At 52.0% G+C, this 274,879-nt stretch overlaps 15 protein-coding genes and 1 long non-coding RNA gene across 32 annotated transcripts in view; 12 read left to right on the top strand and 4 right to left on the bottom strand.

Annotated features, from left to right (window-relative positions):
* The window catches only part of LOC308652894 (uncharacterized protein C3orf18), a 9,132-nt gene extending 3,087 nt beyond the window's left edge, over positions 1 to 6,045 (top strand). For all 3 annotated transcript variants that reach the window (XM_081301010.1, XM_081301009.1, XM_081301008.1), the window contains exons 3-5: positions 2,406 to 2,431; positions 2,836 to 2,983; positions 4,195 to 6,045. In XM_081301010.1, the coding sequence (XP_081157136.1) occupies positions 2,406 to 2,431; positions 2,836 to 2,983; positions 4,195 to 4,275 (255 nt within the window). In that variant the 3' untranslated portion in view covers positions 4,276 to 6,045. The remainder of the gene's footprint in view (positions 1 to 2,405; positions 2,432 to 2,835; positions 2,984 to 4,194) is intronic.
* A 51,962-nt stretch (positions 6,046 to 58,007) lies between these two features.
* Positions 58,008 to 191,549, top strand: CACNA2D2 (calcium voltage-gated channel auxiliary subunit alpha2delta 2). Of its 2 annotated transcripts, none has more exons than XM_081302085.1 (38): positions 58,008 to 58,559; positions 85,775 to 85,856; positions 128,198 to 128,314; positions 161,517 to 161,576; positions 168,718 to 168,762; positions 172,245 to 172,386; positions 175,488 to 175,619; positions 175,794 to 175,851; positions 176,548 to 176,598; positions 176,719 to 176,818; positions 176,931 to 177,089; positions 177,324 to 177,431; positions 177,529 to 177,607; positions 178,198 to 178,247; positions 178,421 to 178,510; positions 178,713 to 178,784; positions 178,993 to 179,067; positions 180,100 to 180,174; positions 180,254 to 180,325; positions 180,403 to 180,474; positions 180,582 to 180,643; positions 181,440 to 181,516; positions 185,877 to 185,937; positions 187,985 to 188,082; positions 188,308 to 188,398; positions 188,501 to 188,563; positions 188,712 to 188,815; positions 189,082 to 189,180; positions 189,272 to 189,360; positions 189,545 to 189,592; positions 189,825 to 189,896; positions 189,999 to 190,151; positions 190,284 to 190,336; positions 190,457 to 190,512; positions 190,677 to 190,803; positions 190,920 to 191,029; positions 191,133 to 191,215; positions 191,302 to 191,549. In XM_081302085.1, the coding sequence occupies exons 1-38, from the start codon at positions 58,345 to 58,347 to the stop codon at positions 191,443 to 191,445; spliced, it is 3,444 nt and encodes a 1,147-aa protein (XP_081158211.1). In that variant the 5' UTR covers positions 58,008 to 58,344; the 3' UTR covers positions 191,446 to 191,549. The 2 variants fall into 2 exon arrangements, with proteins under 2 accessions (XP_081158211.1, XP_081158210.1); XM_081302084.1 differs by having other exon boundaries at positions 189,542 to 189,592.
* A 3,041-nt stretch (positions 191,550 to 194,590) lies between these two features.
* Positions 194,591 to 200,641, top strand: TMEM115 (transmembrane protein 115). The gene is made up of 2 exons (XM_081302087.1): positions 194,591 to 197,017; positions 199,855 to 200,641. Exons 1-2 carry the CDS (start codon positions 196,167 to 196,169, stop codon positions 200,057 to 200,059), a joined length of 1,056 nt encoding a protein of 351 aa, XP_081158213.1. The 5' UTR covers positions 194,591 to 196,166; the 3' UTR covers positions 200,060 to 200,641.
* A 607-nt stretch (positions 200,642 to 201,248) lies between these two features.
* CYB561D2 (cytochrome b561 family member D2) lies at positions 201,249 to 204,152 on the bottom strand. Of its 3 annotated transcripts, none has more exons than XM_081302088.1 (4): positions 203,984 to 204,152; positions 203,396 to 203,532; positions 202,901 to 202,938; positions 201,249 to 202,066 (listed from the first exon to the last, which is right to left on the bottom strand). In XM_081302088.1, the coding sequence occupies exons 2-4, from the start codon at positions 203,520 to 203,522 to the stop codon at positions 201,563 to 201,565; spliced, it is 669 nt and encodes a 222-aa protein (XP_081158214.1). In that variant the 5' UTR covers positions 203,523 to 203,532; positions 203,984 to 204,152; the 3' UTR covers positions 201,249 to 201,562. The 3 variants fall into 3 exon arrangements, with proteins under 3 accessions (XP_081158214.1, XP_081158215.1, XP_081158216.1); XM_081302089.1 differs by lacking the exon at positions 203,984 to 204,152 and adding an exon at positions 203,674 to 203,878; XM_081302090.1 differs by lacking the exon at positions 203,984 to 204,152 and having other exon boundaries at positions 202,901 to 202,999; positions 203,396 to 203,531.
* A 66-nt stretch (positions 204,153 to 204,218) lies between these two features.
* Positions 204,219 to 207,538, top strand: NPRL2 (NPR2 like, GATOR1 complex subunit). Its single transcript, XM_081302086.1, has 11 exons — positions 204,219 to 204,428; positions 204,985 to 205,076; positions 205,162 to 205,330; positions 205,498 to 205,606; positions 205,981 to 206,117; positions 206,208 to 206,305; positions 206,425 to 206,461; positions 206,550 to 206,643; positions 206,716 to 206,833; positions 207,108 to 207,250; positions 207,340 to 207,538. The coding sequence occupies exons 1-11, from the start codon at positions 204,351 to 204,353 to the stop codon at positions 207,405 to 207,407; spliced, it is 1,143 nt and encodes a 380-aa protein (XP_081158212.1). The 5' UTR covers positions 204,219 to 204,350; the 3' UTR covers positions 207,408 to 207,538.
* Positions 207,539 to 209,771: 2,233 nt separating this feature from the next.
* On the top strand, positions 209,772 to 213,590 carry ZMYND10 (zinc finger MYND-type containing 10). The gene is made up of 11 exons (XM_081302216.1): positions 209,772 to 209,858; positions 211,130 to 211,246; positions 211,378 to 211,431; positions 211,543 to 211,680; positions 211,779 to 211,867; positions 211,965 to 212,065; positions 212,405 to 212,577; positions 212,813 to 212,938; positions 213,021 to 213,142; positions 213,262 to 213,387; positions 213,482 to 213,590. Exons 1-11 carry the CDS (start codon positions 209,787 to 209,789, stop codon positions 213,555 to 213,557), a joined length of 1,194 nt encoding a protein of 397 aa, XP_081158342.1. The 5' UTR covers positions 209,772 to 209,786; the 3' UTR covers positions 213,558 to 213,590.
* Positions 213,591 to 214,140: 550 nt separating this feature from the next.
* Positions 214,141 to 223,085, top strand: RASSF1 (Ras association domain family member 1). 3 transcript variants are annotated; one of them, XM_081300590.1, is made up of 6 exons: positions 214,141 to 214,435; positions 216,104 to 216,210; positions 220,517 to 220,621; positions 220,838 to 221,135; positions 221,260 to 221,375; positions 221,548 to 221,800. In XM_081300590.1, exons 1-6 carry the CDS (start codon positions 214,192 to 214,194, stop codon positions 221,563 to 221,565), a joined length of 888 nt encoding a protein of 295 aa, XP_081156716.1. In that variant the 5' UTR covers positions 214,141 to 214,191; the 3' UTR covers positions 221,566 to 221,800. The 3 variants fall into 3 exon arrangements, with proteins under 3 accessions (XP_081156716.1, XP_081156715.1, XP_081156717.1); XM_081300589.1 differs by lacking the exon at positions 221,548 to 221,800 and adding an exon at positions 222,135 to 223,085 and having other exon boundaries at positions 214,143 to 214,435; XM_081300591.1 differs by lacking the exons at positions 214,141 to 214,435; positions 216,104 to 216,210; positions 221,548 to 221,800 and adding exons at positions 216,259 to 216,898; positions 222,135 to 223,085.
* Positions 223,086 to 224,178: 1,093 nt separating this feature from the next.
* Positions 224,179 to 226,047, top strand: TUSC2 (tumor suppressor 2, mitochondrial calcium regulator). The gene is made up of 3 exons (XM_081302774.1): positions 224,179 to 224,464; positions 225,588 to 225,708; positions 225,858 to 226,047. Exons 1-3 carry the CDS (start codon positions 224,319 to 224,321, stop codon positions 225,921 to 225,923), a joined length of 333 nt encoding a protein of 110 aa, XP_081158900.1. The 5' UTR covers positions 224,179 to 224,318; the 3' UTR covers positions 225,924 to 226,047.
* Positions 226,048 to 226,951: 904 nt separating this feature from the next.
* Positions 226,952 to 228,232, bottom strand: LOC308653987. The gene is made up of 2 exons (XR_014023146.1): positions 228,028 to 228,232; positions 226,952 to 227,419 (listed from the first exon to the last, which is right to left on the bottom strand). It is a non-coding gene; the product is annotated as an uncharacterized lncRNA (long non-coding RNA).
* A 1,016-nt stretch (positions 228,233 to 229,248) lies between these two features.
* HYAL2 (hyaluronidase 2) lies at positions 229,249 to 234,901 on the top strand. 2 transcript variants are annotated; one of them, XM_081302762.1, is made up of 4 exons: positions 229,249 to 229,403; positions 231,546 to 232,512; positions 233,468 to 233,557; positions 234,176 to 234,901. In XM_081302762.1, exons 2-4 carry the CDS (start codon positions 231,592 to 231,594, stop codon positions 234,575 to 234,577), a joined length of 1,413 nt encoding a protein of 470 aa, XP_081158888.1. In that variant the 5' UTR covers positions 229,249 to 229,403; positions 231,546 to 231,591; the 3' UTR covers positions 234,578 to 234,901. The 2 variants fall into 2 exon arrangements, with proteins under 2 accessions (XP_081158888.1, XP_081158887.1); XM_081302761.1 differs by lacking the exon at positions 229,249 to 229,403 and adding an exon at positions 230,570 to 230,706.
* Positions 234,902 to 239,054: 4,153 nt separating this feature from the next.
* On the top strand, positions 239,055 to 242,128 carry HYAL1 (hyaluronidase 1). Its single transcript, XM_081302763.1, has 4 exons — positions 239,055 to 239,190; positions 239,677 to 240,600; positions 240,926 to 241,015; positions 241,185 to 242,128. The coding sequence occupies exons 1-4, from the start codon at positions 239,170 to 239,172 to the stop codon at positions 241,497 to 241,499; spliced, it is 1,350 nt and encodes a 449-aa protein (XP_081158889.1). The 5' UTR covers positions 239,055 to 239,169; the 3' UTR covers positions 241,500 to 242,128.
* Positions 239,126 to 248,826, top strand: HYAL3 (hyaluronidase 3). Of its 5 annotated transcripts, none has more exons than XM_081302768.1 (4): positions 239,126 to 239,190; positions 246,585 to 247,495; positions 247,880 to 247,969; positions 248,078 to 248,826. In XM_081302768.1, the coding sequence occupies exons 2-4, from the start codon at positions 246,608 to 246,610 to the stop codon at positions 248,345 to 248,347; spliced, it is 1,248 nt and encodes a 415-aa protein (XP_081158894.1). In that variant the 5' UTR covers positions 239,126 to 239,190; positions 246,585 to 246,607; the 3' UTR covers positions 248,348 to 248,826. The 5 variants fall into 5 exon arrangements, with proteins under 5 accessions (XP_081158894.1, XP_081158892.1, XP_081158891.1 ...); XM_081302766.1 differs by lacking the exon at positions 239,126 to 239,190 and adding an exon at positions 240,926 to 241,015; XM_081302765.1 differs by lacking the exon at positions 239,126 to 239,190 and adding an exon at positions 242,837 to 242,973.
* Positions 242,834 to 245,926, top strand: NAA80 (N-alpha-acetyltransferase 80, NatH catalytic subunit). Of its 3 annotated transcripts, XM_081302771.1 has the most exons (3): positions 242,970 to 243,385; positions 244,279 to 244,380; positions 244,487 to 245,925. In XM_081302771.1, exon 3 carries the CDS (start codon positions 244,718 to 244,720, stop codon positions 245,654 to 245,656), a length of 939 nt encoding a protein of 312 aa, XP_081158897.1. In that variant the 5' UTR covers positions 242,970 to 243,385; positions 244,279 to 244,380; positions 244,487 to 244,717; the 3' UTR covers positions 245,657 to 245,925. The 3 variants fall into 3 exon arrangements, with proteins under 3 accessions (XP_081158898.1, XP_081158896.1, XP_081158897.1); XM_081302772.1 differs by lacking the exon at positions 244,279 to 244,380 and having other exon boundaries at positions 242,834 to 242,973; positions 244,704 to 245,926; XM_081302770.1 differs by lacking the exon at positions 244,279 to 244,380 and having other exon boundaries at positions 242,837 to 242,973.
* A 326-nt stretch (positions 248,827 to 249,152) lies between the features above and the next one.
* IFRD2 (interferon related developmental regulator 2) lies at positions 249,153 to 254,669 on the top strand. Its single transcript, XM_081302764.1, has 12 exons — positions 249,153 to 249,354; positions 251,965 to 252,084; positions 252,172 to 252,256; positions 252,361 to 252,485; positions 252,570 to 252,727; positions 252,891 to 252,941; positions 253,026 to 253,204; positions 253,294 to 253,399; positions 253,485 to 253,622; positions 253,711 to 253,839; positions 253,918 to 254,013; positions 254,147 to 254,669. Exons 1-12 carry the CDS (start codon positions 249,300 to 249,302, stop codon positions 254,225 to 254,227), a joined length of 1,323 nt encoding a protein of 440 aa, XP_081158890.1. The 5' UTR covers positions 249,153 to 249,299; the 3' UTR covers positions 254,228 to 254,669.
* LSMEM2 (leucine rich single-pass membrane protein 2) lies at positions 254,294 to 259,829 on the bottom strand. Its single transcript, XM_081302773.1, has 4 exons — positions 259,686 to 259,829; positions 255,799 to 255,909; positions 255,532 to 255,717; positions 254,294 to 255,332 (listed from the first exon to the last, which is right to left on the bottom strand). The coding sequence occupies exons 1-4, from the start codon at positions 259,705 to 259,707 to the stop codon at positions 255,199 to 255,201; spliced, it is 453 nt and encodes a 150-aa protein (XP_081158899.1). The 5' UTR covers positions 259,708 to 259,829; the 3' UTR covers positions 254,294 to 255,198.
* A 1,097-nt stretch (positions 259,830 to 260,926) lies between these two features.
* SEMA3B (semaphorin 3B) lies at positions 260,927 to 270,300 on the bottom strand. 3 transcript variants are annotated; one of them, XM_081302760.1, is made up of 20 exons: positions 270,136 to 270,300; positions 269,718 to 269,737; positions 268,942 to 269,018; positions 268,486 to 268,672; positions 267,532 to 267,689; positions 267,312 to 267,374; positions 266,800 to 266,919; positions 266,627 to 266,720; positions 266,030 to 266,149; positions 265,073 to 265,218; positions 264,878 to 264,989; positions 264,688 to 264,757; positions 264,452 to 264,596; positions 263,885 to 264,104; positions 263,536 to 263,627; positions 263,416 to 263,457; positions 263,012 to 263,169; positions 262,822 to 262,877; positions 262,595 to 262,734; positions 260,927 to 262,137 (listed from the first exon to the last, which is right to left on the bottom strand). In XM_081302760.1, the coding sequence occupies exons 4-20, from the start codon at positions 268,592 to 268,594 to the stop codon at positions 261,733 to 261,735; spliced, it is 2,250 nt and encodes a 749-aa protein (XP_081158886.1). In that variant the 5' UTR covers positions 268,595 to 268,672; positions 268,942 to 269,018; positions 269,718 to 269,737; positions 270,136 to 270,300; the 3' UTR covers positions 260,927 to 261,732. The 3 variants fall into 3 exon arrangements, with proteins under 3 accessions (XP_081158886.1, XP_081158885.1, XP_081158884.1); XM_081302759.1 differs by lacking the exon at positions 269,718 to 269,737 and having other exon boundaries at positions 270,108 to 270,300; XM_081302758.1 differs by lacking the exon at positions 269,718 to 269,737.
* Positions 270,301 to 274,879: the final 4,579 nt, after the last annotated feature.

Genomic DNA, 274,879 nt, shown 5'->3' with positions numbered 1-274,879 from the left:
TGGGTGGTCAGAGACATCTTGGGAAGCAACATTAGAGCTGAAACTCAAGGTAGGAACCTGGCTTATGTCATGAGAAGGGGCAGAGTTGAGTAGCTATCAGGATGGGGGTAATCTGCAAGAGGGCTATAAATGACCCCCCAAAATGATACACAGACCCTCAGAATGTCACTAAGGGAACACTGGCAATTATTCAAGGCAAATCCATGGAAATGGAGATCCAGAGGTCCCCCAAAGGGCCTGGCAATGGTGGTACTCTGCCCATTGCTCCTTCCAGGCTATAATGGCTGGCCTTAGGTTCAGGAGCTTGTTGCTCTAACAAACAAGGGTAGGATGGTCCGTCCATGGCCTGGCAGGAGCTGCTGTTAAACCAGGGTCACCATATGGGCCCTGCAGGCTCCGGACTGCTGCCAGGGAACAACGCTGGCCAATAAGCATGGCCAGGATGCAGCTCATGAATAGCAAGGCCAGGGCTGAGAGGTCTCCTGGGGTGAGAGTGAGGCAGAATGCCAGTGTTTCCCCTTGGCACCCACAGGATGGTTTTGAAGATCTAAGCACCCTAACCTCAGGGGCAAAATGGCCTAGAATCTGCCCTTATTACTCTTGGCAAATATTTTGTTCTAGGAACTTGCTGGTCTGAGGCCTAGGGTGGATGGTCTTCCTGCCAAAGGTGGGGAGGTAGGAAGCTTGTGGGACAAAAGCTGTGGAAGGCAGAAAACAGCTCCTGGACACAGGGCACAAGAGGGCTAGAGGTTTCCCTGAGTGCTGCTTGCTTTCCCCTCATGCCAGCACTGAACTGGGCCATGGGTACAACAAGGAGCAAGTCAGTGTCAGGCTTGTGCTTCACACAGGAGTGTGAAAAGTGCTTGGTGTGGGCAACACTTCGGAAACGCTTCCCAAAGGAAGCAGCTGGACAGTGAGAGGTGGGAACATTTGGAAGTGGAGGTGGGAAGGCAGTGGATGTCACCAGTTGTGGGCAAAGAGACCAACAGGGTAAAGGTATGGAGATTGAATGGAAGCTGGCCAATCCTGTGGATCCTTCTAAATCAAAGGTCACAGGTGAGGGAGAAGTATTGGAGCAAGGACCTTGAGGCAAGGGGGCAGCGAGTTCTGCAGCTGGAGCCACTTCCTCAGGGTGGGCCTCAGAGCTCCTATTGCATCTTCCCATAGGAGAACAAGGGGAACCCCACCCGGTATGAACCTATGGAAGGGATTGGGGAGCAAGGGACACTCTAGTTTCTTTCTAAGTCTTTGGAGTCCTATAGGAGGAGCTTTGGGTCAGTCTGGGAAACAAACCAGATTCAATCTGTGAATGGGCTACAAAGAATATGGGAGCCACAGAAGATTTGGGACAGACTCTAGGGATGTGGCTTTCCTAAAGGTAGAAGCAGTCGTGAAACTGCCAGTTTGGGGAAGAGCAGGTGGCAGGGGTCCCCAGAGTCCCTGCCCAGGGTGGTTTCCCAAGTCTCACCCCTTTGTCTCTCTCTTCAGTGCTTGGTACAGGGTTTCCTGCTCCAGCATGGGATGTTCTATATGTTTTCTGACTACCTAACACTTTGCCTTCATGTCTGCACATAGGGGACAGAACCTGGAACTTTCTTATGTTCCTTCAGTGACAGAGTTCTGAAGGGTTAGCCTGGGCTGACATCTAGAGCTCAGCCCTCTTCTCTGACCCCTGTCCACTGAGAGACGTGAGTCTCCCATGGAACCCAGTCCAGAACCTTACCTAGGACCACACTTTTCTACACTCTGGCCATTGCCTATCCACTGTTCTTTTTGCCTATATGTGGTTCTGGATCCAGTATGGGGGATGTGTTGGAGTCTTCCCCTCCCTCCTTGTCCCTGAGGTGTCATAAGCAGACACTGAATGGCTGGGGCTGCAGTCAATAATGATAGACCTGGACCCCACCACCAGTGTGACTGTAGTTTTCCCAGGCTGGGTTTCTAAGGGCAGGCCTAGTCTCCACTTGTCAGCATCAAAAAAACATTAAAGGGAGGCATGATCCAGACACCATGGCACACTCCTGTAATCCCAGCATCTCAGGAGGCTGAGGCAGGAGGATTGCAAGTTCAAAGCCAGCCTCAGCAATGGCGAGGCGCTAAGCAACTCAATGAGACCCTGTCTCTAAATAAAATACCCTGTCTCTTAAAAAAAAAAAAAAAAAAAACAGGGCTGGGGATGTGGCTCAGTGGTTGAGTGTCCCTGAGTTCAATCCCTGGTACCAAAAAAAATTTAAAAAAAAAAAAGAGGCATGAATGTAGGGTGTCCATGTCACTGGGATGGGGACATTGAGGACATGGGGATCCACACCACCCTTTAGCTTCCACATGTCCCCCCATCCCGAGGGCCTTCTGGGTCAGTCAGGGCTTACTTTCCTCACCATCTGACACTGCCCCTTCCCTTACAGGTTTTGTACATCAGGAAGAAGAAGAGGTAATTCCCCAACTGCCACCTAAAGTTCCAGCCTATGGGCAATGCTGGGCTGAGCTCCAGGGGGCGTGGGTGGGAAAAGAGAAAGAATACCCCACCACGAGGGCCTCTTCTCAGGGAGGGTTGAGGGCCTCCATCAAGATCTCACGTACAGGGCAGGAAAATAAAGATTCTATATTCATATATAACCCTGGAATGGAGGGTGGGAGACAAGAGGGAGAAAGAAGGGATTATCTCTACCCAACTGCCTGGCTACTCTTGCCCTGCTTCCCTGGCCTACAAGGGAAATCTTTGGCCCCTAAACATGGTTGTGTGCTGTGGCTCAGCTGGCCAAGAGGCAGAGCCTAAAGGGCTGGCAGGAGGGCAAGGGCCTGCCCAGCCCCCAGCACCCCTGCCCCCACCCCTAGGCTGGAGAAGCTGCGCCACCAACTCATGCCCATGTACAACTTTGACCCCACGGAGGAGCAAGATGAACTGGAGCAGGAGCTGTTGGAACATGGACGGGACGCGGCCTCCGTGCAGGCCGCCACCTCCCTGCAGGCCATGCAGGGCAAGGTGGGCACTGATACCCAGCCTGCAGCTGTCCATGCCTCCTCTACCCCACCCTCCATCCTTTACATGCTGCTTGCCAGCACCTGCTAGGTATCAGGCAGCAGCTATTTGATATACAGGTCTTGCTAGGTTTATTCAGAAACTGATAGAATTTTTTCATGCCATTCACAAACTTACTGCACAAGGCCAAGACAGGGACAGCCCTTGGATCTTGGAAACCCCAGTGGCATCTCTGAGCCTACTTTCCTCATCTGCAAATGAAAAATTCTAATTCTTGTCCTATGCATCTCCACATACTAGCTGGAAAAGTGGGAAAGGACTAATGTCAGGGATTATTGAGGACTGGGAACTTTACTTCCTCTGCTTCCTGAGGATTCATGGTCCTGAGCAGATTATAGATGGAGCCAGACTCTTAGGCAGTGCCAGTTTCAAACAGGCTGTTGGATTTCTAGTCACTGACAGACCACAGGTCAATCAGATTCCAGCCAAACTCATCTTCAATATCCAAAGGGATGGATAACTGTGGTCATCCTATTAGAGCCACTGGGCTGCCTTACCACTTGCTACCATTCCTCAAAATCTCCAAGGGCCAGAGCACCATAAAGGGGCTGGGCCCATCCCTAATCCATCTGTCCTCTTTGCATCTTCCTGGATTTAAGGAAGAGTCCAGGCTGAGTCTGGAGACCACTTGGTTTTACTTCCAGTTCTGTCACCTGAGTCAGGTGAGACCCTGGCTCAAAATTTTTAAAAAGGTTAGGGATGTAGCTCAGTGATAGAGCATTCCTGGGTTCAATCACTGGTACTACAAAAAAAAAAAAAATCACATAGAATCATGGTCTACCCAGCCCTGGAGACCACTGACCATTTGACAGTTGTTTCTTGTGCACCTTCCTTGTACCTGACCCTGTTCTGGGAGTGAGAAGGGGTGGGGCAGAGGTGAGATCTCCCCTGCTGGGAGAAGGTGATGCATGCATAATTCATCCTGCACAGGAGTCCACTGTAAGTGCTGCCAAGCTGAAAGGAAAGCTGGGATGGCTATGGGGGGGTGGGGAGGAGGCAGTCATCTGAGCCAGGTCGAATTTCTAGGCTGAATTTGCAGGGGAGGACATTCTAGGCAGGAGGCAGAACACTAGGAAGTGAGGGTGGCAGTGACTGGGCCAGATAGTACATGGCCTTGGTCAAGGTCTCTGATACCCCTGCCTGTCTTTCTGCAGAGTGCTCTCCCCTCCCAGGGCCCACTGCAGAGGCCTAGCCGACTGGTGTTTACCGACGTAGCCAATGCCATCCATGCGTGAGTGGCCACGACAGGCCTGGACCTCTGAAAGAGACACCTGCCACAGTGCCCACAGAGCTGCCCACTCCCTGATTGTCAAGACCTATTCTCAGGACCTGCCCTGACAAGACGGGAAGGGGCTGGGCCATGCCCCAGCTATTCGGTAGACCCACCTGCTGACTCTCCAGCCTTGAAGAGAGGCCCTGGCCAGCCTAGCCATCTGGCCACTGATCTCTCCTGACTTGACGGACCTGGCACAGAGGGTATCCTTTAGGCCAGGAAGGTCAAGAGCCATTGCTGGCTTAATTGTCTGCTGGTCACACCCCTCTCATCAAGGTCTGCTTCTCTAATATGGAGGAAATTGGGGGAGATACTCTGGGAGAGGAAGAGGGAAAGGAGAGGTGGTTCCTCTCTGTTGGGAAGAAATCTGTATTTTAAAATTTGGAGCCTCTTCTGGAGTGAAAAGAAGCAACCACCAACTTCACTGGGACAAGGTGCGGCAGTACCTGTTTTAGTCCCTGAAAGGCCCACAGATGAAGTTGAATCTGCCCAGTGGACAAGATGCCAGGAGAAGGGCTGTTCATGCCCAGGCTCCATCCATATTACAGAGGGTCTGTGAGGTCTATCCCTGGTAGCCACCTGCTTTGGGGCCCAAGTAATGGTGGAGCTGAGAGAGAAGTAACTGGGGGTATGGATGTGGAGGGATGCTGACCCCAGACCTGCTGAAAGTCTTCATGCATGTGCATAAGTGGACCTACATGCAGATGTGTGCGGGGCACAGTAGAGACCCTCTTAGTTGGCTCTACCCTGTAAGTCAACCTCCCCCTATAGTACATAGTGGAGCACTGGGGTAGGCCACCTACTCTGGCCTTCAGTAATTGGGGACTCAGGGGAAGATGGAAGCAAAGCTGATTTCCACTCTCTACTGCACTTCTCCAATGGGCTCTAAAAGCCGTGCTTACCTGCTTCTGGAAATGGCTCCCTGTCTTTATCAGGGATGGTATTCAAGGAGAGGCTCTTGGTTTGAGGGCAGTGGGGATAGGCTATAGGCTAGTGGAAGCAGTTCTAACTGCCTGAAAAGGAATGCCCTGTGGGAAACTGGAGCTTCCTCTAGGGTGGAGGAAGGCAACTACTCACATGGGACAGGATAGAGCAGCACCTGTTATAGGCCCTGAGAGACCCAGATATAGAGCTGAAACTGCCTAGTAAGCAAGATGCCAGGAGAAGGGCTGCTCATACCTAGGGTCCATGCACATTACAGAGGGCCCATGGGATCTCCCAGACTCCTCCTAAGAAACCTAGTCCATCCTTTAATTTTCTCTCCTACTCCCATCCATGGGAAGGGCCCCTTGGTGTTCATGGAGTAGAAAAGAGGGTCTTTGCACTTGTCCTCCCCCTTAACTTTGAAAGTCCAGGATGATGCCAGAGACATCTGGGCAAGAGAAAAACCCCAGGGGCTGGGCAGTTTTTCTACACTGGGCACCCATACACACATGAGCACACACAGAGGCACGTCCCTACGTCCAGCCTCACCATCATCACTGTCCTCTGCTGGTTGGAGGAGACACAGGGGTGGCACATATGGATCTTCCATTGGACAAATGCCACATGTCAGGAAGTGAGGGCCTAGGAGGCCCCCATGGGGAAGGTTCTGGATTTATTCCCTCTTTTAGATGCTATAAATACATTAGCACTTGAACGACTGGAAGGCTGCGGGTAATTTAGGATGCACAAAGCTGTAATTTAACTCACAGCATCTCTATGTGTGAGAGCATTAAAGATGTAATTAAGATGTTTACATGAAGAGCGTGAAGCCTGTGACATTTGGGCTGTGAAACCCCAGAAGGGGACAGGATGGGTGAGGGGCTGTGGGAGGTCTGGGGATAGTCACTTGGATCCCAGCTATGAGGTGGCAGTCCAGTTGGTTTTCCCTGATTTATCCACAGAAATGCTCTGGCCCTAAGTCAAGGCTGTTCTGGGGCCTTGTGTCTCAACTATGGAATGGGGTCACAATGCCACTCCCTGGGGTGGAGAGGCTATATGGACAGGATCTTATGGGACCAGGGGAGGAAGGGGACCTGCTGGTGGTGGGGGGGGGTGGCACCTTAGAACCTACAGGAATCCTGGCTTGGTGATGGACACAGGACCTCTATCTCTGTAGTGACAAAGGGCACTTCCTTATCTCTTGTGCCCTCACAGTCACCTTTTTCCCTTCCATCCACCATTTTTTCCCTAGCTCTTTCTCCCAGTCCTGAAGGAAAAACCAAATTCCCAGATCTTCCAAAGAATGTGGGACTGAAAGTATTGGAGTGAAAAGTTCTGATGAGTGTGTTCCCCTTGTGGCCACAAGCCTAGGGAGGTGACCAGGACTCTCCTCAGTGTCCTCAGCTGGGCAGACAGGTGAGATGGAGTTGCCTGCCATCATTGCTCCCCAAATTGACTATTTATTAAGATCCTCAGAGAAATTTTTCCCCACCCAACATAAACACTTCCCTGAGTCAAACCTCTCCTTATGAAGTGCAGGGTTTTGCAGCGGGTGGTATAAGGGTGGATTTGGGAGGCCCTCTCCTTGTTTAATATATGAAGTGCCACCTTTCAGTCAAACTGAATAAAGTAATCCCATTGCCTGGTACCCACAGAGAGAGGACGTCTTCAGAATGTAAAGGAAAGTTCATGTGGGGGGAGAGCCCAGAAATTCCAATAGCGTTCTGACCTTGCTATGTATGGATTTCTTCCAGAGGCGTGACTGAGCCCCTGTTGTGAGCCTGGCACCATGGCCCATCAGAGAGCCAAGCCACACCGAGTTTCATTCTAGATGGAGGATAAAGGGGGTGTGTGTGGGTAATGTGCGTATGCTACCATATGTCTATATCTTTATATTTATAGATATATTAAAAAGGAAGGGTCAGGATGTACTTGGGGGTGTCCAGAGACTGGGGAGAGATACTCTGCCCTATCCTGTGCAGACAGCAGGTCTCAGTGTTTCAGGGAACTTGGTTAAGGATATCTGGTAAAGCCCCAGGAGATGCAGGTCTATCTAGTATGCTCATCCACTCTGGCCTCCGAGGGCTCAGGACAGGGGGACAACTACAGATAGGGGCGTCTTTGGCCACCGAGAGCATATTCTTTTTTTTTTTAAGAGAGAGAGAAAGAGAGATTTTTAAAATATTTATTTTTCTGTTTTCGGTGGACACAACATCTTTATTTTATTTTTACGTGGTGCTGAGGATCGAACCCAGCGCCTCGTGCATGCCAGGCGAGGGTGTTACCACTTGAGCCACATCCCCAGCCCCGAGAGCATATTCTTGAAAGGCCAGAAGTGACAAGATATGAACAAGAAGTGTGTGAGCATCAGGTGCAGGGAGGGGAGAAAGGTAGGGAAGAGCATGGAGACTCTTAGGTAAGACTGAGAAGACTAAAACCAGGATGCCATTCCCACCGGGGCCTGATCTGCTCTTGTCACACACACCCCAGAGATTCTTGGAAGCCCCCCATCCCCTTTGTGTGCTCTGACCCCACAAGAGCAGATCAGGTTGGGTATCAAGTTCCCCCAGAGATACTGGACACACACACACACACTACTGAGGGAGCTAGAGGAAGTGCAGCAAGCATACAGGGAAGGGACAAGAAGTGGAGATGGTCTCTGCAATCGCTGAGAAAAGCCCATGACTTGCTCTAGCTTCATATAGGAATGTGTCTGAGGGAGAAGCAGAGGAGTAGGTGGTGCCGAGAGCTGTCTGGTAAGTGTCATTTTCCCAGCCCATGGCCTGGGCAGAGCAGAAAGTCTTGCTTCTCAAATCCCACTCCCAGATTTGCAGGGCCCCCTTCTCCCTCAGGTTCAGCTGGAAAGGTGACCTCTGGGAGCCTGATCAGATCCATGCATGTGGTAGTACTGGGACATCAGTGGAAGAAAGGAGGCCTGGAGTGTTCTGAGGCTCCTAGTGAACCTGAATCTACAAGCAGGGGATCGGGGAGAGGCAGTGTTTTCTCTGAGGCTGGTGGGCCCATCCTTGGTCTCACCCAGGGGATACCACAGCCTTCCTTGACAAGCTGAGTGAGCTCCGATCAGTGGACCACAGACTCAGCCATATTCTCATATTTAAGACAAATTCCCAGGTGGCCCAACACTTCATTTAACTTGAAAGCACAATGAGAATCACACAGGGGACTCTCTGGTGTCCCCCACAGTATGAGTTTCTGGGAATGCAGAAGCATCGAGGGGCAAGAGAGGGGCTAGCATGTGATTGCTGAAGTCACTACTGATTCTGAGCATTCATTAGGTTTCTCAGAGCACCCCGCATTCTGAATTTCACCCTGCATTCTGATCTTCACAGTGTCTTGAAAGGTGACAGCATCTAACATTCTCCAAGAGGTGGTAAGAAACAAACAGGCCAGTTCCATACTTAGAGAATAGAGACTAAGAATCAGCCTGTGGTTGGCAGAGAGCTTAGACCATCTCTTGCCTTTTGGAGAGCCCAACCAAGGGGAGAGGGAACCCAGGCTCTGTGACTCTGGGCCATAGTTTGCTGAGACCCCTGTATATCTCACTGCATGGTCTCTAGCCCAGACTTCCCAACCAGAGGTTTGGCCAGGCACCCAGCAGGAATGGACAGTCTGCAGGTCACACCAGCTGCCTCCACCAGCCCTGCTCCTCCCCAGGGCACTAGACCCTTCTGAACCTTGTTCCCCAATACTGGACAGTTCTGATGAAGCTGAAGATGCTGTCAAGGTTCAAGTCCGACCTTGCCTTATCCCCAGCAAGCCCTCTCATACCCTTGCCCACCCTAGATGGAATCCTGGCTAGTCCCCAGGGTTTGAGGTCCTGGCAGAAAGCACACCTACAGCTGTGCACTCCCCTCTCCTGTCCCCATCAGCCCAACTGAATTTTCTTGCAGTTACTTCTGCAGCCTGGATAAACATAACAAGGTAAGGTAGAGTGGTGGCTGTCAGCTATTAAGACAGCCATCTCTGGCATCTGACATCCTTCCTTCCCTGGGTTTTTCAGAACTGCTTTGGAGTCCACAGGAGTAATTCAGCACTTTCCCTGTGCCAACCAGTGTGCTTGGAGGATAATGGGCTTCTTACCCTCCAGGGTCAAGTCTGTTGGGCCAGAGAAATTCTGCAGACCAGAGTTGCTCTGAGAGTTCCAGTCGGGGAGGGCTGCCTGGAGGAGGCAAAGGGAGTAGAGACTGAGAATCAGCCTGTGTGAGCTACCAGCTACCTTCACATTCCACCTTTTACCAAGGCATGGGTTATGGCAAGGATGTGGCAGCCCCCAAATGTGGCTCTTTCTGTGGATGTGACAGTGGCTATGACAGATATAGAACAGGTGATCTGGCAGTGAAACTAACAGAATACAGTTAAGAAACACTCTACCCATGGCTTTCTCCATAAACGTTTGCTCTCTTTTCTGGTGGTATCCATAATATGTCACACTCTTGGTCACTCCCATTGACACCACACTAACTTTTCTATTCTGGGTTCAGTTTGTGGTCCAACTGAACAGGCTCCTCACCCCCAGCTGGGGGACTGGCTACTCTAGTCACATCAAATATAACTGTTGCCCAGACTCTGTAGCCCTCCATGTCCAAAGCTAGGGGTAAACGTTGTCTCTTTAAAGGTATCCTGGGAGGGGGACTTGGATGAAGTCTTCTTAGGGCCCTTGCACCTTTGAGCCTGGGGTGGGTAAGGTGGTGGGTGTAGGTCTGCCTGATGGGCACCCAGGCCCACCTCTGCCCATCTGGCTGGTCACAGAAGAAGATGCAAGAGCTTGGATGAAGGCCTGGAGAAGCTGGAGGGACTAGCACAGCTGAGGCCTGACACTCCTTCCTGCTGGGGACATGCTCTGCCAGAGGCCAGGGCCAATGAAGTGCTGCCTCATTAGCCAAAGCCACTAGCAGGGAAGGCATGGAGAATACACAGTGGCCCTGGCCTCTGGCTACTTTCATGGGGACCTTCCCCTGGATGTCCCCCAATTGGCTACTCTTCCTGACCCCTCAGGGCCTCTCAGCCCTGGCTCCTCCATGCTCACCTTCTCTTTAAGTTTTGTGCTAGACAAGGTTCTATCTTTAGTCTAAAAGAGACCAAAGTACCCTCGTGTAAGTTGGTCCTTAGCCCCTGCTCTGGACTTGGCACCCTAAGGGCCACTGCCCCATGGTGGTCTCTAGGCCTCTGATCGCCAGCTCCATTGCACAGTGCCTGTAGTACTCCTTCCTATTTCCTCATTTCCTTCCAGAGATAACCATTAGCCCCCTCATACAGACAAAGCTCAGAGAGTGAGTAGTTCTGGCCCAGTGTCACACAGTTGGGAAGCAGGATGCCAAAGACTTAAGAACAGAGCGGGGGGGGGGAAGTCCTGGGTGCAGGGCTGGCTCCCAGCACACAGCTGGAACCCAGGATTTATACCTATTTCCCAGCCCAGGTCATTTTCCCACCTGATAGTCTTATAGAGATCTCTGTCAAAGATAGGACCCCCACCCTTGGTTGAGGTAAGGATAGAGAGGCACTTAGCAAATAGGACTCCCTAAACCTGGCCTTCTCAAAGTGCAGCAGAACCCCTCACCTGGGTAGGGAGGGACCTGCCAGGCCTCACCCTGTTTGCTGCTCACCTGATCACTGGGACCTTCGGGTCCCCCACGGGTTTTGAAAGTCTCAAGATTTCTCTCCCTATGGTTTCCCATAGCTATTTCCTGGATACGTGGGGGCAGTAGGGTGGGACTTGCTTGAGCTTCAGACTAATTCTGTATACCTCCTCCAGGTACCTCTCAGACCACTCCCTTTCTTTGGACCGAGAACTCTGTGAGGTGGCCTTGCGTGTGGTTGCGTCCCCAGCCAGGAGCGCTACCAGGCATGTGGAAGGCATTGACAGTGTCTTCAGTCAGTAACTCTGGCCCCAAAGCTTGAGTTGGGGGAGAATAACAAAGGTTTGTGAGTTTTCCCACTTCAGGGACTTGGGTGAGTGTGCCCCCGGGGGCCAAAAGACCACATACCTTCCAAAGGATAAGCTAGCTCTGTGGGGAAGGTCTTGTCCAGACACCACCCTACTCCCTGTGGCGCCCTCCCACACTGCTTGAGCCAATCTGAGAATTACATGGACCTCGTTCTGCAGCACCCCATTGAGCCTTTCCTGCCTTGCTGAGGGAAGATAAGCCCTGGAGTCCCTATAGCTCCTACTGCTGTCCCATGGCCTGATTGGAGGTCTGAGACATGGCTAGCCCCTAATCTACTGCTCTGGGCAGATAAGGCCTACAAGCAGGAGGCCAACTGCCTCATTCCACACCAACGTGCCACTGTCACCCACTGGCCCAGTCTGGCAGGGACACCTGGTCAGCAGGCGGGACCTAAGAATGGGCCCAGTGGTGCAGGGCTGGCTGTTCAGCTCTGTCTCATTCCTTGGGGTCTCCAGCCCTTCCTGATCCCCTGGAGCAAGAGTCCCACACTATGGGTCTGTGTGTGTTGTGAGCCCCAGAATCAGGCTCCATGACAGGTACCAACACATATCTTTGATGGCCACAGTGGCTAGGGATAGTGGGTTGTCTCCCATTTCATAATAAAGGACAGCAGATATCCCAGCCCACTGTCTTCCAGCCACTGGTCAAAAGAGAGATGAGAGATGTGTCCAATCTGGCCATTTCCAACCATCTAGTCCTAATGCCTTTAAGGATGGGTGGGGTCAGCTCCTCCTCCTGGGAGATATAGAGTCTTGGAGTAACAACAATGACAACAATAATAGTAGAAATAATGATAAGTTGTGATTTGTTGAGCTGTGCCAGACAACAGGGACCAGCTTGTGAAAGGAGAGCCAGGCCACAGTCTTACCCACTGCCAGTAGGAGCACCATTCATCTCACGGGCAACCACAGCTGGAAAATTACAAGAGGGGCCTTGGAAATGAGCTTTGGGCTACCTCAAGGCTACATCTGGTCCTGGAGACAATCACCCTTGATTGATAAAATCCTGCACAATCTTACTTCACTCTCTAAAGCCTCTCTGGAGGATATACTGTCACCCATGCTGCAGAGGATATCCAGTACCCAGAGACTGGGTTTTCAGGCTCAGAGATGGGATAGGGCCTTATTCTGCACCATTCCAAAAGGATTCTCAGTCAAGCTCCAGAGACAGGGGATGCTGGGGTCTGACCTGGTACTCAGCAACTTGCACTGCCTATTTAGCTCACCAATCAACCTGTCTTCCAGTCCCTGGTGCCACCCTATGCTGCCACCTGCTGGCAGCTGTAGGCACTGTTACGCTCAGCCAAGACACCTGTTGGGTATCCCAGGAGTCCTTTGGCATCCTCAGAGATACCTTTAGCATCTCCACTATGTGGCATGAAATGAAGCCCCCAGACTCAGGCTCTGACACAAGGGATGACATGGCAGGACCAAGATAATGAGGTGAGTGAGGAGTCTTGGGCTTAAAAGTAAGGAGCCACTCACTTCCAGAGACTGACACTGCACTTGCACCAACCCAAGCACAAGCGCCTCCTTACACTTTGAGCCCTGGATGCTTCATTCACCTCACCCTAGTACAACCCTGATACCCAGAGTCCTCTTGGTTAGGACCCAACAGACCCACTTCAACCTCCTTCCCGACTCCATTCCCCTGCCAGAGGGCTGGAGGCCCCAGAGGGTCAAACACTGCCCTAGCTGGAGCTCACAGAAAGGGTGTTTACTCAAAGGAGGCTGAGAACACCAGATTATGAAAGATTTAAGGGATTTATCAGCAACTCAATAATAGGTAAATAAAATGATGCTCTGAAGCCTGGGCAAAAGAGGAGGGCAGAGAATGGGTCATGCCCAGAGTCAAAGTGTATGAACTTCGTGGAGAACTCATGGACAGAATCAGAGCCCGTTTAATTCCCTAGCAAACCCCTTTTACCTCCATATTACAGATCATGAAACTGAAGCACAGTAGGGCAGGATTGCTTAGCACACATTAGGACCTGAACTTGAGCTCAGGTAACTAACCCCAGAGCTCACTGCTAAGATTTCCAAAGAAGGAATGAAAGTTCTCTGAAGACAAAGCTTCCTGCTCCTCTCACTAGACATTAGTTCTCTTCTGTTACTCCCAAGTGGTTCATTCCAGGTCCTCTCTGGGCTATGACCATGGTGGTGGTGAGGGACAGAGATGGGGTTGGCCTCAGAAGAATTCTATCCAACAAAAGAGTCAGGACAGTGACACTGACAGCAACAATAACATCCTTCACCAGGAAATGATGAGAGACACAGGTAAGTTGACAGGAGAATTCAGAGGAGGACCCATCACCTGACTAGGGACAGGTTAAGGCTTTCATTGCACTGGGCCTTGTGCTAGGTTTGATATAAGGTGATGGGGGACATTGCCAAGTGGGCAGAGGGTGAGGTATAAGGGATGATGTACTTCCCCACAAGCAAAATCACTAATGATGAGCATCCCTCCAGGTGATCCCTGCAAACAAGGAGTGCCTGCCTACATCATTCTTAGGCTGACAATAATGTGCCATACTCATTTGATTCCTTTGCCAAGTCCCTTTGCCTTAGATGCTGGTACAGTTGGAGGAGGGAATCTGTTGGACAACCAGAGAAAATCACCAAGAGAACAGTTGCTATTAAATGACTAAGGACACACCTATGTCCACTCCTTCCAAAGGCACCCAGGAGGTATGTTCCTACCTCCTAAGTGGTGACTTCCCCAAGCCTGAGAAAGTGGAGTAGACTCAAACTCCGTTGGTGGCACTGTTTGGAGCCATTCCAACTATGACCACCAGGTGGCACCGCAGGCCCAGGTTTTTTGGGTTGGGGGGGGTGGGGAGGGGGTTGCTGTCACTGAAATTTGGCCTTGAGGCTTTTCTCAGGATTCCAGAGGTCTGGGTAGCTGGTACACTGAAACTTTTTGCATCCTTTCTGCCAGAAGCAGATCTGGACTGGGGCTGGGTCAGGGAGACTGTTTACTGCTATGGCCTGAGCACCTAGATTGGAGCCTGGCACATAATAGGTACTCAGGGGTATTAATTGTATATGGAATTGGGTATGTGGTTTAATTCCTCATGGAAACTAAGTGAGTTACTATATTGAAAGCATGATTAAAACTTTCAGTAAATGTATGTACTTATTTGTACTTTTATTATGAGGGAAGTTCTTTACCAATGCGTAGACCCAGAGGGTCCTGAACTCAAGCAGTCTAGTATCTTTTAGTGTCCCACCAAGAGCATTTCCCAGCAAGCTGATAAACATCTCTGTGTCATCTCTATCTTTCCCCACCCAACTGTAGAGGCCGCCTTTTCCCTACTGAGTTCTCACAAAGTCATTTAGCTTTTTTCTTTCCTGAGACCAACTTTCAGTAAAGTTGAGTGACTTGGGCTAGGTTGTGCAAGATCTGAACTCAGCTCTATTGGACTCCTGGACCAGGCTCTGAATAGATTTGGTATATCCCTGCATACCTCACAATAGGACCTGCTAGGGCCTGGGCTCCAGTGGGTTCCTCTCTGTCACCCAGGACCTCCCTTCGATTTGGCTTCTGTATCCCCACACATGAACCAGTAAGATTGGGGTATTTACTACCTCTGGTGGCCAAACTGTACCACCTCGTCCCCAAACATCATCTCCAACCAGGCATATAGCAGCAAACAAGCAGCTCTGCAAAGCAACTGCAGTGACTGGTGCAGCAGGCAACCTGTCCCCAAGGATGAGCTATGACAGACACTTCTTTAAGCCTCAAGAGGAGACATGGTTAATGGCAAATCAGCTGTGCCTTCTACTATGGGTCCATTGGCAAGCATCCCAGAGATCCCTGCCCAAGGACCCTGAGGCAACTGAACTCTCCTGAGTGTTCTTGCTGCATAAGTGAGTTGATTGGAATCCCAGATCAGCACAAGTGCAACCCAGGCAAGTCTCCAAACCTCTCCTCAGTCTCTTCATCTGTAAAGTGGGGGCAGGTCCTCCCTACTTGACAGATTAAAAGAGTTTGTATTCAAGGTGCGTGCAGTGGTGCATACCTACAATCCCAACTAATTGGTAGGCTGAGGCAGAAGCAGTAGGAGTTTGAGACCAGCAGGGGCAACTCAGTGAGACTCTGTCTCCAAAATGAAGGTCATATTTGGGGCTGGGGTTGTAGCTCAGTGGTAGAGCACTTGCCTGGCATGTATTTGGCACTGGATTCAATTCTCAGCACTGTGTATAAATAAATTAAATAAAGGCCTTTCAAACAACTAAAAATACAAAATTTTAAAAGGTCATATTTGTAGAGGACATAGACAATGCCTGATGTGTAGAAATACTAGGTAAATGGGTACTAAATAAACAACACACTAATATGCAGATACTGACTCACAGTAGGCGGGAGGGAGGGAGAAGTGGAGGTTCACCAGGTTGGATAGGGGGGTTGGGGGAAGGGAGAGGGGATAGGAATGGGAATGACGGTAGAATGAATCGGAATCAACTTTCCTATGTTCATATATACATACATAACCAGTGTAATTCTACTTTATGTACAATCACAAAAATGGAGAGTTATAGTCCATGTATGTATGATATGCCAAAATACATTCTACTGTCATGTATAAATAAAAATAAAGAATAAAAATTTTAAAAAATTAAAAAACACTAAATGCCCAATGGGTGGCCAAGGGGTTGCTGGGCCTTGGAAGGGATGGATCCTCTGAGCCACATTCAAGCTCAGCTTTCCAGTAGCCCCAGGGTTCATGGGGTTGCAGATGTAGTTCCAGATCACATCTCCTAGTTCAGCCTCTGGGTTAACTCCCTCAAGGGTTATAAATTGTCCTCTGCCCAGCAGAGCACATGGCCCACCAAATTTCCCACTGTCAGGTGGGGGCAGGGCCGAGCCGAAGTCCTCTGCTCCAAACCTGATCTGATTTGCTAACTCCTGGAGACATATCCCAGGTACTAGATCCAGCCTGGGAAGGATTCAGGCTGGGGCAGGTGTGAAGGAGGGGGACCTGGCCTCGAGCAGCAGTCTTGGGTCACAGGCCATAGAGTAGTTTTTCACTTGGAAGGATGGGATCCGTTAGGTTCTAGATAGTTTCCAAAATCTGCTGGATGGCAGAGGCTACTCAGCTCCTTCCCCCATCATTCCTAATCCAAGAGTCACAGAAGAGCTCAGGGATGAGGAGGTCTGGGGGTCCCCATGATGCAGGGGTGAGACTGACCCCTTGTCCCAACTCACTCTGTCTAGTTCAGGGACACTCACTACCTTTTCCAGTTTCCAGGCCAGTTACTCTTCTCCCCTCAAGTCTAACAAGCACATCCATAGCACAACCTGGCCATTGTTTCCTGCCCCCTGGCCACCCCTCTTATGCTTCCATGATGACCCACTCACTGCCGCCATTCTGTCTTCTGCTCCTAGGCCTTCAAGGCTTCCACTGAACTCAGGTACACCCCAATTTGGCCTCCCATGGTGCCCAAGCCATCTGCTCAGACAGCAGCCCGTCTCTTGCCTCTGCCCCCTCACCCACTACCTGTGCTGCAGTGACTTCCCACCCTGACGCTGTCTGGGCTTTGCCCCTGGTGGGCAGCAACCTCCCTCGCTGCCCTCCGCCCAGCTCTCTGGCAATTACCCGGATGATTAATTTGGCAATTAATTTGGTAATTAATCATGCTCTGGCTGCTCAAGCCCTCGTCTTTTGATAGCCTGGCCTGGAATATAGATCTGCTTGGCTCTACTTTATCCTGGGAAGGGGGCTGAACTCTGGAGGCAGGAAGCACTAAATCCCTTTGCCTGGCCCTGCCCCAACCAGTACCAGGCACACAAGGCTCCTTGTAAAGGGGCCAGGATAGGATTTAGCCAAGAGACACCCACTGTGGGAGGCCTTAAGGGTGCCCCAAGATGAATGTCAGCCCTGCTTCTCGGCCTGTCTCCAGCCAAGGGAAAGAACTTGTTCCCCTCAGCAGCTCCCTCCCTTCCCCATCCTTTATAAACCCTCTAAAAACTCTTCCTCCAGGCTCCTGGGGGAGTTGGGCACTGATAAGAACCTAAGTCCTGGTCTCCTGGTCCTCAATGAGCTTCCAGTTCCCCAGGCCTCCCACCTGCCTAGAAAAATGGATAGCCTTCCGTCCAACAAGGGCTCCATTTGGTGGTAGTGGGGCTTTGATCAATAGCAAGATTTAGTGGCAAAGGAGAAACTGAGTCATGGTTCCAGGGGTTTGTGTTTGGGGCCAAGTCCAGCTCAGGTGATCCTGATCTTGCTGTGGGCTCCAATGGGGCTAACCACCAGATGTGTAGCCTGCCATTGCAGCCATCAGATGCACTGCCGGGATGGGGTCCCTGTGGAGCCAGCCCTGTGGCATTGATTGAAATGCCCCCCCCCTGCCAATTAGGATTTTTAAAGAAATGTATAATGATCCCTAATTGGCACCCTCATTAGGTGCCAATTAAACACTTAAGTATTTCTTACAAGTTTAACACATTAATAAGGCAGCTCATTACATAGTAACGAGATTTATTTCTCATATTTATTATATTGTTTCACCACTTCTGACAGTGGAATCATGTTGAAGAACATAGTGTCTAACTGCACACAGATGCCTTCCTCCCCACCCTCCTCCAAAGGCTGTTGCATCCAGCTGCCTGAGTCTTGGTCTCTGGTGGGCCAAGTGCCTGTTCCCAGGGGTCCTCCCTGATCTCTTTTGGTTCAATCTCCCAGAGGTGAGTCAAGCAATCCTCTTTTCACCCAAAGTCCCAAGGGCCAAGAGCTGGGCTCTGAAACAGAGCACAATCCTGGAGGGGGTCAGAGGTTAAGAACCCTCAGAAACTTCTGTCCATTTAGCCATACTTTGTATTACAGGGGCACTGAGGTGGGGGATGGAATGAACTTCCTGCTTTTAGCCCCCTGGCAACGCCCAGCCTGGAAACATGCACTACACTGGGGACTGACACTATGAGAGCGGGGGTACAGAAGCCAGGAAAGGACAAGGAGATCTTTTGAGACTCTACCTTGGGGCAGGAACAGAGTTGCAGGGCATGGGTACTATGCTGAGGCCAGAGGTTAGGGAGTCTAGAAGATGGGCTGATGGCAGGGACAGACCCTCAAGTGCCATAGAGAGATCTCACCTTTGTCAGGAGAACAATAGGAAGCCACCTAGTGTTTTGAAAAGGGAGAGATATGACCAGGTCTCTAACTTAGAAAAGAGAGGGTGTGGTGATGCATGCCTGTAATCCCAGTGGCTTGGAAGGCTGAGGCAGGAGGATCGAAAGTTCGAGGTCAGCCTCAGCAACTTAATGAGGCCCTGTCTCAATATAAAAAATAAAAAGGACTTGGGATGTGAATCAGTGGTTAAGCGCCCGTGGGTTCAATCCCTAGTACCAAAAAAAAAAAAAAAAAAATCAAGTGGAGGATGCATTGGGAGGGACCAAGAGAATAAACATGACCTCCCCCTCCTGACTGTTCAACTCCTGGGTACTGAATACTAGACTGAAGAGCATTTGTACCCTCAACTTCCTGGAACAGTGCAGCAGAGATGGGGACTGAGGGGTCTGGAGGGTACTGGCAATGTTTGTGCCACCTTATTTTTTTAGAAAAATACGAGGTGTACCTGCACTACACCTTGCTCTTCTTTTGCTGCATGTGGCACTGTCTCTCCCTGGTTCATGCTAATAGCTGCAGAGTATAGATGATGAGAGTGCTCCCTGTTTACCCAGCCAGTCTACCCTGAGGAGACTGTTTCCAATCAATTACTCTTAGAAACATCACGCAGTGAACACCCCTGGGCATAATTTCACACGTGTATGAGTTTGTCTCTGGGATAAATTCTTAGAAGTGGGCAGTGGCAGGTCAAAAGGTTTGTGCATTTTAAATTTTGATAGATAATGCCAAATTGCTTTCATGGAAATTGCCCAATTTACTTTCCAACAAGCAATATAAGTTTTTGCTTTTCCCCAACGGTCACTGACAAGTGCATTAACCTTTCCTGGCTTTGACTATTGAACTGGAGTTTCTTTTAGAGGACTGTGGTTGGATAGAGCTTCAGTGGGCGAATCTTTTGGATTTCCTTTTGTATGAACCATATATTCATCTCCTTTGCCCATTTTCATTGATGCTGTTAGTCTTTTCCTTATCTTATAGGAATCCTTTATGAATTATGAAATTTGCAATTTCTCCTCAGCTTGTTAATGATATTTTTCCATATAGAAATATTTGATTTCTATGTAGTCAGGCCTGCCTATTTTTTTTCTCTGTGACTTTTGTGGCCTTTGTTATATTTAGAAAAGACTACACCAAATCAGATCTTGGCAAACATCACCTTGTTTCCTTCTAGGAATTTCTTCTTCATTCTTTAGCCCCTCTAGCTTTAGTCCAGCTGGGTGCTGGTTGTTTTATGGTGTGAGGTAGAGACTCAACTTAACACCTTCCTCTAGCACCAGATGATCATCTAGTGATTTTGACACTGTCTTTTTCTGGAGGCTATCCTTGACTGAATTGTTGAGACTTTGGGTAGTGTATGACTAGGAAAATAGCATTTCCTGTCACCTGGTGGGTGGAGGAAAGCAAGCCATGACATGAGACCAGCTCCAGGAGGAAAGGGTGGGCAGGGTGGAATACACCTCTTGGAGGTGAAGAAAAGGGAGAGAAAACCCATGTGTGGATCTGCATTTGGTTTCTCCCTTAGACTCTAGGAATAGTCATTCTCGGTGCACCATTTTGACTTTGCCTACCACACAATATTTCCTTCAGCAGATTATGTGTCCTTGACATAACCTTGATGTTGGCACTGTGCTGGAGAATTGCAGGGGGTTAGGTAGGAGGGAAAATATTTCTTCCTGAGGACCCTCTTCTTTGGCCAGTTGGCCATGATCTGAGAATTCTGAGCAAGCTTTTCCTCTTCCCCGTCCCGACCTCACTCTGGAGCTGGGGAGACCGTGTATTATAACACAGCTATGTGAAATTGGGCTTCGATGGGTTTCCCTCCAGTTCCTGCAAAAAAAGAAGAGTGCCTGCATTTGTGAATAAGGTGAGACGGGACAGGCAGGGCAGGGCCCCTCTTGACTGCACTATGTCCCAGTGTCACCTTCTCCCTGCTTCCTTCTCTGCTTCCATTCCTCCTTCTCTTCCCTATCACCAGGGCCTACTGGGTGTGGCCCTTATTGTAATTGGGGCCTCGGGGTCCCCCTCAATAAAGTGGAGGCTGGACAGGCCATCCTTGACACTAGACCTGCTTAGATAGCTTTTTTGAAAGGTTCTGGTGGGCACATGTCTGATGTCACCTGGGGCATCTCTAAGCCAAGAAAAGTTAAGTCCCAGGTTCCAGGCTAGCATCCTGGGAATGCATATGTCCTGCTCCACTGTGCCTCTACCCTGCCTGCGCCCTAAACTAAGGAGTGCTCTTAGCCCCACCGGAACTGGAACAGCAGATGCTTCAGGTGCATTGCCTCTTTAAATCACCAGGTGGCAGCAGTGGAAGTTATATGTTGTCATACTTTATCCCTTCTCTTGGGCACTGTGGATTTGACCTCCAAAGAGACCCTGAGTTTCTCTGGTGGCTCTGGAGCAGCAAGAGTTGAGGAAAGATGAATCTACACACTTTGAGGTACAGGTACACCTTGGGAGTGAGGGTCCCGTGGCCCTGGCTCCTTTCTGTAGACAACCCTGGGACTATTGCCAGAGGAACTAGATGAGAGGTACTAGAGTGGGTCTTGGGTGCCTGGCTGCCCCAAACACCACACTGACCAGGTCCACGATGAACCAGAGAGGATCCTTCCTGGAGCCCAAGGAGTCTGGGAGAGTAGAGGGAGAAAGAAGCGGGTGGTAGGCAGGGAGGAGAGTAGAGGTGGATGAGGCTTTTCTACAAGCTCCTATTGATCCCCACCCAGGGCTCAGCATGAGGATGGTATGAAAGACTCTGGCACTTCTCCCCCAATGAGCTGCAGCTGAACTGGGTCCTGAAGCCACACCCCACACATACACTCACCACCTCTCATCCCCAGGGACACCAATGTCCTGAGGGTGTTTAAGGATTCTCCCAGCATCTAGTCACCACTTCTTTACTTCATCCCTCTCCCCAAGCCCTGCATCAATCAGACTGCTCCAGCCTCCTTGTCATCCATAACAGCTCCAGACACCTCTCGTTTGTCTCCATCATGTTGGAGGCGGAGGTGCCCTGACTTGATGCCAACATCCATGTGCATCCTCTCTGGGCTCCAACCATGGGGCCTAGCCCATGCAGAGTTTAGAGAACCTGCTTTCTGAGTATACTGGGCCATTAGGGTCCTGACCATCTAGATACCCTTTGACAGCTTGGATCCAAAGCCATGAGCCATTGTAGAGTCCCTCAGAGATGGGTAGTCCATTGCCCTTTCAACAGTCATCCAGTTACAGTTCCATGAGCAGGGTCTGCTTGTGCTGACCTGAATGGCTCTATAGACCTAGGGACTCATGAACAGGTAAGTAAAGTAGCTGGGGCCATACCTCCCAGGGAAGGGCTTGATGAGGTGCCTTCTCCTTTGAGCTCCCCAATATCTAGGGGAGAGAGATGATAAACAGATGAACCAATAAACAAGGTATCTTCAGGCTCTGATGGAAACAAACCAGGCTGTATGCATATAAAAATAAAGGAGGACAGTCTCCAAGATGGGAGACCAAGGAGGAGAGGGCACTTTCAGCACCAGGCAGAGACCTGAGTGTCAAGTGTTGCTAGCTATGCAAGGACCTTGCACAGGAAGGTTCCAGATTAGAGGTGGGGGTCAGCAAAAGTGAAGTCTAAGTGCTTCTAGGAGAAACAGCCAAGAGGTGATGTGGCAGGAGGAGGTATGGGTGAGGAAGGACCAGGGCAAGAGGAAGGCCCTGGCCTCACCAATGGAGAAGAGTTTATGAGGATGGTATTAAAAATTCTGGTACTCCTCCCCCATGAGCTGTAGCTGAGCTGGGTCCTGAAGCCACACCCCACACATAAACCCACCACCTCTCATCCCCAGGGACACCAATGTCCTGAGGATGTTTATGGATTCTCCCAGCAGGGTCCAAGAAGGACAGTAAAGGCAGGCCAGGGAATGGATGAGTGAGTGAATGAACAAACAGGGCTTGGGACCAGGCCCTTACGACTGCCCAGCTGTTGCCCTGAGGTCTTCATGAGGAGGATCTTGGCCCACTTGATGAATACACCTGGAGAAACCCACAGCTTCCTGCTCCAGCAGGAATTTAGCCTACTGGACAGTTGAGGGCCATCAGGGACTCAGCTTCCACATCTGCAATGGCGGCAGGGCCAGCCTGTCCCCTCCCCATGCCGTCGGCCCCTGAGGAGAATGGGAGAATGGCCTGGGAATGCTGTGGACAGTAGGTCCCTGTGCCCAGACAGATCTCCTGCAGGAGGCCTCCTTGGCTTCCTGGGCCATCCCTGAGTCATCCATCAGGCTTAAGGCTGTCTTACCCAGCACTGACCCCCACCTGGGACAGGGACCATTTATCTCCATCAGCTGCTCCCAGCAGCCAGGCTCTCAGCCAACAGGTCCTATCTCCATTCCACGGAGCTTAGCTAGGCAGCCCTTCCCTGATTCTGTCTTGTCAGCTGAATTCCTCTTAGAGAGGAGGCCACATCAGGTAGGTCCCTGCAGAAATCTGAAGGTGGCTAGAGGAAGGGTTTCTTATCACCAAGCCCCCAGGAGACCCAGCTTTTAACACCTCTAGCATTCATTCACCTAGACACCTGGGAGTGCCCACCATTTACCGACCATATGTATTGGTATTGATCAGAGCATGGTGCACAAGCCAGGTTCCCACCCCCAACCTCACAGAATTGTGTTCCCCTGGACAAGAGAAGTGTGGTTCCCCAGGCTCAGCCCTCCTCAGGGAGTCTCAGGTTTGAACTTCTCAAGTCCAAGGCCCAGGGTCCATGAGCCTCCAAGAGGGACCACTATCCTACCTTGGGAAGGTAAGAATGGAGGTGTCCTCAAAATCTGGCCCTGAGAATGACTGCATGCCTCGTAGGGCTCTCCCCTCATCTGTCACCAGGCCCCACCCCAGTTGGTATGGACCTGTCTTTACCTGTCCCAGGTGTGAGTCACAAGTATCAAGCAAAGTGGGGGAATCCGAGCAACTGTGTGGCCATGAGCAATGTGAGGACACAGCTGCATAGGACATACATGTGCAAGGGTAGCCAAGGTCCACCAGGGTGGGACAGAAATGTTGCCTCAATTGGCTGACAGCCCTGGCCATTCCTTACAGGATGTGAGCTTGAAGGCTCATGGGAGTATGACTTGTCCTCTTTGATTGGAGGACAACCCTGCGCTTGGGATCTTCCAGGCAGCTTACACAGTCTCTCAGGAGGCAGAGATAAGGTGGGGGCTAGAGGGCCTTTTTTTATTACTCCCCAAGGACAGAGGGGTCCCCTGAAGTAGGAGCTTTCTCTTTTTCCCTTCTTCCTGGGTTTTCACTCACAGGACCAGGACAGGCCCTGGGAGCCCTCGGAGCCCCTAATCCCTGCGCTCCCATCAGCCATAGCGTCTTTCTCCCCAACCTTATCAGTCTCCTGCAGCTATTGTTGACTCCCTTGAGGCCCAGGCTCCCCCTCCCTCCAGCCTCCCTGTGGGTCAGGTTGGTGTGTCTTCCCCCTCCTCCCTCTCCCCCTCCTCTTTTCACCTTCCTCCTCCTCCCCTCCCTTCTCCCTCCTTTCTTCCTCCCCTTCCCTCCCCTTTTCCCTTTTTTCCCTCCTCCCTTTTCTCCTTTTTACTTCTTTCCTCCTCCCTACCCCAACCTCTCCTCTAGGGAGAAAGCAGTTGGGAAGCTATGAACAGCAGCCACTTCTCTCACTAGTCCAAGGTCAGCCTTAGAGCTTGCTGGACAAAGACCCTTAGGCCACTTCCTTACAAACCCCAATTTAATCATAGTCAAGCCAGGGAGGAACAGCTAATGACACTGGACAAAGAGAGGACCCTGGGGCTGTTTTATTGTGGAGATAAGAGGCTGAGAGAGGGGCACATTTACAGATACCAATGTGAGCTGGCCTGGAAGGGCCTGCAACCCACCCCAGCAACTTGGTTGTGCCCCAACAATCTGGAGTGTAATCTTCAAGAAAATCTCCCACAGGAAGCTTTGTCCTGCAGTTCCAGAAAGAACACTGAGGGGAGGAAAAAGCACCATCTTTTCCTCACCAATTGCAAGGGTCATGGCTGGCAACCCTATAACAAAAGGCGGATTAAAAAGTGGAAAGCACACTCAATTTATTTAGCCAAACTTTTTACATTTTGGAGCTTTTTGGAAATGAAGACCCAAATACAACAGAGACTTAGCAGAGGCTTTTACTAAAAGCACTGGCTTCACATGGGCTGCAAATGCCTGATGTACAGATACCTAAAAACAGAATAAAAGCTTGGTATCTTTTGCCTTATTTTGTATCTGTCTCCATTATTCCCTTAAACTTTAGGTCAGATTTCTGCTCGAGCCTGCACACAGATGTGTTAATCACTGGGTCTGTCTAAAAACTGGCAATGGAGGGTTGATTAGCCCTAAATTTGCCTAACCTCCCTTGTCCCCCATCAAGATTTAAGGCACCAAAATAAGAGTAGTTAAGGTATTTTCAAGATTTGCAGAAACACCATAATCAACAGATTGTCAATTGCCATCTTTTACAACATCCTATTCCAGACCCTAGAGCCATACCTAGAGGTCTCCAGACATTGACCTCTCTGTTCCAGGAACAGAAAGCTTCACAGGCAAATCACTCCATAATGAGACTGACCCTCTAAGTGGAAACAATTACTCCATGATAGAAACTGAGGCTGCCCCCAAGAAAGAGCGATCATCTCCTGATGGAAACTGGATTGCCCCTTCAAGAGACAGCCACTTCCCAGGACCTCCAGAACCAGATCTGTGATAATGATCAACCTGAGGACAGTTAGACCAAGACTGTTTAATTATGCATACATCTTGACCCCTGCCCCAATTCCTCCCCTATTAAACCCAAAGCTCATGTCCGTACCTGTGAGACAGGGATCAGGACACTAATTCCCTTGTCTTACCATTTGACCATATTGAATATTAAATTCCTTTCCTACTTTGTCATTACTTATTGTTTGGGACCAGTGGCCAGACCTGGTTTGTTGGGACTCTCTAAAGTCAGGACCTGTTGGGGGCCTGAGGATTTTTATGCTAAATCTGATGAAAGAAGCCCACAGTTGTGGAGAAGCATGATCAGAGCAGGAATCTTTACAGGAGAAAGAAAGAAGTTAGAGAGTGACCTCTCTAGGTCTTCTGGCTTGCTTTGGGGGAGTGGAATTCTAGTTTATATGACCCACTTAGAGAAAGGGTACCATAAGAAAGGAGGGCCCAGAAGGTCAGAGTAGCTTCCCAGTTACTCCATCTTGAGGTAGCTTTCTCTGAGCCCCCAAAACAGCATGCATTGAATACCACGCATCGCATACCATGTAGCATACCATGCATGCAGTGTTTGGGGCACTATGCATCTTTCTTCCTTGGATTCAGGTTTCAATCTCCCCATCTATATGGAGGTGAGGGCTATCAGTCCTGCCCAGTTGGTGACCTGACCCAGGGTCAATTCCTGCCTCCGCTATTTCCTACCTGTGAGCTCCCCACCCTCAGCAAGTCATTTAAACTTCCAAAGTCTTACTACTTTTCTCATCTGTTAAATAGAATCATGGGCCATGCCTCTACTACAGGGCATGTGATGGCTTCAGCATAGGGACATTGCCTATAGGAGGCAGGACCAGAAAGTAGCACAGCCAAATGCAGCAAGATGAACTTAGGTTAGTAGTAAACAAGACAATGATCCCTAACCACCCCCAAAGAGATGAACTCAGATTCTCCCTTGACCTTCCAAACACAACCAAGTAACACTGGAGAGGGCCCGTAGGGCCCGTGTGATGATCAGGCCTTTCCTGAAAGCTTATCTCTCGTGTTCCAGGGGAGGGGAAATGCAGGAATGGGGGAAGGATAGGATTATTGGATGGACTGTGATGAGGGCCAAGTGTAAGAGTGGTGCTTCCGTACAGTTGGTGCTTGGGGTGGGCTCATCTTCTTCTGAGATGTGTCCTCCTTTGCCCCTCCTCCCCGAGTGCCTGCCGATGGCTCAGGGTGGGTCAGAGTCCAAGTGCCACCAGCATAGGAGTGACCAAGAAGAGGAGATGGTGTTTGCAAGGTAGGCCTGGACTGTCCAGCACAACCCTGTCAGGTTACAGAGGGGAGCTCAGAGTGTCTTCCCCAGGGGCTCCCCCAGAGCAGCCATAGACACACAGGCAGACCAACAGACAGAGAAGGAGAGCCTCTGCTCCTATGGCCAGGCCTGCAGCTGCACAGCTCCTGCCCCTCTAGCCCCTGAAGCTGCCTCAGTCACTGTGTGTTGAGGGATACCTCAAGGAGTGAGGCCAGGGTGCTCTGGTGAGACTTGACCATGGAGGCCTTGAATGCCAAGCTCAGGACTGAGATGGTAATAACAACTGTGACTGCAGCTGGAAGGACATCCACCAGTGTGGGAAGAATGTATGGGAGATAGGCTATGTGTGGGCATGTGTGCATGCATGCATGTGAATGCACAGCTGGCTATGTGGGATGTAGGGTGTGATTATGCAAGTATATTATACATGTGGAAGCACAAGGTGTGTGTGTGTGTGTGTGTGTGTGTGTGTGTGTGTGTTAGGGAATGCATGTGTGGGTGCGTGCATACTCCTCACCTGCCTCCCTGGCCTCTAAGAAGCCCTGTTGCACACAGAGGTGAGCAGACAGGGACCCACCTAACCATGGAGACACCCTAGCGATCTTCCTGTCTACCACCTCACCCACCTCAGTCAACAGGCCGTGTAACTAATGCACACATCGTGTAATTAACTTCTTGGAGGAAAGGACCATATTGTGGGGCCAGGCCTGCAGGAAGCTGAGGTCAAGCAGGACATAGGGAGCTGGCAGGGAAGGAGGGAGAGACTGGCTGCTAGAGAGTGCTATAGAATATGCTCAGGGAAGAGAAGAAAGGGCCTACGATCAAGTCCACTGATGATGGCCAGGATGGGACTGGTCGAGAGCAGAGAGAATGGGGAGGATGTAGCTAAAAGGAAGATGAGCTTGTGTGCTCTCTGCTTGCTGGGGCTTCTCCTGGTGGGGCAGGATGCCAACATTACCCAGCTTTCAGAACATCTCACAAACCACTCCATTGCCTCTGTTAGCCATGAGCACATGCTGCTCTGACCCTGTTCTGCAAGAGGTGCCCTGGCTGAACCCCATCAGGCACAGGACTGGCCCCATGTGTGAAGGTCCCCATCACTGAAAAGTCATCTGCTCATTCAACCATCGTGCACTGAACACCCTCTAAGCACCATGCTCAGATTCAGCCCTGGCAGACACACTGTGCCAAAGAATCCACACACTGCAACCTTTGAGAGACCCAGTCTTCTACAGCAGAGGGAGTCTGAACGGGGGAGGGGACCACAGAATGCTTCCTACAGTTGGTGACCCCTGAGCTAAAGCTTATAGAATAAGAGCCATTGACTAGAGTTCATAGCAGGAGGGAACACTGTCAGGCCATGAAATTGGCAGGGTCATGGGCAGGGGGACTAACGAGAATACCCTGCAGAGATGGCACCTTACCTGTTGGGACAAGAAAGGCCAAGTTGAAGGCATGTGGTTGGGTTTGGAGTGGTCAGCATGGTAGGGGTGGCCTTTGACACTGTAAGAGCTTGGACTGTTCCTGAGGGAAAAAGGGAGCCATGGATGGTTTTGTTCGGGAGAGAACTGGGGAGAGTGCTGGGAGGATGGACTGTTTTGTCCACAGCGTTGGATCCTGTTCTCTGTAGGAGATGCAGGGCCATTAAGGGGAACGATTGGGTGGGGGAGGATAGCATGTCTGGAGACAAACTCTGGGTTGCTGGGACCTAGGCCTGCTGGATTCCAAGCATTCAGGGACATCTAAGCATGGCTGAAAGTAAAGGCCAGGGGTCCAGGAGAAAAATATGCACACCAGGGCCCAGAGATGGGAGTAAAGCCACAAGCAAAGATGGCCTGGGAAAGAAGGTATGAGACCAGCAATAAGGGGGCTGGGATTGTGGCTCAGTGGTAGAGCGCTTGCGCAGCATGCACAAGGCACTGAGTTTGATCCTCCGCACCACATAAATGTAAAATAAAGATAAGATGTCCACTTAAAACTTAAGAATAAACATTAAAAAAAAAAGAAACCAGTAATAAGGGACAAAGCCCCAGGGACAGCTATGATCCAGGGTGATTGAAAAAATGCCTCAGGGACTGAAACAGTGTGGCCCAGGGGCTGGAAGGAAGTCAGGCAGACGGTGTGAAGAGTGGTCACCAACTAGTCACATACTGATGAAGAGCATCAGCATCAGCAGGGGCTACCAGGACCTCAGGGAAGGTGGGGCTGGGTGGCATACAAAAGCGTCAGGACTGAGATATCTAGTGTGGGCACCACGGGAGAAGTTTGGGCAAGTTGAATAGACAAAGAGGTGGAAATGACACCAGGAAGGCCAGGAGAGGGCGTGGGGAGGGGAAGGTGACTTGGGGGCAGTGGGAGATGGGTGGGAGGCAGGATCAGGAGCAATGGAGCTGACATGGGAGCATAGCATAGGCACCCAGGCATGAACAAAAGACATGTGATCTTGGCCAAGCCCCTGCCTCAGTTTCCCTATCTGTAACAAGAGAGGCTCCTCCTCACTCATGGACATTGGGGATCTCATGGTAAACTCTGGCTCACAGTCTAGAGGGAGACCAGATAGGAAGACAAATAACCCCTTCAAGGAGAAACTCAAGGAAGGTGGAGTTTGAGCACTGCACTCACTCCCATTTGTCCTGGGAGAATCCTTGACCCCACTCCCCCCCATCATTCTGTATCACTGGTTGAGGATGAGCATATGGCCCTCCCCATGTTGCAGGTTGTCCAATTAGCTTCCTTCATCTCCAAGACCATAGTGATTTTTCTGGGACAAGCATGTGACTAACTCGATGCTGGGGCTTCTGCTGGGAGGACAGGAATAAGGTACACTGACAAGGCAAGATGTGGAAGGGCCTGAATGAGCATGGTTCACACTCAGGCAGCTATAACCAGAGAGAGATTGAGTTCTGGTAATAATGTTTGAGAACCTGTATCCAGTCATCCCTGAAGTTCATGTTAATTCTGCCAATAAATTCTACTTTGTGACTCAGGTAACATGAGTCATAGTTTCTGTCTTGTGACTCATGACATGAGCACCACCTGGGTTTGGTCAGGTCAAGTAGAGAGGAGAACATGGGGCCAAGGCTTCTAGGCTGAGAGAAGCCCTGGGCTGCTGAGGAACTGAAAGAAGCTGAGGAGCAGGGAGTAGCAGTGGAAGTTGGAGACCAGGGTGCTTCTGGGAGCTGTGCAGGAGAACATGGGTCTGTGGACTGAATGGGCTGAGGCTTAACAGAGTAAGGGGGTTGGTGGGAAGGAGAGTGCCTGGGTCACTGAAGAGTGCAAAGGACCAGCTAGCAGAGGTCCCAGAGGCAGGGAAGAGGAGAGTAGGTCCAGGATGGAGCCAAGCACTAGCCCGAAATGAAGCAGGGAGGGCCTTAGGGTCTGGAGAGGCAGTCCTCCTCATTTACTGTGGGATCTATGCAATGAGGTCTTCGTTGGCCTTGGCATGAGCCATTCCTGGGGTGTGAAGAGGGCATAACCAGGACCAGGCAGAAGAATGGGGATGGAAGTGTGGATCAGGCTGTAAAGAGCCTGGCTCCACAAAGAGTATCGGGGGGCTTATCCAGTACTTCCTGTACATCCAGTCCAGGGACCACAGACTGTCTGAGGAGCCCTCCTCCCCAAGCCTCCAATGGAAGAGGAGCATCAGTCAACAGGGGTTTACTGAGCTCCTCTCCCACTTCTATGCATGGCTGGGAACCAAGACACAGGACCAGTCAGGAGGGACAGGAAATTGTAAGCAGACGCTCAGGGGAGCAGAGGCAGCTAAGGGAGGAACAGTCTCACTCCAAACAGGCAGGAAGGCTCCTCTGCAATGTGGGAAGAGCTGGTGAGGTGGGGGGCAAAGGTGCAGAGGTGAGTCAAGAGTAGGGGACCAATGAGAGAGGAGCAAAGTGCTCAGCCTGACTCAGGACCCAAGAGATTCCAGGAGGCAGGGTAGCATCTACTGTGACTCTGATGCCTGTTTCAGACAATCCACTGAGACTTTAGTCTCCTTCTCCCTTCTGTGAAATGGAGGTGCCGTGTGGCCCTGGGAAAGGGCTAGGGGACTTGAGCCATGCCCCAAATCAACACTCTCCCAGCCCTTCCCCACCCCACCGGGTGGCTAAAAATAAAAGCAACGATAATTTCCCTAAATGAAACCTCCACTTAAACACTTAAAAAGCAATAAAAACTCAATTTTCTTTCTCTCAATTATTTTACTTATTCCATTTTCCAAAAGGTTCACCCTGTTATGAAGATGTATTTTTCCCCATCAGCGGCAGCGTTCTCCGCCATTACTCAAACTGACTCAGCCTCCCTCTGCCAGGAGGGTCGCCTGGTCTCCGCGGCAACCGGGTGCCATATGACTGTATGACTGTGACTTCACCACCACTGCTAGTGATGGTGGGGACACTCTGGGTGGGGGCATGTCTTCTCGCTCTGGCCTTCGCCTGGATTTCCCATCCTACCAGCTCTGCTTCCCAGGGCCATCCCTGGGCCTCCCTGCCTCCAAAGCTCTCCCAATAGCCTCTGCCCTCTGTCTCTTGGTCCCTCCATTTGGGCCACTCTGAGATGCATGGAGGGAGATAAAGTCCCATCACCCTCAGATGAGCAGGAGGGCTGGTTCAGGAGAGTAGGCCCAGTGTTTCAATCATGCAGGCCTGACACTGTAAAAATTAGGTTTCCCAATATCATTAGTGCTTTGTGATTGGATCCATTTGTATTACGCCAGCCCTGTTGCCTCATCTCTGCTAATTATTTTTATTCACTCCTTCCATTTTTAAACTGCTGTCTTACTGGCTTTTAATTTTTAATTATTGCTACTTCCCCTTCCTTCCTAATTGGTCCAGACCCCTCCTGAGTGAGACTCCCTGTGCCTGTGACTGTGACTGTTTCCTCCTGAGTGGCTGAGGCTTGCCCATCACCTGCCTTCAGTCTGTCCTGGTTGGTCACAGCCTTGTTACAGAGGAAGACCATACACCTGACCCCCAGAGTAGTGAAGGCAATGCTCCAAACACACACTGAACATCCTGGGCACCTGTGGATCACTGGGTATGGGGTGTAGTGGACCTTGGGAAGTATGAATGACCAGATCCACCCAAGAACTGTCTTTGTTCTGTTGCGAAAGAATTCCTGGGATCCACAGGAACATGGTGCTGGTGACACAGCTACCTCCCAAACCACCTGCCACCCTGGTCCTGCTTTTCTCATGACTATGGGCCTCTGAGATTTACTATAAAAGGACACCACTGTCTTCCCCCATGGCTCCAGAGAAGGAGTCACTTTTGGCCTCACCTCTGAGCCTCTGCTCACACTGGTACCCCTGCCTGGTGTACCCTTTTACTTCTTGTCTCTACTGAATCTTGCTCAGTGCTCTCTGTTCAAATCAGTCTGTCCATTTATATATCCATCTGTTCATCCCTCTGTCTGTCCGTGTCTGTCTGTTCAACTGCCTATTTATCAGTCTGTGTATCTCCTGTTCTGATTTTTTCCCCTCCCTCTGCCTAAGCCCCTCTGTGTATTTGTCCTAACCTCAGTCTTTCCCCCGGTGTCTGCCTTGGGGGCCTCTCGTTTTCCTTCCTCCATGAGGAACAACTGTGAGGAGGATCCTTCTGTATTTTACTTGGCACAAGCAATATGCCAGAACCAAGGTCCCAGGAAGTCTCAAAATTGAATCAGACCCCCATTTCTCCCAGCCCATACCACATGCATTCCTGACTGAGGGCCTTCACACTCAGCAACCATCCCTGTCTGTGCATCAGGAGGAGGGGAGAGCAGGGTTAGGATGGAAAGGAACTTCTTTTAATGAACAGCTACATTGTGCCAGGCACAATGCTGGACAAGGCTACATTTAATCCCTGATGCCACCCTGTTCTGGAGGAGCTGCTATAATTCTGTTTGCAGACAGCAGCCTGAGGCTCAAGATCTCATCCCTGGGAATCCTAGGCTTCTCCCAGAAGCCTACCAGAACTCCTCTTCTGCAAATGAGGATGGGTTGCCTACCCAGTCTGAGAATTTTCTCCACCTCAACCCCTTCTGAGAAAAAAGCTGTAAGAGGCTTGTGAGTAGAGTCTGTGAGGCAGGGACATCACCATTCTTGTTCTCCCTCCTCTTTGCTGGCCCTAGCACAGGACTGCCTGGTTTGGAACAGGTGATCTGACGGGCATGATGACTGAATGAACGACGGAGAAAAGGAAGAGCTGTCCCAACCCCACTTGTCCTCTATTGAATGCAACCCCAGGTGCTAATGGGCTCTTCATCCACAAGCACCTGGACTTCAAAGGCGGATCTGGCAGAGGTGAGCCATCACTAATGGCATCTCAGGCAGAGAAGAGGTGGGAGACCACTCGAATAGTTTGCCTTCTTGGTGTTCCTGCGACTGGCTCTCGCTGTAACCCCTACGCGACTCAGTCCCCTAGTCTCACCACCCTCTCTACCCGAGGACGTGTGCCCCACTCTTCCGGGATCCCAGACATTGGCACCCGCGCTGGGCCGCGGGAGCTGCAGCGGCAGAGGGCAGGGCCACCTGGACGGCTGCACATGCGCGGAGCAGCCACCCGGCCCTGCCGCTGCAGCCCGCGCGCCCCCCGCCACCGCCCGCGCCCCGAACGCGAGAAAAGCAAACAAAGACGTATTGGTTTCTGCTCTATTAGAGGCGCAGGAGGGGGGAAATCAATGTTTAGTAAATGGGAAAAGAGAAAATCGTTCAGGAAAGACAGTCTATTTCCAAGCCGGAGAGGGGTTCGTAAACAGCACAGGCCATTGCGGAGGAAGCACGGCGGGCTATAAAACTCCCCGAGCGGAGGAATGTTCACTTAGTGAGCCCGCCGGGCCAGGTGGCACCGACTTCGGGACTCCTCCCCCAGGCTAGGCTGGGGGGAAGGTCCTGGTGTATCCCTTTAAAACCACACCCCAGCACCTCGCATTGACTACACTGCACCCCCTTGATCCCTTCAATGACTCATCATTGCTCAAGTTGCATCTGAGTCCCCTGCTGAGGAGCCTGCATAGTAGGGCAGGGACAGTTCCTCTGGCTTCCCTCACCAAGTCTCCCACCTCATGGTTCTAGCCACTCGAATTTGTTCCCAGGAGGGTCGGGACTGGCTTCCTGGAGGAAGCTGTGTTTGAGCTGGGCCTGAATCCTGTGGAGTTCTCCAGGCTAACAAGGGAAGGAATGGTGATCTAGGGTGAGGACACAGCCTAGGCCAAGGTCCTCAGAGGGACTTGGGAAGTGGACACAGGCTCTAACGAGTGGAAGAAATTTTATCAGAGATGGGTAGCTTAACTGTAGCAGGGAGTGGAAGAGGCTGGGGATGGTAAAATAGAATTGAAGTTGGGATTGTCATCAAGATTGTTGGAGGTACCTCAGCCCAACCCCTGGCCAGGCTGCAATAGCCTCAAAGGGCCTGGAAAAAATATGCAACAGCAGATAAGGACTTTGTGAACTTCTAGGAGGCTACAGATTGGAGGACAGAACCCAGAGTGGTTTTTGTTGGAGCCTCAAGATAGATTGTTGACCTCTTAATGCTAACCTGGAATGCTAACCTCCATTTCTACTGGCTGGCAGTTATTTTGTTCCAGAGAGCAAGACCCTGCAGCAAGCATATGGGACCCACGGAGCCTTAGTCCTCTCCATTCATCAAGACCCAACAGTCTGTGCCGAGAAGTATTGAATTTTAGCTTAAGATGGATCCTACAACTGGAGTCTCCTTTACAAATGAATTATATTCTGTTTACCATTTGTGTGTGCGTATGTGTGAGCATGTGTGTGTGTGCCAGATGAGTGTTTGGGTTTGTGGCCTGTTCCTGTGAGGGGCATTCTCTCATGGTTAGAAACGCATATATAGGAGTTTGTAATCAGGAAGCAGCAGCTAGGGTGCAGGCAGTTCCTGCAAGAAGTTTGATAGAGAAGAAAAAAGATCCTGTGGGTAGAGAATTGGGGAAAAGCGTGGATAAAAGAGCAGTAGTTTTATTATTGTTGTTGCTGTTATTGTTACTATTGTATTGGTTCAGGATCCTTCTCCCTGAAGTAAATTCCTTTCAGATTCACGGTAGAATGTGAGGCCAGCTCTGTTATTATCTCATTTGCTGAGGAAACGAGACTCAGAGAGGTAAGGTGACCTGTTTGGGATCACACAACAGGAGCTTGGAGCTGGGTTTTCAGAGCATGTGGTTGGGGCCTGAAGTGATTCTCCTATGAAGAAATGAAAAGACAACTGGGGGTAGGGAGGTGCCAGTAGAAGGGAGGGAATTGAAGGACATGGGGGTGCTAGGCTTCCCAAGGCAGAATGCTGAGATCTTGGTTGCCCCGGATGAGAAAAGAGGCTGGAGAAAGAATGTGCCCAGGTAAATGGTCCAGTTGAGAGGTTTGCCTTCAAAGCAGACTCTGTCTCTAGGACTTTGCAGCCCACTTCCCACCTAAGATAGCTGCTTGAATTCTACCCCTTGGGCCTCTGCTTTCCCATTTGTACAAGAGGGCATCTGGAATGGGTTATGGGAGTGGAGAACTTCTGGGTTTCTCTTTGCTTTTAACTTTTGATACTCTGTGCTAAGCATATGTATAGGTTTGTAGGTACATGGTGTGTATGTGTGTGTGTGTGTGTGTGTGGCTAGAGGGGAGAAAAATGTAGGGAGCTAAACCAATGAGGTGGGGGAGTACATGTTCATACTGGATTGGGGTGGGAGTCCCAAGGGCCTGCTAGGTAAGTCAGCTCAGGGTGAGGGATGAGTTTGAGCATGAGCTGCCAATTTGGGTGGCCCAGACCTATGCCTGAAATCAAGGGATGAAAGTGTATAATAGGGTGCAAGTGCAAGAAGAGTGGGCAGAGGAGGCCCATAGACTCCAAGACTTGAATTTCTATCCTCCATATCCAATTCCTATCCTTGTACCACTCTGGCCCCAGTGCTCAGGGCCAGCACAAAAGAAAACCATTTGCTTCAGCTAAAGCAAACAGCAGATGGAGGTAGTGATAAGGGAGCTTCAAGGTGAAATCTGACAGCATGGCCCCTGGCCTGGGCAGAGGAGGGATTCAGAGAGGAAATGGTTATAAGAAGGGAGCTTGGGCTGGGGTTATGGCTCAATAGTAGAGCGCTCACCTAGCACGGGCAAGGCCCTGGGTTCGATCCTCAGCACCACATTAAAAAAAAAAAAAAACAAAGGTATTGTGTCCAACTACAATTTTAAAAAAAGAAAAAGAAAGAATAAGGGAGGGGAGGGGCTGGGGATGTGGCTCAAGCGGTAGCGCGCTCGCCTGGCATGCGTGCGGCCCGGGTTCGATCCTCAGCACCACATACAAACAAAGATGTTGTGTCCGCCAAGAACTAAAAAATGAATATTAAAAATTCTCTCTCTTTCTCTCCTCTCTCTCTCTCTCTCTCTTAAAAAAAAAAAGAATAAGGGAGCTCAACAAGGCTCTGGGAAAAAGGAGCCCGAGGAAAGAGGGTGGGGAGTCACTCTGGGGGGGGTCAAGCCTCAAGGAGGTGAGTATAGTTCATGGACAGCAGAGATGTATGGACATGTCAGAAAGTATGGAGGCACTAGGGAGAGTGCTTTCAGGCCTGGTCCCTGTAGAGTTCTTGAGGAATTACCTACCCCAAGCACCGTCTTAGTCCTGGAGTTATCTTCTAGCATGGGCATCCAGGGCAGCTAAGCATGGACTACAAGGTCAGGAAAACCCAGTGTTAAGAGGAGACAAGGGCTAGGATTTGGCCTAGAATGCCTGTGGAGAATCACACATGGCCAACCACAGGGCTACTGAGCAGGCAGATGGATAGAGGTTTCCTGATACCAGAGGCTGGTCTCTTCTCATTCATGGAGGCAGATGCTTTTTTAGCCCAGAAGCCTTGTTCCATGTGGGAAGCTTCACCAGAGAAGGTGTTTCCAGGAGGGGCTCAGGCCACAGCATACCTGGGCTCACTTTCTTAGGGGAGCGGGTGCAGAGTGAAGGCCATGCCAGGGTCCATTCTTCTCACTGTTCCATCCTGCCATAGTGTGAGATCAAGCAAGACTGGAAATTGAACATGGGAGGTGGGTGCAGCTAGATGAGTGGGACCAGGTCGCCTATGGACTAGGGACCAGGTTTCCAGGGTTGGGGGGAGATGTTAAGGCAATTACTCATAGGCCTGGTGATGAGATGTCTTTTATTTCCAAGGACCCTCTCCTCCTCTGGCAGAAATCAGCTTCAACTCTGTCTGACTTCCCAGCCCTTGCTGTGCCCACTTCATCTGACCCTCACAGTAAGCACCCTGCAGATTCTCCTGTTGTAACCCTCTTCAAAACAGAAAAGGAGCCTGGCAGGATTGGCCCAGAGCCTCCTTCCTCTCCATGGCTGTGGTGGGTAAATAAATGATTTCCTGGAAGCAAGATGTTCTTTTAGTACATTTCGCTCATTGAAGAAACAAATGAGTTCCTTAACCAGAGGTCCTGTAGCCTCTAGAAAAACAGCTGCAGCCTCAGTTGCCCTGGTCCCTCCAAGGGGCCCCCTGGGAGTCCAGGCTGCGTATAGTGGTAAGGGAGTGTTTTCTGCCACTCTGGCCTTTATCAGCCAACTCATCCAGAGATTTTTATCTGTCCCTCTGTATCCAACACCCCCATGCTCCTCCCTGCTCCCATTCAGCCCCACAGGTACAGGGGCACGTGGTTGCTGAATATCTGGCCTTGACCTCAAGGTGCTGTAGGTCTGGGGTCATTTTCAAATGTTGACGGGAATGCCTTCCAGGAAAATGTCATTACAGATCTGGTCTATCTGCCTAGCAGGAGGACCTTTTTCTATCAGTCTGGTTTTTGTGCCCATCCTTTGTGCCCTGGCTGATATAGCCTGGGAAAATCTCCCTCCCCATTTTTTAGTGGGAGAGGAGATGAGGAGGGTGAAGAAAAGCCAGAAAAAGAGCAGTTGTGGAGGGTGGTTAGTAATATGGGCTTTAATGTGGGCCTCACTCTGGGCCCCAGGCCTAGAAAGAGTAGAACAGGTCCTGACTCTCTGGAAATGGGGTTGTGAGTCAGGATGGGCCTCTCACCTGAGAGATGGCTCTCAGCACCCTGGAGAGCTCCCACAACTCTGTCAGGCCCCACCTGTGGTATCTGTGTCAATACCTGGGTTCTGGTCTCATGTATATGCTGTCCCTCCAATAGGTGGAACCCCATCTAGCTTGTGTTCTCCCACAGTGTCAGGGACAGGCCAAGATCTCTTGACCAGCATGTTTGCTGACCAACTGAATGATAGTTTCTCCAGGATGCCTCTACCATGCCCCAGGCTGCTCTTGGGTCCTAAGAGACCATCTTCCCATACTCTACTTCCTCTCAAAGTTTTAATTTAACCAAGTCATCCTTTTTTCCTCCCTGAAGAATCAATATTTTCTCTGTCTTTTGACACTTATTTTATTTTATTTTTACATGCGGCCTCCCAAAGGCTGTAATTTACAGCTAATACCATGCAATCAGAGACAATGGCTGGGCGCCTGTGAGCGGGAGCAGGCAGGCTCCCTGCCAGGTGCCCCCACTCCCCCTCTCAGGGGTGCCCATGGCTGTGAGGCCTCTGGGTGCAAGATTCACAAGCAGGCAGGGGGAGACATAAGCCAAGACCTCAGCTCTTATTGAAGACACAAAGAATGAAGCAGCCCAGGGGTGTGGCAGTTTCTTTGGGGGACTGACCTGAGTGGAGGGACAGATGAGGTGCTCATGGGTTTCTGCTGGGCTGGCCTCAGCTGCAAAGAGCTCCCCCCATAGCAAAGTACCAGGGTGATGCCTCTGGCAGGCACCTCCTTACTCTCTCGCTGTGCCCGCGTGGCTCCCGCGCTGTAATCTACAGTGCTGTTACTCTGTGTCAGTGATTTAAATCCTCTGATGGAGCTTGTGACAGCTTAAATGGCTGCCATCCCCTCCCCGTATCCACCAGGCCCTGACGAGGCCCCACGGGGGAAGGAGGGTTTGCTGAGGGTGGAGTTCAGACAGTCTTTTCCAAGCTTGAGGGTGGCCAGCCTGCTATTCCGTGCCCCTCTGGAGGGGAGGGAGCTGAGCGTGCCCTCTCCTTTCCCTCACCAGTGATCAAGGAGGGAAGATAAAACCCTCCATAAATTCCTGGGAAATAGAGTGTCTGGAACATGCTCAATTCTACCTGCCCGCAGGTGAGAGGCACAGGGAGGGGGCAGGGAGCCAGCACCCAGTGGTCCATCTCTGCAGCTATGATCTGTGACAGAGGGCAGCAGACAGGCTTGGAACTCAGCTGTGCTCAGACCCAGACCCAGCCTCACCAGTCACCCCTAATTATGCTGGTGCTCAACCATAGCTTTCCCATGTTCGTTTTCTGGAATCTTCCCTTCCATTCAGATATTTGATCCCCAGCTCCGTTCAGCTAATGGAGCAGGGAGACCTTGTACATATGGGGATTCTAAGGTACATAAAGGCAGGGCTGGCTAAGGTCACCGAGGGATGGACATCTTGAGAGGGGGGCTGGCTTCCTTTCCAGGCTCCCTTCCTGGCAACAGTCCAGGGGGCAGTCTTGGGGACAGAATCTCTCAGCCCTGGATTAAAAGAGCACAGTATTATTTCATCTTCTAGCTCTGAGGTCCCAGACCTTCTCAATACATCCTCAGAAAGAATGGCCTGCGGAATCCATCAAAGTCCAAGGCTGGGTCAGGGTGGGTCTCACACGGATATGAGATCTCAGCTCTGCTGGATGATGTCTGGGAAAAGACTCAGACTTTCTGGGGCCCAGGCCTAACAGGGGCAGATGAGCCCTGGTCGGGCACCACGTGATGGGAGGAAGCAGCTCAGTGGCTGTGCAGACACCCTGAGGCTCCCCACCCTGGATTCAGGGGACATCATTAAAGCCAAGGCCTGAAGGTAGGGTGAGTGGAATTCTCCAGAATGAAGACCCTTGGGAGGGGGTAGGTATTCTTGTGAGAAGGAACTACATAAGTGAAGCATTCCCTGAGGGAGGAGGCAGACTTTGCCCTTATTGGGGGATGGAGGAACTTGGCAGAGTTCCAGTCTTAGAAGAACAGACACAGATCTTGTGACCTACCTGTCCTGAGTGAGGAGACAGGCAGAAGCATCCCCTTCCTCCATAAGTGGAAACTGAGGCTCAGTGAAGTTAACTGACTCACTCAAGGTCAACAGCTTGCAAGAGGCTGAGCTGTGACTTACGCTCAGGTCCCATTGCCACCCCTCAGCTCTGACCTCAGGGTAAGCTGGGCTTGTAGCTTGCCAGCTTCCTAAACCCCTGCAAATCCCTCCGGGGAGTAGGAAGTGTCAGAGGAGTAATTAAATGATTGAGTGAGCATGGCCAGCAACTGGAACGAGGCACCCGGCCACACCAGGTGTCCTTCCAAATAACCACATGTCCCTAGTTGGGGGCTCCAAGGGCCTGGGCTGGTAGGAGGGGCCTGTCTGCCTGCCAGGGTGGGAGTCAGGCCGACTAAGCTCTCTGTGCAGAACTGTGGAACGTGAGCTCGGGGCTCAATAGGACAAATTGTTTCCTATGAGTGACTAGTTCTACCACTGCGCTGTCCTATGGAGCTCACATCCTAGAGGGCAGACTCGGGACAGATGGATTGGCATAGGTGGGGTAGCTGGGAGGGGGGCATGGGCTGACTTCTCAGGGTCCCATTTCAATTTAAACAGGCCCATTGGATAGAGCCAGGCTTAGGAGCAAGACATATCTGGGGTTTCCTTCTGCTTTTAGAAACCTCCCCCTATGCACAACCCTGACTCAGCTGCTCAGTCCAGCCCCCCACTTCCCACCCCAACCGCCTTAATGACTTTTTAATAAATTGAAAAATTGTTTCAATACCAAATGCGATCCTGGGACATTGTTCATGACTGTATTGAGCTTAAGTCAAATGCTTTGCGTCCCCAAATCCGACTGATTAATAATTACAAGGAGCAAGTCTGTCTTTACTGTAATGTGTTTAGGAAAACTGATGGATTTAATTTTTTTATCGGCCAAAGTAAGAAAATGTAATCTTTCTGAAAGTATCTAATACAACAATGCACCATAATTAGTTTCTCTGGAAACAGGCATAATGAAATAGAATAATAAATCACTTCTCCTTTCGTCCCTTCCCTCTGATGGAGAGAGATTTCCCCTCTGTGGGGCAGGGAATAGGACAGGGAACAGAACTCAGGGGGAGTAACACAGCCATGGCTGTGTAGCTTTGGCTTCTGTTAGCTTAGTCAGTAGGACATGGGCCTGCCCTACTCACCAAGGGGCACATCGCAAATTTCTCCATTCCCAGACCAGATCCCAAACATCCTACCGGACCCAGGTCCCAAGTTGGTGGTCACTCTTTCCCCTTTTACCAGCCAGACCTATACACATTCCCTTTGATACCTCTCCTGCCTGGGCTAAGTTGACATGCCTGGGTCTTCAAAGGACAGTAGTGACAGATTATTCCTTTGGCTGAGTGTGTAGGGATCCTGAGATAAGGGGAGTGCAATAGGTAGGCATGAGAGAAGGTTATTTTGCTGCTGGGATTGCTCAGTTACTAACTTTCCTCATGTGTCCCCTTCCCCCAATTTAGGCTGTTGGGTGAGAAGAGAAGGAGACAACAGAAGAAATGAAGGAGGGATGGTCCAGTCCAGCCCACTACGAGACAACTCTTCTCCCAGCCAGGTGGGAACTGGTCTGCCTCCCACTTTCTTCAGGCACCCCTTAGGGAATGGATTACCATAGAGAACTCAGTCCTCCTGGGCCCTGCCCCAATTCCTGGGACAGCTCTGCCTGGCAGCCTCCTTAGACCTCCTCCCCACACTCTCCCCATTCTGAGCCAACACCTTAGGTGTGGACAGTTTTCATCAGAGATTCCCTTGCATCCTGGGTGCTCCCCCCTCAATTGCTGACCAGCCGCAGGCCTGCAATCAGTAATGACAGGATAATTGTTTGTCTTATTGATCACGATCAGCCTTCTGTGGCTCAGTGATGGATGATGTGGAAAGAGTCACACCCTCCTTGGCATAAGCACCCCTATACTAAGAGAATTAAAGATGGGCTGGCCTGGCCCTGCCTCCATTCTGCTACCTCACTTCTCCTGTCTTGGCTCTGGCCTACAGTGATGGAACAAAATGAGCACTTAATTAGGAATCTCAAAGCCTGGGGTCACCCCAGAGTCCCCAACCTCCCTCCCTTCCTCTCCTCTGTCTTTAACCTCAGATCCGCTCCCATAGCCCAATCCTAGAAGACCAGGCATCATCAAAATCCCCCACCCCATCCCATTCAGTTTAGATGTTTGAAGAATCAGTGTGTGACTGGGCTACCCCAGAAGATACCTTATAAACACCTGCATAGAACATGAAGCCCACTGTCTAGAACTAACCAGCCAATTGGTCACTCAGTGCCACCATAACCCTCCCCTCGAAAGCTCCCTCCCTCACCTAGCCCATCCTCTTCCTTCCTAAATTCCAGAGACACTCTCCCAACTCTCTGTCCCAGCTTCTCCCATTATAACCATCATCATACCCATGTCCAGAGCCACTGCCTGAGCCTAGCTCAGACCCTTCCCATAAGGAAGCAGAACTGGCATCCAGGTGCTATTGGCTCACCAGGCTCTTCCTGGAATCCCCTGAGCCTACCTCTCAATCTCCCTGAAAAAATGCCATCTTTTTGGGGAGCCAGGCCTGGAGCAGGAGGCCTAGTTTGTGATCCCAGGAAGACTAAGGAAGACCCATCTTAATCTTGCCAGACAAAGAGGCTAGAAATATGGGTGCATGGGGCTAGGAGGTGGAGGTGGTTGAGAAGGAAAGGAATCTGGTGGCCTCTGTCAGCAATTACCAAATTTGCCTCATATCCTTGATTCCAGGCTAAAGGTATAGTTTCACCTTCCCACTCGCTGATGGTCAGATGGGACTGCAATGATTCTGATTCTGGCCAATGAGTGGTGAGGACATTTAACAGCAGATATGAGACCTTTAGGGGCCCTCTCTTTCTTGTCCATGAAGCTAGCCAATTTTCTAGGTGTTAGCTAGTCTCATTGTGAGGATGACATGGAGCAGAGCCTCCACTGACCCATGAAGGACGTGTAGCAGGGGAAAAGAAATAAACCTTCATTATTTTAAGTCACTAAGATTTAGGTAGTTGTTATTGCAGCCTAGCTGAGCCCATCCTGACTGATTTTGAGTAGGAAGGGAGGCCCTGTGAGTGGGTGGTATTGGGACAAGGGATGAGAGGGATGGCAATGAGAGTAGATTATATGCTGAGCCCAGGTACACCGTGGTTTAGCCACCATGGCCCTTCCTCTCCCTATACTTCAATCTCCCTATCAGTGTGCTGTGTGTCTCTTGGGACTGTGGGGAGAATCAAATAAGGGGAAAGTATGAAAGTCTTTTAATCAATCAGGCAGAGTGGCACACACCTGTAATCCTAGCAACTCAGGAGGCTGAGGCAGGAGGATAGCAATTTCAAGGCAACTTAGTGAGACCCTATCTCAAAAATAAAATAAAGGGCTTGGGCTGTGGCTCAGAGACAGCACCTCTGGGTTCGCTCCCCAGTACCAAAAAATAAAATAAAACAAAACCCATGAAAAATTCCTTGAGTTAGGGAGCAGTGAGCACAGGTGAGTGTGGATAGAGATAGTGACAGTGAATTTGTGAGCCCTGGTGTGGGGACTTTTGGTGCTTCTGTGAGGGTGACAGCAATAGTGGTGATAGTAATGGTCACATTGACCATGATGGAGACTACTACGGTGACAGCAGCACTCAGCTGTTGGCAATCACATTGGTGATGGTGTTTGTGCTGGCAGTGAGGATGCTGACAGCAATTGAGTCCATTCCCATCAGCCTGGCCAAAGCCCCACCAGGGCACAGGCACAGCGGTGATCACAGCAGTCCGGATGGAAGGCCTCGAACATTGATTAATTACCTCCGCTGGGGTTGGCTCATTGTCCGCTGATCTCTGCTTCTCAAATGCTCTGCCTGTCTGACCCTGGCAAGCCTTCCAGAGCAGTACTGTGTGGTGTCGGGGCAGAGGTTTCCAGATATGCCAGCCCCAAGGCCTCTTTATTTGCCTTAGATGAGCACCCGCCACTGGGCCCAGTACAAGCTCCTCTTGGGGAGCTGAGTGCTGGATGTTGTTCTGGGCAACTGTAAAAGCATCAGATTGTGTTTTCCTGAAACCTGATGGGTAAAATTTGGAATTTCCATGTGCCAATGGTGTGTATCAGGTGCAGGCTGGATTAGGGAGCTGGGGAGAGAGGTGGCTCAGGCTCAATAGAGCCTAATGGTGGACACTGCTTACAGAGGTCAGGGAGGTAGCCTTGGCAAACATCTCTGCCCCTTCCATGCACTATCTTGTACTGGCCTCTGGGGTCACCATGGATTCAGTGATGACTCTGCCCCAGTTGCCCTCTGGGCATCCCAGTCTAACAGAGAGGCTGTTATTGAATGAAGACACACCTAACATGTGTGCTTGACATGGATATTTCAGTGACCAGGGCCAAGCAACTCTCTGACTCTAAGAACCTCTACCTGCAGCCCACCTCCTTACTGATGGGCAAACTAAGGTCAGGAATAGGTGAGGCTGGTCCCAAGTCACACAGGGATGATCTGGGTCAGAGTTACATTCTTGCCTCCTGGCCAGGGCTCCCCACACCATACCCCATCTCCCCATTCTCAGCTGTACTTTTGCTGGAAGGCACAGATGAAGATTAAAAAAAAAAATCTTCTATTTTGTTTTTTGCTGAATTGGCACTTCTGTCATCCTAATCTGAGGGGTTTGGCTTGTCTGCTCTGAGGGAGGAAAATGCCTCCATTTAAAAGCAGAACTAAAAGAAAAACATCCACAGGCCCCATTTCACTGCGCCAGACACGATGAGCAAACCATGGTCGTTAACATGATAAAAGTCACTTTGTCTGGGTGTAAAATTCATTTTTCCCCATTTAGCACATGGTGCATTTGCATCATGCTGCAGTTCCTGGGCTGCGGTCTCCTCCCAAGGATGTCCTGAAATTGTTCCCATTCCCCAGGCAAGGCACCTAAGACCTGGACCTCATGAGATGGGGCCACAATGGCAGGAGGAGCTGTTCATATGTCTATTCCCATGGTCATGAGGCTGTTCCTCCCAACAAACATTAAACCCCACACTCTCTGGCCAGGCCTAAAGGGGACTTGACAGAGTGGATGAATAGAGTATCTGGGATCTCCCAAAGAGTCCCTATTGACCTGGTCCTTATCCTGACTCTATCATAGAATACCCACAGAAATCTACCCTGCCTACCACTTGTCCCCCATTTCTATCTACTCTCCCCATCAACCCAGAAATCTTGCCCTCAGAAGCAGGGCTTTACCCAGCTCCTGACTCTCAGAGAGGGGAGGGAGTTACCTGTGCTCACCCTGATCAACTGAGGCAAGAGTTCAAATCTCATCAACTTGTACTAGAATCCACAGGGTCAAATGCCCAGGTTGAGGCTGACAGCCTGGGTTCTGCCTCCTATTCTGTCTTAGAATATAGCCTCGGAGCTTCCCATACTTGGACTTAGTTTCCCCGATTGTACAAGGGAATAGAGCAGAGTCTGAAGTCCCTTCCAATTCATCTATCCCCAAAAGTTATTCAAACACTTTCAGCTCTGTAACTTGAACCTTCAGAGAAACCCAGTACCATGGAGTATCATGGCAGTGGGCCAGGGAACAAGTGGACAGAGGGAGCAGAAAGGAAGAGCCCACTGTCCCTCTGCCTATCAGGCCAAAGAGAATCTAAGGCTTCCTTGAAGACCCTTTCCTTGACTTCTCCCCACAGAGGCTGTGCTGGCTCCAGGGAGGAGGTGGCATTGGGCTTCCAAAATATGGTCCAGGTGAGGCTGGCAGATGACTGTATGTAAGATAGAGCCTCAGGGCTTAGGGAGGTGGGAGTTGAGAACCCTTTTCTACAGATCTCTGCCAACAAGAAAGGAAGCAGGAATGGATAGGACATTTAGTATATTGCCCCTCAGATGTGGGGACTTGGACACAGTTACTAATACATTGTCCACTGACAGAGACAAGGCTTCAGAGACCTTTCCCCTTCTGGTAAGAAAGAGAGGATGGTAGTGGCCCCAAGAAGGAGAAGGGAGAGAGCCCCTATGCAACATACTCCCCCAGCTTTGGGGCAGGCCTGGTCAAAAGGGACGAAGAACTTACACAGTACCTGGACCTGGGCTTGCCAGGCTGCCCTGCCCTGCCTCTTTGATTAGAGAGCTGGAGATGCTGGGAAGGCCTTCCATCAGCAGTGGGGAATGGAGTGCAGCCTATAGGGGCAACAGAGTAGGCTGGAGCCCCCTTAGAAATAACGTTGGGGTCCTTACAAGGGATTTTCTGGGTAACACGAGACTCTAGCAAGACTTTAGGGCTAGGTATATGCTGTCTTCCCTCCAATCTGGGACAAAGGGACTCTGTGTCCCACACCCCACAACTTAATATCCTGCTACTTGAAGAAGCATCTCTGACTGCTGGCCAGAGCACAGTTCTCAGGGCTGCTAGAGTGCTGGGGAGGGGTGAGGGGCCTCCACCCTAGTTTAAGGGTGCGGGAGGCGCAGTGCGCATGGCGGGCGGGGGCCCAGCAACAGCTGTTCACTTACTGAAGCTATTTTATAATATTGCCGGAGCTTTTAAAATAATCCCATTTCTGCAGAATATTCCCAGCTAATTGGAGCTGTCTCTTTCTTATTAAACAGAAAGGTTATAAAAATGTGTGTTGAGGGTTTAAGAGCAATACCTCTCGGCTGCTCTGATTGTTATGACAAGGATAACATAGGAACCGGAAGCCCTTGCTTGGCGGGCTAGGCGGAGCAAGCTCTGGTGGTTGGGCTGAGGTGGAGCAGGGGCAGGGGCAAGGGCAGGGCCTGGCTATCTTTCCCTGTGGCACCTTGCATAGCACAAGCTTGAGGAATGGCAGCTTTCCCCAGAACAATTGCTCTCTAAACACTTAGGCTGCTGTGACAGGGCTGTCCATCAGCCAGGCCTCTGACTGGGGGAGTTCGCATAATTTACCAAGAGGCAGTGGAAAGGGGGGGAAGTGATTCCAATTAGCTGAGCCAGGAAGCAGATGAGCTCTCTAGGACCTCCGTGCTTTGGGAGGATGAATAAATAGCCCCCTCTCTGTGATGAGGGCAGCCTAGAAACAGGGGTCTCTGCTTCTCTCTGGTGCAGGGTGTGTACCCTGACTGTTATGAAAGCCTGGGGATCCCCTCCCCACCCTCCATCAGAACAGCTTTACTTTGAACTGTTATATATTGGTAATCTGCATTAATTTAGTTTAATAAAAGAGTTACCTGTTGCTTAAAAACCAGTATGAAATCCAGGGTCCCGAAAGAGGAAGATCTGCCTTCCTTGGATCTCCTTTCTGCTTGGTAGCTGCCCTATCTAACCAATTGTCCAGGAGAAAATCATTCAGCACCTGGCACAAGCCCAGGGGACCCAGGGAACCCAGGGGCCTCTCTAACAGAAGACTCCAGATTGATTCAGGCCCCATCTTCTGTCCCTGTCACATTTCTCTCTGGGACATTTTTTTCCCCAAAGGCCACCCCACTTTCCCTGTGCACCTGGGCAACATATAGGGAGGCCTCTACCCATTGACTCACCCAACAGTCACTCTGACATGTGCCTTAGTCCTGGCCTGGTCCTGGCTTGGGGCTCGGTTCTACATTGTCTAGCATGTGTTAAGCCTGGCCCATCACCTCAGGTGGGCAATGTGTGCAGGGGTGAAGGCAATACTCTTGCCCCACCTCCCTCCATAAGCCTGAAGGACACCAGAGGTATGACCTTTCCACAAATGCTGTATGATTCAACAATGAATCAAATTCCCAATAGCTTCCCAGCAGCTCTGAGAGGAAGATGAGGGGCTATTAAACCCATTTTAACTCCAAGGAGACTGAGGTGCTGTGACCTTAAACAACAAGCTCAAGGTCAGCTGGGCCCAGTGGATGTCTGCAGCCCCCCCCACTCCCCGCTCCCCTGCAGCCATGAATCAGGCTAAGGCACTAGGATGACTGTCCTTTCCACCCTGTGCTCATGGGACATTTCTCCCATGATTTGCAGCTATAGCTTAGATGCAGCCCTGCCACCTGCCTCCCAGCCTCCTGGCCTGCCTGCTCTGATGCAATGGACTCTTTCATCATGGAGAAGCCTTGTTCCTCCCAACAGAGCAGACCTTAAACGCTTCACTGGCTTTCCCTGAAGCAGATCCTACCTTGACATCTTTTACTAGTTCTCCAAGGTTCCCTTCATCTAAAATATCCTTCTCTCTTCCACCTCCAGAAAGTCTTCCCATATTCCAACAGCAGAAAGCAATCCTTTTCCTGTGCATCCCAGAATGCAGATGCTCAACTCTGCTCTGCTGGGGTCCAGGGAAGGGGAGGGGAGGGGAGGAGGGGGTCCTTGCCTCATCCATGGGATCCAAGGCCTGCTCATCGACCACATGGGAACAAATCCCCAGCTTTCTCCTGGAAAGCCTGCCTGGAAATACCCTGGTAGGGCAGGCAGAGTGGAGAGAGGCTTAGTAGAAGCAAGAGAGAGGGAGCTGGATCATTGGTAAAATCCAAAGGCTGCACTGCCACCCTGGGAGTGGGCAGGAAGGGCTAATTTGCATGCCATGTGCATAGTTTTGCATATTGAGATAAGATGGGCTTATTGGGGAAAAAAAGAAGATTACAATATGCTCTTCTTGCATCAACTCAGGAGGAGCTGGATAGGGAGTTGGAGATTATCTCTGCTACTTCCCAGCCAGCCTTAAATAAGTCACTCAGAAATACTGGGGCCTCAGTTTACTCATCTACCCACTGGGGCTAAATCTATCTACTTGGAAGCTGTTTTTGAGTGTCTAGTAGGTAGTGAGAATGGAAGGATTGGAGGAGAGTGGGGAATGGTAATGAGGGTTATTATTCTCATTTGCTTAATATTTCAGGAAGAAATATCAAGAATTCTTGCTTGGAAATCACAAGTCATAGTGGCCCAAGTCAAGACCTTTTCCTTTGTATAGCAAACATCAGTTCCCAGTAGAGGTCAGGAATAGGAGCACTCCAGTGTGAGTCTAAACCCTCAATACTGTGCCTGTTTGGGTTGGGGATGTGGCTCAAGCAGTAGCTCGCTCACCTGGCATGCATGCGGCCAGGGTTCGATCCTTAGCACCACATGCAAACAAAGATGTTGTGTCTGCCGAAAACTAAAAAAAATAAAATAAAAATAAATGTTAAAAATTCTCTCTCTCTCTCTCTCTCTCTCTCTCTCTCTCTCTCTCTCTCAAAAAAAAAAAATACTATGCCTGTTTATGGGGAACCTGAGGCAGGATTCAGTAAGGTCAAGGTGTGGTTGTGAGTCTCTACCAAGAGCAGGTCTAGAGGGTTGGGGATCAGCAGAACCTGGATTGGGAGGATCTCAGACATGTTCAGCTTTTGGTAAGAGCAAAAAGTCAGCCATGGGCTGGGATTTGGCTCAGTGGTAGAATGCTTGCCTAGCATGTATGAGGCACTGGGTTTAATTCTCAGCACTATATATAAATAAATGAATAAAATAAAGGTCTGCCAACATCTAAAAAAATTAAAACAAAAGAAGCCAGTTAGAATGGGCAACAGCTATCCGAGAGTGTCTAGAAGAAGAGCTGCATGGTGTGTGTGTGTGTGTGTGTGTGTGTGTGTGTGTGTGTGTGTGTTGGGGAACATTGCTGAGTGACTGGAGTGTACAAGGAGTCCTGAGTTCAGTCAGAGAGACCCAGTTGTCAGGGAACAGCACAGTATCTGGGAAAACAGTTAGGTAAAGATTTCTGAGGGCAGAGTCTACCTCACTGCCAGGGATATGATCTGTAGGACTGGTTGGTGTCCCATGGCAGGCCGACCAGGCCCCAGCATGAGGGAAGTTATGTATTATTTCACCTCCACACTTGATCATTCGTTTATCCATGCTTGATCATGCCCTATCCTCTGAGGGGCCTGAACATGTCTGGCATACTTACTGTCCCGGGACTTGAGGACCATCCCCCACTCTTGACCCAAGTCTGTCTCACTGCCAGTCTTTCTGGTCCAGGGCCTGCTCCCAGGACTCCACGGCAGCTGACTTGGATTTTCAGGCAAGAAAATCTCAGTTGCAAATTGCTGAGTCCACACCCTGATCCTCCCTGAGGTCTCTCTCTGTCTCTCTCAGCGAGTCTCTCCTTCTGCCTCTGCCTCCCCAAAGCTCATCATTTAGAAATTAAGATCTCAGCAAGACAGTGGTTTGGAGCTGCCAGACAGTACCCAGATGGCCATAGCAGTGGTGTTGGCGGCGGGTGAGTGTGTGTGTGTATGGGTGGACGGACCCTTCCAGCTTGTGGCAACATAAGCAGGTAGGAGCTTCCTCATCCCCTGAACTCTCATCTTCCTACCTGGATACAGCCTTCTAACCACCTGCTTCCACCTGCCTGGAAACCAGCAAAACTCTCAGATGAGCTACTCTGCAGGGAAAGGATGTGACTGCCCTGGGAGCTCCCAGATCTCCAGGGTCTGTCTCTAGGCCAGCGAGGAGCTCTCTGCTCTCTGCATTGTCCTGGCACCTACCTTGCTCTGCTGATCACAGTACTAGCCCCTTATCCACAAGTGGAAAACTAGATGGGGATATGGGTCATCTCTGACCACTAAAAAAAAGTCATTGGATTGTCCTAAGCAAGGACCGAGGTACCCTGGGTTCTGCCTCAGAGGTGCCACTATTTACTAGGTGATTTGTAGCCTAGTCCAGAGCATCTCTAAGGCCCAGTTTTCCCAACTCTGAGATGGAGTAAGGGGTCCACAGAGATCCTACTGTTCTTTGAAAGAAATTCTGGGGCTCAGTCATCTCCAGAGTGGCCAGGATGTTTCCTACCTGCCAACAACCTGAGCTGAGCTGAGATGAGGCCCAGAGTCCTTGCAAGCCATGCTCATTCCTGAACTTTTATCTCCTTCCAGCCCCAAACCTGAGCAGTGATGTCTTTCCCTCAGCTAGCCCACCCAAGGGACAGTGTTCCCAAGATAGGATCTGGCCTCTCCTTTCCCTCAATTCCCACCCCTGTCCCTATTTCCTGCCACAATTCACAGGCTGATCTTCCATTCAGACTGGATGGTCTCTCATTCACCTACCTGGGTACTGCTTCATGCTAGCAAAGGAGGGAGAACAGCCTGTTTTCACACAGGTTGGAGAGAGGGACAGCCCCACTGACTTTGCCCCTTTGTGTGGCCTGAAGAGCCAGAACTCCTGGCCCAACTACTTGTATTTCCTGGGCCTAGGGTGAGGTGAGGTAGGGCAGGAAGAAGGGAGGAAAAAGGCATGAGGCTCCTCCCCAGGTGGTTGGGTGTCCTCCAGCTTCTGCTGTACCCGGTAGGCAACAGAGTATCCTCCAATCCAGCATGATTTTCCTCTGCAGTTTCTAATGGCTCAGCCATTTCCCCTTGTGCTTGTACTCTGGAAGACTTCATGGTAGATGGGGCTGGAAAATACCCTCCTCTTCAGAAGGCCTAGGAGGAGCTGGATCACAAGTGCATTTGGAGTCTTGAGGCCAATTCCTGCCTTGTCGGAGGATAGATCCAGACTGAGAGGGGCTCCTGTGAGATCTACATTCCCAGGCCACTCTAACCACCAGAGAAGAGCCTCATGCTTCCTTTCTTCTTGCTCATTGCCCTGCCTTACCTCAGCCTGGGCACAGGGTTACCAGTGAGGGCTGTAAATGGGGCCATGATTCCAGGAGTGGAGCACTTCATGCTCCAATCTACTAACAGGAAAGCTGAATTAGTTATTGACTGAGAGTGTCCCTTCTCTTCCCTGCCTAGTATTCAAAGAACTCAGGAGGTGGGTCCTGAGGACCAGCACCTCCCTTGGGAGGCAGGAGCTACACAAAATGGGATAGGGTTGCCTCTCTGGAGTCCTTCAGCCTCTTAAAACATGATGCTCCTTCCCACTCTGCTGCCACCTCACATAGCCTCAACCTCCCCTCAGTAATCAAAATCAAACCCCCTGGCCTCATCCATCTCACAGGTTCAACAAATGGAGTGCAAACTGCCCCTCACAGGAACAGCAGCCATCAGTTAAATTAAGTGATGGTGGAGATGGGTCCTGCCCTCCCCTCAATGGCCTAGAAGAGGCTAATCCACTAAAGGATTGATGAGCAAAAGCGGAAGAATGCTTTTAGCAGAAGAAACAGAGGTTATGAGGACGTTCTCTGATCATTTCCCCTACCTGATGCTGCTTCTTTCATTGCATGTGCATCAGTCCTTACCACAGTCACTCAAGTGCCTTCTGCTACTGCAGAGGGCAAGGTGGCTGATGAGAGGTACAGTCTTGCCCTCAGAGGGCCCCCACTCTGGAAATGAAGCCCTCGTTCCAGACAAGCTGGGCAGAGATGTCTCTTCCTCCCCCAAATGGTTTCTTTCTTTTCTAAAAAAAAAATATTTATTTTTTAGTTGTAATTGGACACAGTATATTTATTTATTTGTTTTATGTGGTGCTGAGGATTGAACCCAGGACCTCGCATGTGCTAGGCGAGTGCACTACCCCTGAGCCACAATCCCAGCATCCCCCTCCCTAATGGTTTCATTGACCAAGTTGCCAGAGTCCTTTGCCTCAGTTTATTTACTTGCAAAACAAGCAAGTCAGGGACAGGTCATTTCCAGAATTACTGATGACTGGATCCCAGCAGCAGGCAAGGGAGGGAACTGCCCAGGAAGTTCTTTCCTACTCCTGGTGGTAGAGGCCAGCACCTGCCCCTCACCCTCCTCTTACTGGCCTGAAGGGGCTGCTATCAGAGGAGGCAATTTGCCGTGGCCATTCCACAGAGGTGCTAAGGGGATGTTAGGCAGTGATGGAAAGCTGTCTCTGCCGAAGCCTGACTTAGCCCACCGCTGACACCCTTCACTTCCACCTGGAGGCAGAAAAACATGTCTTGTGGAGAGTTAGAGCTGCTGTCAGCGCTGGCCGGGGGCTCTCAGGAGACTTTTATTTATTCGAAAGCTGTTCAGACACCTAATGCTCTTCCAAGGGGAGAATTTCTCTCTTTTATTTGTCCTCATTTTCTCTTGCCAGAGTGCGATGAAGGGCTGAGGCGAGGGAGCAAGGCCAGCATCTGGGCCCTTATGCCACTCACCATGGCAAGTGAGAACAGGGAAGATACCCAGGAACCTCCCCACCACACACACACACACACACACACAAACACCAGGCAGGTGTTTGGGCAGAGTACTCCCAAAGGGGAGTTGGAGGACTCTGAAGGACCTAGTGGCTAGAAGGTGGCAGAGGGCAAAACCTAGACCTTAGTTTGGAACTTGAATCTCTTTGCTCACGGTAGCCCTGGGACAAACCCTGCCTTTCCCTAGGCCTCAGTTTCTTCATCTATAAAATGAGGTTAGTTCAGATCTCTCTGGAAAACCTGGGGGCTGTGACTGACCTCACTCTTTTTTTAACAATAATGTCAAATTTAATCTGCCAAATATACAAGTTGAATTTGTGTAACCACTGGGTGCTGCACAGTAAACAGAGGTTTTCTTGAAATGATCAATGGATAGTGTTAAAAATGGGCACTAGCCCTGGCCAGATGGGTGGGAATAAGGCAGGGAAGGGCAGAGAGGAGAGGCTTCAGTCAGAGGGGACTGGCCAGGGACCAGCTATGACCCTCAGGGACCAAGGAGCATGGGCTCCTGGATAACAGCCTCTCTCTGAGTGAGCACCCAGGCAACACAGACTGGGACTGATTGTCACAAACTTATCAGCAGCTGTCCCTGGCACAACCACCCACTAACGTGCAATCTACTGGACAAAGGGAAGCTCTTCTTACCCCACCTCCCAAGTGCCCCCCACCATCCCCCCAACTAGGGTTCTGAATTCTAAAAACCACAAAAACATTCAAATGGTTACATATGAAATGCTGTCCTGCATCTTTCTGTTTCAAAGATAGCAGCTGCCCCCTCCCCCCAGCCTCCCCCACACCCCTGAAACGATTTCTGTGCCATGATGAAGAGGAGTCCCCAGGCCGTGAGGGGCTGCTGCAGCGGCACAAGGGTGCAGGGCAGGTGGCACGGCAGGGCTGACCTCACTCTTTATCATAGGGAGACAGATCTGGGATGACAACCCAGTCTCCAGACTCAAATTTCCACATCATGATCTGCACTAACCACTGGGTGGCTCAGAGCAAGTCTCTTCCTCTCTCTGGGCCTATTTCCCCTTCTGTCCTAGAAGCTCTGACAGTCTGTAGCCTGGAACTTAGCCCTAACTTTGATGTGCAGAAAGTTTTTACTACCTGAAAGGTTTAAGCTCCAGCCCCCTCCATTTATTACAGTAAAACCAAACTGACTGTGAGTCACATTGCTCCAAGGATCTTTGATGGTTTTTTATTTTTATTTTTTTACTATGTTCATATGTTTTCAGTATGGTGTCCAGGCTGGTCTTGAAGTTATGGGCTCAAGTGATGCTCCCAACTCAGCTAACTGGGACCATAGATATGTGCCACCATGTCTGCCTGAAGTATTCTTGGTACATTCAGAGGTGAGATCCTCTTCTGGTTGTATCTGGAGGTAATAGTGTGTGTGTGCACCATGCTCAAGCAGGGCATTTGGGGGAGCATATAATTTCTATGTATTTCCAAAGAAGTGGTGGAGAAGCCACAGCAGCTACTGGCATGTGCTAGTGGTATGCCCATATATAATGTGTCCCAGATGAGGGCCCTTGGGGACTACTGAGTCCAGCCCCAAAGGAATAGGTGTGTTGAAATGGGCTGGATGAAGCCAGGCAGGTGGCTCATTCTTAAAAATCCCAACTATTTGGGGAGACTGAGGCTGGAGGATCACAAGTTCAAGGCTAACCTAGGAAATTTAATGAGACCCTGTCTCAGAATAAATAAAAAAGGGCTGGGAGGGCGGAAAGAAAAAAGAAATGAGTTGGTTGAGATAGGGATGCTCTCCTACTTTTTAAGGCTGAAATCTGCTCAAATGACCTGGGTACAGATGGATCAATGAGACTTACAAGGTTAGGGTCATATTTAGCCTCCAGTGTCTCCTTTCTCTCCTCCTTAACATGTCCACCTACCTTGCTCATCTTGCAAAATTGAGCTGGATTCCTCTTTCTTTTCCAGGAAGTCTTCCTGCTTGCCTGCCCTTCCTGGAAATGTTTGAGTCTCTCTTTCACTAAGCCCTTGCTGAGTGTCAAATCTTACCCTCAGGGCTAAGACCCTCAAGAGTGGCTCTTCAGACTCCTGCCCTGCTAAATGGGGACCATGTATGCCACTATATGGTTGAAGAAATAGGATCAGAGGGGTAAAGTGACTTGCCTACTACATAACATGTGATGTCTGTTGCCAAAGTTATCCTACCTTGTGCCCAAACTATATCCTTCCTAGGTATACCCCTGTTCTCCTTAACATAACACTCAAATTAGTCCTTCTGTTCATACTTCTTGTTCTCTCCCAATGGCCAAAACCTGTATAGGACCTAGAGGGAGGATAGGGAGCCTCTGGTCTTGGTTTGACAAGAGTCCAGAGTAGAGGTATATTTCTGATCCCAAGGCAGAGGCCACTGTATATGTGTGTGGCTGGGGAAGGGGCAGGAGAGAGGGGACTGAGGTAGGGAAGCCCAACCAGCTGAGGAGAATCTGGTCTGGGAAGGCTTCCTGGTATAAGTGGTTTGATGGATTTATGAATATCCTGGGTCCAAGTGGTAGAGATGGGGAAGGGTGTTCTAGGCAGTAGGAACTGGAGGAATAAAGCTTCAGGGCAGGGGCTGGGGTTGTGACTAAGTAATAGTGCGCTTGCCTGGCATGTGTGAGGCCCTGGGTTCAATTCTCAGCACCACGTACAAATAAATAAATAAAGGTTCATCAATGACTAATAATAATAATAATAATAATAGTAAAAAGCTGCAGGGAAGATTTCACTGAATAAGGAGCTGTCCAGCCTGCTGACTTGAGGGGCAAAAGGATAACAGGAGGGGAGGCTTGGAAGTAGAGCATGCTGGGGTGATAATCTTGCCATCCCAGGAGTCCTAGGCATTCCTGATGGGCTTCCTGTTCCCTCCACAGTCATGGCCAAGCCCAGGGCCTACTTGGCTCACAGTAAGTTCCCCCATAAAATTCTTTCCATCTCTTATGGATGCTGAGCTGACCTCCCTTCGGCCTGCATGCAGAAATAGCACCTATAGCCTCCTGCCAAGCCAGATCCCTCTCTGCTAACAGTAGCTTTACCTGCCCCTGTTGCATCATATCTTCCTGTACAGGCACCTGGGGCCAAGCAGGTAGCCTCAGGCCTTTCCTGTCTAGCCCATCAGTATGTCTGCCTTGGAAGTACTATTCCTGGGAAGGCTGGATCTCTCCTCCAAGATCTTTTTTTTTTTTTTTTAAGAGAGAGAGAGAGAGGGAGAGAGAGAGGGAGAGAGAGAGAGAGAGAGAGAAAGTTTAGTTTTAGTTTTAGTTTTAGTTTTCGGCAGACACAACATCTTTGTTTGTGGTGCTGAGGATCGAACCCGGGCCAGGCGAGCGCGCTACCGCTTGAGCCACATCCCCAGCCCTCTCCTCCCAAGATCTTAACCTGTTGTTGGAATCAGCCACCAGGAGGCCAAAGATAATGTGAGCCTCAAAAGTTGGAATGTGTAAACTCTTACTACCCATTTACTCTTAATTACCTCCCCTCCTTATTTGTCATCCTTTAACGGCCTGTCAACCAAAATCTCCCGCCTTCCCCTCAGAGCCAGCGGCCTCAATTAGGTGTACATCTGCAGAGGCTGGAACTGAAATGCCCAACTGCCTGTGTTCACGGCTATACCCAGACTGGCTCCAGGTGCCTCATGACCTGGGCACTCTCTGGGGATAGCACCACAATCCTGGTGTCAAAGGGTAGGCAGGCTGCCCCTCATTTCTCAGGCTGTTGGAGACTTTGTCTTGGGAAGGTGCCCATTCCCCACAGGGCACTCAGGAGAAGTTACACCCTGTGTGCTCTTCACCTGGGACCATGAACACAAGTTATCTGTTCAGCAAACAAATCCGGGAGACACCTCAGGCCAGTCCTACCTAGTTGTAAGGGGACAGAGATGCTGGAGACAGGTATCACCAGGAGGGACTGGCAAGGGGGCTGGTTAGCCCAGGCTTATTGACTCTTCATAATAGGACCCTCCCACCATGTCCAGCCTAGTGGAGGGACTACTCTGTATGGACGTGGGTAGGGGCACATATTTGGTACACTCAAACCTCTGGCTCAGTGAGGGTTCTGCTTGTCTCCCTGCAAAGCTGTCCTGACTTGATCTCCCATAGTCCACTAGACCCCAGGACTGTAGGTGTTTGAGGTCCAGGGATGTGTAAACTCTTACTCCCTATTTACCCTTAATTGCTTCCCCTCTTTATTTGCCTCTGGCCCCTGCAATGTCTTACTGGGATAATGTTTTGGGAGCTTTGTGGTTTGGGGTCTATTGATAAATCTCAGTCTGACCCTTAAAGTGCCACTCAAGGTCAGGAGGAAGGAAAGCTCCAAGAAATGAAGGAAGCTGTCCCCTTGTGGAGCCCTAACGTGTAGGGGTGGGGGAAGCACAGCAGGACTAGGGAATAAATAAAGGTTGTCCTGAGTCCTATTTCCAGCCTCTAACACCACCTCTGTGTTCCTTATGCCAGGGACCACTGTTCTTCCCTCCTCAACTGCAACCCTCCTTGAGATAACCTTTGAGAGGATGATGTGAGACCCAGCCAGATATCATTAGTTGAAGGCTTCTGAGCATCTATCTATGAACTAAGCTGCCCAGCAGTTACTGTCCCTCACTCTTTATGTTAGGCAGTTTCTGGGTAGCTAATGCTAAAGGAGTCGGGCTCTGTGCCCGACCAGCAGGGAACATTCTCCTATCCTATCCAGAGGCAGAGTGATATTCTAGGGGGAAATTTGATAGGATCCCAGGGATACTATCCCCCAACTACAAGTGCTTCTGCTTACCAACTAATTCATCCCATTATCACTTCATCCTGGTAATAGGTCTGAGAACCCACACAAGCATTCTCAGGGAGGAAACTGAGGCTCTGAGAGGCCACTCCACAAGCTGAGGGTTGGAAGTGAAACAAGTCCCAGCCTTTTCCCTGAAGCAAGAAAGAGTCAGGGGGCTCTAGGATTGTTTGGGTTGTGCTCACACTCATTGGCCCTAGAAGAGTCTGACTAGCAGCTGTGCAAGCCCTGGGAACTGGGATTTGGGGCTCCTCTCTGCATAGTACCTGCTTAGCCCAGGGAAGTGAATTCAGGAGGCTGCATCCTGCCATCTTCAGCCCCCCACACTTGTGCAACTGTACCCAGGTTCTGGCTCAGGGAAAAAGGAGGTCCTGCCTTTTCTTTCTGCCAGGGTCTGAACATGCAATCCCTGGCAGAGAGAAATCCCGAGGTAGCTGGAGTCACTGAGGGTACGACAGCACTGCCACCTTCTTCTATGGTCTGCTGAATCCTGCCATTCCATCGTTAAACCTGTGACACCAGGCCTCAAGCCTGTTGAAGGTCGAGCCCCAGAAGGGTCACATATGCCCCTACCCTGCCTCTCAGGAGGGAGACTCTTCTTGCGGGTAGGGCAGAGAGGAGCACCTGGGATTGTGGTGTGGGGACCCGGCCGCACACGGCACGCTCTGACCGTGGCTGGGGCACTGGACGCGCGCGCCCGGACTCCACTCGGTTGCGCGGGCCAGTAGGGCAGGCTCGGGGCTGCGCGGGGACGAGGGGTGCGCGGGCACAGGAGGGCGCGTGGCCGCGGCGGGGGCGAGCCGGTCTGGGAGGACGGGAGGGGGAGGCGAAAGGAGGAGGGGGGCGGGCCGGCCAGGGAGCGGGGGAGGGAGCGAAGAAGAGAGAGGGGAGGGCGGCGCCGGCAGGTTGGCGGCGGCCGCTATTTGAGCGCAGGTCCCGGGCCAGGCGCTCAGAGCGCTTGGAGCCAGCGCGGCGGGGAGATCGTAGCTTGCAACCCGCAGAGGCGCTGCGGCCGGTGCAGCCCTAGAGGCCCCGCGCGGAGAAGGTGGCGGAGGAGGAGAGGCCGGTTGCCGCCCGCAGCCCGCCGCCTGCACCCCCCCATCCCGCCGCCGCCGCCACCGCCGCCCCCCCTCCCCGCGGCGCCGCATCTTGAATGGAAACATGGCGGTGCCGGCTCGGACCTGCGGCGCCTCTCGGCCCGGCCCGGCGCGGACTGCGTGCCCCTGGCCCGGCCGCGGCCCCCGGCCCTGCCCTGGCCCCTGGCTCCCGGCATCCGGGCCCGCGCGCCCGCTGTTGCTGCTGCTGCTGCCGCTGCTGCTTCTACTGCTGCTCGCCGCCCCCGGCGCTTCTGCCTACAGCTTCCCCCAGCAGCACACGTAAGTGGCCTCCGCCGGCCGCGGGACCCCACCGAGCCCTGCTCTCCCCTTAGTCCTTCAGTCGGCGCTGGTTCCTCCAGGCGATCCTCTTTGGAGCGGGGGCGCTGAGTCCCGCGGAACGCTGCGCCCGGGGGCGGTGGCCCCAAGCCCCGAGGGCTGGCTGCCACGGTCCCGGCGCTTCTAGCTGCGTCGCGAAACTTCCCCGCGGTGCCCCTGCTTCACCCAAACCCCCAAAGGGAGCAGGGCAAGATCTCCAAGCCCCGGGATGGGGAGGGGGTCCGAGTCTGTCAGCTGATTCTCCTGCCACTGTCCCGGTGAGGAGGAAACCTGGGGGTTGGGTAAGGGGGCTGGCCAGCGACCCCTGCCCGGCAGAGTTGGAGCTTCGCATCTGCCCCACGTTCTCTCCCCGGTGGGAACCTGGCGCTTTAGAGTCAGAGGTGGGGTCACCTCCACACCTGCCTTTTTCTTTCGAAGGGGTCTGGATGCAGAGGGTGTGAGCACCTTCTTGCCGGTGATTCCTGTCGCCTGTTCTTGGGGGTCCTTGAGGTGAGTGTTCCTCAGGATCGAATTGGGAGGTAAAGGTGCTGGGGTTCGGACAGAAGGTGAATGGGGGGGAGGACCCCTGCTTGCCCCTGCTGCTGTTGCTGCCACTGCGCTGCCAACAGTGTGATAGCATCTCAGGCTCTGCCAGCCTCTGCTGGTGCTCTTGGTCTTTCTGAGCCTCCTTGCCCTCCCAAAGAACCCGCAAACTAAGCCAGATGTGTCTGGGCTGGGAGTGGGTATTCAGTGTGAATGGCCTTTAGGACAGCATCTGTTTCCTGACACCATGCCCCAGCCATATGTCAGTACCCAGACAACTCTTTGGGGAATGGTGACCAGCCTGCTTCTGTTTTCTGTCCCTGAGTCTGAGGAGCCACCTGTCCCTGCACTCTTTCATTAGTGTCCTGGCCTAAGGTTGGGGGCATGAGGAGTTGGGCTGCTGGTTGCCAAGGGGAAGGGTCTGGCCTCAGGGAAAGGGGAGGCTGGCTCTGCGTCATTAGAACATTTCCGCCCAAGGGTAGGAGCCCCTAGTTCTGCTACAGAACCTGTCAACTCCAGCTAGTAGGTTCTCCCAAATGAGAAAAAAAAAAAAAAAAAACAAACTCAGGAGAAGCACTGCTGTGAGTCTCTCTCCGTCTTGTCATCTCTCTGAGCACAGCCTGGCTGTGCTCAGGCGGGTGATCAGTTGGCAAATTACAGGTGCTGCACGGACGTGTCCTCTGTCAAATGTCTGAATTTTTTGTGTGTTATGGGGTGGGGGAGTGCACAGAGAAAAGAGAATTGTGTGGAAGTTCAGAGCTGATGGGTGCATTATCGTCTTTCCTTTGCAGTATTTAAAAAGAGCAAAAACATTATTTTTGTTGTTCTTTCTTGTTCAAAGCCAAGCACAAGCCAAGCCACAGTTATTTTTTCCTACCCGTTTCATAGCTCCTTGAGTGACGGTTTAAGTAAACGTCTTTTTCAGCCTCTCCTGACCTCGCTTCCCTTCCCTGTATCCTGCAGTTGTTTATATGTTTGCTGGGCCTGCATGGGTCTCCCCTAGAAGGCCAGAGTAAGACCCTGACCAGAGTGGACACCTGTCTGTCTGTTTCCAGCCAAAAGATGGTGAGGCGGGTGTGATGGCAGCGGCACATTTCCAGCTGGACGCTCTTCTCTTGTCGATATAGTTGGAGCTAATTTGAGGGTTTGGGACATGTCTTGCAAACCATAATTAGGGAATGAGAGTGGGGATGAAGCAGGGGTTGTGGTGCTCTGAGGGTCCAGGGGGAGGTGACTAATGGTGTGACATCGTGGAGGGTTTGCCACGACAGCCAGCGCCCTTCAGCTGCCCTGGTCTGGCAGATGCAAATGCTTTTTGATCCTTGGAGGGAGAAAAGGAAGGGAATCTTGAGGTCCCCTCCCTATATGACCATAGCTGATTGGAGTTGCGGCTTTTGTTGAACTGACATAAAAGGCTGGGGCTGCCATTGGGACCAGAGGGCTCGGTGTGCCTCCTCTGGGGTGAGTGGCTGGTCAGCATGGCCAGGCCAGGATGACATTGATACAGGTGGATTTCCAAGGTGGGAAGTGGAGCCCTAAGTCTGAAGGTATTGGGGTGACAACTTCTCAGTGGAGAGGGCCCTGGATGGTCAAGTAATTTCCTTCCTCATTAGTGTCTGCCAGTGTGAATGGGCTCATCTTTGTAAGCTGCTGGGTTTAAATCAAGTGCGGTTTCGGGGTCCGTTGGCTGTTATTTCTATAATAGCTTTGGCAGCATGGCTCTCTGCCCACCAGGCGAAATGGACCAAGGCTGTCGCCAGACTGAGAAGGGCAAAGGAGTTGCTGCTGGAGGGAGGACAGGACTTCAGCTTTAAGGAGGGGGCCTCTCTCTTATTCCACCTGGACCTGGATCGGGGTTTCAAAGAAGGAAGCGAGCATGTGTGCATTGTGTGTGGGTGCGTGTGCATTGTGCGTGTGCGCATATGTGTACTCGTGTGTCTGGAGGGATGGAGTTAGAGCACACTGCCTTTCATCTCCTGTTTCCAATTATGCCCATCCCAGTATTCAGGCAGGGGATGCTTTCCTCACTGCTATTTGCCCCTGTGTCTTTACCTCTTCTCTCCCCTGTCCCCTTTCTTTGAGTCTGTCATCTTTTTTTGGTCCTGCTTCCATGTCTATGCCTCCCATCCATCTGTGCCCACCCTAATCTGTCTGTCTCTTCTGTCTTCCCTGTTGGGTCATGGTTCCCTGTTCTCTGGTATCCCTGGGCTTCTCTGGCTAAGTGCTGGGTGGAGTGCCTGCTTGATCTGCCCACCTGGCTGCATTCTTTAGCCTAGCACTGCTCCAGTGGTAGTGTGGGCCAGGGCTTCCCTTCCTCTGGGGGTGGGTGGTGGGAAGCAGTGAAGGGGCCTGAGGGGTTTGGACCCCGAGCAAATTAACAATGCCCGAGTACCTATGTGCTCATCTCCTGAGTGGACACACAGGGAGCAAAGCCCACGATGGGGCATGCGTCAGTCTAGCTATGGTTAATGGTGGGTGACGTGTGTCTGTCTGGGTCTCCCAGCCGCTGTCTCCACCTCCCTGTGGCTCTCCCTGTCGGAGGGAGGCAACATTACACATCTGGGTCCCTCATCTTCCCAACAACCTGCCGCAGCTTTTGCAGGAGGGAGGGGTGAGGCTTTGTGGCCTGCTGCTACCGTCACTGGAATGCAGCGCTGCCAGATGCTCCGCATCCCTCCTGTTGTTGAAGATTTGGGGGAGATGCTTGGCTGCTGTTACCTGTTCTGGATCCCGACTTCACTGGGTGCCTCCTCCAGGCTAGCTATATCAATTCCCTGAGAAGGCAAGAGACCCATTTTAAGATGCGTCCCCTCATAGTTTGAGGGCGAGTCTCATTCCAGATTCCTGGTCACACTCACGTCCTCAAGGAGAGACTGACCCCAGAATGAAACTGGCCTCAAAAATGGAGTAAGCCTACTGCAGTGTCTTTTTCTCTCCTCTGCCTGGGTACAAGTAGGCACCAAAAGCTGACAGTGTTCGGGTGGACACTGTCAGCTCTTGGGAGGAGCAGGTTGTCAGGTATAATCCCTGTGTGCTCATACTTTGGCCTCCAGAGCTGACCCTCTCCACTGGGATAATCTTATCTCAGTTTCTCCAACTGAGGTAATACGATTCCCTTAGGAGGCTGGTGGGAAGAATGAATAGGGATGGGTAGCCTCTGGTGGGCAGGGGTGCCATGACAGCTACTGTTCATACGAGCATCAAATCCAGGTGCCACAGGTCCTCCCTTGCCAGTTTTCTCACAATGTTCACACAGGCTACATGCCCTCTTGTCTCTGCTTTGTTCCTGCTGTTCCATCACCACCGCAAGCTTTTCTCACACCCATACCTTCTAGAGGCCTCCCCTGTCCCAGCTCTGGACTGTGGCACGTCAGCTCCTCCAGGACAGTCACCAACCATCTCCCTCCTTTCTTCCCTCCCTTCAGCAGCAACTTCAGCCCAGCTCATCTGTGGTGGTGGATATTGCCAAGCGAATGGTGGCCTTCCCTCACTGAACCCAAGCCAGGCTGCTTACTCACATTGCCACCTTGATCTCAGGACCCCTGGTCACGCCCATCCCACAGATGCCGAGATTGAGACTCAGAAAGACGAAAAGACCTGCACAAAGTCCACAACGACTAGAGGAAGGACTGGTAGAATACTACTCTGACAGACATGTAGCTGCCCTGCCAGGGGGCTGGGAACTTCTGGGTAGTGGGTCCAGGAAAGGGAGATGCTGGAAATACAAGTCTGGGGAGAAAACAAAGACGCATAGGATGTAGAACATGGGCCAACGTCTTCCAGGTGCAACTTTTCCTCCTCTGGGTCTCAATCAATCCTGAGGGACCTTCCTTGGCCAAGGTGGCCCTTGCCAGGTCTCACCTTGCCTGCCTACCATGTTCATGCGAACCATCTGGGAGCACCCCAGGCCAGAATTGTCCTTTTCTCCCCAAGGCTTTTTTTCTGTTTTTTTTTTTTCTTTTTTTTTTTCAGTGCAGGAGCTTGAACCCAGGGCCTTGCCTGTTCTGGGCAAGCACTCTGCCACTGAGCCCCAATCCTCCCCAAGGCTTTTAATCATGGGCCAACCCTACTTGGCAAGGAGCCTTGGTAGAGGGGAAGAGGGGCTCTATATCCAGATTCCAGAATGATTCTGAAAAGGTGATGGAGTGGGGGTGGAGCTGAGGGTTTGTTAATGAGAACTTGAAGCTGGATCCTCTCCGCAGTTCTGCCAGGCCCAGGGACTTCAGAGGACTCGGGTCTTCTAGGTGCTTGGTGGGTTCATGCTGTATGGGGTTGGGGGATCCTGGGAATCAGGATTCTCAAGGGCTTATTGCTATCCAGGGGTCATCTGGAGGTTTGGGAGCAGGCCTGGGCCCTGTCTGGCACAGTAGTGTTGCCTGTGGGATGGGAGTGGTCGATTTCTCTTCCCCTTTGGCCCTGATTCCTACTCTACACTGAGATTTGCCAGGGTCCAGCAACCTTGGGCCTGGGAGCACTAGAGCTTAGGCCCTTGAGTCAGGGCAGGGGCTTTTCCTCTGTTCCTTCCTGCCTCCTGGGGAGATTCTCTTCATGTCAGGTTTATTTTTTCCTGGTGCTGACTGTCTAAACAAGAAGCTACAGAATCAATATTCGTATTCCCAGAGGGAAGTGTATGTGTGGTTTTTGCTTTTATTCCTTTCCCTTCCTCTCTTGTCCTGTGTAACCTGAAGAACCTCCTGCACTGCTGTGGCCAAGAACAGGTAGGGGGAGGCAAAGGGGTGACCACAGAGATTGAGATGCCCCTAGAGGCTTGCCAGGTCTCCACAGCCATCTCTTGAGATTTCCCCAAAGGATTTAAGGGTTCTTTCCTTCTTGACCCACACAGTCTGAGCCTGATTTGATGTGGGCAGGTCCTGCCTTGCCACAGTGGGACTCAGGCCATTGGCTTGATGTCCCCACTCTTGTCCCTTCTCAACTCACCTTGGTCCCCCACCAGACTTTCTTTCTTCATCTGGTCTAGTCTGGTTCCCCTGTCCTTAGTCACTGCTGGTGGTGTTGACTGAGCCTGGTGAGGGTGGGGTCTCACAGGCTAGGAGACCCTGTCTTCCTGGGATTAGGTAGAGGGGGCTCTTCACTCAATCTCTCAGGGACCCCACCTTGGATGGGGGACGTCTGTTAAGGGTGACCGGATGGTGACCTTGGGCAGAGCTCCTCTTCTCTCAGTTTTCTCTTTTCTAGGGTCCTTCTGACTAACATTCAGCACTTGAAGAAGGCAGGTCTGGGGCCCTTACTACTCCTCTCTATACTGCTCTAGCAAGGGGTGAGATCTGACCCCAAGTCCTGCTGGCCTTATCTGTCTTGGTGGGAGGTCTCTGGATCTCCCATAAGGGTTTGGCTATACCTTGGGTGCCCTCGAAGTTGCTTTTCAAACTGACCCACTTTGAGCTCTGATTAGCCTAATTGTTTAACAGAGAGGGAGGGGTGCAGGAAATCTTTTCATCTCTCCCCACCTTGGAAATGACACTCATTAAACAAAGGGAAAAGGAGAATATGAGAGAGAAGTCACACACCTCTGCCTTTCTCTTCCCCACCCCTCTTGGATTTTGGGCCCTTGTCTCTACCTTGAAACCTTCCTTCTCTGCTGGTCAGTTCTTTCTGAGTGGTCCCCTCCTGGCATGCACCAAGACTGCCATCCCTTCCACCAACTGCATGACCTTGAGAACTTGCTCAGCCTCTCCCAGGGCTTGGGCCCTCTTCTGTACAATGAGGTTCTCCCAATTGTGCTGCCTCATAGGATTCGGATGTGACAGGCCATGAGGGATGGGCCTGACCCCAGGGAGTAGTACCAGGCATCTATCTACAGCACCCAGCACCTAGCCATGCCCTGCAAGTACCTGAGCCCAGTGCTTGGGGCTTCCCTCCTGTGCTTGGCCTGTGTGTATGTGTAAGCGTGTATGTTTAAGTGTCACACGTGTTTTTGCACATGCATTGAATGTGTTCACATATGTGCACATTTATGTGTATGCCCACTCGTGTGCCTTTATGAGTAGACGTGTGCATGTGTGTTTGTAGTAGCACATTGTTTATATGCACGTGTGCAGTCGTGTGTATACATACAAGCTAATGTTTATAGACAGGTGCAGGTGCCTGCACATGTGAACTTATGAATTAAAGCGTGGGCATGTGCTTGTGTGCCTGTGTGTGCATATGCAGGGCAGGCACATGACAGTTATCTCTTTGCAGCCAGAAAGTGTTCACAGTGCCCACCTTCCGCAACCTGCCTTTGATGTTAATGCCAGGTCTCTCTGGGCAAATGCCGGCAGTGGGAAATAAAGCCTCCTGGTTGTTAGGACCTGTGTTTTGCAAACTTTTATGTCAGGAACAGCCTGAGTTAAGGCTGAGCTGGAAAGTTTGATCAGCTACCAACTGGCGCGATGACAGTCTGCGAAGGAAACACACAGAGACTGCGTCCTTGTAATTCAAATTTTTGCAAATTGAATGGTATTTAGATTCGCTGGAGGACTTGGGACTCAGAGGAGCTCCGTGAGTCCTTTGTGAAGTGAAGCATCTTTGCAAACCACCCTTCCGTGAGGAAAGTCTAGAGGGTGGGCGGGGAGGTCAGGGCTCAGGCAGAGCTGGGAGACCCTTGCTGTGTGACCTTGGGCTGGCATATCTCTATCTCTCTCTCTCTCTCTCTCTCTCTCTCTCTCTCTCTCTCTCTCTGAGTGGGTGCTCCTCATTCGCACATGGAAGGACAGGAAACTGGCAGCCCTTGGAGCATCTGCAGCAGGTTCGGGGTCCTTCCCTGCTGCAAGACATCCTTGCAGTCAGCAGGCATGATTCAGAGAGTCCACGCTTCAGCTTGATGATCCCTGCGTGGTTCTCTATTCACAGCATCTCTAGTGAAGCTACTTTCTTTCAAGAAAGAATTTTTGTCTACTAAGTCTTCATGAACATTGCTGTCCCACTGCCCCATGCTGGGCTGTGTCCCTTGGGGCTGTGTCCGTCCTGGCTAATGCATTTTGATGTCTGAGAGAACTGTAATTGTGTTTTCCAGGCATTCCCGGGGCCTGTGCCTTACCAGTACTGGGATGGCCCAAGGTCCTGGGCAGTTTGGGAAGAGATTTCTATAAAGTGGCTGTCAGGGGCTTAGGAGCCTTTAGACAGGAGGGGTCCTGTGGGGGCAGGGAGCCTGAGCAGCACCACCTCTTTGACCACTGTGGGCCCTGCATGCTTCCCCACGTGGGAAGGACATGTCCCAGCCACAGAAGCCCCCATCTCATAGATAGGGAAACCGAGGCCCAAGGTGGGGGAAGGGAACCTTCAGGCGCCACCTTTCTGCTGGCTGCCCTCACGGCAGAGCCCAGTACCCGGCCCCAGTTACTCTGTACACACTGCTTGAAGGGCGATTCTCCCATTCTACCTTTCTCGCATTGTGACATACAACTATTCTCTTTAAAAAAAAAAAATACCCATGGCACAGGATGAGGGAGCAATTTGATGTCTCCTTGGGCAAAACTGCAAAGAGAGTACGGTGTGAGAGCTCCAATCCTAGTATTCTCCAGGCCAGACCTTGAAGCTGATATCCCTTGTCCCTATGCTGTTTCAGAGTCACCAGAGCTTTCTGGGTCCCCTTGGGAAGGACAGCTTTGTGACCAGGCAGGGTGGACACAGATGAGCTGGGGCATTCCTGAGACAAGGAGAGGTCCCTGCTCTGCCTCAAGTTCCAGCCTGACGTGGCATTTGAGTCTTGATAACTTCCTTCCGCAGCCTGCGTTCTCCTCCCGTTGGCGCCGCCAGAAATGCTGCATTTGAAGCCTTAAAGGTCAGGCCTGTGCCGTCACTGATTCCAACAAACAAAGAATAAACAGCCCACCCCAGCCCTGCCCCCAACTTCATTTATTAGAAAAGGGAAGGAGCTGGCAGAGCATTTGCCCCCCACATCGATGGCCTTCACAGCCCCTCTTTGTGAGCTCAGGCCAGGAGTCTACTTGGACACCCCCAACCCTCCTCTGGAAAGCTGCAATGTCTCCCATTGGGGTCAGCTATGATCCTGCACCCCAAAAATCTGCTGTGGGCAAAGCCCTACTTCTCAGCCTGGTATTTCAGACTCTGCCTGGAATGGTTCCAGTCTCTGGCCTCTAACCCTGGAAATATCAGCCTCCAGCCAGGCTGAGCTACTTGCAGATCCTAGTAAGTTCTTTGGCCTCCCCAGCTTCTGGTCTTCACTCACCAGGCTGGCCTGCCTGACCTAAGTCCTGGGGAAGGAGTCTTCCTGAACAGCCCCTCTTCTGGCTCACTACCCCTTATGAGCCTCATCTACAACCCTGGGCCCCTCTCCTCTAGCTTTGTGCCACTTCACAGGAGGCCTTGGAGTGTAGGCATTGATCTGACTGCCACTTTCTCAAAAACTGAGTTCATGGAATATATTTGGCTGCCAAGTAAAGAGGCTTCTTCTGTGCACACCCTGCTACCCCAGTGTTAAGGTTTTTCCCGTAGCTAAGCCTGTCATTTCCTGATAGGGAGTCAGAGGTGGCTGAAAGTAGGCTGTCAGTGAGCACCAAGTCCACACCTGTGCTCTGTCTGGCCTCACTTTTGGTGTGGCTCTCTGTCCTTGGCTGACTTCCTTATAGCAACAAGATGGCTGCCACAGCTCCAGGCATCATGTCAGACCCAGATATTAGATGTAGAAGAGATGTTTCCTCTGAATGGGTCCACCCCCATCCCCATCTTTCTCTCTCTGCTGCTGAGCTACACCCCCAGCTCCTCTGGGTTCTCTGAAACCTTGCCCAGAAGCCCCCAGGCTAGTTCCCCTCACACCTCATTGGCTAGCACATGGTCACGTGTCTGCTCTAAACCAATCACTGGAGGTGGAGAAGGTATCTTGTGATTGGCTCATGCTAATCAGGATTTACCCTTGAGCTGAGGATGGGGTCACCTTGGGGCTGGAGATGGAGATTCTGCAGACTTAGGTTTTGTTAGCAAGAAGGCGATAGTGATGGAGGACGGGGAGGCATTGTCTGCTGCTGCAGGGTCAGACAAGAGACCTGACAGTGGATGGGAGGTGCTGAGAAGAAGTGGGAGGAGAGGGGAGAGGATGAGGTGGGCATGGTTGAATAAACAGGAAGTAGTTGTTTTATCCACATGAATCGCTATGAGGTGGGCCCTGAGGGGTGTATTTCACATATGCTGTCCAGTGAAGTCAGTCCATTCATATCCCCATTTCGTAGACAGGTAAAAGTGAGGCTCTGCAAGGCTAAGTGATGGCAGGTGGTGAAGACAGGATTCCCACCCTGCTCTTGGGTCCGGGCATTCAGCCACAGCCCCACATAGCCCTTCTGCAGCTCACCTCCTGTAGGCAGTCCCTGGTCATAGGGCAAGGTGTCCCCGCACTTCTATGCTATTCCATCATGCATGTCCCTCTGCAAGGGTTGTCCCTGTCCAGTGAAGTTCTTGTCGTGGGGGCTCTGGCCTTCTCTCTGGGCCTGTGGCACACCTAGCTTCCTTGGAGGTGTCTGGGGGACCAGAAGGAGGCTTTGGGCCTTTACCACTCCTCTCAGTAAACAACCCCATTTTACCTGGGGTGTGGTTGTGGGTCATGAGAACTCTTAGGACACATTTATTTCTATGTGGTAACAGATGGGGAAACTGATGCCCAAAGAGGAACACTGCCTTGGACCTCTCTGCACCTGAGGCATAGCCTAGACCCAAACCCAGAGGAGGGAGCAACCAACTTCCTCAAGGTGCTGTGCTGTGCCAATTGAGTTTGGTTAGTCAGAGGCCTAAAGGAAGGATAGGCCAAGGAGAGACTGTCCTGGGCAGCAGGAAGCCAGTGGTTCAGATGATATGTAAAGGCAGGACAGCATGAATGGGCTAAGAGGACAGTGACAGAGGGGCATGTCTTATTACTGTGGAGCAGTGCAGCTGACCTGGCCAACTGTGGTTGAGGAAGTGGGACCCATGGACATGGCCAAGGGAAAGGCCCCAAACTTTGCCAAGTGCTGCCCATGACACTTCCTTCTCATCTGGTGGGAAGGGCAGCTGCAGGATGGAGTGTGCTTATGCCTATAGGGGAGCTGTCATTTGTACCTGCACTCTACAGAGGAGACTGGAGTGTCATTGGTCAGCCCCTCTGATAGGGATAGGATGACATCACCCTAAAGTGGCCATGTTCTCCTGACCTGAGGTCTGATCCTTCCTGTTATCTTCTGGACTCCGTTCCCTGCACCAGTTCTGGTCTGAGCTTGTCCAGGAGTGGTCAGCCAAGGGCACAGATATTGGGTAAGCCCTGAGCTCTGTTGTACTACCGGTTTGGGGTTCCCCTTGGTCACTGAAGGCTCCACCTGTCACATGAAGACAGAGGGCTCTCTGGAGCCACCAGGGTCCAGGGAATGGATGGAGCTGGAGTCTACTGGGCATAGCCATGAGCCCTCCAAACCAGGACAGGCCTCCTCTGATTTAGGCCTACTTTTGACCTGCTGGGAGCTAGTGGTGCCAACTCCCATGTGCACACAGAATAGAGGGGAAGGGCAGTCTAGACACACTGTCCATTCCTCCACCTCTCTGTCCTCATTCTCCCCTTGCCCTCTTCATCCCCCAGGCACTGGACTGTACCTAGCATTATTCAGGCAAAGAGACCTGGTGGAAGGGAAGCAGCGTGTTCAATTATTTATGCCAGGCTTTGGCTTGTGCCGGCCCCAGAAACCCCAGGGGCTTGTGGAGCAGGGTCATGGGCCTCCCTCTGCTTTTCCTCTTTCGTCTCTTCCTACCCTGCCTTAGCCTTGGCATTATCCAGCTCACTGTGGGAGTCTGGGCCAGCTCCCTGCCCCCCTCCTCCCAGCCTGAGTATCCTTAGCATTCCCAGCACCCTCCAGAGTGATGATCCTGCAGCTGCCGATGATGCTTCCTTGCCACCCCATCTGCATAGCTGTCATCCTCGTTCTGCCCTGTAAACTGGTGCTTATGGCACCCACAGCCCAAGAAGCTGCTTCTGATAGGCATGGGGGATTGGATGGGGGTGGGCCTGAGTGTCCACAGGGGCAGCAATCTCATTTCATAGGTGCTTAAAAAGCACCTACTATGCACTGAGCACAGAGGAAGCTGGAGAGAGGTTGGGTGGGCTGCAGAGGACCCTACCAGCCTAAAGCAGGGTCCGCCCGTGGTCTAGTTGATCTCTGCTTATCCTTTTGTGCTTATCTATGAATTCCTGTCCCTTGAAACCTCCCTTACCTCCCTTGTGGTTCAGGAGCTATGTAGTCTGCTTCAAGCCTTCCTCCCTTTTTGTCCTGCAGTAGACCCTGCTCCCTGGCTGACTGGTCTCTGTGATGCATGCCCTTCAAGGCTGTGTGCCTAGAGGGGTGGGGGGTGGAGGACAGTGGCCACCTGTCCTTGGCTGGCCAGCGCCTATTAAGTGCTCAACAAATGTTTGCTGAGCAGGAGCCCGTGATCTGTACAGGTGTCCACAAGGGCAAGATGGTCCTGTCTGTGAAAGCTGAAGCAGGCTTTTACATGGTCTCAGATGAGGCCCTTTATGGACCTCTCTTGGCTGCTGTCAGAGTATAAAGGCCACTTCCACATATCCTCCTGTGGCTCTTTTGCAAGAAGTTGCCTCCAAGAACTGCCCTGTGGCAGGAGGTGTAGGTGGCTCTGGGACCCATGGGGCTATATTATTTCATCAGATCGGGGCAGGGCCCAGACATCAGCATTTTTCTGGAGCCCTCTGGGTGAGCCAAGGTAAGAAACTAAGGCCCTAGGGGATACATACAGGGTACCCACACTCTGCCCAACAAGGGGGCACTGACGCTCCCAGGGAAGGGGGTTTGAGAGCCTCGTGTACTGGTACATGGTACCTGGCCATGCTATTTCCAAATGCCTGTTCATAAGGCCAGAGCCAAAGTGTACAGCCTGGCCCAGGGAGATCTCCTGGCCTGTGGAGAAGGCTGCCCACCTCCTTCCAGACTGTTTCTCTACATTGATGCTTGCCCATTCTCCATTTGCCCTGCTGACCACCTCAAGGCTTTTAAAACCTGCCTTCTGACTGCCTCTTCTCACTTGAGGCCCCTCCCTACACCTCAGCAGTGTGCTGGGTCTGAGCTTTGGGTCTCTGTGGGCTCACCGACTGGGGGGGAGATACAGAATGAGGAAGAAGGGAAGCCAGGCCAAGTAAGTAGCAGTGCCACCCATGGCCAGTGCTCCAAGCCTCATCCCAGGAGTGCTGAGACATCCTGCCCCAGGCCTCCATTGTCCCCAAGCCATTCCCTTGGCCCTAGCCTTCCCCAGTCAGGGTTGTGACCTACCTTCCTTTTTTTTTTTTTTTTTGGTACTAGGGATTGAACCCAGGGGGGCTTAACCACTGAGCCACATCCCCAACTGTTTTTATTTTTTATTTTGAGACAGAATCTCACTAAGTTGCTTATGACCTTGCTAAGTAACTGAAGCAGGCTTTGAACTTGATATCCTCTTGCCTCAGCCTCCCAAGTTGCTGGGGTTACAGGTGCGCACCACAGCGCCAGGCTAAAATACCGCCCCTCCCCCCAAGCCAGTATTGGGGATTGAACCCAGAGCCTCACACAAACTAGGCAAACTGCCAGTGAGCCACATCCTTACCCTGACCTACCTTCCTTTGAGGATAAGCCATTGTTGGGGGGACCAGGCGAAGGGTAGGGTAGGATTCAGGAGAGGCTCACCTTGCACATCCATCCAGCCCAGATCCTGCTTTTCCTGGCAGGTTCACCTCTTTCCTAATGATGTGGTCCCCAAGATTGCTGCACCTCTGGGTAGTGCCTCCCAGTACCCAGGATGCCTTCATGCCCAAAGCACTGGAGACCCGCCTGTCATGCACCCTACTCCCCAAGTTCTCTGGCAGAGCAGCTGGGGAGGAGGTGGTGGGGAACAATCCCAGAGGCCATTAAGCCAAGTGATTTACATGGTTCCTGAGCCAGTGCCGAGGGAAATATATTTCACAGGTGATTTCCAGACTGGTGGCGTATGGAGGAGGCCATTATTCTAAAATGAAGAAGGGCTGCCTGGAGGGACCTGGAGCCACGAGCTTTGTTGTCCTGGATGTGTGTGCCTCCTGCGTGTTGGAAAGCCTAGCCCAGGGATGAGGGCTGGGTGGGGAGGAAGCTAGGGATCACAAAAACAGCCCCCTCTTACCTTGTTGGGGTCATTTTGTGCCTCCGTTACCTTTTCTTTAAAATGGGATCATATTCCCCATGTTCTGTAGTTGTTTTGTGAGCACCAGCTATGTTCCAGGCCCTGATCTCAGAAGATGTTCTGGTGATAATAACCAGGCAGTGTGGCGCCTCTCTGCCTGGCCACGCCCCTGGGAATGCCAGAGGAGGTGGGGCCTCTGAGGTGGCACTTCTCCCTCCAGTTGTGGATCCCTTACTGAAGAGATTTGCATTGCTAAAGGATTCATTCACCAGAGAGCACCAGAGAGGAAATGCCAGGAAAGCTGCAGTGTGTGAGTGCTGTGCACTTGTGGGCCCTTAGACAAGCCAGCAGCAGGAGGGCCTGACAGGTGGAGCTCCTGTCTAACTGGGAGCAGTGGTAGGGAATAATGATAATACCCCCAGCCTCCACCACGTGTTGGGCCAAGCCTTAGTACTCTCTGCTACTCACACTCTGGGGACAAGGTCACAAATTACCAAGGACAAGGTTAGGTGTTGGGAGGCTGGGGCCAGGAGGCTTGACAGAGGGGCCCAATTGAGATGTGCTTGGGTTAGAGTCTGTGGAGTGAATGAGGGAATGAATGGATGGAATCAGTTCCTGGGATACCAAACCTCTCTCTGCCAGTTTGTTCCCTGATGGTTTATTCAAGGGGCCCGGCTTCCCTGGTGAGCCCCTTATTGTTCCCAAATAGAGCCTCAAGTGTGGGAGCTACATGTTGAGCCCCTCTCCTGGTAAGGAACCTAGTGTTAGATTATATGTGTAGAGTTGATGGGCAGCTCCTCTGATCCTTGCTTTGCCCATCTGAGAAATGGAGAGGCAGCCTGCCCTAGACCTTTCTTATAGACTAGACCTGAGGACATATGAGCTGGACTGATCAACACATGTCACATGCCACGGTGGGAGTGGCCCACAGGTCAGTGCACAGGTGCCCTGGGGAACAAGGGCCTGGGATGGGCTGTCCTTGGGCATCAGGCAGGGCATCAGTGGGCTCGCCCATGCTGGTTGTACCCAGAGAAATCCTAGTATAGCCCAAGGCTCCCACTAGCTTATCCTCTTTCTGTCGGTATAGGCAGACAATAGTCCAGGGAGATGATACAGGGGACATGCTGTGTTGGAAGGTGATCATACCATGAAGAAGGGGCAGGAGAAACTGGGGGAAGGTTGCAGTTCAATGGGGTATGGGTGGGTCAGAATAGGCTTCATCAAAAAGGAGACATTTGGGTAAAGCCTGGAAAGAGAGGAACATGGGAGCTACGTGAGTATCTGGGAGAAGGGTGCTCTAAGCAAAGGAGAGGTCAGTGCAAAGGCCCTGGGGTGGAATGTGGTTAGAGCAGAGAGAGGAGGAGGGGAGAAAAGGAGAAGAAGAGGAGGTCAGGAGATAACTGGGGTCAACTCAGGGAGGGCCACTCAATTAGCATGATTTTGACCGTTGCTCAAATGAGTTGGGAACCAAGGGAGCAGAGAAGGAATGTGACCAAGGCAGTGGCCATGGTGGTGATAAGATATGCCAGTGGTTTTGTTTGTGTGAACATCTAGAAGGAAGAGCTGTTAGCCAGCTGAGCTGAAGGAGGCTGGGAAAGAGCATTCCAGGGATGAGCAGGTTTTAGATACAATAAGTTTGTGATGCCAACTAGGGGTCAGCATGGCAATGTGTCTGAGCTGGCTGTATGTCTCTGAAGAGGTCCTGGCTGAGCTGTGCCTGCCCAGGCTGGGTGCCAGGGACCAAACACAGAATTCTGCTTTGTGACCCCTGAGCTTACCACCTGCTGCCTGCGCCACATGTCCTTATCTTGCACTACTGGGAGCTCGCTGCTCGTGGCGCACTTGAAGATTGACTTCTACAGGCCTCTGAGTGGGTGCAGCCTGCTTTAGTGCCCACGGTCAGTATGTGGTCACACCCATGGGGCACCACGTGTGTAGAGCTCACTCACGGGCCTTGTCTAGGCTATGCCCTTTATCTGGATTGCCCTCTAGCTTACATGATGTCACCTTCAACTGGCCAACCTAGGCCAGGTTGGGCTCCTTGCCATGCATCTTGTCCCCCAAGTCTCATGGGGCTCCTCTTCCCTCCACTCATCATCCAATCTGGATCAGATGTTCACCTGCTCTGCTTGAATTCCAGGCTCCCAAGGGCAGGCCTGCATCGGCCTTGCTCACCACTGAATCCTTCTCTAGTGCTCACAGTAGGTACTCAGGAACTCTCTGAATGGATGGATGGATGGATGAATGAATGAGTCAATGAATGAATGAATCAGTGAATGAATGGGTAAGCGAGAGGTAGTTAGGAATTTGCAGAAAGTTGGAAACACCTGCAAAGTATTTTGCCAGTAATAAGCCCTGCTCATTCAGCCACAGTGCTTCTCCTGGATTCAACCCTGAGGACAACACGGACTCATCGTGTTGGTTCCTCTGCCTGGCCACCCCCTAACAATGTCAGGAGATGGGGCCCCTGAGATGGCACTTGAGGCTCCTTCCATATTGAAGCTGCGCATCCCTCACAGTCTGCAGAGGGATTTGCATTACTAACGGATTCACCACAGAGCACCCAACTAACAGCCTGGTCAAGAGGGGTTGAGCACTTGCCTTCACATGCAGCTTGGATGGCTCTCAGAAGCCAGGCACCCTGGAGAAGCAAATCCCAGAGGAGGTGGGCCTTCTCCCCTTACCTGGCTCAAGTGCTCTGGGAGGAAAGGAGCCTTTCAGGGAGCTGGCGGGGGTAGTTCTACCCTGCTGAGACAACACTCCCCAGCAGGTTGGTGCTGGGAGTCTAAGGAAGGACTTCCCCATTGTGCCTAGCTTTGGCTTCCTTGAGAGGCAATGGGAGTCTCTGTTGTAGGGGAATGTCAGCTCCCTTCACCAAATTGGAAAAAGCCATAAACGAGGTACAGCCCTCACCGGCACCCTGGTCCTAAGTATTAGCCAATAGAATCCTCCTTGAAAGTAAGAAGGACTGTGGTCTTGGAGACATGGCCAGACTTTACTGGGTTCAAATCTGGTTCAGCCTAGACTGGCTGTGTAACACTAGGCAAGGTGTTTTATCTCCTTAGGCTTCAGAGTCCTCATTTGGGGATTGGGCATGAATTAGTTTGCTCCTGGCCAAGGGTGCTGGGTGACTTCAGTGGAAATCACACAAACAGCACCCGGCACACAGTAGGTGCTCTGTATTGTCATTTCCTTTTCCTGATGTTCAACTGCCTAAACTCAGAGCCCTCTGCCTAGCCTCTCTCCTGTTACAGAGGGAGATAGACAGAGCAGGCACCATTCTGGTGATGGTAGGAGATGTTTGGGTAAAACTATCCCCAGGTGTTTCCAGAAAGCTCTTTCCTGCCAGACTCCAAGCTAAGCTCTTCAGAAAACTTGGTAATGGGACCAGGCTGCAGCCCCAACCTAAGGTAAGATTTGGTAAAGTGTGGTGAGGAGCAGGAGTTTGAGAAGGGGAAGGGGATATCGAGGAAGGCTTCCTGTCAGAGGTGACTTGGCCAAGTTAGGGAGGGACCGAGCAGAGGACAAAGCTGGCCCTGAATAGGTTGAGTTCTGAAATTTGGGGTTGGCTTTTCCTCTGTACCTGGATGCCCTCAGAGGCCTGTAAGCTCCCATAGAGGCCTCTGCCCTGAGGGGGAACAAAGGACCCTGAGGGGGTCTCTGTCCTCCTCAAGGCAGGAAGCCATGTTCAGGACACTTATAGAGGACAGCTATTTGTGGCTCAGCGAGGATTTGACTCATGCTGGGGGTGGGGAGGATGTGTAGGAAGGGAAATGGAGACGTCGAAGCATAGAGCCTGACCAGAATGATTGGTGAAATGTGGACAGGGTCTGTCCTGACACCTCTAGGCAGGCTTCGGCTACTGTGTGGGGCAGGAAGGAGTGCTGTAACTCCAGGGTTCCCTCTTGGCTTACCTGGTGTGACTGCCACAGGTGCCTCAACCCTCCTCTGCACCCCGTGAGACTGGGCTTGGGCATGCTCCCCCATCCCAGCACCTGACTGGGCACATAGGGGCTGCAGCTTCATGCCCCCCTCCTGAGGGCCAGTCTCACCACACTTCAGCTTACCCCCCTTGTGAAGTGGGTCTGGGGGGAGTTGTGTTCCCATCATGCCTGACTATGGGGTGTATTCCGGGGAATTGAGTTATTACAGACTTCAAAATGTCTACGTCTATCATTGTCTGGGGCAGGTGGCTCCAGGCCTGGGGAGCAAAATGGCAGATACCTATCCCCGTGGCCCTGGTGGGGACCCTTTGCTTTGCCCCAGGTGGCCTTGGCTGATTTGTGAACTCTTCTTGCTCATTGCTGTTGGGAAATTCATGAACAATGACACCGGATGCTGGCACCTTGGGGACCCATGAACCTTGGCCACCAGAGCTTTATCTCTGACCTCAGGAAAGGATTCCCCACTACCTCTGTGTGGTGAGCTATAAATCACTTACCATTTGTGGCTGCTTGTCTCCGTGTTCCAGCACTTTCTCGGTGTGGTTGCAGGGAAATCAAAACACAGGACTAAATGTGATGCTGGCCTGCACACAGGACTTTGTTGTAAAAATAAAAGGTGGATGATCCTGCTGCCAGAGCCCTTTGAAAACCACCAGCATGGTCCAACCTCATCGGTCCACAAATGGGAAACTGAGGCATAGACAGGGGAGTGGGAGAGAGACAAGCCCATGGGCTCTGGCCCCAAGAACCAGAATCCACCTACGCAGGAGGAAGGACCATGAGGCAGGAGGTTGGGTGGAGGTGCTGGGAGGCCTGCATGGGGCACAGGGTGACAGAGAGAGAATGGAGGAAAGCCCAGGGTGGGCCATTCCTCTGCACTTTCTCCTTGCTTCCTGGAAGAAGTGGCTGTGCCAGCACCCAGTCCTTCTGGGGGAGCCATAAATTATGCATGGAAGTCACAGGCCTGGGCAGGCCCATCATAAATGAGCCTTAATAATTCATACAGAGAGGAGTCAGGGGAAGGGAGGGCCTCCTGGGCCAGCCCCAGGGCAGCCTCCACCTCCAGCTCCTCCATAGACTTCCACTGCCCACCCTGCCTGTCCCTGTTCCAGGCCAACAAGAGGCAGGTGGGTCAGCCTGTCCCTCTAGGTTGAGGGGCAGGAGCCTCTTCTCCCAGGGCCTATAGCCCAAGGCAGAGGTAACAGTAAGGGAGAGGGAAGAATGCCAGCTAAAAGAGTAACCCCAGGAGAGACATGGAGACCCGTTGCTGTTGTAGGGGAGGTGCCATTTAAAATGGGGGTCCAGGTGAAGCTGCTGTGTGAGCAGAGACGTGAGGGAGGTGATGGGCCCCCCATGTATTGTTGAGGAAAGGCTGTTCCAGGCAGAGGGGACAGAGTGTGCAAAGGTGGGTGCAGGGCTGAAGAGGCCAGTGTGCCCCGAGGGTCCATGCTGGGGATGGCCACTGGGTAGACTTTGGCTTTTCCTCCAGTGTCACAGAGCTACAGCTTGGTGTTGATAGGAGGCACACCATTCCTAAAGGACACCCTAGCTGTGTGTGGAGGTGAACGGATGGAGGGAGGTGGCATTCCCAGTGATCAGTAAGCCAGCAGTTGCTGGTCCAGGGGAGATGATGGCTGCGAAGGCCAGGTAGGGACCAGGAAAGTGGCACATCACCAAGGCAGATAGGTTGGATGTGTGAGAGAAAGTGGGGTTTCTGGTCACCCCAAAGCTTTTGACCTGCACAGAAGGATCAGCCTCTGATCTTCCAGCAAAAGTGGGAAGGTGAAGGGTGGGGAGAGAGTGGAGAGTGGGCCCAGGAGGAGGTCAGGATCGCAGCTTTGGACCCGTTCAGAAGCCCGATAGACACACAAGTGGCCATGCCACATCAGCAGGTGGGCATTCAAGATTGGTGTCCTGAACAGAGGAATGTGCCATCTCTGTTGGCCTTCATGAGCAGGGTGACTTTAGTCTGTGCCTCAGTTTCCCCCTCTGATAATTGGGGACAACAATTTGTCTGCTATGGAGATTAATTTAAGATAGTATAGTGTGCCATCGCTGGTGTGAGAGCAAAAATTGAGACCTGGAGAGGTCACAGAGTGAGGACTAGAGGAGAGCTGGCCGCTTTAGGCCATCACCCTGGCCCTGCTCTCCACTAGGGTCTAAGGACACCATACCCTATGCCATCGTCCCGACCTTTCCCCCAGCATTCTCCTCCCCACTCCACACAGCTTCCTTCTCACCCCTTCACGGGGTCTTCTTCAGGCCCCTCCCCCAGGGCTGCAGGTGCTGCTGGGCAGAATTCCCTCCCTTGGAGGCTGGAGCAGTCTACCTTAGGGGCCTCTCCCTGCAGCTAGAAAATCACAGACCAGGCTTGGGGGAGGGGAGTCCTGCGCAGAGGCTGCTCAGGAGCCCTGTGGCTGTGGCTGTGACAATAACCACCCATAACAACCTTGTGCTGCTTCAGTTTATGTTGAAGATGATTTACCTGAGACCCAGAGAGGCAAAAGGATTTTACCAAGGTCACACAGTAAAACCTGTCAGAAACAGAGGTCAGGGTCCCGTTGACCTTCATTGCCCTCCTCCTACTGCTGTAGGGAAATCTCTTTTCCCTTTCTCAGACGTCATGTCCCTGACTGAGGTCTTGCCTCATCCTTGCAGTCCTCCCTGACTACAGGTTCCCTTGTGGATCCTTGCTCCTGCCCCTGGTGTGGTGAGTAAGGCAGGCTGGTGTGGCCATTTGCTATGTGACCCTGGATACTTTCCATGCCTCTCTGGGCCAAGTGGGCCTCCTGGACTCTCCCAACCTTGAGTGATGTGCTCCCTGGCTCCAGGCCTCGCTCCTTGGCTCCCTCCTCCCCTCCTCCCCTCCTCCCCTCCTCCCCTCCTCCCCTTCTCCCCTCCTCCTCTCCTCCCCTCCTCCCCTCCTCCCACAGGCTGTTATGAGTAAATATTGGGCTGGACCTGGTGCCCTAATTAAAGCCAGATGACAGTTCACTGTTAGTCTGAAGGGGGAGGCTCAAGCTTGCTGCCTCCCAGCCCAGTGCCAATTAGAAAGTTTTTTTTTCTCAGCAAAGAAAGGGAAGGGACAGCCCCGTAATTAATAACCTCATTAAGGAACAGTATTTGGGCAGGGTCCCAAGACACACATAGACGAGGCCGGTGGATTTGGACTATTTCAAGCTTCAGCAATACTAGCCTCTCCCAGCTCCTCAGGGTCTTTGAGCTCCCTGGTGACTAATGGGCTGCGTTTGTGTGCATGGGATGGTGGGTGAGGGGGGCGGGTATCTGTGATCCAGGAGGGGTTTTGTTTTTTTTTTTCTTTCTGGATTGTACTCAGGGCCTCTGGCATGCTAGGCAAATAACTCTACCACTGAGCCACGTCCCCAACCCATTTTTTAAACTTTCATTTTGAGACAGGGTCTTGCTAAAGTTGTCCGGACAGCCTTGGAATTTGTAATTCTCCTGCCTTAGCCTCCAGGAAGCTTCACACTGCTCCCTCTAAAGGTCCCTTTCACTGAGTCACAAACAGGTTGAAGATGGCCAGTCCCCTTTGAGTCTTGCTCATGCCTTGGTAGGTAGCTAGCAAGGGAGCCAGCTGTTTGCCCTCCATGGTTTATGCAGTGCCAGGCCAGCGCTGCCTCTCCAATCTTACCAGACTCCCCAGCTTGGCCCTCTTGGCCTCTGGGGAGTGAGTGACTTTGGCCTAGACTGTTGCCCTCTGCCAGTGCAGTTCTTGAGAGGTTGTGATCAAATCAGGATGGGGGCCCTGCCCTGGGCATTCAGCTCTAAAAGATGCTGAGGCCCAAGTCTTCTCTGCTGAGTTGACGAGCAAGAAGGGTGCTCTGGGCACAGAGACCCTGCCCTTGCCCAGGGCTCCCAGGACAAGGTGTCACATCAGGTCTCCCCTGAGTCAGGGTCTCAGTCCACGTGAAGTCTCAGTCGGAAAGGAGACCGGACAGTGAGGAGAGCATCTGTGTGAAGGTGAGTGCATGGGACAGCTGTCATTGCTAGCATTCCTTACATGGGTCAAGGCGTCTACCTGCCTTCTCTTTGGTCTTGAGAGGTAGACAAGGTGGTGAACATCTCTGATCCAAGCCTAAGAGAACATCTCTGGTCCAACGTCTTGGAAGATCCAAGGCTGGACATGAGCATTCAGGTACAGAGGACATCTGCCCAAATGTTCAGGGAGGGCTCCTCAGTGGAGGTGGCCTCCAGGGATGCCATGATTCTTGAGGGAAGCCTTGAACTTGCTGCCATTTGCAGGAGGGCTAAGGTCCAGAGCAGAGCCAGCTGGGTCCCAAGCCCTGCTTAGTCAGGGCTGGCTGCAGCCTACTCTCTGAGCTTTCAATAGCTCTCAGGGAGGCACACCCTTTCCAGGCAGGAATGAATTAGTGGCCGCCTTACCCACCACCAACCTCTTCCTTGGGCCAGAAGCCTAACCAGGGCTCTGGAGACCCTCTTGGGTCTGCACCTCTCCATCTGTCACTCCTGTACCACTCCCCCTCCTGCCCTGTCTTTCTTTTCCTTTCAGAGGACTGCGAAGGCGACCAGGTAGGAGGTGGCAGGCCAGCTGAAATATAATCAGAATAATTAAATAGCACTTTATTTTAAATCGTTGCCTCCCCCAGAGCTGGGAGAATAATTGGCCAGCCTGTCACGAGACAAGCAAGAGACCTGGGGCCCCCTGCCATTGCCAAGCTTGGTTCACTGTGCCCTTGGCAGCAAGTGGTTTCCGCTGTGCCTGCTCCCTCACACCCTTCACCTGCCCTTTCAGAGTCCTGTTCTAGTGTCCACACCTCCTGCTTCATTGCTGTCCCACCGTTGGTGTCCACCTCTTTGCCTCACACATCATGGCTGCCCTGCTAAGCCGAGGGGAGAGCTAGAAATGGGTTGTAGGCCCCTGATGAGACAGGACTTATCCAGACAGGCTGCCTGGTAGAGGAAGCAGGGCTTTGATGCATAAAAAGTCTTCCTGTGTGGGGTGATAGAGGCCTGCAGAGGCAGAGCTTGGAGGTTCCAAATCCCTCACTGCCTCCCGGGCCCTGACCTCTTCTGAGCCTGCTCCAGTCTGCTCCAAACAAAGACCCTCTCCCTTCCCTTCTTGCCCCTCTGCTGGGTCCAGCCGCCCACACCTATCCATGCCCTCTGAGGGTGAACCTGCCGTGTCACCTGTCTCTGGTTTTTTTGATTTGTTTAATTATAGATGAGTTTTCTGCATAATTTATTCCAAAAGCCTGGATTATACTGTACAATTAAATCACATTCTGATCAACAACTTCACATATAAAATTAACAACTGGCAACAGTTTAATCTATGCTGCTGCATCTGCACATGGACTTTTTCATTCCCCCCCCCCTCCATCCCTCTCCTCTCCTCCTCTCCTCCCTGACCTCCTCCTGCCACCCAACCCCTCGGAGTGAGCATTTGCAGCTGGCCTCAGAGCTGGAGGCCCCCACCTGAGTGTTCTGACCTCCCAGCCTTCTAGCTGGGGTCCTCATTGTTCTGTCTGCTGAAGAGATCCTTGGCCTCAGCTCCCTGCCGCACAGATGATTTTGCTCCCTTGCCTAGTGGTGATATCCCCCCTCCCTCCCTAGTCCTCTTGATTCTGTAGACCAAGGCCTGGCATCCCACAGCACATGGTGTCCTCTTCTTTACTGCTGGGCTGCCTCAGCCCGCCTTGCCTGTTCTGCAGCACTCCCCCTAGAGCCACCCTCCCCTAGGGGCAAGAATTCATTGAGGATTTTCTGAGTGCTCAGTGGTTCCTTAGATCTTGGAGGGAACGGCTTTACTGGATGAGCTTCTCGTCCTTAGAGGACTTCCCAGTAATAATACTATCCATCAAGGTGTCTATGTGCATTTGTCCATTACAGTTATCTAGCCAGTCATTATTAACCCTGTTGACAGATGGGAAAGCTGAGGTTCCGAGGGGGCAGAGCTCTCCAAGGCTAGCAGAGGTAGCTTCTCTGAGTCTTCTCAGGCTGCCTTGTCCTGGAAGTAAGGGCTCCTGGGTTTAACTGAGCCAAGGAGATGGGTCTGGCTTCTCTCTAAGTTTATAATCCTGTATCCGTCCTCACCAGGGACCTCAGTTTTCTTGTCTATGAAATGGGGCTGCAGTGCCTTCACAGCCCTAGTTCAGGCACACTGGATGGAGGACAAGGCTCAGCTGTCAGCCTCTCACACCCACACCAGTGATGAGGCGCCTGCAGCCTTGGCTGCACTTTCTCCTCCCAGACGCTCTCTCCCCTCACTGTCTTGTTAATTTGGCACTTACAAGTACTTAGAGATAAGCAGTGTCATCTCGGTGAAAAGCATGGAAAATCACAAGGATGTGGGGAGCTAGCAGGTAGAACTTTCTTTTGGGAGTATGACCCATGGGCCATACCATCTAGCCAGGAGATAGTGGCAAAGCCAGGAACCCAAGTTGATGGGAGCCTGGGCAGAATTTGGTCAGTTTGCCTTTGACCTCCATGGATCTGTGAATCATGATGCATCTCTTGTTCTTCCCAAACCTCCACACCCTTCTGAGTGAGGCTGACTCTAACTGCTAAGGTTGGACTTGGCTTGGTGGGTGGCTTCTCCAGCCACTGAGGGGGCATAGTCACCTCCTGGCCTTCTCGGTATCCATGGGTCACACGACCCCCCACCCAAACCTGGTACTGGAACACTGGTCAAAACCTAGAACCCACAAAGTCATATCTCTGTGACAAAGAAATGAATTATCCGTCATATTCTTTTTAATTCTGGGACACGCATAGTGCCTTTCTAATTGGGTTTAAGTGAAGAATCAAAGTAACCAGTTTCCCTTGGCATTGGTCAGTGAGCTGGGGCCTAGGGTCTGCCTGTCAAGCCCAGGATGCCAAACTAAGGGCTAGAGCCACACCTTGAACACGGGAGGGTATGTGTGTGACCGGACATATCAGGGCAGGCCACTCCTTGCAGTCCATAGCACGAGTCTAGAGCCGATCAGCCTAGGGGTGAGAGTGCAGAGGGAGGAGTAATTGAGAGAAAAGAGAGAGAGACTAGGAGGGACAGGGAGTGCATATGTGTATCTTGGGGAAGAACTGGACTTCATCTTGAGGTTTGGTTCTTCTAAAAATGATTTTAGTGTTGAAATCGACTTTTTACATGAAACGATGGTGATTACATTAATATCGTGTTGTCTGAGAGAGAGAAAAAAAATACTTTGCATCCATGTCTGTTCTCCTAATTAATTTTCTTTTACTTATTTGTGAAATCCCAGAAACAGAAACCTGTAGGCATACTAGAAGAGTCCAGGGCCTGGGGTGGAATTAGTGGTGTGCTAGTAAATGTTATCAGGTTGCTCTTTGGGGTGGAGGGGATGGTAATTTCTAGCATTTGCTCATTTCTGTGGTGTACATGTTCCCAATGTGATGAATCTCAAGCCCCTAAGGTGCTGGCACTGGGAAGAGCTGGGAAGAAATGCGCAGTCTGCTATTATGGGTCATCTCTTGAGACTCTAGCACATTCCTGGGACAAGTCCTGTGTCCACCCCTTCCTGGATGAATGACCTTGGACAGGTCACTTAAATCCTCTGAGCCTCAGTTTCCTCATCTGTAAGTTGGGGATAATAATATTTACCTCTTTGTGAGGGTTGAAGTGAGAGAGTGTATGACAGGCTGGCTGTTCTTTGTATATAGTGGGTGTCCTCTCACATGAAGATTATGATTGGCATTTTGTCCCCTAGACCAGTGAATGGCTGAGATCAGAATTAGGGCCAGGGCAGAGCCAATGGTTCCCTTTGGAGATCAGATCCTTGACCCTGCCCATTTGTCTGCCACCTGCCTGGCTGGGCATAAGGCTATGTGGCAGTTCATCCCAGTATTAGCCCCCAGGGCTCGGCTGTTTTAGGATTACAAAAGAGCCACCTGCCACATTGTTCATCCACAGCCAGGGCGAAGACATCAGTGCCTGGTGGAGAGTGGCCAGGCTAAGAAGGCTTTCTATTCTCTGCTGCCCCTTGCCATCCTCAGACTGGCAGCTAAGCCTGGTTGCCCTTCTTAGCCCTGCCTGCAGCCTGGCCTCCACCCTTTCTCAGGGTTAGATTCCCCTGTGGCGGGGTGCGGAGGTGGGAATCAGGCTGTGGCCCAGCCAGCAATAAGCTAAAGCTAATACCTCTTTCTTTTGATGTTGATTTTTTTCCTTCCCCATCATGGTCCTGACATTCAGCTTGGCAAATTGCAATTAGCGATCTGCCCGCCTCCTGCTCCGAGTTCCCATGCCAACCGACCTGGGCACACACAATGGCATGGGCCCCGCCCCCCCACCAAGACACAAGCCTAAAGAGGGATATGGGGCAAGGGGCCGGGGTAGAAATTGGGGCTCTTCCCACCCAGGGACCAGAAGAGAGTCCTGGCACTAGGGGAGGTGGCAGGCTCAGAGGTGTTGGGGCCAGATGCAACCCTCCTGGCATCACTGCCCCTTCTGTGCCATGTGGACTGTGCTTGACTCATGTTTATTTAGATCTCTGTGGTGACTCTCCTACTGTTTTCCATGGAAGGGCCCTGTGGAATGGGAGTGTGTCAAGTAGAAGGGGAAGTTAAGGTACCTTTTCAGACTCATTAGGGCAGGAAGCATTGGTCACAGCAGAGAGCATCTTTAAGTGGTGTGGAGAACATCTCTGGCTGGTCTTCAGTGAGAGCTCGCCTGATGGCACTGTCTGAAGGGACGGTCACAGGTTTGAACCTGGGTGAGGCCTCTCCCCAGATACCTTCCTTTTCCTGGGTGTAGGGTGGAAAGTACAGAGCCATGTGGCCACCTGTCCATCCTTTACCCTCACAGATATCCCTGTACTGTGCCCCTGGCTCTTCTGTTCTCATGGGCTCTGTGACACTGTAAGAAGTAGCCCCAGATTATTCTCATATTCTAGAAGAGGAAGCCGAGACAAGGATGGGTTAAAATGATCCTAGAGGGAGGGAGACCAGCTCAGGCTTGTGGCTCAATTGAAGGATTCATTGGACTTTCCAGGCTTCCAGAAAGTGGCAAGACCATCTTCACTGCACCCATGGATGGGTGCATGCTGGGCGTCCAGTGATAAGCTTTAAATAAGCATCTGTCTACCAGGGTATGGGACAGATGAGGGCTATCTGAGCTGGAAGAGCTCCATGTACTGCTCAGATGAGCCCCGGAAAGTCAGGGACCTGCCCCCAGGTTACACAAGAGCTTGGTGGTGATAATAGTGTTTCCCCCCTTTCCCCGACCCCACCTGGCTCCCTCATGCCTCCCTCTTCCTTGGTGTCCAGAAGTCCCCATGTTCAGAGCAGCTACATCAAGGACTGGCTCTTCATCGTGAAAAATAGTCTCCCTGCAGGCTTCCCTCAGCGGATTTAACAGTGCACTCCTCTCTCCCCCTTGACTGCCCCACAGCACCTGAGGAGAGCCTAGGCCACTCGACTGGACTTCAAAGAGAAGTCACAGGTGCACTCCGGTTCCTTGCCTCTCTTTCTCCACTAGTGAAAACTGGGTTGAGTGGCTGCTCTGGTCCCCCATGAGTGGCAGGGGCTGGGCTGTCCCACCTCCAGTGGACCCTCCTAACGTCTCTGTCTTCTTTCTGTACACAGGATGCAGCACTGGGCCCGCCGCCTAGAGCAGGAGATTGACGGTGTGATGCGGATTTTTGGAGGTGTCCAGCAGCTCCGGGAGGTAAGCCTGGCACTCTTGCTTTCCCTTCATGGACCCTCTTCCAAGTAGGAATGAGGAAAGCGTTCATAAACAAGAAGTGTGGAAGATTTGGCATTGTTGATGTCCTGGCATGGTAGGGTACCAGTGGACCCAAGGCAGCAACTGCCCTAGGTCTCAGTGCACCCTTCTCCAGGCAACTGTTGGAGCAGTGGACCTGTTGACTCTGATGTCCCTTGTTTTGGGGAGGGTGTTGGGGTTTTCCAGATTTCCAGGTGGATGATCTCTGGGTTTGAGACAGCACATGGGGTGAGAGCACAGGCCCTTAAGGGGCCAGTGAGTGTGTGTGGAAGCCCAAGGGACAAAACATGAAATGAATGAAATGGCCAGGCAAAAATCTGGGGAAACCAGCCTGGGGCCAACCCTCTAGCACTGAGTAGCCCTCAAGGAAGCAAGACGGCCTTTCAAGGGATGTGACATCAAGGTGCAGGAGGGGTGATTGATTAGGTGCCAGAGACCACATTCATCCTGGGAGATTATGTTAATGTTTGAAATAGTGATGTGAAGAGCAGGCCATCAGTCACCCCCAGAAGGCTGCAAAGTGTGTTGCTGTCAGGCTACGGGCTCCTGAGGTGTCGCTCTTTATGTGGAAATGCAGAGGCTCAGAGAGCTGAGCTCCTGGAGCGGTGGGGGTGGGATTCCCCAGGAATTTCTTTGCTGGCCTTGGGACTGGGGACGGGGGTCCTGTCCACAGCTGAGGGATCTCCTGCCAATAGTTGGCCTGGGAATGGCAGAGAAGACCTAGTTATCTTTAGGGGTTCAGTAGAGAGGACTCTCCAGGCCCAGAGTTCCATGATTAGATGATCTTGGTCAGTAGGGGTCAGTAAATGTAACTTCTGGAGGCAGGGACTGTGGGGGTTGTCCTCGGTCCTTCCCCCAGGCTTAGCTTCTAGACAGTGCCCAGGAAATGAGAGTGGTGGTGAGTGTGCTGACATTGCTTGTGGATGTAGAACCTCTGGCACAAATGGGACTAATCAGAGGTGGTTAATGAGGGGGTAATATGGCAGGGGGTCATCCAGGTCCAGAGGTCTGAGCCAGTAGCTTGCTTGATGTCCTCCCCTAGTGGCTCAGGTCTCTGAGTCTCCCGCTCCTGGCTCCTGGACTTGAATTGAAGTAGCCGCATCCTATTCTTCCTGTGAACTCTCCATGACTCAGCTGTGCTTGGAAGCCGGCAGAGCTTCCAGAGAAAGCTCTGTAGGAAGCTGTTCCAGAACAGGAGTCAATTTAGACTCAAGAATAGCATTCAGCACTAACCAGGTTCTAAGTGGGCACTGCCAAGTGCCACCGTATAGGTTAATGAAGGGATGATGGTTCCCTGGAATGTACCTCATGCACCTTTCCAAGTTGCATATCGGGACATTAGATGTACCAGTTAAGAATCTTCCATGCTTTGAATCCGCATCTTCAGGACGTTGTTTGTTTTGTACTCATGGGCAACTCAAATCCTGAATGTTTGTCTATGAGAAATCAGTGCACATTTCATGCCTGTGACTTGGATCTGTCTGGACCAGTGAGCTTCCTGGATGGAGAGGACCAGAGATGGAGTCCTGGCTTGGAATAACTGACCCTTGGCGCCGACTGGAGGATGAGGTAGAGAGGACAATAGTGGACAGGCTGATGCATAGTTGTTCCCTTTTCTTGAAATCATATTTGACTTTCCTTCATTGACCACTTTCACTCCCCGGATGTGGTCCCTTCCTTTCATATGGAACTAGAGTCATTCCAGATCCAAAGCCTTTCATAACTGATGTCTTCCCTCACCCCCCCCCCCCGCCAGCAGTGACCAAGCTGTCATACAGGACAGCTATGGGACTTTGAACTCCTGCTCTAGGGTGCTGCCCTTCCTCTAACTGTGCTTCCCTTCTCTGTATGGTGGACAGGATGAGCCTGAGACAGCTAGATTGAAGCAGGGCTCTGCTTGGTATGGCAAGCAGGAAGGCAGGCAGAGAAGTGCTGACCCGGCGTCCACTCCTCCCTGCAACCCCTCCACTGCCCACGGCTGCCAGCTCTCTGGCAGCTCTGTCCTGCTCCAGTTTTTTTCTCACCTGCTTCCTCAGCTTCTTACTTCCTGCTGACAGCTCTGGGGCTGCTTCTTGGCACAGGGCACTATGACAAGGTGCGCGGGTGGGGGTAGAGACATGGGCCCAGATGTAGAGTTCTAGAAAAAGAGGGCAATCCTGTGGGAGCAGGAGGGAGCTGGCAGTAGGCTCCCCCTTTTCCCTGGCTCACACCCTACCCTGACCCTCACACCACTTTTCTTCCAATGCACCTGAGAGGGCCCCTATGCCCAGCCCATGCCTGATTCTGACAGGTCAGGATGATTCTTGGAGCAGAGCCCTGACCAGCTGCCCATGGTGCTGTGGACCCTGCCCCTCTACAGTCCCCTCTGAGCTAATTCTGAGCTGTCCCCCAAACACCTGCAGCTGGGGTGATTCTGGCATCTGAGCCCCCATCTGAGCCTGCCTATCCTAGCCCTAGAGGCTGCCCCACCCCCAGTAGCTTGGAGCCTTGAGGGCTGGCAGCTGCAAGAGAGCAGAAACTGCAGACAGTGGCATTTGGGAGCATTTTCCTTGCCTTGGCATTTTCCTCTTCCCGACCTTACTACAACCCCATGAGGGTATGGTTGGGAGCAGTCTGTGGCCCATTTACAAGTTGGAAGCTATGTAAAATCTTAGCAGAGTGTGAAGGCTATCTTTGAAGACCCCAGAGAATTTTCTCATTTAACCCTTGGGCTAGCACCTAGCCTGAGCTCCTGCTGTGGCCTAGTCCTAATGTGCTGTCCTCACTCCCATGCTTAGCTAGACACCTCTCTGCCGCTTCTAGGTACCCCAGACCCACCCCAGCACTGGTCCACTCTTGCTCTGAACAGGTCACAAAAGTGTGGACCCTGAAGCCGTCTGCCCTCTCCTTCAGAGGCCCTGGGGCTGAGCAACTCTCCTGAGCCCCTTTTCCACCCTCCCCCATCAACACCATATTGTCCCCATCCTGCGGGGAGAGCAGAGAGCATATGCTTGAGTTCTGAACTCATTTACATAATGAGGTTGATCAGGATGAATAATTCATCAGGTACCTGGGGGTGCACTGGTAGGATGTGGAGATGGGTAGGTCTCCCATCTCTAAAGCCCGGGTCACTCTGATGGGTGCAGCTAGGGACCTACCACTTCTGGCTGGGTGTCTAAGATAGGAACAACTCTAAACACTTTGTGGGAAAGCAAACCAGGAAGATTATCATCTGATATGAGGAAGAACCAGTTGACTCATCAATGCTGGGGTGGGTTTCTGACCTGGTGAGACACCTTCCTCTTTTTTCCCCTTGGAGAGGAAAAGACCTCTGCTTGGGTTGAGGTAGGGGTGAGGGGGAGCTGCCTGTCCACAGCTGACCTGGGAGCAGAGATCTGGGATGGCCATGTCTGAGGATCAAGTCTACCCTCTGGGAAGTCTCAATCCAGGTTTGGAACAACGGGAGCCTTTCCCAGTCCATGTCATCCCCCTGTACCTCACCTACCAGTCCAAACAGAAATGACATATTGCTGTACCCACATTCTGGGCTACTTCTGCCCCCATGATGACTTTAGCTCAGCTACTGCTGGTATATGGCTCTGTCATACAGGTGGGTAAACCAAGACCCTGGCCACCATCTCCACAAGCCAATCCCATCCTGGAGTCCTGGCAAGCCAACCCTAAGTGGTGGTGGTCATGGTGGCAAGGTGCCAAGGCAGAGGAGCCATGCTGGGGTAGCGTCTCCCCTGGATTGTTGAGCCTGCCTCCATGAAGAGCAGGACCCTAGGAATTGAAGATACCCAGCCAGGTCTCTTGATTTCCTTTCCTTCTGTCATGCCTCTCTGGATTATCATGGTGATTCAAGCCCATGGTATCCATGGGCCACCACCTCTAATTGGGACACACCAAGAATGGCATTTCTGAACCAGTGACAGTACCATAGTCCTGCCTCCTTCTGTCTGCCCCTGGTCATCCCTGGAGCCCATCTGGTCAGTGCTCCTAGGAATGCATAATTAATATTTCTGGATGTGATTCCCAGCATGGACCAAAGTCTGGCCAAGCCCAGAGATACTATCCTGTGGGGCCTTGGGAGGCAAGACAAAGCCTTCCTGCAGGTTCCTTTGAGTTGGGGCTCTCCCTGCTCCTCTCCACCCTTTTCTTCAGCTCATACCTCTGCCACTCACTGACTGTGGTAGTACTGGCTGAGGTTTCGGTCTGTACATCTCTGGATATCTGGGTATTCCAAGAAGTGCCCAGAGGGGCTGGAACAGAAGATAAAGAAGGAAGCTGAGATGCAGGGAGGTACCAGGGAACAGAAACAGTCCAGGGGGTCCAGGCAAGGGGAACACAGGTCATGACCCCAGGCCCCTAGGTTGACCCTTTCATCAGAGCCCTGTAATTCACATGAGTCCCTGATTGGCAGGCAGGGTCCTTGGCAAGGCAGATCCCCACCCACAAAGGACTGGCATGGGCTGCCTAGCTGATGTGATGAGAGTCAGGCAGGGGATGAGTTCCACCCAAGCCCTCTTCAGTCCCCCACTAAGGCCCCTGCAGTCCAAAAAGTCTAGTCTAGGGGCTCTGCACATGCTCATCATACAGCCCCCACCCCTACATCCAGCCACCTCCTGGTGAGGCCCAGCAGCACCCTCCTCTCCCCTGGCACAGACGATCAGGATGTGGGACGCGTCATGATGTGGGGAGGTGGGGGGCTCGGGTGTGAAATATGCCGCTGGGTAGGGATTGCTGTCGCTTGCCTCCCTAAAAACCCACATATATTATTCTTTAATGGAAAGTTAATTGTCTTATTATTCCCTCCATATGGTCCTCTTGCTCGGCACCCAGCGGGGATGCATGAGGCTAGGGGGGGCTCCTGGGAGGGCGTCTGAAACGTGATGAGGCCGCTGCTTGAGCATAATTGGGTACAGAGAGGCAGATGCATAGGAGCCTGGCCAAGCCCTGCCTGGACCCACTCTTTGTCCCCCCAGCCAAGCCTGCTCCCTGCTTCTTTCCTACCCTGGAGGTGGCCTCTCTGATCCACTATAACACCCCAAGGTCCAGAATGCTGTCTCCTCTCTCTCCTGAGTACTGGATGAGGAAACATGGCTTTGGATGGGAAGTTGGTTGTTGCCCTCCTGCTCTCCCCACCACACTGCCCCTGAACATAAATTCTGCATTGTGGCTTATCTGCATTGTGGCTTACAGGAAAAATGTCTTCTTTTTTTTTTTTTTTTTTTTTTTTTGGTATTGAGGGATTGAATCCAGGGGCACTTAAATACTGAAACACATCCCCAGCCTTTTTTATCTTTTATTTTGAGACAGAGTCTTATTAAGTTGCTGAGACTGGCTATAAACTTGCAATCCTCCTGCCTCAGCCTCCCAAGTCACTGGGATTATAGGTGTGCACCACCACGCCCAGCTAAAATATGTCCATTTTTGAAGAGTTTTTCTAAAACCATTTCATCCATAGCAGGAACTCCTGCCTGAGGATAGTTTAGGTTCCCCTCCTCTTCCACATACTCTACCCTAGAGGGCATGCAGGGAGATAAGTGGTGGAAGAGGGCTACCCTGGGACACTTCTCCAAGGGCCCAGGGCTTATGATGGCCACCCCTTCCTTGGCAGCAGCCACATAGGCTTCCATATCCCAATGGCTCCTTTAAGGCTGGCTGGGTACTGGTGCTCTCCTCAGGCCCATGTCCCCTCAGCCAAAGCTTCTCCTCTTGCTGCCGCCTAGGAGTGTGAGGATATCATGTTAGAACAGCCTCCTAGCAATTGGAGGATACAGTGATTAGAAGGCCCAGAGGGCATGAGTGGGTAGTCACCTGTGCTGCTGGAGTCTTGGCAGGGGAAGACTGAGATAAGGAGACATGATGGGTGGCTTTTGGGATTCTGGGTAACCTCAGCAGGGAGTTGCTGCCCAGGTCTCTGTGAAATCCATGGATGTGAAAGGAATGAATCCGTGGGGGAGCCTCCTGGGTGGGATCAACCAGTGTCACAGATAGGCGCAGAGGGGCCTCTGGCTTCCAGCTCGTACCAAGAGGTCACTGTGAAGGCACATTCAAGGTCAGTTCCAAGGGGATGGAGAAGAGAGTGAGAAAGAAACATAAATGTTGTGCCTTCTGAAGGCAGGAACTCTCTGTGGATCTTGAGTTGAATCTGGAGTTGAATCTACGTACGGCCCATGCCGTGAGCAGCAAGTGAATGACAGGGCTGGGCTTTTGCACACTGTGGGACCTGGGGCTGTGGTCCTGCCTCTCTGAGTCTCAGTTCCCTCACCTCTAAAATGGGGATACAGGTAGTCCTGTCCTCATGGGAAATGTGAGGATCTCAGGGAAGCAGAAACAAGGAAATGTTACAGAGCCCTACAAATATGAGAGTGCCTTTGTACCCCCTATACCAATTGCCTGCCCTACCAGGGATTAGTCAGTTTGGGAAAATTCAGATACCCAAGATATCCTCTCTGCTTAGCTCAGCCCAGGAGTTTGAAAATTTGTCCCTCTTCCCACATGGCCATGACATCTTTTGGGAACAAAGACCACCAACCTGGGACAGGGCTTGAAGAAATAACGGCCTGTGAACCAGGGAAGGCTAGCAGATTCTTTGGCCAGAAATCCAGGGATCCAGCTTCAGAGGCACCCCTGAGAAGGAGGTGGCAGAGCGAAGGGAAGGCCCAACACCCAGAAGGTCCCGCATTGATTTCTTCATTCAATAAGTTGGCAGCTTGTCTCTCAGCCTCTGTGAGCAGGGAGTGGGGACAAAGACATCTACCTGTGAGTTGTCCTCAGGTGTTAGCCCTAGGAATGGAAAGGTTGGTGGAGTCAGGGTCTGGGGTTGTAGCTCAGTGGTAGAGCGCTTGCCTAGTATGTGTGAGGCACTGGGTTTGATTCTCAGCACCACATACAAATAAATAAAAGGTTCATTGAGGGGGTGGGATTGTGGCTCAGTGGTAGAGCGCTTGCCTAGCATGCACAAGGTACTGGGTTCCGTCCTCAGCACTACATAAATGTAAAATAAAGATTTAAAAGAAAAAAAGGTTCATTGACAACTAAAATAAATAAATAAATATATTTATTTATTTATTTATTTATATACATATACACACACACACACACACACACACACACACACAAAAGAAAGGTTGATGGGTCAGAAAGTGGTAAGGCTGGGGCCAAGGCTGAGGATCTGTCAGAGCAGACAGCACTGTTCTCCTTGGAAAAATTCTTCATGGGAACCCTTGATTTCATAGCAGGGCCCTTCCCTGAAGTGAAGACCCCTCAGTCCTTTTGTCTTAGTGATCTGGGAACAAAGACCACCAAAATATATCCAGTTTTCCTAAAGCAAGACCCCTACTCCCCCCACACACATGAGAAGAGTATTCTAGTGAGCACAGTCTCTCCTGTGGGGTTTCCAAAGAGTCCAGTCTTGCAGCAGGACAGCAGGATTCAGTTCCCAAGAGGACCCAGGCTTTGCAGCTTGTGGAAGTGGCCAGAGTCTGCCCCCCTCCCTGAGCCTCTGCATCCATCTCTGAAGAATGATGCTGCTGCTGTTTCCAGAGCTAGGAGCTGCTCTGGATGATCCGGGTAGGAGATGGGGGTGGAGGGCCCAGTGCGTTTCCATGCTGCTGGGGATGGTTGACCTGATCTTCATTCCTCTCCCCTCTTCTACTCCCATCTATCGCTGGATCTGTGGCAGCCATGGGGACACTTGCCTCAGATTCATGGAGCCCCAAGCACTTGGCAGAGGCAGAGAAGTAATTGGTTTTGACATACCACAGCCGGCCCCAGGGGCAGCATGAACAGCATTTACCACAACCAGGCAGGAAATGGAGGCTTAGTGTGGCCTTCCTCTACATTCTCTGAGTATGGCTGCCCTCTGCCTTTATGAGCAGAGATTCCAAATTTAGAGAAAGTTACAGAGCCACAAACTTTCTATCTTATATCTCTCTCCCAGCCCTGGGACCTGGTGGTTCTGAAGGGGGGCTGGCCTGTTCCATGTAGAGGAGGGAGACTGAGGCAGTGGGTGGATCCTGGGCAGACCCTTGAGGCCCTGTCCTTTGTCTGTCCTTGCTTTCTCATGAAACAAAGAAGCAAATGAGTGACCCTCAGGGAATGAGCACCTGGATTTACTCTGCACATCAGGATGAGAGAATGTGAAGTCTGGGGAAGAAGCAGATTGTACACATACATATGCCCTCAGTGTACATGTGTGCATATAGATGCTCCCAAGGCTGGCACTTAGTAGGTGCACAGCTAATAATTGCTCCATGACTGGGTAAGCAAAGGGGCAGTCATCTGAGAACTGTGAAGGGACTGATTAGAGCTCTGACTGTCCCACAGGGCCTTGGGTACTATCTGACCTCACAGAGGGAAGCTGAGATCAGTGCTTGGGGCCAGATACCCTGGAGCTTGGTGCCCTGGAAAAGTAGGCTTATGTGGAATTGCCAGAACTTGGCCCCATATAGATGGTCCCTTGATTGCTTTATATGAGAAAGTAGAGGGATCCCTGTGGAAGAGCTGGGTTTACTGGTTACCCATGAGGCAGGCTGAAGCCAAGGAAGCTGAGCTGTTCCCAGCGTCTCTTGAAGGCTTGACTAAGGTTTGTAGCTCTGGGCAGGGAAACAAGGAGCCTTTCTTAGGTGTTTGAGCCTCCCACCTGCCCTTGTGTCCCCTTATCCTATGCTTTCACTGTACTTTTTCCTCCAAATGCACTAGCTACTGTTCTCACTTACCATCCCCTTCAGGCCTCACCCCAGATTTAAGCCTAGACTACAGCTTTCCTCCTCCAGGAAGCCACCCACATCACTGCTGGAACCAGAAGTCTCCCCACTCCTGTCAGCTTTTGCATCATTCTGGAACACAGTGGCAGTCAGGAACATCTGTCAGGCCCAATGTAGTGATCCCAGCCTCTGGGGTATGGAGACCATGACCAGAGGGCAGGGTCATTCCCAGGCCTTCCAGGAATCCACTTGATCAAGGGAAATCAGCTAGCCCATGGCTCACTAGAGACATAGTCCCTGACCACACAAGAGGAACTTGTATGACCATTGTGTATGGAAGAGTATGAGAAATGCTGATGGAGAATGTGAGTGCATCTGCATGTACATGTAGAAGAAAGTGTGGGAACCTGTGCATGGGTGCTGCAAATGGGAACGTGAACAGGTGAGCATTTGTGTGGCCATAGACGGGAGTCACACCTGCAAGTATGCCACTTATGAGGGTGTGACCAGACAAGCGTATGCATGTGTGTGCCTGTGGATGCATGTGTGGTTCTGAGTGCTTCCTGCGGTGGTAGATGCACTGTGCATAGGTTAGGGTGGTACTGGGAGAGGCAGGTGCTGAGAGCTCTCTGTCACCCAAGCAGGTGAGAACTACTTAACTGATTCATTAGCCAAGCTGAGAAGTCTCAATTGTGGATGAAGAGCACAAATTCACACATACGCTATTTCTCCGTGCCTGGTGAGCATCCCCCCAAGTCACCACTGCCTGACTCTGTGCTCAGCCACCCTGTAGTGGGGGAGGATGCTAGTCAGTTGTGTGTCTGTGCCCTGAGATGGTGGATGGACAAAGCCACCCCACTGTGGAGATCACAAGCCTTATACAGGATAGTTTTTATTTTCCCCAATTTAGTGCTCATGGAGGCTTTTCAAAAACTTGTCTTTATTTCATAGAGGAGCTGTAAATGCTAAGGGAGTACTGGGCAGGAGCCCTGTTTCCAGGTTCTGGTCCTCCTGGTGTGTGTGTGGGGGGGTACTCTCCTCTGTGGGCATGGTCAGACTCTTCTCAGTTAGGCTTTGGCAGCCTATCCTTTCCTTGACCGGGATTCACCAAAGAGTTAACCTTCTGAAGGTGGGGGGACATTCAGGTGCCTGCCAGCTTAGAGCAGATCTAGAGTCTCCAGGAGGTGTCTTCTACAGTGCAGGACCAGCCACTCTCACTTATAACCCCCAAGTACTTGCCACCAGCCATTTCCTCATCCCCTATACGAGGGGCCTGATCCCCCATAGTGTATAATATATAATGCCTCCCCTCTCCTGTCCCTAGAAAGTGATGGCCCCTGGTCTCCCCAGTTTCTGAAGCCCTATGGATTGCTGTAATTGGAGCTTCTCTTCCTCTGCACCCTTCATTCAAGCTCAGCTCCCAAAGCATTGATGGTCTCTCAAGCCTGTCCCTGAGTCCTAGAGTCTGGGGTCTATGCTGACTCCTGAGAGACAGGCCTGCCACCCCGTCACGTTGCCCCTCAAAGACCCCCTGGCCCTGCCACTGTACTGCATCTTCATGCAGGGAGATCCAAAAGCTCGGTCAAGTGGCAGCCACTTGCCTCTTGATCAGGTGTTGACAGAGGAGCTGTCATTATGCTCCATCTATAGGCATGGAATAAATTGGTGTGCAGTGAATTTATTCTTTTTAAAGAGGGACTTTCACACTGGGGAAAACTTTTTAAAAGAACATTTATATAAAAAGCAATTACCGTGCCAGTAATTTTTATGTATTCTACCCCTTCCATTGCTGCCTTTGTGTTTGAATGTGACCGCCTCCCGGGGGGCCGCTGCAGCAGGGCTTAGTGGCTCAGGGCCTCCCAGCTTCAGCTTCCTGCCTGCTTAAGCAACCTCCTCCTCCAGGAAGGATCAGGGTGCAGGGCTCAGGCCCAGCAGGGATGTAGACTTCCAGGGGCATGGTTGAGTGGATTTGTGTTTCAAACTTGGGTGCTTTGGAAAATTCCTTCCATGTGCAGCTCTGTGCCGAGGTTGCTCCAGTCCCAGTCCCAGTCCTGGCACATCCTTTCTAGGTCCTTCTTGGCAGCAGCTGAGCACTTAAAGGCCCTCCTTCCCAGCAGCCTTCCAACCCAGTTCAATAAAGGAGGAGGCAGTGGTGTGGGAGCAGGTATTTTCCCTCCCAAGGAGCCACTAGAGGAGCCACTAACGGGCACCCTGCTTCCCCAGCCATTATTGCTCTCACACTCGATGCATTATGTAAATTGTCTCCACTGCTAAGTGGTGGAGGAACTGCTCAGGGGGAACAAGGCAGCAAGGTCTGGAGCCTTCTGGCGGGGAGGCAGGAGATGGGCCCTAAAAACTCATTGCTCTGTATCAAGGAAGATCTTGCAGCCTCCATCCTCAGACTAGGACCTCTGGGGCTTGTACACTGTTTACCCCTCATATCACAGCTTTTTGAAGGTAATGGCTATACCCCCACAACAGGCAAGGGGTCCCCAAAAGCTGTCTTATCAGATGGGGTCGTCAGATTGGGGCTTTGCCTCCCACCCCAGACTTCCCCACACTTGCCTACCGAGCCTCCTTAGAAACCCTTGGCAGAGTTAGAAAAGGTCATGTCGAGCCACAAGGCTGGGTGACCTGCTGCTAACCCGGACCTCTTCCAAAGTGAATGCCCAGTGAACATGGTATCCGGGAGGGTGGATATTTGGGGTAATCCTACATTCCTGGGGCACCAGCCAGCTTTTGAGTCCCTGGAGGACTGCAGTCTTACAGAGGCATGGGAGAGCATGAAAGTCCCTAGGCCAGTCAAGACCTGGTTAGTGATGGGACCCACCTGGCTTGCCATCTTTTTTTTTTTTTTTAATTAGCTACACATGACATTACAATAATCTTGGCAATTCATACATTTGAATCAATTGAGGTATAATTTCTCATTTTTTTGATTGTACAGATTGCAGAATCACATTGGTCATACAGTCACCTATATACATATAGCAATCATAATTTCTATTTGACCTTCCTATCCCCCCATCTTTTTTTTTTAATTTTTTTTAAAGAGAGAGTGAAAGAGGAGACAGAGTGAGAGAGAGAAAGAGAGTTTTTAATATTTATTTATTTTCGTTATCGGCGGACACAACATCGTTGTTTTTGTATGTGGTGCTGAGGATCGAACCCTGGCCGCACGCATGCCAGGCGAGCGCGCTACCGCTTGAGCCACCTCCCCAGCCCACCCCCATCTTTTTTATATTTATTTTTTAGCTATAGGTGGACACAATATTTTCATTTTATTTTTATGTGGTGCTGAGGATCAAACCCAGTGCCTCATGCATGATAGGCAAGCACTCTACCTCTGAGCCACAGCCCCAGCCTCCCATCTTTTGTTTTGAGACATATGATTTCCTGGGGGAAACAGAGTCTGCCTAGCAGGTTTGGGTCCAGCATCTCACTCTTCAAGGAGCCAGGCACTCTGGGCTTCTTCCAAACTTTACTGGGCTCCTCTCACGCAAACTTAAAGTTGGAATAAAGCCCACCAGTGCAGGCTGTCCACTTTGGGATTGTGGGACCCCCTAGTTCCCATCTCCATTCTGCCCCTTGGATACATGGCCACCGAGTGAGAGAGATCATGGGTTTGTGGGTTTCCTGGAAATCACATAGAGTTCAGCATTCCGGGAAGGGTGTGAGAATTGGCAAAAACAATTGCAGCCTATTCAACCCTCTTCCCAGACAGGTTGAACCTATTCAACCCTCTTCACCCACTTTCCCGCTCCCTTACTAGGCAGGGCGCCTGTGTGTCCAGGTGAGATGGGCCATCAGACCCAGGACCAACTTTTTTCTTTAAAAAAAAAAAATTATTTTTTAGTTGTGTCTAAACAATATCTTTATTTCATTTTTTTTTGTGTGTGTGGTGCTGAGGATCAAACCCAGTGCCTTATGCATGCTAGGTGAGCGCTCTACCACTGAGCCACAACCCCAGCCCCCAACAGGCACAGCTTTAACCAAGGTTGGTGCCATGCAGTGCATCTATACATTGTGGAAGACTGGGAGCATCTTCCTCCCCACTTGGCACTGTCCCCCTTCCCCTTGGGACTGGTGGCATTATCTCTTGGACCCCTGTGACTACTATCTTGCAACTTGCTTTCTGATTACTTCCAACTTTTGGGAAATGTTGGGAAGGGACCCCAGACCGGTGGTCACAAACACCATATTGATGTTTTGTTCTAAGGACCAGGGAATCAAAACCTTAAGCTATCTTCACTTGTAGTTGGAGTAAACCTGAGATGGTGAGGTCAGCTGTTGTCCTTCAGTGGCACCTGTCCTGATGCCAGAGGCTGGGGTCAAAGTAGTCTGTTCTCTGTTCCTGACTCATCTGCCTATAGTATTCTCTCTTCTTCCTTCCCTCCCCTCCCTGTCTCCCTCTCTCCCCGACCCCTTTCTTTTCCTTTTATTTCTAAATGGATTTTTAAGTTTAAGGGTTTTAATCCATGTTACACAGGCATCTGGTGTAAAGTAATGGCTTTACCAGGCACGCTGTGTTAGGGGCACAGCAGCCCCTCCTCTGCATTACCAATTCCCCGGAGACTGGCACTTCTAATCTCAGAGAGCCCTATCTTGAAATGACATACTTATGTTGCTACTGCATGGCTGTTCAATTTTAGGCATTATTTGCCAGCATCCCACCATGGCAGAGGAGGGCTTTGCTCCTCCCTTCCTCCCGTGCACAGCCCCATCCCTGGCCCTCTAGTGTCACCACATTGTGATATGCTTAGGTCAGACTCAACTGTTGACATTGTCCTGACCCAGCAAAGGCTATTCAGAACTGTGCCTCATAATGCACATTATTTTTTAGTTTTTTTTTTTCCTCTAGGTTAGAACTGTCTGGGTTTTGTTTGAGAGTTTGTTTAGTTTTCTCTGAACTTCTACTTATTCTGCCCCTAAATCCCCTCCACCTTATCTGATCCTCTTCTCAAGCATTCAGATGCATCCAAGTCCCTGTCAACCATCTGAGGAAGTTTTGCCTGGAGCCTCCTAAGTTGATCCAGTGAAGACTGGCTGCTCTCTCAGCCTGGAACTCAGATGTGTCCCTAGGATCTCCTTCACCTCTCTCTCTTCGATGAGTCCCCTTTCCTGATTCTGTGGCCTTCTCTTCTTTGGTTTCTGATTTCTCCTTTTGGCACAGAACATTTTCAGTTGGCTTCCTGAAAAAAGTACATGGGAGTTAGACTTTTTTTTTTTTTTTTTTTTTTTTTTTTTTACTGGAAATTGAACCCAGGGTGCTTAACCACTGAGCAACATCCCCAGACCATTTTTGTTTTTGTTTTTGTTTTGAGATAGAGCCTCTCTAAGTTGCTGAGTCTGTCTTTGAACTTTTGATTCTCCTGTCTCAGTCTCCAAATCTGCTGGGATTATAGACATGTGCCACATGGGAAGCCAGACTTTTGAGACTCGTGTCTCAAAAAGCCTTCCTACTTCTCCATACTTGACCGAAATTTCAAATGGATTAGAAGTCCAGGCTAGAAACCATTTGCCTCAGATTTTCTGTCTTTTTTTTTTTTTTTTTTATTTCTCCCCACTCCCTTTACTGGGAATTGAATCCAAGGGTGCTCTACCAGTGGTGAAGGACTACATTCCCAGTCTTTTTTTTTTTTTTTTTTTGGACAGGGTCTTTCTGAGTTTCTGACAGTTTTGCTGATTTCTGAGGTTGGTCTTGCACTTGTGATCCTCCTGCCTCAGCCTCCCAAGTTGCTGAAATTATATATGTACCACCATATCTGCCTGCCTCAGATTTTCTTTTCTTTTTTTTACAGGGGGGCTTCTAGAGTTTGAACTCAGAGGCACTCAACACTGAGCCACATCCCCAGTCCTATTTTGTATTTTACTTAGAGACAAGGTCTCACTGAGATGCTTAGCTCCTCGCTTTTACTGATGATGGCTTTGAACTCACGATCCTCCTGCCTCAGCCTCCTGAGCTGCTGGGAGTATAGGTGTGTGCCACGGCATCCAGCCTGCCTCAGATTTTCTAAGGCAACAACACTCCATTCCATCTATCTACCTGAACTAAGGAGAGGTCTGGCCAGAACAATTATAAAGGAGGAAAAGTTTACTTGGGGACTCAAGGTTTCAGAGGTCTCAGTCCATAGTCAGCTGAGCATTCCTGAGGGCTCAAGGTGAGACAGGACATCATGGCAGAAGAATGTGGTGGAGGGAAGCAGCTCACATGATGATCAGAAAGCAGAGAGAGACTCTATTTGCCAGATACAAAATATACACCCCAAAGTCACACCCGCAGTGACCCACCTCACCCAGCCATACCCAGTCTGCCTTTAGTTATCACTCAGTTAATCCCCATCCGAGGATTAATTCACTGATTGTGATAAGGCTTTCATAACCCAATCATCCTCCTCTAAACCTTCTTGCATTGTCTCACACATGAGCTTTTGAGGGGACACCTCACATCCAAACATAACAGGTCCCAAGGCATTCTGATTCCCAATCCCCTGTACATGACCTGGGTGTTTTGTTTTGTTTTGTCTTAAGAAACTTGTAAATTTTTTCCCTCTGCTTGTGTTTGAAAATTCCATACTGATTTGCATTGGGGTGTATATTTTTATTCTTTACCAGTCAATAGGCACTTTGAAGCTAGATAATCTTGTGTCTGTCAGTTCTGGGAAGCTTTCTTGAATGATTTCTTTGTTTTCTCCCTTCTCTTTTCTCTGTCCTCTTTCTAGAATCCTTAACTCAGACCTCTCTTCTTCTCTCTTCCCTCCTCCTTTCTCTCTAATTTTCATTGCTTTATTGTCAGATTTCTCAGTTTTATCTTCCAATCTTTCTATCAGACTTTGCATTTTACCATGGTATTTTAAATTTCCAGTATCTCTTTTTGCACCATTTTGAAAATCACATCTTTTTGTTTCATTAGCTCTTTGAAGATAATAATACTTATTTTTAGAAAACCTTTTTATTTTTAATTTTAGATAAAGAGAAGTTGCAAAAATAGCATAGAAATTCCCTAACCCTTTACCCAGTTTCCTCCTTGTCACCTTGCAGATCCAAAGTACAAATATCAAACTAAGAAACTGACATTGGTACAATACTGTTAACCAGAGTGAAAACCATTATTGGATTTTACCAGTTTTTGCACTCGTGTCCTTTATTGCGACTCCAGGATCAAACCCAGTGAACTCCATTGCATGTATTTGTCATATCTCTTTAGAGTTCTCTAATCTGTAAAAGTTTCTACGTTTTTCCTTGTGTTTCATGACCTTGACACTTTTAAAAAGTGCTGGCCAAGCCGAGTGTGGCGGTGCATGCCTGTAATCCCAGTGGTTTAGGAGGCTGAGGCAGGAGGATTGTGAGTTCAAAGCCAGCCTCAGCAACTTAGCAAGGCGCTAAGCAACTTAGGGGGACCCTGTCTCTAAACAAAATATTAAAAGGACTGGGGATGTGGGCTCAGTGGTTGAGTGCTCTGGGTTCAATCCTCAGTACCAACCCCTCCTCACTCCACCCCCCCCTAAAAAAGTGCTGGCCAGTTATTTTGTTTAACAATCCCAAGTTTGGATTTTTCTGATATTTTCCTGTGATTAGATTGAGGTTATACATTTTTAGGAAGAACACCATAGACCTGATGTGTCCTCCTTAGAGTCAGGGTGTTAGTATGTCTTGTTATTGGTGATGTTCACCTTGATCACTTGGTTAAGGTAGTGTCTGCTTGGTTCCTCCATTATAAAGTTGCTATTTTTCCATTTGTAACAAATTTCTAGGGAGAGATACTTTGAGGCTATGCAAATATCCTATTTCTCTTCAAACTTTTGCCCATCAATTTTAGCATCCCTTGGTGGAGCTTGCCTGCAACAGTTACCACTGGGGTATTCAAATATTATTCCATATGCATTTTTTAACTGTAATTCTTCTATCTCTTCCCCTTTTCTAATTTATTTTTCCAATTATTTACATAAATATAGACCCATGGATGCTTATTGTGTTCTAGGGGTATAATTCAATTGTATCATTATTAGTTTTGTTGCTACATCTCTAGCTGTTGGGAACTCTTTCAGGCTGGCTCCTGTACCCTTTTAGCATGCCCTCATCCTTTTCTGGCCTTTCTTTTACTTGCTGTTACCACAGAATACTCCCAGCTCATCTTATATTTTCCCTGTCCCATTCCTAGAATCAGCTACTTCTCCAAAAAGTTCTGATTTCATTGGAGAATATTTACAAATCAAGATCTTGGGGCTAGGATAGAGTCGTGGCTCAGTGGTAGAGCACTTTCCTGGCATGTGTGAGGCCCTGGGTTTGATCCTCAGCATTTATATAAATTTATATAAATAAATAAAAGATCCATTGACAGCTAAAAAAAAAATCTGGGGGCTGTGTGTGCTCATTATTACTGGGTGTTACTGCCTCTGGGCCCGTCAGGATCAGGAGTAGGAAATTTATGTACACACACTAAATCATGTATGCACAATATCCATAATACATCCTCATCTACCCTGAATATATTTTCCAACCAAATATCTATACTGATGCCTCCATCTCCCATCCAGTACCCCAGGGCTCATTCAAGTCTTCCTCCTTTCTCTTGGTGATTTCCTTCTCAACAATGAGAACCCAGTTCTCATTAGCTACAAAGATGTCCTTGTGAGTTTGACCATAGCGTGCACGCTTTATGGCATGTTTTGTATGTTCTCCCGTGTAGCCCAGTCTCTGTCAAGTTCTTTTTGTTTGTTTGTTGTTGTGGCCTCTGGCTCCAAGGTGTCTGTCTCCCCCAGTATTTGGGGTTCCAAGTGCTCTGCACATCTTTAAGTAGACAGAGAAGATCAGGTGAGAGGAGCTGAGGCAGGAGATTAACATGACCCTCTGAGCCGCCAGTCAGAACACCACTAAAGAATAGGGCCCTGAGTGTGGGAGGACTCATGGAGCATGAGGTTTATTGTGTGATCTGGCCAAGTTGCATTTCTGGGCTGCAGGCTTCCCAGAGGAAGTTCTCCCACTTTTCCATGTAAAGTTCCAGGACCTTAGGGGTTCCCCACCATTAACCCACTGCTAAGAGAACTGACCCTGCCAGGGCCTGCTGAGTCAGTCACTGTGTTCCATCTCCTTCCAGTTTCCAAAAGGTTGCTGCTTCTGGTGCCTCATCCCCATTCTTGTCTCCCTGAGTTTTAGCCATTTTGAGTACCCTTTCCTTCCATTTCATGGAGTTTGGGGAAGAGCAGAAGTTCCCAGACACCAGTAATTTCACTGTTCTTGTAGCAGCTGAGTCCTTGCAGTGTGGTTAAGTGAAACCCCACCTGTGAATGGATAGACAAGAGGTTCTGTAGCCAAGGAGGGTGGCTTGCTGGGCTGGCCTCCTGACTTACTTCTTACTACCCACTACCCTGAATCTCTATTTAAACCCAGGAGCCACAGTACTACCCAGGGCTCTGGGAAACACAACTGGAGAACCATTGCCCTGTGCCAGGGAACATGCTGGGCAGAGGCCTTGGAGTTAGGAGCAGGGAACCTCTGTGAACAAAGGAAGGGATTGGAAAATGGGTCGAGAGACCAACCTCACAGACACACTTGAGCCTGATTCAGGCATCCCTCATTCTGAGTCTCAGGTTCCTCACCTGAACTTGGAAATCCCTTGCAGATCTGGTGTACACAGTCAGCAGTGGGGAGGAGCTTGCTCATAAAGCAAGTTCTGACTTGGGTGACAGCACACCAGCTATTCCCCAAGTTGCTCCCCTGCCCAACACTTCAACCATAATCCAACAGATAGAGCTACCCAGGACTCCCATGGTCAGAGCAGAGCACCACCCTGAGCCTGGCAGGTGACTGAGGGCTCATCTCTTTGGGGCAGGACATCTCCCAAAGCCTAAAATCATTCTCAGTGAGTTAGGACACATTTGTCTTCAGTGCAGCCCTGGGTTTCTGAGCCTCCCCAAGGCCATGCCCTTGTCCTATTCATTCTGTCCTCCACTCCAGGAGGATCCAGCCTTTTCTGGTCCCCATTTTCATCTATTGAAATAAAGCTCAGTTTCCTAAGCTGAAGGAGCCAGGGCTTGAAGACAATGAGACCAAAAGAAGCCCCTCAAATATCAGGTTACCTGGGGATCAGTTTCTTCATCTGGAATTGGGAAGAGTGTTTTGCTCTCAGGTTTGTGTTGAGATGATGAAGGATGAAAAATCGCTGCAGGTGTCAGAACCAAGCCCTCTATGTGTTGAGGTAGTGACAGAGGCTGCAGGGGCAGAAACTGGACCTAGAGCTAAATGCAGGAACCAGAGGCAAGGACTGGGTATGGGAACATAGCTGGACTGGAGTTCCAGGGGCCCAGGGACGACTGAGAGCCATGGCTAGGGGTTCCAGGAACTGAGGGGAGGGAGACATTCATCAACCCTAAGGATAAGGCTGGCGGGATAGATGTTTTGGAATGACTTTTTACAGGCAGCTGCTATTACAAAAAAAGATATTTGGTAGGAAAGGAGATCTTGGTTCTAACTCCCTTGATGGTATTTTGAGAGGCTGGGTGAGCTGGACTACCAGCCGGAGCCCATTTTATTATTTTATGTCCTGGTTTCATTTGGTAAAGAATGGGGGAGGGTCCAAGGTCACTTCAGAATTCTAAAGAGATAGTGATGTTCTTGGGGGAGGTCACAGGAGTATCAAGGAAGGTGTAGGCATGGGACGGGAAGCCTAGTCTCAGTTCACTATGCCTCCTCTGACCTCTGCAGAATGGACGTGGGTACCTGATCTTCCCTTCCCATTTTTGAGTTTTCTCCTATAATATACACCATGTTCCACGCTCCTGGTTTGGGGCAGTCATAGAGGAAGGTGGACAAAGGCTGAGAGAAGGGACTAAGTAAGGAGAGGCAGAGAGCTAGGAGGGCAGCAAGGGATTCTGGTGAGTCCTGAGCAGGAATGCGAGGGGGAAACTATTCCTCAAATCATCTTAGCCAATCTCTGGGAAAATTGAGGCCTGCCCAGAGAGGCCTGAGACAGGCTCTCAGCCACACAGCAAGCCGAGGCCAGAACATAAGGTCTAGACCCTATCCCAGGCCAGTAGGTGAAAACTGTGAAGTCACAATGTCATTTTGGTTGCAGTGGACAAGACACCTATGTGACAGACACACTCAGTGTAGAAGGGAGTCGACCCATCCTTTGAGTGTGAGTCCCTTCTTCCTTCCTCCCCCACCCCAGCCCTTACCTCTCATCCTGGCAGCTTTGTTTTTTGGAAGCCAACCATGAAGACTCAGGTTCAGTGCTACTTGAAAGCCAGCAATCTCCTGTTTGCAGAGGCTGAGCCCCTCACATTTACACACAACCCTTCTCTATCATTCCTAGCTTTGGGCAAATGACTTTGCCTTCCTGCGCCTCAGTTTCTTCATCTATAAAGCAAGACTAATAATCCTTCCCTCCTGGGATGTCACGAGGTTCAAAGGACACATACTTTCTATGTCCTGGGCTGCAAACCAGAGGAGTCCTAGACAGTGGCTAATAGACACCCTTCCTATGGGATCCGAAATGGACACTGTTTGGCACTGGGGACAGGCCTGGATGGATGGGGCAGAGTGAGGAGAGGAGTGGGGGCATGCAGGCCCGAGTGTCTGTTTTGCTGATTGCTCCTTTTGCTTTCAAGGAGATTAAACTATTTTTAGTCTGCGCTACTGCTGGTGAGACGCCGGAGGAAGCCTTTCCATCGCTGAGATTTTCTGGAAGCTGCCAAGTGTGGTCTTCAGCTCAATTCTGGGAGCCTCCCAGAGTGGGCGGGAGGGGACGTCACCATCTGGGGGCTGTGGGGATGGGCTGGTGTGTGGTTGCTCCCCCGAGGTCCTTGCTGCGCTGGCCTCCCTGAACCGTGTGGCCCTGGCCTGCGGAAAGCAGTAATCTGATGTGCCCGATGTTTGTAACGCTGTGTTTAAAAAAAGTAATTTATTTTCTAATTATTCCTTGTCTTGCATAACCGTGCATCGCCAAAGTGTCGCTATTTAAAATATTTATCTCTCCACGCCGCAGGAGCAGCTCTGGAGCATGGAGGGGGAAGAAATAAAAGTCCGCGTGCCGGTCGCAGGCATATTACTTTGACTCATCCTGGCGGCTTTGACGTCTCCCTGTAAATACATTTATTTTTCATTAGGACGTTTCTGAGCTTGTGGCCCCCAGAGAGTAGAGTGATTACGCTGTTCATCGGCAAGAGATGCAATAGAGGGGTGCTCGAGGAATGAGCTCCACGAAGTGCGTCCCATGCTCTTCTGTGTGGGCAAGGGTCTGACTGTGTGACTTTGTGTGTGCATAAGAGGGTGTGCAGTGCAGGGCAGTACATATGCCAGGTGGATGTAGCCAGGGACTTAGAACTTCTGTTCAATGGAGAAACAGACCCAAAGAGGGTCTGCCTTGAAGTGGAATCAGCCTCATTGGCAAAGTGAGCACCAAAGTGGCCTCTCCTATCCCAGGGGCAAGAACTTCCTCTTCAGTCAGGAAGGCTTTGGGGTTGGGGTCAGGGAAATTCTAGGTAACTTCAGGGGGGTCACACATGCGGAGGTCCAGCAGAGGACCTATGGATGCTGTATGTGGGGTTCCCACATGTAGGTCAGAGAACTGACTCCCTTTCTCAACCCCTCTGTAGTCTGTGGGTTTGAGCCATAGTGCAGAGGCTGGTCCAAGGGCTGGGACTGTACCCCATCTCCAGCCACTGGTGGAACAGGGGGACCGGACCTGGCTCTGACTCCTCCTCCCTCACAGGCCCTTTTCCAATCCAGAATTTTTTTTTTTTTTTTTAGCTCAGTGAGTCTAAGAGAGAGTTTTATGCTGAATTTTAAAATACCTTATTTTTTCCAGTCTCTAAACTGCTAATCTCCCAGGCTGAGGGATTCTGGGACAAAGGCAAGGCCTCGAAGTGGAAATCTGTAAAATTAGCTTCAGCGGTATTAGTGTTTGCAGTTGGAGATTGAAAAATTGCTTTCCCAGGGCCTGATTGGAGGCTCCACTCTCCTCAGAGAAGAGGCAAGGACTCCGTGCAAATACACCGAGGGACAAGTGCTGGGAGGCTGTTACGGGGCCTATGAGCTGGGCTGCCCTGTGCCAGGCTAGGGAGGGTGGTGTATCTTCTGCCCAAGTTGCCCCCAAGAGCCCACAGTTTTTCTAGGGCTCTGGGTACTCAGCAGGTGCCAAGTGAGTGCAGTGGAATCCAGCCAGTCCCTTCCCCTTCTTTTCCCTCCTGGACTCTATTCCCTGACCCCCACCCCAGTGCTCAGACACAAGAGGGTGGGGGGAGGCTTCCGGAGCCTGGCAGTGGGGCCAGCTCTGGTGCCTGTGGGTGTGCCCATGTGGCCCATCAGGCCTCTTGTGTGCTTGATTGCCTCTGATTGGCTGCAGCTGAATTCAGCAAAAGCTATTATTTGCCCTTGATGAGCCAATCAGATGGCCTCATTGGCCATTCAGAGCAGGCACCGGAACCTGGGGGGAGATGGGGCTCAGCAAGGGGGGAGCGGGTGAAACAGATGCAGGACCTGAGCCTGGTCTGTGTCCATCACAACCTTCACACAGATCACACCTCACTTCCCTGACTCTTCACCCCAAACCAGGGCTCCTTGTTCTCCCATTACCTACCTCCCAGCCTTTGCCTACGCTCTTCCCTCTCTGGCAGCACCTTTCCATACATCTCTACCTGTCTAAACCCCTCAAGACTTCCTCCACGGAGTCCACTTCCACCTTTCCAACCTAATGTGAGCTCTTCCCTCCAAGCTCCTAGAGCATGTCACCTGCCCCTTTCTCTTGCTTTGCCAGGAATTACAGAAATCACAGAGAATCAAAAAGATTCAGACAGAGTGGGTTCAAATCTTGGTCAGCCTCTTTCCAGCTCTGGCACCTTGGACAGGTGAAATCCTCTCTAGAATTTTGATTTTTTTTTTCACCTGTAAAAGAGCCTAAAAACGGGGCTGGGGCTGTAGCTTAGTGGTAGGGCACTTGCCTAGCCTGTGTGAGCTGGGTTCAATTCTCAGTACAGCATATGAATAAATAAAACAAAGGTCTATCAATAACTAAAAAGAAAAAAAAGAGCTTAATAATTGTACTTCCTTAAAAGGGATGGGGTGTGAATTTGGGGGAGCTGGGTCGGGCAGGTCCAGCAGCCCTCATGACAGGCCTTCTTGAGCTTCTGAAGACTGGCCCAAGATTTGGCACTGGTGTGGGCAAATGGGCCTGGGCAGTCCAATGGCTCTGAACATTTAGGGCACATTCAAATGTACAAAGACCAAATCAGGTGGCATGCAATAGACTGGGTGTGATGTGTTTGTGCCACAGAAGTCATGAGGACTAATGGGACAGATCAGATCACCAGGAGGCTTAGGAAATGCCCTGGAGGAAGCCTGGGACAGAGGGGTGAGCACTTCTGGTGAAGCATGGACAAGGGCCCAGCATGGGGAGAAAAGGGAGAGGCTGGCATTGAGGCCTCAGTGATGTGATGGGCCCTTTCTAGACCCGTGAGAGAAATGAGCCTCTGGCATGAGTCATTCCTGGAAAACAGACTGCAACTCTTTAAGATTTACACCCAAGAAGCCTCTTTATCAAATTCCATCATGGGGGAGTCCTAGCTTCAGTGAGGACTAGAGGCCACTTCTGCAGGCTCAGAAAATTTAGGGGTCTAATGTTTCAAGGTTCTCAAGTGTGGTGACTCGTATGGCCCCATCTAGGAGGTCCTAGCCTTAGTGTAGCCAGCCTGCTGGGAATGAAACTGTAACACCCTCAGGATCTTTGACTCTCGGTAATTAAGTCCTGTGCCTGACCCTCAGCTTTTCTGCCTCTGGCTGCAGAAGATTAGAGTTTTTTTGTATCCTGCCAAAGGGGCTTCTGACTTTCACATTTCACCTTAAATTCATGATTAATCACACTGAGTCTTTCATTGTCTCTCCAAAACCTAGCCCCTAGCCACAGCCGCCACATTCCATAGTCTTTATAATTACACTTTCCGGAACCCCTCAACTACCTGAAATATTGCACCTGTTTATAGGTATTCCATTTCATTTCATGAAGGGTGAACGTTTGATGAGTTGTATGTTTCACATGCCAGGATTGTCAGTGTCCCACCTACCTCCACAGTGATTACCTCATTGGTGAACAGTGCCCACTTTGGAGTTGGCCTTTTGGGACCCCTCCCATCACCAGGTGTGGTAGGCCCATTCCCTGCATTCAGACTCAGAGATTGTGTGCAGGTGTTCATTGGGGACCACACTTGGGAGGGAAGCAAGATTGGGCAGAAGGAGAAGTTTGGCTGGGATGCATTCTCAACAGAGCTAGGGGCTTCCCCCCTCCTCCCCTTTCGGTACTAGGGATTGAACCCAAGGGCACTTTGCCACTGAGCTCCATCCCCAGCCCTTTTTTTTTTTTTTAATTTTTTTTATTTTGAGACAGGGTTTCACTCAGATGTTAAAGAGTTTCACTAAGTTGCTGAGGCTGGCCCAGAACTTGTGATTCCCCTGCCTCAGCCTCCTAAATTGCTGGGATTAGAGGTGTGTGCCACCATGCACAGCGGGACCAAGCCCTTGTACACCCACTGTCACCTATATGTCACCCAGACCACAGTGGGGTGCCTTCCTTCTGCTCAGGGAACAGCTCTGGAGAGGGACTCAGATGAGAGTGGTCATTAACAACGCACTTGGCAGCTGGGAGGATGAGAGCCTTGTCCTGAAGTAGGAATCTGCCACACAACTTGGATCCAGGTTCTGTTTGTGCCTCTTACCAGCTCAGATGAGTCCCAAGGACTCTCTTAGCTCATTGTCCCACCTCTAAAACATGGCATTACCAAGCCTCCAGTTCCTGGGACAGAGTAGGATCTAAGGATGGCTCGGAGGCATGATAGGAATTCAAGGCTGCACACGTTTGTGGTGAGAACCAGTTCCAGTCACTATCCAGGTAGGAGCTCAGGGGCACTGAGCTGTCACTGCATGAGTAAACCAAAGCCCAGTAAAGCCCGGATCTGAGGAAACAGGAGATGTGGGCCAAGTCTGCACTGTCAACTAAACCCCATCAAAGTTGTCCCAGTACCTTGTCAAGAGGTCAGGGATGGACATACTGTTATCTAGAGGGGCAAGCAGATGGAGGCAGGCTGGGTTCAGGGCACTGGACTCCAGAACAACTATTTGTTCAACACAGCGAACAAAGAGTAGAGACGGTGAGGTAGTCAGGGACAGGCAGGACTTAGAAACAGACCTTGGTGGGAAGATTAAAGTGATGATGGGGCAAACATTGGCGGGTAGCTGCCCATGTGGGGGCACTAGGAGCCATCAGGGGGTAGACAAGGAGCCCTTGTAGAGACCTCTGCAGACAAGGTGATTCTGGGCACATCATAAATGACTCCTCATTTGCAAGTGATGTGTGCAGATGGGGAGATGGCACAGAGGCAGGTCCCTTATCCAAGACTGCCACAAGGCCACTGTATTAGTCAACTTTCCATCAGTCTGATAAAATACCTGAAAAGGTCAACTTAAAGGAGGAAAGAGTTATTTTGGCTCACAGTTTTAGAGGTTTCCCTGGCTCTGTTGTTTCTGGGCAGAACATGGTGGCAGAGAGCACTGGTGGTGGAGAGATGCTTGCAGAGAGTTAGAAAGCTATGAAGGAGCTAAGGACAAGATATGCCCTTCTAGGGCTGGGGATGTGGCTCAGCGGTAGCGCACTCGCCTGGAGTGCGTGCGGCCCGGGTTCGATCCTCAGCACCACATACAAACAAAGATGTTGTGTCCGCCGAGAACTAAGAAAAAATAAATAAATATTTAAAAATTCTCTCTCTCTCTCTGTCCCCCTCTCTCTCACTCTCTCTTTAAAAAAAAAAAAAAAAAAAAAAAAAAAAAAAAAAAAAAGATATGCCCTTCTAGAGCATGTCCCTGGTGACCTACTTCCTCCAACTTGGCCCCCACCTCCCATAATTTCCACCACCTCCTAATAGTCTGTTCAATATGAACCCATCAATAGATTAATCTGTTGATGATATCAGAGCCCTCTTGATCCAATTACTTCCTCCAAAGCCCCGACCTCTGAATATTGCTGCATTGGGAACCAAATCTTTGACATATGAGCCTTTGGAGGATATTCCAGATTCAAACTATAACAGTCACATGGGCTAAGAACAACCATGGTATCAACCCGGGTGGCTGGTGTGGAGGGACATGAGTGTGGGGGTCAGCACCTTGTGGGTGTGGCTGCGGCAGAGAGGTGATGATATGCTAGAGGAAGGGAAGGCTCTGAGCCGGGCATGCGCGTGACGAGCATGCCTGTTAAAAACCATCATCAGCCTTAGTGTTCCAACAGCCTCTTTCACTTTGTAAAAGCCTTTTCTTTCGAAAAATAAAAGAAGATTGGAGGCAAGTACAATATTTGGCTGTGGCGGCTGTTAATTTGGCACCGAATGTCACCTCCGCCTTTCTCTTCCCCGATGCCAAGTGTGCCTTTCCTGGCTCTGGGTGGGCGGGTGGGGTGATGGGGGTGCAGGGCGGGCTCCCCGAGCCTCTTAAGATTCGAGATTCATTTCCTTAAACACACATTGTCTCACTCCAATTTCACGTCCGAGCAGTTCTGGCGAGGAATTAGCAGCTCCTGGGAGAGAGCGGGCGGGTTCTGTTTACATGGGGCGGGGTGGGAGGCAAGGAGTGTGGGCAGGGGCTTGGGGCTGTTTGCACAGGAAGCCCACAGAGGTCCTGGGTCTGGGGCTGCTTCTGGTGGCCAGAGGCTCTCAAAGGGAGCCAGACAAGCCTCTGTCACAAGATTGTATAAACCGGCCGAATATCAGGTGTCCTGAGTACATGGAGGAAGACTCTATATAATGATTTAGGGGACAAATGGAGGATATTGGGCTCTCAGCTCAGAAGTGACCAATTGATTCAACTCCCCCAAGAAAGGACTGGCTGAAACCAGGGTCAACTTCTGCTTGGTCTCTTCTGTAACAGGAGCTCACTAACTCTGGAGTCTGCCATTCCCTTGAACCAGGACCCCTCCCTGACATGGTGTGCACCTCCAACTGCATGTCCCCTCTGCTACCCGGTGCTTGAGAAGCTGCAGTCCTGACCTTGCTAAGAGAATGAGCTCCAGTTTGTGGGTGTTCCGCCTCGGTCCAGCCTCAGGTCTCTCCCTGTCCTCACTAGTCCCAGTGGTCATGTGAGGAGTGTAGTCCTCAGGGTACAGGTCCCCAAGCCTGCTGCCTTTCTCTTCCAAGCCTTAAATGGGCGTGACGGAGAGGATGCAGGAGGGTCCTGGAGAGGGCCATGCTTTCACTCCCTCCTTATAGGTGCCCTTTCAGACAGCTGGATGGCAACCCAAGGATTGGGCCCTTCCTGGCTAGGCTTGCTTTTGGATGCCTGATGTCCTCCAAGGCCAGGCCTGCCCTTTTATGCCCTCTCTACCCTCCCCTGCCCATAGCCCACAGTCAACCCCCAAACCCCCCTCCCTGAGGCAGGGCTGGGCACCCCAGAGAGACAAGGCAGGGCTGAGCCTATCTATAGAGTACTGTAGGGGAGGTGACCCATCCCCAGCTCTCCTGGACCGCCACTCATTCATCACCTCTTAGAGGGGAGACCTGCTAATTTGTCAGCCCATTAGCTGGGCATGAGAAGCATATGGACTCCATCCTGGCTGCCCTCTTTCTGCCTGCCTTAGAAAGCATCATCTGGGCTCACTGCGTGGACTCAGGTCCAGGCTTGGATCACAGGCTGGGGGATGGAACACCATCTTGCCCTGAGCCTGAGCCCCCCAATGAAGCAGGTGAGGCTTTAAAAGTTCACTCTTGGCTTCAGTAAGTCTACACTTAGAGGTAAGTGATAGAGCCTCTCTAAACCATGGGCTAGAAAGACCCTGCTTTGGGGAAACTGGGCCTTATTTGTAGTGTTCAGAGACAGGTAATTTTCTCCCACCCACCATCAGCAGGGAATCAGTCATATTCGTGCTGTTTCTAGATGCTCATGTCTTGGAGGTGGGGGTAGGCAAGAGGGGTGCTTTGTACAGTACATTGTTACTTCCCCCCCACACAAGAAGGAATTTATGCATGGGGGCTCTCTATTACAACCTGGCATCTTCAGTGTCAAGTTCTCAGTGTTTGTGGCCTGGGTCTGGATGTGTGACTTATGCAGGACTCTAGTCCCTCTGACATGGTGGACAGAGGGGAAGGGGACTGGGTCTGCTTGGGGGCACCCTGGACCTGTGCACACTTACATAGATGTTCTCTGAGACCTACTGGACTTGAGCAGAGGGACATAGGGGACTTAGGGCTGTGCTCAGGGAAGATTGCAATCCTCCCCCATTCATTGCAAGTCTTCCCCCCATGTGCACATATAAACCTGGAAATGTGCATGCCAGACACTTGTATACCTGGACACATATACACTGAGACATGTGTGTATACATAGTCACTGGGACATGTGTTTGGCATGCATTGTTCATAGAGACACCATTACCCTTCCCACGTGCATGACAGTGAACGTTTGTGTGCACACATGTTACTGTGCACCACTCACATGGTATGTCCTCCAACATACATATACAGACACTCTGTCACCCACACTGGCTCTTGCATCATCTGGATTTATGGCAGGAGATAAATTTGCAGTTTAACAACTCTAAACCTGCCAGAGCTGTAAACTCAAAGAGCCAGAGAGAGCTTTGCTGAGCCTTGGCGTCTCTGCAAAGCATGTACCATATCAGAGGGAGTTTTCCAGCCTGGTTTGCAGGACAGCCCTCCAGGGCATAATATATTCAGACCTAATTGGCAAGGGGGCTTATGCAGGGAGGAGCCAAGAGTCAGGGCCATGGTGACCACTATGAGGGCCTCAACCTGGGACATCTCCAGTGCTCCCCAGGGGCCCTAACAGGTGACCATAGCTGGGAGGAGCAGGGGCATTCTGGAGGCCATGCTGAGGCCGTGACTGGTATGACTCTTAGCAATTCTGGGACCTGAATCGGAAGGGAGCTTCCTGCTTGGACACCCATGGGTACTGAGAAGAGTGGACTTGAGTTATGTTCCAGTGATGATGTGGTAGTTAGGGCAGGGACCACAGTTGAATTCTGGAGGAGCCCAGAGTTCCTTGAGATTCTAGAGTGACTAGGGCAGGGGAGAGACCTGGGCATGGAATTCTAGGCAAATGGGCAGGGAGGCTACACCGCCCAGGGTGCCAGCAGGAAACCAGAGGGACTACTATGTGCTCAGAGACACTCTATGAGCAATGACTGGTTAGGACTGACCCAGGCCTCTTGTTTTGGTCCTGCTCTGAAGGCCCCAAGAGAGTGGCCAACTGGGGTCCAGCCCCAAGAGAGACCTGGGCCCATAGATCCTTCTTGGGAAAGCTTTGACTGAGCTCCTTTGAGGGGTCTCCCTGATGGCCCAGTGGGGAGGGTAAGGAGGAACATAGCTGCCCAGTTTTCTCTGTGCCAAGGAGGAAATAAGGGCACCTTACATAATCGGGGCAATTTGTTCTGCTCTTGTCCTCCTGGCATCGTTGCCCTCACCGCCTCCTTGCTCTGGGAGTCCTTGAGGGAACTAGAAGCTCAGGCCTCCCTCCCATCCTCCTTCCTTCTGGAGGTTGTCGCACAAAGGATGTAGGAGAATGGGGCAACATCACCTCGAAGTCCTGACTATGGTCTAGCCCATGGGAATGTGGTGGGGTGGGAGAAGAAAAAGTACAACATGTATGGGGACCCAGGCCTCTCGCCCACCAGCCTGCCAGACAATGCACAGTTTCTCAAAGAGTTCACACCCCAGAATCAAGCAAGGAGTGTGGGACAGAGCTGCCTCTTCCCATTCTGAACCTCTTCCCCTCAGCAACTCAATTCTGTCCTTGTCTCTCCTCTGCCCACAAAGCCATTGATCAGAGTGAGAATTCATTTGGCACCCTGATGAAACTGCATAGATAGCCCCAGGCAAATGAATGAGGGGCTGTTATCCTGGAGGGGCTGGCCTCAATGGTCTCAATGGTCTCTAGGAGATGGCTCTCTATAGACACAACAAGTTAGAATTTGCAAACATGGGACTCAGCTAAGTCCCCTGATATTCATAGCCCTGGGGCAAGTAACCCTAGGGACCTAGCTGAGGGGGCAGTCTGGGTGCCTTTCCAAAGGAGGGGAGGGGCAGGGTTGAGCCTAAGGAGGGTCTCAGGATCTCAGGTGCTAGAGACCAATTGCTGGAGATGGGGGCAGGCTCTGGAACAGGGTCTATGTGCATGCATGCAATTAATCCACATAATCATTGAGTCCCAGTTCCGCCAGTTATTCTCTGTGCTCTGTTTGCCTCCTCTGTAAAATGGAGACAGCAGGTGGGGCTTGTGAGGGTTTCATGCAATGGATGGCTGGGGTGCAGGTTAGTTTCAGCCCCGCCAGTATTGGCAGCTATCTTTGTAATTATCATTGCTCCATCCGGCAGCCCTCAAAGTTGGGTAGTGAGGAGGTGGTCCACAGATATAGCATCGGCTTCCTCTGAGCACAACGTACTTACTTAGAAGTTCATGGCTGTTCAGGCTCAGTCCTATCAGTGTTTGCTGGCATGTCGGGCTGTTAGTCCTGTTTGCACAGTTCGTTTGCATGGCAAACACAGTGCGTGGGTGCAGGGGAAGTAAATGCGGGCCCTGGTGGCTGCTGGGGCTCTTGCATTCATAGAGAGAGAACCTGGAGCCACAGGTACCAAGATTGTCTCCCTCCCACTCTGCAGTGAAATAAGGGGAGACTGAGGTGCAGAGAGAAGTCGGGGCCTGCTCAGGAGCACCCATCAGGGATTGAGTCTTGAACTCACTGTCCCCAACACTGGGAAATCTTTGAGCAGTGACCACCCTGTGTTTGGACCACCCAGGTCCAAAGTCAGAGGGCCCAGGAGAGTCTATGAATCATGAGAATCTCCCCTTTGTATGTGTGTCCTCATTGTGTGCATGTCCCTAAAGCATACCTGTCCTCAGTGAATCTTTGGTGTTGTGCAAAAGCCCTAGTGTCTTGGTCCTGTTTGTGTATTTATGTATGCTTCCCACTTGTTCTACGGAAGATTTAAGGGCACTTACAAGTATACATAAAATTTGAGACTAGCCTATAAACTGGAAGTAGGAGAAAAGAAAAAAGGAAAACCAGAGGAGGGAATAAATGGAGCTGGCAGGTGTTGACAGAGGAGGTGAACAAGAAAGAGGGCTCAGGTCTGGGTGTGCTCCTCATATACTTGCCTGCACCCTCAGCGTGGGCAGCTCTAGTCTGCTCTGGTGCACACTGCCTGATTACTGCCTGACACTCAGGCCCCTGAGCAGACTGTGTCAAGAACTTAGACGCAGGACTCTGGTTCAGAGGCCACTATTGGGCACACCATGTCCTTGCCCCAACCAGGCCCCCCACATTATTAGGATCCTCTCCAGTGGTGTTTAGCAAGAGGACTTAATGATTACGACCTTCAGGTGGCACCAGCCATCTCAGGCCAGCAGAAATGTTTTTATTCCTTAAAACATTTCACAATGGGGCTGGGGTTGTGGCTCAGCGGTAGAGCGCTCGCCTAGCATGTGCAGGGCGCTGGGTACCATCCTCAGCACCACATAAAAATAAAATAATGTGTCCAACTACAACTAGAACAAAGTATTTAAAAAAAAAAAAAAAACATTTCACATAAGCCAGGTGCGATGACCCATGCCTATAATCCCAGCAACTTGGGAGGCTGAGGCAAAAGGCAAATTCAAGACCAGCCTCAACAAATTAGTGAGACCCTAAGCAACTTAGTGAGATGCTGTCTCAAAATTTAAAAGTGGTGGGAGTGGGGGAGCACTGAGCACATCCTCATCATCCTTCCATTTCTGCTCCAGAAAAGCATAGAGGATCCTTACGCCAACCTGTTTCACCCCAAGATGAGGCTCAGAGGGAGAGGGAGTTGAAGAGGACAGACAATAAGATAGTCACTAGGACCAGGTTTCTCCACTTGTTGAACTGTCATGTGGAAGAGAGGGAGCCATTTGCCCTTGCTCTGAGGGAAGGGTCCTTCAAAATTATAAGGGGGTCCCTCACTGGGTATGTAGCTCAATGGTAAGTGCCCCTGAGTTCAATCTCCAATACCAAAAAACATTTCACATGGCTTCAGACCACTTTTTGATGTATGGACAGAGCCCCACCAGGCCTGGGGATGCCAGGTATCCAGTGAGAGTAGACAGACTGTGGTGCTTTTTCTGTGAGCAGTATCTGCAAATGGCTGCCTGGGTTCTGAATGAGAACATGGTGAGGTCTGTATGTGTGACTGACTTAGTGGACATAGTCAGGTTCATGCACCTGGGGCTGCATGTGTAGAGGGGAATGGAGCAGGAAGGACCCTGGGATGACCTCTCCCCAAAAGGGGCCCTCCATATCATGGGGGCTCACAGCTGCCTCCCAGGCTCACTACCATCTTTGCCTTTGTACCCCACAACAGTCATGCCAAGATCTTATGTTTTCACAAGAGGGGCCAGCCTGAGGACCTTGGCAGCCAGCCCCTCTCATAAATGGGGCTGTCATAATTTGATGACATCGTCAGCAGCAAATCTCAGCAGAAAAGGGTAGACTTCCAGACCCAGAAAATTGGTCCCTACAATGCAGGGTTGAACAAGGAAGATGCTCAGGGCCGCGTAAACAACCCTATAAAGAGTCTCCACACAAACCAGCATGCCCTGAATTTGACCTTCCATCTTTGAGGAACGTTCAGGACACCAGGCTGAGATAGCTCAGGGTTATGTGGACTCTTAAGGCTTGTGCCCAGCCACCCAGCTGATAAAGGGCAGGGTGCAAATTAAACCCATGGCTTTTCAGAAAGTCTTAGATATGTGTGCAGGAGACTGGGGAGTTTCCTCTTTGGAAAGATTCTGGCCCTTGCTTGTGGTGCCTATTTCCTCATCTGTAAGTCAACCAGTGGATAAATACTTCATTACCCTTGTCACAGTTCATGCTCCGAGGACAGGGTCCTTCAAAATTAAAAGGGGGGACTCTTGGTGCAAGATAAGCTTCTGGCCACTCTGGAGTCCCTGGAGGACCTGCTCCAGTCCTTGGGAAGATTGCCCCCAGCTTTCCATGCTGTACTGTATGGGGTGGGATGGAGGTCACGCAGACAGAAGGTGCAGATTGTGTCCTTGTTTCCTAGTCTGTAGAACCATGCCTCAGGCTGGGCCTCCAATTCATTTCATGAGGGAATTTAGGGGGGTGAATTTCTGCCAACTCTAGGATACGAAAACCAGTCATCTTGGAAGATCTCCATAATCTGTTGGAGCTGTGACATAAGTAGGAGTCCTCCCTGGCATACCAAGGGCCCACCAGAGCCTCTGCTTACCCTGTCCCCCTGAGCACATCCCCATCATCCTTCCATCCCTGCTCCTGAGAAGCATAGAGAGTCCTTACTCCAACCTGTTTTACCCCAAGCTGAGGCTCAGAGAGAGAAGGAGTTAAAGAGGACAGACAGCAAGATAGTCAATAGGACCAGGTTTCTGTACTTACTTGGACTATCATGTGGAAGAGAGGGAGCCATTTGTCCTGCTCCAAGGTCAGGGTCCTCATCCAAAGCCAGGATGGGCCAAAGCGGCTCAAGGTGGTGAGCCAGGGGCACACCAGACTTGTGGGTGGGGGTGGGCAGGTGAAGGAAGATGTACCCAGGGCCTGATGACAGGTCTGAGAATCCCAGCACCACAGTCTCCATTCACAGCCTGTACAGCCTCCAGACAATTTCTTTATCTCCCAGATCCTTGATTTCTTCAGCTATAAAATGGAAATACTAACCATACCTGCTTCATTGGATTGTTGTCAGTTCATAAGACTCAGTGGGTTGTGTGTTGAGGCCTATCTGGCCACACAGAGGACCCTGTCGTCACTGTCAATGTCCCTATGTGGCTGAGAGGCTCAGAGTCCTAGGGGAGGGAATGCAAGCCAACTGGGTAGGAAGGCAGCAGAAGAGAGCGGAGCCAGGGTGGGTGGCAAGGGGGCCCAGACACCGACACAAACAATCTGTTTCCCATAAACATGGGCGCCCACACCAGCCGGCCGCCACCCGGCGACTTCTGCGAGTTGGGAAAGTGAGGGTATGTTTACTCTCACTCCCCCGTGCCAGCTGGTTTGCTGGGCACAGCTTCCCTCCCAGCTGCCTCGACAGCCGGCAGCTCCCAGCTCAGGAAGGGGGTGGGGGCAAGCAGGGGCCCCTGGATCTTGCCTGCAGCTTGTTCACCTCAGCTTAAATTGCCTACCCCAAAGCTAACCCAGGTCAAATCCTGAGGACAGAGGGCACTGAGAGTCTTCATGGATATTGCCCATGTGACCAGCACTGTCTTCCCTACTCTGTAAGCTCCAACTGTACAGAGGCCTTTGTCTTGAGTTCAGATGACAGATGTCCCTCCAGTTGGGTCCATGCCCCCTCCCTCCATACTCCAGCTGCCTTCTGGGCATCTCAGCACACCCAAAACTGATGGATGCATGTTGCAGGCAGGTGCAGTTACAGTGGCCCTGCTGCCTGCCCCATGGTCCTGGGATGCTGAGAGCTCCATGTCACTGGTTCTGTGTTCTGTGAACACCTTATCTAAAGTGGGCAGTGGCAGCCGCAGAGGTCACACATCATCCCCATGAGGTCAGGGCAGATTCTTGGCTATGAAGATGTCTCCATGGCATTGCATCACCCATCTCCAGGCATAAGTGTAGCATTTCAGATCATAATGGTGGGAGCTGGGAGGCAAGGTCTCAGGAAGCTTCCCTGAAGGTTCTGTCAAGGGTTCTTCAACAGGAGTGAAATGGCCTATGCTAGAACTTTAATGTGTGACCTTGAAGATGGGTCCTAGGTGGCTTTATCCCTATAGCATTTGGTTTTGAGGTACATAGAAGTGTACCCAATGCTGACCCAGGTCAGGAGGGACTCTGCAGTCTTCCCTCTCACTGCCCCCCATGGGCTGGACCATTTGGAGTCATCATCTTAATAGTAGGGAGACACCCCCCACATTAGATTCATTTCTCACTGTCTGTCCTGAGAATATCATCTTGACCACCAAGGGAGCCAGAACTTAGGGAAAATAAAGTCACAGACTGTGAGCATCACATAAGCACATGGCCATGGGAATGCTGTTATCTAATTGTGGCAGCCTGGAGTTCAGCCACTGTGCTGGTCCTTGACAGCTGACCTGTAGCATGAATATGAAGCACCTCCGTGAGAAGGTAAAGAGGTCCGAGTAGCATGGGCCTGGGGAAGATGGAGCTATCCTCAGGTGACAAGAAGCTCATTACTTACCCAGGTGAGGTTTCCAGGGTTTGGAATCCTGGAGTATGAGAAGGTTCCTCCTGTTTTCCTCAAGTGGAATATGCCCCTCTGTTCACAGTAACCATCGGGAACCCTGGATAAAGGTCCTCTTGTGTTTAGAGTGGTGGCCAGAGCCCTCCAGAACTGCTCTCACATGAGACACAGGCCTCAGTGCAAGCCCAAGGATAATCAGAGTGCTACAGCTTTTAGTCAGTTGGAAAATTCACATCTGTTTCAGGGGAGCAAAGACAGGGCTGTACCCAAGAATGGGCCTTGTACTCACTGTTCCTCTGGTTTGCAGACTTCATGTGGAGAGGGGTCTTCCTGGGGCCACTGTGGGCAGGTTGGCACAGACTGGCCCCAGCTCGGCTGGGAGGATTTGGTTTATTGTTTTGTGTTGGGTTTTGTGTCTTTTGAAAAACAAGAGATTGAGCCTTTTTATGACATGGATTTTACAGCGTAACGAGGCAGCGTAATTTCCCATTCTCAGCGGCAAGTGCACTTTTTACACTAATTGCATAATTAGACATAATGTACTAATTGCAGTAATGGATGACAGTCAACTAAACTTTAACTTTAAAAACAGGGGGGCGTTGCTGGGGGGTGGGGGGTGGGTTCATGCCCCTGTGAGTTTTGTGAAGGGGAAACCTGTTAGCAAAAACTGCTAGAAGCTGCCTCTTGGGGCCAGGGGATCATGGAACCATTGGGTCCTTCTCCCCTGCCCTAGACTCTATCCCCAATAAGAGCCTGTGGCATGAGGGTAGAGTGCCCCCATGGGAATGTAAAGACATGTAAGGGGGTGAGTCTGGGGAAAACAGTGTCCTTAATGGGCCACCAACCCAAGAGAGCCATGTCTGCATCTGACCAAGGAAGCCAGGCCAGCAGCCTGCTCTCTGTTCCCACTCTGCCTGTGTGTCCCACCCCCCATATCTCACACTGGCCAGATTGTAATTGTCCAGTTATAACCCATCTGTGACTCCCCCTAGAGAGTGTGTTCATCCCAGGCAGGCCCTGCTCAACACGGAAGTAAGTTATTAACAACATGATAACCAATGTCACCGCGTACAAACTCTGATGGTGACAGGACATATATATAGATGACTCACCATGGAACCAAGCCACCATGGGATGGTGGCAGCATGGCCACATGGGAATCTCTTGTGGCAGCCAGCAAGAGTCAGCAGCTAATGTCACTTGTAAATGAGTGGCAGGGACCCCTTGCCCTGGCTCTACTTTAAGTCCTGCTTACTGGGGGAAGGGGGCTCCCTGGGGAACTTTCTATAACATACAGTCCAGTGGCTGGTGTTTCCCCAGAGTAGCCAAGTTAGGGTTTCCACATGCCCAGTGTGAGGCAGCCCTTCCATTCCGCCAGGATACAGCTTATTCCAGATCTGCCCTGCGTATTCTCAATGGGAAAGGAACCCCAGGCACATGGCTATACCGTCAATCCTCCCATTTTCAAAGGTGATTCATGATTATATCAATAGTTTCAATAAAGATAGGAGGCTACGGTGGCACATGCCTGTAATCCCAGAAGCTTGGGAGGCTGAGGCAAGAGGATCACAAGTTCAAAACCAGCCTCAGCAAATTAGCAAGGCCCTAAGCAACTCAGTGAGACCCTGTCTCTAAATTAAATACAAAATAGGGCTGGGGATGTGGCTCAGTGGTTAAGTGCCCCTGAGTTCAATCCCTGGTACCAAATAACAAAAACAGGAGGCTGTGTAAACAGCATAGTGGGGGAAAGGCTAGGGATTTTGGCCCTGGATCTGCCCTGCCTGGCTAGGGTCCTCAAACTGGTTACTACCTGCCCCCTACTCCTGCTGCCTCCTTTCTGGCCCAACACAAGGTCCCTGAGTCAATATAAGCCATCCTCCTAAGGCTTTCCAGATCTCTGATACAGACCAATCAGAGGGCAGGTGACCTCTGCCCTCCAACCTCAAACCCACAGGTTTTTCCTTCCCTAGTATATGAGCCCATGTCATGGGACCTAAGGAGGTCTAGTCCACTATCTCCAGTTACTTGCTGGCCTCCCGTTTAGGGACCTATTGGCTTGAGGGACTGGGCAGTTAAGATGCCCACTTGTCTGCCCCTTATGAAATCAAAGAGCAGACACAAAGAGGCATGGTGAGAGGAGGTGTGGAAAACAGTTAACCACCCAGGGATCATATCTTGGGACTTAGAATGGGTGCTTGGATGCTGGAGCACGTGGCCAAGCCCCACGATGAGGCTGGTCCTTGAGAAGACAGCAGCAAGGCTGAGCCTGCATCGAATGTTTCTTGTTCCATCTTCTTTCTGATTTAATTTTCCAGAGATGAGGGCCCGTTCACCTTCACTGCAGAGAGATGGCTCGGGAGTGTGCCTGTTTGCACTCCCAGGTTGGGTGGTTGGTTAGTGATCAGGCTGGTTCTGTGAGTCCATTGTCTCCTCCCCTCTAGAATGGCCGTTTTACCTGTCACTAGTCCTTTAGCATCAGTGTCCTCCTCAGTCCCCTTTCAGGCTGGATTGATCCCCATTTCACTTTATGTCCCCTTTCCACAGGCCTCACCTTCACGTTCAGGGATATATAAATACAGGGGTGGAACTACACAGGTGTGCCCTAAAGCCAAGGCTTTCAATCATCAATCTAGCTCTGTATGGGACTTCACCTCTCTGGGCCCCAGTGTCCTACCTCCTAAATGGAGATCCTCCTCAATGGTTGTTGGGGATCATTGAGGCCAAGTATGTAAAGCACCCATCCCAGCCAATGCTCAACAGCAGACAGGGCTGTTCCCGTGGCGAGCATGGTCCGTCCTCTCTTTTCCCTTCTTCTTGCTCCTTTCCCTCTCCTGTGCCACCTTCATCTTCACCCTGGGCTGGTTGGGTGCTGGCTCAGGTCTGGGCCTCACTGCTGCTGGCTTGCTAGGACTTTGCAAAATGCCCTCTGATTGGGGCCTTTCCGTGTCACTTGTCCTGAGGCCTTTGGGCTACTGTAGGGGCTATCTTTGTGTTCCTGGCATCTTAGGGCTGTAGCAGCTCCACCACCTCTCCCTGTCAGGAACTAGAAGGATAAGGCTGGCTCCCTCTGCCCTACAAGGGTTCAGGCTTCCTGTCCAAGGCCTCCATTCCTGCAAATGCTCTCCAGGCTCACTTCTTGTTTATGTGGAACTTCCCAGGGAAGCAGGAGGCTGAGCAGCGGGTTTGGGGCCCCTGAGGAGATTTCATTCTCTTAAAATCTCTGGGCCAGAAGGCTGGCTGCACATGCTGCTTAACAAAAGAATTGCTGGAGCTGAGAGACAATTGGGGTCAGAGCAGCACTGGAGGGAGGTGGGACATGCAGAGATGAAGGGATACATCTTCATAACTAGTAGGGTGCTCCAAACGGTCCTCTAAATTGCCTCTCATGACCCCAGCCACCCCTGGTCTCCCTGTTCCTCAGCCCCTTTGCTACTGTCTCCTGCCCTCCCCCACATGCCCACCTGTTTGCATCTGGTGCCCTGCCCCAACACCATCCTACCTTCCCCTGGGGATGAAGCCCCGCCTCTTCCTCCCTATCATGACTGACTTCCAGCTGCAACAGCCTGCGAACTTGCAGTCTCCATCTCTCTCCTCCATCCAGATGCCTGGGCAGAAACAAGGACCTCTCAGGCTGCACCACTGTGGGAGCTGTTGGGTTTTTCCAATCAACTGTCTGGGCCAAGGACACCAATGAGCATGTGGTCCTGCTCTGATTATTGAGGATCTGTACCATGTGTGCCTTGTCCTTTCTGCCACTTCCCAGTTGATCCCTGGGAGCAGTGCTGAGGGCTGGGCCTTGAAAGGAGCTAGCCCTGGGCAGAGTCCAGGCTTTGGAGTTGCCCTAAGCTCTCCTGGGTTCCCTGCTGGGGACCACAGTGAAAAGGACCTCCCTGGACCACATCACTATAGAGATGACCTATCTCCCAAGGTGGGGCCATCTGCTAGGCTATATCACTTGGATCTCTCCCTGGGGCTTGGGGCTCAGCTCAGGGCCTGCCCAGGAGACAGAGCAGCTGGAGCAGATCCAGGAGAATGTTAGAAGGGTGAGCATTAGGGGCTTGCCATTCAAGGACTGTTACATCTCAGAGGCTTGTTCAAGATCAGGAACAGGCTTGGCTGAGCAGCTTGACCAGCCCATTGCCATTCTTGGATTCTGCCCTCATCTCATTCAAAACTGCTTCCAACCCACTTCTCTGCCTTCACTCTAAAGAGGATTTAGGTAGGCAGTGGAAGCAGAGATAGCATGAGCAAAAGTAATGCAGTGGGAATCAGCATGAGCCAGGGACCCAAGGCCTGCAGGCACATGACAGGTCAGTAAGCCAGAGAGGCCCCAAATACTGGCACGGGAGGTCAACAGAAAGGTGCCATGGTTCTTAGGTAGAAGTGGAACAAGAGAAAGTATAGCAGAGACATCTCTGGGCTCCAGGGGCTCTCACAACTTCAGACAAAAGTGAAGGAATAAAACACAGATCCCAGAGCTCTGCTATTGAACATGGAATCCGACATATATATTTGTTGAGTATCAGTTGCACACAGACATGATGCTTGGGGAGAGATGGAAAGGAACTGACTGGCTGTGCTCCATCAGTGGCGACCTGGTGTCTAGGCTCCCTAGTTATCACTGGCTCCACAGTTATCACCTCCAGGGCTAAGGCCTAAGTGTTGGGGACAAGAACAGGGTGGCTGGGGGAGGGACCTTAAAAGAGGGAATGGGGCTGGAAGTGGGCAGACCTCAGGAGATTGAGGTTGCCTACTCAGGAATGGAAGCTGATAGCTTTATACAGCCCTGAGTGTGCAGATCTAACTGTGAGAGAATGGAGGGGATGGGGCGACCAAGTTGGCTTCTGCAGAATTCTGGAAACCCTAAACAATATCAGTAACAACAATAGTACAGGGTTCTTTTTTTTTTTTAGTATATCATGCTTACATTTTTTAATACCTTTTATTTATTTATTTATTTTTATGTGGTGCTGAGGATCAAACCCAGGGCCTCGCATGAGCTAGGCGAATGCTCTACCGCTGAGCCATAGCCCTAGCCCCACTACAGGGTTCTTGAGGCATGAATTGGGCTGTCCTCTGTCAGCCTGTGAGATGAGAATTGCCATTTTCATTTAATATATTGGACCCTGAGGTTCAGAGATGGGTGACTTTTGGCAGCATCTCAGCTTCTAAGCCATTGTGTCACCTGGTGTCCTTGGATATGGCCCTGACTCCTAGTGATCTTCCTCTGCAGGCCCCAAGCCTCAGCTCAATTGCCATGCAAGGCTTCAAAGGGCACCCTGGGCTCCGGGGAGAGAGTTCTAGGTCTCCCCAGGAAAGGTGTCAGTAGACTCATATTCCTCAGATCCTGGGAATGACCTTGACCGGGAGGAGAGTCTAAGGTATGGGAACTTAATCCTCTGGCCCTGAAGAAGCCAGGCAGCTGCGCCCCCTGCTGGTGCAAGTGGCCTGGGGTACCACTTTGCTGAGGCTTAAGCCAGTGCGAAGGAAACCATGACCACAACACACCCAGGGGCTGTGGTCCCAGGCAAGGGAAAGGAGATGTTTTGAATGTACCAAAACCTGGGAAGAATGGGTCAAGGTAGATAGGGCCCTGGATGTGCCACTCACTCATATGGCCTTGACTTGTCCTCTCCTTTTTCTGATCCTGTTTCCTCAACAGTAAAGCACTGCATTTTCCTGTGACCCCCTCAGGCTCCGCCCCCCACCATGTCCCCTGCCTCCATCACTGTCTTCCATCAGAGGGCTTCTGTCCTGAGGCAGGGCCTGAGGCCTGGAGAACAACCTGTCCTGGTGCCCACTTGGGGCCGCTGTCCTCTCTGGCTGTGTAGCCAGGCCCCACAACTCGCCCCCTAATTGCCACTGCTCTGCAGGAAGGAGCGACTTCACCACAAATTATTTTGTTCTAAGGGAAGGACAAAAAGCAAAGAGAAGCTGGGAGAGATGGGGGTGGCGGGAGGAGGAGAAGATTGCCTGAGTCTGCTTTGTGCTGTGCTTTTAACCCTCAGACTGCTGGGTGCTAGGTGGGCAGTAGGGCAGGGGCTCTGGCTGTAGCAACCCCCAGCCCATCCCCCTATCAGTTGGCAGAGGCCTTATCTCCCCACTGTCTTGTGTCACTCTTCTGACCTTATCTCTCCCTGACTGTCTGTCTCTCATCAGCTGCCTCTGTCATCTCCTTATCTCCCCCTCATCACCTCCTCTCTTTCCAGGTCCTTTCACTTCTGCACAGCCTGGAGGTATGGCCCAGTCATGGCAGTCTGGCCTGTGACCTCTGGTGGTGAAAAAAACCAACTTAGGGCACAGGACTCCTGAGGCCACCTGAATGGATACATGGATCTGACCAGGCTTAGGAACACAGGAATGTAAGATGAGCACACACACACACACACCTCCAAGACCCCATTCACAAACAAAGATGCCTGCAGAGACCAGGCACAGTGACACACGCCTGTAATCCCAGTTACTTGGAAGGCTGAGGCAAGTTCAAGGCCAACCTGGGCAATTTAGTGAGATACTATCTCAAAATAAAAATTTTTAAAAGGCTGGGGATATATTCAGTGATAGAATACCTTGGGTTCAATCCCTGGTACTGAAAAAAAAAAAAAAAGAGGGAGGGACACTTGCAGAAAACTGTTCCTAAGACTCACATACATATAAGCCCCTTGGCTGTGTCTAGAGGACCTAGGCCCCCTTTCTCAGTGTGCTGGCACATGCACATGCCCACAGTTCCACCCTCTGAGAAGGAAAGGGCAAATTCATCCCCCTCACATGCTCCTTATTCCCTATTCCCTGCCCCCATATCTGTGCCCTGAATGACAAAGGAACCCTGAGGGGCACCCAGAGCTCCCACCACAGTGATTGCAAATACCCCGGGGCCACATCAGCAGAAAGGGGTACAGATGCCCCAGGCCATATGGAGCAGCAACTACGTGCATAAGATTCACATGTGGGTGTATGTGTGTGTACACACAGGTGTGAGATCATCTTTGTGTTGATATGTGGCCATGTAGTGTGTGCTGATTGGCTCCGTCTCCTCCCATGCCCTGCCTCCCACCTCTGCCAACCCACCCTTCCCTGTCTGCTGTTCAAAGCCATTCTGAGCTAGTTAATGAGTGCTGCTCAAGGTCCCTGAAGAGGGGACCCTGAGGCACAGACAAGATGGTGACAACTGTGTCAAGGCAGTCCAGCCCAAACTGGGCTCTCATCCCAGATGCAAGCTATAGAGCATCAGCCCTGCCTCTTCCCTGAGACTGTGAGGGTGCTAGACTCTCTGTGGTCAAAGTCAGGGTGGGGTGGGGATGAAGGCTCAGCTGAGTGGAGCTGTGCAAAGAGTATATGGGGGCCCATGGTATGGGAGTGTGCGACCACTCTGGCTTTACCTCTGGCTTCTGCTTCCTTCCAGATCTACAAAGATAACCGGAACCTGTTTGAGGTGCAGGAGAATGAGCCTCAGAAATTGGTGGAGAAGGTGGCAGGGGATATCGAGAGCCTACTGGACAGGAAGGTTCAGGCCCTAAAGGTAAGTTTGTGCGTTGGGAGTTGAGGGGCATTAAGGGAGGACCAAGTGGAGTGGTCCTGACTGGGAGGGCAGTTTTGTCCCAATCCTCCTTTGTAGCACAGCCGTTGGTCCACTGAATTTAGGTAGGGTTGTCATCAACAGAGTTGTGCCCTCATGGATTATGGGCAGCTGTGGCAGGAGCGGGACAGTTTTATCTGGAGTCAGCCACATGAAGGGGGGACCTGGAGTCTCAGATCCAGACATCCCTATCCCTCCCTTCTGCTGGGCCTAGGGTCCTCCCATTCCTCTAGGCCCCCAGGTCTGTTTATGGTGGTATCTTGAAGGAGTACCTGGCCAGGGCAGCAACCTATTGATGGTGGAATCTCCACCCCTGGGGTGGGATGCAGGCTCTATGGAGAGTGTTGAGGGCCCTTGGATGCCCTACAAAGAATGCCATGACCATGTAAGGCTGAAGGTTGAAGTTCTTGCTCTGCCCCAGATTTTGAATGTTTCTGTATCCCCTCTGGGCCTTGGTCTCCCCATCTATACTCAGAGAGGTTGTATCTATAAGCTCCAAAGCCCTCAGATTCACCTGGGTAGCAGGACCTGCTGGACTACCCTGACACAGCAGGCAGACCCCTGCTACTCAGCCTATCCCAGGAACAGCGGGTGGGGAGAGGTGTCTGGAACTGCAGAGGGCTCTGGGCAGGTCATGCATAAATGGGCCGGAGGTATCCAAACTGCCCTAGCCTGTATCAAGATCAGAGGCACACCTGCAGCTGCCCTAGCCTGTATCAAAGGAAGCTGAGTCCATGAGCCAGGCACGCACTTGTAGTACCAGCTGCTCAGGAGGCTGAGGCAGAAGGATCACTTAAGCCTACAAGTTCAAGTCTGGGCAACAAAGTGAGACCTGAGCTAAAAAGAAAAAAAAAAAAACAAAAAAAAGATAAGTCCAGTAAAAAAGAATGAAATCTTGATACACACTTACAACATGGATGAATTCCAAAATATCATGCCAATGAAAGAAGCCAGTGACAAAAGGCCACATGTTGGGTGATTCCATTCCTATGAAATGTCCTAGAAAGGCAATCCACAGAAATTGAAAGTGATTGCTGGGGCTGGAGGGGAGGAAATAGGGGTCATACTGATAAATACAGGATTCCTTTGGGGGTGATGAAAATATTCTAAAATTAGATTATGGTGATGGTTGCGCAACTCTGAATATACCGAAAACCACTGAAGTGTATGCTTTATATGGGTGAATTTAATTTTTAAAAAAATATTTATTTTTTTTAGTTATAGGGGGACACAGTATCTTTATTTTATTTTTATGTGGTGCTGAGGATCGAACCCGCTGCTTCACGCATGGTTGGCGAGCACTCTACCTCTGAGCCACAACCCTAGCCCTAATAAGGGTGAATTTACTAATAAAAATTATGTCTCGGGCTGGAGTTGTGGATCAGCGATAGAGTGCTGGCTCCAAATTTAAAAAAAAAGGTCCATCAACAAATAAAAAAAATTAAAAATTATATCTCAATATTTTCCAAAAATGAGCCAAGTTTTCAAGTTTTTTCAAAAAATGAGCAAGTCTACACTTGCTCAGACCAGGGTCCTGACAGGATCAAGTCAGGGTTGCCATTCCAGCTCAGACCCCCTACATAACATCTAGGCCCCAAGAGAGAACTGAGTCCCCTTCCCCAGGAGCTGTCCCTGCTGTTCATCATGGGGTCCCCTGCCCGTCCCTATGTGTCCTGACGTCATGGAAGAAGGAGAGTGTGGTCTCCTAGGGCCAGGAGTCCAGAAAAGATGGACTCTGAGGGCCTCCTACCCAGTGTGGATCCAGGGGACTCAGTGCTGGGCTCAGAGGTCCCAGCCCCAACTGACCTTCAAGACCTCCTGGTGGCAGGTGTGGGAAGACAGTTGGGGAAACAAGCTGTACTTGGAGGAGGTAAAGTCTTCAGCTTCAGTAGAAGCCTCAGTGATATCTGAAGGTCTCTCCCCGCTCATGGAGGGTAGATGAGTGGTGGCAATGACCAGCTCTCCACACAGGAACCTCAGAGCCAGTCACCATCTGGAGACTTTTCCAAGTCCCTTAACCAACCATAGAGAAACAGTTGATCCTCATAGTTGGTGAGGGTTGGGGGATTCCCTGGGGAGCTGCAGCCAAAGGCCTGGAGTCCTAGTCTCGACCCTCTTCCTGCACCCATGTTCTGGATCCTGCCCTGCGAATTGAGACATCTCCTTTCTACCGCATCTACAGCCCAGCCTGTGGCCTATACAGTAACTACAAATTATTTCAATGGAAGAATAATGGGAAAAGGCATATCCACTGACTGCACCCACCATGTGCTCAGTCCACAAGTCATTCTCACAGCAACCCCTAGAGGGAGGCCCTGCCACCCCATTCCACAGAGGGGTGCACAAACTCAAGAGATGTTATGTGTCAGGACAGGATATGGCAGAGCCAGGATTTGAACCCAAGTCTCTCTGATCCTGAGCTGGGCCCTTGCTCCCCATATTATCCCTGAGGTATGCACTGAGGCCACAGCTCCTGCCCTCCCAGCTCTCTCCTGGCCAGTGATCTCCTGCTTCTGGTTCCAGGCCCACAAGGTGCCTCTTCTCATACGGCCAGAGGAAAGAGGGGGACCATCCTTCCTCCTCCTTGGTCCTAATTGTTCAAAGTGAGCTCTGAGTTTCATTATGTTTTGAATTTGCTTTTAATCAAGTTCTGGTCTCTCTCTTCTTTTTCACATTTGTTTGCAGCCTGTGTACACATGGAAGGAGGGGTGTTGGGAGTGCTGGACCCTCGCTTCCCACTCCATTGTTCCTGTCTCCCTGGACCCTATCCAGTAATCCAATTTAAATCCCTTGCTCTGGTCTGGAATTTTAATTTGGGGCTTGCAAAGAGGGAGCAGAGCAACACAGGACAGAAGTTCATTGTCTCATCTAATCAGGGACAACTGGATGGTTCTCCAAGTTGTACAGGGTAGTTTCTGGGGCCAAGAGTCAGACAAAAGCAGGCCAGATTAGGGGCCTTGCACCTCAGACAAGCAGCATCCCCAGGTCCAGGAAATATGTTGGACCTGAGCTTTGGACACATGGAGGCAAACCTGTCTTGGAACTTCAACTATCCAAGGAGATGGGACCTCTGAACCAGGGATGGCTCTTTTAGGGTCTTGAATCCCAGGAAGGATAAGAAGGTGCTTTATTTAGTTCTTATGTGCACTGTGGGCAGAGCTGGGCCCAAATCAGGGCACTGGTCCTACCAGCTGGGGTATTGGCTCATGGCTCCTTTCTCACAAAAGTATCTCTTCATTGTTTTATTCCTCCCTCCATTTAGTCACCAATGTTCACCAAGGGCCAACTATGTGGCAGGCCCTGTGCTGGTGCTGGGGTTGCAGCAGGGAAGACAGACCCTATTCCTGTCCCGACTGGAGCTCTCAGACCATTCCCATCCCAGGCCCTAGTTTCCCCCTCTGTACAAATAGGGACACAAAATCTAGCCCCAGTAGCATGTACCTGTAGTCCCACCTACTTGGGAAAGTGAGGCAAGAGGATCTCTTGAGCCCCAGGATTCAAGCTGGTTAATGCAGAAAGATCCCATCTCAAAAAGAAAACAAGGTAGGGGGGTGGAGGATGCAGGCACCCTTCCTACGTAGTACTTCTGGTTTCACAACTCCAGGGCCATCATTCAAAAAGGCCACAATGTGGACAGTGTCCTTGAAGGTTGTGCCACCTGGAGCATCATCTATGGCACCTTTACTGTGTGACTCAGAGGAGAGGCCATGGGAGGAGGCACTGCCTTGGATAAGGTTAGGGTGACCCCAGGGAAGGAGAGTCCAGCCTCCCCAAGAATGAGGCCAAAGGCATTGTGACTTGGTGTATCTGGTTCCAAGTATGGGAACCCCAGGACCAGGCCAGCCAGGTCAGAGTAGGTTCCTGAGGAAGTAGTGTGGGGGCTAGCTGCCCGCTCCCTGGGGGTCCCTTTTACCTCCAACTTCAGGTAAACATGGGGCAGTGGAGAGGCCTAGTTGGGAATCCAGAATCTATAGAAACCCCAGCCCTAGGCTTAAGCCCTGCCCTTCCTATATGCCCAAGTTAGGTTGTTGCTCCACCTAAGGTACCAACACCCACTGTCCCAGGGACCAAGAACTTTCCAGATACTTTGCCTCCATGCAGTGCTTGTTGAGCCCTGGTTGCATGTTGGACAGCTGGAAAGCTTTTAAAATCATGATGCCCAGGACCCTCCTCAGACCAAGTACTTCAGATTCTCTGGGATACAGGGGAGCATCAATATTGGTTTTTTTACATTTTCAATGTGAGAATGTCAATGATTCTGCGTATTCAGAGTTCAAGACTTTCCCCATAAAAAGGTAGAAATAATTCCATCCCACAATCACCGGTCTCTTTTGCTAAGTGCCAAGCCTAAGATAAGCCTGAACATTCCAAATGGCTCCAAATCCTCACCTCACAATACTTTTCTTACTTCCATCCTACATGTGAGGAAACTGAGCCTCAGAGAGGTTAAGCCACCTGCCTCAGGTCTCAGAAAACCACACTTTAGATCCAGGCAGCTGGTCTCCATGTCCTACAAACTGCCCCCAGATACTGCCTTCCTCTGTGCTACCATCAATTAGTCCTTGTGGCATTTCCTGTCCACAAGCGGACAGGACTAAGAAAAGAGGAGTCTCAGACAGAGGCTGGCCCTGGAATGATCTAAGGACCTGGGAGTCCTACCTGGCAAAGGGGGCAGATTCTAGGAGGCAAGTTCCCATCCCCTCAATTTTTTTCCTGGGCAGTGGGCACCCCTGCCACACGCCCCAGCAGGCTTGCATGGATGGGGCAGGGGGAGATGCAGCCCTGGACTTGGTTCTGGGGGATCCAATGGGCAGAGTTCCACCATCAGTGGCCTCTCTGGGGAGTGAGCATCATTTAAGGAGTAAAATTAAAAACCCTTCTGCACACAGCCGCCCTGCTTTTGCCGCTAATGGCCACTTAACCCAATTAAACTGACGCATTGTTGGCAGCATGGCTGGGTCTGTTCAGGAACGGGGTCTCTGGACTGGGTGTTCAGAGGAGCAGGAGGTAGAAGCCAGGGGCTATGGGGCAGGCTGATCCCTTTGTGAGGAGGGAGAATGTTCTACCCAGTTCTGAAGTACTCACCTCTTCCTTTCTAAAGCTTGGTCTCAGGTAGGTTTCTCAGCCTCAGCACCATAGACATCTTGACCTGGAAAAATCTGTGTGGTGGGGCCTGCTCTGTGAGCTATCGGGTGTCTGGCAGCATCCTTGCCCTCTACCCACTAGATGCCAGCAGCACACCACTCTTAACAGTTGTGACAGCCAAAAAATGTCTCTGGGTATTGCCAAATCTTGAGATTCTTTGGTCTAGTGCACAGAGAGATGCAACCATGGCAAATAGGAGTTCCCAAAGCAGGGGACATTTGGGCCTCAGAGAGGTACCTATGCTTGGGACAGCCTCAGCAGGAGAAAGAACACTTTAATCCAAAGGGACAATAGGGAAGGCTTCCTGGAGGAGGCAGTGAGGGAAGAAAGTTGGACATTGAGGCAGCTGGAGGCCAGTTCAGCTGGTGCATGGGAGCAGTCATTGATTGTATTACACCACCAGGTTGGCCTTGAAGGACCAGGCCACAGGTGTCCCTTACTGCCAAGGCCTGTCCAGGAGTAGGGGCCTTGTGGACATTTGTCAAACAAATGTGAGTGCCATGGCTCTGGGTTCTGCTGGAGCACAGCCTCTGGGGTCTGACTCTAGCCTCAGAAAGCTCTAGAAGGCACGGTGATGGTGGGCTGACAGGGAGGGGATCCTGTAGCACGGCTGCCTCTACTCACCCTTCTCTGAGCAATTAAAAGGTGTTTATGTGGGGCTGGCGATGGCTTCTGCCTCCCTTCCATTACGAACATTAAGAGATCTTGACCCTTCCACTTTCCCACTCTTGAAAGAAGCTACAGACACGTGGAGCCAATTAGGCGCACGCGTGGGCGCCAAGGGCCTGAGCAGCCTTTTTTCCCTGATTGCTGCGTTTACAGCTGATTATTCTCCCCTCACCCAAACAGAGCTGCTGCTTTCTGGCAAGGTGCCACCCAGAGGCGCCGGCTGTGGGGGGCGGGGAACGGCCCAGGGATGGGGAAGCTTTGGATTAGTGAATGGGTATCTGTTTGGCACCTACTGTGTATGGGTGCCGCACAGAGGGAGGCAGCCAGAGAACTGGCCAGAGGGAAGTAAGGACAGCAATGAGCTCTCAGGAAAAAGACCAGGTAGCTAGTATGAGGTAGTAGAGAGTCACCATTTGGGAATGGAAGTTAGAGAGGGCTCCCCAGAGGAGGTGACCTGAATGTGTGTAAAAAGGAATGCAAACGTCTGTCCATTCTGCACATGTCTGCAGGTCCTTAGAGTCAGGCAGTATGAGCTCTGGGCAGAGACACGCTGCTCCCAACATTAGGGGGAAACAAATATGGAGACAGCCTCCCCTGCCTGAATGCCTATCAGGTGGCCAAGAATCCAGGGATCCTTGAAAGCCTCCAGGCTGAGGGCCAGCCTCCCTGGGACCATGGGGGAAGTAGTTCAGGTGGGGTGTGGCTGAGGGCTCCTCAAGTGAAACATCATTCCTTCATCTTTGGGACACCCATCTGAGCTACTTGTGGTCAGATTAGGGCTTGGTTCAAACCTACCAGGCCTCAGGAAAGATCAGGTTGTAAATTTGGGGCTGGGCTTCTCTGGCCACAAGAGTCAGAATGAGTTATTCCTCAGCATCTGCTACCCAAAGGAAAGGTCTCGAGTCCTGGAATATGACATCCTTGAGGCCCATAGAGCTGAACTCCACTCCCAGCACTCTGTGCTGTTGGGGGGACCTCCTGCTTCATGTGCCCTCTCTCTAAGGGGTCCTACCTGGCAAAGGGGGCAGATGCGAGGAGGTAAAGGAAAAGGGGCTACAGGTACCACAGGGACAAACCAGACTAATTTAGGATTGGAGAAGTGGAAATTTAATTGAATCTTAATAATGCCTGGCCCTTTGTTCTGAAGTCCTGTGCAGTGGCTGCGAGAGGGTGGGGTGCTTGACAACCAGGAAGATCCTGCCCTCCAGGGCTCCAGACTTAGAGGACACAGACAACAGACTATGGGGTACCAGTGTACAGGGCAGCTGACATGAGACAGGCAAGTCTAAGAAGACAGCCTGGAGGAGGTGGCATTTGAGCCAAGCCTGAGAAGGCAAGTAGAAATTTCAAAGGTGAAAAAAGGAAAAGGAATTGGTGTCTCCACAGTTCCTGGAGGACACTGGCCTAGCAGTGAGAATGAGCAGTGCTGATTCCTGCCAAGTCCTTGAGGTAAGCAGCAGGGGCTGGGACAGGGAGCCCAGAATGTTCACCCTGTGCATCAGTTTCCACTGCAGGGGTTAGTGTAGGTGGAGGTGACTAAAGCAGGGGGCAGGTCAGAGTTCTGGAGTGGTAACTGCACATCGTTGAGCATGGATCCCTGTGCTGTCTTCCCTAAGCCCATAAGTCTGGACCAGCCCCAGATGCTAGTCAGAGGTTTCCTTGGAGGAAGCTGGTTGATTCTGGCTCATTGTGAATTGGGCCACCAGGTGCCTTTGCTTCTGTCTCTGTCTAGTCAGCACTGAGTGCTTGCTGTGGGCAGGCACCATACTAGATTACAACAGACACAGACTAGGAACAGACCTGTGGATCCTCTCCCTTGAGGAGTACACTCTGCTCAAGGTGACAGTAATGTGCTATGTGCCAAAAAAGTGTGGAGCCAGAGGGTAAGCCTAAGGGACCTGAAGGGAAGAGGATTTATCCAGGCAAGAGAGAGGAAGGGAAGAAGAAGGCCAGAGACGGAGGTAGAGCGCAGCCTGTATGTGCATGTGGGCGAACGCCGCATATGCATGCATGCATGGGTGGAGGGTTTGCCCGCTGGCCTGGATCTGCAGAGCACATGCACAAATGCATAGGAGGCAGTTCTCAAGGCAGAGGCATGCATGGGATACCTTGGGGGCGGGTCTAGCTGAGACCTCGCCCAATGACCACATCCTACACAGACCCCAGAAGAACCTGTGACCAAAAGTTGTGAGCATTGTGGCACACGTTGCACATAACTGGGCTCAGAGCACAGAAGGTGGTTGAGAATCAGGGACCTACCTGTGCTGGAGCTCCCTCTAGCACTTGAGCAGCACAGAACCCCTGGAAATCTCACACTCTCTGAGACTCATCTTCCCTACCTGTACGGTAGGGACAAGTGTGGCCTCACAGGTCTATCATCAGAGATTGTGTCTGGTCCTCGGTGCTGCTGATTCAGGAAAGGATACTCCTGGGGTGACAACAGGGAATGGACCGACCTGTGCTCTTTTAACCCCACCGAGCACATAGGCCAACCCTGGACCGCCTTCCCCTTCTGGGGGCCTCATCAAAGGCCTTTACCCAGCTCCCCATGTCTGTGGACCACACTGTCCAAGCTACTTGATGCTTCTTACCTCCTGGCACAGGCCCTGAGGGCCTTGTTTGAGAAGCTGGTCACGGTTGCTGGCCCTTTGTTACAGCCTCCCTGTGTTTGCCCACTCTGTTCCTCTGCGAATGGGAGTAGCAGCATGTTTGCTGTGTCAACACCAGCTGGAGCCCAGTTGTGGAGATAGCTGAAGGCATAAGGCCCCATCCTCCAGCCATCTGGGTGCCTGGGGTCCAGCCCCTCCCTGGACAGGATCAGGGTTAATGAGCAAATGGGCCGCCCCTCATCATGACCCACCCATTTGCCCAGAGGACTGCCAAGTGTGGTCTGGGCAGGTGTCTGCAACCAGTAACGGCAGCCCCAGGCAGGGAGCAGTACTTAGAAAGATCCAGCAGGGAGGGCAGTCTCCCTAGGCAAAGCTTAGGGGACTTCTTGACAGAGACAGCCTTTGAGTCTTTGAAGGTTAAGGGTAGGACTGCCCCAGCCCTCTCCTCCCACATAGAAAGGGAGGGGGAGCCTGGGACAACTAGGACTAGACAACTGGACTAGGCAATCGGATCAGAAGGGCCAGGTAAGGTTGCAGCTACAGCACTGATATCAGTGGCATAGCCTTTGCTGGTGATTTCCTTTCTCTCCTTAGTTTTCTCATCTGTAAGATGGGTGATAAGTGTCCACCTGGTGGAATACCAAGTGGTTGAGACTTGGCCTGTCTGCAGACATGCAATGTGCCATGAGGAAAAGACTCAGGTTTTCTTGAGCTTGCACCTTGAACTGTTTGCTTGGGCGGGGCTTGGTAGGGAAGATCTCCCCACTTGACTGCACTTTGGGATTCCATGGAAATTGTCCCAGTTACCTGGAAGTACCAAGAAGTGGCACTGAGGCCAAGACTGTAGGAAAGGAGGCAAATTTAACCCTCACGGGTGGGAGTGGGGGATGGGGTGAGAGAATGAGGGGAGGGAAAGATCTGGCAGAATCTGGAGGAGGGGCTGTGGCTTCACCTGGGAGAGGAAGCAGGGCTAGCCCCTCAGAGCTCAGCAGGGGGTTGGGCAATTAGGCTCCAGCGCACAGGAAGTGAGGTACTCAAGGTGAAGATTATCCTGGTTGTTGGAGGATGGAATGGAGCCCTGCAGCCAAGCACAGTGAAGAGGGAAATGGCAAGGCAACAAGAGTGGGTTTGTAGCAGTGGAGAAAGGGAGGGGGAGCCAAAGGCAGCACTTATGGGGCCGGGGATCATGGGCAAGAGCAGACTGCAAGGGAGAAGTCCCAACCTCCAGGAACCTGACAGTCTAGCAGGAAGCAGTGCCTACCATCTTTCTCCCTCCTGTTCACCTCTCCTCCCCAGGAGGCAAGCCAGTAAATTTGTGGGGTGTAGTAGTGGGAAGCCCCCAGTCACAGGGAATTGGAGGGCCCAGCCTTTCACCTGGACTCATTCACGTCCTGTGTCCTATTCAAGTTAAGCATCAGGTACACATTCCTGCCTGGAGTCCTAAGGAGCTTGATGCTTAAGCTTGCATCTTAGATCTCTGATTCCTGGCACTGGGAGGCCTCGGGGCCCTGCTTGGAGCTGGTATTTAGATGGGCTTTGGGGTCTCAGATCATCGTCCTATGTACCTGTAGAACCACATTGCCAAAGGGTTAGGGAGGAGGGCACCATGGGGTAGGAGGAGTACCCTGGGTGATGTGTTTTCACAACCAGCAAGGTGGGAGAGTTGGGAGGGCTTGGTCTCCACAGCCAGCAGGTAAGTAATGGGCACTTAAAGAGAGAAAAAGGACCCTTCTTGCCCAGCCTAGGCACGTGGTGACAGCCCAGTTTGGGGACTGGCCTTATAGAGGAGGCTCCAGACTCCACAATCTCCCTGTGATGGCACTGATCTTTCCTCATTACCCATGTGCATACCTGGTCCTCCTCTTATCCAATATTCTTCTGCTAATCTCATCTCCCTGTGTGACTTCCGTGTAATTAGCTCATTTTGCAGAATATTTTATCTGTCATATTTTCCTCTCAACTTTTTTCCTTTTCCCAGGAAAAGTTAGGAGGGGATGGGGTGGAAAGGTTTTCTGGGTATGGGGCTATCTCACAGGTCAGCTGTGGCCCCATATCTTACACACAGGGCCCACAGACGCTGACACACACCCCTTTGACACATGTCCCAGCCCCAGCCTGAGGAGCAGATGGAAGTCAGTAGGTTGGCCTGAGGGTGTCAGAGCCCTCTCAATGCCAGGAGGAAAGGATGACACAGTCCTGCCCCAGCCCTACCCCATGAACATATCCTACTCACATACGGGAACTGCTCAAACTGAGCCATATTAAGACTTAAGAAACTTAATGGCATTGCTTACCCATAGTCTGGCACTTGGTGGGCATGTGTGTGGCAGGTAGACTAGGTACAAATAGAAAAATGCCAGGGGGCAGGACACTAGGAAGCCTTTGTGGTCCAGCAGTTGGGTCAGAGCTGCACACGGCAGTGGACTATGGATAAGGTACTGTACAGTCCCCCTGAATGGGTGGCATGTACCTCCTCTCACCAGTACAACAGCCCCAGCCAGGGAACACTGGGCTTCCTCCTCTTTCCTAGGAGTTGGAACATCTGCTTCCTAGCAGAATGGGCAGCAGAAGTGGGGGTAGTTAGAACTTGGTGCTGCTGCCCCTGCCCACTCCCCAGATTCTAAAGCTGCCACCAGACCTCATCTGCACAGGGACCCTGCATGGTGCAGAGCCTGCTGCAGCAGTGCACCGGCCAGACAGCTGGCAAGACTGGGCTCGGAGCCCTCAGCTGACGTGGCCTACTTTCTTGCTCCCCCCAACACCATCTCCCCGCCTTTTCTTACTGTGACTCCCTCAGGACGTGAATTCTCTTAAACTTTTAATTAAAAACATTCTCCTTTCTCCCCCCAAGGTTTGCTTCCCTGTGATTTTCCTCTTAGAAGGAGAGATGGGGGAAGGGGAATGACAGACATGGAGTGGAGGTCAGGCCTCCCTGGGTGTCATGGAGGACCCGAGGAACCAGGGCCAGGCCCCTGTGAGGGGACCTCTGGCTTTCCAGTTCTGCTGGTGGAGACATTTTTGAGGGCTCCAACCCTGAGGGTCATGCCACATGCAGGGAATGGCATCACCTGAGGGCCTTCACAGTTGCTCAAGGACATGGCACAAACCCACTAAGCGAGCCAGGGCTTCTCCAAAGTGAAGGAACCCTCTGCTTTCCTATGGAGGTACTGTTTACTGTGATGGCCTTGGGGTCACACCTGAGCCCATTGGTTGCAGGTTGGGGAAGTGCCCACAGGGTCATTTATCAGGCAAGATGTAGCCCAGGGTTGGTGTCATGGGCCTTGAGGTCACCAACTGGGTCACTATAGCTTCACGTGTAGAATTCTCAACTCAGAGCTCAGGAGCATGATGTCAGGTCCCGGCTCACAAGATCAGGGCACCAGGGATGCCAGGGACACAGGTCCTTGACATCAGGGAACTAGAACAGCATTTCTAATTATGGAGCTAAAGGGAAATGCCCTACCTCCTCTCTCCCGGCAGTGGTCCATTAGCAATCCCTGACTCTGGAGGGAGATACTACCATGTTCTCAGTTGGAACTCACTAAATATCTGGAAGTTCTTCCTGTGTCAGACCATGATGCCTCTTGCTGAAGCCTAAGCCTGTTTTCTTAGCTCTATCTCTAGAGAACTTACTCTCTCACAAGTCCTCCTGGCTCCAGAGACAGAATTGAGCCCCCATCTTCCTCCCCCCACCCCGCATCTACAGGCTAAGCATCTCCATTTTAGAGCTTTCAGGCCCAGCCCAGGAAGCCCCCACAAACTCACAGGCTCACCCAGTTACATCCATGTGACACTCCTGAGATGCTTCTCAAGAGGATGCACCTCTCACACCCAGAGCAGAGGTCAGCACCCCCATCCCCCAAATGCTCAAGGACTCCCAAACTCTTGGTAGGCCCCTTCCACAAGAGAGAAACAGGGGCACCACAAGAGGTCTCTAAGGGGCCCCACCCTTCCACCTTTCTCTCCATCACCAGCCTGCAGCAGCAGCATTGAGCAGCCCCACAGAAGGAGCTGTGGTGGAGGCATTGGCCCTATGGGGCTAGAACAAGCCCCCTGACACTTGCCTTCCAGACTCTGTTAGACACCTCTCCTGAGATTTTTGCAATGCTTCACAGACCCTGAGGCCACCCCAACTGGCCCTGGGAGTGCTCAGGGACACATCTTCATGGAGGCGGGTGAGGCGATGGTAGGATTTGGGGAAAGGTCAATTAGAATTGGCTATGAGACACACAGGTACATGCTCTCCATAGACCAGCCCTGACCCAAAGAAGGACGAAGAGGACTCAGGTCCCAGTGACCTCAAGAAAACCTAATCCAAAGTGGGCAGCCTTGTGAACCAGTTTGACATCTGCCCACTCTAACCATGGCTCTGAGGGATTCGGTGCAGGGGAGGCTAAGCTGGAAGAGACCCAGAGAAAGGCACCTGAGCTGGGCAGTAAGAAGTAGAACAATGCCCAGGCAGAGGTGGGAGAAGAAGAGCATTCTGGGCAGAGGGAATTGGTATATGCACAAGCAAAAGCAGGAAGGGAATCCACACAAGGAGGGGTTGGGGACATGGCTTCACGGTAGAGCACTTGCCTAGTGTGCATGAGGCCCTGGGTTCAATCCCAAGCATTGTGGGAGTGGAGAATCCACACAAGGGACTGGGTAGAGGTGGGGCAATGTGCAGAGTAATGAAGGCAGAAGAGGTAGTGGGAGCCTTGAGTGTCAAACCTGGGGATTAAGACCCCAGGCATTGGGAGTCCTGGCAACCTTTTGAGTAAGGCAAGGGTTTTACGTATTCATTTTGCAAACATGTTGAGCACCTACTATATGCCTGTGCCTGTGTCCTGGTCCAGCCCCAGGCAATGCTCACTTCTTCTGTGGGTGATCCATGACTCTGGGGATGGCAGGGTGGGGGTGACCAGGGTGATCATAGAAGAGGAGCCTGGGTATCCCCCCACAGTGCAGAGGGGTATAACCTCTTCTGACCAGTGAGAACAAGGGTCTGGTCCTGTCCCTCACAGCAGTGCCATCTCCTGGCTGGCTCCTCTGTGGAGCCCACTAATTCCTAGGTCCTTCCTGCACCCCATCATGTTAGGTTCCATCCATCTGTCCATTCCCCAAGTATATTCTACGTGTCTACTAGGTGCCAGGTCCTGTACTGGTTGCTGGAGACTCCATAGTAATGGAGGCAGACCTGGTCCTGCATACAGGAACCTTGTGGTCCAAATGGGAAGGAGAGGATAGATGAGTAATATAAGACCATGTAATGGAGTATCAGAGGGGTTCCAGAGGACAAAGATAGCAGGGAGACAAAAAGAAGGTCTCCCCCTCCTCCACATCCCCAACTACAAACCTGGACCAAGCAGGGGTCAAGGCAGTGAGGAAATGGACCTTTCTCCTGGCTCAGGGTCTGAGTCCACAGCTTCCTGAAATCTGGCACTTCCCCTCCTCATTGTGTTCAAGACCACACCATGACTCCACAGCTCTGTGGCTCCAGCTAGGATCCAGGTCTCCTAAGTTTCCATTGAAGTTCAATATGGACCCTCTGCCTGTGCACTGTTCCTCTGACTCCTCTGCAAAGCCCATGGGGCCCTGAACAGAGCATTGGCCCATTCCCATGCCATCTCCCCTCAGCAGGGGCATTCTGGAACCCACAGTGGGGTGCACCAAGTCTACAGGCATACCATGATTTTCCCCACAAAGGAGCCCCCAAGCTCACAGCCATAACAATGGGTAAGAGAAACCTTCCCTAGGACTCATGCACGAGGATGGCCTATGAGTTGTGAAGGTCTCAGCCAGGCTGCTTCTGCCAGTCCTGGCACCCCTCTTTCCTTCCTGGGAATCTCTCCTCTCATGTGGCATCCCTCTGGTTCTGCCCTTACATCTTCTTGCCCCTTCACTGCCCCCCAACTACCTTCCAGGAGTGTTTCTGGGTTCATTTCAGTAGCTTCTGACATTTCCAATTGGGAAGCCCTAAGAGATGGACCATGCCCTAAGCCCCCCATAGACCCAGGCTTGATGCAAGGAAAAAGAGGACTCAGGTCCCAGAGTGGGCAGTCTTGTAAACCAGCTTGACATCTGCCCCACTCTAACCATGGCTATGAGGGGTGCAGTGCAGGGGACACCAAGCTGGAAGAGTCCCAGACAAAAGGCACCTGAGCTGGGCAGTGAGAACAAGGAAACAGTTCCCAGGCAGAGAAGAGAGAGGAAATGGACCTTTCTTCTGGGCAGAAGGAATGGTATATGCAAAAGCATGGAGGCATGAGAATGTATCATAATAATCAGACATTTATTGAGCTCTTGTCTCATGCATTTGAGCGTCTGTGTAGGCCAAGTCCTTACGTTCATTCGTTTGTTTATTCACCAAGTAGTTACCAAGTACTGGATATGCAGGCCACTGGGATGGGAAAAAGAAAAAAACAAACGTAATTGTCCCTGCCTCCAACAGCCTGTTGGGAAATTGCAGGACAGAGTAGCAAAGTCCTTGATGAGGACACACAGTCACTGTGGGGGCCTAGAAGGGGGATCTAATAACAACATACGGGCACTGCAGGACCCCGAGGAAAGGAATGATGGAAGACACACAGGCTCTGTGGGAACCTCAAGGAAGGATCTGGCCAGTACTGAGGCTTGTTAGCAATTTATCTTTTGTTTATCAGTATTTGGTACCTGATCTTCAGAGGTCCTCATCACTGGGAGGCCCCTTCGCCCCAAATCTACATCCTTCATCGTACAGATGGTAAATCTGAGGCCCTATGCCCTGAGCTCAAGTCTCCAGAATTCTGTTTCAGGAGTGTAATTGTATTGGCAAGGCTTTTCCATAGCCAAATCCAATCCTGGACTCACACAGACTCAGGCCCCTCTGCGTAGCACCTCAAAGTGGAATTGCAGGCCTTGGAGGGTCCTATTTGGGAAGAGCCAGCCCTGGTTGGGCCCCCTTAGAGTGGAAGCTGTGTCCTTCTCCAGCCAGCAGGAACAACTGCATACTTTGGGTATTTCTTTGGCCCTCGGTATCCTGCCACAGAATAGCAACGTGATTCCTAGCTTGCCTATCATACAGGGCAGTGGTGAAAAGGGAGAGTGCTGGCCTGTGTCCTGCTGGGGAAAAGTGGGACTGCCCACCCCCCATGACAGCAGGGCCAATGACTGGCTTTCCCTCCACCTCAGTGGCCCTGAAGCCATCCATCACTTACAAATTCTCTTCATTTCTAAATAAAATGATTTGTTAATTTGAGTGAGTGATCGCCACTCGTCCGACCCTCTTCGCAGGCCCAGGAACAGCTTGTGGGCTCCTGGAGCCCTGCGCCGCAGGCCTGGCGCAGACTTGGAGGGGTTGTTTTTGATTTAAATGTGAATTGAATGAGGAGAAAAATGTTTCTCTTGGCAATTCCATAGGAGCTCGCTCTTCTGACAGATGTTGGAGTTTATTATCCCATCGGGCCGGCGTTTTGTCGAGCAGAATTGCTAATTATTTCAGAGGCCCGGCCACAGCCGAGGAAGGAAGGGAGGCGACAGGCACGGCTTTGGGTGGCATCTGTCGACAGGCAGGCTCGAGGACGAGAGACCCAGCCTACCACCCCTCCAGTACCCTCCCAGAATCTGCAGACATTTTGGAGCAGGGATTTCCCTGCCCCTTGGTTTCTGTTTCCTGCAGTATCCTGGAGGAAGCAGCAAGGGTTGTTCTTGTCATCACTGGTCTGACCTCATGGTGAGGGGTCTGGAAGGTCACATTTGGGTTTTTGAATTGCTTGTGTGTTTAGCGGGTCCATGGGTGGTGGGTGGGCAAAGACTCCAGAGAGGGCTCAGTGTGTTTCTTCCTATGTAAAAGCCAAAGTCATCAGCTGTAAGGATCTCACCTGTTTGTGCAGGTGTGTGGCTGTGTCTCTTTGTAACCTTGGGCTCTGCGCAGGCCTGGAGAGGTTCGGCTTGACCATGTGCTGTGTTTGCAGGTCATGAGCTGCCTGGTATGATTTCGTGTCTCTGCTGAGATGTCTGTAGCTGCGCTGCATGAGCCTTTGAGGTGTGCTTCTCATTTCTGTCCCCCATGGCAAGGTGAAGGAGACCTTGGAAGCTACATGGCCAGAGGGAACTGAATCTCGAGAGGGATGGTCCAAGGCTAGTCAGGGTACCATTCAGGCACTCTAGGGGTACCCCAGATTTCAAGGGCCTCTGTGGTGAATTGACCAAGAGGTGGGTTTCATGGCGGAGATGTGGTCCTGGCCTCTAATCCATTCAACCCAGGAACCTTAGCCTCACTTGCAGCACCTCTCTCTAAGGAAAGCAGAGGAGCCCCCCCACTCACCCAGCAGGGCCTCCTGACTACCGCACAGCTCAGGTCTGACTCCAGTTGTTTCTGATCTGAGGACAGTAAGAATGAAGCAGCTCCTCCCTGCATTGTCCTCTGAGAAGCACCCCCACCTCTCCATCCTGAGCCTCCAGACCAGGGACAGGATGCCCTGACCACCAGCTCAGCTTTAGTCCAGTCCCCTCCCCTTTCCCCATCCCCCACCAGCTCTAGGCCAAATAAAGCTCAGCTTCCTAGGTTTAACACAAAGGCAGCTGGGCAGGATTTTTATAACCCTAATTAACACCAGATTCCCGAGGGTCTCAGCTCTAGAATCCTGATGCAGGCTGAGACCAGCAGAGCACAAAGCAAGGAGGGTCCATCCTAGTGCCAGGTGACAGGAGATAGAAATTCAGCCTCTCCCTGTCCCACATCTGGGTCCCTGGCAGCCACCCTAACATGAAGTACTGGGGAACCAATGGGGTGGGGGGTGCCCAGTCACCCCAGGCTGAGATCATGCCAGGCATCTCTGATTGACCATGTGTCCCTGGGAACCAGGCCCTTTCTCCTCTGGATAAAACTCCACCTTGACATCCTTCCATTAAATAGGGCATGTTCAGAAGAGAAAATTGCTACTATTTTCCCCTTTTACTTCACTGTCATCAAAAATTGATCCCATATTGCATCCTTATTTCAAAGAACGAGCTAAAAAAATAAAATAAAAATTCCCACTCCTCAGAGCGGCAGCTGCATCAAGCTTCCCACCACCCCCCACTCCCCCACTCCCCCACTCCCCCCAAAAAAAAAGAAAGAAAGAAAGAAAAGAAAACGTGACCGTTGAGGGAGGGTGCCTGCTGGGCCAGCTGAGGCTGACTTAGCTGTGAGAGGGCCCGGCACTTGACTGTTCAGGCAGAAGGGGTTTCGATCTGGTGAAACATGGTAGAGAATGGGGTAATTGGGGGAGGTTAATTTGGATCTAAATGGAGCGATTCGTTATCTCAATAAGAAGTGTCTCATTTTCCAGGGAGACGGCTGTGTCTGCCAGATGCCAGCCTGCCCGCCTGGCTTTGGGGTGGTAGCTTGGAGCAGGGCCTCACAGTCTAGCATCACCAAGAAATCCACCCTCCCTGGCAGGTGGGACGTGGGGGGGGGCAGTTTAATTGTACTTATTTCCCAGTTCATTTGGTAAAGTATTGAATGCTCTTTTCATAGAATATGAATACTAAGGAGGGGTCAAAAGGCAGGAGGACCATGTACTTGATCTAGTTGAGCTTACTGATTACCTCTGAGCATCCTGGAAGCCAAGAAAAAAAGAGAGTCCCAGGGTTTATATTCTAACAGAGGAGATCAGATATTTCGGTCAACTCCCCATGGGAGCCTGGTCTGGCTTGGAATGGTGTTTGGAGAGCTGTTCAGGAAGGTAACCCTCTTTACTAGAAGGGTCAAGGAGCTGGCATGTAGGTTGTAGTATGATCCTGGGTAGGTTTCTCCTCCCATGGCCTCAGAGCTTCATCTGTCTCTGCCAGGGGCTACAGGCAGAGGCTACAGGCTATACTAGGATCACTGGTCACACCAGTGTGACTGTCACAGGCTGCAGTGCTGCAGGACTGGCTCAGCAGTTGCACAAACTCAGATTTGGGTCCCAGTTCCTTCTCCCCAGCTTTGTGGACTGGGAACACTCACTAAATTGCCCTGACCTTGCTTCTTCTGAGAAATGGACAAGCAGCACTAACCTTGTACCAAGGGTTGTAATGGTCACCTGTGGACAATTGGGATCCCAAAGTCACCTGGTGAACAGTTGGTGGGGGCTGATGCATAAGATTTCACAGGCTGAGTAGGTGTCTAGCCTAGTTTGATTGCACTGGGATGAGCTGAGGTAGAGAATAAGCAGAAGCCCCTCCCCTGCACTGTGAACTCTGTAATGCTGGGACCAACTCTGACTCATATTGGGTCTCTAACACCCAGCACAGGCAATGAGTATCGTAGTTGAAAGAAGAAAGAAGAAGGACCCTCAGGGTCCCCTTCTCATTTATTCCACATTGTAATGTTAGTTGCAATGAGATAACAAAATAAAATGATTACAGGTGAGGATGAAGGCTGCGAGGTTAGTAAAGCAATGGACAAATTGAGGGCCCATGGGAGGAGAGGACCCCTGGATGGGAACCAGTCAGGTTCTAGCCAGGGAAGATCCATTTAGCCAGGTCTGAGTGGGCAAGTGATGGGGCCTGTGGGTCCAGGAACCAGGAGCCACTTCATTCGCAGCACCATCAGAAAGCAGACCTGTCCCACCTGTGCTTTAAGAGCACAAGGCTGGGACATGAAGGTATTATTCAACCAAAGGCAGGAATCCACCATGGGCACATGTGCCCAAGCATATACTGGCATTCATGCTTGTGCACATGCATATGTGTGCTATGCTCACATATGAGTTCACATGCACTTGAATATTTCCTTGTCTGCATACCTGCACATATCCACATGTAGACATATTTCCTCCTTCTCTAACTTCTATTGACCACAAATTCAAATGCCAGATGCCGCCTTAACACACAGCCCATTAAAACCTCAGACCTTTGACATCCCCCTGCTTAACATACCTCCCTCAATGGAGGACCAAGAGGCCCCCGTCACAGAGTGCCCACTTCCCCCGCTTTTGCTTGGAGGTGACCTTGGGTACAGGGGAGCAACATAGGGCTCCAGAGTGCCAGCAGGCCTGAATCAGACAGAGCTGTGGGAATCAGGTGGCCCAGAAGCCTCAAATACCTTCTTTAGTGCTGAGACTGAGAGCATCAGCTCTGTAGGCTTAGGGAAGGGATGTGAACCCACAGATAATAAGCAGGTTCTATGCTCAGCCTCACTGCTTACCCTTCACCCTAGGGGAGATCTGCTTTTTCCTGAGCCTTGGTTTCTCCACCCATGAAGTGGGGTGAAGGTGATTCACGGCAGAACTTTAGTAAGTCCTTGGCAGGTGTGTAAGGATTGTCCTGGGGCCTGTCTAGCCAGCCTAGAACTCCAGAGTGCTCCTCTGGAAGGTTGTCAGGCCCTGAGCTTCTGCCCCTCCAGACCCCTCTTTCAGGCAGAGGTCACTATTCTAGACAAAGCCAAGTGCAACTGCCTTTAAGAGGTCACTGAACTGAACATCAACAAACACACCCACACAGTACCCCACTCCACTCTGGATGCCTTGAGGGTCTCAAGCTGAGCTGGGTAGTAGAGCTGGGAGCTGGCCACAGGTGGAAGAGGGCTCCTAAAGGCCACAGATCCTTGGGTGACCTTTGGCAGGGCACAAAACTCCAGACCTCTTCAGAGGGTCTTATTCCACATTGTAAAGTTAGTTGCAATGAGATAACAAAATAAAATGATTACAGGTGAGGATGAAGGCTGTGAGGTTGGTAAAGCAATGGACAAATTGAGGGCTCTTCTGCCCCCCCCCCCGACCTAAGTCTGTACCCTGAGAAAGCAGCAAGAATTGGAGGCCACACAGGAGGACAAGTGCCTTAGAGCTTAAGCTCAGGCCTGCCAAGGTCTCTTCCTGTCCCCTGGGTCTCTCCTGTAGCCATACAGTATTCCCCCACCCAGGTTCTCTGACCTATGGCCATCTGAAGGCCATTGCCTCCTCAGAGAGGACTCAGGGTCTCTTTTGGCTGATCAGTGAGCAGAGATGGAAGACATACCCGCATGCCCCCAGACACAACCACATCCTTCCCTCAATGATCTGTGACCCTAAACCGAGTAACAATTGCTAAGACTGGCTTCAAACTTGTGCTCCTCCTGCCTCTGCTTCCAGAGTGGCTGGGGGAGTGCACCACCATGGTGAGCTTCTGTGTAACTGCCTCTGAACCTCTGTTTCCCCATCTGCAAAATGGGATAAAAATGGGACCTGCTTTGTAGGGGACCTCCAAGGAATAGAGAGCAGCAGCAGGGCACAGCATGTGCCCAGTGGCATCACCACTGACAACAGACAGAGCTGGCACCAGGTTCCACATGTTCTCCTCCAGGCACAAGAATTCCCAGCTGACCTGATTATTTCAGGAGTACTTCTTACTCAAAGCCCCCATGGATCACCCAATCATGAGTCTCCCTTCCCTAGAAAACCCTACCCCTTCCCTGCAGCTTGCTCTGCTCCTTCCTCCATGGTTACCCTCTAGACAGCCTGGAGGTCCACATTCCCTCCTGGATGACATCTTACTCAGGCCACCCCCACCCTGCCTTTTGGGGGGGATGCTGGGGATTGAATGTAGGCCCTCGTACAGGCTAGGTAAGCAATTTACCCCAGCCTTCATAAACCCAAGTGCCTGTGGCCTCTGTGTATCCAAAGCTTCAGTTCCCCTGTGTTTTTTCATTCATATGGCTGGGCTTCCTGGGTGAATGCTACCATTTTCCCATTTTATAGAGAGGAAAACTAAGGCCAGGAAAGCTGAGGTCACTTAGAATGGATCCAAGTTCCGTGTGGGTTCTTCACAGGAAGGGTCTCTCATACAAAATCTAATCCAAAGGGCTGAGAAGACCAGAGGCTGAGCCAGCTGGGACTCAGGGGTCCCTTTCCTGGGAGATGGCATGGTGTAGAACTGATTCCCAGACCCTCATCCCAGAGAAGAGGGACTGCAGCTTGAGTGGAGATGGAGGTGGCAAAAATGCCCTAAATAGGCAAAGCATGTGCTGCACGGTGCTGCGTCACCCTCTCCAGATGGTGCCATGGCTCTGTGGCCGTTGCTAGGCATCAGTAAGGCCCAGGTGGGCCCTACCTGTCGTGGAGTGGCCACGCAGCGTGGGGTGGGCACGAGGCCCAGGCAGGAGCAAGGCCGCCTCCGCTTGCCCGCCCTCCTCTCACTTGGCAGCAGCGTGCAGAAGCCATTAGCGCCTGGCAGTCCGTGTCCCACAGCTCTGACAAACGCCTTAAATGTTGTCGCCGCGGCTCCAGCTGTCCTGCCGGCCGCCTTTACTCCTCATAATAACCAAGTGTCGAGGCTGATTGCAGCAGCAGGACGCAGCCTGTATTCAGAGCAGCTTTTACACTGGGCGTTTCTACCTGGCAGCAGGCTGTGCCCACCCTGCCCTCCACCTCCAGGCCTTTGTCTGCCTGTCACCTCAACCTGGGTCCCCAGCATCACCCCCAAGCCAGCCAATGTCCAGCTTTGTGTCCGGGTTGATGTCCATGCTACTACCATCAAAACTGCAGGGCAGCAACAGGGTGGGGTCTCAGCCATCCACACCCAGCACAGCACGAATCTAGGTTGGAAAGACCAGGCTCCAATTCCCCACTTTTCTGTGTAACCTCTGCATGGATCCCTGACTTTATCTTGGTCCAGCCTCCTCTCTTGGCATTGATGTCTAGGGAGGCAGAGAATGGTTAGAGCCCAGCCCTGGTGTGGATAAAGTTGGAGTCCTGTTTGAATTATGCCATTCGATAGCTGTGGTGTTGGGCAAGTGACTCACCCTCTCTGAGCCTTGGTGTCCTTGTTGGTGGAATAAAGAATAATGACTTGAGCTTCACGGGGCTTAGAGGAAGCATTGTGTGAAACAACAAATGAACATTGAAATGATACCCTATGGGAGAAGCTTGCCCATGCTGGTGAGTACAAACACTGTGGCCTGCACGGACTGCCCCAGCCTCACCTGCCCTCCTTCCCACAGAGAAGCCCACTCTTTCCCACTTCCACATCTTTGCCCCTGCTGAGGATCCTACTTGGAATCCCTTTGCTTTCCCCTTCCATTTGGCCTTGTCCTTCAATTTTTGTCTGCTGCCCCATCTTCTTAAGGCTTAGTCTACCCATAACCCTCACTCAGGATGTTCAACATTGACTTCTTGTTGTCTACCTTTATTCTCACACAGTCCTGTGAGGTTCTGACTACTACCAGCCCCATTTTGGAGATGAGATCATCAAGATTCAGAGAGTGGCCTCAGCCATTCATATCACACACATAGCTTCTGGCTCTGTCTCATAGGACATCCTGATCTTTCACTGATCTTTCTTGGTTCAGCCCCAGGTTCTGCTGGAATCAGGAGAGTAACTAAGCCCCACTGTCTCTAGGAGCTCTGGACAAGCACTCCACTTCCTTCCTTCCTGAGGCTCCTAGATACAAGCTCTAGTATCAGGGACCGATTGGGGTTGATTGTGAGGTCCTGATCACGGAATCACTTGTTTACACATTCTCTAACCCACGGATGATACTGGAGGGTGATGGACAGAGAAAGGTGAAGAGTGAATGGTTTCTGTTCATCCGTCTTCTCTCAGGGGTGCAGGGGTGATGATGCAGGTAGCAGTGGGGAAAGTCATGGTGGTGGTGACCACCAGGAGACAGGAAGTACTGATAGAGGTGGCCACAGAGGCGATGGTGATAGCGATGGCAGTGATGAAGGTGATGGGGACAGTTAAAGTGGTGACGGAGGTGATGTTGGCAGTGGAGTTGGTGGTGATGGTGGTGGGAGGGACATTGACAATGAGAATGGAAGTCATGTTGGTGGTGTCAGAAGTAATGTTGAGAGTGATCATGAGGATATTGGTGGTAGTTAAGGGGGAACAACAGTGGTGATGGGGGTGATGGTAATGATGACTGGGAGTAACATTCTGGCAGTGGCAGGGGTAATGGTGGAATGTACTTCTTGGAGCAGTCTTCCAAGTAGCCTTCACCCACTCATGGGCCAGGGCCTAGCTGGAATCAGGATACAGTGGGGCTTGCTTGGTTCTCTTTTTATTTTAACCTCCAGTGAGCACAGCCTTCTGGGTAATGAGATGCAAATTGACAGAAAAGACAATGAGCCAGCCTGCGGCCGGTGGGGCAGCTTTTAGAGTCAGACTGATTGCCTCGGTGCCAATTTGCATGGTATTAGCTGTGCACATCTCTTCCAACAGGCTCGTGCATTTCATCAAAGGTCACCCATATGGTTGCATCCTATAAAAGGCGGCGACCTGTGACCCCCCAGGCCAGGGTCAGGAGCAGGACCACTCTGACCCTATCCTGAACAGGATTACAAGATGTGGCTTCAGGGACTGGGGTTGTGGCTCAGCAGGAGAGTGCTTGCCTCGCACGTGCGAGACCCTGGGTTCGATCCTTAGCACTACATAAAAATAAATAAGTAAAATAAAGGTACTGTGTCCAACTACAACTAAAAAAATAAATTTAAAAAAAAAATGTGGCTTCAAGGAGTCTGTCTGAGCCTGTAGGGAAGTACAATGGATGAGGGGCTTCATGGTTAGCCAGGGACAGGCCAGAAGTCAGGCCCCATGAGGGACAGGCCTCGGAGGTCTGTTTTGGCCAGCATCATATTTCCATCTGAGTGTGATAAAAAGGTGATAAATAGGCCTCAGGCAGGAAAGAGGCAGTCCTGGCCTGGAATGCCTCAGTACAGGTCCAGGCTGTGTCCCTAACTGATACAGTGGCCTAGGAAGGCCCTCCAGACCTTGACGACCCTATTGTGTGTGAAGCCAGTGGGCTGCTGACCTCATGGACTCCACTTTGAAGGTGATGGTCATCAAGGCAGGCCTTGTCTGTGGTGCTCATCAAGAGTGGCCCTAGTCCAGTTCAAAGTCACATATTGCAGCCTTCTGAGCAGGCCTACTGTCACTGTCACCATAACTCAAGACTATGCCTGGGATCATTCTTGGAGTGTGACCCAGGAGGGCCTAGGCAGAGCACCTCAGGCACCCTGTTGGCAGCCCTCTTGCCCAAACCTAACCCTGTTGGCAGCCCTGCCCATCCCTCCAGTCTCTGTCCAGGGTCCTGAAATTTGGGGCCCAACCTGCCATGGAGTCCCTGCTACCAAGGTGGGCTAGGGGCCCCCCCACTGCTGCCCTTGCTCTCTGAGACCTGAAAATCTTTTGACCCTGTACAACTCATGACTAGTACTCCAGGCCTGTTCCACAGGACAGGAAATAATAGTGCTGGGGCTCTCCCCTCTCCCCTCCATCCCCAGCTTGGCCAGTGCCCCCTCCAGCACATTCCGGTGCCCATTCAGCCCCACCTCCCTCTTCACTGTCCCACTCTTTCTCCTGAGGTTGGGCCTAATCAGAGCTAATCAGAAAATTATGAGCTGCCTGATTACTGATTAGATTCCTAATGTTAATAGAGTCGAGAAGGGCCTGCTTGGGCTGTGTTTTAGGAAAAAGTACAAAAATAACATCATGGGAAGGGAACATGGTGGCTGGGTGGGGGCTCAGGCTCTAGTTGGGTTGGGGGGCTTGGATTCAGCTTTCTGGCGGAAATACATTCCATAGCAGAGGGGCTTCCTAGCATTCCAAATTCCTCCAGTGAATTTGCGAATCTAAGCAGCTCTCACTGCAGAGTCCTCTAGCAAATCTGTGTTCAGGTCAGCAGAACTAAATTGCTGTGGGAAGAAGTTAGGTGGGGTATTAAAAAGGTGGTACACCTGGTGGTACACCACGTGACAGCAGGGCCATGCCACATTGGTCCTGCTCACTGATTGCCTAGTACAGACCAGGCCCATAATAGGTGCTCAATAAATATCTGTTGGCAAGAAGGAGAGAAGGTCACATTAACCCCTTCTTGTAGGAACTGTCACCATCCTGTGTCCTGTCCTTTAGCCACGGTGAGGTATAGAGACACATGAGAAGACTTCTTTGAAAAGGATGTTGAGTGAGGTCATGATAATGCACTGGTCTTAGGCCAAGGCAGGGAGCATCTGCTCCCCAGTGACTCAACTTCTGTCCACCTCCTCAGCTTTATATTCCCACAGAACCCAGTGGCTTTTGCTTGCTGACCATTTCATTGCTGATTTATCAGCAGCTGGATGTGACTGGTGGGTTGCATTTTCACAAAGTCCAAGATCAGCAGTTCAGACCCCAGAGGCAGCCATATGAGCTCCTCTGCCTGGGCACCAGTGATATCCCTACTTCAACTCAGCCTCACCCTATGTACCTTCCCCTGTACCATCTTGGATCCATGTTCTCTGTTATTAGTGCTATTACTGGCCTGGCCTCTGTCATCTCTATCCCAGGAAATCCAGGGCCTCCAAGCCAACAGGCCCCTGAGGGCACCTCCTGGTTCGTCCCCTGCTCCATTGACCGTAATGGGAACCTGAGGCCACTCCGCACTTCTATACTGAGCTGGCCTGTGTCCAGCACTGGAGCCACATAGATCAATGAATCAAGTGTCTGGCCTTGAAGGACAACATTTGGGATGGAGTCAGATGCATATGCAGTGATCGGAGCCCCACAGGGATCCTGGAACCCAGCCTGTCAAGGCACTAAACTTCCTGGAGGAGATTCCCAAAGACCAACTCTAAAAGATGAGGTAGAACAGGACAGTGAGGGGAAGAGAAAGATCAGTCCAGGTTCAGGACACAAATAAGAGTACAGAACCTAAGTATGGCAAGAAGGCAGAGTTCAAGCTCAGCATAGTGGAAGAATGCTGAGGTTAACAGGGCCCTATCAAGGATGGCAACAGGAAGGAAGGCATAGTCAGGGCACCCAGAAAATTGTCAGGGGTACAGGAGCAAAGGTGAGAGTACAAGAGCCTCTGGAGGTTCAGGAAAATGAGTTCATGCCAGATAGCTTGGGTTTGGGGTTCTAAAGTTGGGTTGGGGGGCTCTAGAAAGGTCTAGCCCGAAAGGTGAGAAAGAGTCATAGGAATGGGGACTTCAGTGGGACAACTTTGGTGGGGTTGAATGGGGATACTCTGTTGGGCCCTGGGTTCCTGCTGTGGCAGGACCAGGTTGGTGGTTAGGCTGAGATGCTGGGGGCAGTGGATAGCAGCTCCCAGCAAAGGTAGTGCTGAGGAGAGAGACAGCCCATGAGCACAAACTTCAGAAGAAATAGGTCAAGGCAAAGTCAGAGGGCCCATGTGCACCAACATGGGGGACAGTCAGGAGGCCCCTGGCGGGGGGGTGGGGGGCGGGTGAAGCAAGGAAAGGGGAAATCCAGAACCTGGGATTATGACTCCAAAGTGAGTCCACATCCTGCCCTCTATCCATGCCTGCTTTCTGACCATCTCCCCACAGCCCTGGGAGGGCAGAACAGGGTTCTATTTCCCATTTTATAAGTGAGAACAGGAGCCAAGCACATCCAGTACAGATGCAGCAGGGAGTGAAAGAAGGAGCCTCACAGGACAGGCAAGGCTGAACATGCATCCTGCACCTCAGGAAAGCAAAGCCAAAGTGCATCCCATCACAGACCATGCATAATCTTTGGTCCTGGCCAGCCCCCCTCTGCCCACCCTAGGTCATGTCTCTTCTTCCCTCAGAACTCACCAGAATCAGGAGTTGGGACAGGACCTCCCCTCAGAAGGTCGTGGTACCCATAAAACTCTGAGCACATCATGTGAATGCGGATGGCAGCAGTCAGAGCTATTGAGGTGACCATCCCTTATGTAGCAGGCATTGTTTGTCAGTGTGTATGCTGCTCCCAGACCACAAGTTGTGTAGAGATGGAGCCAAGCTGGGATTCTCCTGCTTCCTGACTGCCGATGTACTTGCTTGGAGCAGGATGTGGACAGACACACCAATGCCCGTTCAAGGCCAAGGCTATAAGAAGGAGACACCAACAGACCAGAATCCTCCTGACCCTGCCTGCCTTTCTGCCCCTATTGTCAGCCCTGGAGCTCCAGCTTCCTCCTTGCTGAGCTGTATCTTGCTTCATTATTATGCAGATATTTTAATTATGCAGATATGTTTTTAGACAGTTTTAAATATGTATATTATTTACTCATTAGACCATAACAGCTCTGGAAATTGGAAATCTGTATTTAGTATCTATCAGTGCACAATACAGAGCTAATACAGAACCCACGGTTAGGGGGGAAAGTAGGTGATACAGTGCGAGAGGGGAGGGCTGGGCTAGGCAGGAGCTACTGGGTACCTCCTCCTGGGATCTGGACCCAGTGACATCAAGGTTGAGGAGTGGGCTCAGGGCAGCATCTAGAAGGACAATTCCTGATCCCCTCTCTTGGAAGAAGTTGCAAAGGAACCATTCCTGGGGCGTGGGAAGGCAGCTGAGCCCAACCAACCAGCTGTGTCCAGACCAACTCCCTTCCTAGAATGTTCACTCTCCAATATTGCTGGTCTTTGGCAGCATGTAGATGGGAGATGCCCCCTGTACCGTGTTCTCACTAGAGGCCTAAAGTAGTAGCACTAGTACTCTAAACCTCACTCCTTCAATTGAAAAAAAAAAATGCACTTCTTATATGTCTTGCATTTCTTCACCTGGTGTTGGGTTACCTGCACCAGTTGGTAATCCTTGGCATAAGCTGGAGCCATATCTATGTTAGCCTGTCATTGTTACCTCCTTCCCAGCCCTCTGGCAGTGTTCTCAGGGCATCTGTATGGTACTGGCACTCTGCCCTGGGCTTGCTGCCCCCAGCTTCCTCCTCATAGCTCCCCCTCCATTATAGCTTCTGCCTGACTCAGTCACCAAAGCCCCAGATCTTAACACCCTGCACCCCACAAGTTTAGGCCTTTTAGTCTAAGCCACTCGTATCCTCTTGGAAGCAGGAGTAGCTGTAATTAAGTCCAAAAAAGACTCTTATCTTTTCCTCTGGGCTGTACAGTTGAACAAGTCCTATTTGATGGGCAGTTACTCCTCAGCCCCTTGGGCACCAGCCCTGGGAAAAGGGGCTCCCAGGTAAAGCAGGGAAGAAGGAGGCTGAGGAGAAGTGGGGCATCAAGCCTGGCAGGAGGAGGGGGCTCTCTAAGAGGATGGCATGCCTGAGGGCTCCAGCCCCCAACACTCCAGCCCATCCCCTTCCAACATGCAGAGTCCTTACCCTCCAGGTGTCGGTCTCTGAGGGGTGCCCACGATAGCCCCAGGTCCCTTATGTTGTCTGTCTGTTATCTCATGTTGTCTGTCTCATGTTGTCTTCTGAAGCTAAGGATGTTTAACTTAGTGAAATTTGAAGGTACTAGTGGAGGGGCCGCTCCCCAGGGGAGTATTGTCGCCAGCCCCGCTCACTGCCAGACCTCTTTTTTCTTGCCTTTTCTTGTAACAACAGTTCCCGGAGCTGAGGGAAATTGATTGTTAAGTGAAACTCTCTTATAATTGCCTCTGAAATGCCCGCTGTTATCATGATGGACTTGGCTATGAGCCTACTGTGGTTCCCTCCAATGCCTTGACCAAGATGGGGAGACGTCGCAGGATAGGCAAGGCCTTGTCAGTGACTTCACAGCAGTAGCTCCTCTTGGGCAGCCCTCACCCCTCAAGAAGTGCTGAAGAAAAGAGACACACATCTGGGGCCTCCCACCTGCCAGACTCATCATAGGCCTCCACCCAGGTACAGAGACATCCTGACCTTGACTTAGCAGACATTCACTGTACACCTACTGGATGCCATGGCCAGGTGACTGTAAACTTGAGAGCCACTACATACTACCCCCCACCAAACTCAGTGTTCAAGGGGAAGATAGACCCAGGATTCCCTGAGTGCTGTGACGAGGACAAGTCGGGGCCTGGCAGAGGTTAAGGAGTTTTCAAGGATGAGAGAGTGAACCAGGCTAGAGGAGTCTGGACGGGAGTGGATAGGAAGGGGCAGCATGTGCAGGAGCCTGATAGCAGGAAGATCAGGGACCACAGGTGGCACCAAGAGCAGAATTCAGAGTCCAAGAAGAGAGCAGCTCCCCGGGGAACCAGCACTCGGGGTCAGGGCTGGGAATGAGCACATCTTTCCCAGACAATCAGGCACCCCAGAGACAAGACCACGCTGTGACTCCAGTTTGACCCCTGCTGTGCTGAGCATCATGGTAGACTCTCCCCTCACCTCTGGGCCTGTTTCCTTTTCCATCCTGCCTGCCCAGGCCCATCAGGAAGACATGGGAAAGGGTAATTTTTTCAGTGGGAGGGAAGTGCTAGGAGGATGAAACTTGGAGCAGAGTAAGCATGGCCTTACAGCCATGCCTGAACAGATCTGGGGTCTATGAGGAACCCATACAGGAATCTAAGGCTCTGAGTACCTGGCCTGGACCAGGAAGGTGGGGCTAAGTTCAGAAAGGTCCCTGCCTGAGGACATATCCTGCCTGGCAAAGGAGAGGGGGAGCCCATGGGTTGCACAAGGGCAAAAGGAAGTTTTCAGAGAGGATATCACAGTATGTATCAGTGGCCCAGTCTGAGAGGGCTGACCTGGCAGAAAGAACAAATAAGAGAGAAAGTCCCAGATGTGAGCAAAAGTCTACAGGAGGAAATCCCACTGGTCAGGCTGCCTAAAAGCAGCTGTTGACATTGAAGGAAAGGGATTGCCACGAACCTACCCACCCTCTTAGTGGGTGCAGTCACTATCTCCAATTCACAGAGCAATGAAGGCCAGAGAGGTGAAGCCACTGCTTGAAGAAGCCACTTTGAACCCAGGCCAGGGCTTCAGGCTGTGATCTCCACTCAAGGTCCCTGGTGCATACTGTGGGTGGTCCTGGGCCTCTCACCTCTCATCCTCAGCCTAATGGGACCTTGGGTAATTGTAGTCTACCCCCTCCACCCCAACCAGCTACCTGGCCCTTCCTCCCACACCAACGAGCCTGCCTGTTTAGCAGTTTCCACACGTCCAGCGCCCAGGGATGGACTGATTGATCTGTAACACCGAAAAAATAATAATGGCTTGATCGTTACTGAGGATTAAAAGTAATCCTTTCACTGTGGCTATTGCAACTCCGTTATTCACGAGTCAGCGGGCCGACCCAGGCCTTTGAGCCCACGGGACTCCATGAGCTCAAGGAGGCTTGGGGCTAGGGCCCTCCCTCTCTGGGTCTCCCTCGCCTTTTCTTCTAGGTTTTTGGAAACAGAGGGGCCTATGGCCTGTGGCCTGCATGTTCTTGTAGACTTTGACTCTCACCCTGAGAGAGTGAAGAAGCTGGCATTTCCTGGCCAGGGGTGGATGTAGAGATGAAAGGGACAGTAGCCTGCTTTGGAGATTTTTATACGAGTGTCAATTTGGTGTCTGAAGTCCCATCTACTCTGTGGCTTTTCTATGGCTAGAATTTGACCCACTCTGACCCAACTTCATCCATATGAAAGGCAGTTGCCTCCACAGACACTTACAGAGACTCCAGGCCCACTCTTAGGTCCCTGGGAAGGTAATGGGCCACTGGGTAAGGAAAGAGGGGACACAGTGATTGTTCAAGTGTCACCCCTTAAATGCATCTTCAGGGGCTGCCTCTTCATGCTTTACAGTTCTTCCAGGCCAAGTGCTGAGCTTGGTACTGGTACATAGTAGGCATTCAGTTAATAGTAGTGATAAATGTTGTTAACTAGACATGCTGCACTATAATGTCCTCCATCATCCATCCCCGGAGTTTGGGGTCTGGAGAGTATTTTTTATTTAGGCCAAGAGGAAGCCCAAAAATGGAAATGAAAGATAGGAGTCAGGCACAGGTGAGCCCTACAGGACCTCAAGAAAGCATTACCTTCTACATGCAGAGCAATAAGTGGGGACAGGGGACAGCCACACAATCACATTCTAAGATGAGGTTTCAGGTATTAAGCAGGGAATAGATACAGAAGGACAAAAGAGGACATAGGTTCCTGGTGCAGGACAGAGCCTGAACCAATGGGTGAACAGTAGGTGGTTTGATGATGTCAGATGTGGAAGGTAAGAGGCAGAGGTTCCCAGGTGGCTAGGCCTGTTTCAAGAGGAGATGGTTGGAGTTCAGATGCATTGATTGAGTATCATCCCAAAGAAATGCTCGGGTGAGGAGCAGGATTGGAGGCAAGTTATATGAGGCCTGTGGCCCCTGAAGCCCCAAGATATGAGACTGGGTTAGGGGGTCAGAGGATAGTATAAGTCTCACCCAAGCAGGTCCTGCAGCAAAAGTGGGAAGAGGACAGGAGAAGGAGGTGGAGGCCAGGAGAGGGTCAGCATTGTGAGATGAGGGGCTTTGACTCAAGAAGAACTTTCTTACCCTGTTCCCAGACACCAGCCTAATAGACTTCAATGCCCTTGGCCTGAGGAAGAGGGGGAGCCAAGCCCAGCAGAAGTGGAGATGGCTCTGACAGCCCCTCACGTTGCTCCAGGAGAGTGGTAGCCTCAGTTCTACATGAGGCTCCCTCACTCCCCCCTGCCCCACTGTTCCATGCTTCAAAGAAGAAAAAGCTGGTCTCCCATTTTTCCCTAACAGGCAGCTGTCAGGCTTTATTAGACCCTCTCTCTGGGGCCCGCGTGCCACATCAGGCCTGAATTGATGGATGGGGATGAGGTGTCTTGAATAACAAGGGACCAGGGCCTTCTGAGGATTGCTGGAGGCCTGGAGGCAAGACTGTACTCCACCCAGAGGATGAGTGGGGTAGGGTGAGGGAACAGCTTCTTTGGGCATGGTGGGCCCCACAGCGGGTGGCCTTTGGACCTTAGTTATGGGCTGAGCAAGGTGGATGTGATGATGAGAGCTGGCCCAAGGCCACAGCCTGACCCAGGCTCTCTGTGTGATCCTAGGCGGGTTACTGGCTAGTCCATGCTTGGGTATCCTCATCTGAGGAGAAGCCATAATGGCACCATGTCAGACACATTGTGAATAGTAACAGATGAACATGTGTCATGGCTGCAGGAGGGCATGGCATGTGGTGGGTGGCCAGTCCATGATATTGATTGGAATTAGGATTAACAAGACATCAGTGAACTCAGCTCTACAGGAAGCCTCAGAGGCCAGACTCAGTTCCATCCTTGGGAGCCTCAAAACTTCCTGAGGGATAGGTAATCCATGGTGCCCAGAGGGTGGCCAGGTTCTGGTGCCTCCTGTACAAGCCTTTCTGATATGCTGAGTTGCCACAGCACTAAGCCTCCTGCTCCTAGCTACTCCTGCTCTAGTGATTCTGCCTGTTTGTGTCAGGGTCTCCAGACTAATCTGTGAAATACAGGGCTGTATCTGCCACATCTCCACGCGTCAGCATAGTCTGGAACTGAGCGTGGCCAGTGACAGGTGTAGCACAGATGGGCACACAGCTATGCTCTCAGGGTCACTTTGCTCCCAGGCATAGAAACCGCTGGAACCAGCACAAAGGATGGGATAGGCTCTCATGGATAGAGGGCTTGACACCCCATGAGAGGGGGCTCAGGAAGCTTGAGAGAAGGCCAGTGGGCCTGGGTGAGCAGAGGTGGGCTATGGGCCTGGGCATGCTGAAGTAAAGGTGCACCTGAGACACTGTCACTTGTGGGGTTCAGCCTTAACTGGGGGGGCCAACCCTCATGTAGGTGGCATGGAGTACTCTCAGGCCTCCACAGGCCTGAATGCTCCAGCCATCATCCTCCGGGCAGGATACACTGCTGGGCTGAAGAGCGAGGAGTCTCACTGAGAAGCCACTCTGGGCCTTCTGTACAAGCATCCCTTCTCCTGTGGAAGTCAGCAGTGGCCAGGGAGGTTCCCTCACAGCTAGCTGAGCTGAGGAACCTCTGAGGGTCTGGTGGGATGAGGGAAAAAGAAGCCCTGAGCTGTCAGGCTTCTGGGAGTGCTGCACATAGAGAAGGTTGGGTTATGCATGGAGCAGGTAGCCCACCTCAGCCTCTAACTTCCCTGTCCTCTGTCCCTCAGAGACTGGCAGATGCTGCCGAGAACTTCCAGAAAGCCCACCGCTGGCAGGACAACATCAAGGTAAGAACCACAGCATCCTCACCAACAGGTAGGGTACACCACCCCCAGTAAGGTGAAGGTGAAGGCCAGGGAGCAGGAAGAGTGCTCTCCCGACACACTGAGGGTGATGTAGTTAGGGGTAGTAGAAGCTTATATCCAAAAATCCCAGGTTCCCCCTCAGTTCTGGTCCATGCACAGCTGATATGAGCTATCATCTCACTCCAGAGGAGTCATTGGACAGCCTGTGAGTAGACAGGATGCTCCAAAGTGACCCTCCCAAAAAATGGTGCCCCAATTCTTGGAAATCCCCTGAGTCAAAGAGATCTCTTGACTTCAGGACTCATCAGAGACTTAAATGCAGTTAAGTAACATGGAAAAGATGCTGAGAGAAGGTGGTATGTGTAACTCCTTCCCCACCCTGAACAGCAGCCTTCCTCCCAAAAGGTCCTTAGGCTGGGCCCAGGAGACCAAGCTGTCAGTCACAAAAGCTTCTCCTTCCACCATGAGAGCTCTAAAGGGGCTCAGATTCATTGGAGTGGAATGAGAGGCATCGGGAGCAGAGGGCCCAGGGTGTGGGAGGGGGAAGGGCAACCTTGGCAACCAATTTGTGACTGGGCCTGGACGCACCTGTCCCCTTTCCTGTCAGGTCAATGTCAGGATTCCCACCTCAGTTCCATGGATGATAGAACACCCTCAGGGACCAGACCAGTTGGCAGGGCTCCTTACGTCTAGGCTGTGTCTCCTGGTTGTCTCCTTGCTAAACACAGGGAAGGGCAGGGTGGGGTGGTCTGCCCCGGGAACCAAGAACCAGTAAGGAGGATAGGATGGGCCAAGCACATTCAGGTCAGGCCCATCTGCCCCAGGGATAAGGTCATGCTATTATCCCTACTTACCAAATGAAAAACTGGGCACAGAGTGGTTAGACCTACCTGAGGTTACCTGTTGGTAGCAGAGATTCATAGTTGGCTATCAGGTACCAGGGGGCTCATACCTATGATCTAGGCTTCTAAACCTATTGCTTGTTCCCCATCCTCCCAGGCCACCCTGAGCCTGCCCTGCCTTGCCCACCCAGTAACTTTCTTCCTTTCCTGCCTGGTGGGTGCTGAGTGCTGCCCTTAGAGTTCACATGGGGTTGGACACAACAGAGGATCAAGGGTGGGGATCAAACCCAAGGCCTCATGCATGCTAGGCAAGCACTCTACCCCTGAGCTACACCCCCTAGTCCCAGGTGACTTTTTAAGATGAACAAACAAATAAGCTAGTGACTACCTGAACCAGTCCCCCTCCCCAGGAGTCTGAGGACTGACCCTCCTCTCCCTCCCCATCACTCAGCCCCTTGATCAGAAATGTGCATGGCAGCAGCCGTTGGGTCTCACTCACCACTCAGACCAAGCTGTCACCCCTAGATAACCCCTGTGTGACACCTCTACCTGCAAGACCCAGCCCTGAGCCTGTATTCAAGGGCCAAGGATCTGGCAGCTCCTGCCTCCCTTACCAGCTTTGCTACCCGTTCCCCTCGTCCTGTGTCCCACCACACCAAACACTACACTCCAAGCCCCTTCCTGGTCCTGGGCCTTTGCTGATCTTTGCCTAGAAGGCCCTCCATTCCTCCTGGAGGCCCAGCTTATCTGTCCCTTCCTTGTAAAGCTGCTTTCTCTCCCCAGCCCATCAGCCACTCTGTCCTCTATGCATCTAGGACCTTCTGCTCCTGCTCAGCCCCTCCTTTGTTTCCAACCATCAGATTCTTCCCCTCCTTCACAGACAGACTTGTGGATCAGGCACAGGAGTTAGGGAATAAGGGAATGAAAAGACCTGCCCTCTGCCCAACTTTCTCTACTTCCAAGTCCTAAATGGGGACAAAGAGGTTGCCATGGCTCCAAACACATTTTCTCTTTTCAATTCTGCAGAAAACCCAAAATTTCCTTAAGTTGTTCTGCCAGATCCTTGGCCCCTAAATTTCAGCCACTCCCTGAGGCAAGAACAGCTTATTCCAGGCCAGTGTGAACACACAAGAGGCCTATCAAGAAGGAAGGCCGGGGCTTAGGGACACCCAAGAGGTGCTGAGAGATGCTATTCAAAGACCCACTTTCACAGCAATGGCTTCATTGTCCCCATTTGTCCAAGAACTGGCTCACATTGGTATTATCAGCTCAGCCATAGCAAATGAAGTGGTCACCGAGCTAGAGGTGCCATGTCGATGATGGCATGGATGCATCTTTTGCCATACCCACCCTTTGCCCCTGGTTGCTTCTGTCCTGAGATGAGGCAAGAGTGGGCTCTGGATGGCCCCTCTCTCCCCAGCTTTACCAGAGGTGCCACAGCTCTAGGTATGACCACAGGCAGCACTGACCACAAGGCCAGCAGGCCCTTGTTTGCCTGATGCTGCCCACCCTCCTCCCACAGTCCATCAGTGTGCCTGCCAGCCTGTCCCTCCAACAGCCAGAGATGCTCAGGTAGGGGGTTCTAGTCATGCCTTCCTTACTGGCTTCAGGGTCACTGCTCTTCCCAGGAAGCCCTGCAGCTGCCATGCCTGCCAGGCTGTAAGGCATTAGTGCTAATGTAGGCCCATTAGCCAATAGTCTGACCAGCGGGGCCCAGACTGCCAAGGAGCGCTGGCAGCGGAGCTACAGGCAGAAGCTGCCCACCCCAGGGGGTGCATGGACTGAGGCTGGAGAAGGTGTGGTGTTCTGTTCCTTACAGGCAAGCCATATCTACTCCTGAAACTACATCTTCTCCAATGACCTTCAGGAGGTGACAAAGAGCCATGTTCCTCCCTTGCACTCGGGAGAGACACCTGGCCTGAGCCATATTTCCACTTCAAGAACAGACCCTTTCCCCAAGCCAGGCCTTCTCAAGGATGCTCTTATCCTTACTGCAAAAGGCAAGACCTAGCCCCCCTCTTTCCAGCCCAAGCCTTAGGATTGGCCTCCACTTCCCACAGTCCTCCCCCATTTGAAGCCTCCAGAGATGGTACCAAATTCAGTACCCAGACTAGGGTCTCACTAGGCTCACCTGTCTGTCCCACTCACAGTTCCTCTAGGGCAGGAGCAGTTGAACCTGACTCAGTGCCATCCACTACCTGCCCATGCTGCCTGTGTCCCCCACCAGGTGTTCCACTGACACTGACGAGGAATGGTTTTCTTATCTCTGAGATGAGGAGGATATGCCGTTTGGGGCAGAAGGAATGCTCTGCTTATGGAGCCAGCCTGGAATTCACTGTACAATTCACTCCACACTCAGGAGAGTGGCCTTCCCTGTGTCAATAGCACATAGCAGGACTACGTGCAGACCTCTGAGGAGCAGATAATAATGGTATAATACATCAGCCTACACACAACCCCACTGACTCCAGTCAGAGACTTAGGGGACACTGGAGTCTTCAGGATCAGAGCTGAGAGGAGATCAAGAGGACAATGTCAGAACATAAAAATGCTCTATACCCCTTCCTAGTCCCAGGCCATGACCCCACATATAACTGGTCATGTAGAGGCAGAGAAACTGTAGCCACAGCCCTGGCCAGGCCAGACCCTTGGACAGTAGGGAAACTGTGGCCCTGATTAGCAAGCAGCACATCCCATGGCCCCTCAGACAGGCAGCAGGTGCTCTAGTACCCATAACATTTAGGGCAGATGAAGATAGGCCACCTGCTGGACTATGCCTGGTGCCAGTGCCACATTATGCCAGCAGTGTGTGCCACTTAACCTCCCCCACTCCAGAAGAGAGCCAGTCCAGGGTATGAGTGGGGAAGGAGGAGGGCCCACTGGCCCCATGGCCTCAGTGCCAACATCAGAACCTACAATGAAACCGTGCTCTGGGAGTCAAATGAAAAGAACAGCCCTGCCCTAGGGGGTCTAATGTGGTCGATACAGCCCTGCCTGAGGGCATCATGGTAAAGATGGCTCTGCCTGAGGAATCTAGATGGAGGGCTGTGATGGCAGGGCCAGGCCAGAAGAGTCAACTGGATAGGACAGGTGGCCTCTCCAGCCTGGGGTTCTGACCTACCATAGGGCCCACTGCCTGCCTCCCTGCCAAGCTAGCGACAGACGGCTCTCTCAGAAAACAGTCCTCTTGGCTGGACTGAGCTGGCAGTTAGCCAGGGCAGGAAGACCAAGTGTCCTCACTGGGGCAGCTGGGTGGAAGGCCTAGGCCCTGCACTGAAGGCTGGTAGGCAGGCAGCAGTCATGTCTGGCCAACCTCAGCAGCCACCTTCCAGAGCACCAAACCCAATGACAATTGCTATTCCGCACTTGTCCCAGGCTTTCTTCCTCGCCCTGTGTCCCAGCTGCCAACATTCCTGGTGCCTGCTTGGGCTCAGCTCCTGCTCAGGAGCAGATGTGTCATATACTCACATGTACCCATACCTGTCATCTATGTACACAGGTTCATGTTGGGGAATGAAGTGTGTCACCTGGAAGGGGGGTGATTCCCCCGCTCCTTGCCTAGTTTGAGCAGAATGACCCCTAAAAATATCAGGTAACAGATGGGTGTAAGCAGTGTGGACCTCAGATATTAAGGATATCTGTTTCACTCCATCCAGGGGTCTTTATACACTCAGCCCATCCTGTGGGCTGTGGAGTAGCACAAGGGGGCCTCTGTGGGTAGGGTCAGCCCTGCCCCCTGGACAGCTCTGCAGTTCCTGGTCTTCTTTGTACCCTCAGAGGAAGCATCATCATCCTGACTTAGAAATGGGAAATGGAGACCTTATAGAAGCTATATGATTTAACCAGGCACCTCATAGGTGAGATGGGGTGACTCTTGAGAGTCCTCATGGGGCTACTAGCACAAGCTTACTGGCTGGGACCTGGCTTTACCTTAGTCTTTATTCACTGCTCAGAGCTCACATGTGTCCCACTCAGAATTTGAACCCAGGACCCTGTGCCAAGGACCCTGCCCTCATTCATTAAATAGCACTTCTTCCTTGTTGTGAAATCTAGAAAGGGAGTCACTAATGTGGCCATTCAGGTTCTGTACAGACCAAGGCAGATGGAGTCTTTCCCCGGGCCCCTCCTGCCACACCCTCAGCTCCTATCACATCAAGCGTAGTAGTCACAGCTATGTTTACAGTGCATTTTCATGCGTGACCTTGCCTGCCATGTTCTTGTCTGCCAAGGAAGGGCCATGGCCCAATGCTCATCAAAGCAGGAGCGACGGGAGGAGTCCTCCCCATATGCATCCAAGCCTTGGGCAGGGAGAGCATACAGATCTCTGAGCCTCATCTATAGTATATGGGGGGCTGGGACTTTAATATGATGTTACCCCTTTGTCCTGATGCCGCTAACACCTGATCTGCTGAGACCATGACGCAGCAGGACAAATCGAGAAACAGAGGCACTGCAGCAGCTAGAGAAGTGGCCCGAGTGAGTGCCTGGGCAATCAGGGGTGATCTAGTCACAGCCTGAGAGAGCTCAGAGTTACCATCCCCTGCTGGTGCCCTTTCCTGTCCTTGCAAAAGGTTTGCCTAAAAAGTTGGTGAGTGAAGCTCTAGGTTGTAATCTGCAGTCCTCCCACCGCGCCCGCCTGTTTTCATTATGAAGGGAAAGAGCATCAGAGCCGTGTTTATAACCCCCTTTTAGATAACAAATCACATTTTCTTTTCGCCTGCGAGTGTGTTGAATTGATATTTTTTTCCCCTCAGTTTAATGGGTTTGTGTGTTCAGGAATGATCTTCATCAACCGAAACTCCTTATTGTGTTTGATGTAATGTCAGCTTTCATTATGTGCTTCGGTCGGAGCCCAGCACAGGGAAGGCCAGGCACCCTGGAGCCAGGGCCCTGCCCCACCCCCACCCAGCCCATCTGGGCTTGTCTTCCTGAATGGGTAGGTGGTCAGGATGAGCAAGGTTGAAGATGAGAGGCTAGGTTATAGCCAGGGTCCAAAGCCTTCCTTTTCCCTGCCTAAGAATTATATGTATGTTCAGGTCAAAGGGCTGCTATGAGAAAGTGCCAGATGAAACAGACACCTCAGACTCTGGACCCTCTCAAGTCGCCTTTGGTCTTACACACTTGGGAGGTTGTAGTCGTACCTCAGCATGGTGCCAGGCATGCAATCACTATTCCAGAGTGCTTGGACTGAGCCAACATATCCAGCCAGTGGCTTGTACCCCCAGAGCCCCTGGTGGGAGAGATAACCTGGGACTGTTCCCCCAAACATTCCCCAGCACTAGCCACAGATTCAGCACCAAGGGCAGTCACCAAGACCAAGGCCTCCCCTGGAAGCAGGAGGAGACTGAAGTTCAGAGAGGAAATGGTCCAACCCTGGGGTCACACAGCAACTGGGTCCCAGCCAGGTCTTGGGCACAGGTCTCCATATGTGGTGCTACTTTACTGATGGCCCTTGGGAGCAGTTACCACTCCCATTTGCATGTCACAAAGAAACGGGCTGGGACTTCCAGGACCATGTTGGAGGCTTTTTTTTTTTTTTTTAATAAAACGGGACTGAGGAACGCCTGGGGAAGGTGACTTGGACAGTAGCCCTACCCTTAGAGCCCACCAGGGTAGAGTGGGGAGGCCCCTCCTGAGCAGGTGGCACTTGCTGACACCAGGCTAACCTTCTGGCGGCCTCTGTCAGCTGCGCTTGGTCCTGATTAAAGATCATTAAACATGAAATTAGCCCGTTTGTGTTACGGGTCCCCGGGGTGGCCGGTGATTATGACGTGCAGATGGCCAAGAACCCAGGCGGTAGGCAGGCAGGCACGGGCCAGGACAGGCGGGCAGCTCGGGCCAGTGAGGGCCGGGAGGCAGGAGTACAGGCCGGGCTTTGTTTTCTCCCACTCCTGTTGTGTAAACCCCCTTACATTTCACAACAAATCACAGATAATTAATAAGTACATGCCTGTAATGAGCAGGCTTTTTAATAGAAGAAATTGGAAGATGCAGCGTCAAGTCATTATTTTGCTTTTGCCCAGGCTCGGCTCTGTTCTCCCATCTTCCTCACTCCCAGTCCCGCCTCAGTCAGCGTCTCCACCACAAGAGGGGGGTCTGACCCTTCCTCCCAGCAGGGGAGTGTAGGGGGCGGCCCCTGGGACTGTCTCATCTGGCCTTGGGAGGGCTAATCTGGGTGCGGGGAGGGGATGGCTCCTGACCCAGGCCTCAGGCCTGGGGGTCCTGGCTGTATCTCACAAGCCCCTGAGCCGCGAGTGCTGAGGCCTCTCTCCCCTCACCAGGAGGAAGACATCATGTACTATGACGCCAAGGCCGATGCTGAGCTGGTGAGTGCCCCACCATGCTGTTGGAGGGGTGGTGGGCTGCCAGCACCACACCCCCTCTTCTGGGACTCTGTGGTGTCAGATGTAAAATGGGTGTTAAGATTCATCACTAAGCATTCTGAGCTCATCCCTGCAGAGTTGTGGTGACACAGGCCCCCACTCCCTGTCTCTCACAACTCCAAGGCTATGTCTCTGTGGCCACTAATGAGCTGGGCTCCACTGCACAGTGTGGAGCAGGCTGCTCCCCCCACACACCCCAGGCAAGGAGGGAGGTACTTGGACCTCCCTGTACAAGGCAGCTTACATCCTGGCACAGAGAGGGGCTCTCTGAATATGACAAGAATTGCCTGGAGAGGGAGCAATGGGGAGGGTTTCCTGGAAGTGGACAGGTAGGGGCAGGCTTCAAATCAGTACAGGCCCCTCCCACACCTGGCCCTAGGATCGTGCTTACTTAGCCCTGAGCTCAGTCTTACTCCAGCTGCAGAGGCAACTCAGTTCAAGTGCCCTCCCTTCTGATGAGGCTCTGCTCAACTACAGTCACTCCCCTCAGAAGTGTGGCACTAGGACTGAGCCACGCTGCCCTTCTGCCTCCATGTTTCTCACTGGCTCAAGTCGGCTTGGGCTGCCCTGTGGGGTACTGAGGTCCCCATCACCAGAGGATTCAGTGAAAGATGTATGGCCATTGGGTGGAGGTGGTTACAGAGAAGACAGGAGTGTCTTGAGGATACAGACACTTGGAGTAGATAGACAGTGTGTGATGAACTTGTCAAGGCCCAAGTCCCTCTGACTGACTTCAAGGCAAAGTGGTAGGACATGACTATCCCCTCTGTAAACAGAGGTGTCATAGTAGTTCAGTCTCCCAGGACCCACCTGTGTTTAGGGTGCACAAGACCCAAGATGCAGTCTTCCTCTCCCAGGCCTGGGGGCCTAGGGCCTTTCCTGGGGTAAACAGGCAGTCTCCCAAGACACCAGGAGGTGGGAAGGCTGGAAAGGGTCCCTGCAGGGGGATCACAGTGCCAGGCTAGCCTGGGGAGCCTTAAGGAGGGCAGGGGCCTAGAAGGAGGGGGTGGGCTCAAGCAGGTGTGCTTCCCCTTGGCTGAGCTCCGTGGCTCCTGGAGAAGTTGCTAAAATTAAAGCTAGAATCTGAAATTCAAATGAAGAGCGAACCTTTAATTAGACCCTGAATCTAATTCCTTACCCCCCTCGGCAGCGGGCTGTAATTTTAGCAATCAGTGCATTAAATATAAACCAGGAGACTGCAGTTGCCCACCACACAAAGCCCCTGGGCTCACGGGTGGTACTGAGGGGCTCCTTGGTCAGCCTATTACCCGGTCCCCTGCCAGGACACTCTTCACTCCCTGCTCCCAACTGCATCAGGGACCCCAACCCCTGGTTCTAAATCACTGATTCTCTTCCCCCAGCCCCTTGGACACCTGCTGGGGGCTAGAGACTGCCTCAATGAGGGAGACTTAGTCTAGGCAGGGCTGGGCTAGAGTCAGCCAGGACAAAAGCCCTGCCTGGCCCCTGTATAAATAACAGCACGCACACATTTCCCGACTCCCCTGCTTGTTGTGTTGTTTTGTTTTTTTAATCTTTGCCAGAGGTACAGTTAGAGATCTTTCTAGACCATTTACTTTTAAATTACCAGCCAGAAGGTGGGGGTGGGGGAAAGAGAAGGAAGGAAAAAGTTCGCCAGCTGATAGCTTATCAGAACAGAATCCAAATGTCACATTAGTTGGGAAAGTTGGGAGATTAAATTTTCCAGCGCCCTTCATCTGCTGCTGACATTTCGGGGGCTTTCTTCTCCCGCGCCTCCCCCTCCTCCGAGCAGAGCCTGAGTGGTGCATGCCTCACAGGCCGCCAGCTCCCTGCTATGGCCTTGGTGCTCAGCGGCTGCCTGCCCTGGCTTTATCCAGCACCCAAGGGCTTCTGAGGGAACCCGCACTGGGTGGGCAGAGCGTGGCACACTGGGTGAGAAGCATGGAAGGGCATCATACAGCCTGGATTTTGGCTGTACAAAATCCACCCTGCAGAGATGAAATGGGTGTTTGCTGTGGGCCTGTCGGAGCCACGTCCCCACGGGGTACAGAGAACATCTGGGTAGGTGGAAAGGCAGGGTCATCCTTTCCCCAGAAGACACTGCCTGGGCAGATGCCTAAAGACAGAACACAAAGAGAGGGACATGCCCAGGACACAATGAGCAGCAGGGGCAGCAGCCTATGAGACATATGGGGGAGTTGATATGAGCTGAGACTGAGCCAAGGCTAGTCATAGGAGTCTTGGGGGACAGAAAAGGAGTGTGTGGAGGATTCCTCTGCCTGGGCTTCCTCCTATCAGGGCATGAAGCCCCAGCTCTGCTCTCTTCCCTGCCTTAGTCTCCATCTCTCCCTTGCCTCCCCATCTGGCTTTTCCCTCTCTTCCCCTGCACTCTCTACCATCTTCCCTCCCTGCTCACACACCTGCACCCAAGCTCTGCCCCCACCCCTTGACTGTGGCATCCACACTATAGTCGCAGATCCACTCCTGCCAGCCTATGGTGGTGGGCGGGGGTACACAGCGCATGCCCAGACTGCCTGGCCGAGAGATGCTGTAATTGGCACCTGTCAGGCGGCTGCAGCTCATTTTAGAAAATCAACAGGGGCCCTTACAATCCTACTGCTAGCAGGCATGGCAGACCTTCCCTCTGGCAGTTCCCCACCCTGTTCTTCCCAGGTCTGTCCCCCAGCTATCTCCTAGAGATGCCCTGCTGCAGAGGATGGTATCCCTGTCCCAGATGGTGCTAAGGCCCTCTCCATGGTGCCAAAGGAATTCCATGCAGGAGATGGATGGAACCCAGTGGAGAGTATGGAGGCACAGAGCTCTTAGGATATGCTGCCAAGGCCTCCCTGTGATTGCACAAGGCACATCCTAATTTTTTGTTTGGGGGGCAGTACCGGTGACTGAACCCAAGGGCACTCTACCACTGAGCTGCAACCCCAGCCCTTTATATTTTTTTATTTTGAGACAGTCTCACTAAGTTGCTTAGGGCCTCACTAAGTTGCCGAGGCTGGCTTTAAACATGCGATCCTCCTACCTCAGCCTCCTGAACCACTGGGATTCCAAGTGTGTGCCACCACATCCGGCTTCAAGGCACATCTTTGTAAGCAGAATTCTGGGTCCTGTTCCTTCTAACTGGCACCGTTATCTGACTCCTTCACTGATAATTGGTTTTCAAAGATGTTTGGTTTTGATTTTAGAATTTAGTTTTGGCAGTGGGTAGGGTGGGCAGGGACAGGTGGGAGTCTGTCACAAGCCTTCTGGGTAAGGGGTCATCCATCTGTCCTGCTGTCTTTCCATCTCTCTTTCTCTTTGTCTCTGCAATAGCTTCTATGCTTGAGATGCCCCTGTCTCCTGCACTCTGGTCCTCCCTACCTACCCCTGCCTGCAGGCCTGTCCAACCTACTCACCATTTTCCAATTCTCACAATTCTGGGGGACTTTCTGCAGGATGATCCTGAGAGTGAGGATGTGGAGAGGGGGTCCAAGACCAGCACCCTAAGACTGGACTTCATCGAGGACCCAAACTTCAAGAACAAGGTCAACTATTCATACACAGCTGTGCAGATCCCCACGGACATCTACAAAGGCTGTGAGTGTGCAGAGTGATTGGGACGGCCCTCACTGCCTGTCATGGGTGCAAGGCCTACAACTCATGCCCCTGGAGACAGAAGGCCAGTACCATCAACCTCCATCCCCTACAGCCAAGGTCACACATGTTCACCTCTGAAACTCCCTGACATGCAGGCATCCAGCTGCTCATAGTCAGAGCCTCATGCTAACCCTCAGCAGGTTACAAAACTGAGTTTCGCATTCCTGTGCATGCATGGTCTCCAGCTCATATGAACATGAAAACATACACACACACACACACACACACACACACACACACAGTCCAACACATGCTGGTGTGAGTCCCTCAAAACAGCTCCTTGCCACTCTCTCACAATCCCTGGTCTCATTAGAAGTAACCGAGAAGGGCTGGGGCTGGGGCTCAGTGGTGAAGCATTTGCCAGGCATGTGTGAGGCCCTGGGTTCGATCCTCAGCACCACATAAAAATAAATAAATAAAGATATTGGGTCCATCTACAACTAAAAAAAAATACATTTTTTTAAAAGTAACTGAGAATCTACCACATATCAGATGGACATAGGGGCTAAGGGACAGCCCTCACTGACAGACACCAACCCTGTTATACCACCCTGATCCTTAGAAAAGCAAAGGGGTAGAAAGATGGTTTCCAGGACAGAGTAGTCAGGGGCAGATGTGGGCAAGGGGAATTAGGAAGAGAGTGGTGAGACTCCAAGCCCCAGGGAGAGGACAGCTTTTCACAATGGAAAAACCGTGTGCTATAACTGGAAGGGGTTGAGTTAGATATGAGGAGGAACTTCCTAAAGCTCTTGAGAGGAGGCCAGGAGTAGAACACTGGATGGGGATCTCCAGCAGCAGAATTTAAGGCCCTAGAGACTCTTGGGTCTGCTACAGTCCTATGGCACCTATGGGGTAGCCCCAGAATCCAAGGGGCCCACTGAGCTAGGGATCTTAAAGCAAAGGTCCCAGAGCTCCTGCATGGCTCTAGAGAATTCCCCAGAGTCCTCAGGGAGAGCCCCCTCCACCCTCGGGGTCAGCTAGGCCTTTTTGGCAGCCTCAAGGGGAGTGGAGAAGGATGCTCCCCCACCCACCCCAAAGTCTGCCCAGAGGCCACCTGCCTGAGCCAGTCGAGAGGCACTATCACAGGCAGGCACGCTAATTAAAACAGGAGCCACACCACCCTCCCCAGTCACCCCTCACTACCCACACAAATTACATTTTATATGTTTTTTATTTACTGTGTCACTTTTAATTAAATCTGTAATCGCCTGCCTGAGGGGGCATGGTCCCCATTTTCCAACTCAGCATGATCTGAAAGTGTGTGCACATGGGTGTGGGTGTGGGTGCAGGAGGTGGAGTAGCAGGCCCTTTGTGGGATGGGGCCATTTGCATCGGTGTGTCACTCAATGAATGCATGTGTGTAGATGTGATCACAGGTACCTGCAGGGACAGCCCGCCCAGAGCAATGTCTTCTCTTGGCTTTTGACCTGAGTCAGGGACACCACAACCAGAGGGGCTTCACGCCTCTCAACTGGGAAGATTGAGGTCCAGTGAGGGGTGGGTGTCCCTGCAGGCAGATTCCCAGGGCAGCCAAAGCTGTGTTTTCCTTTAAAGAGAAAAAAGTAAAAATTGTTCAATTCACTAAGTTTCTAAATCAGGAACAGGACCATAACATAGTGTTCAATAGGCAGAGCCAACATTAGAAATGGGTTTTGTTTTCACATTATGGTCAGTTAAGGGGAACCACGGGGACGGAGAAGGGAGTGAGAGCAGCGGAGGAAGAGTTTAGGGAGCAGACAGGACACAGCAGAGCCCCCACGCAGGGGGAGCAGAGGGAGCGCAGGGGTGGGCAGAGCCTTGAGCAATTGTAAATCACGCCTCCATCTGCTCTGGAAAGAGCAGAGCCTTCTCTGTTTCTCACTTGTGGTGGGTCTTTGATGGGGAGCCCAGTGTGTGTGTTGGGGGTGATGTTGGCAGGGCTTGACCTGGAAAGAAGGGAAATGGAGGAAATTGAAGAGAAGCAGTATTGGTTCTTGGGGGAGGGGTAAGGCATATAGGCAGCAACAGGTGTCCCGCTCCTGTTTTTTCTGAGTGTCCAGGGATAGGTACACATGAGAACATATTCACATGGGGCAGATTTAGGGCTGCCCTGGTTGAGAGGTGGGAGGCCAGTAGTCTTGAGAGGAGCCTTGCTCTGTGAGGGTGTGGATGGGTAGGTATGGCCAGGGGATCATGCATGTGCAACTACAAAGGTTGGGAATGGAGGGTGGGGGGAACTATTGGTAGGGGATCTGAGAACAGGACCCACTGGTGGCCTTCTGTAGGTGCCCAGGGGTATGTAGGCGTAAGCAAGCACATATGCCCCTGTGCTCACGGCAGCAGTCAGGTTGCTAGGCAGGTGGATTTAAGAGTAAGGGGTGGGGGGTCACACACCTGGTTGAAAGCACATAAGTTACATGCAGGTGTACCTGCTGGGGGTGCAGGCTTTGTGTGTGTGTGCATGTACGCCCACGTGCGTGCACACAAGCACACATACATGCCTATGTCAGAGCAGGATCTTGGCACTGCCTCTGCCTCCAACAGCCCCCACCTCTGCCCCTGCCTGCTCCTGGCCCCAGTTGATTAATCATGGAGCTGAGTGGCTTCCAGCTTATCAGGTAGCTTAATAGCTGAATAATTCCAGCCCCATCAGCAGGCCCTTAATTGCTTTCTTGTGGCTGTGGCCTGGAGTGCATGCTGAGTGGGTGAGCTCCCCTGGGACCAGCCACAAGTTCCAGGCAGCAATGCTCCATCGGGGGCCCAGCTCACAGTTCCATGCCACCTGAACGGCCCTTCTCCAAGAGCCACCAGCCACCGCTGCCCTGCCTGCTTGTGTGGGGCCCAGGTGAGGGGTAGGCTGGGCTATTCCTTGACAGCTTGGACTGAGTGAAGACCAGGAAGTCTTCCTGGGGGAGATAGTACAGCCCCAGCTGGGCTCTGGGAAATGAGGGAGAGTCTGGACAGGCAAGAGAGTAGGGGGGGCTTGGGCATGAGCGTCACGGTGGTGGGTTCAGCAAGAACAGCCTAGAGCTCCCCACCCCAGCCTCCTGCTTCACCCCCAGCCACCGTCATCCTCAATGAACTCAACTGGACAGAGGCCCTGGAGAACGTGTTCATTGAGAACCGCAGGCAAGACCCCACACTACTGTGGCAGGTCTTTGGCAGTGCCACAGGAGTCACCCGCTACTATCCAGGTAGGTGCCAGCCATTTCCCCTGTCCACCCAGTACCCTACCTTGCTCCATCCTGAAGTGCATGGGATAGGATGGTCAACCAGTGGGCTACAGTGACCCAGTCATTCCCACAAGGCCTGTCTGTCTGGATTGGACCCTTCCCTGCCTGTCCCCCTCACCTTCTCTCCTCCCACAGCTACCCCATGGCGAGCCCCCAAGAAGATTGACCTGTATGACGTCCGAAGGAGACCCTGGTAAGCAAGTAGACAGGAGCTGGGCAGGACACTCCTTTAGCTCCCCACCTCTCCTGCCTCCCCTCCCTCCCAATATCCAGGCCTTCGAGCAGGGCGCAGCCAGCTCTATCCAATTTTCATTTCACACATCGTTGCCACTGGAAAATGGATCCTATCACCCAGGCAGGCCTCCCAGCTGCCTCTGCTCCCCTCCCCTCTCCCCCCGCCATCTACCACCCAGTACCCCCACCCCCTCAGGACTGAGAGATCAGCCCAGTGGGGGTGTTCCCATGGATAGATATGGCCTCTGTGGGGTTGGCAGCCCCTGCCCTGCTCATTCCAGCTCTAAACACCCTACCGTATGACTTTTCTTCCCTCTTCCATCCCATACACAACTAGACTGTGCCCTTAGGGTCTCCACCTAGGGCAGAGGCTACAACAAACTCTGAAGCCAGGGAGCTCCTCCTGCCTACTCTGTGGATCACCAACGCCCTGCCGCCACCCCTTGGGGTTGTTTACTTGCTGAGGGACCAGATCACTCATGTCCCTGGCAGACAGTGTCTGCTTTATTAAACATAGTCTCCCCAGTGCCCTGACCCTGTCTAGCTTATGCAGTGGATGCTCAGTAGAAACATGTGAATCAGTATGTGGGTAAAGGAAGGAAAGACCTACAAGGTCCCAGCAGGGCTGGTCCTAATTGAGGCTTCTCCTGGACAGGTATATCCAGGGGGCCTCGTCACCCAAGGACATGGTCATCATCGTGGATGTGTGAGTGAACAATGCTGGCAGGCAGGGTTGGAGCTGGAGTCTGCTGCCTGGGAACCTCATGGGGGTAGGGTAGGAGAACATCTGGGGTCCCTCAACATGGCCCCTGCCCGACCTCTCCAGGAGTGGCAGCGTGAGTGGCCTGACCCTGAAGCTGATGAAGACATCCGTCTGTGAGATGCTAGACACACTCTCTGACGATGACTATGTGAATGTGGCCTCAGTGAGTACCAAGACAGTAGGCAACCAGGGAGCTGGTCATCCCTACCTGTCCCATGCAACAGCTGCCTGCCCTGGCCAGCCTGAGGCCACTCACCACCCCATTGTCCCTGCAGTTCAACGAGAAGGCGCAGCCTGTGTCTTGCTTCACACACCTGGTGCAGGCCAATGTGCGGAACAAAAAGGTGTTCAAGGAAGCTGTACAGGGCATGGTGGCCAAGGGCACCACAGGCTACAAGGCCGGCTTTGAGTATGCCTTTGATCAGCTGCAGAATGTGAGCCCCATGGGTGGGCAAATGGGAGGCTGGGGGCGGACGAGGGCCCAGGCTTGGTGACACGGGGAAATCAAAATGGATGGCCTTGTTAGTGCCAAACAGGCAGCTTGGACAGATAGCACCATCTGCTGTGGGAAGGAAGGCCAAAGGGCCAGGCCCACCATGGGGAGGGAGACCTTGCCCCTGGACTGGAGAGGGGCTGAGAGCCACCTGACTCCACTCACCCCTGCCCAGTCCAATATCACTCGGGCCAACTGCAATAAGATGATCATGATGTTCACGGATGGCGGTGAGGACCGCGTGCAAGACGTCTTTGAAAAGTACAATTGGCCCAATCGGACGGTAAGACTCAGCCCAGGTGGGGGTTGCCCTGATCTTGGCCCAGAACGGGGGAGGGCTATACTCCAGAGGTCACAGTAGTAACTTCAAGACCCCACAGGTACGTGTGTTTACCTTCTCTGTGGGGCAGCATAACTATGATGTCACACCACTACAGTGGATGGCCTGCACCAACAAAGGTATCTTATCCAATGTCACGGCCAGAAGGCCTGCCTACTATGTCCTGCTGCCAGCTGTCCATCCATGTGTCTGTCCTTTCACTGTCTGTCTATCTTCCCATACGTGTGGCTGTCCACTGCTCTGCCTGTCCAGTGAGCTGTCTAACTTGTCCATCTGATCAAACATCTTTCTGCCCATCTGGTTGTTTGTCCATTGTACATCTGTCTTCTAGCTGGTTTGCTCCTGCATCTGTTTTCTGTCTATCTCTACACTTGGGCCTGGTTGCTAAGTGGCCCCTGAAGATTACAGCTGTCTTAGACTGGGGAACTTCAGGCTCCTTTTTTCACCTATCTCTGCCCCAATCCCCACCCCTGCTGTGCTTCCTTAGGCCTCTATTATACTCACTCCCCTTCCCTAGCATTGATCCCAGGGACAGGGCAGCAGAAGGGAGTACAAAGAGATAAATGAGTCTTGGGTAAGTCATACCAAAGAGAGAAGGAGTCTGAGGGGCAAATCAGGTCTGCAGACCTACCCCAGGGGGCAGAACCCCCTGTGCTGTGGATCCCCACAGTGTCAGCCAGGTCCATCTCTGCCTCCCCTCCCTTCACAGGTTACTATTTTGAGATCCCTTCCATCGGAGCCATCCGTATCAACACGCAGGTGAGGCTGTGAGGGAGGCCATTCCTCCCAGCCCCTGGCTTCCCTGCTGTCTCTCTGTGCAGCAAGCTGAGAGCGCCCCCTGGTGATGACTGGGGCACATACCAAAGCAGGGGGAGACCAAAGAGGGAGTTAATTGGGAGGAACACTGGTGACCTCTGCCACCCCCTCCCCAGGAATATCTAGACGTGTTGGGCAGGCCTATGGTGCTGGCAGGCAAGGAGGCCAAGCAGGTGCAGTGGACCAACGTATATGAGGATGCACTGGTAAGGCCTCTGATCAAGGAAGGGACCTGGCAGCCTTCCCCAAGGATCTGCCCAGGGATCATGACCCTTAAAGTCCACTTAATGGGGGTTAACAAAGCAGAGGAGAAAGATTGATGGCCTGCGCCTGAGCCCCTGCTCTGAATACTTGGGCTCAGGGCAGGACTGGTCACAGGAGACCCCCATCCTCCTCCTTTCCCTTCAGGGACTAGGGTTGGTGGTAACAGGGACACTCCCTGTTTTCAACCTGACGCAAGATGGCCCTGGGGAAAAGAAGGTGAGGTTCCCACTGAAAGAGGATTGGGCATGCCTGGGGAGGGAATAGCATGGCCCTAACAGGCGTGGGAAGGAAGGAGGGATAGGGCAGTCCAGCAAAGTGGATGGGGCAGCTGCCTATGAAAGCATCTGGAAGCTTTGGGTGTGGGGCAGAGAGGTTCCCCCTTGGAACTAAGCCCCTTACAGATTCTCCATGCCTCTGCTTCTAGAACCAGCTAATCCTGGGTGTGATGGGCATCGATGTGGCTCTGAATGACATCAAGAGGCTGACTCCCAACTACACAGTGAGTGCCTACCTGTCCATCCACCCTACTCTGCCTCCCACATGAATACAAGCCAGGTTCAGCAGAGCAGACTCACAGAATCATAGCATGTCTATGGAAACCTTTGAGCTGAGGAAATGAGGGGTGGGCTTCCTGAGGAGGTGACCTCTGAGTGGAGTCAGCAAACTTTCTGTAAAGAGCCAGGCTGTGAATGTTTTAGACTCTGTTGGCCTAAATACCCATTTCATACTCTACTGTTGTATTGTGAAAGCAGCCAGATAAAACAAACACATAGGTATAGCTATGTTCTTATATGGTTTTGTTTGTGGATACCAATTTATGAATTTCAGATCATCTTCACATTTCATGAACTAGTATTTTTCCTTTGATTTTTTTCAACCATTTAAAAACATACAAGTGTTTCTTAGCTTACAGCCATGTAGTATCAGGTAACAGGTCAGACTCAGCCCATGCACAGAAATGGGCAGTGTGGTTGGCCCAGGGCCTGTTGAAGAGAAGGGAGGAGGTACCTGTTTGGCCCTGAGGCGCTGTGGTCAGGCACTGTGGCATGGACCTTCAGGTTCAATGAGAAAACTGTATCAGAGTTAAAGGCTGGGTCCCCAGTCCCTCTTATTCCTACTTCCCTTCCACCTGGAGAAGAAGCCCCAGGACTATAGGATCCTCAAGAATCTTCCCCTTGCCCTGTGTTCTACTGAACTGGGGACAATGCACAGATCAGAGGCAGCAGTAGGCAGGCAAGAGCAATACAAGAGTAGCAGCTTTGTGAGCCCTGTGGAGGCAGAGAGGTCAGGCTAGCTGACAGCTCCATGGAGACTACAGGACGTAGGATGGCAAGGGCTGGTGCATGAGGGGCACCTAGCCCCAGGCATAGCTTGAGAGGCAGGCTTATGGCCATGTGGCAGGTGGGGGCCCTTGGCCCATGGCAGGCAAACAGCAGCCCTCGGCAGGGTAGAAGGCAGAATGGGGAAGAGCTCCAGAGCCCAATCTCTGCCTAGCCCTTTGGAACCACAGTTCCCCAATCTGCACCTCCAGCTTGGAGCCAACGGCTATGTGTTCGCCATTGACCTGAACGGCTACGTGTTGCTGCACCCCAATCTCAAGCCTCAGGTGAGCCAGGTGGATGGCCTGGAGGGAGAGTAACCTTCCAAGATGGGGACTCCCAATTGCCTGTCCTGCCTCCCCACAGACTACTAACTTCCGGGAGCCTGTAACTCTAGACTTCCTGGATGCAGAGCTGGAGGATGAGAATAAGGAGGAGGTAAAATGAAGACAGGGAGGAGGGATGGGGAGGCCTGCCCAAAGAGCAGAGGAGGGTCACAGCTCTGGCCCTTCCAGATCCGTCGGAGCATGATCGATGGCAACAAGGGCCACAAGCAGATTAGAACCTTGGTCAAGTCTCTGGATGAGGTGAGAAGGCAGGGGAGGGGGGACAGGGGGTCAGAATGGGTACCCTTCCTACCCCGCATCTACTCTAGCCTGCTAACCCAAGTACCTGATGTGGCCTCCTCTCCCAGAGGTACATAGATGAAGTGATCCGGAACTACACCTGGGTGCCTATAAGGAGCACCAACTACAGGTGAGTAGGCCAGGACTGGACAGGCAGAAGTATGGGGTGACCCAGAGTCTGAGCCCCACTGTCCCCTCCTAGTCTATCCTCCACTCTAGTCTATTGTAACTATTATCCCAGTGAGGAACCAGCAGCCAGGGCTCCTTACTACTCACCCTGGGATACTAGATCCCCCAATCCTTGGAGGGGTTTCCTGAGGAACAACCCAGAGGTTCTGGGAGTCCAGAAAAGAGAATAGGACAGTGCATCCTCTTGTCACACCTGCCTGGAGGGCATCCCTGGGTGTCCACACTCAGAGTATCATCTCTGCACGTTCACTGCCTCCTCTAAGCCAACATCGAAGCCTCAGAGCAGGTCCCCTTTAGGTCAGGCATGGTTGACATAGGTTGTCCTCTGAATGAGTGCATGTGCCACACAACTGGTCCATTCTAAAATACCAGGGGCATCTTCATATCCCAGGCCCAGCCCATGACTGCCCCTTGCCACACCTGTGCAGCCTTGCCATTTGCTGAGTCTAAGATAGTGTCAGGGACTGCAGCCCCCACTCCTTGGGGATAGCAGCTCCCACCCCTGATGCTAGGATGCTAGGGGAGTCTACTGGGGGTAAGGATTTGCTTTGGGTCTGGTTATTCTCCATCCTCCAGGAGGGTTGGGGATATGGATGTCCAGTGTTTCCAAGGCAGGGGAAGAGGGGCTCCCTGGGCTTGGGCCTCTCTGTCCAGCTCCAAAGCCATGGGGAGGGGGTGCCAGAATGGCCCACCTCTTCCCAGCAGTGACCTGCACTCCCCCTTCCCCACCTCCCCAGCCTGGGGCTGGTGCTCCCACCCTACAGCACCTTCTACCTCCAAGCCAACCTCAGCGACCAGATCCTGCAGGTCAAGTGTAAGTGGCCCGGCCCCTGCCTGCGCCCTGCACCCCTGCCTCTGTCCCTGCACCCTGGCCGGCCCCAGGCAGCATAGCCAGCCATGCTTGCTGGCAAGGCATCCCCTCCTGCCCATTCTGCCCAGCCTCTGGCACCCACAGGCTGGGGCCCCGCCTCCAGCCTTCAAAAGTCTGTGGAAATCTGCATGCTCGCCTTTTCTCAGATTTGGTTCCAGACCATTCTCTCATGGTTTCCGTTGAGGTTTCTGTTTTTGGTTTCTCCTACTCCGTGTCTCCCTTTCATAGCCTGCCTGCCCTGAAAACCCTTGGGGGCTGCATTCTTGGAAGACACCCCCATCCCCTCTCCTCTTTCCCTGCTCCCAGCTCAGTTTTCTACCTCCTGTGGTGCCACCTCCAGGTCTCTCACTCTGTCCCCCATTCCCCATCCTCACTCAGGTCCCACTGTCCCTCAGTCTCCTCTCAATCCTCTTCATCTTCATCTTCTGCCATTCTCACTCTGATCTCCCTGCACCCCAACTTCCTTTTCTCTCCCTCCCTCCTTCTCTCATTCCCCATTTCTTTTTCCTTCCCTCTTCCCCTCCCCTGCTCCTCCACCTCCTCTGTCACCCTCCCTTTCTAACCTCTCCCTTCTGTTTTCTTCATCCATTTCTCTCACTTCCCGCCACCCATCTCTATAGCACCCCTACCTTCTTGAGTACACTCCCTTCAGTCTCTCTCCCTCTGTCTTACACCCTCTACCCTGCTCCTTCCCTTCCCCAATCCTGGCCTGCTCCCTCCTCCTCCCACTCTTCCTTTCCTCTCTCCTTCAGCCCAGCTTCCCCTCTCCTCCCAGTTTCTCTCCCCCTCTTCCTCTCTTCCTTCTCTCTTCTCTCTTCTCTCTCCCTCTCCTCCCTCCTCTCCCAGTCCTCTGCCTGTGGCTCCTCCCTGCATGCCCTGCTTACCCTGGGCCTCTCAGAGAGGCATGGGTTTCAGGCTTGGCCCCGCCTGCCCACCACCCGAGGTCACTGGGAGGGAGGCTGGGGCTCCGGCCCCACCGGGCGCCCCCCACCTGCCTGGCCGACTGGGGCTCATCTCCATTGAGTTTTCTTGCTCTCTCTTTCTCTCTCATGTCGTTTTTTTGCAAGAAGTTTCCTTTCGGTATGATGATGAGACACAATATTTTCATTCAAACAGCCATTGAATAAAATATTGTTTGTGCCCCTCCCCTTCCCCTCCCCCTTTTCGTTTGTTTTTGTGTTTGTGTTTTTGTTTTCCTCGCTTTCTCTCTTGGTGGACTGTCCCAGTGCCAATCAGCAAACTGAAGGGCAAGTATATTCAGAACCAGTGCACCCTCCTCTCCCCACCCCACCCCCTCACACCCCTGCTTGCCCCCCTCCCTGCCCAGGACCAGCCACACCCCTGCCCTTCAGGGTTCCCCTCCCAGCATCCCCTTGGTTCCTCAGTTCTTGCCTTTCCTCTGATCCCTAAACCCCTTTTAGAGCCAGTGGCCCCTTCCCTGGGCCTGCCTGCAGGATGTTCTCCAATGTTCTGAGGGTCAGGTCCCTTCCGTACGTAGTCCTTGCTCCCTATGGGAAGGCCTCTGCCTCCCCCCACCATCTCTCCAAGACAACTCAACAGTGGGGACAGGGCTGGATGCCTCTCTGCCACCTCCCACCCAGCAGGGCGGGGAGTTTGAGATGCAGGTAAAGTCCTCCCTGCTTACTGAGAAAGCTTATGTGAGGCTACCAGAAAGGATCAGCCCCACAAGGCTCCCTCTAGGACAGACAGCTCTCCCTCCTCTGATCTCTGCCAGTGGATCCAAAAGCTGGCAGCCCTCTGAGAAGGGAGACAGAAGGGCTCTGAGCCTCATCCCCTTGCCCTGGGAAAGGGGGACACACAGGGTAGGCAGCTGGGCCATCTGAAGAACAAGGCTCACACACCATCTTGGGGACTGGCCTTGGTGCTGAAGTTCCCCTGACCAGCCACACCCACTGCCCCGCCCTACCACCACCAGGCTGTGCTGAGGCCCTTTGACCCAGGCCTACCCTGGGGTAGTCACTGCTCCTGGGGAGGAGCAGCAGGTATGGAAAAGGTGTTCTCCTTGGGGAATAAAGGCAAATTCAGACTGGAAACCCTGGCCAGGCACAGAATGGGATCTGTCTGGACGCCAAGGCCAGCAAAGGAGCTTAGAGAAAATCAGGCCAAGGGTGAAGAAAAAGATTGTGGCACTCCAAAGTGCCCAAGCCAGAGAGTCTTAGAAAAGTGGGTGGTGACTTCCCAGACCCTGGCAGAGAACCGCAGGAGTAAGAGGACAACACAAGGTCTCTGCCACTGGTGCAAAAAGAGCTGCCCTCGGGCTGGGGATGTGGCTCAAGCGGTAGCGCGCTCGCCTGGCATGCGTGCGGCCCGGGTTCGATCTTCAGCACCACATACCAACAAAGATGTTGTGTCCGCCGAGAAATGGAAAATAAATATTAAAAAATTCTCTCTCTCTCTCGTTTTTTTTTTAAGAGAGAGTGAGAGAGAGAGAGAGAGAGGGAATTTTTAATATTTATTTTTGGGGCTGGGGATGTGGCTCAAGCGGTAGCGCGCTCGCCTGGCATGCGTGCGGCCCGGGTTCGATCCTCAGCACCACATACCAACAAAGATGTTGTGTCCACCGAGAACTAAAAAATAAAAATTCTCTCTCTCTCTCTCTCTCTCTCCCCTCTCTCACTCTCTCTTTAAAAAAAAAAAAGAGCTGCCCTCTCAGGGAATGCTTAGCAGATGCAACATGGAGAGCCACAGGGGATTCCCCCTAACCTGGAAGCAGGAGTCTCCAGTCACCCTAGGGCCCCTGACCAGCCTTGTTCAGCAAAGGGAATACAGCCACCCGCAATGGCCTGCGGGGGAGGTGGGGGCATACCCTACTCCCACTGGCTTGAGTTGTCTTTTTCTCCTTGTCTCCCACAACCCACTCAGTGACCCTAGAACTGTAGGGCCCTAGTAACCATGAGAACCATAGCATAGTATCCCTAGTATCCCTCCCTGCTCCTTCTCCCTCCTTTTTCTTTCTCCTCCTCCCCTCCCCCACCCTTTCCCCTTCGGCTTGTGTCCTGCCTCACAGTCCTATCAGAAAGGAACAGTCCAACCAGTGACTGCCCAGCTCCCTCTAAGCACCCCAAGCCTCCCCTGCCCAGAACCTTGCAGTGCATCGTGGGAGTATTTGGGAACAGGGAAAATCCCTCTTCTGTACAAATAAAGCCCTGGGGACAAAATAGTTTGTGATGTGGGTGAAGATAGGATAGGAAACTGCCAGAGTGAGACAGGCCAAGAGCAAAGGGACCCCTCCCAGATGTTGGCCTTCAGGGCAGCCAGTCCAGCTAGGCAGGAGAGACCTGAGGCCTTGTGGCCTCATCTTCAGGTTCACTCACAAACCCATACAAAGACACACACACATACACATACACACACATGCACAGCTCATGAGACCTGGGCAATAGCCCAACTGATGGACCCCTCTTCAGGCATCCCCAGCATTCCTCCCTGGCTCCTCTGAGCCCAGACATGCCTAGGAAAGGAGGAGACCTAGCCCTTCTTCTCTACCTGCCCCCACATGCCCCCAGCCCAGTAAAGTGAATGTTAAGTTTCTATCAGCACCCCTAACCCCTCACAGGGTGCAGAACAATCCCTACACCTTGAGGGTCTCCCTTCATGCAGTATCCTGTCCCAGAAAGAACCCCCCAGACCCCCACGATGCACTGCAGTCTATCCCCAGCTACCCACACTGTCTCTGGTTGGACTGTCTGTGCCCGTGAGAAACCCCCTCGGTTTGGCCATGTTGATGCCTGACACAACAAAAGACCTACCAAAACGCAAACAGCTGTGGTTAAGAAAGAGAGATAAAAATCCGCAGCCAAAAGCCAATTCCCTTCCTCAAAGTCTCTTTGGAGGCGAAGGAAGCTCAGCATGCGGTTTTTTCCATTATGGATGTGATAAGAGTGAGACTGGCGCCTCCCCCAGACCATGCATATATATAGCAGTGTGTGTATATATATGTGTGTGTGTGTGTCCGTGTATATGTGCTATACAGCAGTATGGAAGCATATACAGCCACGCCAAGGGACTCACTGCCGACAGAGGACCAGGCCCGGGCAACATATTGGCTATAACTGCCCTCTCCTGCGATGCTGTAGTCTCCACAAGCCCTCCACTCCTCCCCACCCGCCCATCCCCTCTCTCTGGCTCAAACCTGAACGTGGAAGTGGCGGGTTCCCTCTTTGCTGGTGTCTCCCCCTCCCTCAAGCTGCCCTCTCCCCAGCCCCCAGCCCAATCAGCTCTGAGCCCCCTGGCCTTCCGCCTCCCCAGCCCCCGCCAGATAACCCCCCCGTTTCTGTTGCAGATTTTGAGTTCCTGCTCCCCAGCAGCTTTGAGTCTGAAGGACATGTTTTCATTGCTCCCAGGTAGCTTGCGTGTGGCCTTGCTGAGGTGTGCTCCCCACCCCAACTGCCCCGGCCCTGCCTCCCGCACTGCTGCCTGGAGCTGTGTGTGTCTGTGTCCTGTGCAATGTCACCCCCAGCCCCCTGTACATAGCCCGGTATGTGTGGCTGTATGCATACCCAGGCCATGTAGCCGCACCAGGCAGCAGTGGCCAGTGCACAGTCCATCTCCCACCAGGCCTGAGGCAGGAGGCCTCTGGACTCTCTGCTGACCTTCCCTGCCCTCCCAGGCCACCAGGAAGGAGCCACTTCAGTCTTGGGCTGGCTGTCTGCAGCACACCCCTTCACCGGGCAGCTGCTGCTCTGGTTTGTGGTATCCTGCCCATGCCCCCACCTGCACCCCATTGTTGTCCTGTGTTGGTCAGTGTTTGTGTGGGTCTGGGGCTGAGCCAGACAGAGCCCCTGTCAGTAGTGCCAGGTCCAGGTGTGGTGGCTCACTGAGGGGTGAGGAGGAGTGGGAGGGAGGGGAGGGGCTTTGAGGAGTTGCTCTGGCAAGTGAGGTATCAGGGCAAGACCAGGTCCAGGCTAGACCATCTCTGAAATGCACACTCAGCATACACATGTGGGTCCTCTTGCCCACACCCTCTGCCCTTTGGCCCACATCTGAGGACCTACCCCCTTCCCCAAGTGCTCAAGAGCTCTCTTGTGACCAAATGAGGGAAGATGTGTGCAGCAAACAGACGCAAGGGCACTCTCAGGCACCACACAGGGACTCTGGACACTCCTAAGCTCCATTGTGTATGCACGTGCGTGCATGCACCCACAATTCTGTGACTCTCTCTGTAGATGTGTGTTTGTATCGTGAGTCATCGTATATATGTATAAGAGTCCGAGTATAAGTGTGGGGTGGGCTGTGTGCATTAGTGATAGTGGGAATGTGTGGAAAGGACTATGTGACTCACATGAACCTGAGGAAGCTCTCTGAGGGACGGGATCATGTTTGTCTTTGTCACCTCTGTATCTTTGGCTCTGGAGAGCTCAATCAATGAATGTCAGGTGAGTGAATGAAATGTGGATGTGCATATCATGTCTACCGTGTATCCTGAGCACAGCTGTGAAGGCATCATTTTGGGTGTGTCAGGTGTGGCCTCCAGGCACAGAGGCACAGGGTGTACACCACACAAAGGCCCTGAGTGAGTGGGAGCTGAGACCCAGTCCCAGGTGCCCTCACTAAGCTATAGGCCCCAGCACGACCTGGGGAAATGGCACATTTCTTAAATCCCCACAAAGTTGCTGTCATATAGCCTAGTGGTAACAGGAGTGTGAATGAAGGATTGGGCAGGATTGATGGCCTCAGGGTAGAGGTACAGCTTGCTAGAAAGCAAAGCTTCAAGCAGGCCCTGCAATACCCCAACAGCCCTCATGTTTTCTGGACCCAGAGCCTGAGCCCAGCACGTGCCTTGAGGAGGTAAGGGATTTGGCCTCCATGGGAAGAGTATTCCAGGCAAAGGGAAAAGCCAGTTTGAGGACCTACATATTCTCACTGATTTCCTGACACCTCTGCAGAATGATAAGAAAAAGTGAGTCTCAGGGACCCTGAATATGTGCCCAAAGGCGCACAGCCAGGAAGGGGCAGGATGAGGCACCAAATACCAGACTCTGGCGGACAAAGGCCAGTTCTGGTACTTGGTGCCACATATGCCAATGGAAATGCTGTAGAGCATACAGGTGAATAAGCCAGCCACCAGATGTGTCCTAAGGCCTCCCAGATGCACTATCTGGGTCTAGCTACCCGGGAGAGATGGGAGGTTCTGCAGAACCAAGCCAGGGAGAAAAAAAACCCTGCCAGGGTGGAGGAAGCAGACTCTCATTCTGGTGTTGGTATTGGCTACCCCAACTCAGACTTCTCAGCCTGCAGGCATGTAGGAGCCGAAGCCTGTAAGAACACATGTGCCCCTCCCTGAGGTCTGGGCTTCTCAGAGAATGGCCAGACAGGCTTATTGGGAAGCCTTGACCCCATTGCCCTGTTCAGCCCCCAAATCCCACTCTTCTTGCCCCTCCCTACCCCCAGAGAGTATTGCAAGGACCTGAATGCCTCAGACAACAACACTGAGTTCCTGAAAAACTTCATTGAGCTCATGGAGAAAGTGACTCCAGACTCCAAGCAGTGTGAGTGTCTAGTGGCAGGGCAGCTGGATCTGGGAAGTGCCCAGGCAGCATGGGGGCAGCCCAGAGGAACCTAGAGATGGGGGAGGTGTGGAAACAGGCCCAAACCCAGGGAAGAGCCTGGGTCAGGGTATAGGGAAGGCTCCTAGTGGAGCCTTGGGAGTAGGGGCAAGGGAGTACAGGAAGCTGCAAGAAGATGCTCCTCTACCCCTACCCTTCTGTTCCCAGGCAACAACTTCCTTCTGCACAACCTGATCTTGGACACAGGCATCACGCAGCAATTGGTGGAACGTGTGTGGAGGGACCAGGATCTCAACACGTATGCACCAGGCTTTAGGGGCAGGAGGCTGGGATGGTCCCAGAGGCCCTGACCTCTCTAGCTGAAGGCAGGCCTGTGACCCTACCTCCCCGCCACCCCCAGGTACAGCCTGCTGGCCGTGTTCGCTGCCACTGATGGTGGCATCACACGCATCTTCCCCAACAAGTAAGTGACCTACCACATTACCCAGCACCCACCTCTGTCTGGGATCTTGCCCTGTGCTGCTGCCCAGAGGCTTTCTTGCACTCCTAAGTATGCTGTCCCCCACAAGCCACCCCTTACCCACAAAGCCCTGCTCTCTTACGTGCTCCAGGGCAGCTGAGGATTGGACAGAAAACCCTGAACCCTTCAATGCCAGCTTCTATCGCCGCAGCCTAGATAATCATGGTTATGTCTTCAAGCCCCCACACCAGGATGGTGAGTATCCATCCAGCGTTCCCAGCAGCAGGTGGGAAGCCTCAGCTTCCCTGGCTACTCAGCCACCGCAAGGCTTTGTTCTGTGAGCCCCCTTTCAAACCTGACAATGGCTGAGACTGGGACAGACATGAAGAGAGGGATAGGCTCCGTCAGACACTATGCTGGGTGCTTAGGCTGGCTCAGGCCTGGGTGAATAGGGCATAGCTTTGAGCGGTCAGTGTGGCTGCCAGCCCCCACACCTGACTGCTCTACCTACACCACCCCAGCCCTATTAAGGCCGTTGGAGCTGGAGAACGACACAGTGGGTGTCCTCGTCAGCACAGCTGTGGAGCTCAGCCTAGGCGGGCGCACACTGAGACCAGCAGGTGAATGCCCAGGACAGAGGTGGGGAAGGAGGCAGTAGACAAGGTGTTGCTTAGGCAGGTAGCACTGATGGCCCTTTTCTCTCCCCAACAGTGGTGGGTGTTAAGCTAGACCTAGAGGCTTGGGCTGAGAAGTTCAAGGTACTGGCCAGCAACCGTACCCACCAGGAGCAGCCACAGAAGGTATTTGGGCAAGGGAAGGGGGAGTAAGACCAGAGTCCCCAGGGACCCAAGCTTTCTACTCAGAGTGGCTTCAGTGCCTATAGGAAGGGGCTGCTGCAGATGTCCTGGGGAACCAGATATATAAGGGTGAAAGGAAAGAGAAATATTGGTGGGTGCCTTACAGTCCTCATTCTCTGCCCAGCAGTGCGGCCCCAGCAGCCACTGTGAGATGGACTGCGAGGTTAACAATGAGGTGCGTGTGCCCTGAGGCTGCTGTAGACCCCAGCTTCCCCCACTCCCAGACTTTTTAGTCCCAACTGCAACTTCTAGCCCATCCCTTAGCTTCAGCAACCCTACCCTGACTTAGGATTGAGGAAATGGCATACACACCCCCCACATTCTGAATCACTGAAGTACTAGGGCCTGAAGTGAAAGGTCTGAGGCCCAGCCCCTCTCTTTGTTCCTCCCCCTTTCCTACCATTCAGGACCTACTCTGTGTCCTTATTGATGACGGAGGATTCCTGGTGCTGTCAAACCAGAACCATCAGTGGGACCAGGTAAGCGTCAGGAAGAGGATAGAGGAGGGCATAGATGTTTGAGCCTTCTGGGGACATGACACTGCTAGCCCTGTGACGTTGGCTCCCTCTCGGCATCCCCAGGTTGGCAGGTTCTTCAGTGAGGTGGATGCCAACCTGATGTTGGCACTCTACAACAACTCTTTCTACACCCGCAAGGAGTCCTACGACTATCAGGCAGCCTGTGCCCCTCAGCCCCCTGGCAACCTGGGTGCTGCACCTCGTGGTGTCTTTGTGGTGAGCCCTCAGAGGTGCCTGGAGATGGGGGGGGGGGGCTGGGATGCCTGACCCCCACCTCTGATGTCTGAATTAGGGGTGACCTCTGGTGAGGGGCAACAACAGCAGCCCATGCCCTTCTTTCCACTGCAGCCAACCATTGCAGACTTCCTTAACTTGGCCTGGTGGACCTCTGCTGCTGCCTGGTGAGTCCTGGGGGCTTGGATATAGAGATGGTGCTCCCTGGCCAAGAGGGGTCTAAAAAGTAATGGGGCAGGTCACTGGCCTCTGATGACCAACCCCACTCAGTGCCTCGTTCCCTGCAGGTCTTTGTTCCAACAGTTTCTCTACGGCCTCATCTACCACAGCTGGTTACAAGCGGGTAGGTAGGGCTTGGGAGGCACCTCCTCAAATAACGGTCTGCCCCTAGAGCAGACACCCGCTCCACCGGGAGGGCGGGGCTTACGGCTGAGCCAGGTTGAAGCCCACCAGTCAGACACCGTGCCAGGGTCTGTGGGCGGAGCTGAGGCGCTCTGGGCCCCGCAGACCCTGCGGAGGCCGAGGGGAGCCCTGAGACGCGCGAGAGCAGCTGCGTCATGAAACAGACCCAGTACTACTTCGGCACGGTGAACGCCTCCTACAATGCCATCATCGACTGCGGAAACTGCTCCAGGTGCTTGAGGGTGTCCTAGAGATGAGGAACCGGGAGAAGAACCAGGGTGGGGCCGATGGGGCGGGGTGAAGTGGAGGAATGAACCTCCAGACCCCGCCTCTCGATGTTCCCTCCAGGCTGTTTCACGCACAGAGACTGACCAACACCAACCTTCTCTTCGTGGTGGCCGAGAAACCGCTGTGCAGCCAGTGTGAGGCTGGTCGGCTGCTGCAGAAGGAGACGCACTGTATCCTGCCCCCTCCCTCCTCCCCGCCGTCCGCATTCCCTCCTGTCCCACGCGCCCCTCTATACCACCGCCGCTGCCTCCTTGACTCCCCACCCATGCCCAGCGGACGGCCCGGAGCAGTGTGAGCTGGTGCAAAGACCACGATACCGAAGAGGCCCGCACATCTGCTTCGACTACAATGCGACAGTGAGCTGGGGGAATGGCAGACCTGACATCGCATCACCCTGCGCCCGCCCGGGCCTGGCCGACCAGTTCCTTGTCTCTCCCCGCAGGAAGATACCTCAGACTGTGGCCGTGGAGCCTCCTTCCCGCCATCGCTGGGCATCCTGGTCTCCCTGCAGCTTCTTCTCCTCCTCGGCCTGCCGCCCCGGCCGCAGCTTCAAGTCCACACCCTCGCCGCCTCTCACCGCCTCTGAGCGCCAGCCCTACCCACACCCCCCAACCCTACCCGCCTGCCCCCCCACCCCTGCCCCACACTCCCGCCTTACAGCCTTGCCCCTCCCCCACTTAAGGACCTGAGCTCGCCAGGCTCTAAGAGCCTGTGCCTTGGGGTGGGGGAGTCCCAAAGGAGGGCGCCACAGACTTTGACACCCAGGATATGTCTCACCGCTGAACTGTTCAAGTGTCCCAGACACTGGACTCACCCCAGTGAGCTGGGACAGGGAAGCCACATGTACTGGTGCCAAACCAGGCCTCCCCTGCCTGCCCTGCCTAAAGGCTTCCTTTGTGTAGGCCATCCTGCCTCAGCTGGACCCCTCTAACCAGGCCCTGCTGCCCCACCCAAGCCTAAACCTAGTTTCCCTGGGAATAATGGAGGAAGGTGAGATAACAAGTTTGAGGCCCATGGGCTCCTGCCCCCTTTCAGGCCTACAGGCATCCCCACCCCACCCCCAAGCACTACAGGTGTCAGAACAATCTCACAATGACATCAGTTTAGACACACCCCAGTATACACCTGGAACCCTGAGGGTAGAAACCAGACTCACTAGACAGACCCCAAAGGACACACATAAATGGATACAGAGACACACATACAATGGGGGGCTCACAAAGCCTTACATAGGGTGAGGGGGTACTGGTGGGAGGGTTGGCACAAGCATGCTCCATCTCCTACTCGCCGCCTGCCTCTAATCTGAGCTGCAGCCCAGCTGATCCTCCCATCTTCTAAAGCTGAATGTCAAACAGTGCCAAATGCTGGGGCAGAGGGTAAAGACCCCTCTGTCCCATCCCTAGCCACCAGTGTCCCCCAAGTGCCCCTCACCCTGCCAGGTGCTCATTATAACCATTTCTCACTAGTATCAAACCCACAGCAGGACCACATGCCACTGCCTGCACCCTTCGGCAGAGGAACCCCCACCAGACATTGCCCTTTGCCTTAGCAGGGGTGACTTGGTCTCTCCTGGCTGGGCCATCCCACCCCCAGTCTGGCCCTTACACACTCAGGCCTGTGCCCATTCCCATGTCCCTCCCTCTCTCCCTCCCCCGAAACCCCCCCCCTCTGTCTCTCTCTCTCACACACATGCGCGCACACACACATACTCACACTCCCTGAGCCCAGGAGGCCAAACCGCCCCTCTTCTGCTGAACACACATTTGCACTCACACATATACACACTGTGCACACACAGAGGCTGGGCCTTGGGCACATCTGTTCACACCATTCATTCTGGTCATTTCCCCCAAAGGCATCCCAGTCTGGGGGCCAGTAGGGGACTGAGGGCAGGGGGATGTAGCCACGGGAATCAATGGACTGGGAGGAGGGGGGAGGGTGATGCATTAATTAATGGCTCCATTAATTAATGTCATGTTGCTTGTTGCTTTCTCAGTATGTTTGTATGGTTTGTGCCCACTGCTGGTGCCAGGGTGGGTGTCCATGATGTGTGCCCTGCCTGGATGTCAGCTGTGTCCTGTGGGGGCGCATGTGTAACTGTAGTGTAGTCAGGTGCTCAATGGAGAATATAAAAATGAAACAAACATATACAGAAAAATAAATATATATTTTAAGTTTAAAAAACAGAAAACAGACAAAACAATCCCCATCAGGTAGTTGTCCAACCCCCAGCTGGGTCTGATCCTTCTCATCACCCACCTGACCTGGCTGCCCCCTCACCTTGGGCTGGGGGACTGGGGGGCCATTTCCTCTCTACCCTTTTTTTTGTTGTTGTTCTATTTTGTACAGACATGTCGGAAAAACAACAGCGACAAAAAGTCAAGAAACTTTGTAAAATATCGTGTGTGTGATTCCTTGTAAAATATTTTCAAATGGTTTATTACAGAAGATCAGTTATTAAATAATGTTCATATTTTCACTTCAAACAGTTTCCATCCACTGTGTCAGCTTTGCGGTGAGGATTGGATAGCTATGAAGACAAGGGGTCATCACCCTGTTCTGCTGGGAGAAGGTCATAGCAATCCAGGTCCCTGGTGGCCACAGGGCATGATGCTTCATGGGCATGGTCCTTCCAGTGACTAATAAGATCCAGGCCCTTGACATACTTTGTCTCATATTATCTCACAAGCCTCCAGAAAAAAAAGCTGTTTTTGAAAACTAACTAAATAAATAATCCTCCTAGAGTTTCAAGGCAAGGCCAGAGTCCTGAAGGAATGAAAATAGTAATGAGATGCCAGTTGAGGCTGAAGTCCAGCCACCTAGTCCAGCAACTGGGACCTGACACTCAGGTCCTGCTCCTGGAGCCACACAACCAGAAGTTGGTACTTGCTGGTGCTCAAGGACCACATCCTACTATTCCAGGGAAGCCAAGGTCTGGCTCACTCCCCTATCCTGGCCAGGGGAGGCCAGAAGTCAGTTTTTGCAAATTCTCTGACAGACCCTTCACCCTTGTTCATTTTAACCCTAACCTTAGTTTGTGTTACAACTTTATCCTTTTCCTTTTTTTTTTTTTTTTTTTTTGGTGTGTGTGGGGGGTACTGGGAATTGAACCCAGGGTGCTCTACCACTTAGCTACATTCCAGCCCTTTTTAATTATTTTTTTTTTTATCTTGAGACAGGGTTTTGCTAAATTGCCCAGGCTAGTCTGAACTTATGATCCTTCTTCCTCAGCCTCTAGAGTACCTAGGATTACAGGCATGTGCCACCGTTGAGAGAATTGTAACCACTAGTTCAGAGGTTTTCCAGAGAATGCTGTCAGTGCTCACTCTGCAACATTGACAGGACCAGGGACTCTGCTCACTTACATTTAGCTGGTGGTCATCTGCCACAATCTAAGGGTTGTTACTAGTGAATCCTTCCTGGGGCAGATGAGTATAAAGAGAGATGAAATATTTTCCCTCACAGGATGAAGGTAAAAAATTGGCTAAGGTCTAAGAAAGAAGGTGGTGGCAGGAATGCTAAAGATGAAAGGACATTCAAGTGTCAGCTACAATGGGGCTTTCTTCACTTCTCTGCTGGGATTAGCTACAGAATAACACCTAACCCTCAATCTCAAAAACAGTTCCCATACTTTGAAAGCCCCTCAGATTCTGGGGTAGGATCACCAAATAAAATAGAAACTCAGTCAATTTTTATTTTTTAGATAAGTTTCGTAGAGAAATGTGTTTCTCATATTACATGGAACATGCTTATACTAAAAAGTTTATTGTTCATCTGAAATTCAAATTTGACTGAGCACCCTGTAATTTTACTTACTTAGTCTGGCAACTCTCTCCCTGGTGTGTGGCATCCAGTGGAAACCCAGACCTCAAAGATAGAGGGAGTCAACATCCTTTGTAAACTGGAAGGCTATGCACATATTGGGCAGTTGGAACTGAGATTGATGGCTGAAAGGGATTCTTCACTTTATAAAAGTCCCTTGTTATATAATTATTTTAATTTAGAATACATTTTTTTAAAGTAATTCGATATACAACAACAACAAAAGGCAAGAAACAACCTGTCTGAAGTCAAAATGGTGAGAAGTGAGGTCTGACCCTGGCTTGTGGGAAGATCTTTCTAACTCCAGCAATGATCAGAAGTCTCTGGTGGAGAGAAGAATCACTAAGGCAGCCCAGCATCACCCTTTTGAGGGAGGAAACCCTGGGTTCACTCCACTTGTAACAAAGGCAATCTGAATATCCAAGGTGGACTGGCATTCTACACTTTTGTCCCCTTTGTTTCTTAGGGTAGGAAGATTCTGTCATCTCCATTTTAAGATTTAAAAGATTCAAGAATTTTGCCAATGTCACACTGCCGCCAAATGACGGAGCAAGGACTCCGGTCAAGTCCCATTCTTAAACGTTCCAGGGCTTCACACACTATTACACACACCAGGACCATCTAACGTCCTCACCCACACGACTGCTCACAAGATCACACTATTATGTACAAGCACATGTCATAAATGGAGTCACTCTCCCTGGAAAATTAAGCAAGTGTGTGACCTGAGGCCGTGCAGCCTCCTGAACCCCCAACTCTCAGCTTCCCGAGGTTGGCAACGCTCTCTCCTTTATGCACCAAGAACAGGCGGAAACAGCCCTCAGCTATACAATTCCCAGAACACCCTTCTCGATCACGGACAGGACCAGCTAGGCGCACGGTCTCCTGGGACTTGTAGTTCCTCCCAGAAACCTAGTTCCGCTCCTCCAGGACTGTAGCCAAGGACTCCGTATCCCAGCATGCCAAAGAGCCGGAAGACAGGAGCTCAGAAGGCATCCGGCCGCCGCTGCCGCCGGGGGCACGCAAGCGCAGCACCCATGTTTGTCGGCCCCTGAGAAGGGAGGAGGCAGGGCTAGAAGTCAGGACTGAGGCCCAGCTGGAGCTGACCCGACTTGACTCGGACCTGGAACGAGGTGCCCGTCCCGCGCAGACCAGAGCCCAGGAGTGGATGGAGGTGCCCCGGTCCTGAGAGCAAGGCTAGTCCAGCCAGCCTGGCGCTGGGCCTACCGGGCAGGCAGGCAGGCGTGCCAAAGCCGCCCAGGACCTTCCTAAAGGTCCGGGGAGAGGGGCCTAGACTCTGGCCAGGCGACAAAGCCCTTTGAGACCGGAGCCCGTCCCGACCGGAAGCGGAGCCTTCACCAGGGCGATAGGCCAGTGACTAGGCCGAGCCCGGGCCTCCCATCGGGGCCGGACTGGAACGAGGCCCCGGGGAGGCCCCTAGCCCACCTTCTTCACCTTCTCCTCAGGCCAGCGCATACCAGGAAAATGCAACGCGCCCTACCTGGGGCCCGCCAGCACCTGGGGGCCATCCTGGCCAGCGCCAGCGTGGTGGTGAAGGCCCTGTGCGCAGCGGTACTTTTCATCTACCTGCTTTCCTTCGCAGTAGACACGGGCTGCCTGGCGGTCACCCCAGGCTACCTCTTTCCTCCCAACTTCTGGATTTGGACTCTGGCCACCCATGGGCTCATGGAGCAGCACCTGTGGGATGTGGCCATCAGCCTGGCCACAGTGGTGGTGGCTGGGCGTTTGCTGGAACCCCTCTGGGGAGCCCTGGAGCTGCTCATCTTCTTCTCCGTGGTGAATGTGTCTGTGGGGCTACTGGGAGCCTTCGCCTACCTCCTCACCTATATGGCTTCCTTCAACTTGGTCTACCTGTTCACAATCCGTATCCACGGCGCTCTGGGCTTCCTAGGTGGTGTCTTGGTGGCACTCAAGCAAACTATGGGGGACTGTGTGGTCCTGCGAGTGCCCCAGGTGCGCGTCAGCGTAGTGCCAATGCTGCTGCTGGCACTGCTGCTACTGCTGCGGCTGGCCACACTGCTCCAGAGCCCAGCGCTGGCTTCCTATGGCTTTGGACTTCTCTCCAGTTGGGTGTATCTTCGCTTCTACCAGCGCCACAGCCGAGGCCGAGGGGACATGGCTGACCACTTTGCTTTTGCCACCTTCTTCCCTGAGATCCTGCAGCCTGTGGTGGGGCTGCTGGCGAACTTGGTGCATGGTCTCCTAGTGAAAGTAAAGATATGCCAGAAGACAGTGAAACGCTATGATGTGGGAGCCCCATCCTCCATCACCATCAGCCTCCCAGGCACAGACCCTCAAGATGCAGAGCGGAGAAGGTACTGTGAAACCTTCCAAAATCTTGGCAAGCTAAGAGAGTACTGCTCAAAGTCACATGCCACCTGTTGAGGTGCTTGCTGTGCATAAGAGACCCACAGTCAGGTGTTGGGGCAGGTTCAGAGAGGAAACCCAGTCTGGCCTTGAGAATTCAGCATGTAGATGTCTGGGCTCCAGTGTGTGCTTTTTCTCACCACTAAGGCCATTTCAGTCTCAAGAAATACCATTTCTTTTGGTTCTGTGTGAGGGGCTAATGGAGGTATGCATCACCCTGGTCTTGCAGAGTCTCTAAATCCTAGACACTGGTACTTGGGAGCCAGAGACAACCTGTTGGTCTTTTTTCCCCTGTGAGGGGGAGGGGGGTGGGGACCAGGGAAGAAGGCCTGGGGCCTTTAAGAAACAGTCTGGTTACCCCAGTTTCCAAATACTGAACCATGTCCTCTTCATGAGTCTTAATTCAGATACATGCTTCTCTGCCACTTACTGAGGGAAGCTTAGGGTCTTTAACTTCCAAGCAGGGAGGTGTCACCAAACCCAGGGGACTGGCTATATGACCCACCTTAGAGGCCTGTGTACCACACCAGATAGTGGAGACCTTTGAATTATCTGTAAACTAAGCCATCTGCCGCATTAGGCATCCTGGCTGAATTATTCACTGGCTGCACTTTGGCCAGGACAAGAGAGACTGTTTTTAATTCAGCTCTTAACTCTCCTGAATCTGTGGGCTCCCCAGAGTGGTCCCAGCTTCTATAAGATCCCCAGCTCCATTTACAACATTATTCTTGGGGGTTTTTTTTGTTTTTTTTTTTGAGGGGGGGGGGGTGTTTGCTTGTTTTTTTTTTTTTTTTTTTTAAGGTAATCGGATAACAGGGCTATCCTTTTGCTTTTGTCAAAGGTTCCTGCTTTTGCTCATCTATGAAACAGATTCCTGGCAGGAAGCTCTGTGAATTCAGTGGAAGAGTTATTTATCCTTGAGCTTACTCTCCACTGGGGCAGTACACTTGAGTGTAAAACACACCCCTTCCTTGAAGGAGTTTCCAGCTGGTGGTCCAAGCTGATATGTGTGGGAAAACACTTACAGCATGCTGTGAGGGCTTCATTCAAGGCCCTACAGTCTAGTCTCTATGGGTGATAAGTTAGAGGTGTGTCTTGACCTTATTCAGTGAAGGAGACAAGGCCAGGTGGGCTGGACTTGGGAGGAACTAAGCTGCCCTCAGCTATTCAGGTGGGACCTCTCCTTCAGTGAAAGGTCTTAGATGGTTAGGGTTGGCTGGATGTTCAGAAAACCTGCCCAAGCCAGGTGAGGTGATACATACCTGTAATCCCAATGACTCAGGAGGCTGAGGCAGGAAGATCACAAGTTCAAGGCCAGCCTTAGCAATTTATGAGACCCTGTCTCAAGAAAAAAAAAAAACCAAAAACCTGCCCAAGGAAATGGACCAGAGAGTGGGTGAAGATAGGGCAAGAGGTAAGTTCTTGGTATAGCCTTAAGTAGTATAGGTGGGGGTTATTCCTCCAACCAGTTTGTTATCTGACTGCAAGCCACACTCAGACCCAAAGGGCTACTAAGTAGAAGGCAGGGTTTCCCATCTTTTTTTTTTTTTCCTTTTTAGTTGTTGATGGCCCTATTTATTTACTTCTTTATATGCAGTGCCTCACACATGCAAATGCTTGCCTGAGCTACAACCCCAGCCCCCATCAAAGAGACATCTTTGACCCTTGTGAAGAAGTGACTAGCATGACACTATCTCTGGGCCTTGGCCGACTTTAGACAGAACTGACAAGGCCATCTCTGAGAAGAGAGCCTTGGCAGTATCATTGAAGAACTGTCCCATCAATGCAAATTTGCCATGTGCCAGGTTGGAGGGCAGTGGGGGAAGTATACTGGGTTTTCTGTGCTCATGTCCTTGTTGCTTCTCCTTATCCTTGGCATGGTGCAGGTTTTGGTTCTCTGCAGGAACTTGATAGGTTACACAGACTGTCCCCACATTGGTGGCACAGAGAAGCTGAAGCATCAGGAGTGGGCAATGGCCATTGTTGGATGTGTTGCCTGGCAGCATTGTTACTCTACCCTCTGGTGGCCTAGGGCTCATGTGAATACCTTCTAGTAGACTTTCCCATCTCCCCAAAGTGGTGCCTCCAAGGATCTGCCCCATGAAAATAGGCTCTGGCCTGTGCCCTACCCACATGGGCTTTTCTCTTCTTCACCTCTTGTAAGGACTCTGCTAAAAGCCTATTCTAACACAGGTCTTAGTGGTTTGGGGGATTCTCTAGAAATGAAAACATAAGAGTTAAGAGGGGTGTACTGATCCAAGTTGACTCTGCTTCCTGGGCTGAGCTAAGGGAGGTACTGAATTCCAGTCTTTCCCAGAGACCCTTGCCAGGAGGCTTCAAATACCCCTATCCAGGAAAGGGAGAATTAATGAACCTGTCCTTAGATGTGTGTAAGTGCCCAAGCAGGTACCCATCTCCAGGTACCTGCCATTCCACCCATCTGCCCTAGATCGTTAGATCTGCCCACTCTCATGCATCAAATTCAGAACTATTCCCGGTGGCTGGCCATGGACAGCCTCGTGGTCAGTCTGGCAGACATTCAACTGGCCTTCTCATCCTGGAGGCGCCCTGAGCTAGAAGGAAAGACTCCAGAGCCTTCTGGTCCTCATTCTGATGGCAGCATGGGCTGAAATTCAGTCTCAGGGGAGTTCTGGGTGCTGCATGGAGAATGGATTCTGGGGGAGGAATCTATGTGGTAGGGAGAGAGGGCAGATTACAGAGGAAGGGTGCAGGATATGTGCCAAGAGAAACCCAGAGTGACCTGTCCTCTCTCCTCTGGCCCCAGGCAACTGGCTCTGAAGGCCCTCAATGAGCGGCTGAAGAGAGTGGAGGACCAGTCCACCTGGCCCAGCATGGATGATGATGAAGAAGAATCTGGGGCCAAAGTGGACAGCCCCCTGCTCTCAGAAAAGGCTCCCACATCCCCAGGAAAGGGGGCTACTCCTGAATCCATCCTTATCACCTTCGAGGCAGCTCCCCCCAAACTGTAACTCCAGACCACCTTGAGTGTAGCCCCTCCTCTCCCAAGCCCTGATGCCTCTCAGCTACCCCAGGGCACTGACTGCTCTAAGAGGGAAGAAGGCCTGCTGGAGCCTTCCATGGCCACTTGCTGTCTCTCACCAACACTACCCAGGACCCTTGCTACCTGGTTCTGACTCCAGATAACCACTATCCTGGGCATGGGACCTCTGAGGCATCGGCCAATCCAGAACTCCATCTGAGGTGAGACTATACCTCAGCCCCAAGTGACTACAGGAACGCTGGTGCCACAGCTCCTGGGCTGGCCCTCACATCTGAAACTGGTTGCCAAGAGCCCTGAGCCCTGTCAAGGCAAGGATTTGCATTTGCCAAAAATGTTCTGGGGGCCCAGCCAGTGCAGGAGCCAACACAAGGCTGTACATCCCAGCCCACCCCCAGGAAGACTGTGTTCATGTCAGGATTTCTTGTTTCCCTCTGCTGTGGCCGTGACTGCTTCTGGGCCAGAACAGCCACAGCTCCCAGGTATTTTCTACAGGACCACTTGAGTGGGCAACCAAGCCCAGCCTCACAGTATCAATAAAGCAGTTCTTTGAGGTATGACTCCTGCACTTTGTCAAGCTACCTTGTACAGCCTCACATGCTCAACTTAGATAGTCTTTACTCTGGATCCAAGGGCTCTCCATGGCAACTCCAGCTGGATAAAAAGCCCACTGCCCCAGTATACCTTCCTTCCACCACTATATGCCTACTGCCAGGTGGCCTTCCCAGAGCCATTGCCTCAGAGCCTTATTCTTTTTCCTCTCTCTAGTCCCCATTTAGGAGGCCCTCTGCCCCTACCCAGAGGATCTGACAGTTGAGGTTCTCTCCATCATGAGTTGTTCTTGCCCATGACTCACCACAAAGACAGAGTATTCTGCTCTTGACACCTATGGAGATAGCCCATTCCCAGCTCCCATCCTGTCAGTCTGTATCTAGCCCCCATAGTGTGGATGTTCCAGGAGTCAGAAGCTGGGAGATGGGTAGGATACATAGCTGTACCATTCACAACATGGGAGGCTCAGCAGCCATATCCTAGGGACTTGTGTGCTAGGAGAACTTCTACCATTCAGAGAGGGCCCCCACCTTGCTAAGCTGGCTACTTCTTAAAGCTGACAGCATTAGTTAGAACCACCTCCAACTCTAAGCTGTTCCTCCCATCAGTCTTTTCAGTCATTTTTATTCACTTTTTTCTCTCCAATAATTAAACCAGTACAATTATAAGCTGCATTGTTGTGCAGGCAGTCTTGCAATCCCAGCTTCATCCAGACACGTGATCCATATGCTCCTCTGGGATGCAGCAAAAGGAGAAGGACAGAGGAGGCACTCTAGCACGAAGAGCAAAAATGTCACATATGGGTCTCCTACTGCTCCAGTGCCTGAAGTATCCCCTGACCCAATCAGCTTAAAGAGTTCAGGAGGTCCCCAGCCCCAGAATGCTGAGAGGCAAATCCAGGCTTCCCTTGGCTAGGAAGAGTTCATGGTTGGATCCTCTTGCGATATAGGTAGGCATTGCTCACCTGATTCATAATGACCAAGCTGGTAAGGACAGGGCATAGCACGGCCAGGTACCAGGCTCCACCAGTGACAGTGGCAGTGAACCAGAGTGAGCACATGCCCAACAAGAGGCTGGTACTACCGAGCAGGTAGCCCACCAGCCCAGAAGTGGCATGGTATAGCTTGAGCTTTGCCAGGGGCCATCGGGGCAGCAGCTTGGGGTAAAGCAGCCCCACCCCACCTGAACACTGCAGCCCTGCCCATAGCACGGCTATCAATCCTGCCTGTCCGTGCCGTGTAGCCAAGTGGGCTTTGCCAAGCTGCTCTTTGTGGAGGATGACAAGACCAAGGCCCAGCAGTGCACACAGTAGAGCCAGCAGCTGCAGCACCCAGTGGCAGCGTGCCCGGCCCTTCCGTGACAGGGAGCGCAGCAACGAACTCTCAGGAGAGAACACCAATAGTGCCTCGGTCATCAGGAAGGAGAACTGAGGAGACGGAGAAGGAAACTCAAGTGAGGGTGCTGTCCCAGCAAAAAATAAATAAGAGGGCTTTAGATGATCCTCTTAGTTGTCAGTGCACCTGAGCTGATTCCCCTTCTTAATTTTCTCCCCATTTAGTGGGGCAGAACATCTTCCTTAAATAGTCAGTGACAGATACCTCTTCACACATCTTCCTAGATGCTATTCTGAAATGTCATCTCTGTTGTTACCTAGCAAACAAGGTCTGAGATGTAGCACTTATAAATGATTCAAAACCTTTGTTTCTCTCCCATGGGGATGTATGGATACAATTTCTTGGCAAGAGCTGACCACATGGGTGCACTGTTTCAGGGAAAATAAGATGCATATCACCACAAACTTAAGGTAAAAAGGATCATCCAAATGCAATTTCTCAGCTTCCTGCCTGGAGATGGGAGAAGTCTCATTTGTTTTTAAACCTTCCCATTTATCCTAGGTTTTTTGTTTGTTTGTTTTTGATGTATATGTGGTACTGGGGATTGAACCCTGGAGAACTATGTCAAGCACTTTTAATTTATTTTTTTGTTTTGAGACAGGGTTTCACTAAATTGCCAAGACTGGCCTTGAACTTGCAATCCTCTTGTCTCAGCCTCCCCAGTAGCTAGGATTACAGGTATACACCACCACACCCAGCTATACTGGGTCTCAAATACTATGATTCAAGTCAGGAACATATCCAGACAAGAGTTGAAGCATGCAACTCCTCCAAATAGACACTAAATATCCATAAGGAGTCAAAGGCAGGGTCACCACCCATACCCATGCTCCCACCCATGAGAGCTGCCCATACCCACTACTTACAGCCAGAGACATAAGCACAGGGTGCCAGGAAAACAGGCCTGGAATGAGAAGAGGAGTCCTCATGGGGCTGAGGCAAGAAGAAACCAGCAATACCAATCCCTACAGGTTGAGGAATAAGGGCAGCCCATCACCTAAGAAGGTGCTGCCAAAATGTGAGCCGCACCCCGCTAGCTGCAACAAGCTGACTCCACACCTGTTCTCTCTTCCTAGACCACAGGCCATGCATGCTTGCCACTCCTCTCTCTCCTTCCCCCAGCATCTCCCAAGAGGTGCACCAAGACAAGAAAAGGATAACCATGGGCTCTGTGGGGCTTGGCCAAGCTGTCAGAGCCCCCACACCCATGTTTCATCCAGAGTATCATCCCTTCTACACAAAATATTCCTCAGTCAGCCAGCCCTGTTCCCAAGAGTTAGGCCCAAGGATTCCTACTGCTCTTGCTCCCCCAGAAAAAGTTGCCTTTCCTTTCCCAGAAGTCAACTATGAATTCTACTTACTGGAACCAGGCCTGGCGAGCACAGCCACAAAGATGGTAAAGCCCAGGGCCACAAGGTGGGCTGCAGCCCCAGAAGCAGTGCGCAGAGCTCGGTAGATGTGCGACTCGGTCTCCACAGAAAGGGCCATGGTCAGTAGCCTGAAAACAAAGTAGCATTGGCAAGGGTCGGGTGCCCCAGTAGGACAGTTCCACACCTCTCGCTAGAAGAAGAGTTGCAGGGCAAGAATGCCACCCTCTTGCAAGAAGTTATGGTAGGAAAAAACAGACCAAGACCAGTACCGGAAATAGTCACAACTGGCCAGGAGAGGACTGGCAGCCCCGTCAGGATCTACCTGTTAGCGTCTACCTGCATCTAAATCGGTATTGATCTCTAGCCCACTTTTCAGGTAGGATACGCAAGGCTACATAAGACTACCAATTCCAGCATGCATCACCCTGTCGCTGGTGGGAACGCCAGGTGGGAGCGCGTGAAGCACCGCGGGAATTGTAGTTCCCAGATCCGTCCCACTTACAGCCTGAATCCCTTCGTGCAGTGCTCCCCACCAAGTGCCGCTAGCACGCTGTCCCTTCATGCTAGGAATCTGCCTACCTCACTTGCGGCGCCGATCAGACGTGGTGGTTTCCTCCAAAAAAATTGCTGGATAACCAGGACCCTACCGCGCACGCCGCCGCTCCGTCGCGGAGCCGCTTCACTTCCGGGTGCGACATCTACCCACCCGGGACTTCCTGGGAAGAGCCCCCCCAAGCCCCGCCTCTGAATCTCGCTACGCAGACTCTACTGAGCAGACGGCTTCTCGAGTGTGTATGTGTGTATGTGTGCGCGCGCGCGTGCGCGCGCACGACTGCGTGACACAGTGGCCCAGGCCTCGGGGCTGTTTTCTGACCAGTGTTCCCAAGAATAGGGGTGTCTCCGCGCGAACAACAAGGAGCTACGAGACCCAGGACTCGCTAGCGCCATGGGCAGCAGCTGCCGTATCGAATGCATATTCTTCAGCGAGTTCCACCCCACGCTGGGACCAAAGATCACCTATCAGGTGCTGCCCGGGCTCTCGACTAGGCGGGGAGAGGGACACTCTTGGGAGCTCAGCCGACTGACATAGCACTGAATCCCCTTGCTGCACGCGGGTATCTCTATCCATTCCCGGATAACCATGAATAGAAAGGATAACAGACCCAGGTCCTCCGGCTCCTGTTGTGATGAAGGAAACATACTATGTCACATGAGCCGTGCTTTGGGGAAATCCAGTTGTAAGGTTCAGGGGAGGTGTCAGGTCCCATAGAAGGTGGGGGTGAGTGGTCTGAGAGAATTCCTGGATTGAAACTTAAATGATGCATAGCAAATTAAAGATGGAGGAAAGTGTTCCAAGTATAGGGAGCAACAAATGCAAAAGCCAAGAAGCCTGTGAGAACACAGTATGTGTTTGAAAACACCAAGGAGTGTTAGGCCTGGGTGAATGAGAGAGGGGAAAATGCTAGAGAAAAGTACTTATACCTGAAGGTGGTAATGGGGGGTGCACCTATGAATGCACCCTGTGCACTCCACCCAGTCCCAATGTCTAGTCAGGGGCCTCTTGCCACTTCCTTCCCCAGGTCCCTGAAGACTTCATCTCCAGGGAGCTGTTTGACACTGTCCAAGTGTACATCATCACCAAGCCAGAGCTACAAAACAAGCTCATCACTGTGTGAGGCCCTGCTGGGTGTGGGATGAATGGGTCCCAAGAGGAGGGAACAGACTTGGGGAGGCCTGACTCTGTTCCATTCATCCAGCACAGCCATGGAAAAGAAGCTGATCGGATGCCCTGTGTGCATTGAGCACAAGAAGTATAGCCGCAATGCTCTCCTTTTCAACCTGGGGTTCGTGTGTGATGCCCAGGCCAAGACCTGTGCCCTGGAGCCCATTGTTAAAAAGCTGGCTGGCTACCTGACCACACTGGAGGTCTGCAACATGATAGGCTTGGGTGTATGGGCAGGCAAAGTTGGGAAAAGTGTTCCTATGTCTCCAAAGTCTCCTTGATCCTGACAACTAGCTCAGGACCCAGGCAGGGCATCCAGTTAGTCAGGTGCCCTGGGGTATACCCACTATGCTGTCTATGCTCTGTCCAGCTAGAGAGCAGTTTCGTGTCCACAGAGGAGAGCAAGCAGAAGTTGGTGCCCATAATGACCATCTTACTGGAGGAGCTGAACGCCTCTGGCCGGTGCACTCTACCCATTGGTATGGCCCAGCCTCTGCAAGAACAACAGAAGGGGAGGGATGGGAAAGTGGCAGAAGGTGAGCACAGCCTTTGGGGGGAAAAGGACAAGACTTTTGAATAAACTGGTAGCCAGGAAATAGCCAGAGGCTGAGGTGATGTCCTGGGTACAGTACATGATGGGGCTGGGCATGGGGGGCAGCCAGCAGAGCTATCCAGCTCTGCTCCTTGTGTATATTCCTTCCCCTTTGGACCTCAGTTTCTCACTCCATAAAAGGGGAAGAATGACCCTCCCCAGAGCCACCTGCCTGCCTCAAGGGATACTGGAAAGGCTGGATGGTAATTGAGGGCCTCTCAGGAGAGATGGCACTGAGAATATGGGTGGGGTCCCCTGCAGATGAATCCAACACCATCCACTTGAAGGTGATTGAACAGCGGCCAGACCCTCCTGTGGCCCAAGAGTATGATGTACCTGTCTTTACCAAGGACAAGGAGGATTTCATCAACTCACAGTGGGACCTCACCACCCAACAGGTGTGCCAGTTGTCTCTGAGTAGCATCACCTTGTCCTGGCCACAGCACTGGCCTCATCCTAACCCCACTGACCTTGCCCTGCCCTGCCAGATCCTGCCATACATCGATGGTTTCCGCCATGTCCAGAAGATCTCTGCTGAGGCAGATGTGGAGCTCAACCTGGTGCGCATTGCCATACAGAACCTACTGTGAGTGGGGCAATAGTCATGCCTAGCATAAGGTCACCAGCCAGGAAAGAACCTAGGTCCCTGAGTATGGAGCTGGAAAAGTCTAGTCTTCAGAAGCTGAGATCAGCTCTCTCTCTTAGGTACTATGGTGTTGTGACACTGGTGTCCATTCTCCAGGTAGGTGAATTTGGGATATGGTTCAGCAATGTCTGGCCCAGCCTCCCGGCCCCTCACTCAGTTCCCTGTGCCTTCTGCTATTCTCTAGTACTCCAACGTGTACTGTCCAACACCCAAGGTCCAGGATCTTGTAGATGACAAGTCCCTACAGGAGGCATGTCTATCCTACGTGACCAAGCAAGGTAGTAGTGGGCTCTGGGGAGATATCTTGGGAAGGGGAGGGTCACTTGGTGAGCTGATCCTGGCACCCACAGGGCACAAAAGAGCCAGTCTCCGGGATGTGTTCCAACTGTACTGCAGCCTGAGCCCTGGTACTACTGTACGAGACCTCATCGGCCGCCACCCCCAGCAGCTACAGCATGTTGATGAACGGTCAGAGGGCCATTCCTTGGGAAATGAGGGGGTTGCCTGAGAGAAGGTAGACCCTCTTTGTCTCTCTGGAGGAACCCTGGGTCAGAAGAAGCAGGGTATTCCCAGTGAGAAGAATCGTGGCACTGCTAATCCAGGGAGGATTCCTGGGGATGATGAGCTTGCAGGGCAGTCTGGCTCTGAGATAGAATTGAACAGAAGGCTGCAGGAAAGAGTTGGTCTGGCTATAAGGAGGACTGACCAGAGCATCATACTTCTTTCCCAATCCTCACCCCAGGAAACTGATCCAGTTTGGGCTAATGAAGAATCTCATCCGACGACTACAGAAATATCCTGTGCGGGTGTCTCGAGAGGAGCGAAGCCACCCTGCCCGGCTTTACACAGGCTGTCACAGCTATGATGAGATCTGCTGCAAGACAGGTGGAGCCATGCAGTGGGGCAGTCAGGGTGAGGTCAGGGCACTGTGGGTAGGCCAAGATCACTGACCTCACCTCCCCCACCCCACCCAGGCATGAGTTACCATGAGCTGGATGAGCGTCTGGAGAATGACCCCAACATCATCATCTGCTGGAAGTGAAGCTTTCCTGAATGATTATATTGCTGTGGCTACTCCCTCCTGCTAAACCCACATAGGGACTAGACAAGTAGGCTAGTTCATATCCTCTGTAGGTTGACTCTTAGTTCTGTAAATAAAATCATTGACTTCAACCTGCCTTTATTCATTTATTTATTTTTGCGGTATGGGGATTGAACTCAAGGGCACTCTTATCACATCCCCAGCCTTTTATTTTCAGTCAGAATCTCTCTAAGTTGCCTAAGCTGGCCTTGAACTTTTAACCATCCTTCCTCAGCCTGTGGAGTAGCTAGGATTACAGGTATTATAGGCACCCCAGCTGCCTCAACCTTTTACTGAGTGCTACCTCCGCTGTGGACAACCTAGCCTTAAATGAGCCAGTCAAGGTCCGGGCGCTCTGGAGCGCCCTCTGGTGGGCGTGGCCAGCAATGGCCAAGTGAACATGCTGTTGTAAACTGAAACAGCAAGAAACAGAGGTGATGAACAGTTTGAGTTCCGAGGGAAGCAGGGATTGCTCTGGATTAGATAAGCAAAACAGACCTAGGTGAAGTGATTTAAACTGAGCCTTGAACTAGGAAAAGTATTCCAATAGAAGAAACAAATGCAAAACCCTGAAGCATGTATGAGGAACCCAAGGCAAGCCCATGAGACTGGATCATGGGAGACCAAAGAGAACCAAAAATACAAGCCAAAGACTTCCAGGCATGATGACACATGCCTCTACTCCCAGATACTCAAGAGGCCAAGGCAGGAGGATTTCGAGTTTGAGGCCAGCCTGGACAATTTAGCAAGATCCTGTCTCTAAAATAGAAAGGGATGGGGAATGCAGCTCAGTGGTAGAACTTTCATGTGCTAGGCCTGGGTTCAATCCCCAATACCCTCACAGCGCTCCGCCCCCCCCCCCACGTCTAAATCCTGAGGTAGGAGAAAGGCAAGAAGTAGAGCCTGCAAAACTCTGGGAAGCCACGTCTGACCCAGTATTTTTTTGCGGGGGGTGGGGGGGGCGGCGGGGGTGGTTACCAAGGATGGAACTCGGGCTGTCGGCCACTGAGCCACATCCCCAGCCCTATTTTGTATATTATTTAGAGACAGGGTCTTACTGAGTTGCTTTTAGCCCCTCACTTTTGCTGAGGCTGGCTTTGAACTTGAGATCCTCCTGCCTCAGTCTCCCGAGCCCCTGGAATACACCGGCAGTATTTTTTAAATATATACACTTTTAATGGTAGATGGACACAATACCTTTATTTATATTTATGTGGTGCTGAGGATTGAACCCAGTGCCTCACACATGCTAGGCAAGCACACTACCACTGAGCTACAACCCAGCCCCTAATCCAGTATTTTGAGGGCCAGAGATAATCGCAGAACCGCCCTCCTGCAAAGGAGTAATGTCTGATGTACACCTTTAAGAATCCTGGCTGCTGGGAAGGGTCCAGAGTGGAAGTAGATCTAGTGAAAAGGCTGATGCAGCTACCCCCATTAAAGTAATAGCAGTCTGAAGTAGAATGGAACGACGTTGTGGGTCCTGGGCAATACTTAGGGAGTAAATCCAACTGGTGATGCTGGGTACAAGAAATAAGGAGGAAGCCATGAAGAGGAACATCCGAGAGGATCAAGACAGTCCAGCTGCAGGAGGAGCTGGCGGGGTCACTGGCTGACTTGACAATTAGGGAAAGAGTTGGTGGAGTTCAGGAGAGACTTCGCGGGCGCACCTGGTTGTGAGGAAGAAAACTTTATGACAGTCGCAGTAGGGTTACTATTGGCAGCGGAGTAGGCGTGGCAAGCGGGGGAGGGTGTGGTTCCAGACTCCAGGAGCCACCGGCATAGGTGGACCCAGGCTTCACTGCGCAGACGCCAAGCTGTTTCCATGGCGGCGAGGACGCACGCGCTCCAACCAACAGGCAACTGTCCGGTCCCAGAGTCCAGTCCTGCTGAAGTCTGTCCTCCTAAAGTGTATCATCTCCTCCGCCCCAACTGCTACCCGAAGTCAGCCAGACTCTGGCCCCAACATGGACCTGGAATTGCTGCTGCCCGGAGAAGCTGACGTACTGGTGCGGGGTCTGCGCAGTTTCCCCCTGCGCGAGATGGGCTCTGAAGGGTGAGGCAGCTGGGTCAGACAGAGTTACCAGGTCCTTGAAAGGGGGGAGCTTGGGACTGACATTGGGGAAGGGGTTGCTCAATGTGAGGGAGCCCCCAGGTGGAGAGGCAAAGCTCTTCAAGATAGGAGTATATGGCTCCTAAGCCCCTTCTGGATCCTCAGGATCAGATTTGGCTTCAATAGGATCTAGCCGCACTTCTGATGCACACATGTGTGCCCAAATACACATACATACCCTCTGTAACAGGTGGAACCAGCAGCATGAGAACCTGGAGAAGCTGAACATGCAAGCCATCCTTGATGCTACTGTCAGCCAAGGCGAGCCCATCCAGGAGCTGCTAGTCACCCATGGGAAGGTACCCCAAGGTCACAGACAGTATTCCTGTCTTCCCTCCCACAACACCCACTACACCCCTCAGGAACACATGGATGCCTGCTCTTCCCTCTGGCCTGGTATAACTGTTCTCCCTGAAGGGGAAAGAGGAATGTGTTGCATTTCCTTTTGTCCCCCAATTAGACAAGACCCAGGCATGCCAGACCTGTGTTAGGACATGGATTGATTAGGGGGAAAGTCATGGACACTAGAACAGCTTAGGCTGTAGGGGGGAGACCCAAGTGTTAAAGTCACCCTGAACTGCCAATAAGACCCGAGGAGGACTCCCCCTGAAGTGGGAGTGGTGCCTTGACTTGAAAGGAAACAGCCTTTCCAACATGAGGGTTGGGGAGTTAGAAAACAGGGAGATGACCTGAGATATCACTTGACAAAAGATTTCTCCACAAGAAAAAGGCAGAGCACACTATTAGGGGATGGGGCAGAAATAGGGCACTGTAAAGGGCCTTGAGTAAGAATGAGACTTAGGCATACAAGAGCCTTGGAGGGTCAGAGGACAAGGACAAGAAGGGAGGGCATGAGTAGGAGGGCTAGCCTAAAAGAGATAGGGAGGAGGGGATAAGAATGCAGGTGCTGGGCTGGGGATGTGGCTCAAGCGGTAGCGCGCTCGCCTGGCATTCGTGCGGCCCGGGTTCGATCCTCAGCACCACATACAAACAAAGATGTTGTGTCCGCCGAGAACTAAAAAATAAATATTAAAAATTCTCTCTCTCTCTCTCTCTCTCTCTCTCTCTCTCTCTCTCTCCTCTCTCACTCTCTCTTTAAAAAAAAAAAAGAATGCAGGTGCAGAGAGGCAAGGCAGTTGGGACAGAGCAAGGGCTAGTCACAGGTAGCAGGGGAGTGTCCCCATAGATGTTGGAACATCTGGAAATAAAGGTCTAAGATGCAGGAGAAAAGTCAGGAAGGGTACTTGTAGGGCCTGGGAGAGTCTAGAGACCTGGGGAAGTTTGAGAGATGAGCTAACAGAGCCAGGGATGGGAGGGTTGCCAGGCAAAGAAGGTCCACCTCATTCCTGTCCTTTCCCCATGCTTCAAAGATCCCGACACTGGGCTGGGGATGTGGCTCAAGCGGTAGCGCGCTCGTCTGGCATGCGTGCGGCCCGGGTTCGATCCTCAGCACCACATACAAACAACGATGTTGTGTCTGCCGATAACTAAAAAATAAATATTAAAAAAATTCTCTCTCTCTCTCTCCCTCTATCACTCTCTCTTAAAAAAAAAAAAAAAAAAAAAAAAGATCCCGACACTGGTAGAAGAGCTAATTGCAGTGGAGATGTGGAAGCAGAAGGTATTCCCTGTGCTATGCAAAGTGGAGGACTTCAAGCCCCAGAATACTTTCCCCATATACATGGTGGTGAGTTGAGTCCCTGGCGCACACCTCATCCCTTTCAGAGCAGAGAGCCATGGCCCAGGGAAGACAGAATGCCTGGGTAGTCCCTATGCCTGTCTTGCAGCCCAGGCCCTGTCCTCCCCTTTTTTTGATAGGTACACCATGAAGCCTCCATTATCAACCTCCTAGAGACTGTGTTCTTCCACAAGGTAAGGCACTATTCCTGCCCAGGGGCCACTGCTCTGGGCAGGGCTTATTTGATTGTGTCCATGTGGGGAGGACATCAGAGACAGAAAGTTTCCTCTCCTCCTTTCCCTCAGGAGGTATGTGAGTCAGCAGAAGACACCATCTTGGACCTGGTGGATTATTGCCATCGCAAACTGACACTGCTGGTGGCCCAAACTGGCCGTGGTGGCCCCCATGAGGAAGAAGGGCCCCAGGATGGTACCCCTATGCAGGTGGACTGAGGTTTCCTGGGGTTGGCAAAGCCTAGATGTGGGTTTCCTAAGGCCTGTGCAGCAGGGGGTGGTCTAGCTTGAACACTGTGTGCCCCCAGGAGCTGCAGAAGCAGGCAGAACTAATGGAATTTGAGATCTCACTGAAGGCTCTCTCAGTGTTGCGCTACATCACAGATTGTGTGGACAGGTGGGCAGTCCTCCCAAGTCTGGGGCCTACAGTAGAGGGACAGAATACTGTGCCTATAGCCTCTGCTCACCTCCCTGCCTGCCACCCCCACCCCTAGCCTTTCACTGAGCATCCTGAGCCGCATGCTCAGCACCCACAACCTACCCTGCCTCCTGGTGGAACTACTGGAGCACAGTCCCTGGAGCCGGCGGGAAGGAAGTAAGATCTTCCCCCCACACCTACCTAAGCCCCAGCCCATTGCTACTAGAACATCCTTCAGATTAAAGTGGAAAACCTGCAGTTCAAACCCTACCCCACCCCCAGCCCACAGAGTTTACCAGAATGCTTCACCCAAGATGGGATGAGACCTTGGCTTTGCAGCAGGCAAGGCTCATGAGTCCACTACTGAGCATTCATCCTGCTCTGGGGCCAGCAAAACCACAACCTGGGCAAGTCCTGTGGCCCTCCCACCTTGCCCAGCCTGTGGGAAGTTCCACAGTACATACAGCTGGCTTGATCAAAGATGGCTACATCCAGTGTGCTGGGTCTTCTCCCCAGGCAAGCTGCAAAGATTCGAGGGTGGTCATTGGCAGACAGTAACCCCCCCAGAGCAGCAAAAGCTGAGCAAGTTGGATGGGCAAGTGTGGATCGCCCTGTACAACCTGTTGCTAAGCCCCGAGGCCCGGGCCCGCTACTGCCTCACAAGCTTTGCTAAGGGACAGCTACTCAAGGTGGGTAGCTCCCCTCGACTAGTCCCCACAGCCCAGCACTGCTCCACTTCATCCCATCCCTACTGAATCCCTGCTGGTCACCTTTGCCCATCTTCTTCCACCCTAGTCCACCTTTCATAATTTGAGCTTCAGGTGACCTGGTGGGACATAAGCCCCACAGGGACCCTTAGTCCACTTTCCCTGCTCCTTTGGCCAGCACCCATTTCACACTGGCTTTCCCTGGATATTCTTGCAGCTTCGGGCCTTCCTGACAGACACACTACTTGACCAGTTGCCCAACCTGGCAGACCTACAAAGTTTCCTGGCCCACCTGGCCCTGGTCGAAACCCAGGCCCCTAAGAAGGAACTGGTATTGGAACAGGTAGGCATCTGGAAAGTTAATCACTCAGGACCACTGTCCACTTTGCCACCTTCTTCCTGTCCCTTCTATTACTCTCCCCTAGATCCCAGAAATCTGGGAGCGGCTAGAGCAAGAGAATAGAGGCAAATGGCAGGCAATTGCCAAGCATCAGCTTCGGCATGTGTTCAACCCCTCTGAGCAGGACCTTAGGCTACAGGCGCGAAGGTAAGTACATCTGAGCTGGCAAAGGGGGTGGATGGAAATCAGGAGGCTTGGACTGGGCAAGGATGCTTCTGTGTTCCAACCTGTCAAACCCAGTGAAGGCTGCTTGACTGCTCCACTAGGTGGGCTGAGACCTACAGGCTGGATGTGCTAGAAGCAGTGGCTCCAGAGAGGCCCCGCTGCGCCTACTGCAATGCAGAGGCCTCCAAGCGCTGCTCGAGATGCCAGAATGAGTGGTATTGCTGCAGGTGAGGGTATCCTAGGATGACCTTAGTCCCCTAAACCCCACTCCCAGATCCCCACCCCAGCACTGCCATCCTCACCTGGCCCACCTGCCTGCAGGGAGTGCCAAGTCAAGCACTGGGAGAAGCATGGGAAGGCTTGTGTCCTGGCAGCCCAGGGTGGCAAAGCTAAGTGAGGGCTGCAGCCGCTGAGGGCCGTCCAATACAACCCAACCCGAATGCACCCCTGAACCTCAGGATCTCTGTCTGGCCTCTGCCCCTCTACCGGACCCCAATCTCCCTGGTGGTAAGCACAGCCGGTCAAGTAGAGCTGCTGAGCTACCCCCACATCCCACAGATGAAGGCTCCCCACTTCCTGCCCCACCCGGCAGATAGGCGGAGGGCGAGGATGCAGTCTCAGAAAACTGGGGCAGGCGGCCTGGGTGGGGTGGGGGTGGGGCTGTGGGAGAGGGCCGGATGTGGGGACCCTCTTCCTCTAGCACAGTAAAGTTAACCCCCAGAAACATTCCTGTCTCCGTGTGGCACTTTTCTGTCGTGTGGCACTTTTCGGTCGTCGTCTGGACGTGCGGAAATGGAGGATAAAAGGAAAGGGAGGGAAAGGGTTCTTCGAGAAAGTCCCTCCATCCAGCTCCGCCTGCAGGCCAACATTGTCAGCTCTAACAGGTTTCTATTTGGCCGCTCTCCCCGCTCTTTCCCTCTGCCCTGCCTGAATCCTGGGGGCGGTGCCGAAGTCGAGGCCCGCCCTGCGGCCCCTCCCGCCCCGCACTAGCTAGCGCCCAGAGCCGGCTGAAACCTGGGTCCGACGGGGCCATGTCGGCGAAGCCAGAGCTCATTGAGCTGCAAGAGCTCGCATCCTCTGGGCGCATCAGCCCAGGCCGCACCCGCCTGGAGCGTGCCAATGCGCTGCGCATCTCGCCTGGCACTGCGCGCGACCCAGCACAGGTCCTGGGCCGTGGCCACCGCTTCCAGCCCGCAGGGCCCGCCACGCACACGTGGTGCGACCTCTGCGGCGACTTCATCTGGGGCGTCGTGCGCAAGGGCCTCCAGTGCGCGTGTGAGTAGCGGCTCCGCACGCCAGCGAGAGCCAAACGGGCGGCCACGGGGCAGTGCCATAGCTGCGGGTCAAGTCATGGTGAAGGGACTCTGTAGGGACCACCCCCGGGACCAGGTACCTTACCTTGCCCCATCGCAGAAAAGAGTGCAGGAAGATGGTTTATCCCTAGTCGCACTCCATCCATGGCTGGGGCACAGTTGGGCAGAGGCAGTACATTAAATAATAAGGTGCTGATTTTAAGTTTGTCTTTTAAGTGTCTTGACCCCTAAGAAAGCTGTTGTGCCTACTGGTGGTTCTCTTAGCCCATATTCCCAGGTCTGCCTCTTCACAATAATTCACTCACTCTCTCTCTAGAATTCCTGAAGTGAAGGGAAGTTACCCACCTATGGAAAGGGGCCTAGAAAAAGTTAGGACCTTGGGTGGAACCCTGAAAACAGGAAGTTTGTTGAGTATTTAACAAACACCTATCTTGGTCCCAGTGAATCAGTATTTAGCAAGTAACTATCTTGTTAACAATGAACTAAGTACTAAAACATGGTCCTTCTGCCCTCCTGGGAATCACCAGCAAGTAGAAGTTCTAGCTGTTCAGAACAGCTAGAATCAGGGGGAGCACTTTTTACCCTCTTGTCTCCTTATGCCTGAATCCTATCTCAGACCTTTGAGTCGGTTGTTGGAAGTGGGCCCTAGGTATCCATAATTTTTTAAAAAACTCTCCTTAGGGGCGCTGGGATGGGGTGGGTGTGGTGTTATTCTAATGTGCAGCCTAAACTGAGATTCGGTACACTGACCCACACAGGAACTTAGGAATGATGCCCTAGACCTGTGTATATATGCAGACCTTCTCATCCAGTACAGGAATATGTCACAAACTCAGGTGGAAAAGCACAGACAGGCTACAAAGAAGGAATAAGGGCTGGGACCTTGCAGTGTTCTCCCAGTAAAATAAAGTGGCCATGAAAATGAGAAACAGGACAGTTTTGGTCTCCAGCAAGAGGTAGGGACAAAGGAGGAATCAATCAGAAGAGGGGAGTGATTAAACTAAGCCCTGGACATCCCATTAGATCTGGAAGGAGAGACAGACCAGCAAAGAAGGTGAGCAGGAGCTGCAGAGAAGCAGGAGGAAAACCTGGAATGTGGTCTCTGGAAGTAAAGGGGAGCTAGTATTAAATGATGCTGAGGAGTATAGAATGGAGAATGGACCGCTGAGGACCGTGCTCAGAGCAATTTCCTGGAGCAAGCAAGCTTGGGCAAGCAAGCCTGACTAGAGTGGATAGAAGAGTGAGGATGAACATTTACGTGAATGTAAACCAGTATTTTGGTCTGAGGGGGCAAATGATAATCAGAAAAGATCGTAGGTTAAAAGATTTTGTTTTCTCCTTCAAGTAAATGGACCAAGGAAGTTCTGTGCTAGGCGCTAGAGACTGAAAACTGTTGAGCAGGCTTAAATCCCTAACCACCTGAGGCCTTCCAGTCAGTTTCCAGACACGCCCGGGGACCAACACTAGATCTGCATAATAGAGGGCAGTAACCGGGCATGAGATAAGTCTGGTCATGCCGAGTCCGGTGGGCAACGGTGGGCAATGGCTATTATCCTGGGGATTCCCCTTCAGTCCCCAGGACATTTTCCGGAGCTGGAGCTCCTCCACCTCACGCCAGCCCTCTTTGCAGACTGCAAGTTCACCTGCCATTACCGCTGCCGCGCTCTCATCTGCTTGGACTGCTGCGGACCCCGGGACCTGGGCTGGGACCCCGCGCTAGAACATGACACTAACGTGGTGAGAGAAGGCCCCGAGTCTTCCAGGGTATGGGTAGGGGAGACGCGCGGACTGGCAAGCCACAGCGCAGACGTTCGCGGACAGCACAGGCACTGGGCTCAGTAATAGTTCTAATAGCCGGTTTTCCGGCAGCACAACTCTAATTTTGCGCGTAGGTTTGGCGGACCGCCCAAGGATGCCACTGAGGCAGTTCCGAACCAGGCGCATGCGCACTTCCACAACCACTTCCAGTCCTGAGGCGGCGTCCCTGCACATGCGCACACGCTGCAACACATTCCCCCTGGGAGGTGGGGCCTGGAGGTGGGTTAAGCTGCTTGGGCAATGAGGTCATTCCTGGAGGCTCAGCTCGTCTGTCCCCGCCCCCCAGAGTTCCTCCCCCAATGAGACAAGAGCTAGATCCTGGCTGTCTACGTTTCAGTCTTAACGGTTGCGGTGTTGCGCTGGCCCCAGCGCAAGCGCACACTGATACAAACGCACACGCGCCGGGGCGGTGGTTGGAGGCTACCGACTCGTAGAACTAGGGGACCAAGCGGGCGCGGCGATGGGTGAGGCAGAAACGCCTTCTTTCGAGATGACCTGGAGCAGCACGACAAGCAGTGGCTACTGCAGCCAAGAGGACTCGGACTCGGAGCTCGAGCAGTACTTCACGGCGCGCACCTCTCTGGTCCGCAGGCCGCGCCGGGACCAGGTGGGAGACAGGGGTTGCCGGCGGCGGGCAAGGGGCGGTCGCTGGAATCCCGCCCCTGCCCGGTAAGTTGCCGCGTGGAGAGTTGGTGGGCAGCCCCACCCTCCGGTTCGCGTGGCTCTATGCGGGTCTGGGCTGGGGCTGACCCGCGGAACCGTTTGTCCGATTTTTCAGCCCAGTGTAAAACCCCGGTTCCAAAGCGTCGGTACTGGGTGCCTCGGCCTTCTTGCTCTATCACAGACCGGTTGAACCAGGGGAAGCAGCTCTGTAGCTTGGGGTAGACCAGAGACGGGCGTTATTCATCTATGACTAAAGCCAACTTCGCAGCCCGCAAAGACCTCTTGGTTTCGTGTTTGGGCACTCCCACTGCCTCCCTAGAGGAACTGAAGGAGGAAGTGGAGGAGGAGTACTCTCCGGGAAAGGAGAAGTTTAGGAAGGGAGAGGCCAAAGGAGTTCGGCCCCTGTACATGCACTACTGGATGGAGTAAGCTGAGTCCCCAGCCATTACTGGCCCTGGTCTGTCACCAGCTGCTGGACTTTAGAGGATTCCAGTCCATTCTAGAGGGTGAATCTTTGGAAAGGGGGTTTGGGAGGACCCGAAGCCTTGTTTTGAACTATAAGGATTCAGGAGCACTTTATCCACAAGAGGGAGGGAAGGCTAGATTGTAAAGTGCCCAGAAAGGGGTGAAAAGAGATTGGATTCCTAATTGAAGATTGTAAAGTGTGTGCAGGGGCAGCTGGGACTTTCAGAGTCCCAGGTGTCTTCATTATCAGAGACTTCTGTGGGCTGTTACGGGTGTAACCACCAACTTCACATAACTGTACCTGGGCCAGAAGACCTCAGAAGAGCATGCAGGCCAGGGCATCAGCAAAGAGAGATGGGCACCATGTAGTACTTGGCAGCAATGGCTCAGAATTCCTTATTTGAACCAAGAAAATGGAGTTATGGATAATGCTTTGGATGAAATTTCACTGAATTCCTTTCAGAAAGGGTGGTGCTTAGTACTTCAAATCTCAGCCCAGAGCTTGAGTAAAAGATTTGAGTGTGGACCCCTAAGATTGTCTCCATGTCCCTCCGCCTAAGCTACCTTCCAATATGGAAAGATGGGTAAAAAACACAAGAGGCTAGTCAATTGAAAAGGAGAAGCAAAAGGGTGGGGGGCACACCTGTAATCCCAGCAACTTGGGAAGCTGAAGCAGGAGGATCACAAGTTCCAGGCCATCCTCAGCAACTTAGCAAGGCCCTACGAAACTTAGCAACACCCTATCTCAAAAGAAAATATAAAAGGGCTGGGGATGCAGCTCAGTGGTAAGGTGCCCCTGGGTTCAAGCTTCAATACCTACCACCACCACCAAAAAAAAAAAAGGAAGAAGAAAAGGAGACTGAGAAGTCTCAAGGACTATGTAAAATAAAATCATCAGTCACTAGGAATAGTGATAGAATAGAGGGTGGGTTGCTATAGTGCAAAAGAAGAGAAATTCTGTGATCCTGCTGCACATCCCTCTGGGACACTATTGGGAGTCCTCTTCTACCAGAAAGCTTTGGAAACAGAAAAAGAAACAAAGAAACTTCTTACTCTAGAATAGTACAGTGCATCTAGTCCAAGTCTTTTGCTTTATCAATGAAGATACTGGGGGAGAAGGAAAGGGACTGGGACTAAGGTCAATGTCTCAGTCCAGGGTTCCAGCATAATCCAGGAAGGGAAGGAGGAGGAGTAAATTTTCTCATATCCAGGCTGGAGCCCAGAACTGTCACAAAGAAGGGGAATAAATTAACACCATCCTGTGCCCTTTCTTTTCTATAAACAGACCACTGTTCTTGCCTCAGCACTTGAGTCTGCTCAGTGTTCCCCCTGCTCCCAGCACCACTTCCATACCATAACCATTACTCCTTCCTGTTGAAGCACTCTTTTCTATCCCAACTTTGGGCCTGAACAAGCATATCCACCACTTTTCCAGCCTCCAGCCCTCATTTTATCTGCCAGGTTCCTCATTTTCCAGGGCCACACTGTTAGTTCTTACTAGCCTGACAGGGTTGCCCACTCTTTCCAGCATCATTTCTCCTAGAGTTTTTATTCCTCAGTGCTCTCCCCCATCCAAAAGACCTTTGGAAATTTGGAAGGAAAATGGGCTTTGGCTTCCAACCCAAAACCCTTTTCCTGTGAAGCCTTAGTCCTCAGTCCTCAGGATGCTGACTGGCAGCAGGTTCTGGGTAAAGAGCATGCAGTCATGGACTCCCACCATACTCCCTCATCTGCTTCCCCATTCATCCCAATCAGTGGTTTAAGCAAGTTAGAAGGCTCCAAGGCAGCAGTCAGGAGAACCCTGGTTGTCCTGGACTCAGCAGTCAGGGAGAACTCTGGTTGTCCTGGGCATAATTCTATGGAAGACCTGGTAAGAATTCCTTTGAGACAAGACATTGGTCAGTGGTGATCTCAGGTATAGTTGTGACACTCCCATTCTAATTAAGGCCTATCTGACATCAACAGGAAATAAGGCTGATGCAGTGGGGCCAAATGAGTTTGGTAGAAAGTCATTTCAGAGCCCTGGCTGCCCTGGCCCATCCTCTACCCTTCTGGCAAGAATCCATTTCCCAGGGGAAAAGGGAACTAAGTGGTGGAGGTAAAATTTTTAAACTAAATTTCCAGACAGCAGAGGACAGTACAGAAGCCCACCTGCTTGACAGTTGTAGAACAGGCTCCACCAGGAAGTTGCCTATTCAGCTCCAGTAGCCCAGCCTGAAGCTAGCTGCCTTTTGTGTACCTTGGATCAATGCTAAATGACCTGTCACAGTGATTTCCTCACTATGTCTGAGACATGGAGGGGTAGTCCCAAGAATCTCACCAAGGAGTGTTGACATTGTAGACATCACTCTTCCCCTCCTGTCCACTGGTGGACTAGAGTAGGGATGTGCATCAGTCCCACACCTCCTACTTTGCAATGGGTTGTGGCCTCATGCTAGGACAGAGTGAAAAAATGGGCTACTTTCTCTAGGACAAACCCTGACTCCAAGCCAACTCTAGGGTGCCAAGACCCTAGAGTTGGGCTGTGCAGTTGGAACAAGGGTTTGCTATATTTTATTTTATTGTGAGGAGGTTCTGGGGATCAAACCCAAGGCCTTGCCTATGCTAGGAAAGAACTCTGTTACAGAGCTACACCTTAAGCTCCAGAGTGTAGTTTTACTTTAAATTAGAGTCCCTTCACAGAGTCTCACCATATACCTGGCCATATACCTTCAGTTGACCCTGATTCTTTGATCTTCTTAGGGCCATATGCAGTGCTGAAATTACCCTAGGCAGGCAGTGAAGAAAAGCCAAATGATTCTACTTTTGCCATCTACACCCATAACATGCAGAACCAAATGGGTTCAGAGTACATGGGTTTAGTGACTGGGCCAAAGGTAGTCAGGTTTGTTTTTGTATTTTATTTAGAGACAGAGTCTTGATGAGTTGCTAAATTTGAACTTATGATCCTCCTGCCTCAGCCTCCCAAGTTGCTGGCATTACAGGCATGTGCCACTGCGCCTGGAAGCAGTTAGTTTTTAAGAGCTGCTGCAGAGGCCATTTTTCATAGAAGCCCTGAGTTCCTCAAGGGCCTGTTTCCATGCTGGCCTTCTTTTAGGATGATCCTGTGGAATGGAAGATACCTAATCTTTCTCAGGCTGAGATTGAGCAGAAGATCAAGGAGTACAATGGGCAGATCAACAGCAACCTCTTCATGAGCCTGGTGAGTTGACTACTCAGACAGAGGAAGGGAGTCTGGACAAGGGCAGTTACCCAGCTATGTGCCTGATGCCCAAAGAATCATAGACAAGGTATTCTTGGGTGGGCCCAAGCAACAATTTATGCATACCCAGCCTAGCCCCAAGTGCACAGACAGAACCTTAGACTGTTCTGTATTACTTGGAACTTATTGTCATGGTTGGTTTTTCTTTCTTTTCAGAACAAGGATGGCTCCTACACAGGCTTCATCAAGGTTCAGCTGAAGCTGGTCCGCCCTGTCTCAGTGCCCTCCAACAAGAAACCGACCTCCTTACAGGATGCCCGGAAGGGCCCAGGGCGGGGTACAGCTGTGAGGCGACGGACTTCCTTTTACCTACCCAAGGATGCTGTCAAACACCTGCATGTGCTGTCACGCACACGGGCACACGAGGTTATTGAAGCCCTGCTGCGCAAGTTCTTGGTGGTGGATGATCCTCGCAAGTTTGCACTCTTTGAACGGGCTGAGCGTCATGGCCAAGGTAGGCTTCCTACCCCGTCCTACCCTTTGTGAAGGTATGTATGCATATATCCATTGCATGCAAGTGCTAAGGCTGCTAGGCCTGTCTATAATCATATATCCCTTTCCCCTTGCCTCGCTTTAAGTGTACTTACGGAAACTGTCAGATGATGAGCAGCCCCTGCGTCTACGACTCCTTGCGGGACCTAGTGAGAAGACCCTGAGCTTCATCCTAAAGGAGAATGACTCTGGGGAGGTGAATGTGAGTACACAGTCTTCCTTATTTTCTTGGTTGTCACTGGACAAGACTGATGGGCTAGAGCTACAATAAGGCTTAGAGGAAGAATCAGGCTGGAAAAAAAGCTCTACAAGGCCTAGGCCTATCCCAAGAAACCAGGAAAAATTTTCTTGGTGCTTTGTTTTCTCCTCTGCAGGTTCAGGAGTCCATCTGACCGTATGGTGAGCCCAGACCAGATCAGAACTACATATATGGGCCTAGGACAGCATGGATGCTCTCCTTCAAGCATTAATAATGGTTGAGGGTATAGCTTAGTGATACAACATATTCTTAGCATGCACAAGGCCCAGGATTCTATCTCCAGCACTGGATTTATAGCCCAGTGAAGAGCATTTGCTTAGCATGCATTAGGCTCTGCATTTGATTCCTAGACCTGTTAATTAAAAAACAAAAGAAAAAAAATGACTTTTTAGAAGCTGTCTGACTACAAGGTATTGGGTCTATGGAGTAGTATTAGACTCAGAGTGTGAGTACAACCTGTCCACAGGAAACTGGGGAACATTCTATTTGGTTGCCTCTCAGTGAGGTGACTATTTTGTAGGATCCATCTTCTATACAGACTGCTGTCAGGAATCCTAGCATAGACTATTGAGGCATGAGCCCAGTATTAGAAAACCCAATCCTGGCTTATGTGACCATGATATGTTAGTCTTCTCTGGGGATGGTCTTCCAGTTTGGCCATATATACTGCAGCCTATATACCTCCCCTCTGCTCCCTTGCAGTGGGATGCTTTCAGCATGCCTGAACTACACAACTTCCTACGCATCCTGCAGCGAGAGGAAGAAGAACACCTCCGCCAGATCCTGCAGAAGTACTCCCATTGCCGCCAGAAGATCCAAGAGGCCCTGCATGCCTGCCCCCTGGGGTGACCTCTCCTACCTCTGGGTGGCAGGAGGAGAGTAGGCAGTGCCAAGAGCGTGCCGTGTGAGTGTGACAGGGCCCATGGGGCCTGAGGAATGAGTGTGCATGGAAGCCCTCCCCCATTGGGGGAATGAGCCCAGAGAACAGCGAAGAAGCTGGCCCCTGCATCCACCAGTGGGTGAAGCAGAGTATGGCTTTGCATCTCTTTGCCTTTCATGTACTGGGTCACGGTGAGCCAGGACTTCCCAGGGGAGCTGCTCCAGGCTTGCAGCAGGGGTGGAGCAGAAAGAATCTCCTTAATTCATGTCTCAGATGTGATAATCTTGGAGACCCTACAAACAGAACAGGATCAGTTTGCAGGGTTGAGGACCCTCAACCTTGGGGAAGGTTGTGTTTTGGGTCTTGAATAGAGTTTCTGGATAACCCTATCAGAGCCATGGGTGGGTGCTCAGAATAAGGCAGGCATCAAGATAGAGTCTAGGTTTCCTTCTAGTGCCTTCTGACTCCTCATACACCCTGAGGTCAGGGAGTGCTGGTATACAGTACAGCAACAGTGCCTCAGTGCCTCTTCCAAAGAGGATATCCCTGGGTCAGCCCAGGGTCTGTGAATGTGGGCACTCTGCCAGCCCCATTCCTTGTTTGCCAGGCAAAGCCAGGGTCTGTCTCAGATATTTTTGATGAAGTGTGTGAATGTATGTAGTGTTTTGTGGCCTCAAATGAATGCCTCCTGTGGGAAAAGGGATGGGGGTGACAGTCATCATCAGGGCCTGAGGCCTGAGAGAATTGGCTGAATAAAGATTTTAAGAATCCTGCTTTTGTATTCTCTTTTGTGGGCCTGCTGCCATGGTTGCCATGACAGCAGCTGCCAAGGTTGATGGACAGGCTCACAGGGCATCTTTTGCAAGGTCAGCATGGACCATGTAAAGATGAATACATATTTGGTGGCCTAAACTGCAGTGGAGTTGAAACTTTCCAGAGGGGCAAGGATAGACCAGCCCCAGCCACTGAGCCAACTTCCAATCATTCCAGGTAGAAAAGCTTTGCCCATAACACTCTGTGGGCTGTGACAGCACCCAGAGGGGCCTGGGAGGTGGAGCTGCTGACAGGTGCAGGGACCCATTTGGTTGCAGCCTCTGCTCTAGAGACGTCTTATATAGGCTGTTATTTGTTATGAATACACATCCAGCCCTTTTCCTGGGGTGGGGGGGGGGAGTGTGAATTGTTTCAGTCATCATTCAGCACATTGGGACCCAGGCAGTGATGGGGGCAAGAATAGGCTACAGCCAGAGTTTAGGGGAAGCCATTCTCTCAGCACACACCAACTGAGAGAAGTTGTTTTTATTCATCAGCTGCTATGCACTAGACATGAAGGGTACAACCATTTAGAATTCTTGTTTTCGTGAAGCATGCATTCAGGTTGAATTTGGAAAGAACATTGAAGTTCTAAATACCTCAGTGTAGCTATAAGACATTTTGGCCAGTTCCTTAATTGTCCTTGGGCTCCATTTCTTTACATATGATGGTAACCACCACAAAACACCATTGTGAAAATAGAAGCCAGACAAGTACCCCACAGCCTGGCCTGGGTCAGGTCCTAAAGTGCTGGTTCAAAGTGGCTGAGTTGAGGAGGCCCCACTGGGCTTGAGTTCTGGAGATCTGGGACGTTGGAAATGCCGTACATGGCAACCAGTCCGCCGAAGAAGCCAAGAGAACAGCGCTGTCACAGCTCTACTGGGAGGGAGCTGTCCCAGCTGGCGAGAGCGTGGCCTGCCGGGACCTGAGGTCTTGCAGGGCATGCTGGGATGCCCAGTATCTCCTCAGATAGCCATTGGCTCTGCCCCAGGGACCGACGAGCGCTGCAGCCAATCAAAGAGGGCAGCGTGCGGAAGCGGAAGTGAGGTTTCCGTGGAGACAGAAGAGCCTGCGGAAGGCGGCGGCGGCGGCGGCAGCACCTGCAAGCGGAGGCTGGGGCTGGGCATGATAGAGCCTACTGCACTGTGAGAGCGCAGCGGCCGCGGGGTCCGCCATGCGCTGGCGGCCCTGACATGGGCGCCAGCGGCTCCAAAGCTCGGGGCCTTTGGCCCTTCACCTCTACGACAGGGGGCGGCGGCCCGGAGGCAGCGGGCAGTGAACAAGCTTTGGTGCGGCCTCGAGGCCGCCCGGTGCCCCCCTTCGTATTCACGCGCCGCGGGTAAGGGCGTGGGCTCTGCTTCTGGGAGGACAGGCAGGCGGCCGGGTACCCCACACCACCGAGACCTCCTGTCACCCGACCCCCTACACCCCAGTTAGGACGACTTCAGTCTTTCGGGTCCCCATCCAAGCAAAGGGTGGGGAAAATCGGGAGTAGACTCCTGGAGGCCTGACTGCTCTAAAGGTCTCTCTAGGGAAGGGTACAAGATCTTAGGCTTGTCTCTGGGCAGGCACGCCCCACAGTAAAGCTAAGATAGGGCCTTTGTGATATCTCTTGACCTCTTCTGTGCATCTCTTCAAACTTAGCTTGCAAATTGAAGGCTTTTACCCTCCTCCTCTTCCCCCCAGTTCTTCCAATGGAAGAATAACTGATTAGGCTTCATCCCTTCCCCCATAGCAGTAAGGTTGGACTTCTGAGTAGTGACTGGGAAAGCAGGGTAGGGCCCCAGTGTTGAGTATGAGGGGGCGAAGGGTGGACGGCAGTATCCTCACTCCTTTATATTCTCCAGATGTGGAGTGCTGACCTAAACCCCAGGTTCCCCACACAATAGCATCAGCATGACCTCATGTGAATGGGCACTCCCTATGATGGAGATTTGGCTATAGATACCAGGAGATCCAACAGTGGAAATTTGACTACACCAGCCACTTGAAGCGGGGATGCAGTCTTTCTCCTTTTAGGTTCCTTCCTAGATCAAAACATCTGCTCACAATCTTTGGCACTAGGCCAGTTGTCTTCTGGAGTGAAACCAACATGCCCATGCTACCACCCTGCCCACTCTCTAAGTCCTGGATGAAGGGACTGATATTGGAATGGCTGTTCTCACACAACAGATCAGTAATGGAAATTAACTTTGGTTGCCTGGATAGTATGCTGTGGTATGGGTTCTCTTCTTGAGGGTATAACAGAGTAACACTAGCCAATGTTCCGCTCCCCGGTTCCTTCTAGTAGACCGTAAACCTAAGCAAAAGGATTCTCCAGCTGTAGTGTCCTCTCTTCTCTTCTTCCCACCAAGATTGTTCCTCCCTAGTTGGGGTTGGGTACACTTCCCTGTGATCTGTGGCATTTGCCATGACCAGGTGTGGGGCTCAAGCCCAGCCTGTTCTGTTCTTCCTCTACACAGCTCCATGTTCTATGACGAGGATGGGGATCTGGCTCATGAGTTCTACGAAGAGACAATCGTCACCAAGAATGGGCAGAAGCGGGCCAAACTGAGGCGGGTGCATAAGAATCTGATTCCTCAGGTGAGGGACTGGTAGAGGTCATAGAACCTTCATCAAGTATGTAAAGGTAGACCCAGGTGGGGTCTACTGGGGGAGGAGCTAGGAGGATCAGGAATCTTCCTGAAGTAGACACCCTGAGCTGACCCTCATAGCCTTTGTTTCCATGGCAGGGCTTCGTGAAGCTGGATCCCCCCCGCCTCCATGTGGATTTCCCTGTGATTCTCTACGAGGTGTGAGCCTGGGAGATGGCATACACAAACACCGTCTGCCTCAGCAAGAAACTCCCAGACTTGAGGTGTGGTTTCCATTGAGGAGCCCAGGCCGAGGCCACAACCCTGAATAAACTCCACTGGCCCAGAACCTTTGGCTGTGAGCAGGGCAGTCCCTCGGTGTTAACTGTATATTGGTTTGTGTGTGGACAGGAGGTGGTTAGTGACTGGTGAAGGCTAATGGCAGATTTACCAGCCCACCCTCCCCAGCCACCCCTGCAAGAAACATGGCAGGGCATATGCCAGGCAGGAATGCCTGGTTCCTGGTTCCTTGCCTGGCCTGCTTCCTTCCAAGCTTTCCCAGGGCCAAGCCCTGCTAGAAGCTACAGCACTTTACAAATAAAGTCTGCCTTCTTCCAGCCCCTGGGCTATGGGGGCTTTACACAAAAGAGAACTTCCTTTCCCCTCACTTTCCGTACCCCCTAGTTGGAGCATTTCAGCCATTTGCTACCTCGATTCCTCCTGTATTGGACAGAGGCTGGGGGCAGCACCAGCCTGATTATTCCCACCTACCTGCCATTTGTTCCCACTTTCAGATGGACAGTTTGCTGGCAGTTAATAGAAATGGGGACTGTTGTGAGAGGCTTCTCCCTTCACCCAGGGCTGGACTGATCCTTACCCACTGCAATTAATTGTTTATCCTTTCCCTATTTGAGAGAGTGCAGGCCAGGGTCAGGATGGGCTGTGGATGCCTGTGCATATGGGGAGTTGCCCCAAGCCACCCATTCTTTGTATCAGTCCCCCACACCACTTGGGAGGGAACTGTCTACTACCCTGTGGTAAGGAACAACACACTAGGGCTGGTGTGAATAGCTATAAGGAGCCCACCACCCTACCCCTACAGTATCCTCACCCCTTCAGTATCATTTAAGGGAAAGTACTGGATCCCCTTGGTAGACACAAAAAGGAAGGGTTTATGTTTTACATAAAAGGAATACTTAAAATGTGAAGGTTTGTAAATAGTCTAGTCTATGATGATGTTGGGACAGAGTCTGATTTCTATATAGAAATTACTTTTTTTTTAATTCTTATTGTGCAAAATCTGTGCTTCTAGAGTGGAAAATGGCTTGGGGAGGGTGGTCCCCAGCATAGGAAGACTGTTGTGTTATTTGTTCAATTTCAATAAAATTATTTGTAGATCCTGCAAATGAGTATGGCATCCTCTGGGACTGTGACACCCAGTGTCTAGACTACTTTCTGGGATCAACAGGTAGGCCTGGGCCCAGGACTCTGGCAGGCTTACCATCTCCTGCATGGACCAAGAAAAAGCCTGAGCTCTAACTGTGGCAACTCCAGCTATGGCCAGCAGGTGGCCGTGTATTCACACTGGGCCTGTCAGGATGCGGGTACTACTTACCTGTCTTATTGTGATCAGAGTGGTGGAAATCCCTGGAATCAGAGGTTGTAGTGTTGCTTCACTAGGAGGATCAGGAATCTTCCTGAAGTAGAAGATCTCACCTGACCTAAGGTGAGAGTATGACCCTAGATAGTTCTGGTCCCAATATTGCTAGCTGACCTCAAGTGAATTGATATCCTGAGCCCCAAGGACTTAAAAAAAGGCCCAGACATGCATGGACAGTATACTGCCAGGCATATATAAACTTCATCTGCTTCTTCTCCTCCCAGACCACCACTGGGAGAGTGAGCTCTGGACTTCCTTTCCAACCTTCAGTACTTCCTTCTGTTCTCTGCTGCCTGTGCTATAGACTCCCCACCACTACCACCACCACCACCACACACATACACACTAGGGATTGAACTCAGGGCCTCTTGCATATTATATAAACATACTACCATGAAACTATATTACCGGTCCATTAAAAAAAAAAAAAAACAGGTTTTTGCTAAATTACCTAAACTGGCCTTGAATTTATGATCTTCCTACCTCAGTCTCCTGAATGGATGTGATTACAGCCTCCTGAATAACACCACCACACCTGGCTTGCCTGTGAACATTCTGCCTACAGGGCCTGCTGTGAAGCAGGTTTTCTGCTAGGCCATCAGTTCAACTCCCAGTTAAGAAGGGGGAAATTCAAGGACCCAGGCTTCAAGGTTTGGGAAACTGGCCTACCAGTCTTTCAGAGGCTTGAATTTGTCACATCTGGAGTAGGATCACTCTGTGCAGCCTGGACTTGAAGTTCTGTGAGCTGTCTTCCCATTCCCCTTAAGATGCCAAACCTAAGGCCCTGTCATCCTCCACTCCACCCTACTGTCTGTTCAAAGGCCAGCGCTCTCCCATAACAAACAGCATTCTATCTCCCACCATCATTATCCCAGCCTGGAGGAACTCCCTGTGCTCAGCCTTCTCAGCTGACCCCAAAGCTGGAAACAATGGGAGTCAGGCAGTGCTTCCCCACTCCCTCCCACTGGGCTGTGCTCACTTCCTTCCTGCTGACAGCTTGAGGAAGTGTCCCTGCCCTGGGACAGTCTGGTCCGGCCTTTGTTTTCCCAGGAGTCCCCACCCTGGTAGCTTCCTAGGCCTCTGTCCCTTCTGAAGCCAGCACAGTGGTACAGGGACACTGTACCCACTCTTGTCATATCCTGGGTCCTCACAGCCAGACTCCAGATTATGCACTCACCTCCCCCAGACTCCCACACAGCCAGGAGAGGGGCCCTGTGCATTGGAGAGGTGAAGCCAGCCACATGAACGTCCCCTCCCAAAGAAACACCCCGTTTCTCTCTCCACTTTGGCAAAGAGCCACTCTGTAGTGGACTCAGTGAAATCTACCCAGGAATGTCCTCCAGCTGGATAGCACTCTGCAGGCCCTGCCCCACCCCTATCCCACAGTCACACACATCAAGTATTGTCCTCTCTGTCACACTTGAGACACTTCTGCTCTTGGTGGAAAAAAAAGAAAAAAATTGACCCAGCTCCCGGAAGTTCCCCCAACCCTCTCCCCCATCTCCCAGGTTGGTTCCCTTATGTGGCACCTGCTGTAGGAGGCCATCAGTTGAACACCCCCCAGATAGTTTGACTCTCCCAAAAGACCAAGGCCTGTACCTCCTCACACCCTACTACATGAGAATGAGCCCAAACCCCAAGGAAAAGTTGGTGAGGAGAGTTAAGGAAATTGTGGGTATCGGGGAGACTGACTCCTGATCCTGGAGGCTCATAGGCTTCCTGTCACCTGGCACAGCTGGTGAGGCCAGATCCTACAAGAGAAGGGTGGGAAGGGCAGCCAGCCAGGAGAGCATGCCAGAGGAAAACAGGGTCAAGGCAATCTCCTCCCCCGCGCCTTTCCTGGCCTTTTCCTCTCAGAGGGGCATCAGGAAGTGAGGAGAAAAGTCTGGAATGGGAGGCGGGAGCGGGTGGGAGGGAATGGGGTTTATCAAGTCGCCAGCGGGCTGCCCAGCGGGCTGCAGCTGGTGAAAGTATCCTGGCTGGAGAAGTTCACTCCAGGAAGGAGGGAGGCCGCCGACCTACTGGGCCGACGGACTCCCAGACAGGTGAGCCCAGCGCAGACTGCAGAAGGCTGGTAGTCTCCGTTGCCATAGATGGGCTTGCTGTGGCGCTACCTATCTCTCCTCTCAGGCGCCGGGCGGGGAAGGGGCTGGCGGCGCAGACGCGGACCTTTGAGGGAGCGGCCCCGCACTGCGGAGCGGATTTAAGAAGAGGCGAGGTCTTGCACAGGGCTCGTCCTGGTCCAGCTCCAAGCCTGCTCCCCCATCAGGAGGAGCCTGCGAAGCGAAAGAGCTCGGGATACCTAACCAAAGCCTGGGGGGGGGGGTTCCCTACAGTTGGCTTTATCCAAGGTCTGGCCAGAAACTTCAGTTAAGAGTGACTCCCTTAAGAAGTTATGAGGGAGATCCCGGGGAGTTCCCAGGGACTGGGCAGGAGCGGATCCCAAGGATTGGCCTGATCCTGATATGGGCCGGGAGGACTCGGGGCACCCCACCTTCCCCCTGGGACCCGCCAAGCTTCCCTACCCCAACCCTTCCCGCCACGCAGTGACCCATAGTCGAGGTTGCCAAACAACTGCTGCCTCTGCCTTACTAAGACTAGGGCTAAGAAGTGGTGCTTGGCCCCTTACCCGAGACGGGCAGTGGGCGGGGCTTCCCTTCAGACCGCAGCCAAGAGGACAGGATTCGGGATTCGTAGGAGGCGGGGCATTACTGTTCTTGGAGGCCCCTTCGGCTCAGGTCAAAGTCCTTTTCTCAACACAAAGGGGCCCCAGTTCTGGCGTCTACTACATTTGAGGTTGCAAAGTTCGATGAGCAGCTGCCCCAGTCAAGGCCTCGGAGTACTACAGCACCTCCTTATGGCCGAGCCGGGGAACGCCACCGTCCTTTATTCCATACACCCGGCTTCCCCCTCCCCGCCCTTATGCTGTCCCTTTAAGAAGTTGACTCCACAGAGAAGAAGAGAGGATTGTACCACCAACAACGGACTGTGGGGAGAAAAATCTCAGGCCGACTGACACTAGTGGCTAGCACTTGAACGGAAATCCTCGTTAGAAGGGGCTTCAGGTCTCAAATAGATGGTCACGTTTCTCTGCAGAGGATCTAGGGGATCCTCCAACCTGAAACTTAGCACTGGCGACGAGAAAGGCAGACACACCTACCCGCCGGGAACCCAATCCTGTTCCCCGCCCACCGCGGAGCTGGACTCTTAAAGGGCCAGAGGGCCTGGGGGCGGAGAGGTAGCAGAGGTGCTGAACCAGTGCCGGGCTTGAGCGAAGGGCCGGAGCGGCTAGGCTGGGCCCAGGATGGCGGCGGCCCTGGCGCGGGTCCCGGTGGCGCCCCGCGTGAGGTGAGGGCGGGCGGTGCAAACCTACAGCTCTCCCTTGGCGGGCTGAGCTCTGAACTCCCGGGGGTGCTCCCAGAGAGGGGGCCTAGGAATCTCACCCCCACCCGGCGGGGCTCTGACCCCACGTGCAGGGCGGGGGCGGGGTCCCCGCACAAAGGCCAGGCGAAGTGCCCTCTACCCGGGACCCATCGGTCTCGTTGTGGGCGCGCGCGCATTCCCCGTGGCTACGGAGGGAAAAGCAGGTCTGTCCGCTGGGCTGTGGGAGATCCACTGTCCCTTTGTCCCCGCGGGCCCTCCTCCAAGCCTGAGAGAGTGCCTGCGTATACGACTAAGTCCTGACAGCGGGTGTTGCACAGATACAACTCCGTGGCCGTGTTCTTTCCAGCTTCCTAGCATCTGTATGAGTTGCGTTCGCTAACCAAATGCTTAGTTTCTCTGGATCAAGGGTTCCTCTCAGGGTACAGGGTGAAGTTCAGGGCTTTAGGGTTCACTGAAACCATGCACTGGAGGTTTGCAGGACATGTATAGGTTCTGGCAGCAGGTCCATAGCTTCATTCATTCAGTTCCCAGAAGGGTCACAGACCTAACAGATTCTTGACCAGCCATAGGCTACCTGTTCCACGAAGGAGCCATATGCTCCTAGTAGTGAGTCCCCAGGATACCTTGCCTGTCCTTCAATGGCCCGTTGTCTCTCAAACCTGTTACAGCTGTGGATGGTTCTGAACCGCCAGGGGTACTGTGCCCCACATAGCATTGGGGCATTTTTGGAGCATAGATGGGCTTAAAGTGGGTACCTCCAGGATTCTCTAGACTGATTTTTTTCTCTCCCACCCTTCATTTAGTTCCTAAGCTGGTGCCAAGCAGGTGACACTTCCTGTAGCCCCCAGCATGCTGGCAGGCCTGGGCCCCACCATCACACTGGCCTTGGTGCTAGCGGTGGCATGGGCCATGGAGCTCAAGCCCACAGTGCCACCCATCTTCACAGGCCGGCCCTTTGTGGTAGCATGGGATGTGCCCACACAGGACTGTGCCCCACGACACAAGGTGCCACTGGACCTGAGTGCCTTTGATGTGGAGGCTTCACCTAATGAGGGTTTTGTGAACCAGAATATCACCATCTTCTACTATGACCGTCTAGGCCTGTATCCACGCTTTGATTCAACTGGGACATCGGTGCATGGTGGTGTGCCACAGAATGTTAACCTCCGGGCACACCTACAGATGCTGAAGAAACCTGTAGAGCACTATATTCGCACCCAGGAGCCTGCAGGGCTGGCAGTCATTGACTGGGAGGACTGGCGGCCTGTGTGGGTGCGCAATTGGCAGGACAAGGATGTATACCGCCAGTCATCACGCCAGCTGGTAGCCAGTCGGCACCCTGATTGGCCATCAGACCGAATAGTCAAACAGGCACAATATGAATTTGAGTCCAATGCACGGCAGTTCATGCTGGAAACACTACGCTATGTCAAGGCAGTCAGACCTCGGCACCTCTGGGGCTTCTACCTCTTTCCTGATTGCTATAATCATGATTATGTACAGAACTGGGAGAGCTACACAGGCCGCTGCCCTGATGTTGAGGTGGCCCGCAATGACCAGCTGGCCTGGTTGTGGGCTGAGAGCACGGCTCTCTTTCCCTCCGTTTACCTGGACGAGACACTAGCTTCCTCTGCTCATGGCCGCAACTTTGTCAGTTTCCGTGTTCAGGAAGCCCTTCGTGTGGCTCACACCCATCATGCGAACCATGCACTCCCAGTCTACGTCTTCACACGGCCCACCTATACCCGCAAGCTCACAGGGCTTAGTGAGGTATGTTCCTTCCAGGGTGCTGCTTTCTTCCTCCTCCTGGGAACCACTGTATGTTTGGTTACTAGGGCCGTGGTTTGCTGGCTATTCCATGTCTCTTCAAATAACTATATATAGGAGCTGAGGGCATATGGCTCATTGGTAGAGCACTTACCTAGTACACACAAGGCCCAGGGTTCAATCCCCAGCACCACAAAAATAAAATAAGCTTAAAAAATTATTAAATGTTATAGTATTAAATATAATGTTAAATGTTATAATATTAAAATTATAATATTGTGAAAGGGTGACATTGTTGTGTAGATAAAATTGAGGCACAGAGACATTAAGAGGTTTGCCAAAAATCTCCAGCAATACCAGTCACAGCAATACATGCCTGTAATCCCAGCAACTCGGGAGGCTGAGGCAGGAGAGTTGCAAGTTCAAGGCCAACCTGTGTATCTTAGTGAAACCCTGTCATAATATAACAGGCTGGGGATATAGCTCAGTGGTAAGCTACACTATGTCAATTCCCAGTACCCCCACCCCCCCCCAAAAAAAAAAGCCTCCAGCAAATCCAGGACAGTTTAGAGACTTGGATCCAGGTATTCTGACTTGAAGCTCAGTGATAAGCTACACTATGTCAATTCCCAGTACCCCCCCCCCAAAAAACAAAAAGCCTCCAGCAAATCCAGGACAGCTTAGAGACTTGGATCCAGGTATTCTGACTTTGGAGTCTATCCTGGTAGATACTCTGTAGACTCATGTATACTCTTGGCCTGGGAGATTGAGGCCCAAAGTGGGGTTGGAAATGAGCTTAAATATTTAAGGAAAAAGTAAAACAGGTAGAGTTTCTGCTTGGAGGGAAATAGGGGAGGGTTATATTGCAGAGTCAGTAGGTCAGAACAGTTCTATCTACTCAGTCCTTTTTCCTTCTGAGGTTTCAGTCTTCCCCAGTGATTGTCCCCTTTCCACACAGATGGACCTTATCTCTACCATTGGAGAGAGTGCAGCCCTGGGTGCAGCTGGTGTCATCCTCTGGGGTGACTCAGTATACACCTCAAGTATGGTAAGTGAGACCTTCCCCGATGGTCAGAACTGCATCTACAAGAACAGGCAAATTTAGCCGGGTGTGGTGGTGCACATCTGTAATCTCAGCAATTTGGAAGGCTGAGACAGGAGGATCATCTGTTCAAAGCCAGCAACATATCGATACCTTGTCTCAAAAAATAAAAAGGTCTGGGGATATGGCTCAGTGGTTAAGAACCCCTGGGTTCAACTCCTGGTACAAAAAAAAGGCAAATTTGGACTTTTTCTCCCAACCTCACTTAAGTATGCAAACCTAGTCAGACTCCAGGAAAGAGGAAATGCTGCCCTGAACAACCATGGAGTTCCGCCTTTTCCTGACTGCCCAGCTGTGTTGCAGCTTCTGCCCTTCTCTTCAGGAACAGGGACTATGAGGGCTCAGGCACGCGCATGTGTGTACACAAATAAGTGTGCTGTTAAAAAGAGGTTCTGTTGGGCTGGGGGTATAGTTCAGTGATAGAATACTTGCCTAGCATGCACAAGGCCCTGGGTTTAAGAATCCCACCACCACAGTGTGAACACAGTTTCTATCGGCCTTGTGGGCCCAGGCAGCAGCTGACCCTGACCTGTTATCCTCTTGTTATCCTCTGTTTACCCCCAGGAGACCTGCCAGTACCTCAAGAATTACCTGAATCAGCTGTTGGTCCCCTATGTAGTCAATGTGTCTTGGGCTACCCAGTATTGCAGCCGGGACCAGTGCAATGGTCATGGGCGCTGTGTGCGCCGCAACCCCAGCGCCAATACCTTCTTGCACCTCAGCGCCAGCAGCTTCCGCCTAGTGCCTGGCGGAGCACCTGGTGAACCCCAGCTGCGACCTGAGGGGGAGCTTAGCCGGGCGGACCTCAACTACCTGCAAACGCACTTTCGCTGCCAGTGCTACTTAGGCTGGGGTGGTGAGCAATGCCAGTGGGACCATAGGCGGACAACTGGAGCTGCCAGTGGGGCCTGGACTGGTTCCCATTTCACCAGTCTGCTGGCTTTAGTAGCTGTGGCCCTCACCTAGACCCTATAGGAATCTCCTACCTGGCTACCAAGCCAGCTGGCTTCTGCCACAAGGGCTTTCCTGGGCATGTGAGAGCCTATAGGGGGTAGACAAACTAGAGTCTGGAGGGGCAGAGCCCCCAAGATACCCAGCAGGGCATCCATATTAGCTGTCACACCCCTGTTCTAAGGGGGAGGGAAAGTCCCCTAAGAGGCCCCTTTCGACCTGTCAGAGGGGAAGGAGAATACAGCTGGGTTGGGGAGGGCCTGACCCTACTCCCCTGCCCCTGGATAGTTTATTATTATTTTGGGGTCTCTTTTGTAAATTAAATATGAAATAACTGTTTCTGTGCTTGTTATTTCTACTTCTGAGTTGGGGTTTGAGAGAGTCCAGGGTTGCCCATGAGGTTGAGCCTAGATCTCTGAAATCTTCTGGGAACTTCTCACCTGTAAAATGTGTTCACCAGGACTGACCTGGGATACCAGAGCTGCCTACTCTGAAGCTGTCCTGCTGAGACAAGGGCCACTGAGAGTGGAGGGACCCACACTCCCAAGCTAGCACCAAAGACCTTGCTTTCTCCACACTGAATAAAATGGAATTGGATCTAACCTTGTGTGAGGGACAGAGCTTGATGTGCTTCTGCCACTTGCCCCTGCACCCCCAGCTAGGCCAGTACCAGCCTTGCCCATCAGGGAGAAGTAGATATTTGATCTTCCCTGCTATTTTCAAAGGCAAGGGCATCTCCTCTGCTCACTGCTCCCAAGGGCACTGGACTTATACAATATCAACCTCTTCCCATCTGGGTCACAGCTTTTCCTTGAGTCTGGTAGGGAGGGAGGTGGGTAGGGAGGGTTAAGATGTCAATTCTGAGGTTCAGTCCCTGTCACACTATGAAGATACATGATGGGGCTATGGGTAGGCATCCTGAGCCTGGGACCAGGGAACATCATCAAAGATCAGCTCTGGCTGGATGTGGCACATGCCTGTAATCCCAGTGACTCTAGAGACTAAGGCAGGAGGATCACAAGTTCAAAGCCAACCCTCAGCAACTTGGTGAGGCCCTGAGCAATTTAGAGAGACCCTGTCTCAAAATAAAATATAAAAAAGGACAGGGGATGTGGCTCAGTGATAGAATTGCCCTCAGTGATAGAATTACCACAAAACAAAGATTAGCTCTGGGGCTAGGGGTGTAGCTCAGTGGTAGAATATTTGCCTAACGTGCATGATGCTCTGGGTTTAATCCCCAGCACTGTAAAAACAACAAAAAATTGTATCCTGGCCACAGGACAACATGGCTAATCCTAGCTGTCCCAGAGAAGTAGCAACCAGAATAGTCAGATCAGCTCTGAGCTGCTTCACTGCCCCTGTCTGTGTTAGGTGTGACACACAAGTCCTGCTCTCAGCAAACTTACTGGCTCTCAAGCAACTGAAGTGCTAAGGTGTTTGAATGCAAAGGCCCTGGTTTCAATCTCCAGTACCTGCCCCCCAAAAAAGGTAAAAATAAATAAATAAATAAAAGAATGAAAAGAAACTGAGTAAGAAAGAGCAGCACACAACAGGGGTTCAGGGGAGTTGTCCTCCCCAAGTACTTTCTACATTGATATGTGAAAGGGGAGGGAGCAGCTTAATACCAGGAAACAAAGCATGGACAGAGGCTTGAAGGAAGTTGGAACACAAGTACAATACATAGTTCAGGACTGGGGTATGGCTTGGGCCTGTACTGAAGACAGAGATGAAAGGGGTAGCCCCAGAACTTACTTCACCTGATGGCAATAAGTATCTCAATGTTGAGTAAGTAGTAAGTACACTAAGTACAATAATTTGGGCCAGTGCTTGCTGGATACTAGGGATATGTCTGTGAAGGACATCAAGTAAGACCCCTGTGCTGAAGGGGATGACAAAGTCGAAGGAAGTACACACTAAATGCCCAGACCAAGTCAGATGCCAGACGTGGAGAGTGCTCCAGCAAGTATCAGGCACACAAAAAGATGGTGTGATTAGGGAAGCAGAGTCTGAGGAACAAGCCCAACCAAATCCATGTCAACACACATTGTAAAGAGATCCCGCCCTTCTTCCTCTGGCTGATGACAGCATGGGTCTGGGTGACAGCACTAGGAGGGTGATGTAAATTCACAGGGTCAGAGAGGAAGACACAGAAGTAGAGGGGGTCCCATATGCTAATGGCTATGGTGGGGAGAGGCCAGGTTGGAGGAAAGATTCAGTGATGGTCTATAAGGCTATGAAATGGAGTTCAGCAGAGGAAGGGCAAGAAAGGAGGAAATGTACCACACATCTCCACACCTGTGACCCCTCCCACACAGCTGTGACTTTTTACCTAGCAGTGGCCATACCTGTCAGCCCCTATAGGCAAAGTTTCAATCCTCACAGCTATTACCTTCCCTAAACATCTGTGTCTGCACACCATGACCTTTCCTACACATTTGTGACTTGTACCCATCCATCTTCAACAAACCCATGTACACTTTATATCATTTTCCTAGGAGGACTTGGGAAAAGTAAAACCCAGGGATAGTCAGAACTTTCCTGTGGGGCAGAGGAGGAAGGGGTAGAGGTGAGATAATGGAGAGTGAGGTGACTCAGAGATCTGAAGCATGCACAGCCAGAGAGTAGGATCATCCAGCCAGATGGACCCCAGACATACAAGCACACTCCCTACCTCCCCTCATGCATCAGTCCAATTAGACCAGTTGGGCAGGAACAGACCTATGGGAAAGGCTTGGGGCAGGGGAGGGCTTCAGGCATCCTCAACTCTTCCTGTTATTCCACCATTAGGGTTTTTCCCTTGGACTGAGGCCAGCTAAACAATGCTAGCCTGCTGCTTTCCTGGACAAGGTTTCTGGGGGCATCAGGAGGTAGCCCAGAGCCTCCAGGAGAGAGGTCAGGGGCTGCCTTGATGTTCTCTCGTCTCCTTAGCCCTTGAGAGTTGTGCCAGTCTCTGGGCTACCCAGTTATCACTCTGAGACCCTTCTTCCTGAACAGGATCAGCAGCCACCACCTCTGTTTTAATCCTGTACACACATCCACAGTCCCCTATGCCCTGGGCCCTCCTTTCCCTCAGCCCAGCCAACCTGGAAGACCAAGCTCAATTGGTAGCCCACTGTGAGTGTCATTTCTCCAAGACCACCAGGCTGAAGATTCAGTGGCTTAGGCTCAGCCACAGCTGCAGGCCCAGGCAGTACTTTCATCCCAGTGTTTTCCTTTACCCCACCCCGGCAGGCAAGCCTGACCAGGCCTGAACATCTAGCAAGTCTCAATAAACAGCTTCTGAATCAGAACAAGGGAAACCACAAATGAACAGGCAAGCATATGTTCACTGATGGATCCTTGCTTACCCAGGGTCACACAAACTTGAGGTCTCATGGTCACAAGACATCAAGGTCTCACACACATGCAGTGTGAGACATAAGGTACTTAGTCTTACACTTACCTGTATGTACAAACCCCTGGAATTTGTGCAGAGGCCCGGATGGTCACCACCTGGAGTTTCACAAAAACACAACCACTGACCGAGGACATATACAAAAGGTAATGACACAGCCCAGACTTCACGAATACAGTGGCTTTCAGAAACAGATCCCTACAACAAGGATGGCTTAGGCACAAGTCATAGTAGACACAAACTAAAAGGGCCACAATACCTCTAGAGACCCACAGAAATGTTTTTAGTTTTTTTAGTTGGAAGAAAAAATATAAATACACTAATAATGAATACATAATAATGAAACTAGTCTGGACTAAATATCTTAAGTATTTTGTTTTAGTTGTAGTTGGACACAATATCTTTATTTTATTTTTATATGGTGCTGAGGATCACCCAGTGCCCTGCATATGATAGGCAAGTACTCTACCGCTGGACACAACCTCAGCCCTAAATTTATCTTTATGCCTAAAAGATAGTTAGTTGTAAGATATATTTTAGAATTTTGTTCTAGTTAAGCTCAGTGGCATACACACACACACACACACACACACATACATATATATGCGCCTGTAGTCCCAGTTACTCGGGAGTCTGAGGCAGAAAGATCAGTTTATTCCAGGAGTTTGAGACGAGTCTGGACAACATAGCCAGTCACTGTCTCAAAATCACAGTAGTAATAACAATAATAATAATAATGTTTTAAGGGTCTAGGGATGTGTGAGGTCCTGGGTTGAATCCCCAGGACAGGAAAAACAAATGTTTTAAGGAGGAAGACAGCCACAAAGCTAACAGTGCCTAGGGGCCTACCAATGTCATCATGCAGTGGCTTGGAGAAAGTACACTCTCTGAGTCTATAATCCTCAGGCATCCAGACTCTGGGCCACAGACAGGCCTGCCCAGCTGCCTCTGCCACCACCTATCCCTTCCAGACCCAGTAAAGTCACAAGGCCCCGCCCACTGCTGTCAGGGTGGGAGGGACCACTGCTGACTCAGCCTCAGCACCACCCCCTTAAAGGACCACCCCCCTCAAGGCCCACCCCTTGGACCTACAAAAGCTCAGAATTTTCCGCAGCTACTTTTTCCTCCGGGAGTTTCTGGTGCAACTAGGTCCAAAGTGTGGGACAGTCAGGCTTTTCCTAGGCTACCACCTCAGGATCAGGAAGTTTCCAGGATGACACCCTTCAACCCTGAGGTTAGTAGGGAAAGGCGGGCAGACTGATGGGTGTACAGGAGGGATGGGCTGACCTGTTCTTGGTCTCTGAGCATCCCTGCTTCCAGTGGCTGCCAGAATTTCTGATGGAAGAAACAAGAAAGGGCTTCCACCATCAGTCTGGTCAGTCCGGGGCTGAGGGCCCAGTTCTTAGCTCCTCCTCCCTGAATGGGATGTCATGGTTTCCTTGGCCCTTGGGGAACATGGGTGGGCAAGATTAGGCCAGGGCAAGAATTTTGGGAGGAGATGGCAGAGGCCTGATCCCAGAGATGACGCTGATGTGCCCTCCACTGGCAGTGGTCCCCTCCATGCCTTTCCTCTGCCCTTTGCCCTCCCTGAGTCCTGCAGGTCAATGTTTAATTAAATCCAGAGCAGAGGTGGAGTTATCAGCAAGGGGTTCATCCCACCTGCCCTGAGCAGGGGTGAGAGAGTTTGAAGCCTGCCTTCAGCTCTGCCTCCCCTGGCCAGGTTTCCTCAGACCCATCTACTGCCACTGCAGCCCACCTGCTTCACATCTGTACCCTCTTGCTGACCTTGGACTACGTGGCACAAGGCTCCAGGGGTCCTGTGGTACCCAACCGGCCCTTCATCACAGTTTGGAATGCAAACACCCAGTGGTGCCTGGAGACGCATGGAATAGATGTGGATGTCAGTGTCTTTGATGTGATAGCCAACCGGGGGCAGACCTTCCGTGGCCCTAACATGACCATTTTCTACAGCACGCAACTGGGGACCTACCCCTACTACACACCTACTGGGGAGCCTATATTTGGTGGCTTGCCCCAAAATGCCAGCCTGCATGCCCACCTGGCCCGTACATTTCAGGATATCCAGGATGCCATGCCTGAATCTGACTTCTCAGGGCTGGCAGTGATTGACTGGGAGGCATGGCGCCCACGCTGGGCCTTCAACTGGGATACTAAGGACATTTACCGGCAGCGTTCTCGGGCACTGGTAAGGGCACAGCATCCTGACTGGCCAGAAACTTGGGTGGAGGCAGAAGCCCAGGCCCAGTTCCAGGAAGCTGCACAGGCCTGGATGGCAGGCACCCTCCAGTTGGGACAGGCACTTCGTCCCCGTGCTCTGTGGGGCTTCTATGGCTTCCCTGACTGCTACAACTATGACTTTCTAAGGTCCAACTACACAGGCGAATGCCCACCAGGCATCTGTGCCCAGAACGATCAGCTAGGGTGGCTGTGGAACCAGAGCCGTGCCCTCTATCCCAGTATCTACCTGCCTGCAGTGTTGGCGGGAACAGGGAAAGCACAGATGTATGTACGTCACCGTGTGAGTGAGGCATTTCGTGTGACTATGGCTGCCAGGGACCCCAGTCTGCCAGTGCTGCCCTACACCCAGATCTTCTATGACATGACAAACCGACTTCTGCCCCTGGTAAGTCTACTGTGGCCTACCCACCTTGTCAGCCCAACAACTGAGGCCACACAGCCTTGGGACACTTTCATTTATTCTCACATTTGAGTTCAACTTTGTGCCAAGTTCTGTGCTAAGCACAGGTGATTCAGCATTTATTAGAAAGGTTTAGACCCTGTCTTCATGGCATTTGTAGGTTACAGGGGGAACAGGCTTACATCTGGCTACCAGGGCTACTGAAACTTTGGATGGGGTTATAAATTATTTGTCCCATCGAGCGGTGACACAGCAGTCTGCTGCAAGGAGGGAGGGCGGCCCCTACAAAGCTGTGCTTGCTCCTTCCCAGGAGGAGTTGGAGCATACCCTGGGAGAGAGTGCAGCCCAGGGGGCAGCAGGAGTGGTGCTCTGGGTGAGCTGGGAAAACACAAGCACCAAGGTAAGCTCAGGTCTGAGGACTGGCTGGTGGGTGGCTCACACTAAATTGGGAGACCCTGGCCTACCCTTTTTACTTCTGAAGTCCTGACTGGCCAGCACATGAGTATCTTGATGTCCTAGGTGGGCCTGTGCATGGCTCTAGTGTCCCTGATGCTCTCCCTCCCACCCAGGAATCATGTCAGGCCATCAAGGAATATATGGATACTATCCTGGGGCCCTTCATCCTGAACGTGACCAGTGGAGCTCTTCTTTGCAGTGAAGCCCTGTGCTCTGGCCATGGCCGTTGTGCCCGTCGCTCCAACCACCCTGAAGCTCTCCTTATCCTCAACCCTGACAGTTTCTCCATCCAGCTTATGCCTGGTGGCAGGTCCTTGACCCTGAAGGGTGCCCTCTCACTTGAGGATCAGGCACAAATGGCTATGGAGTTCAAATGTCACTGCTATCATGGCTGGCGTGGAGAGTGGTGTGAGCAGCAGGGCATGTGATGACTGGTCACATCCAGTTGCACACATTGAGCACCTAATGCACTCTGCAAGTGGTCATGGCTTCCGCATACATACAGGCACAATCACAGGAGTCATGGTTATAGTCAGGAGTACACTGAGTCACCGTCATGGGCATATGGCCTGCTCATGCACACTCAAAGCCAGATAGTCACATAAGGAGTTAGAAACCAGGGGCAGACATCATCCACTCCATGTCCACATGTGTCTACTTAGAAAGGTAACAGCTCCAGAGACACTAATCCAAGTCTTTAAATTCATCCAGTGCCTGCTTTGGGCCAAGCCATGTGCTAAGCATGTTAAGGAGGTTAACTCATTCTCTAAAATGAGGCTATGAGAAAGTGAGGCACCCACAGGATGCCTTTTTGCCCAAGGTTGCACAGCAAGAAAAGAGAGATGCTGAGCCAGGCACGTCTGTAATCCCAGCAATTTGGGAAACTGAGGAAGGAGAATCACAAGTTTGAGACCAGCCTCAGAAACTTAGGGAGGCCCTATCTTAAACATAAATGAATAAAATTTTTAAAAGGGACTGGGGATGTAGCTCAGTGCTTAAGCGCCCCTGGGTTCAATCCACAGTACCAAAATAAATAAATAAATAAATAAATAAGAGAGAGAGAGAGAGAGAGAGAGAGAGAGAGAGAGAGAGAGAGAGAGAAGCTGAGATTCAAACCCAGGCTGTCTCCAGGGATAGAGCCCTTGTGCACCTACTGTGTGCTGAAGGTAAACAGCCTTAAGCGACTGAGTCCGCTGAGGCACCGCACAACCCAGCAAATAAAGCACTCATGGTTTACTTAGAGATTTACTGAGTGCCTAAAATGGGCAGGCCCCTCAGCACCCAGAGGGCAGGAAAGGTTCCTCTCTTTCCCTTAAGTCTAAGTCTGCTTGAGGGCGGCTGCTTCCCAGTGTGGGTCCAAATTCCCGGAAGCTCCACCTGATCTAAACATGTTGGATAGGCTCTGGAGGTCGACCCAACCTAGACAAAACGAGACAGGATCTGGGGCGGGGACGGGGCGGAATCCTCTGGAGGAGGGGGCCTGCGCGGCTAAAGCAGTAACGTACGGGCCTCGGGCCTGGGCCTCCACGGAGCTGAATTGGGGCGGTGATGCAGAGGACCAGAGGCTGGCCACACGAGGCGGGTCTGGGAGGAAGCCGTGCCAACAGATCCAGCTTAGCTCAGCAGGGGCGGCAGCCATAGCAGAGGCGGCGCTGGCTCAGTGTTGTGACGCGCAGAACCAGGGGCGGGGCCTAGGCGGGGAAGTTTCCTTGCCGGCTGAGGGCCTGACCACCTCGGGAGATTTAGGACTAGGAAGTGTGCGGTGGATTGCGATGGCTGCAGTACGTCCGCCGCACCGCTGGGGGCCAGCGCGGACCGACCGAAGAGTCTGAGCGAGAGACAGTGGGATACCGAGCCGTGCGGAGCGAGGACGCGGGACATCCCCGAGCCCGGAATCAACATGTCAGTACCGCCCCCACCCCATTACTGCCTGTCGGTGCTTCCCGCGCGTACGGTCCCCAACTAGCCGTGTCTTCCCGCATGCCCTCCCTGCGTCGGTGTTCTTTCCTAGAACATACCGAGCCATACCTACCCAGAGAGTTAAATTTTCGAAGCCCCACCCCCCCCAAACTCCACCGTCTAAGATCTACAGAAGTGGGAAAGGGAGTTAGGTATTAGCCGAGGCAGAGGAGACAGTGGGGTGGCTTTTTAAGGACCCAGAGACTAGCCCCGCCCACAGTGGGTGGGGCTGGCACTGGAGGGGTTAAGCCCGCCTGGCATCCTGGAACTGCAGGCGGATCCTGGGCTTACTCCCCCCAGACCAAGGGTGCTGCTGCTGCTACTACTGTTGCTGCCACTAAGGTGGCTGATGCAGGTGAGAGGCTTAGATCTCTGTGAATGGGATGTGATGTGAGGGGAGGGAAATGCCTGTTATTGACTAGTGTTGTTGGATTGTCCTCAAGCTCAGGGAAGATGGGGAAGGAGGGTCAGGAGGTACTGTCTGGAGCAGGAGTAGAGGTGTGGGGCCCGGCTGCTCACCCAGTGTAAGAAATCCTCTAGTATAGACCCTCTTGTCAGCAAGACCTGGAATAAGGTGGGCAAACAATGGTGTTTGAGAACAGGAGATCTGGGCCCCCAACCAGGTAGCCGTTGGGCGCCTCAGTGGATAAAGGAAGGAAACTGTGGTCCTTATCTAGGGTGGCTACGAAACTCAGGCCAGAGGGAACCAGGCCTGCAGAAGTAACATTATATGTGGTTGTGAGCTAGGCCCTGGGCTGATGCTGCTGGGGCCCCATCTGTGGGGACAGTTGAGTCCCTGCCCAAAGTCTCCTGAGCTGGGCAGAGTTGGAGAAGGGGCCATGGGCTTTGGGCCCCAGGCAAGAAAGGCAGTAGAGAGAAGGGAAGCTGAGCTGATGGTTGAGTGCATGGGGCCTAAGGGTCACCCAGGCAATTGAAAAGGCTGGGAGCTGAAGGAAAGCTGATATGTAAGGAGATGGAAGGGACAGGGGAACTCCTGGGGGCAGCGTTTCCTCCATGGAAAACCTCAGGTGGGTGTGAACAGGAGGCATGATGTCTGGTTTGCACCTTATGTGTGCAAGGTTGGCCAGCCATATTGGACTTCTAGAGATAAAACGGCCAGCAAGTATTAGCTGGGTTGACTGTCCACACACAGTGAGGTTCTAGGGAGGACAAATTTATAACCACAGTGGGTAGAGACCAGGACCCGTGGGTTCTGCCCCAGTCTTCAGCATTCACCATTACTCTCAGCCTTCCTCCAGTATGTGGCAGGGCACATGGGTCCATACACCCTGCCCCCCCTCCACCTGAGGTATAAAGGATGGGTCTCTTCCAGGCCACCTGTATCATCAGGTGAGTTTGGAGCAAGGTGCAGCCCATCATGCCCCAGTCCTAGAATGCATGTGCCCCTTTTCACTCATCAGTCCTTCCCTGCCCCAACCTTGTCTTCCTGCCACAGCCCAGCATGGCTGTTATTGATAGGAGGAGAGCCCTTGTAGTCTGAGGAGATGCCACTGCTTGAAGACTGGCCTTAATCTCCAGCCTGGCACTGAGCCACCTGCAGCCTAACAGGAGTTAACCTTGGCTCCCAGCCTGACTCAGCTGAGCCTGGATCCTATGAGTAGGCAAGAGCTCACTCTGAGCCCCTGGCCCAGCTACTCTGACCTCTACCCTAGACCCTCTGCACTGGATGGAGCTGATCCTGAGTAACAGCCCAGCTAAACTGACTCTGGGTCCTGCTTGCCAACCAGAGTTGACCCTGAGATTCAACCTGACCAAGCTAACCCTGGATCCCACACATCAGCCAGAGGTGACCCTGAGCCCCAGGCTAGCTGAGCTGACCCTGGATTCCACATGCCATCCAGAGATGACCCTCCGTCCTGACCCAGCCGAACTAAACCTGGATCCCAGACACCAGCCAGAGGAGACCCCACTCCCCAGCCTGGCTGAGTTGACACTGGAGCCTGTGCATTGTCGACCTGAGCTCCTGGATGCTTGTGCTGACCTCATCAATGACCAGTGGCCCCGCAGCCGTGCTTCTCGCCTACACTCCTTGGGCCAGTCCTCAGATGCCTTCCCTCTCTGCCTGATGCTGCTGAGTCCTGGTCTTACCCCTGAAGCAGCTCCCATTGTGGTGGGTCATGCCCGTCTGTCACGAGTGCTGGATCTGCCCCAGAGCCTCTTAGTGGAAACAGTGGTGGTGGCCCGAGCCTTTAGGGGCCATGGCTTTGGCCGCCGTCTCATGGAGGGCCTGGAAGTCTTTGCTCGGGACCGGGGCTTCCGTCGGCTGCACCTTACCACTCATGATCAGCTGTACTTCTATGCCCACCTGGGCTACCAGTTGGGTGAGCCTGTTCAAGGCCTTGTCTTCACCAGCCAACGGCTGCCCTCCACCCTGCTCCGTGCCTTCCCAAGGGCCCCCTCTTCCCAGCCATCCTACAAAGTCCCAAGCCTGACTGCCCAAGCAGCCCCAAGGGGTCCTAAGGGGCCTTCACTGCCACCACCCCCTCCCCTGCCCCAGCCCACCTCACCCTCATCTCCAGTAGGGCCCCTTCCACAAAGCCTGCTGGAGACACAATACCAAGACCTCAGGGGATGCCCCATATTCTGGATGGAAAAAAATATCTGAGGGCCCCTTGGGACAAAGCACTGCCCTTCTGAGTCACTGGACTTCCCAGAACAATACCAGCCTCAGCCCACTGACCATATTTCATCCCTTAACCCCTGGGGGCAGCTTTAGCCTGGGTATGTTTCCTGGGTATCAGTGGGGGGCTAAATGGGGTAGCTCCTGTAGCTCTGGCTTAGAGTCATCAGTGTAGCTGAATAAAGGCTTCTGTTGAGTGTAGGTGTGACAGTTTTTTGCTGATCTCCACCCTCACTTTTCAGGTTCCCTATTCCTGAAGAAGTCCTGGGATCCAGATTGGCTCTGGGGCCATTGATGGGGTGACACCTGTCCTTTGCCCCTCCTAACTTGCCAGTCACAGGATACAGAATGGCTCTTCCTTTCCCCATTCATTCCCTCATTACCTTTCACTGAGCCCTACTGTGCCTGGCCCTGGACTGGGCATAGGTAATGGAGAATTATACAAGGTCCCATTCAAGGGGACAGATGGGCATACCATGTCAGGATCCATTGTGGGATAAGGAAGTTCAGAGGCTTTGGGAGGACAAGGGCCCTCACTTCTTCTAGGGGTCCAGAATACCCAGAAGTGATGATACTGAGTAGGAATTAAGTGAGGCAGACAAGGTGGTGAGAACTGAGTGTTCTTGGAGCAGGGAACAAGATGGGAAGATGAAAGAAGGGGACTTGTGATAGCTGTGGGGTGAGGAGGTCTTGGAGGACACAGTGGTACCTTGACAGAGACAGAACACCAGAGGAGAACTACCAAGATCAGTTTGGGGTATGGCTGCTCTGAAAGGCTTACAGGATCCCTTGGAAACCACCTTTTCCCCATCCCCCGTCCTTGTGGGGAGGAGCTGGGGAGCTTTCCCTGCTCTTCCTGCTGTGCAGAAGGCATGGCTGTGGACTCCAAGCTCATATCCCTTTTTTTCTACAGGTTTCCATCTCTGTGTTACGACCATGCAGCTAAGCCCAGTCCTGATGATGGGGGTGGCCCTGTGCCTGGGGTATGGCCAGCCCTTGCCACAGGCTCCTGATCACCCCTTCTATGTGATATGGAACGTACCCTCAGCACGCTGTAAGGCCCACTTTGGTGTGCACTTACCACTGAAAGCCTTGGGCATCATAGCCAACCATGGACAGCTTTTCCATGGCCAGAACATCTCCATCTTCTACAAGAACCAGCTTGGCCTCTATCCCTACTTTGGGCCCAGAGGCACAACTCACAATGGGGGTATCCCCCAGGCTGTGTCCCTAGGCCGCCACCTGGCACAGGCTGCACACCAAATCCGTCATAGTCTAGGACCCAGCTTTGCTGGCCTAGCAGTGCTGGACTGGGAGGAGTGGTATCCTCTCTGGTCTGGGAACTGGGGCCGCCGCCACACCTACCAGGCAGCCTCCCGGACTTGGGCACAGCAGGTATTCCCTGACTTGCACCCTCAAGAGCAGCTCCACAAAGCCCGTGCTGGCTTTGAACAGGCAGCCCGCGCACTGATGGAGAACACACTGCAGCTGGGCCAGACACTGCGACCCCATGGACTCTGGGGCTTCTATCGTTACCCAGCCTGTGGCAATAGCTGGCATGGTACAGCTTCCAACTACACAGGCCACTGCCATGCAGCCACCCTTGCCCGCAACACCCAATTGCATTGGCTCTGGGCTGCCTCCAGTGCTCTCTTCCCCAGCATCTATCTCCCACCCAGGCTACCGCCTGCTCACCACCAGGCCTTTGTTCGACACCGCCTGGAGGAGGCCTTTCGTGTGGCCCATGCTGGGCACACACATCCTCTGCCCATCCTGGCATATGCCCGCCTCACACTCCGGAAGTCTGGGAGGTTCCTGTCCCAGGTAAGTAGAAGGTGAAATTTAGGGGTCTGCATTGAGCACTATGATCCTGTCCTATAGAAGTCTTAAGGAGAAGACCTTGATTTAAAAGGAAGGTCCTGGTCTAGGGGTTCCTAGAGGAAAGCCCTATCCTGGAGCATCTGAAAAAGGAGCCATGGCTCTGTGTCAGAAGGTCTGAAAGTGTAAGGCAGGGCATAACCTTTGGAACCCTGGTCCAAGAAGAGTCATTCTGAGTGGAGGGCATGCGAAACCCTCTCAAAGACCCAGTGCAAAGGCACCCAACTCTAGAGTTGGAATCAATTGTGACAGTGAAAGTTTCTTGATCGTGAAGGTGGGCCCAGATGGGTCCAGCCAGTTCAGCCTGGCTTAGCAGCTCTTTGCCTCCAGAATGACCTGGTTCAGACCATTGGTGTGAGCGCAGCACTGGGGGCAGCCGGCGTGGTGCTCTGGGGGGACCTGAGCTTCTCCAGTTCTAAGGTGATCGTTATCCCCTTCCGCCTGTACATGCTGGGGCCCAGGATGGGGGAGAGGCCTTGTCAAGGATATGGAGCAAGAGCACTGACACATCCTTTCCTTCCGCCTCAGGAGAAGTGCTGGAGTCTCCATGACTACCTGGTGAGCACCCTAGGCCCCTATGTGATCAATGTGACCAGAGCAGCCACAGCCTGCAGTCTCCAGCAGTGCCATGGCCATGGGCGCTGTGCCTGGCAAAACCCAGGAAAAATGGAAGCCTTTCTGCACCTGCAGCCAGATGGCAGCCTTGGAGCTTGGGAGTCTTTCAGCTGTCGCTGTTACTGGGGCTGGACTGGCCCTACCTGCCAGGAGCCGAGGCCTGGGCCTAAGAAAGCAGTATAAAGCCAGGAGTCCCTGTTCCTACCTATTCTTGTCCCTGCTGCCACTTTCCTAGTCCTGGAGGAACTCCCCCTTTTGCTCTATTCAGCTTACAATCAATACCTTCCCAAGCACACACTTTCGCTCCCACTTCCCTTGGGATCTCTGAGGGGTGGAAAGGGCCAGAAAAAACGCTTATAAAACCAAAGTCCTCTGAGATCATCTGACTCCTCATGACACAAAGCAGCCTCTGGCAAAGTCAGGGCTCCAGCTGGTTAAGGGTTACCAGCCCAGGGCTTTGTTCCTATACCTTAGTTGGTCCACAGAGAAGTCACAGGAGGGCCATCCACGGGCAGATGTTCCCAAGAAATCTGGGATAAGGTCTCTAAATGCTAAGCTGTTACCTGCACTACGTTTTCATCAGAAAGTCACTTTTTCTTTCATTGTCTGAAAGGGTCTGTTCTCCCTATAGGGTCCCAGAATTTAGCCTGAGCCTTTGAGCAAGTGAACCGCTACAAGGGCCCTAAAATGTCGGTCTTGCCATGGTGCTTCATCCGTGGAAGGAAAGATCAGAGTTAAGGACTGTGCCATCGTGCACAGCGCGGTGCTGGACGGCAGGCAGGGCATTGTGGGTGCAGAGTTCAGATAGGGCGGGCACGGCTTGTGGATCCAGGAGTTAACTGCGACTACCGTGGTGCTCTGCTTCTAGACAGCAAGCCCTAACCTGTGCGCGCAGCCCCCTGGGAATAGTAGTTCCGGGGCCGTGGATGTGGGTCTGAACCAGGTGGCCGGGAACTCGCCTTCCCAGCTACCCGTTTGGTAGGGCGGGGCGCCTCGCGAAGATGGTGGCGCGCGCGGCGTGTGGCTCCCGTCGTCTGTCCAAGTCTCAGCACAGCGCACCGGCCAGCATCTCGCTGGTTTGGAGCGCCCGCCCACCTGGTCCCTGACCCCGCGCCCCCCATACCCAGTTCCCAGCATGCCTCGCGCCCGTAAGGGCAACGCGCCCCGCAAGGGCGGCCAGCGCCGTGGAGGTGAGTGGGGGGCTCCAGGCAGCTGCTTAGCAGCGAGCAGAGGCCCCGCGTGGGTCCCCGTCGTGTCCCCGAGGGTCCTGGGAACACCTCTTGATTAGCCTAGCCTCCCTGAACTGTGCCGAGGCCCGCACGTGTCCCAGCAGGCATCGGCCACGTGTGCGCCCAACTTGAGCGCGCTGCCAGCCGCCTGTCGGGATCCCGCGTTCCTAGTGGTGACTCAGCCGGTACCTTTGGACATTAATTTTCCCACTGCCCCTCCACCCCATTTGCCTGCTGGGGTGGATAAACCTACTGGACAGAGAGCGAAGCTAGCCTCCTTGCCAAATCCGTGTCCTTTGGTGGTCTGGACAGGGAAGCTGGCAGACGCCTAACTTGCTCCCCAAACTGAAAGAGGTGAGGTGCGAGTGGGAAACTACAGAATCCGGGTGATTCCTGTCAGGGGACTGGATGAATACCCTAGAGCCTGAGGCAGTCTTAGTTATTGCTTATCAACCAAGAACCTGTCCTGTTGAAGTAAACACATATGTTTGTTCTGATGCGATAGAGTGTCTGACCACCGCCTAATGGGGCTTGGGTGTGGAACACTAAATAGGGTAGTGACAGTTCAAAGGGACTGGTGCTGAAACTTTTTCACGGAGTGGTGTCAGCCCCAGACTGAGGAACTTAGGAAATCACATGCAAAGAGATCCTCTGGGTGAATTCTGAGAAGATGAGAAGAGATAACCATGGAAAGAGAGCAGGTTGTACAGAGATTTGGCAGCTGCGGGGATCATAATACAGTGGAGCAAATGAGAGAAGGCTGGGCTGCTTTTGCAGCTAGGTAGAGAAGAAGTGAGCAGGGGCAGTGTGCCTGCTGGACTTTTTCCTACAGGCAAGGAGTATAAGTAGTTTCTGAGATGTAGGGCCAGCCTTGTCGTCAGAACCTGTCCAGGGCTTTGCCACAGTAGCCACCCTTACCAAAGTAGCACGTAGCCTTGGACAGAACATATATCAGGAAGGCTCTCGATAGAGATTTCCCTGTGTTCTCCTTTTTAAGGGGCCAGTTTCTTCTCTACCAGGGTCAGGAGAACTGTGTTTATCTAAAATCCACCATAGCTGAAGGTCCTGGATGGACCAAAGGAAGCTCAGAAGACAATATACTTGAAGCATGGGATACCCAGCACATTCAATAGAAGCTGGGCTTTTGCCCTCAGAACTCATAGGTGGCTTGATGAATTTGTTGGCCTGCAGCAGAGCCACAACAAACCACTTGTCTTCAGCTGCTCCACCTTAAATGCATTTGCTTCTCTGTTTTGCAGATAGAGAAATGGAGGCTTCAAAGCCAGGGCAACTGACCCATTACAACTCTGTTAAGATATAGAGCTGGGGGTGCTGGGGTTTGTGGCTTAGCAAGGCCCTGGGTTCGATCCTCGGCACCACATGAAAATAAATAAAATAAAGGTATTGAGTCCAACTACAACTAAAAAATAAATACTAAAAAGAAAAGATGTAGAGCTGGGGGCTTGGGTTGTGGCTCAGTGGTAGAGCACTTGCCTGGCAAGTGTAAGGCACTGGGTTTGATTCTCAGCACCTCATAACAATAAATAAACAAAATGAATGTGTTAAAAAACAGAGAAAAAGTTGGCTGGGGCTGTGGCTCAGTGGTAAAGTGCTTGCCTAGCATGCATGAGGCACTGGGTTCAATTCTCAGCACCACATACAAATAAAATAAAGGCCCATTAACAACTGGAAAATATAAAAATATTTAAAATATACAAATATTTTTTTAAAAAGTAGAGCTGGGGACCAAGGGTGTAGTCCAATGATAGGACACTTGCCTAGCAAGTCCAAGGCCCTGGGTTTGCTCCCTAGCTTGGGGGGCAAAAAAGAAGTGAGCTGGAGTTTGAACCCCAGGTCTGCCTAACTATAATCTAAGACCCTGACCTTTGTATTGCCCACTTTAGGGCATAATCCAAGCTGGGCCACAGGCCTAGTTGGACCCATACAACCCCTCCCTTCTACTTCTAGTTTGGCTCCCAGTCTCATCCTTAAAACAGGCTTTGAGGGCTGAGGATGTGGCTCAAGCGGTAGCGCGCTCGCCTGGCATGCGTGCAGCCTGGGTTTGATCCTTAGCACTACATACAAATAAACGTTGTGTCCGCCGAAAACTAAAAAATTAATATTAAAAAATTCTCTCTCTCTCTCTTAAAAAAAAAAAAAAATAGGCTTTGATCTCAGGGAGGCTCTTCCTACCAAGTCTGCCACATTATCCCTAGCTGGGCCTTATTCTTGACACTGTTCAAACGATTGATCTCCTTCCCTTTTTCCTGCTTCTTGGCTCAAGTCTGCTGTTTCAGTTCGTGTACTGCCTGACTCAGTTTTGGCCCCCCTCATCTTTGAGAAGGGGGGCAGCATTCTGTCTTGTTTAGTCATGAGGTTGAGTGAGATATGCCCAACCCTCATTAATGGAAGCAAGCCACTTTTTTTGTTTGTTTGTTTGAGACAGGGTCTTGCTGTTTGCCAAGGCTGCCCTCAAACTTGCAATTCTCCTGCCTCAGCCTCCTGAGTAGTTGGGATTACAGGTGTACACCACTGAACCCCACAAACGTATCCTGTTTTTACTCTCATCAGGTGCCCGGAGCAGTGCCCAAGCTGACTCAGGTTCCAGTGAGGATGAGGCAGCCAGTGAGGCCCGCAGCACCACCAGTGACTGTCCCAGCCTTCTCAGCACCACAGCAGAGGACAGTCTGGGTGAGAGCAGGTGGCAGTTTGATCGGGGCTTGGCTCAGGCTCCACTGGGCGAGGGCAAGAAGTGGTGCTGACCCACTGGCCTTGCAGGGGGGGATGCCGTGGATGAGCAGGGCCAACAGGAAGACCTTGAGGAAAAGCTGAAGGAATATGTGGACTGCCTCACAGACAAGAGGTATTCCTGGCTGCCAGCCAACTCCTACAGTGGGGCCCTGCTCAGCCCATGCCAAATATGACAAAGAGGCTGGCCCCCATGACCCCCCTTCTCTATTTCCCCAGTGCCAAGACCCGGCAAGGAGCTCTAGAGAGCCTGCGCCTGGCCCTGGCCTCCCGCCTACTTCCTGACTTCTTGCTAGAGCGCAGCCTGACACTGACCGATGCCCTGGAAAAGTGCCTCAAGAAAGGTTAGGCCCTTAGGATGCATGGGGAACCTTAACTAGGCAGGAGGTGATCCTTGCTGCCTTGGGCTAACTGAAAGGATCCCACAGGGAAGGGCGAGGAACAGGCCCTGGCTGCTGCTGTCCTAGGCCTGCTGTGTGTGCAGCTGGGCCCTGGACCCAAGGGTGAGGAGCTGTTCCACAGCCTGCAGCCCCTGCTGATCTCTGTGCTTAGTGACAGCACAGCTAGCCCTGCTGCCCGGCTCCACGTGAGTATTCCCAAGCACCAAAGAACCTTTCCTTCACCTTATTCCTAAGTAGAGTGATAGATTTCACCTGTTCAGGCTCCCCTACTCTAAGGGAGTTGAGCCCCACGGCTGGGAAGCTGGGTTCACTCCCTAACCAGGTCTGGCTCTGTCCTCCTCCCAACAGTGTGCTTCTGCTCTCGGCTTGGGTTGCTATGTGGCTGCTGCTGATGTCCAGGTGAGTGGCCTTTGGACACAAGTGGTACCACCTAAACCCATAGGTCTGTCCCTGAGTCCATCCCCTGCCTCCCTGTGCTCCTAGGACCTGGTCTCTTGCCTTGCCTGCTTGGAAGGTGTTTTCAGCCGGTCCTGTGGCACAGGTGGTTCCACAACTCCTGTGGTCCCTGCCAGTCTTCATGGGCTGCTTTGTGCTGCCCTGCAGGCCTGGGCATTGCTGCTTACCATCTGCCCCAGCACCCATATTAGCCACATCCTTAACAGGTAGGGGCAGCTGTCCACTGGGAGTGGGAGGAGATCATGATGGGGCCCCCAACAATGCCCACACGTAGCTTAGCATGCCTCTTCCCTAGGCAGCTGCCCCGGCTGCCCCAGCTCTTGTCCAGTGAAAGTGTGAACCTGCGGATTGCTGCTGGTGAAACCATCGCACTACTCTTTGAGCTCGCCCGGGACCTTGAGGTGTTTACATTAAAAGCCAACACGTGGGGGGGGGGAGAAAAAGCCAATGGAGCTCACAAACCCAATCTCCATCGCCCCCCCACAGGAGGACTTCATTTATGAGGACATGGAGGCACTCTGTGGTACCCTGCGCACTCTGGCCACTGATAGCAACAAGTACCGTGCTAAGGCTGACCGCCGGCGCCAACGCTCTACTTTCCGTGCTGTGCTGAACTTTGTTGAGGTGCGTGTGAGAACGAGTGTGTTCTAGCACGAGTGCATCCCCAGGCATAGCAGCCAAGCCCAGTTGTGTGGGCCCCTCTACCCTGCAGGGCAGTGAATGTGAGGAAGAGACAATCCGCTTTGGACTTGAAGTGCTCTATGTGGACAGCTGGGCTCGGCACCGGATCTATGCTGCCTTCAAGGATGTGCTGGGTTCCGGCATGCACCACCACCTTCAGGTGGGAGGCTACTCAGGGAGGGCTGCCCAGCTTGGCTACTTTGGACTGTCCTGAGTTTATTGCCTTCTTTGTCCCCAGAACAATGAGCTTCTTCGTGACATCTTTGGCCTGGGCCCGGTGCTGGTGCTGGATGCCACTGCCCTGAAGGCCTGCAAAATTTCACGCTTTGAGAAGGTTTGTGCCCTAGGCACCTGTCGTTCCCTCTATTCCTGTTTCCTGGGGGCCTGGAGCTCAGCAAGGGCTGCCAGAGGAGCCTGGGCTTTTCCTTTCCTGGCTCACCACGTCACTCTCTTTGCCCCTACCCCAGCACCTGTACAATGCTGCCGCCTTCAAAGCCCGGACCAAGGCTCGCAGCCGTGTAAGGGACAAGCGGGCAGACATCCTGTGAGGCAGACCAGCTGAAGAGAAGACTACCCTCATTGTTGCCCATATTTTTAACAGAAGAGAGTGCAAGAACTGGTCTCTGCCAGTGATTGTCACTTTATTTTTTTAATGGCAAAACCAAAAACAGATATAGGGTGGATGGGTGAAGGGTCAGGACTTTTGGGACCCTGGCCTTTGTCCCTGCACTCAACCCTATGGCCTCTTCCTGCCCTTTCTCAGGTGAGGCCAAATGTGTGCCTCTCCCAGGGTAGTCAGTAGGGAAGCTATCCCTCCCTTTCCTTTTTTTTAGGCCTTGTTCCCCTGGGGTGACACACTTTCTTTGGGGGACTGGCATCTGGACAAATGCCATCATAGTAGGTGTGGAAGCAAAGCGACCTGGAATGGATTTGTGCAGATTTTTAAAGATTATATAAGAGATAATTAAACAGAATGCTCAGCTTCTTGTGGCCTTGACTCCTAGGTATTTCGGCCCGCTCTCCCTCCCCATCCACCATCCCAAATTTGGGCCAGCTGGGTCTCCCCCATCTCACCTTTGCCCTCCATGGCAGTCTCTCCTCAAGTGGGGCTCCCTTACCTCAACTCAGAACCCAGCCTGTCCTTGAGAACTGAGGCTGGACCCCCACTGGGAGGCCTGGCAATCACTGCAATGGGGGCAGCTATTTCTAGACTTCTGAACCTTCTATCTAGGGGAAGCCAGAGGGTGCTGACAGGCCACAGAAGAAGCCAGGAGGCTGGTGCCCTGTCGTGACCTTGAGCCACCCAAAGCAGGTCCTTGGCATCAGAAAGCTTAGCTTTATCTAGACCTGGCCTGAAGAGGTCAGGAGAAGGAGGCAGGCAGCTGTAGAGTCACATCAGGCTCTTTTACAAAAATTTCACCAAGGAAGTAGTGTAGACCAGCACTGGGAGAGGAGAGGCCTGCCCATGGCTGCTTTATTCCCCCACATAGAACCCCAGACCATGAGTTCAAGTGGTATCTCAGCTGGGTGTTCGGGCTTCACTGGAGTTCAGCCTCCTCAGCTGGCTGAGACTGGCTAAGCGGAGTTTGAGCAGAGTCTCCTCCTGTGTTCGAAGTGTGTGTGCTAGGACCCGCAGGGATTCACTCTGCAACACTGGAAATGTACAGGCATTTGTGGAACCTGTCAGACCACGTTGCTACCCCACACCTCCCCCAATCAGCCCAGCATCAGGGAGTTCCCATTGACCCCTGACCACCCTTCATTGCTGCAGCATCTGCAGTTGCTCTTTCCAAAGAGCCACCCAATGCCCACTGCCTTGCCCTCAGTTCCCACCAGCTCTGTCCATCCCTACCACTCAGGTAGACAGCCAAGATTGCAAGCGCCAGGCAGGTGAGCACCAGCAGTGCCAGCAGTAATAGGAATCCCCCACGGTCACACACTGGGCTGCAGCCAGCCTGGGTACACAGTGATGGCGGCAAGACACCTAGCAGCTCATCCCACTGCCGTGCCTCTTCAGCCAAATAGGGACGAAGGGATCCTATGGGGAGGATGAGATATTAGGAGGGCAATTTCCTCTCCTCCCCCAGTACATCCATCTCTCACCCCTGCCCCTACCTACCTCCACTGTGCAGGTCACTGATGGACTCCACTCTGTGCAGATGCACCTCCTGCACATGGTTGGGGTCCAGTGGCCCCCTGCTCCTCTGGCTGTGCATTGATGCCACAGTGTCTGCAGGGAAGTGAGTCTGATTCAGCCAGACAGGTCACTTCTTCCCTTCTCCCAGATAGCCCTCAAGAAGCAGGGACTTGGGAAGGATGGAGACAATGGGAATTTGCTCCAAATCCCCTACAACTTCAGGAATGACCTTGGTTCAGATCCAGAACAACCTCAGCTACTTACTTGTACAGTAGCAGGTACACTCAACTTGCTACCATGTATCATTCCAAGCACCTGGAGGGACTTTCAGCTACTTATCTGCCTGCTCATTTCTTTTTTTGTTTGTTTTTTGATGGTACTGGGGATTGAACCCAGAGCGTTTTGCATGTGAGGCAAGCACTTTACCAACTGAGTTATATTCCCCAGCCCCCTGCCTGCTCATTTCTAGCAAATAGTTATTCAGCCTTGCAGGACTAAGTCCACAGTACACACAGTTCAGTCCTCTTCTGTTTATCAAAGACCTGAAGACCTGTGAATTAGTCATCTGTCCAGACCTGGTGCTCTGTGCCTTCTGGGCAGCAAACAGCCCCATTCAAGACCTCATGGAAACTGGATGTGATGGCACAGGTTTGTAATACCTGAAACTCAGGAGATAGAGGCAAGTGACTGCAAGTTCAAAGCCAGTCTCAGGGAGTCCTGGTCCAAACACATTGTGGAACCTTTTCTTCCCAGCCTTGCTTCTGTGTTCTTTAACAAACTGAGTGTGATTCTGCTGTTCTGCAAAACCTGCTGTTTTCACTCAACATCACTGAGACTTCTCTATTAAAACACTTTCTCATGTCTCTGCAGGCATGAGACTGCCTGGGCATTTAGGTTATTTCTGAGATCCTTTGGAAGTTAACAGCCCCCAGACATCCATCATTGAGTATGAAAATTTCCCCCAATTTCTTGGTAGTCTTTTTTTTTTTAACCTTTATTTTATTTATTTATTTATTTATTTATTTATTTATTGTGGAGCTGAGGATTGAATCCAGTGCCTTGCACACGCTAGGCAAACGCTGTGCCACTGAGCCACAACCCCATCCCTTCTTGGTAGTCTTTAATGACAATTCCCAGAAGAGAAAATTTGGATCCAAGAAGGAAAGGCTTTTTTGGTTTGGTTTGGTTTGGTTTGGTTTTGCTGTTATTTTCCAGTACTGAGTGTTGAACCCAAGGTCTCACACTGCTAGGCAAGTGCTTTAGCACTGAGTACTTGCCCCCACCCCATTTTGTTTTATTTATTTTATTTTTTAATTGTAGACGGACACAGTATCTTTTTTTTTAAGAGAGAAAATTTGTTTACTATTTATTTTATAGTTTTCAGTGGACACAACATCTTTATTTTTTATTTTTATGTAGTGTTGAGGATCGAACCCAGTGCCCCGCGCACGCCAGGTGAGCGCGCTACTGCTTGAGCCACATTCCCAGCCCACAATATCTTTTTTTATTAATTTTTTTTATGTGGTGCTGAGGGTCCAACCCAGTGCCTCATGCATGTGAGCCAAGTGCTCAACCACTGAACTACAACCCTAGCACTTTTTTTTTCTTTTGATTGAACCCAGGGATGCTTAACCACTGAGCTGCATCCCCAGTCCTTTTTATTTTTTATTTTGAGACGGGGTCTTGCCAGGTTAACTCGGGGCCTTACTAAATTGCTGAGACTGACTTTCAACTTTTAGTCCCCCTGCCTCAGCCTCCCAAGCCTCTGAGATTATAGGCATGTGCCATAACGCCCAGCCTTTTTTTTTTTTTTTTTTTTGGTTGGGAGTGGGGGAAAGGTCTCACTGTGTCACCCAGGTGGGCCTCAAACTTGCCATCTTCCTGCCTCAGCCTCCAGAGAAATCTGGTATTACAGGCATGGGCTACCATTTCTAGTAGGTATTTCATTTCTCAGCTATCATCAAATTTCCTCCAGAAGGTGTGTCTGCAGCCCCAACATCTCCAACATTAGGCATCCCCACTAGGGGGAAAAAAAGTTTATATGCACACAGTTGAATAGTATTTGTAATATGAGAGATAAGCAATTACCTTTATTTACTATTTCTTTTATGGGTATGGAGATCAAACCCATATCCTTAATGTATGCTAGGTAAGTGCTATATCACTAAGCTACAACCTCAGCCTTGAGAAGTTGTCTTTTTTAATTTATTTGATGGGGTTTCTTGCTGGCCTCATACTCCTGGACTCTAGTGATCCTCTTCCCTCAGCCTCCCATGTACCATCAAAGTTTTGTTTTTTTTTTTTTTTTGTATTGTGGTACTAGATATTGAACCCAGGGGTACGCTACTGCTGAATTATACTCCCAGTCCTTTTTATATTTTACTTTTAGACAGGGTCTAAGTTGCCCAGGCTGACCTTGAACTTGCAGTCCTCCTGTCTTAGCCTCCTGAGTCACTGAGATTACAGGTGTATCCCTTGTACCTGGGCCATCAAAGTATTTTATGATTTCTAGATATGTAAAATATATATAGTATATATATGGGACTTGAACCCATGTACGCTCTACCACTGAGCAAAATCCCCAGCCCTATTATTTATTTATTTACTTATTGGTTCTGGGGATGGAACCCAGAGGCACTTTACCACTAAGCTACAACTCCAACTCAATTTTGAGACAGTCTCACTAAGATGCCCAGGTTGGCCTCAAACTTGTAATCCTCCTGCCTCAGCCTCTGAAGTTGCAACCATGTCCAGATAATCATATTTTCTTCTGGTGTTCTTTGACTTGATTTTTTAAAATCTTGGCCCCATGAGAGCTCCAGATACCCATCTAAAAGTTGGATCAGGGAAGGGGGGCTTTAGAAGGATTCTTCCTGTTAGAGAAAATGGTGGCTTTGGACTCTCTGGGTCTATCACTCTCAGGTCAATAACTCAACTTTCATATTTGCTTGAAGCTGTCCCTTAACATGCTCAAAAGCAAGACAAACAAAAACAGATGCTTCCAGACCTCAAGTCTGGGTGATAGTTTGAAGGTCAAGTACCCTCTTTATACTTAGTGTGCTTTTCCCTAATTTAAATTGAACACGGATTCTGTTTGTTACAAAAAAAAATAAAAAACAGTAAATGTTATTGTTAAGATCTGCCCTCTCCCCAAAGATGAACATTTCCTCTTACCTGAGTTCAAGCCACTCCCCTGTAGTATAAAATGTTGGAAATGTGATGAGAGAGCCAGTCACCTTGACCAAGCTGGGTTGTGGGCTATCGCCTAGAACCATAGTCCTGTGATATGGCCAGCCTTCAAATGCAGCTTCCTAGATTCCTGTTGCTATGGCTCCTCTGAGCCTCAGGACTTCTTTTATTAGTAAAGCAGTTACATGAATGGCCACCAAGCTCTTGAACAGCTGAGTCAGTCTGTCCAGACTGAGGGACCTCAGCCCTTAGTCAGTTGGGGAATAGTCCTAAATTAGGGGAAGCCATAGGCCTATCTACTGCTCTGTCCCTAGGCAGTGCCCAAATGGGCCTACCCTCCAGTCCCAGTTTTCTCCCTGAAAGAATAGCTGCACTGGCCAGGCAGCTGTCCGGATACCCACACCCACTAAGAGTGGCCTGTAGTTGACCCACTCCTAGTGGGTAGCTTTCCCCAGTCCTTCCATGCAGGGAAAACTGAGATAGGGCCTACTGTGGGAAAGGGTTCTAGGCATGGAAGGCTCTTCATCCATGCATGGGATAGGTCCTTTTACCAGAGCTGGGACATGAAAATTGATGACTAGTCAAACAATGAGATCAGTGGGACAGAGGGTGAGTCTCTCCGTGGTTCACAGGGTAACAGGACTGGGGCCTTGCCCTCCCTCATGATCACCCTCTCCTACCTTCTTGAGTCCTCTCAGGCATGGCAAGTGGTAGTCAGGGGGCCAATGAGGGTGCCCAGTAGCAGGGCTGGACAAAGCAGCAGCAGCAGCTTCTCTGGGAGCCTGGGGAAGGCCTGGCCACTTTCCAATCTAGGCTTAAAATAGGCCTGAGCTCAGCCAGCTGGGCTATATTTAGAGGGGGCAGCTCTTAGCCATCAGAAGGGGCGGAGTGACCCACATGGGTCAGCCTAGACTATCTACCTGGTGATAGAGCTCAGCCAAGAGCTTCCACTAGTACATAGGTCCAGCAGCCTTCTCAGGGAACTATATCACTTCTATATGTACACAGGCCTTGGGGCCTTCATCCAGAATAGCCATCACAGGCTCAGTCAGTAGCATGGCAGCCATGACATAAAAGGAGACACTGTGCAACTCTATTCAGGCCTCACCTCTGTAGATCTTTACCCACAGCCTGGCCATCACCTTCCTGCAAACGTGAGACAAACACCCACCACTGGGTGACATGATAGTACTAGAGATTGTGGATGTTGGACAACTGAAACCCAGTGCCATAAAGGTGCACACATAACACGTATGGTAGCCAGTGGACAGAACTGGATTGGAGATCAGAACTTCCACTACTACTCTTACAACCTTATGTAAAGGATCATCTTTCTCTGGCCTCTGATTTCTTGACAGAACAATGATTCCTCTCTGGCAGTCATCAAGGACATACATACAATCATGTATCTGAAGCACTTACCCTGGAGCACAGTTTTGGTTCTCCCTGTCCTCTCAGCAGGGCTCACATGGATCATGTGAAGATCCATAGTGCTGCTTACCCTTGAAGTAGAAGGGTGACTTCCAGCCCTCCCTCTATGAGAGGATCCCTGGGCCCCTCCTACCCAACTGAGTGAAGACTATGGGTTCTACCACCCAAAACATCCCCAATCCATCATTACATGGTATCAACTGGCCTCCATGCTGCTCCTCAAATTTGGTAATCTCCCTCAGGACTTTGCACTGGCTGTTTCCTCCTGGAATGCTCTGCCCCAAAATATTCCTATTGCTGTTTACTTCCTGTCTTTCATCTCAAATGTCACCGTTTTAGTGAGGCCTTCTGCTCACATTCCTTTTCCCATCACCAGTTGTATTTTCTTTTCTTTTTTTTTTTTTTTTTTTTTTTTGGAGAGGTGGTGGGGTGGGGAGGGGGACCAGGGATTAAACTCAGGGGCATTCAACTACTGAGACACATCCCCAGCCCTATTTTTTGTATTTTATTTAGAGACAAGGTCTCACTGAGTTGTTTAGTGCCTCCCTTTTACTGAGGCTGGCTTTGAACTCTCTATCCTCCTGCCTCAGCCTCCGGAGCCGCAGGCATTACAGACATGCGCCACCTGACCCGGCACCAGTTGTTTTTTCTTCAGAGCATTTAGCTCACAGATTATATTATGCAGAATGTACCATGTATGCGTGTCCCCAAAGGCCCCACGGAACTTGCTCAGTCACTTTAACAACATTATTAATCCTCACCTGGACAATCTTGGACAGAAGAAACTCAGACCTTTATACTGCGAGAAAGATGCCCAATAACACAGAGTAAGATCTACGACTAGTGGTCATCTCTGGGGCTATTCCAGCTTTGGTTGATAATGTGTTTATTGCATTACTTTAGTACAGTCGTCCTGCCTCACCCCGCTCCCAACAGCCCAGCCTATTCACAGCTTTCTGCTCACTGCCCAAGGGAGGGGAATCCCTCTGCCAAGGTGGGCATCCAGAACACCTCCCTGATTCTGCTCCTTGATCTGGAGCCCTGCTTCTCGGTACCTTCCCTCTGGGCTAGATCCTGCACCAGGCCTGGGCCGCCCTTCCGGGGCTACATTCAAGGGTTATCCTGTTAATAAATAAGCCGGAGCGGCTGCCCTTCTACCAGGGCCTGTCGGTTGCTGTCTCCATCGGCCCGGGGACCTCTGTGCTCCCGGTCTCAACCCATCTGTCTTCCTGGGGTCTGTCTGCCCCTCTTCCCGCTGTCATCTCCTGCCTGATCCCTGGCGTGGGGACGGCCCAGTCACCAGTGTGCTGCGCTACGCGGGCCCCTCTCAGCACGAGGCTCAGAGGCATGAGTCCGCCTGTTGCGGCCCTTCCTGCGTGACTCCAGGGCCGGCGGGCGCGGCACTGGCTGCGGGCGGCACATGCGCAGGAAGTTCGCGCCTCCACCGCCACCTGGCTCCACCAGCTGTAGAAAGTCCCGGTACCAGAGTTTAGGACCCAGCGGCGCAAGAGGCGAAGCCTCTTCGACCCGCGCCAGCCTTTCAGCCTGCGCAGCACTCAGCACATGCAGCATCAGGCGACGCAGTGGCTGTGAAAAACCCTGCTCCACTGCTACACATAGGTACACGCCTGAGTCCTGGCGCCGCACGCTGCGCAGCAGCAGCCCCCGCGCGGTGCGCTCTGCGCGCTCCTCCACTAGCACCTGTTGGGAGAGGGGCAGCGTGAGGCTGCAGCTTTGGGGCCAGGAACTGAAACAAAAGGTCATTGGGAACCCAGGAGAAGCGGAAAAGGAGCACCTTCAGCTGCACGTTTGAAGGTGGGGTGAGGGGGTCTTCAGATTAAGTTCTGAACAGGGCGGGGTTCACCTGAATATGGGGGCGGGCCAGGGACCTAAATGGGCGGATCGAGGACGGGCCCTTCTCCAGAGGATAGCTGGGTGGGTCAGGATACCGTGGGGCTTTACCGGGATACAAAGTGCAGGTAAGAGACCAAACATGACCGGGTGGGTAAGGGGTGTAGTTGGGAGGGGACTCATTAGCCTGGAGCTTACCTATATGTGGAATATAGGCCAAGGGCCTCCTTGGGCAGAGCGGGACCTCTCCTTAGGGATGTAGAAGGCGGGAAAGGGGCCAGCTTGCGAATAGAGGAGCGAGGCTCACCTGGGTATGGGATGCCTCCCCTGCATGCTGGAAGGTCCACTCCAGGTGAGCCTGCAGCGAGCGAGGCTCACACTCTAGAAAGGCGCTGCCGCCCTCAACGCCGAAGACCTTCCGCTCCAACAGCGCTGGACGGGACGAATCTGGAAACCAGGAGAATGTTAAACTCAAGGAGGGTAGGGTGGGCTTGAGCATTTTCAGAGGGTTGTGGAGGCAGATGGAACACTCACCCCCCGAGCATAACATGCTGGGGTCGCCATTCCTTATGTCTTGCCGCCGGAACCGTCTGAGGGGAACATTGGAGCCTCCATGAGCCCTTCTTTTTCCAGCCAGGGTCAGCCAAAGACCCTTTGTTTTTCCCTCCCTGCGGCTGGATCCCGACCTGGACACGAACCCGGACCCGACCCCGAGCTTGCTCACCTCTTGGCACTAGGCTGGAAGCGTGTGCAGGTGGCCCCGTCCCATGCGCAGTAGGGATCACGCGCCAAACAGCATTCAGCACAGGCGCGGCCGAGGGCAGCGCAGCGGTGCAAGGAGATCTGGGCCACTGCGCTCCGCGAAGCTATGTACAGCTGGTGCTAAAGGGTATGAGGGGCTCCGGGCTGACCAAGGTCGGTCGGTCCCGCATCTGCCTCCCATCAGTCAGAGATCCCGAGCCCCACTTGACAGATAGGAACACTGAGGTTCACTTAGGTCATATAGTCTTGCAAAGGCAGAGACTACTCAAACACCAGCTGAGAAACTACCAAAAGGGGCAAAATGGCTGGGCCTTGGGGCATAAGCTTAGGATGTCCCATGTCCCACCCACCCTTTTGGTCACTCACCCTCTTGGAGGAGATTTGCATGCTGGTGACAGCAACAGAATCCTGAGAGGGAGGAGGGACACCAGGATTAAGGCTTAGTGGGTGGGTAAAGGGGATGGGCGATTGGGGTCAGTGCCTCACCTCAAATACATGCAGTTCCTCCAGGAGCAGCCCCTCAGAGCTAGGCTGGCTACCCTTGGGGACTGAGATCACCTTCAGCACTGTGCCCACATCTGCAGGAATGAGAAGGGGGTGGAGGTGGCTACTGGTTTTCCCTGATAACCAGGACTGGGGTTTTCTGCCTTAGAGGTCCCACCATCAGCATAATTGGGTCATGAGGTGAAAAGTAGATTGGGACAATCAGGGTAGCATCCAGAAAGTGGAGCCACAGGCCAGGCAAAGAGGTGGAGATGAACACGAAAAGCTTCTACTACCAGGCCAAAGAGCCTGTATGAAGTCCTGTGGGTCAGTCACTGTGGCAGGACCTGACCTGTGCCAATGAAGAGGACGTCATAGTGTCCATCAGCAGCTGCTACACGATCTGCAGCGATTTGGGTGAAGGTGTACCCAGCACCCACTTGTAGGAATAGAGGGCGCCCCCCCATGGGCAGCACCGAGTTGTACATGAGAGGGTGGTTCCGAGCAAACTGGATGACATCATCAGGGAAGTCCTTGGTAGAGCTGAAGGTGCCAAAGGTCTTGCTGGGGCACTGGGGAGGGAGGAAAGAAGGCACAACAGGGTTATAGGCACGGGTGTTTGGTGGGCAGCCCTCCACTCCAGACCTCTGGGAATATGGAAGAGAGAAGGGCACTTCCAAATGGAAGAGCACTGCCCTGGGGATTTGAGCCTTACCCTGGGAAGGCTAGATTGAGCTGAGTCTGAAAGGGGAGATGTGGCATTCCTCTGACGATCCGGGTCTGATAATAATGACCTTTTCCCACCCATAACAAAAGGAAGAAACCACATTCACCAAGAAGACCCCAGGACAACTTCTGTACCCTTGAGTACTCTTGAGGCTTTGAAGTGGGTTATGGCAGGAATACCCTAGCTACATACCATGCCAGGCCGTGGGTAAGGGACACGACCCTGATAGGACACCCACTGGTGTGTGGGCCCCTCCTTGTGTGCAAAAGGTCCCAGGAAGGCCCTGCGAACATCGTTCATGCTATACACACACACGGCAGAGCCCTGGAAGATGCCACTGCAGACAATGACAAGAGAAGAGTGAGGGGCCCCAGTGAGCCCAGCAGGCCTGAAAGAGAAGAGGGTGTCCCCTCCCTCTTATCCCTCACCTGGAACTGGAGAAGACAGCATAGAGCAGTGGAGTCCTGCGGTCCCGTGAAGACAGCAAGAACACGTCCTCTGTATAGAAAGGGTCTACTTGGAGAAGGGTGCACAGCCAGCCTCTCTGGCCCAGTTAGGTTCCTGGAATCTGCACCCCTGAGCCTTTCCCCTATCATAGCTCCCACTCAAAGCACGTACGAAGCTGGTCGAAGTGGGTGTCGCCCTCAACCCCTGGCACTGAGCACACCAGCCGCGCCTTCAGGAACGTTGTCCACTTGTTGACCAAGCTGCGCTGGCCACCCACATCGTTCTGCCAGGAGAATCTCAAGGTATAAGAGTGGGGCAAAGGGGCAGGGTCAAGGTTGCTCCGGGAGTGGCCCAGGGATTCCTCACCCTGCAGATCTGACCAACGCGAGACACAGTCAGGCGTCCCACTGCAGGTGCTGCCTCCACGGCCGACTCACGGAAGAAGAAGTAGATTTTGTCATCGTCAGGGTTCTCACTCTCCGGGATCCAGAAGACCTTGATAAACTTGGGTTCTAGCCGCAATGGGAGGCATAATGTTGGGGGCACGCCAATTCACTACCTGCCCCCTCTGCTCAGCCAGCAGCTACACCAACAGTAAGTAGCTTCTGACCACCCAGCTTCCAGGATCTGTGATGCAAGGAACGGCCACAAGGGGGCAGCAGAGTCCGTGGCTGCCTGAGCCCGCCGGCAGGGAAGAAATCCTTGGGACCTCAAATGGAGCCCCTCAGAGTTCCCCAGGCACGCAGGAAAGGAGGAAGAGGAGATGGAGAATCTGGTTTCATCTTGGCTACTGAACCTTTCTCAGGACCAGATCAGATGCTCCCCACTCCTGCTGCACCCCATGCTCTTAAAATAAACTATTCCATCCCTTGACAGTTTCCATCCTTTATCATTGCTATGGCCACCAGCCTGTTTCTTGTTTCTGCCTCAGGGCCTTTGTACTAGTTGCTCTCTCCACCTGGAATGCTCTTCTCTCAATTCTCTTGGCCGGCTTTCTTGCACTTTGAGAATTAATTTATACCTTCCCTCGGCAAGGTGGCTTCCTTTCCCCAACCCAGTATCCTTTTCCCTTCTCCATTTTCTCATCTACCTCACTGCTGCTGGAATTTATCATGTATTTGTTCTGAGATCTGTGAACTCAAAGAAAGTATGGGCCACACCTATCTTATTTGCCCCTGTCACCAGTATCTGGCATGGGACTTGATTATGGTAAATACTTGTTGAGACTTCACTGTGCCCATTGCTCACTTATTTTAGCCTTCCTTGGGACCTGCCCTGTGACAGGAAGGCAGCCCCTGCCCACTAGCCCCACCAGCCTCTCACCGTTGAGCCAGCGGGAATCATGTGGCTCTGTTCGGAGACTCGGACGCTGGCCCAGGCTGCGAAAGATGGTAAAGTCCCGGCCCATGAGATCTGCTGCCACCCCTGAATACAACTCCTCCCCTGTAGATAGGGCAAGAGCTGCTCAGCCAAGATGAAGGCTTTGGGGATAGGAGGTTCTGGGGAGCTGTAGGGGCTGTCACTCCAGGAGGCTATGGGAGAATTCCTGGGATTCTCAGGAGGCATTAGAACCTGTGAGGTTCTAGAATTTTTTTTTTTTTTTTTGTTCTGTGGATTTAGCCCAGGAGCACTTGACCATTAAGCCTCATAATTGGGTCATGAGGTGAAAAGTAGATTGGGACAATCAGGGTAGGCAGAAAAGGGGTCCAGTGTGTATAGTGTGTGTGTGTGTGTGTGTGTGTGTGTGTGTGTGTGTTTCAGACAGGGTCTCACTAAGATGCTTAGGGGCTTGCTAAGTTGCCAAGGCTGGCCTTGAACTGTGTCAGCCTCCCCTGCCACTGGGATTATAGGTGCCCAGCAGGTCCTAGAGTTTCTGAGGGGTTGTAGAAGTTCTGTTGGGGTCCCAACCTTTGGACTCACCCACCAGCACGGAGGCAGCTCGATGCTTGGGGTCATATGGACTCTTCCCCTTGCCATCCTCAAGCCTTCTCAAGTCCAGCCGGAGCACAGGTTCCTGAGAAGCAGTGGGAGTTATTACTGCTAAACCTTTCTTCCCACTCTCAACCTCCCCCAGTGCCCAGATCTGATCTTACCTCCTGCTGGTGGCCCACCTCCACAAATGCACAGGTTGGGTGGAAGGCCCCTGTGCCACATGCCAGCAAGTGGGTATGGTTATAGACGTGCAGCAACTTCACGAAGTTCATGCACTCAGTCTAGTGGGCAGGCAGGGTGAGAGGCAGTGAGGGAGGTGGTCTTAAGGGATCCCAGTTCACCAGGGGGGTCCTCACCCCTTTCTTTCTTCTGTATCAGTTCAGGCAAGGGGCAACAGACAGAGTGTCCTTGATAACCAGCCCAGCCCAGCCCAGCCCTGACATGGTGGTTACATGGAGAAGTATAGACCTGCACAGCCCCCCATGATTCAGAAGCCCCCAAGAAGAATCACATGAGCCTCCACCCTGACTCACCACCTCCAGATCTCAGCCACTTTGACCTCCCTGCCCTCACCCCAGTCAGAACAGGCAGGCCTCTGTCTTAGCACTGCCCTGTCTCTGGGGTGTGGGGCCAGCTCTCCCCACTCCCACCGCAGATAGCCAGCAACACTCACACCAATGTCCTTTCCTGCCCAGTTGCACTCCTCTCTCCATTCCACAGGGGCCGGCCAGGCCAGCTATAAGGAGGAGGGGGGAATGGAGAACACAGGTCAGAGATAGTCTCTATCCTGGCCGTCTCTCCAATTAGGGATCCCATCCCTTTTCTGTAGGCAGTGTGGAAGAGGGTCTTAGGGCTTTTGCCCTGGGCAGTGCTGGGGTTAGGGTCCCTGGCACCTTCTTGGCCCTCTTGCTGATGTTGTCCAGGCTGAGGGAGGCCACATGGTTTTCGGCACCCACAAACAGGCGTCCTCGCTCCTCATCTACCAGCAAGGCTTCATAGCAGCAGGTCCGCTCCAGCCTGAAGGTCCGGAGACCATGCCAGGACTGGAGTTCTGCAGGAGGGGGTACACCACTGAGGACTCTCATGCCATACCTCCCCCAAAGCTTCCCCAGGCCCTGCTTGGTTGTTTCTCTATGGACTAAGGTTTTACATGTGACCTAGCCCACACACCTGTGCGCTTACATATGTGTGAAATTACACTCGTGAAGACAAGCCCACCCAGGTGCATGTGTGGAGCTACAGGGTGGGCGGTGCAGCCCCCAGGAAGAGGAAAACAGGTTGAGAAAAGCATGTTCAGACACGTGGTGGTGTCTCTGGGTGAGCGCACTGGGAGGCCAGGCTTGTGGACGCCAGGGTTCTGGGGGGAAGCCAGGCATGTAGGGACAGCCAGAACCCCAACCCCAAAAAGTCAGGCTGAGGATTCCTTCCCTGTCGTCATCACATCACCAACCCGAGCTCAGCAGAACTGCCTACCTGATGCCATTGCCTAGTAACCACACCTCCGTGTAGGGGTGTGAGAATGGGGCTCTAGTGGCCCCAAACCTTGACTTCCCTATTTCTCTTCAGAAGAAATATGGCCTGCTTGGGGTAGGGGATGAGACAGATACAAGGTCTGTTGCTATGGGGACAAGAGGGGTCGTCCTGGGAAAGCATGAAGAGAATGTGGGCAGAGAGGTTGGGGAACTGAGGCCAGGACAGGGTTAAATGAAGATGGCCTGAGAATGACCCCGGGTCTGGTGATAGGCACACCCATGGGGCAACAGTCAACACAGAGACCCACTATACACACTGGGCCCCTTTTCTGCCTACCCCCAAGCTGGGCCCTGCTACCTGCCAGGTGCACCTACCTTGAAAGGAGAGCCGAAGACGTGGGGGGCTGGGGGCGGCACCCCCCAGCCCCGCTGCCCAGAGCAGGGCCAGGCCAGGGATCATGGCGGCGGCCTCTGTCCGCCCCATGCTGGCAGCTCAGGGCACTCAGGGTTCAGCAGGCGTGTGTGGAGGAGCCTTGAGCTGCCCTGGACTCTGCCCCAGGATCTGGAAGAGAAGGAGTCGGCAGCACAGCAAGCAGTTAGGGCTGGAGGCTGGGGGGAGTCCCCAGGGATCAGATTACAGCCCCTGGGGAAAGAGGCTGGGGGGTCGCATTCCGCTTCTGAGCTGAGCCCTCCCTTCCTAGGGTGCCCTGCCTGGCCACAATCACAGACACACCCACGCTGGGCACACCCTCAGGGTCACCCTGCAATGGCAGGCACCCGCCCCACCACGTCACCCTCCTCAGTAACCTCCCCTCCTATATGTGCACTCACAGACATTAATTCACAAACACTGTGCACCACTTCATGCCAGCCTGGGACCAGGATACTGGGAGACACCAACAAGGCCCCTGTGTGTTAGAGGCAGAATGCCAACAAGGAGTCAGATCCTGTGGTCGTTTCAGAGGGTGCCAAGTACAATGAGCAAAACAAGCCGATTAAGAGAGTGAAAGTGACAAGAGGGATTCAGGCCTCTGGAGGTGGATGTGTACTCACAGACCATAGAGAAAACAGAGGTATTTGGGGGCTAGAGCCAAGATTGTGTGTGCCTGTGAATGTGAATGTGTACCAAGGGTACCTTTGTGAATGTGCACATGTGTATAGTGTGTGTGTGTGCATGTGTGCACAAATACAGTATGTTGTATCACTCATGTAGTTATGGGTCGAGTGTGCAAATGTGTGTATGCGTATCTGTGTGTCACTGTATGCACATCTATGCAATGTGTGTGTGATGTGTGCACGTTTTATGCACGTGTCACATTTGTGCATGTGCAAGTATATATACACACACACAATTATATGTGTGACTCAGTGGGCATGCAAGTGAGCAAATACAAGTGCAGCATCAATCACTCCCTTCGACTCTGAGATACCAGTGAAACCCATTCCTCAGAGCAAGATGTGCTGCCCAGGAGAGCCAGAGCCTGGGTCTTTGCAATGGGCAAGCAAGCATCTCAGCTTCAACTAGGGACTGCCCCATGCCAGACCCAGCAACCCCAGCTTGGCTTGGCTGCTCCCTCTGCACTCCAAAGGGTATAAGGATTACTCACAAAGATTCTCTGAAGTCAGCCTTTGGACCCAAGGGGTATGGGGAACAGGGTATCAGCTTTTCACCCTCAATCCCAGGCTCCCGATGGGGCTGTCCTTCCCTCTCAGAGCCTCCACATTCCCCCTGAGCCCCTCAAGTTTACCCCCTCTTTGAGCCCCTCCACTGAACCAGAGACCTTCCTCAGATGAGGCAAGGCTCTGGTTGCTACCCCCACCTTACTTCCCAGGAGCTAACTGGGCAGGTTCTGGGCACAGGACCCCTAGGGGTGGGGCATAGTCCCAGGGTGAAATTCAGGAATGGAAGCAGGTGCTGGGGCAGGTCTCAGGCCCCTCCAACCACACCCCTGCCCCACTCCCCAGCTCCTGGACCCTTCACAAGCCAGGACCCCCACCTCCCTCCTTTCATCTGCTGACACTTGCCGCTGCCTCTTCTCCGGTTCTAGAGGTCTTCAAAGCCAACACCTGCTACCTTCCATACTCCACCAAGAACTCAGCAAAGACACCTCACCACCCTAGTCTCTTCTCACTCTGGGGAAGGGAAGAAGGCTAGGGGTTGCAGGGCACCCTCTGACGGCTCCTTTAAGGAGTAGCCCCCGCCCCCACCAGGCCAGCCACCGCCCCATAGCCGTAAAGTTTTCAGGACTGCAGGGCGGATCGGGTGACTGGGCAGGCAGCCGGGACCAGCAGCGGCAGGCCAGAATGGAATGGGCACAGGGAAGGGTGGGTAGGGATGACCCCTTCTCTGTTGGGCCTTAAGGCAAAGTGTATCCCAGATGACACCAGAAGGCTGGTGGCCAATCAAGGCAAAAGAAGAAGCAACAGAGAACTCCCCCCACACACCAGCTTCACGCAGTTCTGTGCAGCAGGCAGGGGCAGGGACAGTTCTCCGCTTCCTCACCTGTTCTCCACAGCTGGGGTACTTGAAGGGATAATGGCAAACTGAGCAGCTGCCTTAGCTCCCAGGAGCCTATTGGGTTGGGAGGGCTAAAGGTCAGGGGTTCTCAACTGGAGATCTGATAAGTCTCTTAAACCTCAGCCCCAGAACTTCCTCACCAAATGGACCACCTAATACTTCAAATGGCTGGCCCACAGTGGCTGCAATGATAACCAGGCAAGGGTGTGTGTGTGTGTGTGCGCGCGCGCGTTTAGAGCTGGAGAGGAGCACAGGAGTACTGGAGGTCCAGTGAATCTTACTTTCGCACTATGAGGTGTGGGCCCATACTGAGACCCCCATCTTGACCAGTGGTCCTACATCAGTGCTGGGTCCTACATCAATGCTCCCTAACTCCAGCCTCTCTTCCTAGATAGGAGGAACTGTGCCCATCAAACCCAGAGCCAGGTACCTGAGGGAGGTTTGTTTTTATTTTTGGTTTTGGGTTATTTTTTTTGGGGGGGTACGAGGGATTGAACTCAGGGGCACTTGATCACTGAACCACATCGCCAGCCCTAGTTCGTACTTTATTTAGAGGTAAGGTCTCACTGAGTTGCTTAGCACCTCACTTATGCTGAGGCTGGCTTTGAACTTGCAATCCTCCTGCTGTAGCCTTCCAAGCCTCTGGGATTACAGGTGTGTGCCACTGCACCCAGTTTACCTGAGGGAATTTTACAGATAGGAAGGGGCTCCTGCCCTTCAGTGCCTCAGTTGGGAAGGGCCTGGGGTCTTGTTCTGAAGCTGGCTGTATTTCCACTGTGAGAGGTACTGTGGAGGGGCTGAATGTTGTCAATGGCAGAGTACAGCCCTCAGATCCACCTGGGTGAACATACCAGGGCTTGAAGATGGGCTTTGACCCCAAAAGCATTCTCTTGCTACCTCCCCAAGGCTGGTCAGCAGTTTCTCAGGGGTCATTGATGTGGGCACTTCAAGTGTATAGAATTTTGTTGCCTTTTCCCTGATGCTATACACCTGGAAAAGGACAGAGGTATGGAAAGACTCATCTCCAAGTCCCCTGGAGTCCATTGCAGGGCTATGCACCTCCTTCCTGGGCCTCAAGAACAGTGTTCCTGGACTGACCTGGCCAGCTGGTAGGTAAATAATGGGAGCCAGTCCGGGGATCAGGGACATTCAGGATGACGACTGGAAGAATGCTTCTCTGCCTGAGCTCTTGGGCTTCTAGGGTACAGCTTTGTCCTATTCCTGGACTAGCTGCTTCTCCCCTTAAACCTGGATAGCCTCCCCTGGCCCCATGCAAGCAAACAAAATTCTTCAGCTGTTTACAATTTTCCACCCCAGCAGCCAAGACCAGCAAGTGTCTTTGAGGCCCCTACCACCCCCACAGTGTCCCCTATCTGCCCTCACTACCTTCAGTTCCCCAGGACCAGAGTCCCAGTCTCTGTTTCAACCCTGCCCTCCCACTACATTCACACTGAATAATGGAACCAGGACTCCCATAATCTTTCCAACAATTTAGGACTGACTTCCTAGCCAAAGAGAATGGACTAATCTCTGGCCCACCTGAGCAGCATGTGTTGCCCTTCCTTCTCCAGATCCTTTTTTTTTTTTTTTTTCCCTTGAACAGGAAGGGAGGTCCCAGGGAAGAGCTCAAATTATATTTGCCCCTACAGGGTCTCCTTTCTGCTCCTTAGTGCTGGGTCCCAGTGTGACAGGTCATGGGTAGGAGTCCCCATGAAACCAGTACTCCAGGGGCAGAGTCATTGTTTTAGAGTCACAATGTTGCTCCTGAAGCCCCAAGGACTCTGGAATCAGGCAGCCTGAGCATGGGTCTCAACAGAATTAGCAAACTGGGAGAGGCAGCTGAGGTCTCTCTCCTCTTCTGCCTATACCCCTGCCACCCTAGGTTCTTGGGCCTCTACCTTTGCTGGGGCATCCATGGGCATAGACCTGCCTGAGTTCTTACATTGGGACAGCCTACCAATGTCATGGCTTTTTCTTCCAGAAATAACTGGATTGTTGTGCCAAATACCAGCACCTGCCTCTCCACACATCACCAGCTAGGCCTGCTCCTTTATGTCCTGGCTGGACTCCAGGTGATGTGGCTGAGGTAGGACACCCATCTGAGGAAGGCTGCACCAATCATCCAGTGCCTAGCCAGGGCTAAATGGGATCTGTTGCTGTCCACTCACACCTGTTTTAGCAATCAAGGAGCCAGGCACCACGTCATAACCTTTCCCTGTTGGCCATGTGGGCACCAGGTTATGCTGCCCTGAGCACTTAGACACAGTGAGGGAGGCAGTAGGGAATTGCCATGGAAAGTTCCCAGACACCTAATTTTCCTGACACTCTAACATCGGTCCCAGCAGATTTCCAGGGAGAGGAGGGTCAGGGCATTTCCCCCACCCACCCCCAGCCTGGTCTCCACACTCCCCAGAGAACCCGGCCCACCTTTTTTCCAAAGATCAACTCCTCCCCTCTTTGCCGGTTCCCCTTCCCTTCTGAGGGACATGTCAGAGCTGAGTTAGAGGGGCTAAGGGAGGGGCTACCAAGAACCCTGGGCCTTTGGCTGTGGCCCTCCCCCCATCGGCTCCGCCCCTGCCCTCCCTCCGCCTCCTGCACATTCCTCCCAAGCTGAGGTCAGCCCCTTTGGGATGGGGGAGCCCCCCCCACTACCAGCCACATCACAGCTCTTCTCTCACTCCTGTTTTCTTCATTGCCCAGCAGGGTGGGGTGGGGAAGAGAGGGGGCTGGGGGCAGGGCCTCCCTCTCCCTTCTCCAGACCTTGCAAAGACTGGAGGGGGCTGTACCAGGAACACTGCAAAAGTGGACTCAATGGCACTCTATACTCATTAGCAGACATTAACATAAATACTACATTCCCTAAACTGACTAAAGAGGGCCTCCCAGAGGCTGGGGATGTAGCTCAGTGGTAGAGCGTTTGGTGGGCAGAGCACATAGGGAAGACCCTGGGATCAATTCACAGCACTAAAAAACAAAGCCACCAAGAATGCTCTCTGGGGGCTCTGTATGCTCTAGTGGGGGTTGGGGGAGAACCTGACTAGGAATCACTCTCTTGGCAGGATTGTGGGTCCTGACACTCTGTCACCAGCTGTGCCTTTAGCTGAAGACTGCATCTCTCAGCTCACTCTTTTTTTTTTTTTTAATATTTATTTTTTTTTAGTTTTCGGCGGACACAACATCTTTGTTGGTATGTGGTGCTGAGGATCGAACCCGGGCTGCATGCATGCCAGGTGAGCGCGCTACCGCTTGAGCCACATCCCCAGCCCTCTCAGCTCACTCTTATTCCCCTGCAGCTGCAGCCACAGGGCCAGGCAGGTCTGGTGCACAATGGAGGCACTGAAGATTACTCTGTTGCCACCTCAGCTCTGGGCACACCAGGCCATTGGGGCCTTCAAAGGCCTGGAGGGAAACCCTTCATTGGTATCTCTTCCATCCTAGCCTTTCAGCCCTCTCTCCCTCTTTCAGGCTCAGCCTCTCTTCAACTCTAGTGACCCCCACCCCAGCACAACTACTTTCTGACCCCTGTGCCAAGATCAGCCTCCTTCCCTCCCCTAGGCACTCCTCTGATTTCTTACTTCACAAGTTCCCAGACTACCCCTAGTAGTGTCCAAGCCCATCCCTACTGGGATCACTCTCAGAGAGGTCTTCAGTCATGCTGAATATAGGACAAAGTCCCACATCATCTACTTGCAGCTTGAAGTCTGACCTCTTCACCCTACTCCCATGCTGTGTCTCTGGTGTAATTCTGCCACTCCATATGTCCTCTCCAAAATACCCTGCTCTCAATTCCCTGACTCAGAGAGTTTGATGGGTGCATGCTGGGTGCCTGGGGACTGCCTTCTACTCTGAGAATTCAAGAGGGTTAGGAGGATGCAAATCCCTATAGAAAGGCTATCCTATCCCTAGGATCTTCTTTAGAGCATTAGAAAAAGGGATCAGGATCAGTGTTTGGGGATGGGCTCAGATTCAGAACTCAGATAGCTTGTAGGATGCAGGCTCCTACTCTGGCATTTCACAGCACCCTCCCCAGCTCAGCCCCTGCCAACCCTTCCACTTCTCCAGCTTCCCCATTTCTGGGATGCATCAGCTCTTTCAGTGCCAAGTTTTTGCCTGGACTGTGCCCTTAGTCCTTTAGGGCCCTTCCCTTAAAGAGTTACTAACTGCATTCTTCCTATTTATTCACTATGGGACCTCAGCTATCAGCCTTCCTCTGTGTAGTCCCAGACTCCTGTAAACCAGGTTCAAGCCTCA

This window comes from Spermophilus citellus, assembly GCF_964194105.1.
Source record: "Spermophilus citellus genome assembly, chromosome: 7".
Classification (NCBI taxonomy): domain Eukaryota; kingdom Metazoa; phylum Chordata; class Mammalia; order Rodentia; family Sciuridae; genus Spermophilus; species Spermophilus citellus.
The sequence above is the reverse complement of the archived record's forward strand: the minus strand, read 5'-3'. Positions and strand labels throughout refer to the sequence as shown.

Bases quoted from the DNA above. Each gene is read 5' to 3' on its own strand.
- CACNA2D2 (XM_081302084.1), top strand. From the start codon at position 58,345: ATGGCGGTGCCGGCTCGGACCTGCGGCGCCTCTCGGCCCGGCCCGGCG. The intron at 172,387-175,487 runs GTGAGTGTGCAG...CTTCACCCCCAG, and splicing joins CACGGACATCTACAAAGGCT to CCACCGTCATCCTCAATGAA. The intron at 175,620-175,793 runs GTAGGTGCCAGC...CTCCTCCCACAG, and splicing joins AGTCACCCGCTACTATCCAG to CTACCCCATGGCGAGCCCCC.
- TMEM115 (XM_081302087.1), top strand. From the start codon at position 196,167: ATGCAACGCGCCCTACCTGGGGCCCGCCAGCACCTGGGGGCCATCCTG. The intron at 197,018-199,854 runs GTACTGTGAAAC...CTCTGGCCCCAG, and splicing joins CAAGATGCAGAGCGGAGAAG to GCAACTGGCTCTGAAGGCCC.
- CYB561D2 (XM_081302088.1), bottom strand. From the start codon at position 203,522: ATGGCCCTTTCTGTGGAGACCGAGTCGCACATCTACCGAGCTCTGCGC. The intron at 202,939-203,395 runs GTAAGTAGAATT...TTCTCATTCCAG, and splicing joins GCTCGCCAGGCCTGGTTCCA to GCCTGTTTTCCTGGCACCCT. The intron at 202,067-202,900 runs GTAAGTAGTGGG...CCGTCTCCTCAG, and splicing joins CTGTGCTTATGTCTCTGGCT to TTCTCCTTCCTGATGACCGA.
- NPRL2 (XM_081302086.1), top strand. From the start codon at position 204,351: ATGGGCAGCAGCTGCCGTATCGAATGCATATTCTTCAGCGAGTTCCAC. The intron at 204,429-204,984 runs GTGCTGCCCGGG...TTCCTTCCCCAG, and splicing joins GACCAAAGATCACCTATCAG to GTCCCTGAAGACTTCATCTC. The intron at 206,834-207,107 runs GTCAGAGGGCCA...TCCTCACCCCAG, and splicing joins CTACAGCATGTTGATGAACG to GAAACTGATCCAGTTTGGGC.
- ZMYND10 (XM_081302216.1), top strand. From the start codon at position 209,787: ATGCAAGCCATCCTTGATGCTACTGTCAGCCAAGGCGAGCCCATCCAG. The intron at 211,681-211,778 runs GTGGACTGAGGT...GTGTGCCCCCAG, and splicing joins AGGATGGTACCCCTATGCAG to GAGCTGCAGAAGCAGGCAGA. The intron at 213,388-213,481 runs GTGAGGGTATCC...ACCTGCCTGCAG, and splicing joins AATGAGTGGTATTGCTGCAG to GGAGTGCCAAGTCAAGCACT.
- RASSF1 (XM_081300589.1), top strand. From the start codon at position 214,192: ATGTCGGCGAAGCCAGAGCTCATTGAGCTGCAAGAGCTCGCATCCTCT. The intron at 216,211-220,516 runs GTGAGAGAAGGC...GCCTTCTTTTAG, and splicing joins TAGAACATGACACTAACGTG to GATGATCCTGTGGAATGGAA. The intron at 220,622-220,837 runs GTGAGTTGACTA...CTTTCTTTTCAG, and splicing joins GCAACCTCTTCATGAGCCTG to AACAAGGATGGCTCCTACAC.
- TUSC2 (XM_081302774.1), top strand. From the start codon at position 224,319: ATGGGCGCCAGCGGCTCCAAAGCTCGGGGCCTTTGGCCCTTCACCTCT. The intron at 224,465-225,587 runs GTAAGGGCGTGG...TCCTCTACACAG, and splicing joins TTCGTATTCACGCGCCGCGG to CTCCATGTTCTATGACGAGG. The intron at 225,709-225,857 runs GTGAGGGACTGG...TTTCCATGGCAG, and splicing joins ATAAGAATCTGATTCCTCAG to GGCTTCGTGAAGCTGGATCC.
- HYAL2 (XM_081302762.1), top strand. From the start codon at position 231,592: ATGCTGGCAGGCCTGGGCCCCACCATCACACTGGCCTTGGTGCTAGCG. The intron at 232,513-233,467 runs GTATGTTCCTTC...CTTTCCACACAG, and splicing joins AGCTCACAGGGCTTAGTGAG to ATGGACCTTATCTCTACCAT. The intron at 233,558-234,175 runs GTAAGTGAGACC...GTTTACCCCCAG, and splicing joins CAGTATACACCTCAAGTATG to GAGACCTGCCAGTACCTCAA.
- HYAL1 (XM_081302763.1), top strand. From the start codon at position 239,170: ATGACACCCTTCAACCCTGAG. The intron at 239,191-239,676 runs GTTAGTAGGGAA...TCCCCTGGCCAG, and splicing joins TGACACCCTTCAACCCTGAG to GTTTCCTCAGACCCATCTAC. The intron at 240,601-240,925 runs GTAAGTCTACTG...GCTCCTTCCCAG, and splicing joins CAAACCGACTTCTGCCCCTG to GAGGAGTTGGAGCATACCCT.
- NAA80 (XM_081302772.1), top strand. From the start codon at position 244,718: ATGGAGCTGATCCTGAGTAACAGCCCAGCTAAACTGACTCTGGGTCCT.
- HYAL3 (XM_081302768.1), top strand. From the start codon at position 246,608: ATGCAGCTAAGCCCAGTCCTGATGATGGGGGTGGCCCTGTGCCTGGGG. The intron at 247,496-247,879 runs GTAAGTAGAAGG...CTTTGCCTCCAG, and splicing joins CTGGGAGGTTCCTGTCCCAG to AATGACCTGGTTCAGACCAT. The intron at 247,970-248,077 runs GTGATCGTTATC...CTTCCGCCTCAG, and splicing joins TGAGCTTCTCCAGTTCTAAG to GAGAAGTGCTGGAGTCTCCA.
- IFRD2 (XM_081302764.1), top strand. From the start codon at position 249,300: ATGCCTCGCGCCCGTAAGGGCAACGCGCCCCGCAAGGGCGGCCAGCGC. The intron at 249,355-251,964 runs GTGAGTGGGGGG...TACTCTCATCAG, and splicing joins GGGCGGCCAGCGCCGTGGAG to GTGCCCGGAGCAGTGCCCAA. The intron at 252,257-252,360 runs GTATTCCTGGCT...CTATTTCCCCAG, and splicing joins GACTGCCTCACAGACAAGAG to TGCCAAGACCCGGCAAGGAG.
- LSMEM2 (XM_081302773.1), bottom strand. From the start codon at position 259,707: ATGCCTGAGAGGACTCAAGAAG. The intron at 255,718-255,798 runs GTAGGTAGGGGC...TCCTCCCCATAG, and splicing joins CAGTGACCTGCACAGTGGAG to GATCCCTTCGTCCCTATTTG. The intron at 255,333-255,531 runs GTAGGGATGGAC...GTACATTTCCAG, and splicing joins CTTGGCTGTCTACCTGAGTG to TGTTGCAGAGTGAATCCCTG.
- SEMA3B (XM_081302759.1), bottom strand. From the start codon at position 268,594: ATGGGGCGGACAGAGGCCGCCGCCATGATCCCTGGCCTGGCCCTGCTC. The intron at 266,721-266,799 runs GTAAGATCAGAT...ACTGCTTCTCAG, and splicing joins AGGTGGGCCACCAGCAGGAG to GAACCTGTGCTCCGGCTGGA. The intron at 266,150-266,626 runs GTGAGTCCAAAG...CCCTATCTACAG, and splicing joins AGCTGCCTCCGTGCTGGTGG to GGGAGGAGTTGTATTCAGGG.